Source organism: Geotrypetes seraphini, chromosome 11, assembly GCF_902459505.1.
Source record: "Geotrypetes seraphini chromosome 11, aGeoSer1.1, whole genome shotgun sequence".
In the NCBI taxonomy this organism is placed as follows: Eukaryota; Metazoa; Chordata; class Amphibia; order Gymnophiona; family Dermophiidae; genus Geotrypetes; species Geotrypetes seraphini.
In genome coordinates, this window is record NC_047094.1 from 54,324,374 (window position 1) to 54,579,984 (window position 255,611).

The 255,611-nt window shown below is 46.0% G+C and overlaps 1 protein-coding gene across 3 annotated transcripts; it reads left to right on the forward strand.

The window, feature by feature from the left end:
- The first annotated feature begins 18,393 nt into the window (after nucleotides 1-18,393).
- Nucleotides 18,394-237,097, forward strand: CCNF (cyclin F). Of its 3 annotated transcripts, XM_033914691.1 has the most exons (18): nucleotides 18,394-18,711; nucleotides 29,706-29,860; nucleotides 37,449-37,555; nucleotides 45,505-45,572; nucleotides 66,771-66,964; nucleotides 88,643-88,696; nucleotides 95,889-95,993; nucleotides 99,527-99,604; nucleotides 119,259-119,410; nucleotides 149,305-149,469; nucleotides 153,054-153,177; nucleotides 158,754-158,934; nucleotides 180,229-180,316; nucleotides 185,388-185,487; nucleotides 187,603-187,736; nucleotides 199,103-199,272; nucleotides 228,085-228,173; nucleotides 236,295-236,429. In XM_033914691.1, exons 1-17 carry the CDS (start codon nucleotides 18,699-18,701, stop codon nucleotides 228,156-228,158), a joined length of 1,962 nt encoding a protein of 653 aa, XP_033770582.1. In that variant the 5' UTR covers nucleotides 18,394-18,698; the 3' UTR covers nucleotides 228,159-228,173; nucleotides 236,295-236,429. The 3 variants fall into 3 exon arrangements, with proteins under 3 accessions (XP_033770582.1, XP_033770580.1, XP_033770583.1); XM_033914689.1 differs by lacking the exon at nucleotides 228,085-228,173 and having other exon boundaries at nucleotides 236,295-237,097; XM_033914692.1 differs by lacking the exon at nucleotides 236,295-236,429 and having other exon boundaries at nucleotides 18,395-18,711; nucleotides 228,089-228,164.
- The last annotated feature ends 18,514 nt before the right edge of the window (nucleotides 237,098-255,611 follow it).

Below are 255,611 nucleotides of genomic sequence, written 5' to 3' on the forward strand. Positions count from 1 at the left end.
TAATGGAAAAGGCAAAACATAAGAGGCTGCCTATACCGGCGGCATGCGAAAAAGGGGAAAAATGACCCATATTGTGCACTGAAACATAAAAATAATATATATAGCAGAAACTAAGGAAGAATATGGGAAAAAAAATTTAGGAAAAAAATTTTTGTTGAGAAATATATGTGTAACGAAAATTGAAAAATATATATAAACCAAAACTATATGTGTGTGTGTATGAGAATTACAGGAAGGCTCGCCATTCGATCTCACTGTTGAGACCCTGAGGGTATAAAGTGTGCAATTTAAAAATCCAACTCTGATCTTTGAGCCCACCGCATGATTGTTTTTCTACATATCACTCTTGGTCCCCTGAAGCAGGGGCGAAACGTGCATGTCGGGACCTGCAAGCTAGCAGATAAGTTTGCTGAGTCTCTTATTAAGTTATTAAGTTATTAGACGTTCACAACAAAAGATCTTTCATATGATATATGTTGTCTGCTCTTCACATGCGATGATTGGGCAGTGAGGTGGCTGGTTCTGGGGTCATCCCCGGCACCCCCCTCCATGATTCTGAGCATAATAATTTGTGTAGACTCATCTATATCACTTGCACAGCTTACCTATAAATATAACAATTGAGTGATTTTTGCATTTCAACTACGTCTCTTTATCGCTCATTCTTGTGAATTGTTGCAAGCACTACCCCTTGTTTATATGTGACTAAACTTTTAGCCAGCATCTCCCCTTTCCTTTCTCACTCCCCCAACTCAGAATAGTAGTCCAATATTTTCCTTGATTTCCACCTCCCATAGATCAACATCATCCCTTGTCTACCCCAAGGGTCCAGCATCATCTTTGTAGTCAGACCAGTGTAGAGTGCATTACAGTAATCCAATCTTGATGTTATCATGGCATGCACAACTGAGACGAGGACCATTTCTGTGCATAACCGGCGTCTGAATCCAGATTGATATGGATCTAGCCAGTTTCTCTCTTCTAGACAATCACTGAGTTGAACAGACTGTTTGTTCTATAAGTTTTCCTAGAAATAGGATGTTGGATACAGTGCCACAGCCCACATAGTAGGAATGGGCTTCAACAGGGTTGCCTCAGCACTACACCATTTACTCTGACATCTTTACCTCTAATAGCTGAATAGGGGCATGAATGTTGGTGGGCAACTAGACTGGGACTGGGGTCCAGTTATAAGGCTTGTCAAGGGAATGTGCCTATCTCCACCTCTGTCCTTCCTTTCTCTCGGGGTCAAACCAAGGTTGTTCTATGCTGTAGATGAACTTTAGTCTTCTCCCCACCCCTCACCCCCAGGCCAAGTTACTCACCTACTTACCAGTAATAGTTGTAACACAGCATATCCCTCTCCATCCCCAAGGCCCCAGGCCTCCTCCCCCCAAGTTCTCAATGTCCCAACCGACAATATGAGTACTCATTCCCTTTGCCCAATGTCTTGCCTACTTTTTCTCCTCCCCATATGAACCAGTCCTCGAGTGTTTATTCTCCCCCAGTTCCTGGGTCCCCACTTTTCCTTACCTGTACCTTCTCCTTCCATATTATCCATCAGTCCAACACAATTGGAGCCAGTTATCTGCTGCAGTTCCTCTTCTCCCCCTTCCCATAAGAAGAGGCCCTGGGGTCTGCAGCAGGAGCAGATAAGAAGCATTGTACACATTTTCCTACTGATCAAAGAAGGAGGCAGCACTTCTGTAGTTCTTTTCTTCAGCCCAGGCCTGGAGGAAGGCAGTTGATCCAATGGTTCTCATGGGGGAAGGGGAGGTTTGTAAGGGATCAATGACTTGGGTTCTTCTCTTTTTTTTGGCCCTGCAAGTACCATATCAGTTGGGAGACAACAGTGGCTGATTCTTGGCTGCAGCTGTGGGGTGGTCCAACAAAAGAAAGCAACTCATCTTTTCTTCTGCTCTTGAAAGGCCCTATCTGGAGAGAGAGAGAGAGAGAGAGGGATTGATCTGTGGCAGTGGGTTTTTTTTTAAATTATTATTTGTTACATCTCCCAGGCCTATTGGGAGAATTGTTGCAGCAGCTTGAGACAGAACTGGCCCTGTTTGTTCCGCTGCCATGTGTTTCACTGCCAGTCACTCCTCATATTTTGGAACTCAAGGCAGTTGCCTAGTTTGTATAATAGTTAAGCTGTACCTGCCATCTCTTTAGATTATATACTGTACACCTTTGAGAAAATTGCTTCATATCTAGATTATTACATCTGGAGCTCAAAGCAATTGTTTCGGTATTTGAACAGTTCACAGATCCAGCTCCTTCAGTCATTTTCACAAGAATGTTAATTTCTCAGATTCTGCTTTCACAACCTGGATTTCTTTTTTTATCAGTGTTCTCATAAGTGCATATTACCATCTAGTGGCAGTCTTATGGTACTACATAGCAAGTATCATGATAAATAGCAACAAAACCATATATTTTTAATATCCTATTTCCTGAAGGAAAAGGCAACTTATGAGATCGAGTCTGTGTCTCTATAGTAATATTTTTGTTTAGTGTCCTCTCCACACAAGAATATTTTCCCTTAGCATAAATCCAAGAAAACCCAGAAATAATCTGAACACCTATACTCTTCATCACTCTGCTTGAGGACAAATTGTAAGGGAGAACTTTCCAGCAGCCCGTCGTAAAGACCTCTGGAATTCTGCCTCAGGAGGATGGCAGAGACCTCTAGTGGTTCTACTACAGTACTATGCTGTAAAGTGTATAGTTGTATACCCCAAACTTTTCAAAAACAAGGAGAGAACTCTCCTGACCAGTGTGGTAATGATAGGAGATCCCTTTTAAAGGGAAACTGGGACTGACATAAAGCTCCCACACCATTTGGGTCCTGAATAGTGCTGCCCGATTCAGGAAAAAATATTTCGATTTGATTCAGCCTATTGAATCGATTTTTCGATTTGATTTTCCTGCACAATTGGGTGTTTTTTTCCAAACATCCTGGTGAGTTTATTTTATTTTATAGCCTCTTCACTCCCTTTGCCCTCTCGTACCCACACTGGTGCTCTGTTGTAAACAAAATAAACAAACAAAAAATACTTTTTCTCTCTGTTAAATCCTAGCTCAGCTCTGGCAGGATACAAATTTCAAATCTGACACATTATAATCACAAAACAGAAAATAATTTATTTTTTTTTCCTTTTTGTTGTCTGGTCATTTTTCAAATCATGTTGGTCACAGGCTCTGCAACAAACGTCTTCTGATAACTTGCTTGCCAGGGTCTCTTGCCCAGATCCACCATATCTCCTCTTCTCAACTACCTTGTCATCCAGCATCTCTCCCTCCTTCCCCACCAGCTCTCCCTTTCTCTTTCTAACTACCCTCCTATCCAGTACCTCTATCCCACCCATCATCCCTTGTGTCAAACTTCTCCTTTCTGTTCCTTCCCTCCCTAAATCCCATTGTCCACCATCTCTCTCCCTCTCCTGTTTTTAGATCCTTATTTCTTCTATCCTTCCCCCATCTCCCCTCTCCATGATCTCCCCCAAGTCTATCGCCCCCCTTCCACCAAGTTCATTTCTCCCATCTATATTCTCCCTATCTCTCCTCCAGTCCACCAACTCCCCCATCTCAACTATTCCATCCACCACTGCCTTCACCAGAATGTTCAGCACCTGAATATCTTTGTATTTGTCTTGTAAATCCATAAGTTGGTGATAAGCTTTAATAGCTTCTGAAAACTATCCTATATCAGTACTGGTAAGAATGTAGTTTTCCTAAATCTGCCAGTGCTCATAGTTGCATTTGATGGCTTCTTGCAAAGTTCAGAAAGCTTTAACTACCTTTATTTTGACATTACTGTACAACGTGCTGCCGGTGGCGGTAGCGATCAACTCCTGCCACCACTCCTTGCATCTTCTCTCCACTGCAGCTCCACCTCAGTGAAAACTTCCTGTTTCTGCTTGGGCGGCCAAATGGAGAGAAGACGCCAAAAGTAGGGCAAGGTAGTGAATTACATTCACTACCGCTGCTTTTGCCTGGCCAGGGAGGAGAGAAGAAATACTTGCGGCTGGGAAGGAGAGAGCCTTGCTGCCGCTGATCTGCACCAGAGATCTGTTTGTGATTTCCCTCTGCCACAGGAGTCCTTGCTTCGATGTAACTTCCAGTTTTGCAAAACCAGAAGTTACATCAGAAGCAAGGACTCTGGTGGCAGAGGAAAAGCCCGAACGGGTCTCTAGCAAGGGGGCCAATGAATCAGTAAGTCCAATTTTCTTAAAAAACAAACCGATTCGAATCGATTCACCCAAAGTGAATCGGAGAATTGATTTGAATGCAAATCGAGCAGCACTAGTCCTGAGTGGCCACAGACCATTCTGTAAGGAGTCAATGTTAGTTCAGCATTGTACGAGAAGGAGTGGGGAAGTAATGAGAGGTGACAGTGATTTCTTAGGCTTATGCACTTCTTAAAAGTGTGCTGTGCAACTACATCAGCTCGCAACTGCTGCTAAGAAGAAAGGGAGGTTAAACAGTTTTGGAGTACATGAGAGCAGCAGGGAGTCACTGATCCTGGAAAAGGAGAAGAGAGAGAACAATATCCCTTGGATCTAAGCAAGGAGGGTTAGACAGCCAGAGAGAACTGCATCTATGACCACGTCTGAGTTCAGAGAAGTATTCAAGAGAAAAGAATGAAAGTCTCTTGGGAATTTGGAGAGTGCTGAGGGAATTAAGGGCTAGATTCTCAAAACTTTGTGGTAAAAACCAATGGGCTGCTGTCGCAGCCGTTATTGTAGCAATTTCAAAAAGGCGAGTCATTCTAAAAAAAAAAAAATCACACATGTAAATGAGGTCGGTGGAGAGAGCGAAAGTTCGCTAAATTTACATGAGATCAAGTCGCTGGTGATAGTGATCGGTGCATGCGCAGAATACACCACAAAAGAGGCATAAATGTGCGCGTGTACCGATCGGTTTGCGACCCCATTTTACTCCAGCCCGATTCACTTACCTCTCTGCCGATCATCCTCCAATCCGTGCATGCAAATGAGGGGAATGACATGCAAAGTAGGCAGGGACGTTATTCACTAACCAAATCTAATCTAATCTAATTGTTGGATTATAAAAAGCTGCACATCAATTAGATATATTACTATGTGGGCTTGTGCTCCAAAACCTCTGCCTTGTAATGGCGTCTGCCTGAGAAAAACACCGTGGCAAAACTGAGCATAGGTGGCACTTCAGTTTTGCCACGGTGTTTTTTTCAGGCAGACGCCATTACAGGGCAGAAGTTATGGAGCACAAGTCCTAGTGAGGATGATTGCATAGTGACATGGGTCACATCAAGCTTTCTGCCAATTGGTCACTGGATGTTAAATGTGGTCGGAACATGTTCAGTTACAGTCATTTTTCTTGATCTCCTGATGAAGCCACGGGCGAAACGGGCCCCGTTGAGATCACGATTGTGAAGTTTCATTGCTGTTTGAAGCTAAGTTCCACACTTACAATGTTCAAAGAGTATTTATTTATTTTTTATTTTATTTATTTAAGCATTTATATACCACTTATAGTCTAAGTGGTTTACATTCAGGTACTCAAGCATTTTTCCCTATCTGTCCTGGCAGGCTCACACTCTATCTAATGTACCTGGGGCAATGGGGAATTAAATGACTTGCCCAGGGTCACAAGGAGCAGTGTGGGATTTGAACCCACAACCTGAGGGTGCTGAGGCTGTGGCTCTAACCACTGCACCACAAACTCCCCACATATTTATGATATTTATATGATATGATATGATATTTATGATATTTATTGTTTAAACACACTAAGATTTTGCATTAAGGTTGGTGAATTGTGATTGACTGGTGATTGATAAATTAATCCCCCAAATGGATCAGCTTAGGCTGCCCTATAGTGAGTTGGGGAATGAATTTCTGAGGTCTCGCCACAAATGAGTTTTATATTTTGAATGAAAGCTCAGCCTTACCATTCTTTTCAGTACTGATTAATGAATTATTTATGACCTTTGGCAATAGTTATTTCGTCCCCACATTTTTTTTGCTGTTTATAATACACATGCTCAACAAGCGTGCTTTTGTCCACCCCCATCCCCCCCAAAAAAGGACTATAATATATGTGAATCATGTAATTTTTATTTTCTTTCTTTAGCCACAGTCAAAACACACGCCAGAGAAGCACTTTTCACAGCGTTGGCACAGTACAGACCCCCCCCCAAGAGCAGTTGCTGATTTTTGCTTGCAAAAAGCTGACACTCTGCAATGCTGGAGAATTCACCGGCGTGCTCAATTAAATATTGATGAGCCCATTTGCATGGCAGTGTCGGAGACTCCTAGGAAGCTTGGAAAAGACCACAGTAAGTCGTTTTGATAATCTACTGCTAAAATACATGCACACAAACCGACCGGAACCAGTTTAGTGACCATGTTAAAGGCAACCTTATGTTTTGAGAATCTGGCCCTAAGTGACCACGTGTCTAAGTTTTGGTGTTCTCTGCCTATTATTATTGCTGAGTCTGTCCTTTTGCTTGAAGACTATATTTTCAGTAAACATTTTGGTTAAGAACACCAGGTCTGGCTTGGTCTGAGTTATGAAGTGTGAGGAATGGAAGTGTAGATTAATTTGCTAACTTCCCTCCCCCCCCCCCCCCCCACCACTGGTCCCAACCTAGATCTAAGTACTGTTAATCCTCCTTATCAGCCCTGCAAGGACAGCACCAGAAAGGCAGGGGTTATATTTATATAGATTAGGATAGAAAATGGACATTTAGGTCCATGCATTAAAAAAACAAAACCTAGTATTTTAGAAAAGGCTTAACAAACCCAGAGCTTTTTCTAAAATGCATTTACCATTATCAATATTTGGAGCCATGCAAAACTTAGAAGCCATTTTATAAAAACTCACGTTCAGAAAAAGATCAACCTCACTAGGTGCTAAATGCACATGTAAATGTTGGATTATAAAAAGCTGCACATCAACAGGAAGCTGATTAAGGAACCATATTCCAAAACTCATTTTTCTTGCAGTTAGCAGTGGGTTTGAATGTCTGAAAGATGAGCACAGGTCCCCTCTCAAGCATACCTCCAAACCACAGGTCCAAGTGAGCAATTAGCCATGAGCTACGCATGAAATTCTGCCAGGGAAATATTTGGGGATAGGTGTGTATTGCCATCCTATGCATGTACTGTATATATGTTGAAGGACCACCCAACTCTCACTTGGAACATATCTCCACATGGGGCAGTGGGGTGGGGGTAAGAGTATGGAGTGCACCTTTCTATAATTGTTGCTTATATGCATATACAATCAAGAAATAATGGTTGAGATAAATTTTTATTACACAATTTTTAAAAATATATTTATTTATAAGACTAGTAAATGGTGCCCACATTTTGGCACCTATTGCTATTCCACAAAAAGATTATGCACTTACCTTGGTAAGCTCTTTTCCAGTAGATAGGTGAGACATTCTAGACAAGTGGGTAGTGCCCTATGGCTGCGTGCCATCTGCAGAAGGAATCCAGTTCAGATTTTTCTCTATGCCTCTTCTGTACTTCACTGAGCTCCTTAGCTCCACCTACACTTTTTTCCTTCTACAGGAGTATGTTCGTTTATTATTTTATTCAGTGTTTAGTTCCTTTTGAGGGGGGGGATTCTTGTGCTCAGAACGTTTCTTCAGCTTTGCCTACATTGAGATCACACAGACTTCAGTCTGTAGCTGACAGGCCAATCTCAGTAGGTAGCCTGCTTAGTTTTCTTGGGAGCTCAGGGCCATCCCTGAAGTTGTCTCACCTACTATTAAGCAGGGGTTGAGGGCAAGCTGTTAGGCACTCTTAGGAGGCTTGGCTGTGTCTTGCAGGATGCCAGCTGCATCCTTTCACCTCTGCCTGTCCCGGAGTATGTCCATCAGTCTGCAGGGGTGGAGGCATAGGGTCTGACTGGCAGCCCAGAAGATCAGCAGAAGCATTCCTAGCTTGAGGCAGTGATTCTCTGATCCAGCTACTATAAGAAAGCTGAGGCTGGCTAGCTTTTTTTCAGGGCAGACTCCACCAGAAGTGATTGTGGTTTATCAAAGCTCTATACAAGGAGTCTATTTCTCTTGGGACAACAGGACCAGTAGTGGTGCTTCACAATTCTTAAGCATAGACTCCTTCATGAGCTTTAGACAATCTTTTGGTATTTGGTCATAGTCTAAAACATTGAAGAGCTCTTCCCTGGGTTCAGTTTCTGACTCCATTTTTATGGGAAGGGCTTGACCCATATGACCCATATAGTGAAGGGGAGGCTTTCAGGTGATAATCCCCCTCCGAGGTGATGGAGGAGATGGGTCTGAAGAGAGTCCAAACTCCATATGACTCATCAGCAGAGTTCCGGGCACTCGGATGAAGAATGATGTGATAACGTCAGAATCATACTCCTCAATGCAATGTTCTGGTGAGAGCAATAGTGAATGTTGAGATGATCAACGGGGAGAGTGTCAAAGTCTGTTGAGATGGAGAAAAGCATAGACTTTGAAACCAAGGAGAGTGGGGGGCAAGATGGTGGCGAAGGCGGTTCAGTGAGAGGACGCTCTGGCAAGCGTTGGACACCGCTGAAGAACAACATGGTGAAGAGGAAAGGGAAGCCGTGTTTGTTCCCAGTCAAACCGACTCCCTCTCCGGTGTCGATACAACAGATGTTGGAGAGCTTTCTCTTACCAGTTAAGCCTGAAAGTCCATGGGGAGAAGGCGAGCAGCAGACAGGAGATTTCACCCGCAGCATGGCAGAAACCACGCTGAGCCCTGAGGACCGCGAAACTCCACTTCAACCCAGAAGTGAAGCTGAGAAGTCGATGGGAAGCCCCGCGGATACCGGAGAGGTTGCTGATGGAAGCTTCGTTCCTGGGACATCGTTTCCTCCTCCTTCTTCCAAAGAGGTGTTACAACCAGCCGGGGAAATCTGTGAAGGAGCAGTAGGAGGATGATAGGGGAGATTGCCCCTGAGGTCTGACTACATAGCAACCAACAGTGTAGATTAAGACCTCCACTAAGTTAAAGAAAAGACTGGAGAAAATAACTTTGGAAGAGATTTGGGAGGCTGTTACAGTTATGGAGGAAAAATTGACTGAACGTTTAGATAAGATTTTCCAACTCCCAGAGGTTGTACAAACTTATACTAAACAAATTAGGGACTTTACTGTAAATGTGGACTCCCAAGTAAAGGAATTTGGTGAAACTATAGAAGGGGTTAAGAAAGTTCAAACTGCTTTGGTAAAGGATAATTTAGATATTCATCAGAGAATGGAAAGACTGGAAAACTATGAGAGACGTTTGAATTTGAGGTTTTTGAATTTTCCATCATCCTCTATTTTTCAACCAATTGAGATGTTAAAGAAATATTTCAAAGAGGTCTTGAAAATCCCTGCTGAATCTATGCCCCCAATAACAAAAGCATATTATATTTCCTTGGGTAGTCCACTGAAAAAACTACCTTCATTGCAAAACCAACAGGCCAGTTTAGATATTACTGGCTTACTGGATTAATTTCAAATACAGCAACCCTAATTGCTATGTTTGCGTTAGAATATGATAGGAATTGGATATTTCGAATGTATTTCAGATTTAAAGATGAAACATTTATGAATAATTCAATTTTTTGATATTTCCTGACCTTTGTAGGTCCACTCAAGAGGAGAAAGGCCTTCTTGGCTCTTAAACCCCTGGTATTGGATCTCAAAGGGACTTTTTTCCTGCAGTTCCCATGCAAATGCATTGTTAAAATGGAGGAGAAATTCTTTGCATTCTTTAATTCTGAACATCTGAAAAATTTCTTGGAAGCAAGGAAACCTCCAGCCCCAATAGCTATATCTACCTCTTCAAATGTGAAATAAGTTGGAATTTAAGAGGCTTAACAGTTCTACTTATTGTAATCTAGCCTTTCTTGATAGTATTTTTGAATTATTTCCTGTCTTTTCAACATCTTGCCGTAGCCCTTCTAATTCCCTATATAATGAGGTTTAATAGAGTTATCAAATGTTAATTTTGGTGGATATTGACTTATTATAATTTCTTTTAATTTGTAATTCTATTTTCGTTGTCAAGATATATGCTTGTAAAAATTGAAAATTTGATAAATAAATAAATAAAAAGAAACCAAGGAATGTCGAGATGTGCTTCGAGATGTTTGACAACATCAATTTGAAGCTAGAAGAAGTGTTTCGACATCTGGATAATGTCTCTCTCCTCAAATGACGTTGGTGGGGAGTGCAAGATCTGACTCTCAATGTCTACATTGAGTGCTGCTCAGATTGGGCTGGTATTGATTGTGTCATTACAGTTAACTGAGCTACCTGAGACTTTACCATGCTAGCCAACTTCCTTTGCACCATTTCCCTGATTTGTTCTTGAAGCAAAAGCACAGGTACCGTGGTAGTCATCAGTACAGATGGTGCAGTCAGTGATAGGTGTCTAGGCGTTGGTGATCTCGATGAAGAGGCGTGCCTACTAGGAGACACTACAAGTAAGAATAGTGACCTCAATGCTAAGCAGCAATGTTTCGAGTGTGGCAACAGTGTGGACACCTGGGATGACACCAATGTCCTCTTGGGGGGGAAGCATGTCTATGCTTCTTAGCCTTTTTACTGAAAGGCTTGATCAGAAAAATCTTTCTCATCCTCTGGAAGCTTCGGTCCATCAGAGCTTACTTTGAAGTCTCATCATTTTGAATTCTGGTACAATCCCTTATACTGAGTCAATTCGATTATTGTAACATCGCCTACTTGGCACTCCCCCAGAAGTATATGCGGTGATTGCAACTAGTTCAAAATGCAGCTGTTAGACTACTTTGTGGACTGAAGAAGTTTGATCACGTGACACCTTCCTATCGACTTTTACACTGATGGAGGCACGTGTGAAATCAAGTTTGGTTGTTTTTGCTTCAAGGTACTTTATGGCTTAGCCCCTAAATACATAACAGACCTTTTCTCTTTCACAACCAATAGACACAAGTGAAGCTCACACCCGAACTTTGTTTCTCCACCGGTTAGAGGTTGTAAATTTAAAAGTAATCACCAACATCTTTTCGCACATCAAGCAGCATTATGGGGTAAAGACCTTGAACAATTGCTCGTGCCTTCTACCTATGGGGAATTCAGGAAACGCCTAAAAACACATCTGTTCCTGAAATACTTAGGAAACCTAGACAATCTTAGTCCTCAATAAACGATCGCTAGAACTATCAATCACTAAGTCTGTACTTTGTTTATTCCATTCAATCTGTAACATTTCTAATCATTGTAAACCGCATAGGACTTCACGGTCCTGCGGTATATAAACTGTTATTATTATTATTATTATTATTATTAATAAATCACTTGATGGCTGTTTTGGTGAAGAAGCCAACTTTGATGGCAGCATTAATGTTGGGGCAGGTTTTGATGCCAAAGATGGTGCTTGCGTGCTGGATATACACTTCTTCCTCCAAATTTGCAGGCAGGAGGGAGGTAGGGGTGAGTCAGAATTGTCCCTAAAAGTTATTCACAATTTTTCCATATTCGTGGGCTGGCTCTTCCTCTAACCCCCGCGAATATGGAGGGAGAAGTGCACATTAAAATATAATTCAGCATTTATATTCCACCATTAAATCTCTCAGCTCTATGTGGATTACAAATTTAATATACTAAACAATAAACTGAATAACAAGAGACATTGTTGTGGATATCTTTTTGTTTCATGAGAAAATCAAGGAAAATTTTTGTTTACCTGCAATTACATCATTTTCTTTTCCAGAGATAAATAATAAAAAGATTTGACATTGATATTTGAACATTTCTTAAGAAAGAACTGAATATTTCATGGGGTATCCTAATTTTTTCACATGACTGTACTTACTTTCAATTTAATTCTGGCTTTTCTTGGTAGCAAGTGTAAATATCTTAATAATGGAGTAACATTCATATTTGCTAGCAGAAAAAAAAAAAGCTTTGCTGCAGTATTTTAAATAATTTGTATTTTTCTAATCAGGTCCTTATTAAAGCCAACTTGGATAAAATCAGTGCTTGTACTACCAATGTTAATTTTGCAGGTTCTATATACTTTATGTGCCTCAGTTTTCTCAATACCTATAGGTCAGTGACTGAAATGATCCTGTTGCACCATGTACACTACTTAAAGTCACTAGTTATTGTTTGTTTGAAACTGTTGATTGTATGTTATCATGATGATGATTATGTATGTATTTGCTGTGACCCACCTTTAACATGGAAGGAAAGACTGCCAATGCGATATCAAAGGACTCAATGGTTGGGGAAGGTTGAGTAATGTCACAGAAATATGGTGGCAGATAAAGGCCAAATGGCCCATCCAGTCTGCCCATCTGCAGTAACTATTATCTCTTCCTTTCTCTAAGACAGGGGTGTCAAAGTCCCTCCTCGAGGGCCGTAATCCAGTTGGGTTTTCAGGATTTCCCCAATGAATATGCATTGAAAGCAGTGCATGCACATAGATCTCATGCATATTCATTGGGGAAATCCTGAAAACCCGACTGGATTCCGGCCCTCGAGGACCGACTTTGACACCTGTGCTCTAAGAGATCCCACGTGCCTATCCCAGGATTTCTAGAATTCAGACACGGTCTCTGTCTCCACCACCTCTTCCGGAAGACTGATCCAAGCATCTACCACCCTTTCTGTAAAAATGTATTTCCTTAGATTAATTCTGAGCCTATCACCTCTTAACTTCATCCTATGCCCTCTCATTGCAGTTTCCTTTCAAATGAAAGAGACTCAACTCATGCACAATTACATTACGTAAGCATTTAAACGTCTCTTAACATATCTCCCCTCTCCCGCCTTTCCTCCAAAGTATATAGATTGAGATCTTTAAGTCTGTCCCAATACGTCTTATGACGAAGACCATGCACCATTTTAATAGCCTTCCTCTGGACCGACTCCATTCTTTTTTTATATTTTTGAAGGTGCAGCCTCCAGAATTGTACACAATATTCTAAATGAGATTTCACCAGGATTTTATACAGGGGCATCAATACCTCCTTTTTCATACTGGCCATACTTCTCCCTATGTACCCTAGCATCTTTTTAGTTTCGCCATCATCTCTTCAACCTGTTTGGCACCTTAAGATAATCACATACAATCACACCTTGCTTTTTCAGGTTTTTGCAGCCAAAATGCCTGACCTTGCATTTCTTAGCATTAAATTTTAGCTGCTAAATTTCAAACCATTTTTCAAGCTTTGCCAGGTCTTTCTTCATGTTCACACCATCCTGGGTGTGTACTCTATTGCAGATTTTGGTATCATCCGCAAAGAGGCAGATCTTACCCAACAACCCTGCAGCAATATTGTTTATAAAAATGCTAAAAAGAACAGGCCCAAGAACAGAACCTTGAGGCACACCACTGGTAACATCCCTTTCCTCAGAGCGATCTCCATTATTCACTACCCTCTGTCGTCTTCCACTCAACCAGTTCTTGATCTATCCTGTCACTTTGGGACCCATCCTGAGGGCACTCAGTTTGTTTATTAGATGTCTGTGTGGAACACTGTCAAAGGCTTTGCTAAAATCTAAATACACCACATCTAGCACACTCCTTCTATCCAATTCTCTGGTCACCCAGTCAAAGAAATTGATCAGATTTGTCTGACAAGACCTACCTCTAGTGAATCCATGTTGCCTTTGGTCCTGTAATCCACAGGATTCTAGAAACTTCACCATTCTCTGCTTTAAAAGTGTTTCCATTAATTTGTTTACCACAGAAGTCAGACTTACCAGCCTGTAATTCCCTTCTTCGTTACTTCCACTTTTGTGGAGAGGGACCATATCCGCCCTTCTCCAGTCTTCCAATACCACTCCCAACTCTAGAAACTCATTAAAAATGTCAGTCAGTGGAGCTACCAGAACTTCCCTAAGTTCCTTCAGCACCCTCGGATATACACCAACTGGCCCCATCGCTTTCACTACCTTTATTTTAGCTAGCTCCTCATGAACACAACCCTCTGAAAATTGCGCAAAAATTTTAAAACTTTTTTTCTAGGAGAAAATGAGGTTTATAGAATTTGACCTTCTGTGTGTAATAATAGCCTCAGTTTTCTCCTATCACATACAGGTTTTGAGCAAATCGCAAATATTTATCGCATGAGAAGTTACAGTGTAACGCATTGCGACAATTTTAAGAGTTCCTATAAATATTATTTTCTAGAATCATTTTGCTGTTGAAGTGTGTTTATAAACGAGATTAGGAGCATCTCTAATTAATGTCCAACAACAGTCAGCCAGCATTGAAGAATTCCATCTGCTCTGATATCATTTCTCCATTGTAGCAATATCCTGGTGAAACCTTTCCCTGTGCTCATCACTAACACTACCAAGATTTATCAGGGGAAAAAATTCAGATGCGAGTGGAGAAAATGAATTTGTAGTGACATGTTGCATTTGAAATCACAGAATGTTTTAAGTATTGTCTCCACCATTTGGACATAGTCTGATGCCTTCCTATTTCCCCAAAAATTCTCGATTACATTCTTCAATGCTATCCATGCACTTTTCTCATGTCCTTGAAAGACTTTAACGTGCCTGTCTCTCAATAATTCTCTTATTTGTTTGCCCACTGCATTTCCACTCCTTCCAAAAGTCCCCATCAAGACAACAATTCCTTGACATAACCCCCATCCGAACAAAGTTCAACCAGAAGCTATAAATAATCTTCTTAACCCTTATATTCCTTCTAGGTCCCTAAGATCAACAGCTAATAACCTTTTCTCTATACCGTCACTGAAGTTTATATATACAATGAGATCTACCATCTTCTCTGTCACTGCCCCCTCTCTTTGGAATAGTATTCCAAATTATTTATGCGAAGAATCAAATCTTAATAACTTTAAGACGAAGCTAAAGACATTTCTCTTCCTTGATGCCTTTGAGGCCTAACTGTCCTTTTAAGGGCAATTGAGTGAAAATACTATTGAATTTACAGCAGCCCTCCCTCTTGTTTTTTTCTTAATTGTTTTCTTTTACTTTGCCTAATGTAGTTCTTGCCTTTTACCTTATGTTCTTGTTTGTCTGTGTTTTTATAGTTATAGTTTGGTGACGTATCGTCACTTCAAACTTGTATTTTAGCTAAAGTTTGTCCTTTGTTTTTACAAATTTGTACACCGTCTAGAAGGCTGATTGGGTGGTATAAGAAATTTTAAATAAACTTGAAAGTTAGTTTTTTTAAAGTCTAGTCTTTGCTTTTGAATGAGCCCTCTCTATACCCATCTTAATATTAAACTGTACGATGCAGTGATCACTGGATGTTAGATGATCACCCACTGTAACATCAGAAACACTTTCCCCATTTGTAAGCACTAAGTCCAGTATAACTCCATCCTGCATGGGTTCCATTACCAACTGCTGGAACAGTTCTTGTAGAGAATCCAGAATTTTCCTACTTCTAGAAGACCCTGCTATAGGGATACCCCAATCAACATCCGGCATGTTAAAATAACCTATTAGTAAAACTTTCCCTTTTTTAGATATATTCTGAATGTCTACTATTAAATCTCTGTCCACTTCTTCTGTGAAGGAGGCCTGTATATCACACCAATGTAAATCTATATTCACCACTCCCTCTTTCCAAATTGATCCAGTGACTCTTCCTTTTGCCCTGCAGATCCTGCAATTGTGTGGCTTTAATATGATTTTTTAAATATTACGCTACTCCCCCTCCTTTTCTTCCTACCTTGTCTTTCCTGAACAGATTATATGCCAGTATAACTACATCCCAGTCATGGTTCTCTGTTAATGCCACTATATCCAACTCCTCTTCTTCCATCACAGCTTCTGGATCCAGAATCTTGTTTCCCATCCTTCGAGCATTAGTATATACTGCTTTCCAGACATTGCTCCCCTTTCCCATCTGTGTATAGGTTTCCAGTGATTTACTTACCTCAGGGCTTATACTCACCGCGGGGGCTTTGATCACCCTGCCCCATCACTTCTAGTTTAAAGCTCTCTTCAGTAGATTATCCAGCCTGCTGCCAAAGACAACTTCTTCCCTTCTTTGATAGATGCACACCATCTCTGCTCAGCAGGCCTTTGAAAATCATCCCATGGTCCATGTTACATGCTTGACACCCTCGGCGTGAGAGAAGACTCGAAATGGCCCAAAGTCCCGAAAAACGGTTCTTTGAGAAAAGAAAAAATTCTTAAAGAAAATGATATAAAAGCGTAAACTATAATGAAAAATAAACTGGGAAGGCAGAACATATGAAATTTTTGGCGCTTTGGAAAAACTCCACAAAACTCCAGCTGCTTAGCTCTGCATAAGACTAAGAACTTATGGTTCTGTGAGCCAACATCAGGCGCAAAGGCACAGTATGGGCAGTCTCAAGACTTAATGGGATGGTACACTTTAGCACTGTCTGCCTGCTTGTCCTGGGATAAAATAAGCTAGGAATTTTATATATACTAAATGGCATATATCAATGTTCTGAGAAGTAATTCTAACGAGGGAAAGTATGTGCTTTCCTTTAGAACATTTGTATAACCTACATACATGCCTATTGCACAATTCAAGAAACCTGATAGATAACACCCAAAGTGCTTGATAGTATAGGGAGTTGTATCGTATTGAGATGACAGACTTCATTTGTGGCATAGTTATTTGTGAACATAAGTATCCAAGCTCTTCGTATTTGTTTTTAAGAAAGTTTCTCTGGATGTGTTATAGAACCTGAGTTTCAGTTGCAATTTCACAGATTTCAAATTTCACTCCCATTCACAAAATAGCTTGGATGAAGTCATTCATAAGAACAGCCTTACTGGGTCAGACCAATGGTCCATCCATCAAGCCCAGTAGCCCGTTCACATGGTGACCAATTCAGGTCACTAGTACCCGGCCAAAACCCAAGGAATATCAATATTCCATGCTACTGATACAGGGCTAGCAGTGGCTTCCCCCATGTCTTTCTCAATAACAGATTATGGACTTTTCCTCCAGAAACCTGTCCAAATCTTTCTTAAAACCAGCTACGCTATCTGCTCTTAACACACCCTCTGGCAACGCGTTCCAGAGCTTAACTATTCTTAATGTGAATTTTTACTGGTTGGTTCAAATGGGCCAGTGAGTTTTTATTGCATAGAAGGATCTTGTGACTTTTTATTACACTGCCTTTCTAGCTTTGCCCCTGTTGTCATCCCAAATACTTTTTTAGTTAGAGAAACTACAGTTAATGCACATGTTAGGAAACTACAGCACATAGCCCTAACCTAGAGAATGACATGGTGAGAGAATTCATCACCGCTCCCATCATCCTCATTTTTTAAGAAGAGAGGGAAGAATCGGGCACAACCACTGACCCTGAAGCCTTGCATTAAAGAATGCTGATTTAGAAGGACTGAGGTAGAGACAGACACTAAAGAATAATATGGGATGGTTTCCTGTGGTTATCTGCGGGGACGGTGATTAATTTTCTCACCGTGTCACTCTACCCTAACCCATAGCTTATTACATCAGCCCCTGGGTGACTTTGAAAGAAAAATGTACCTTACTGGCCATTGCAATTAAACTGAACCATGTACAGTATTTGACTATTTTACAAAACATTCTTTTAATAACATTTTGTTTTTAGAGTAAAATTATCTCTGCATTTACTAAAATCAGTGAACCTGAACTAATTTATATAGCATTAAACAACTTTGAACTTCTGAATTCTTTTAACTACCCAATTCCAAAAGGGAAACCTTTCAGCAAATCCTGCTTTTAAACATTTATCCCAAAAATCGTGTGGGATTTGTAGTGCATAATCAAGAACTATGAGTTTCATAATACAACTGCATAAAGTCAGATCAAACTAATCTCACGTTTTCCTCACTCAATTGTGCATATTGGAAGCTGCTATTTTTTAAACTCTGAAACACCAGGAAGAATTACTGTGTCGTGATCAGGTACTGAACGCTCCAACAGCTGGCAGCACGCCACACTATAGCAGCTACCTAGGAAAAAGACTAGTTCTCTTTGCACATGTGGAATTTATACCCCTTTTCAACCATTTTATTGATTCTTCCTTGTAACAACATCCCATTATAACAAAACAGGCCAAATACCCAAATATTTTTAAAGAACAATTACAAAGACTATAGCGTACTGAAAAGGAGGTAGACTACCACCACCAGCCTACCTATAAAATTGAATACTACTATTACAACCATAACAGTGTAGAGTAGACGGACTCCTCTTTTGGAAAACGAGCCAATCCACAAGCACGCGTGTTTCGAATTCGCATCCAGTCACAACCAATAGCGTCATAGCGCTTACAATTCTAACGACCCTAGCCAACCTCCCTCAGTCCCTCCCCTTCACCTCAATTCTGAGCTACACTCGCAACGTCGCGCCCCTCCCGATGGTCTCCTATTTCCGTCCCGCCTCTCTGTTGTCCAGACTGGCCAATTATGATCCGTCTTAAGTTTTAAAAAATCCGCGGGGCGGGCCGTAAGTTCCCCCAGATAGGCGCGAGAGGTTGCGTTTAGGTAGCGGGGGCGTGGCGTGCTCTGGGTCATTTTATCACGGCTTAACTGGTAGCCGTTTACTTTCCCTGTGTCTTTCTCTCACTATAGTTGAATTTAAATATATTGTATATTGTTTTGCTTAATAAAAATAAGTACAATTAAGTAAACGTTTACATTCCTTTCAACTGGCTAGTTATTTGTCCTTTCTGGTAGTTAAAACGCCGACCGGGATTGTGAGGCGCTTAGGTTAAAGATGAAAGTTGGCGGTAAGTGTCTTATTTCTCGGGGCTTTTTTCCCTGGTAATAATTTTGAATAATTTTATCTGGTTTTTGTAACTAATGGGGAGGTAAATAATAGGGAAGATAAGTAATGGTCCTATTGCTTTATCAATGAGTTTGTATATATAATGCTGGGAATGAATGTGAACATGATTTCTGTGAGTTAACTTGTTATTTTCCGTGTTGAGTAGAAGGGGAAGCCACATACATATCCGGTTATCTGAGTGGGTGACTTTAAATGTAAAATTGAGCATGTTTTCTGAAATCTGTTCGGAGAGACTAGGGACATAAACATGTGCAGTATTTAATGGTGTTGGTTTTGAACGCATTGGCATTCATCAGTGGCTCTGGTAAAATATACCTTTTACATAACTAAAATATAAACATTAAAATGGCCTTATTTCTTAAGATTGTTTTGTTATTTCATAATCTAAAGTACTGCCTGTTCTAGGAAATTGTCAATACCCTACCTTATATAACAAAACAAACTAGATTTGCTGCAGAATCAAATATACAGATTATTTTCTATTTGCTGATTTATTTTTTAGTGCATCATATTGGTAGCATGTTGTTTGTGATTGTCAGTTTGTGGCTTAGGGTGAAACTAATTACTGTATATGTATGGTTCAGACGGAATTCTAAGTCTTGAAACTAAAACACTTCCCAAATTAATTTTGCTTGTACTGTACATGTCTTTAACAGCACCTAAGGACAGTTACATTGTAAAACAATCATAACAAATATAATCCACCAATCCAACCTCACTAACATCCTTTCTGTAGCAAAACCATAGGATTTATACTGTAGCTGTTACTTCCCTGTAGTGGTGAACTTTGCGGAAGAGTTATGCTCATAATTTTCAGCTCCTCCCTTGCAGTAGTGGAGAACAGCTCCCCCTTCAATTTTTCCTTATGCAAGCTAACTGAGTATAGAAACATAGAAGATGACGGCAGAAAAGGGCTACAGCGCATCAAGTCTGCTTACCCACCCCCTGTCTATGCCCTAATGACCCAATTTCCTTATCTTGACCCTCGTAGGGATCCCACATGGGTATCCCATTTATTCTTAAAGTCTGGCACGCTGTCTGCCTCGATCACCTGCACTGGAAGCTTGTTCCAATGATCAACCACTCTCTCTGTGAAGAAATACTTTCTGGTGTCGCCATGAAATTTTCCGCCCCCGAGTTTGAGCGGGTGCCCTCTTGTGGCAGAGGGTCCCTTGAGAAACAAAATATCATCTTCCACTTCGACACGTCCCATGAGGTACTTACCGTATTTTCACTCATATACCACGCACCCGTGTAAAACGCGCACATGGGTATAGCATGGGGAACAGAAGATTATCTCGGAAAGAGCGAGACCAGAAGGCTTTGAGCATGCGCAAATGCTCAAAGCCTAGTCCAGCCCGACATAGGAAGAAGGAGGATCTCTCTCGCACTGTCCAGCCCAACCCAACGAGGGAGGATCTTCGGGCACTGGCACATCCTGTGCATTGGTTCTGGTGCCCAATCGGGTAAGAGTTGTCTTTGCAGTGCTGGGGGGGATGTAGGATCGCGGGGGAGGGGGGTGACGCGAGCGGGTGGGAGGATGCCGGTTTGCAGGGGGAATGCCGGATCAGAATGAAAAAAAATTTGTACAACGCGCTCACACGTATAGTGCGCATGGTTATGCATGGTTTGTAAAATCGTGTATAACGCGTGCGTTATATGTGTGAAAATACGGTAAATGTTTCGATCATGTCTCCCCTCTCCCTACATTCCTCGAGAGTGTAGAGCTGCAGTTTGTTCAGTCTCTCTTCGTACGAGAGACCCTTGAGCCCTGAGATCATCCTGGTGGCCGTCCACTGAACTGATTCAATTCTGCGCACATCTTTACTGTAATGTGGCCTCCAGAATTGCATACAGTACTCCAGATGAGGTCTCACCATGGCCCTGTACAACGGCATTATGACTTCAGGCTTTCGGCTGACGAAACTTCTATTGATACAAGCCAATATCTGCCTTGCCTTAGATGAAGCCTTCTCCACTTGATTGGCAGTTTTCATGTCTGCACTGATGATTACTCCTAAATCTCGTTCTGCTGAAGTCCTAGTTAAAGTTTCTCCGTTCAAGAAGTACGTCCTGCATGGATTTCCGCTTCCGAGGTGCATGACCTTACATTTCTTAGCATTGAAGCCTAGCTGCCAGGTTGAGGACCAACTTTCCAAAGTAAGCAGGTCCTGCGCCACATAATTCTGTAAACTGCATTCATTTACTATATTACATAGTTTGGCGTCATCGGCGAATAGTGTTATTTTACCTTGAAGCCCTTGAGTCAGATCCCCTATGAATATGTTGAAAAGGACTGGGCCCAGGACCGAGCCCTGCGGCACTCCACTGGTCACCTCCGATGTTTTAGAGAGGGTACCATTAACCACCACCCTCTGAAGTCTGCCACTCAGCCAATCATTGACCCATGCAGTTAGTGTCTCTCCTAACTCCATCGATTCCATCTTGCTTAGCAGCCTGCGGTGTGGGACACTGTCAAAAGCTTTACTGAAGTCCAGGTACACGACGTCCAAAGACTCCCAAGTCCAACTTTCTTGTTACCCAGTCAAAGAAGCTGATGAGATGGCTTGGCAGGACCTACCCTTGGTGAATCCATGCTGACTGGGATCCCGAAGATTCCCTTCATTCAAGATCTTGTCCAATTTCCTTTTAATTAGTGTTTCCATGAGTTTGCACACTATTGATGTGAGACTCACCGGTCTATAATTCGCAGCCTCTGCCCTGCAACCCTTTTTATGCAGAGTAACGACATTAGCTAATTTCCAGTCCAGGGGAACTTTCCCCTTACTTAGGGAGAGATTGAATAGCTCAGCCAACGGTTTCGCCAGGACATTGCTCAATTCTCTGAGCATTCTTGGGTGCAAATTGTCTGGTCCCATGGCTTTGTTCACCTTGAGTCTTGATCTGATCTGCCCTGCTTTCTTTATTATTTTGGGGTATTTTTTTCATTATCCCAGGACAAGCAGGCAGCATATTCTCGACATGTGGTTGACGTCATCCACAGAGCCCCGTCGCGGACAGCTTTTCAAGCAAACTTGATTGAAGCTCTCAAGTTTGCTAGTGCTGCACCGTGCATGCGTGTGCCTTCCCGCTCAGCTAGAGGGTGCGTCTCCTCAACATGGTCCTCAGTTCTTAGTTTTCCGCGGAGCCAGAAAGCCCTGTCTCTCTTCTCTGCGATCCTGTGCCTTTCTTGCACCACGTCTTGTTTTCGAGTCGGAAGTCGCTGTGCCCTGCGCCTTTATTGTTTTCTTTAAAAAAAAAAAAAAATCAGAAAAATAATTTTTTTGTTTTTGTTTCTCCGTGTCCGGGGCGTCCCGGTCTTTTTGTGGCCGCTCGGCCTCGTCTATGCCGCTGCTCTCTCTCCTTACTTATGTCCCGGCCTCTCACCGGGATTAAAAAGTACACACAGTGCGGTCGGGTTATCTCTATCACTGACCCGCACCATTGGTGTATCCTTTGCCTCGGTTTCGATCATCCTTCGGACTCTTGTCCTCGTTGTGCTACCCTTCATTCTCGGGCTCTTCATCGGCGTCGGGCGAAGATTCTGGACCTCTTCGCCATGGAAGCTAGTGACGCCTCGACCCCGGTCTCGGCCTCGGTCCTTGACGTCGACCTCGAAGACCTCGGTCCCGAGCAAGTCTCCCTCGACCTCAAAGTCCTCAGGGGCCCCAGATCCAAAGACCTCGGCTTCGGGTAAGTCTCCTCTTCCTCCTTCAGGTTCAGCTCAGCTACCAAAGAAGCCTTCCTCGGAGTCTCTGGCCACCCAGGCAGCGAGTGTAGTCCTGCCGGCCTCAAAGAGACCTACCCCCAAGCATGCCTCCACTTTAAGGGAATACTCTACATCGAGGTCGGCCTCTGTTCGAATGCAAGGTTCGTCCGAATCCTATGGTCTCCGTGCTGATGTTCGAGTATATGCTTAAGGCTATTTTAACCTCGCAGATCTCCTTGGCTTTGGCCTAGCTTGCCCTGGCTTCAACCTCGCTCATTGCGGACCAGCCTGAGCATTGCGCCAAGGGCTCTCGAGGCAGGTTGCGTCGGTCTCGACGCTTGTCCTCGAGTGATTCCTTGCCGGTTACCTCGAGCCGGGCTTCACCCACCACCCGGCCTCGTGCGAAGCACCGGTCGAGACGTGCCTCGTCCTCGAGACGGAGAACTGCGAAGCGACCCAGGGATTCTCCCCTGAGACGGGGTAGGTCTCCGGGCCCCCGCACTACAGGGTTCATTAAGCTGTCGGACCTCGTACTGTCTGACCCCTCTTCTCCCGCCCCGGTCCGCCAGGGTCGGCGGATCGCTTCCCCCCGGGGCTCACCAGAGCGGGCTGCTCGGATCTCCATTCCTCGGACCGTGGGGTCTTCACCTTCCCGGGTCCCTCGATGCAAGCATTCATCGACTCCTCTTCGTTCCTTTAGTGTGGCCTCCTTGATGTCCATGCTTGTGGACACGGATATCCGGGCACAGTATTCGAGGGAGGCATCCCCCTCATTTTCTGCTGCCCCGAAGTCTCGCTCGGCTTCCCCCCGGGGGTGGGGGGGGTCTTATGCGAACAAGCTGTCCTCCTTCACCAGATTTGTGATGGACATGGGCAAGGCACTACAATTGGATCTCCAATCTGATTCCAGGTACACCCGGGAATATTACATAGTAACCTAGTAGATGACGGCAGATAAAGACCGAATGGTCCATCCAGTCTGCCCAACCTGATTCAATTTAAATTTTTATTTTTATTTTTTTTAAATTTTTCTTCTTAGCTATTTCTGGGCAAGAATCCAAAGCTTTACCCGGTACTGTGCTTGGGTTCCAACTGCCAAAATCTCTGTTAAGACTTACTCCAGCCCATCTACACCCTCCCAGCCATTGAAGCCCTCCCCTGCCCATCCTCCACCAAACAGCCATACACAGACACAGACCGTGCAAGTCTGCCCAGTAACTGGCCTAGTTCAATATTTAATATTATTTTCTGATTCTAAATCTTCTGTGTTCATCCCACGCTTCTTTGAACTCAGTCACAGTTTTACTCTCCACCACCTCTCTCGGGAGCGCATTCCAGGCATCTACTACCCTCTCCGTAAAGTAGAATTTCCTAACATTGCCCCTGAATCTACCACCCCTCAACCTCAAATTATGTCCTCTGGTTTTACCATTTTCCTTTCTCTGGAAAAGATTTTGTTCTACGTTAATACCCTTCAAGTATTTGAACGTCTGAATCATATCTCCCCTGTCTCTCCTTTCCTCTAGGGTATACATATTCAGGGCTTCCAGTCTCTCCTCATACGTCTTCTGGCGCAAGCCTCCTATCATTTTCGTCGCCCTCCTCTGGACCGCCTCAAGTCTTCTTACGTCTTTCGCCAGATACGGTCTCCAAAACTGAACACAATACTCCAATATTTGGAGGAGATGGAGCTTCCTTATCCTCCTAAGGAATCTCTTCGCTTCCCCTTGAATCCGGTCTTGCAGCAGACTTTCTTCCGGAATCTGGAGACTCCTTATGATATCCCGGCCATTCCGTCCAAAATGGAGTCCAGGTACCGGACAGTCCCCTGTAAGGGATTTGAGAAGGCTCAACTCTCCCACCAATCCCTAGTGATGGAGTCTTCCCTGAAGAAGTCCAATCCTTCTCGAGTCTACGAAGCTGTACCCCCGGGCCGGGAGGGCCGGACTATGGACAAGTTTGGCAGGCGCCTGTACCAAAACTCGATGATGGCCAAAAGGGTTCTGAACTACAACTTTACGTTCACTTCCTATCTCAAACTGTGCATTAAATCTATGCCCTCTTTTCTGGATGATCTGCCGATCCGTTGCCAGGTGGAATTTCGCCGGCTCCTGGATACCTTGTCGCAGATTCGACTTTATATGCTTCAGGCGTCATATGATGCCTTTGAGCTCTTCTCCAGGGTCTCCGCCTTTGCAGTAGCCATGCGCCGCCTGGCTTGGCTTCGCATCGTGGATATGGACCCGAATCTGCAGGACCGGCTGGCGCATCTCCCGTGCTTGGGCAACGAACTCTTTGATGACTCTATCGAGGCAGCCACCAAACGCCTGTCTGAGCATGAAAGTTCCTTCGCCTCATTGGTACTCCCCAAGGCGAAGCCCGCTCCTCCGAAGTCGTACAAGTTGCCTCCCCGGCGTTATCCCCAGAAATCGATGCCGGTGTTTTCCAGGCCACCTCCTCGGCGTCAGCAACAACAGAGGCCCCTTGGAAGCCTCAGGCGACGGCTAAGCCTGCGCCGTCCTTTTGACTATCTGGGTTGGGGCAGGCCGGCCCCCTCCGTCCTCGAGCCTTCTCCTCTGCCTATAGGGGGCCGCCTCAGTGCTTTTTCTCACCGTTGGGCTCTGATCACTGCAGACCATTGGGTCCTCTCCGTCATCCGCGAGCGGTATTCTCTGCATTTCCGGGCGCTGCCTCCGGACTGGCCCCCAGGAGAGTGTCCTTCGAACAGAGCGCAACTCCCCCTTCTTCTCCAGGAGGCTCATGCCCTCCTTCGCCTCCGGGCGGTGGAGGTGGTCCCTGTGTGTCAGCAGGGCTCGGGGTTCTACTCCTGGTACTTTCTGGTCCCCAAAAAGACCGGGGATCTGCGCCCTATCCTGGACCTCCAAGAGCTGAACAAGTTCCTGATCAAGGAGAAGTTCCGCATGCTCTCTCTTCCAACATTGTACCCCCTGCTGGACGAGAGGGACTGGCTCTGCTCTTTGGATCTGAAGGAGGCCTACACTCACATTCCGATCCACCTGGCCTTGCCGGTTCCTTCGATTTCAGATGGGAGATCTTCACCTGCAGTATCGGGTCCTCCCGTTCGGGCTCGCTTTGTTCCCCCGGGTCTTCACCAAATGCCTCGTGGTGGTGGCGGGGGCCCTGCGGTCGCAGGGTCTTCAGGTGTTCCAGTACCTTGACGACTGGCTTATCAAAGCCCCGTCGCGAGGGGGGGTTATTTCAGCGAGTCAAGGGACTATTATGTTCCTTCAGCATCTGGGCTTCGAGGTCAACTTTCCAAAGTCCCAGTTGGGCCCCTCTCAGTCTCTGCAGTTCATTGGGGCGGTGCTGGACACGATTTGCCTCCGCTCGTTCCTGCCTCGGTCTCGGCAAACTGCCCTTATTCACTTGTGCCAGAGGGTCGCCCTTCAGTCCACGGTCTCCGCCAAGCAGATGATGATCCTGTTGGGCCACATGGCCTCCACGGTTTATTTGACTCCGTTCGCCAGGCTTCACCTCCGAATACCGCAGTGGACCCTGGCGTCCCAGTGGAGACAGGACCGGGATCCTGCCTCTCAGCGCCTTGCGGTGACTCCCTCCTTAAGGCGTTCACTCAGCTGGTGGACGCACTCTTCCAATCTTTCGAGAGGTTTGCTCTTTCTCATGCCCCCGCCGGGGAAGGTCCTCATAACGGACTCTTCCACGTATACCTGGGGAGCTCATCTCGACGGCCTCGCACCCAGGACCTTTGGTCGAGCGTTGACCGTTGGTGCCACATCAACCTGCTGGAGCTTTGGGCCATTTTCAATGCCCTGGTCGCCTTTGGCCATCTACTTCAGGATCAGGTCGTCCTGGTGTGCACGGACAACCAGGTGGTGATGTATTATGTAAACAAGCAGGGGGGTACGGGTTCCCTGTCTCTGTGTCCTTGGCTCTGGGAGTGGGCGATCAGCCACAACATCTTCCTTCGAGTGGTCTACATCCAGGGAGAACACAACTGCCTGGTGGACAGGTTGAGTCATCTTCTCCAACCTCACGAATGGTCGCTTCATGCCTCGATTCTACGCCAGGTATTTGCTCAATGGGGGACGCCGCAAATAGATCTATTCGCCTCCCGCCTCAACCGCAAGCTGCCTCGCTTCTGTTCCAGGATTTACTCCCCGGATCGTCTCGAGGCGGATGCTTTCCTGCTGGATTGGACGGGCCAGTTCCTCTACGCGTTCCCTCCTTTTCCTTTGATATTGAGGACTCTCGTGCAGCTCAAGTCAGCTCGCGCCACCATGATCCTAATAGCTCCTCGCTGGCCCCGCAGCCGTGGTTCTCCCTTCTCCTTCAACTCAGTGTCAGGGAGCCTCTGCTGCTGCCTGTATTTCCTTCTCTGCTGTCTCAGAGTCGGGGTTCGCTGTTGCATCCCAGTCTGCAGTCTCTACACCTAACAGCTTGGTTCCTCTCCACGTGCCTCCCTCCTTTGGATTCTCTCAGTCGGTGAGGGATGTTCTCGAGGCCTCTCGGAAATCCTCCACTCGCCAATGCTATTCCCAGAAATGGACCAGATTTGCTGCGTGGTGTTCTGAGCACCGTATGGAGCCGCTATCTGCCTCAGGTGGCATGGAAGAAGTGGGCTTTTTGCCAGACGCTTCAAAGATTGCTAGATCTCAATGCAGTAGTGCCTGTGCCTCCGCAGGAGTATGGCACCGGCTGGTATTCAATTTACTTCATGGTGCCCAAGAAAGAAGGGACTTTGGCCCATCTTGGATCTGAAGGAGGTCAATAGGGCTCTGCGAGTTCCATCTTTTCCCATGGAGACCTTGAGATCTGTCATTCTTGCAGTTCAGCTGGGGGAATTTTTGACCTTTCGATCTAATGGAGGCCTACTTGCGTGTTACGATTCGCGCCTCACATCAGCAGTTCCTTCGCTTTGCTATCCTGGGATGGCACTATCAGTTTTGTGCGTTTCCTTTTGGTCTGACCACGGCTCCACAGATGTTCACCAAGATTATGGTGGTCGTTGCAGTGGCCTTGCACAAGGAGGACATTCTGGTTCACCCCTATTTGGACTGGCTGATCCGAGCAAAGGGCTAGATTTATTAACCTTGAGGTTCACAATGCGTCAGATTCACAATGCATCCTCAATAGGGCGATCAGAGTCATGCCCCCAACCAACCGCACGGATCGCTGAAGAGTGATCACGACGCATGTACAGACCATCTTCTTTGCCTGTAGATGGTCTGCGCATGCTTACAGAGCTTGAAAATTTTTTGTTTAAGCTTTTTTTACTTCGAGCCCGTGGTTTTAACCCATTTTAAACTCACCCACTTTAAACTCACAAGTTAAAACCACGGGCTTGCACTGTGGGGAAGGGCAGGAGAGTCAGGGCAGAGAGCAGAGTTGGAAAGGACATGAGCGACTGGTCCTCAGCGGTCGCTTATTTTTTGATCTGCCAGCCCATTTGGTGTTCCTGAAATTTTTTGAGTGAATCGCTGCCTTTCTACATTTGTATGTCATTTCCCCTCATTTGCATGCATGGGTCGGGGTCGCAAAGTGGTTGGGACACGATTAGTGTCCTTAGTGAATCTAGCTCAAAGTCTTTTCAGAAGAATTCCCGAGTTATGGCTCGGCTTGTAGAGTTCCTGCAGTTGCTTTTTGACACCAGCTTGGCAAAGGTCTTGCTGCCAGAGGCCAGAGTGGTCAAGTTGCAGTTGCAAATTCGCCTTCTGATGGCTTCCTGGTATCCTCGGGTGCAGGTTTTTTCCTTCAGGTCTTGGGGTTGATAGCGACTTCCCTGGATGTGGTTCAGTGGGACTGGGTTCATATGTGCCTGCTTCAGCATGTTCTTCTTTAGCAGTGGTTGTCCCAGGTGCACGATTTGGACTCCTGTTCTCTGCTGGGGTAAGTTTGCTGCAGTCTCAGTTGGTGGCTACAGTCTTCCAATCTGGCAAGGAGTGGACCAGGACAGCTGGTCTTCTGAGGAGGCATCTTGGTCAATCAATATTCTGGAGACAAGAGCCATCCGGCTGGCATTGCTAGCATTATTCCAGGACAAGCAGGCAGCCTATTCTCACTTGTGGGTGACGTCATCCATAGAGCCTGGATTCGGACAGCCTCGCAAGCAGACTTGCTTGAAGAAACTCAGAAGTTTCAAGTCTGCCACACATGCGCGTGTGCCTTTCCACCCAGCACAGGGCGTCTCTCCTCAGTTAAGATAGCTAGCAGAGAAGACTACCAGGGGAGGTGGATGGGTTGTAAGAATAGCTGCCTGCTGTCCCTGGATAACAGCTGTAACGGTAAGTAGCTTTATCCCAGGACAAGCAGGCAGCCTATTCTCACATGTGGGTGACCTCCAAGCTAACCAGAATGGGATGGAGGGAATGATGGCAACTTAGGAGAATAAATTTTGTAATACACTCTGGCCAAAATGGCCATCCTGTCTGGAGAAAACATCCAGACAATGATGAGAGGTGAAAGTATGAACCGAGGACCAGGTGGCAGCTTTGCAAATTTCCTCAATAGGAGTGGATCTGAGAAAAGCTACTGAAGCCACCATGGCTCTGATTTTGTGGGTTGTAACTTGACTCTGTAGATGCAGTCCAGCCTGAGCATAGCAGAAAGATATACAAGCAGCCATCCAGTTGGAGATGGTTTGCTTAGAAATCGGATGTCCCAGCTTGTTCGGATCGAAGGAGACAAAATATTGAGGAGCAAATCTGTGTGGTTTAGTGCGTTCTAAGTAGAAAGCCAAAGCACGCTTATAGTCCAGAGTATGAAGAGCTGTTTCTCCAGGATGAGAATGAGGCTTTGGAAAAAAACACTGGAAGTACAATGGATTGATTGAGAAGCAGGGAGAACATGAAGGCAGCGCGAGTTATCACGGAGCCCAGGATGGGCTTCACGATCGACTCGCGTTGCCTTCACGATCTACTGGTTGATTACGATCAACCTTTTGGGCACCCCTGGTCTAAGTACAGGTCTTGCATAACTCAGGTAAGACATCTTATAATGGAATTTATTATATTTTACTTGCTAATACTGGATTGTTGGTTGAACCTTGTCTTAATAATGAATGTGACTGGGTAGACTGTCATTTACTATATTATGCTTAGTCTAATGTTGTCCTTATGCTCTTTGAGAACTGAGGTTGAATTATTGATGTATTAAGTACAATATTATTTTCATTCTGCGTGACTGACTTGCAAAAGTGGAAGAAAATATTTAATTTCAATTTTTATTTACATAAATTTATTTTGCAGTCCTTCACTGTAGATGTTCCAAATGTTTTTCTCTGCCCTCAAAGCGAAGGATAAGAAAACGACCTAAGGTGATGAGTCTGCTGAGCCTACCTGAAGATGTTCTCTTGTACATATTGAAATGCCTTCCTGCTGAGGATATTCTTTCTATTCGAGCTGTAAGTTACTAAAACACATCTATTATTTTAGTATTTTGAGCAGACTATCAACAAGTAGATGACTCATTTCTGAGAGTTTTCCTTTGCAAAAGAAGCAAAAAAAAAAAAAAAAAAAAACCCCAATCAAAAAAAAACCATGCAAAATGTTTGCATTCTGTTTTGCGCTGATGCTTTCTGGGCACGGGAGCACATGTTATGATCCCAGCAAGTGATTAAAGTACCAATGTAGAAGAATGTTGATAATAGGGCATGCTTTGTCGAATCAAAATGAAAACATTGCAGTGTTTTACAAAAATAGCTGTTTAAACTTTAATTTGTGTTTTTCTGTACACAACAAGATTAACTGGACACACAAGTATGTGATGTAATGGCACAGGGATAACACTGTTCTCATAGAGCTCAGAACAAGTGTAAACTGAACATGCATGGCCTTCTTGAATGCAGCAGTTTCATTGATCTCCTTAGTTCCATTGCCCGAAAAGTTAATCCAAATGTGGGAGGGGTTGTGCCTTGATTTATCATGCTGTCTATGGAAAACAATTATAGGCAAGCAACTTTGCTTTTCCTGTTGTCAAGCAAGATGTAACCAAAGATAAGTGGGTGACTCCTGAACACATTCAGTTCTTTAGATAATTTATCCATTATCAAATGATCTACCTAACTGATATGAGAATCTTGCTCAGCTGAATTCATTGTCTGAGGATTGGTCCAAACACTAGAATGAAGTGAAGATACAAAGTGAGGACCAAATAGCTTCTTTGGAAAGGCTTTCCAGGAGAGCAGATTACAAGTTGAGCATCTAACGATTTACATGTATCTACTGTGAGTGAGTGTAACCATGTAGCGTGAGACTGAAATTGTTCTGCATATCATGAGAATTAAATTTGGGTCAGTGAGGTCAGCCCATGAATGATATGACTTTTTTTAAACCCATGTCAACTGAGGAAGCATATCGCTGAAAGGGTATATACTTAAGGGGTGAGTCTGGAACAAGGAGGCATAAGAGAAGGAAAAAGGGGATAAATTACTCCCAAGTCTAAGGCAATACTGCTTTATGGAAAGTGTAGTAGGTATGTAGAAAGGCCTTCAGTGGGGCTAGGAGGCACAACTCTGAATTTTTAAAAAAGTGATTGGATAAGTACAGAGGATCTCTAGAAAGAAGGGATAGTATGGGTGGGTAGGCTGCTTAAGCCCATATGGTCTGTCTGCTGTTTCGGTTAGTGTACCATTTGAGTTAGATAGTTTTGTTTTATGCTATTGTAGAAAGTTTTTTTCAGTCGCTGTTGGCCTCCTTTTTGAAATTTGTATGGGCATGGAGATGGGGAAGTGAGAGGAAAATCTCATTACATAGTTGGGAGTTTGAAATTGAGAGATTGGATTGACAAATGTCTCTTTATCCTATTAGACCAGCCAGATGAATGGGTTATAACCCCCAACTGTCTTCTGGGAACAGTGAATACTGACAGTCTCACTTTTGGGAGAGTAGGCACTGTAGACCAGACTATCAGTAGTTTGGCCACAGGAACCTCTTGCATAACGAGCAGTTATCCTTTTGGTCCGACAAAGGCCAGGGTGCAGGCAGGTAAGCCCAATGAGATGAGGCTGGTCTACTTGTTTCCCCTTCCGGTGGGAGGGCAGCGTCAACAGTTTGTGGAGGAGTGAACCACCATCACATCAGTCAAAGCAGGTCTTAGACATTGTTAGAGACAGCTACCAGCTTGAGTTTTCTGTACTGATCATTCCTGTCTTAGAGTCTCCGCTGTGGAGAGGTGACAAGGAGGTCACCATTCAAGAGATCACAGAATCTTTCCTAGCTCTTCAAGCTGTCAGCCCAGCTCCTCAGGAGCAACAAAGGTAGAGTATCTATTCAATTTACTTTGTGGTGCCTAAGGAGGGCACGTTTCAGATGGTTCTGGACCTCAAGGAGCTAAATTAGTGCCTACGAGTCTGTAAGTTCTGCATGGAGACCTTGAATTTTGTGATTGTCATTTCAGCCTGGAGAGTTCTTCACGGCTCTGGACCTCATGGAGGCATACTTTCATATCCCTATCTGGCCTCATTAGCAATTCCTTAGGTTTGTGGGCAGGCATTTCCAGTTCAAGGGTAGGCCCTTTGGACTGGTCACGGTGCCAAGGACATTCTCCAAGGAGATGGTAGTCGTGGCTGCCTTCTGCAGTGATGGAGGATCAGAGTACATCCTTACCTAGATGACTGGTTGATTTGAGCATCATCATGTTCAGCTGTTGGGATCCATGACAGTGGTGATGGAGATGGGCACGGGCACACATACACCTGCTTCATTGCACCTCTTCATCCATTGGTCTCCAGTGTCCCAAGACTACAATGTTTGACTTCCGTTGTCCATCGATGCTCAGAGGAGCATGAGATGATTGCTAGTGGTCCAGCACTGAAAGGTGGTGACAATGGATGCCAGCATCTTAGGCTGAAGGCTCATTATCTCATTCATCTTGCCCAAAGGATATGGTCCCTGATGGAAGAGTCTTGGCCCATCAACCTCCTGGAATTCAATGCGATCCGGTTGGCCCTGCAGGAGTTTGCTCTGTTTCTCGATTGGGCTCCCTTCACAGTATTTTCAGACAGCACCACAACAGTGGCATATGTCAACGAGCACGGCAGGACTCGTAGCTAGTTGCTGGTGGCCAAAACAGCCCTACTGATGACCTTGGTGGAGAAGCATCTCCTATGCTTGCGGCAGCTCATACTGTAGGATCCTTGAATGTGCAGATTTTCATTCACAACATGCTGGATCCTGGAGAGTGGAAGCTGTTGGATGTGTTAAGGCTGATTGTGCTTTGCTTGGGTCTTCTGGGGTACAGCCTGAAGGCCGCTGGGTGCAATGCCAAGGTTTGCACCGCCTTCAGCCACTGGAAAGAGCCGGCAGTATGAGCCTGAATTCAATTCTTCTGCCCTGGCCATTGGATTCCCTACTGTGTTTCCTCTGTGGCTGGTGGTGGGCCAGGTCATCAGGAGGATTGCATCTCATCCAGGTGTGGTCATTAGAGGCCCCGGATAGGCCTCGGAGACCATGGCATGCGGACATGACATGATTCAGCTTCTGGATGGTCAGCCATTGCCCTTTCGCCTGGGCATTGGTTGCTTCACCAAAATTGAGGTGCAAGGGCTACTTGGAAATGGTCATTGCTGCAAACCAGGAAGCGCTCCACATCAGCCTCTTAAGCAGAGGTTTGGAGGACATTTGAGACCTTATGTGTGGAGAGAGCAGTGTCTCCATTTTTTATTTTGATTGCTCAGATCTTAGCGTTCTTTCAGAGTGGTCTGAATAAGGGTTTGGTTCTAGGCTCACTGAAGGTTTAGGTGGCAGCATTGGCCTGCTTCAGGGGTCAAGTGCAACAAACCTTATTGGTGGTTTATCCAGATGTGGTCTGGTTTTTGAATGAGGTGAGCCACCTGTGGTCCCTGCTCAGGCATGTGTGTCAGGAATGGAATCTCAGCATGGTGTTTCATGCCTTACAGCACTGGTAAAGTTGCCTCACTGCTGGCACCAGCTCTGGAGGGCAGCACTGTATGGACTACACAATGAAAGAAATGGGGAGTGGTAAGGACTCAGAAGTGTAAGTCCTTATCTTTCCCTTTTTCTTCTTCATTTTACCACCGAGAATCTGCTCTAGTAAAAACGCAGAAAGAAAAATATGGAGCAGAAGCAAGAGCCCAACTCAGCGTGACTGCTTAGGTCACCATCTTGGATCTCCTCCATGCCTGAATACCTTTTTAATCTATAAGATGCTATCTATCTCTCTCTTTCTTTTTTTTTTTAAATCAGGGGTACCCTTTGTTAAAGTTAGCTAAAGGGTGAAGAGGTTAACATAGTACAGGTTTCTTTTTTTGCAATGTATTATACTAAGATTAAATGCAGTCAGACAATTTAACTGCATCAAGTATTCTAGTAAAATAATTTAATTTGTAACCGCACATTTATCTTACAACACAGATGCAAGATGACATTCCAGAAGCCTAAGATATTGAGACTTACTCCCCTTTCACCAGCAGCATCACCACTACTACACTAATCAGGAAAGAACCAAAGATGTATGGAATGTAGCCCTGCCCCAACCTATCTGAAGAAATACATCTATTGGACTAGAGCAGGGATCAGCAACCTTTTTAAAGCAAAGCCATTTTATCCTAAATATTTGACCTAAGGTTTACAAAGAGCCTCAATGGGTAGAAAAAGGGGGTTTGAGGTATGATTTTTAATGCGATATGGATATGCATTTAACAGAAAACCAAAATTTAAAGTACTTTATAGAAAATAAAAACAATTTGAGACTTGACACTGTAATTCCACACAGTTGTTTCACATTCCCTGTGGCAAAGAAACAAAGTTCCTAGAAATGATAGGGGACTGCTTCCTAGAACAAATGGTGGGAGAGCCGACGAGGGGGAATGCCACCTTGGACTTGGTCCTAAATGGCATTACTGGTCAGACTAAAGAAGTAGAAGTCATGGTCCCGCTAGGGACGAGCGATCACAACATGATCAACTTTAAACTCGACATTGGGAAGGGGAAATGTATCAAAACCTTAACCACGACCCTCAACTTTAAGAAAGGAAGATATGATAACATGAGAGCCATGCTAAAAAAAACAACTCAAGAAAAGGATGTACACAATTAAAACGATAGACCAGGCATGGTCCCTACTGAAAAATACTATCACAGAAGCACAAAATCTCTACATTCCACAGATAAACAAAGGAGAACCAGCATGGCTTACTAAAGAGGTGAAGGATGCTGTAAGAGAAAAGAAGAACTCCTTTAAAAAAATGGAAACACGAAAGAACAACCGAAGCTTGGAACAGCCACAAAGACGATCAGAAGAAATGTCACAAGGCAGTGAGGGATGCCAAAAAGGTCTATGAGGAGAAAATAGTGCAAGAGGCCAAAAACTTCAAGCCCTTTTTTTAGATACATAAAAGGGAAAAAAACCTGCAAAAGAGGCAGTGGGTCTGCTGGACGACCAGGGAAGAAAAGGGTACATCAAAGAAGATAAAACAAATTGCAGACAGACTAAACTTCTTCTTTGCGTCTGTCTTTACGAAGGAAGACATTACATCAATACCTGAAACAGTAAAAGTGTTCAAGGGAGAAATAGAGGATAGCCTCACCACAGTAGAAGTGGATTTGGACCAGATGTATTACCAGATCGACAAACTTAAAAGTGACAAATCCCCTGGACCGGATGGAATTCACCTGAGAGTATTAAAGGAACTGAAGGTAGAAATCGGAGAACTACTGCAAAACCTTGCTAACCTGTCAATTAGAACTAGACAGATACTGGACGACTGGAAGATAGTGAACGTCACCCCAATTTTCAAAAAAGGATCAAGAGGAGAACTGGGCAACTACAGACGGAGTCTTACGTCTGTCCCTGGAAAGATGGTAGAAGCACTAATTAAAGATAGCATAGACCGGCACTTGGATACATACGACCTGATGAGAGCCAGTCAACATGGTTTCAGGAAAGGAAAGTCATGCTTGACGAATTTACTACAATTCTTTGAAACGGTAAACAAACAAACTGATAAGAGGGAACCAGTGGACATAATATACTTAGACTTCCAGAAAGCGTTCGACAAAGTTCCACACGAAAGACTTCTCAGGAAATTACAAAGCCACAGAATAGAGGGAGACATACTAAGGTGGATAAGCAAATGGCTGGAAAATAGAATGTAGAGGATGGGAAGCTCTCAGACTGGGAGAAAGTGACTAGCGGTGTGCCCCAGGGCTCGGTTCTTGGACCCATCTTATTCAATATTTTCATCAACGACCTAGAGGAAGGAACGTCCAGTGAAATCATCAAGTTTGCAGATGACACGAAATTATGTCGGGCAATCAGATCACAAAAGCATGGAACTACAGAGAGATTTGAGCCAGTTAGAGAGATGGGCAGAGAAATGGAAGATGAAGTTTAATGTGGAAAAATGCAAGGTAATGCATTTGGGCAGAAAGAACAAGGAGCTCGAGTATAGCATGTCAGGCGCAACCCTGGGTAAGAGCGAACAAGAATAGGACCTGGGGGTACTGATAGATAGGACTCTGAAACCGTCAGCACAATGTGCAGCGGCGGCAAAGAAAGCAAATAGAATGTTGGGCATGATAAAGAAGGGAATCACAAGTAGATCGGAGAGGGTCATAATGCAGCTTTATAGAGCAAGTGTGGTCAGACCACACTTGGAATACTGTGTCCAACACTGGTCTCCCTACTTAAAGAAGGATATAAAACTGCTGGAGAGGATGCAGAGGCAGCAACGAAGCTAGTAAAAGGTATGGAGAACTTGAACTACAAAGAACGACTTAGAAAACTGGGACTGTTTTCCCTTGAGAAGAGGAGACTGCGAGGGGATTTGATTGAGACTTTTAAAATGATAAAACGAATCGACAAGATAGAACAGGATAAAAAGCTATTTACGATGTAAAATGTGACTAGGACAAGAGGTCATGGACTGAAGCTGAGGGGGGACAAGTCCAGGACCAATGCCAGGAAGTTCTACTTCACACAGCGAGTGGTGGACACCTGGAATGCTCTCCCGGTGGAGATTGCTGTGGAACCCACCATTCTAGGATTTAAGGGCAAGTTAGATGCACATCTCCTCGAAAGATGCATAGAAGGATACGGGTGACTAAGTTTTCGCCAGGTTACACCTTGATGGGCCTCCACGTGAGTGGGTCACCGGACTTTATGGACCTAAGGTCTGATCCGGAGATGGCAGTTATGTTCTTATTTCTCCCCCTCTTCCCATATACCATATGTCCCTTCCCTCCATCCCTATGTCCATATCTCCCTCTCCCCATGCACCATCTCTCCTTCACTGCTTTCATCCCTTCTGCAACATAGCTCCTTCCCCCCAACCCCACTTGCAAATATTATACTTTTTCTTGCTTCAATTGATCAGCAACAATTCCTACAGTTGTCTGCCACTAATCCAGAAGCCTGCCTCTGTCGCATCCCATTTGGGCAGAAACGGGAAGTTCTGACACAGGGCAAGATGTGGCAGGCAACAGTAAGAATCGCTGCCACTAACCTGTTGAAGCAAGAGAAGAGCCACAGCCTTATGGTCAGAGACTCATGTGGCTCATGAGCCACAGGTTGCTGACATCTGAACTAGAGCATGGTAGTGACTACATCAATCCCTTCCTCTACCAAACTGTAATGAAACTAGTAGTGTAATGATAAAACTTGAGGATGTTTGCTGAAGTTCTGTAGAACAGTCTTAAGTATTGTTTTTTGTGCACTGCTCAGGCTTTCCCCATGGTTTGTATCTGGCTTTAAAGCCAATCAATGTCACCATATCTCTGATAGGGCCTAGACTTACTTTCAAGTCTAGGCCCTTACTTTTGCTATGATGGTTTTCTTTTGAGATTAGCATCTGTCATTGAATGTTTCTCTTGTGTGTTTTGACATACTGTTTTATTGACATTTTAGTAAAGCATGCGAACCTTACAAATGTAGCTGTTTTAATCATTTCTAGTTCAGATTTTTGATGTGTCTTGTAGACCTGCATCCAAGTAAGCTGGTTTGTCCTAACTATTATGCTTTTTATTTTCCAGGTGCACTCTCACTTTAAATATCTTGTAGATAATCACACTAGTGTTTGGGCCTGTGCATGTTTTCAAGATGCTTGGCCTTCTCTGGACAACTTAAGTCTTTTTGAAAGGTAATGGCTATGATAGGCAGGCATTTTATTGAATATAATTTTACATCTTGTAGTAAGAAGCGTATTTTTACATCATTAATCTGTGAATGAAAAACTTTCATTTTGTATTTCTGCTTTCAAAGTCCTCACCAGAGGTATCAGCTCTTTTAGTTAAGATGTTCTTATACTCTTGCTGTTAATAACGACTGCTACCTCTGCTTATTAATCATATACTGTACTTTCATATGAGTATCATGTATATGAGGCATCAGTTGAGCAGTTTTCACTGTACAGTAAATGTTTTTGTTTGATTCTTGATATTCTGCCTTTCTTTGGTAAAACCCAGGTGGTTTGCACATAATATACAGGTACTTTTTATTTCCTTAGTGAGCTCAGAATCTGCTTTTGTAGTTGGGGCAATGGAAGGTTAGATAACTTGCATAGGGTCACAAGGAACTGCAATGGGATTCTAACCTGGATCCTCTTCAGTCCATCTCCCTAACCTTTGGGCTAGGGAAGTGTCTTGCAAATTTTGTTTTAGCCAATATTCGCTGATCTTTCAAAATCAGGTCATGGACCTGGTCAACAATTTCAGGAGTTTATGTTGTTTGAGACCTCCCAGACCTTGCTTTATCTTCGATCTCAATCGCTAACACTGAAAGTTTGCACACCATTTCACTGTGGAGTATGATGGACATTTGTCACTCAATGTTTACATCATACATTTATGGATTTCCTTTGGAGTTTTCTTCTGTAGTAATAGGAACTTCATTACAGCTTGCAATTCCACACTTGAAAATTCCACACTTTTCATTGATGGTTCAATCAATGATCTGATAGTGTCAAAACTTAGCATTATGATTCTGCAAATTGGCACTTTGCAAAATAAAATAATGCTCTTTTCAGCTACAATGTCAAAATAATGCTCAGAATTTCGGAAGTTGGTCAGACTGAGACAGTTTTCAGTACCCTGGGGTGTTTACCATCCGATTCCTTTGTGCAATAAACTTGTGTAAAGTAGATTTTAACATTTCAGAAGCACTTGAAGGCTTAGATGGCTTGTACACTACAGTATAGGCTTTTGATTAATTTGAAAAATCGGCCCATTTTTGTAACTTAAAAATACACACACTACTACCTTTTCCCTTCCTTACATCATTTTTCCATATACCAGTGGTAAGCAAACTCATTAGTCAAAAGAACCAAAATCAGCAGTACAATGATTAAGATTTTTTTGAGAGCCATACCCCGTGCCCGCTTGTGCTACAATGGCTACGTCAACCCGACTGACACCCTGCTCGCTCGCCCAGGCAGCGATTGGCTGGCCCAGAACGTCCTCTCCGACGTCAGAATTGACGTCGGGTGGCGAGAGTTGGTCGGCCCCACGGGGAAGTGAAGCAGGGAGAGCTCAGAACTTGGCGGTGGCCTATTCCCGGATGGCGGTGGCTTGGGGAGGGCAGGGAGAAGGGAAGGGAAGCAGGTTGGGCACCCCTGCTCTAGGCGAGCCACACTCAAGTAGCTAAAGAGCCGCAGTTTGCTGACCACTGCCCTATACCATTGTTATCCCAGGACAAGCAGGCATGATATTCTCACATGTGGGTGACGTCATCTACGGAGCCCCAGCGCGGACAGCTTTTCAAGCAAACTTGATTGAAGTTTCAAGTTTGCACACTTCACCACGCATGTGCTAGCCTTCCTGCCCACTAGAGGGCGCATCCCCACCTCGTGGTCCTCAGTTCAATTTCATCCGCGGAGCCAGAAGCCCTGTGGAAAATTGTGCTCTTCAATTTGCCTTCTGTCGCCGCGGCTGTGTCCTGATTTAGACGCGGTCGCTGCGTTTTGCCTTGTTTCTTTTATTTAATTGTTCAGTTGTCGTCGGAAAAAAAAAAAAAAAAGTTTTATTTTTTCCGTCGCTCTGGGGGCTCCCGGTAGCCGCGGCCGTGGGACCTCGTCTGTTCCCGGCCGCTTTTTGGGCCCATGTCCCGGCCTGTGACGGGATTTAAAAAGTGCGGTCGGTGTGACCGACTCCTATCGATTACAGATCCTCACCGGTGCTGTTTGCGGTGCTTGGGGCCCCAGCACCCGACAGACTCTTGTGCCAGGTGTGCCACCTTTCAAAAGAGGGCTCTCAAACGCCGCAGGGCCCGCATGGCGGAACTTTTCGCCGTTGAGTCCCCGACTGGGAAGGCCTCGAGTTCGGCCTCGGCTTCGGCCCCGGCCTTGACCTCGGCCTCAACCTCGGCCTCGGGCCCCTTGGCTTCGCCTCGACCCTCGGTCCCGTCGAAGCCTGTTGCCTCGTCCAAGCCGGCCTCGGGTAAGTCTCCACTTCCCTCCACAGCTCCAGGATCAACCAAGAAGCCATCCTCGGGCTCCTCGACGGCGGGAGGGTCTGCCTCCGCCCAGCCCAAGGTGTCCAAATCGATTGCCCCGAGGGAATACTCGAGACCGAGGTCGCCCTCTGAGGAGCATCGACAGGTGTTGCCGCCTGGGATGACGATCCCGGCGTTCCAGGACTTGCTCCGGGCGTTAATCGCCTCGGAGCTGTCCGGGGCCATTGAGCACCTGCAGCAGGCTTCGGCCTCGACTGCTTCGGTCTCGGCTGCCCCGCAGTTGGCGACCTCGGCCTCGGGTACGGGGGCTTCGGCTCCCGAGGTTCGTACTACCTCGACCTCGGCTTTGCCCTCGGACCCGGCATCGGTGGGACAGCCTGAGCGTAGCGTGCGGCCCCGTGACAAGATGCGCCGGGTGCGGAGGCTCTCGTCCTCGAGGTCCTCCCGAGGCTCCTCGCCTTCGGGCAGGCCTCGGGCGAGGCGCCGTCCGAGGAAGGCCAAGCGATCTCGGGCCTCGCCTCGGAGGCACGGTCGCTCGTCGCCGCCCGGGGGCGAGCCCTTACCAGTCTCGGAGCTCCGCCTGGATAACCCCAATCTTTTTCGCTCCCCTGTCGGAGAGGGTTCCCGTGCCTCCTCGCCGGGGCGGAAGGGACGGGCCTCGATACCTCGTACCCCGGGGGGTTCCCCCAAGGGTTCCTTCAGGCAGGACCGGTCCCCGACCCCCTCGGGGTCCCGGGAGCGTGCCTCGTGAGGATCGGGGTCGGGTAGAGAGCCGAGGTATTCCCCCGAGGCCTCCCCCTTCGGCTCGGCGGGGAGATCTTGGTCTCCTTCTCCGCCTGCCAGACCTTCGTCATTCTCCAGGTTTGTGCAGGATATGGCAGGGGCTTTGGGCGTGGACTTATTGGCAGGTTTCCATTATACCAAAGAGTTTTTGGAAGAGCAGGATCTTCCTGCTCCCCCTCGGGAATCCCCTCGCCTTCCACTAAATAAGGTCCTCCATCAGACCCTCCTCAGAAATTTGGAGACCCCTCTTACGGTCACGGTGGTACCGTCCAAAATGGAGTCGAAATACCGGACCCTCCCTCCTAAGGGGTTCGAGAAGGCGCAACTCTCCCACCAATCGCTCTTGGTGGAGTCGGCGCTTAAGAGGACGCAACCTTCCAGGGTGTCTGCTGCGGTCCCGCCGGGGAGGGAAGGACGGACCCTCGACAAATTTGGTCGTCGCCTCTACGCTAACTCTCTTATGGCAACGAGGGTCTTGAATTACGCATTTTCATATTCTTCCTACTTGCGTACAATGGTGAAGGACCTTCCGAGTTTTCGGGAAGTCATTCCTGATTCCCATAGGGAGCAGTTCGCCACCTTTATGTCAAATCTCTCTCAACTACGCTTGTACCTATTCCATGCTGTGTACGACGCCTTTGAACTCGCCTCGAGGGTATCAGCCTGTGCGGTGGCTATGCGCCGGCTGGCGTGGCTCCGTACCCTCGAGATGGACCCCAACCTGCAGGAGCGTTTGGTGAATTTGCCCTGCGTGGGTTCTGAGTTGTTTGACGACTCCTTGGAGGCGGCGACCAAACGTCTGTCGGAGCAGGAGCGTTCTCTGGCTTCCCTGGTCCGCCCGAAACCTAAGGCCCCGCCGCAAAAACCTTTTCGGCAGCCCCCGAGAAGATACCCGCAGAAATCTACGCCGGCTTTCTCGAGACCTCCGCCCCGACGCCCATCCCAGCAGGGTAGGGGAGGTCCATCAAAACCCCCAGCGCAGGGAGCGTCCAAGCCTGCGCCGTCCTTTTGACGGGGTCTGCGGTTGGGGGCGGGCCCCCTCCGCAGTATCGCTGGACCCCCTCCCCATCGGGGGTCAACTCAGGTCCTTTTACGGGGCATGGACCGAGATTACATCCGACGCATGGGTGCTCCGGACCGTCTCCGAGGACTATTCGCTCAACTTCTTAGCGCTGCCTCCAGACCTGCCACCCAGCGCTTGCCCGGCCAATCGGAGCCAGTTGGCCCTTCTCCTGGTCGAGGCCAGGGCCTTGTTGAGCCTACGGGCTGTCGAGCCTGTCCCTCTCGACCAGCGGGGTCGGGGGTTTTACTCCCGTTACTTTTTGGTCCCGAAAAAGACCGGGGATTTGCGCCCCATTTTGGACCTCCGGAAGCTCAACAAGTTCCTGGTCCGGGAGAAGTTCCGTATGTTATCGCTTCCGGTTTTGTACCCCCTGTTGGAGGAAGGGGATTGGATGTGCTCCCTGGACTTGAAGGAAGCATATACCCATGTTCCGGTGCATCCCGCTTTCCGCAAGTTCTTACGATTCCAAGTGGGAGATTTACACCTGCAGTATCGGGTCCTTCCCTTTGGTTTGGCGTCATCCCCTCGGGTATTCACAAAGTGTATGGTGGTGGTCGCGGCGGCCCTGCGCTCGCGCGGGCTACAGGTCTTTCCCTACCTGGACGATTGGCTTATCAAGGCCCCGACCAAGGAGGGAGTTATCTTAGCGACCCAACAGACTATCTTCTTACTTCATCGTCTAGGGTTCGAACTGAACTTTCCCAAGTCTCAGTTGTGCCCGGCTCACTCTCTCCAGTTTATAGGAGCCGTGCTGGACACGGTTCGCCTCCGCTCTTTCCTCCCCCCTCCTCGGCGGGAGGCCTTGCTTCGGTTAGGTCGCCAAGTTTTGAAGCAATCTGTGGTGTCGGCTCAGCGTATGATGATCCTTCTGGGCCACATGGCATCGACAATCCACGTCACTCCCTTCGCCCTCTTGCATCTGAGGCTTCCTCAGTGGACTCTAGCCTCTCAATGGCGGCAGGATCGCGACCCAGTCTCTTGTCCGATCACAGTGACTCCTTCTTTGAGAAGCTCGCTCCGTTGGTGGACCAACTCTTCCAGTCTTTCAGGGGGTTTGCTGTTTCTCGTTCCTCCGTTTCGCAAAGTCCTGACCACGGACTCCTCGGAGTACGCGTGGGGGGCTCATCTCGACGGTCTGCGGACTCAGGGTCTATGGTCGGCGGAGGACCGTCTTTGTCACATCAATGTGTTGGAGCTTCGTGCCATTTTTCTGGCGGCTCGAGCTTTCTGCCACCTGCTGCACGATCAAGTAGTGCTCGTACGGACGGACAACCAGGTGGCCATGTATTATGTCAACAAGCAAGGGGGGACGGGCTCTTGGCCTCTGTGCCAGGAAGCCCTGCGACTTTGTGAATGGGCAGTCTCCCAGAACATATTCCTGCGTGCGGTTTACATTCAGGGAGAGAGGAACTGTCTGGCGGACAAACTCAGTCGTCTTCTCCAGCCACACGAGTGGTCGCTGAACTCCAGGGTTCTACGCGAGGTCTTCGACCGCTGGGGGACTCCTCAGGTGGATCTGTTTGCCTCCCCGGAGACTCACAAACTACCCCTCTACTGTTCTCGGATGTACTCCCGGGACCGTCTCGAGGCCGATGCCTTTCTTCTCGACTGGGGGGGGAGGTTCCTTTATGCGTTCCCTCCTTTTCCTCTGATCTTGAGAACGCTGGTACATCTCAAATCGACCGGAGCCACTATGATTCTCATTGCGCCTCGTTGGCCCAGACAGCACTGGTTCTCCCTGCTACTTCAACTCAGTGTCAGGGAACCTCTGCTTCTGCCTGTCTTTCCCTCTCTGCTGTCTCAGAGTCGGGGTTCGCTATTACATCCAAATCTTCAGTCGTTACATCTGACCGCTTGGTTCCTTTCCCCTTGACTTCGGTTCCTGTTTCTCAGTCGGTGAGGGAGATTTTGGAGGCCTCGCGCAAGGCCTCGACTCGACTTTGTTATTCCCAGAAGTGGACCAGATTTTCATCCTGGTGTTCCTCGAACCATCTGGACCCGAGTTCAGTTCCCGTGTCTTCGGTGCTGGAATATTTGTTGCATCTGTCGAAGTCTGGACTGAAGACGACTTCCATTCGGGTGCATCTCAGTGCCATTGCGGCGTTCCATCGGCATCTTGAGGGTCGATCTCTCTCTCTTCATCCTCTGGTTACTCGTTTCATGAGGGGTCTCGTGAATGTCCATCCTCCTCTGAAACCTCCTCCTGTAGTTTGGGATCTTAATGTGGTCTTAGCTCAACTGATGAAGCCTCCTTTTGAGCCTATCGACAAATCTCATCTTAAGTTTCTCACTTGGAAAGTGGTCTTTTTGATTGCGCTCACATCCGCTCGTCGGATTAGCGAGCTGCAGGCTTTGCTTGCGGATCCTCCTTTTACTGTGTTTCATCATGACAAGGTGGTTCTTCGCACCCATCCTAAATTTTTGCCTAAAGTTGTGTCTGATTTCCACCTCAATCAGTCCATTGTTCTTCCGGTATTCTTCCCGAAGCCCCACTCTCATCCTGGTGAGGCGGCGCTTCACACGCTTGACTGTAAGAGGGAGTTGGCCTTTTATCTCCAACGTACCAAGTCTCATCGGAAGGTTCCTCAATTATTTTTGTCCTTTGATCCTAATCGGTTGGGACATCCTGTTTCCAAGCGCACCTTGTCCAACTGGTTAGCTGCTTGTATTTCTTTTTGCTATGCTCAGGCTGGTCTCCCGCTCTCGGGTCGAGTCACGGGGCATAAGGTCCGAGCGATGGCAGCTTCGGTTGCTTTCCTCCGTTCCACTCCTATGGAGGACATATGTAAAGCTGCCACTTGGTCTTCGGTTCATACGTTCACCTCCCACTACTGTCTGGACACTTTGTCCAGAAGCGACGGCTGGTTTGGCCAGTCGGTGTTACGTAACCTGTTTTCCTGAATTGCCATCCTCCCACCTGCCCTTTTTTGGTTGGCTTGGAGGTCACCCACATGTGAGAATATCATGCCTGCTTGTCCTGGGATAAAGCACAGTTATTTACCGTAACAGGTGTTATCCAGGGACAGCAGGCATATATTCTCACAACCCGCCCTCCTCCCCGGGGATGGCTTCTTTGCTGGATATGGAACTGAGGACCACGAGGTGGGGATGCGCCCTCTAGTGGGCAGGAAGGCTAGCACATGCGTGGTGCAGTGTGCAAACTTGAAACTTCAATCAAGTTTGCTTGAAAAGCTGTCTGCGCTGGGACTCCGTAGATGACGTCACCCACATGTGAGAATATATGCCTGCTGTCCCTGGATAACACCTGTTACGGTAAGTAACTGTGCTATTTGTAGCCACATGACATAGTCACAAAATGAAACAAGTTCCTTCCTTAGTACCTGCAACAGATGAATCCAGAGACTAGTGGATTATGTTCATCTACCAGCAGGTAGGGATAGAGTACCAAGATGAACTCTGTGCTATTTATTGGTTGCACTTTCTCCTGGTCAACCAGTATGCTCTGTATCTTGTAGTGTAAGCCTGGCTAATAGGTGGTGAATACTACCTTCCATGCCAGAAGCTGTATACACTGACTAGTTGCAGCATTCCAAGCTACAGTAACCTGAGGGATAGAACCTGATCTGATACTGGTACTTTGGCAATAGACAGCACTGCTGTAGGCCTCTTAAGTGTTAATCGTTGTGCTAAGTGTAACTGTAGAGAGCTTTATTCTGATAGCACTGCGAGCAAAACCTCATAAATAGCATGTATTCAGTATATCATGTATTAAGCAAAAATGTTCCCTTGTAGAAAAGGGAATATTTTAAAGATTTTTTTTGTTTTTTTTTTAGGGCTGCTGAATGTGGTAATTTTGAAGCTGCTGTGAAGCTTGGGATTGCTTACCTCTACAACGAAGGCTGTAAGTAGCAGAGTTGGGAGAGAGCATTTGCACTTAATTTCTAGTGTATATGAACCCATGAATCTGTTAGTACTGGTTACAGTAGAGCTGTAAAAGCTTCCCTTGCAATGTAACTTATTTTTGATCTAAACAGAAAAGGACTCTGGAAACTACAATGTTCTTGACTTTTCCAATTATTTCTTGCAAAAATATTCAAATGATGTTAAAAACTTGTCCACATTGATTATATTGAGATTCAACTGACACAACACGGGCCATGTTTTGGCAAACAAGTCTTCCTGTCAAGGGTCCTAAGAGGTTGATACAAGACAATATGTTGTAAAAATAAGTATATTTAATTTTGTAGATACATGAATGGAGATGTGATATTGAATGTGATAGTGAAGCAGATTATTCCATATCATATGATTGCAGATGTGAAAGATTTTTGTGAAAAAAGGGGCATGGATCTGTGTGTCACAGTATCCTTGATAAATTGAAAACATGTGTTGAGAAAAATAAAGGTGAAGCTACCCATGCAATAAAGTGTGATGTTGAGACAGATGATCATGTGAGGATTGCTCTGTTAAAAGGTGTGTACATAAGATTTGGAGTGTTGTAGTGTCCTTGTCGGTAAAGAATATGTTTTGGACAATATAAGGTGCATCTAACCATATGAGGCAAATGTGAATACAGTAAGGAAAGATAGAAAAATGTGCAGAATCAAAAAGTGTATGAGAAATCTAAAGTATGTTACATACCAAAAAGGAAGTGCTGATGAAATATGCAAATGTGGAACTAGTTATTCGAATCTTGAAGTAACTAATCGGAAAAGAGTAAAAGCAACATATGGATCAACAGATAAAATGGTATGATATCTAAATAATAGACAAACTGAACAAATTTAAAACTATGAAACGTCTATGAAACTAAAATTATAAAGTATTGTCTGCTAACTTTGTCCATAACGTAGAGAAGGTCCGCATAAAAGTTTCCATTGCTGTCAGTGAGCAGACCAGTGCTGATATCTAATACAACAGTGTGGTCTATGTGGTGGCAGGTATTGTGATATGATAGCTTAGCATAAAGCAGTTGGTGCAACTCCCTCCACAACACCTCTTTGGTGCCAGGCACCCTTTATGATCTCATTTGAGTTCTTGGACATTCTCTGCTGGTGCAGTGTCTGAGCGCTAGACTCTGGGTCTATCTTTGGATGAGGATGCTTCCTCAAGAATCTCCTTCAGTGGATGTCTTTTAAAGGGCCCAATTTTTGTTGGTATAGGTCTAGATGACCTCTACTCAGATATTGCCAAACGCTGGTTTCCTGTGAACAAGTTTCACTGGACATTGGGAGGGGGTCGTAGTTCTCTTCATTCCTCCTACAGATGTTGGGGATACACAGGGCTATGCCTGCATTACAACAGTTCAATTCCTGGCGTCCTCAGGTTACTGTGTGGTGGTTGCTCCTTAACAACAAAAAAAAGCGCCAATGATGCCAGGGGTTGAGGGTGGCTTCCTAATCTCGATGGCTGTCTTTTCAGTTTGTTAGGAGTGGACTGGACTTTCATTGGACACTTGTTAGCCCTCCTTTGCCTGCCTCCAGCTTGTTTTCTGGACACTGGCAGATTGCTACAGAGTCCAGGAACTGTGATACTCTGCAACGCCTCTTAGTCATCGGGATGCTGGAACCTGTTTCAGAACACAAATGGGGACTTAGGCGATACTCCTTATACTTCCTCGTGCCAGAAAGGCTCAACAGATTGGAGATCCTTTTGGATCTACATTTGGTCACCCACTTCTTGCAAATTCCCTTTTTTCCAAATGTATAATGGAGTACATGGTGATAGCTGCTGTTTCTCCAAAGGAGTTTCTAGTGTCCATGGATCTCACAGAAGCTTACCTCCATATTTCAATCTGCAACAGGATTTCCAGTTCGCAGCTCTGCCCTTTGGCCTCATGAGGGCTCCCATACTTTCGTCAGTGATGGTAGTTGTGGCAGCTTTCCGCCAGCAGGAGTTCCCAGTCCCCTTCATGGGACAGCTGGTGATCCAGGCTCCATCTCGGGTGTATGTAAGTGCAGTGGCAACAGTAGTATCTCTTCTGCAGGCATTGGCATGTTCAGGAAGAGACGCTTGGCATCCTCCCAGTACCTGGAGTTTTGGGGGTTTCTCTTCATCTCCAGACAGGGTCATGTATTTCTTCTCAAGGCAAGTAGATTGAGTCTTTGGCAACAAATCAGACTTCTCCTGGACCTGACCAGCTCTGTCTGGTGTTATCTGCAGATTCTGGGGTTTTGGACAGCCTTCTTGGAGGCAATCCCCTGGGCCATGGCGCCCATGCGCCCTTGACAGGAGTCCCTCCTATTTTGAATGATCTCTGCAGAGTTTTTCCACTTCAGATGCCACTCCCCTGGTCAGAACCAGCTAGCAGCAACTTGGGCTGGTGGCTTCAGAGGAGACTGGGCTGGCTTCTTCATATTTTCAGTTGGTTGACTCTTAGGATGGATGCTAGTCTGTTGGGTTGCGGGCTCACTGCGGGGTTCGATCTATTCAGGGGCAGTGGACTCCTGGTCTGCAACATTGGTTGACTGATCTGGAGCTTCAGGAAATTTGGCTGGCGCTACTCGCTCTCCAGTCCCTTCAGAAAGACCAACAGTACAAGTTTCTTTGACACCACAGTGGTGGCATATATACATCATGAAGGAGCTCTAGTGCTTTCTCTCGAGCCAGAAACATAGTCAGCATTCCACTGGGCGGAAGCACATCTTCTGTCTTTCCTAGCTGTCAGTGAGCAACTTTGGGCACATGGGGCCAAAGTTGACGATGTTCAGGCAGACTTCCTCAGCTGAAGGTTCCTGAACTCAGGGGTATGGTCCCTCTTGCAGGAGGCGTTCTATCTGATCTTGCAAGAGCTGGGGTTAGCCCCAGAGGATCTTGTTGGCTTCAACAGAGATCTCGAAGGCTGGGTGCTTTTTCGGTTGACGAACAGCAAGGAAACTAGGGCTGGAAGTCTTGGTTTGGCCCTAGCTGACTCACAAGTTCTTATAAGATGTTCTCTCTGTAGCCTCTAGTTGGTTGGGTCATCCTCTGGATAGCGACTCATCCCAGCCTGGTGTTTCTGGTGGCTCTGGATTGGCCTCACCGCCTGTGGTATGCAGATCTCGTATGTCTGCAGTGGGACAAGAAGCTCCAGCTCCCTCATCATTGATACAGCGTTTGTTTGCCTATCAGGCTGCTAGCCGAGATAGAGAGTTACATATTCTGTTTGTGCAGTCATGTTTGTATATAAATTTCAGAAAGCTATTAAAGCCAATTTTATTTGTGAGGTTTTTAGGAAATTAAACAGTATTTATGATTACTCTGTAGGTTGCTGGGGTTGCCCAGTTTCTTATTTTTGTGATCTGAGAGGATTTGCAGTCTAAAAATGTAATGCATCATCTGTCAGGGACTGTTGCACTTGGTGAACCCAGGGCGTTTTAGTCTTATGACATGACTCTTGAGCACTCAGCCCTGATGAAGCGCAGTTATTCGGAAGCATTTTTCTCGACTCTCTTGCGCTTGAAGCAACCTCATACTATGGCTTCTTATGCCAAAGCCTAGAAGGCTTCATTCAGTGGTGCACTAAGGATCAGGAAGAGCCTGGGAAGGCTCCCATTTCGGTGGTCTTGGATTTCCTTCAGGAGGGTTTAGACCAGACATGGGCAAACTACATCCGCAAGCCATATCCGGCCCATTTAGTTTTTTAAAGTGACTCGCCGACCATCCGGCCCTTCTCCACAGCTGGGCTTTCACTTAACAAACATTAAAGTGCCTTCACGCACCAAGCCTGCTCCACGCAATTTCTAGAGCCCTGTGGACCTGCCCCCCTCCCCGTCTTACCTTCAAGCAGATGGAGGAGTTCGGTGGCAATGGTAACAATGCATCCCAAAACCTGCAACCGGCCTCGCACAGGGGGGTGGGGCGACTGGGGTGTTTAAGCAGCGCAAGCGTTGCTATTGACCTCCGGGTGGCGCAGTTTGGCGGGTGGCACAGTCGTGCGTCGCAAATGGCCGAGAGGAGGCCTTGCGCCTGAGTGGACGTAGTGTTTGTGGCAGGCGCGACCTGCAGTATTTTAGCGGAGCTGTTTCCTGACTCTTCTGCACAGTGCTGCAGCGGGTGGGGGCTTCTGGAATGTGCGAAGGATGAGGAAGGGAACTGGGGAAGAGACAGGAAAGAAGACGCTGCTGAAGGGAACTAGGGCAGAGAGAGGGGGGGAAGAGGCTGCTGAAGGGAGAGGGGGGAAGAGGCTGCTGAAGGGAGAGGGGGGGAAGAGGCTGCTGAAGGGAGAGGGGGGGAAGAGGCTGCTGAAGGGAGAGGGGGGGAAGAGGCTGCTGAAGGGAGAGGGGGGGAAGAGGCTGCTGAAGGGAGAGGGGGGAAGAGGCTGCTGAAGGGAGAGGGGGGAAGAGGCTGCTGAAGGGAGAGGGGGGAAGAGGCTGCTGAAGGGAACTGGGGAAGAGAGAGAGAGGGGAGAAGACGCTGCTGAAGGGAACTGGGTGAGAGAGAGGGGAGAAGACGCTGCTGAAGGGAACTGGGGAAGAGAGAGAGGGGGGAGAAGCTGCTGGAGGGAGAAGATGCTGAAGGGAACTGAGCTCGCAGGGATGAAATGAGACCGGCCCCTCTGTCAAATTTACGAACCCATTGTGGTCCACGAGTCAAAAAGTTTGCCCACCCATGGTTTAGACAAAAGTCTGGCAGTGGCCTCTCTGAAAGTCAGGTTGTAGGCTTTTCATGTTTTTGAGCGCACAGAGGAGCTAGTTCGCTTACTGCTCATCCAGATGCGACCAGGTTTATAAAGGGGCGCTTTGTCTGCATCCTCCCTTGTCATCCTTTCACATCATGGAATCTTAACCTTGTTTTGTAGGGCCTTGGAGAGGTCCCGTTTGAACCTTTGAAGGATGATTCTCTTCAAGACAGTTTTTTCTGTTCTCCATAGTCTCAGCAGCGTGCATTTTTGAGTTTAATTCTCTTTCATTCAGGGAATCCTTTCTCCGTATTACGGATGTGGGTATTTTCCGCTGTACTGTACCTTTTTTCTTGCTGAAGGTGGTCTAGGCTTTCCATGTCAACCAGGAGGTTAGGCTGTCGGTTAGATTGCCTGCGTTTTATCCAACAGGGGAGGAATGCAAAGATCAGATCTTATGCAAATTGGATGTCCGAAGGGTCTTGTTCCATTATTTGGAAAGGACTCATAAGTTCAGGCTGTCTGATACCTTTTTTTTTTTCCTAACTGCTGCGCCTCACCGTGGTAGGCCGGCATCCAAGTCCTTGATTGCTCAAGGAATTCGAATGGCCATTTCTGCAGCTTACATTGCTTGCGGCAAACAGCAGCCGATCTCACTTAAAACACATTCGACGAGAAGTGTGGCTGTAGTCGTGGATAGAATCTCACATGATTCGTCCTGATTTAATTTGCAGGACAGCTACTTGGTCCTCTCTTCATACTTTTTCCCAGTTTTACTGAGTGGTTTTGATAGCATGCTCTGATGCTAATTTCGGGACCTTGGGTTTGAGGGCAAGCTCTTCTGTCCTTCCTTAGCTAATGTGGCTTTGGTACATCACCTAGTGTATGGAATCCAGAAGGGATGTTACAGAATGGATGATTAGGTTTATACCTTCTATAATCATCTTTCCTTAGCAACAGCAGCAGATGAATCCAGAGACCAATGGGATAGCACACATCTACCAGCAGGTGGAGATAGAGAACTGATTGACAGGTGGTCCTATTGGCTGGCACTCCTCCTGTATCGTCAGTATTCTCTATCTCCCAGCAAGTGATAGTCGCTATTCAACTAGCTCCTGGATTTTGGTTGTGACTGGAACTTTATTTTCCCCTGTTGAGGTTTCTCTTCAGTTGAACAACATTGATATTTCTCCTGTTGAGGTTTTCTCTTCAGTGAGATAGGGGTGTCTGACTGAACGGTGCCGGCTTTAGGGGTTACACCTGGGCTCCCCCAGGTCCCTGCCTCACCCTCCCTCCAGTGATAGAGGGTCTAGCTAGGTCTCTATTTTTTCTTCTTTCCCTTAAAAAAAAAAAAAAAAAAGAGACCATATTCGCTATGTATGATGGTGCCCTGTCAGTGGTGCTCAACCAGTGTCTCACGGCATCTACCAACCCTGTCAGCCTGGTTGTGAGTATGTCTTCTTTACATTACGACTGCGGGCTATATCCTTTCTTGTGGTGTTGGAGCTGTGAGTTTAGTTTTGCAGTTGTCTTTGATCTGCGGGTTTGGTTGTTAGTATTATGTTTTGAAAGTCTGTGGAACCTGCGGCGGTGCGGTCGCATGGGTCCCCAAATGGATTATTTATTTCTCTAACGCTAAACTTTGTTTTATTTTGGTATGGTGGGCTCCAGATATGTATTTGGGCACTGTGGATGGGCTGGTGCCTTCCCACGCACGAGTTTGTTTTCAGGCGTGGGCGGGAGAGTCCTCGCATTTGCGGCCTGTTTCCTGAGGCTGCCATTTCCACAGCAGGTGCCGCGGCTGTGTTGGAGTTGACGCGATGTTTGACACCGGTGCCTTTCGGCTAGCTGGAGACTCGCGCTTGTGCTCCAACACTGGCGGGGATGCCACGGCGTGCTGGGAGACTGTTTCAGCGATCTTCTCTCATAGCATACTGCGGTCTCCCTGTTTTTGGTCCGGCAGGAGGTTCAGAGCTGTCCTCCTATCTCCCGGGGCCCCTGTATGGTGAGGATTATATGCTTGTCTATTTTCCTCTTCTTTGCACCTTGGGGCCACGCTGCTGGTGTCTGGTGGCGCTATAGCAATGATTCGTGGTCCTAGATTGCTTGGTTTTCTGTTGGGCTGCACTCTTTGGGTGGAGTTGAGTGGCCTGGTGAATTTAGTGGATCAAGATAATTCCAAACCTGTATGGAGGTTTGATAATACATTGCTTGCTGATTCTAAATTCTGTACAGATTTTCAGGTCAAAATGAAGGAATATTTTACACTTAATGATTTAGAGGAAATATCAATTGAAATTTTGTGGGATGCTTTCAAAGCAACTATGAGAGGACAAATTATTTCATATTCTGCATATAATAAGAAACAGTTAAGAAAGCAGTTTGTAAGCTTGGAAAAAGAGATTAAAAATTTAGAATTACAATTGGTTAACAAGTGGGAACAGGCTGCATTTCAAATATTGTTAAAAAAAAAAATGTGAATATAATGAGGTTTCCTCTAGGTTAGTAAGGAAGGATATTTTTGCTCAGCAAGCATTGTATTATCCCAGGACAAGCAGGCAGCATATTCTCACATGTGGGTGACGTCATCCACGGAGCCCCGACGCGGACAGCTTTTCAAGCAAACTTGATTGAAGATTTCAAGTTTGCTAGTGCTGCACCACGCATGTGTGTGCCTTCCTGATCCACTAGAGGGCGCATACCCTCCTCATGGTCCTCAGTTCTTAGTTTTCCGCTGAGCCAGAAAGCCCTATCTCTCTTCTCTGCATTCTTCTAAGTGCCTTTCTGGCACCGCGGCTTCTTTATTTTGTTAGGGAGTTGCTGTGCGCTTGTTAATTGATCGTGTATTTTCTTTGTTTCAAAAAAAAAAAAAAAAGGACTTTTTATTGTGTTTCTGCTGGTTCCATCTGCAGGCCCTTCTTGGGCCTCAGCCATGCTGCTAGGCCTCATTTTGCTGCAGCTGTATTTTCTTCTTCCCTGGCCTCTCTCTGGGCTCACCTCGTGAGAGCAGAATGGCCGGGACCCTTTTTCCTTCGTTGGAATCGGACTGAGTAGCTTCGATCCCCGGTAAGTTTTTTTTTTTTTCTTTCTTTCTTTCTTCTAGGTGCGTTACCTTGGTAACGCCACCGGCTGAGTCTCAGGCATCGAGTGCAATCGTGCCCACCTCTACGAGACCTTCGATGCGTGCCTCCTTTCATGGGAATACTCATCTCGAGGTTGCCCTTTATGGAGCGTACTGCTGCACCTTTAATACCAGTTTCATTGGTACAGTGCCGACTTCTGAACCTCGACGGACTTCGGTGTGCCTCGACGTCGACTGGGGCTTCGTGCCTCGACGTCGACTGGGGCTTCGTGCCTCGACGTCGACTGGGGCTTCGTGCCTCGACGTCGACTGGGGCTTCGTGCCTCGACGTCGACTGGGGCTTCGTGCCTCGACGTCGACTGGGGCTTCGTGCCTCGACGTCGACTGGGGCTTCGTGCCTCGACGTCGACTGGGGCTTCGTGCCTCGACGTCGACTGGGGCTTCGTGCCTCGACGTCGACTGGGGCTTCGTGCCTCGACGTCGACTGGGGCTTCGTGCCTCGACGTCGACTGGGGCTTCGTGCCTCGACGTCGACTGGGGCTTCGTGCCTCGATGTAGACTGAGGCTTCGTACGTCGACTGAGGCTTCGTGCCTTGATGTCTCCTAGGGCTTCGTGCCTCGACGTCCCTGAGGTTTTGTGCCTCGGCCTCGACTGAGGCTTTGTGCCTCGGCCTCGACTGAGGCTTTGTGCCTCGGCCTCGACTGAGGCTTTGTGCCTCGGCCTCGACTGAGGCTCTGTGCTTCGACTTTCTGCCTCGACGTCGACTGGGGCTTGGTGTCTCGACATCGACGGATGTTTTGTACCTTCGACGTCGGCTGAGCCGTGTGCTCCGCGTCGCCTGATGCTTGTGCTTCGACGTCGACTGAGGCTGGGGGCCTCATCGTCGGCTGGAGCTCTGTGCCTCGTCGTCGACCGAGGCTTCGTGCCTCGCCGTTGACTGGAGCTTTATGACTTGACGTCGCTTGGGGCTTTGTGCCCTTTGGTTGACTGTGGCCTTGTGCCTCGAAGTCGACTGTGGCTTGGTGCCGCAACGTAGCTAGGGGCTTTATACCTCGGCATCGGCTGAGGCTTTGGGCCTCGGCGTCGACCGCGGGTTTGCGCCCCGGTTTCGACGGGGGCTTCGTGCCTCGACTTCGTCTGTGGCTCTGTGCCTCGGTGTCTCCGGCTCCTATTCAAGAGGGTTCCCCGTTTTCTCTTCGGTTCATTCCGGGCAGCCGTGACGGATTCTTGTAGTGCGGAGTTTGGTTTCCTGGAGGAGACTCTCTCCCTGCTCCGGCTCTATTGCTCCCGCCATGCGTCATCTCACTTGGCGCAGAGTGTGGCTGAGGATCCGAACCTCCAGGATCGTCTCGCCACTTTTACTTGCGTGAGTACTGCGTTTCTTGAGGCCTCTCTTGCGGAGGCCACTAACCGCCTCTCAGAACGCGACTGGTCCTTCGCCTGTCGGGACGCCTTCAGCTGAATCCCTTCTGCCTTGGTGGTTTGGACTCCTTCTCCGGAGGGGTCCTCCGGATACCTTTCTTGTGTTATCTCGGCCTCCTTCGCAGCAGCCGCAATAGCTGCAGCAGCGCCGGGTTATGGTACAGCCGCCTGGCCGTCTTTTTGACTATTCTCGCATAGCCTCCGGGCTGCTTTCTTTCTGGGGATTCCTCCCCTCCCTTCGGGAGGGGTGTCACCGTGTCTAAGCACTGGGAGTATAGCCTCGCCTCTGTCGGTTGGGCGTTCCCATCCTCCCATCTGCGTCTGGTCCTGGCCCTTCGTGACCTAAACTAGTTTCTAGTCTGGGAGCGGTTCAGACTCTGTCCGCCCCAGTCTCGGGAGTCCATCGGGGCGGACCTGGACCCAGTTTGTCTGCGCTCCTTCTTGTCTCGGCTTCAGGGGGAGGGCCTTGTTTGTTTATACCGGACGATGGCCCCTTTGTCCTCGGTCCGCCTCCAGTCTTTTCTGCCTCTGCCTCGGCAGGCCGCCTGTCTGCGCCTGAGTCAGCTGGTGTCTCAGCGGTCTTCGGCCTCGGCCGAGCTGATGCTGATGCTTTGGGATCATGGGTCTCCACGGTTCATGTCCCGATGTTCGCCTGGTTTCCTCTTCGTGTTCCCCGCTGGACCCGGGCATCTCAGTGATGGCAGGATCGGGATCCCGCTTCCCAGCGCTTTTGTGGTGCGCTGGTTTCGTTGGTGGGCCACCTCTTCGTATCCCCGCATCAGAAGGTTCTGCTGATGGACTCCTCGGCATCGGCTTAAGGGCGCAACACAATGGCCTTCGGACTCGGGGTCTTTGATCGGGTGCGGACCGTCGCAGCCGCATCAATCTGCTGAAGCTCCGGGCCATTTACAATGCCGTGGTGGATTTTCGTTATTGGTTGCTGGATTTCGGGGTCCTGGTGCGTCCCGACATCCCGGTGGCGATGTATTCTGTGACCAAGCCAGGGTGTACAGGTTCCCTGTTACTTTGCAGGGAAGCCCTTCGTCATTGGAGGGGGAGTTACACCATAACTTCTTTCTTTGGGCGGTGTATTTCCGGGGCGAGCAGCATTGTCTGGTGGACACGTTGAGTCGCCCTTTTCGGCCGCATGAATGGTCGCTCCATTCTCAGACTCTGCGGCATGTGGTTGTTTGGTGGGGAACCCCACAGGTAGTTCTGTTCGCTTTGCCCCTCACTCACTGGTTGCCTCGATATTGCTCGAGGATGTTCTCCCGGGTTCGCATCGAGGTGGATGCTTTCCTTCTCGATTGGATGGGCAGGTTCCTCTATGTGTTCCCTCCCTTTACTCTGATTCTCAGGTCTTTGATACACCTCCTGTCGGTCTGCGCCACCATGATCTTGATGGCTCCTCTGTGGCCCTGGCAGCTGTGGTTCTCCCTGCTCCTCCAGCATGTCAGGGAGCCTCTGTTCCTACCTATGCTCCCTTATCCCAGGATAAGCAGGCATGATATTCTCACATGTGGGTGACGTCATCTATGGAGCTCCAGCGCAGACAGCTTTTCAAGCAAACTTGATTGAAGTTTCAAGTTTGCTAAACTGCACCACACATGTGCATGCCTTCTTGCCCACTAGAGGGCGCATCCCTACCTCGTGGTCCTCAGTTCATTCTCTTCCGCGGAGCCAGAAGCCCTGTGGAAATTGTGCTCTTAGTATTTGCCTTCTGTCACCGCGGCTGTAACCTTTTTTCGACTCGGTCGCTGTGTTTTTCTTTGTTGTTCTTTTTATTTCCTTCAGTTTTCGTCAAAAAAAAACAAAAAAAAAACTTTTCCGTTCGGCTCCGGGGGCTCCCGGTAGCCGCGGCCGCGGGACCTCGCTTGTTCTCGGCCGGTTTTTGGGCCCATGTCCCGTCCTGTGACGGGCTTTAAAAAGTGCACCCGGTGCGATCGGCTCCTTTCGATCACCGATCCCCACCGTTGGTGCTTGCGTTGCCTGGGCCCTGAGCACCCCACCGACGCCTGTTCCCGGTGCTCTACTTTTCAGCAGAGAGCTCTCCGCCGCTGTCGGGCTCGTATGGCGGAGCTCTTTGCCGTTGACCCCGCGGCGGGGAAGGCCTCGACGTCGGCCTCGGCTTCGGCCCCGGCCTTGACCTCGGCCTCGACTCCTTCGTCCTCGCCCCGGGAGCCCGCGGCGTCGAAGCCGGTGTCTTCGACCCCGAAGTCGGCGAAGGGTAAGTCCTCACTTCCTTCTTCAGTTTCAGCCTCGAAGAAGCCATCCTCGAGTTCCTCGGCGGGGGCGGGTGGGTCGTCCTCGGCCCCGCGCCGAAGTCGGGTGCCCCACGGGAATACTCGGTACCGAGGTCGCCCTCGAGGGAGCACCCGACGGCCCCGGATCTGCCGACTATGATGGGGGTTCCCGTCTTCCAGGACTTGCTCCGGGCTCTCATCGCCTCGGAGCTGTCCGGGGCCCTCGCGCACCTTCAGCAGGCTTCGGCCTCGGCTGCCCCGGCGTCGGTGACCCCAGTCTCGGTGCCCTCGACTTCGGGCCCGGGGGGGGGGGTTTCGGCCTCGGTCCCGACCTTGCCCTCGACCTCGGTGGACCAGCCTGAGCGGAGTGTGCGGCTTCGGGACAAGGTGCGGCGAGTTCGGAGGATCTCTTCGTCCTCGTCGAGGTCCTCCCGGGGTTCCTCGCCCTCGGGTCGGCCTCAAGCGAAGCGTCGGTCGAGGAAGCCCAAACGCCAACGGGCCTCTCCTCGACGTCGCAGTCGCTCCTCGCCGACCGGGGCGGAGACCCTGCGGGTCTCCGAACTGCGCCTCAATAGCCCGAGGCTTTTCCGTTCTTCAGAGGTTGAGTGCTCGAGGAACTCTTCGCCAAGACGGAAGGGGCGTGCCTCGGTGCCCCATACCCCGGGGACTTCCCGAAGGGGTTCCTCGGGGCATGGGCGGTCCCCGACCCCATCCAGATCACTCGGTGCGGCTTGGGGTCTGGCACGGGGAAGGAACCTCGATACTCACGCGAGGCTTCTCCTTCCTTCTTGGCGATGCGCTCGTCTCGATCTCCCTCTCCGCCTTCGAAGCCCTCCTCTTTCTCTAGATTCGTTCTTGATATGGGCAGGGCTTTGGACCTTGAACTGGGCGCAGGATCGAAGTACACCAAGGAGTTTTTGGAGGAGCAGGATTTGCCCTCTCCCCCCAGAGAGACGCCTTGGCTCCCTCTCAATAAGGTGCTTACCCAGACCTTTTTGAGGAACCTTGACTCCCCTCTTACGGTCACAGCGGTGCCTTCTAAGATGGAGTCCAAGTATCGCACTGTCCGTGCAAGGGCATTGATAAGGCACAGCTGTCCCACCAGTCCCTACTGGTGGAGTCAGCTCTGAAGAAGTCGCAGCCTTCCAGGGTCTCTGCGGCGGTTCCCCCCGGACGGGAGGGACGGACCTTGGACAAGTTTGGTCGTCGCCTCTATTCCAACTCTTTGATGGCGACCAGGGTCCTGAATTACGCATTCACCTTCTCGTCTTATTTGAGACAGATGGTGAAGTCGTTGCCGAGGTATCATGGAGTCATGCCAGATTCCCATAAAGAGGATTTTGTGGCCTTTATGTCCAATTTGTCTCAGCTGCGTCTCTACCTCTTCCATGCTGTGTATGACGCATTTGAGCTCGCCTCTCGTGTGTCCGCCTTCACGGTGGCGATGCGCCGCCTGGCATGGCTCCGTACCCTGGATATGGACCCAAACTTGCAAGAGCGTCTGGCCAATCTTCCATGTGTTGGCTCAGAGCTGTTTGATGAATCCTTGGAGGCGGCGACCAAGCGTTTGTCGGAACACGAGCGTTCTATTGCCTCATTGGTCCGTCCTAAACCCCGGGCTCCGCCGCAGAAGCCGTTTAGACCTCCTCCGCGGCGGTACCCGCAGAAGTCGACGCCTGCCTTCTACAGGCCTCCGCCCCGGCGTCCCCAGCAGCAGGGCAGAGCGTCCCAACCAAAGCCTCTGGCGCAAGGAGCGTCTAAACCCGCTCCGTCTTTTTGACGTGATGCGCGGTTGGGGGCGGGCCCCCTCCGCACTGTCAAAGGACCCCCTTCCTATCGGGGGCAGATTGCAGGCCTTTCTTCCAGCCTGGGCCGAGATCACGTCAGACGCTTGGGTGCTCCGGATCATCTCCGAGGGCTACTCGCTGAACTTCTTAGCCACGCCACCGGAACATCCGCCGGGGGCTTCTCTTTGCTGTCGAGACCAGCTTCCTCTTCTCCTGTCGGAGGCCAGGTCTTTGTTGGGCCTTCGGGCGGTGGAGCCGGTGCCCCCGAACCAAAGGGGACGGGTGTTTTACTCCCGTTACTTTTTGGTCCCGAAGAAGACAGGGGACTTACGCCCCATTCTGGACCTCTGGAGGCTCAACAAGTTCCTTGTCCGGGAGAAGTTCCGTATGTTATCCCTTCCAGTCCTGTACCCTCTGCTGGACTCGGGGGACTGGATGTGCTCCCTGGACCTAAAGGAAGCATATACGCATGTTCCGGTGCATCCCGCCTTCCGCCAGTTCTTACGGTTCCAGGTGGGGGAGTTGCACCTCCAATATCGCGTCCTTCCCTTCGGGCTGGCCTCGTCTCCTCGGGTCTTTATGAAGTGTATGGTGGTGGTCGCGGCTGCCCTAAGATCTCAGGGGCTGCAGGTCTTCCCCTACCTGGACGATTGGCTGATCAAGGATTCATCCCGGGAGGGGGTTATCTCAGCGACCCGACAGACTATCATTTTCCTTCAACGTCTGGGGTTCGAGGTAAATTTTCCCAAATCGCAGTTGTGCCTGGCTCAATCCCTTCAGTTTATCGGGGCCGTGCTGGACACGGTTCGCCTTCGTGCGTTCCTTCCCTCGTCGAGACTGGAGGCTCTGCTTCGTCTGGCCCGTCAGATTTCGCTGCAGCGCTCCGTCTCTGCGCACAAGCTGATGATTCTACTCGGCCACATGGCTTCGACAGTTCATGTCATGCCGTTTGCCAGATTGTATCTGAGACTTCCTCAGTGGACCTTAGCCTCCCAGTGGCGTCAGGATCGAGACCCGCTCTCCCTTCCTGTAACGGTCACTCCTTCCTTGAGACGATCGCTCCGTTGGTGGACCAGCTCTTCCAATCTTTCCGGGGGTTTGCTCTTTCTCGTCCCTCCACATCGCAAGGTCCTGACCACGGACTCTTCGGAGTACGCGTGGGGGGCTCACCTCGACGGTCTGCGGACTCAAGCGCTATGGTCGGCGGAGGACCGTCTTTGTCACATCAATGTGTTGGAGCTTCGGGCCATTTTTCTGGCAGCTCGAGCGTTCGGTCATCTGCTGCGAAATCAGGTGGTCCTGGTACGGACGGACAACCAAGTGGCAATGTATTATGTAAACAAGCAAGGGGGAATGGGCTCCTGGTCCCTGTGCCGGGAAGCCTTGCGCCTTTGGGAATGGGCGACCTCCCAGAACATCTTCCTGCGGGCGGTTTACATTCAGGGAGAGAAGAATTGTCTGGCCGACAAACTCAGTCGTCTTCTCCAGCCGCACGAGTGGTTGCTAAACTCCCGAGTTCTGCGCGAGGTCTTCGACCGCTGGGGGACGCCTCAGGTGGATCTGTTTGCCTCCCCGGAGACTCACAAACTGCCCCTTTATTGTTCACGAATTTACTCCCAGGACCGTCTCGAGGCAGATGCCTTCCTTCTCGACTGGGGAGGGAGATTCCTTTATGCGTTTCCTCCTTTTCCTCTGATCTTGAGGACGTTGGTTCACCTCAAGTCATCCGGAGCCACTATGATTCTCATTGCGCCTCGTTGGCCTCGTCAGCACTGGTTCTCCCTGCTCCTTCAACTCAGTGTCAGGGAGCCTCTACTTCTGCCTGTGTTTCCCTCTCTGCTGTCTCAGAGTCGGGGTTCGCTGTTGCATCCCAATCTTCAGTCATTACATCTGACGGCTTGGTTCCTTTCCCCCTGACTTCGGCGGTCAGGGAGGTGTTGGAAGCCTCGCGCAAGGCCTCGACTCGGCTTTGTTATTCTCAGAAGTGGACCAGATTTTCATCCTGGTGTACCTCGCACCATCTGGATCCAAGTTTGGTTCCGGTGTCCTCGGTTCTGGAATATTTGTTGCATTTGTCAGAGTCTGGGCTGAAGACAACTTCCATCCGGGTACATCTTAGTGCTATTGCTGCTTTCCATTGGCATCTAGAGGGACGTTCTCTCTCTCTTCATCCTCTGGTGGTTCGTTTCATGAGGGGTTTAGTTAATATTAATCCTCCTCTGAAACCTCCTCCTGTAGTTTGGGATCTTAATGTGGTCTTGGCTCAACTGATGAAACCTCCTTTTGAGCCGATTGACAAGTCTCTTCTTAAGTTTCTCACTTGGAAGGTGGTCTTTTTACTTGCGCTCACGTCTGCTCGTCGGATTAGTGAGCTATAGGCTTTGGTTGCGGACCCGCCCTTTACTGTATTCCATCATGACAAGGTGGTTCTTCGCACCCATCCTAAATTTCTACCTAAGGTTGTGTCTGATTTCCACCTCAATCAATCTATTGTTCTTCCGGTGTTCTTTCCGAAGCCCCACTCTCATCCTGGAGAGGCGGCGCTTCACACGCTGGACTGTAAGAGGGCGTTGGCTTTTTATCTCCAACGGACCAAGTCTCATCGGAAGGTTCCTCAATTATTTTTGTTCTTTGATCCTAATCGGCTAGGACATCCTATTTCCAAGCGCACCTTGTCCAACTGGCTAGCTGCTTGTATTTCTTTTTGCTACGCTCAGGCTGGTCTCACGCTCCATGGTCGAGTCACGGGACATAAGGTCCGGGCGATGGCAGCTTCTGTTGCTTTCCTCCGGTCTACTCCTGTGGAGGACATATGTAAAGCTGCCACTTGGTCTTCGGTTCATACGTTCACCTCCCACTACTGTCTGGACACTTTGTCCAGAAGCGACGGCCGGTTTGGCCAGTCGGTGTTACGTAACCTGTTTTCCTAAATTGCCATCCTCCCACCTGCCCTTTTTTGGTTGGCTTGGAGGTCACCCAAATGTGAGAATATCATGCCTGCTTGTCCTGGGATAAAGCACAGTTACTTACTGTAACAGGTGTTATCCAGGGACAGCAGGCATATATTCTCACAACCCGCCCTCCTCCCCGGGGATGGCTTCTTTGCTGGTTATGGAACTGAGGACCACGAGGTGGGGATGCGCCCTCTAGTGGTCAAGAAGGCATGCACATGCATGGTGCAGTGTAGCAAACTTGAAACTTCAATCAAGTTTGCTTGAAAAGCTGTCCGCGCTGGGGCTCCGTAGATGACGTCACCCACATGTGAGAATATATGCCTGCTGTCCCTGGATAACACCTGTTACGGTAAGTAACTGTGCTTTCTCTGCTGTCTCAGTGTTGAGGTTTCTGTTGCATTCCAATCTGCAATCTCTACACTTATCAGCTTAGTTCCTCGCAACGTGCCTCCCTCCTTCTGTTTCTCTCAAGTCGGTGGGGGTGTTTTCGAGGCCTCTCGAAAGATCTCCACTCGGCAATGCTATTCCCAGAAATGGTCCTGATTTGCTGTGTGGTGTGCTGAGCACCGCATGGATCCGCTCTCTGCCTCCTTGCATTCAGTGCTGGTTTATCTGTTTCACTTGTCTCGGTCTGGTCTCAAATGACATCTATTCGAGCCCACCTCTGTGCTTTTGCTGCCTTTCATTGGCCGCTTGATGGGACGCTGCTCTCCGTCCATCCGACGGTTTCCCGCTTTATGAGGGATCTCTTCAATGTACATCCTCCGCTCAAAGCCCCTCCGGTGGTTTGGGATCTTTGTGTGGTCCTGACTCAATTGGTGATACCTCCATTTGATTCCATTGATAAAGCTCTTTTGAATTAATTCACCTGGCAGGTGGTATTCCTGGTTGCTCTCACGTCTGCTCGCAGAGTCAGTGAGCTGCAAGCTCTGGTTGCGGACCCGTCTTTTCCTGTATTTCTTCATGACACGGTGGTCCTGCGTACTCAACCCCAGTTCTTGCCCAAGGTGGTTTCGGACTTTCCTCTCAATCATTCCATTGTTCTTCTGGTCTCTTTTCTGAAGCCCCACTCGCCTCCTGGCGGGGTGGCGCTTTACACACTTGACTGTAAGAGGGTGTTGGCTTTTTATCTTCAACGCACTCAGTCTCCTCAGACGGTTCCTCAATTGTTTTTGTCCTTCGACTCTAATCGGTTAGGACGCCCAGTTTCCAAGCGCAACTTGTCCAACTGGTTGGCTGCTTGTATTTCCTTTTGCTACGCTCAGGCTGGTCTCGCGCTGCATGGTCGAGTCGCGGGACATAAGTCCGAGCGATGGCGGCTTCTGTAGCTTTCCTCAGGTCGACGCCTATCGAGGAGATTTGCAAGGCTGCCACTTGGTCTTCGGTTCATACTTTCACCTCCCACTACTGCCTGGATACTCTGTCCAGGAGCGACGGCCGGTTGGGCCGGTCGGTTTTGCGTAATCTGTTTTCTTGAATTGCTAACTTCCCTCCGTCCCTTTTTTGGTTAGCTTGGAGGTCACCCACATGTGAGAATATGCTGCCTGCTTGTCCTGGGATAAAGCACAGTTACTTACCGTAACAGGTGTTATCCAGGGACAGCAGGCAGATATTCTCACAACCCGCCCGCCTCCCCGAGGTTGGCTTCTTTGCTAGCTATCTGAACTGAGGACCATGAGGAGGGTATGCGCCCTCTAGTGGATCAGGAAGGCACACACATGCGTGGTGCAGCACTAGCAAACTTGAAATCTTCAATCAAGTTTGCTTGAAAAGCTGTCCGCGTCGGGGCTCCGTGGATGACGTCACCCACATGTGAGAATATCTGCCTGCTGTCCCTGGATAACACCTGTTACGGTAAGTAACTATGCTTTATGGTAGTTCAAATAAGACCTAAAGATTATTGGCAAATTATTTAAAAGTAAAGAAAAGGAAAGAGAAATTTGGCATAATTAAAGATGATTTAGGGAATTCTCATTCTCAGATTGGAAATATATTAAAACAATTTTTTAAATATTATCAGTCCCTTTATTCTTCTGAGTCTTATGCAAATAAAGAGAAAGATGGGTTGGATTTTTTGAGTTTAATTGAAGGTCCTAAGGTTCCTGATCATGTAAAAAGAAGTTTAGATGAATCTATATCGCTAAAAGAGTTACAAACAGCATTGAAATCTATTAGAGTTGAGACCGCTCCAGGTGGGGATGGATTTACGGTAGAGTTTTATAAAGAATTTCAAATTTCCCTTTTACCCTATTTGTTAAAATTATATCAGGATCAACTGAATAAAGGTTGTATATCAGGCACCATGGCAGAATCTTTAACTATTGTTTTGCCAAAGCCAAATAAAGATCCAACATTGGTTTCAAATTACAGGCCTATTTCTTTAATAAATGTAGATGGTAAATTATTAGCTAAAATTTTAGTTTTAAGATTGGCTAAAGCTCTTCCGCATATAATAGGTATGCATCAAACTGGATTTGTTGCTCAAAGACACTCTTCCAATAATACTAGATTGGCATTTCAGATGTATTATTTAACAAAACAGATTAATGATCCGGCTTTTTCAGTATCATTAGATGCTGAGAAAGCTTTTGATTGTGTAGAGTGGAAATTCATGTATCAAGCTATGGAATGGTTTGGTATTGGATCTGGATTTATACAAATGATTCAAACACTGTATAGCTCCCCAATTGCTTGTTTATATATAAATAATAATTTTTCGGATGCTTTTAAATAGCAAAGGGGAGTTGTCCATTATCTCCTTTGCTGTTTGATATAGTACTTGAACCCTTGTTATTAGCTATTCGACAGGCAAAGGACATACAAGGTATTCTATGTGCAGGAGTGGATTATAAAGTATCCGCTTATGCGGATGATGTATTGCTTCATTTGAGAAATCCGGAAACAACAATTCCATGTCTGCTTGAAGTAATTGATACATTTGGAAAATTCTCAGGATACAAAATAAATTGGACTAAATCAGAAATTTTACCTTTAAATGTATATTGTACAAAAGGTATATTTGATTCTTTCCCTTTTATTTGGAAAGAGGATGGAATAAAATACTTAGGTATTTGGTTGAAAGATACACTCGAAGAGACAATGAAAGTAAATGAAAAATTTTTATTACAAAAAGTAACAGAGTTGGTGAGCAATGGAATCCTTTGCATCTATCATGGTGGGGAAGAGTTCAAACTGTTAAAATGATGATTCTGCCTGTGGTTTGTTACCAAGTGTTTTTTCAGGGGTCTTTCTATAAAAAGTTAAATAGTATTCTGGTTAAATTTATTTGGCTGGGTAAAATTGCAAGAATTGCTCTAGTGTCTTTGCAAAGGCCAATTAGGGAGGGTGGGGTAAATTTTCCCAATTTTTATAGGTATCACCAATCCTATATCATGCGCCAAGGTATGTATTGGGTCCTCCCAGAGCTTTTGGAACAACTGCCAGACTGGTTATGGGTTGAGAGGTCGCTTATATTTCCACTTAGACTTGATCTTCTGCTCAGTATAAAGATGCCTAGAATACGTAAAGACAATAGAGTATTAATGGATACCTGGAAAACATTAAGATGTGTGGACAAATTAACTCCTGAGTCTATTGGAAAATCTACTCATCAATCTATTTGGGTAAACTCCAAGATACATATAGGCGGGTTTAAGATTGTCTGGAAAGATTGGATTAAAGCAGGTATAAGATCCTTAAATGAAGTTATTCAAAATGGTAAACTGCTTGATTTTTCACAATTGCAACATAAATATGGTCTAAATAAAAAAACAAAGTTATAAATGGTTGCAGTTGAAGCAGGCTATTCAGGTAGGGTTCCCTGAATGGAAATATTTACATGATCATTATAGCTTAGAATTCCTATGTTTTCAGGCAGATTTTCTGGGACACCAGGCCGCCAAGTGGTATAAAATTTTATCTAATTATTTGAATAAGAAACCTAAAAATGGATTAAGGGATATTTGGAGCATTGAGATTAAGCATCAGATTAATGCATCTCAATGGCCACGTATTTGGTCTTGGAGAATTAAAGGTACGATGTTGGCATCTATTAGACAAACATGGTTCTTTTTGTTGCATAGAGCATTCTGGACCCCTACTAGATTACAAAAATTATATTGCTCTAAGTCTAATAGGTGCTGGCATTGTAAAATTGAAGTTGGAACTCTGGATCATCTTTTATTTTATTGTCCATATATTCAGGCATTTTGGTTATCAATATGGGATCAAGTTAACCTCTTTATGGAAAATCATGTGGCATTGTCATATGATACAGTTTTATTTGGAATGTGTATGAGAAATAAAAGTCAAATATCTGCAGTAAATAATAAGCTTTTGATGATCCTTACAGGAGTAGGGATACAACAAATAACATTGAATTGGAAAAATTGTTCTAGACTAAATTACAGCTTCTGGTGGAACTCAGTGTGTCATCTGTACAAAATGGAACGTTTACTTGCAATACAAAATGGTCATTTTAATAGATTTAAAGATGTGTGGAGACCAATAATAAATTATAATGATTAATGTTAATTTATTATTCTTTTTCCTTATATGATAATTGAAAGAATGGGGGGGATAGGGATGGGTGGGTTATGATAATTTAATATATATGTGCATAATTTAATTGATTAATATATAAAGGAATTATATTATTCATGTATAGAGATGGGGGTGGGATATAAATCTTTTAGTTATATATTGTTATGGAATTATCAAGTGATAATGTAATATGTTGTGTTCATATTTTAATGTACACTTGATGTATATGTTAAAATGAATAAAGATTTGGAAAAAAAAAAACAACCTGGCTGAGCTGACACCCATCCCTCCCTCCTCCCTCCTAGGAAAAAGCCTCTCCTACTCTATTGCCATTGGACTCTATCCTTTATTTTCCCAGCATACTTAGTCTAGTATTGCAGTGATCATCCTGGCAAGGGACCCAGATACCAGCGTTCCTTTCAGAACCACTTGACTTAGTCTTAATGCTATTTTGTTTGCTTGGTTGTAGTGTCTGTCTCCGATGAAGGTCGTGCAGAAGTGAATGGATTAAAGGCATCCCATTTCTTCAGCTTGACAGAGCGCCTGAATGTGTGCATGATTCCATTCATCTGGTTGTTCATCCGACCCCCATGGTCTTTAAATGGAAGCTGCTGTAAAGCTGTGGTATTTGATAGTCTCAAGGAGGAGTGTAAGCTACAGAATGTACGTCACAGTCAATGTAGGGTGCTCTTTAGGTATGCTGTAGAATACAAAATCTTGACATCTGCAGAATACAAAATCTTTGCGCTATATTTACTAAAATGTGATACCATGTTAGTAGTGTGTTAAGAGACACCTGATATTTAACTTGGGTCCCATTTTATGCAGTGGAACCTGCTTTCTAATATGTGTAACCATTTGGCATATGTTAACACCTTTAATACATTAGTAAATCTAACCTATTTTAACTTCCTAGAAGGAAACTATACATGTTGAGACGAAGAATAGAATGTTTTATTATATATTCCCATACTTTGTAATAAACATTGAGGCTTGGGTGGAGATGAACTTAAATTCCAAAAGCAAGTACCATATTTCCCCATGTATAGGCCGTAGGAAATGACGATGTAGGTTTTAAAACTTTGATAAGCCGCCCCAAGTTACTAGCCACGGCTTATCTTAAGAGTTCTAAAACCTACATCGGCCTATACAATGTGGCGGCCTATACATCATCCCCACCCCCTTAAATACCTCCCTCGCTGGTAAATACCTCCTGGACAGCTGCTGGCTGCCTCCTCTAATGTCGCGGCCAGCAGTACAGGGCAGGAGTGATCTTTTCAGCATCCAGCCTGGCCCCATACTGCTTCCTCAGTGCCTGCCGTCAGTTCTCGCAGGACTCGTGAGAACTGATGGCAGACATTGAGGAAGCAGCGCAGGGAAAAAGGCCTTGTGGTAGCCTCTTTGAAAGTGCAGGTGGCTGGGCTTCCCTGTTTCCTGGTGCAGAGTTGCAAGGTTTCACGAACAGCTCATCCAGATGTGACACAATTCCTGAGAGGTGCGCTTTAGCTCAGACCCCCCGCAGGGACAACCTTTTTCTTTTATGAAATCTTAATATTGTCCTAAAAGGCCTCACTAAGGTCCCATATGAGCCATTTGGCGACTCTTCCCATTTGGATCTTAGTCAAAACTGTTTCTGGTGGCTGTTTCAGCTTGGAATATCTCAGAGCTTCAGGCTCTCTCCAGTAGAAAGCCCCTCCTTAGAATTATGGAAGCAGGTGTCACTCTACATCCTGTTCCCTCCTTTCTTCCAAAGGCTGTGTCTGATTTCCATGTCAACGAGGAGGTATGTCTGCCTGCTTTTCAATTTACAGGCTCAGACAAGCAGATAGGATTTTGAGAGAGCTTGATGTGTGAAGAGCTTTGCTCTAGTACTTGGGAAAGGATCAGTGACCTCTGCCTTTCAGGCCATCTGTTTGTGCTTACCAGTCAGTCCTGGTGTGGCAGGCTGGCATCCAAGGCCTCTATAGCTAGATGGATTTGCGTGATCATATATTCGGCATACATTGCCTGTGGTAACCAGATGCTGGTCTCTCTCAAGGCATATTCCACCAGGGGTGTTGCCTCTTCATGGATGGTGTCTCAGGCAGTTCCTCCCACAGAGATTTGTAGAACAGTTACTTGGTCTATGCTGAATACTTTTTCCAGATTTTACAGAGTGAATGAGGCGGCTTGGGAGGATGCCGCCTTTTGGGTCCTTGGACTTGTGGGCAGGCTCTTCTGTTCCTTCCTAGACATCGACCACTGCATTGGTACGTCACTATACATATGGACTTCTGAGTGGATGTAACGGAATGAAAGATTAGGTTCTTAGCTGGATAATTTTCTTTGTTAATCCTCTCAGGAGTCTGCATGGCCTGCCCTTGGTGTCTTCAGTTTCGCTTGCTTTTCTGCCTTGTATGTTTCTAGATTCCAGGCCTGGAGCTCTTCTGTCAGATAGCTGTATGTGAGAAATCTTGTTTGTGTAAATTCATTCTTCAGCCTTTGGCTCCTTTGTTAGTGTTGGTTGCACTCAGCAGGTTGGTTCTTTAAGGTTGTTTTATACAAATTTCTGTTCATTGTTCTAATTGTTTCAAAGTTACAGAGTAGAACAGAATTGTGTACTGCAGTGTTTCTCAACCTGCGGTATGTGTATCCTAGAGGGTATGTGGGCCGCCTGTTGGGGATACGCGGGCTGACCGCTGCCTGGGATCTCTCCCTGCTTGCCCTCGCTAAAGCCGCTGCAGATTCCTCCCTGCCACCCGATACGCCACATTCACACACACACACCCCTGGCCGCCACCACTGCCACACAACACGCTCCATCCAATCATCCCCCACCGCCGCCACAACTCCGGGCAAGGAAGGGTCAGGAGTGTGCAGCGATTGCAAGCCGCCAGTCCACAAGCCTTCCCCCCGACGTCATTTCTGATGTTGGAGAAAATGTTCCAGGCCAGCCAAGCATTAATTGGCTGACCCGGACCCTTCTCTCCGACGTCAGAATTGATGGGGGGAAGGCTTGTTGGGCCAATGGCGTGCAATTGCTGCATGCGTCTGGCCCTTCCTTGCCTGGAGTTGCAGCAGCAGGGGATGATTGCAAGGAGAGTGTCGGGTGCGGCGATGGACCTAGGTGTGTGTTTGGATGGAGCGTGTCGGGTAGCAGGGAGAAATCAGCGGCAGCTTCAGCAGGGGGCAGGCAGGCTTCGGGGGAGGGAGGAAGGGGGGGACAAAGGCTGGAAGGCAGTGAAGGGGAGGGAGCACGAACATGGGACACAGAAGGAAAGGAGGGGGCATGAACATGGGATACAAGGGAGGGAGAAAGGGGGCACTAACATGGGACATAGGAAGGAGGGAATAGAAAGGGACAATTGTTGGGCCTGAGTGTGTGAGTGAGAGGGAAAGAGATGGTGCACATGGGGACAGGAAGAGGAAAATTGGGTAGAGAGGAATGAGGTAGAGATGCATAGGGAATAGAAGGATGAGAGGGAGAAATGTTGGATATGGTGGTGGAGAGGGAACAGAGGGATAAATTGAAAGGATGCAAGGGGGAGGAATGTTAGGTATAGTGATGGAGGGAGAGATGTGGCATGGTGTTGGAGAGGAGTGATAGAAGGAGAAATGGGGCAGGTGGGCAGTGGTGAAAAATGCTGCACATGATCTGGGGCATGAGAGAGGAAGAAAAGTTGGACTCATTAGGGACAGAGAGATATGTTGGTTGGGGAATGGAATGAGGTATGGAAGAGAGGAAGCATGCAGGAGGCAGAAAGAAATATTAGATTCATATTCAGGAGGAAGTGCAACCAGAGACTCATGAAATCACCAGACAACAGAGTAAGGAAAAATGATTTTATTTTCAATTTAGTGATCAAAATGTGTCCGTTTTGAGAATTAATATCTGCTATCTTTATTTTGCACTATTAGTCTAATTTTCTATAGTTGTTACTGAGGTGACATTGCATTTTTTTTAAAGTCATCTGCCTTGACCTCTTTGAACCCCCCCGAATATAAATAATAATTAACTTTTTCTCTGTATATAGTATGCTTTGTTTATTTGTATTAATAAGATTATATTATGTGTATATGAAAAATGGATGAAAGAAATTGCACTGCAATTAGTATTATTATTATTATGGGGGTGGAGTTTGGGCTGGTCGGGGCGGAGTATGGGCAGGGGTACTCGATTGGTATTTGTTAGGAGGGGGTACTTGGCTTGAAAGGGTTGAGAAACACTGGTTTAGTATGCGGGGTCATTTCCCATTCCCCTTCTTTGTATTCTGTTCCAGTGGAGCTAGATTGCTTTGGGACATAACTGAAAGGGGACTTTGGCTCCACCTCCATGAGGGAGGTGCTCAAAGCTGGAAGTAGTCACACATCTGCAAGTTCAGTTTGTGGGAATGGATTGATTACCATGCCTATGGACTCCTGAGAGGACTAACAGAAAGAAAGAAGATTATCCAGGTGAAAAACACTGGATGAGAGGCTTATGGTTACTGTTAAATGTTTATGTTCCTTAGTGTCCTTCCCACTATTCCAGACCAGTGGGCTAGTTATGTCCATTGACCAGCAGGTGGAGATAGAAACAACAAAGTGCTACTTGATATAGGTCTCTTCTGACCACACAGCTCCACAGTATTTTCTGTCTCCAATCAGGTGGATAGTCATAGCTATCAGCTGTTTTCTGGATAGGCTGCCCCTGGTCTGGTTGGTGTACTGGCTCAGAGTTGAGCTTCGCGGCATTGGCTTTGAGGGTTACAAGCTTCTGATCCCTGCCCTTGGATCCCTTTTTTTTCTCCCCTTAAGGGTGAGTTCAGAACTCATCAGCCTACCCCCCCAAAAAAAATTAAAAATTAAAAAAACACCTTAAATTGGCTTCTGATTTCATAGCTTGCAGTATTAATTTCAGTCTGGCCTGCATTGTTTGACTGCTGGCCCTTTAAAAAAAAAGAAAAGACCAAAGCAATATAGCTTTCAGGCTGATGTGGGAATCGAACACTGAGCTGCTCTTTGGGCTGTACTGAGTCAGCCCAGGGAATCTCCAGGTCAGTGAGGGTTTCCCTGATCAGCTGGAAGGTGCCAGCAGCTGCCTCAATGTGGCAAGCGGTTCTTTGCAGCTCCTCCTTGTCTGCTTCGCTAGAGTCTGAAAAGGTGCTCACACTATGGTGTGTGTCGGGAGGCCTTGGAGAAGTGCCCATGTAAAGTGGGAGGGGCTGTCCTGTCACCAAGGAGGCTGGAGACGCTGTGGTTTCAGAGATTGGGCAACTGCAGCAGGATTTGCAGCTCTGGTTTGGGAGCACTGTTTTTGTATTTTTTTAAAAACATTCTTTATTCATTTTTACATTTTCAATAAGGGAAAACAGTACAGAATACATTTTATCCCAGGACAAGCAGGCATGATATTCTCACATGTGGGTGACGTCATCTACGGAGCCCCGGCGCGGACAGCTTTTCAAGCAAACTTGATTGAAGTTTCAAGTTTGCACACTGCACCACGCATGTGCATGCCTTCTCGCCCACTAGAGGGCGCATCCCACCTCGTGGTCCTCAGTTCAAATTTTTCCGCGGAGCAAGAAAGCCCTGTGGATCTGAGCTCCAGTGTTTTTGCCTTCTAGCTGCCGCGTTTAGTTTGTTTTCCCTTCGAATTAGTTCGCGGTGCTGTTTTTCTTTTCGTTCCTTTCAAAAAAAAAAAAAAAAAAAAAGTCTTTCGTTTTTCCTCGGGCTCCGGGGGCTCCCGGAATCCGTGGCCGCGGGACGTCGGTACGTTCCCGGCCTTCTTCTTTTTCTTCGTGGATGTCCCGTCCTGTTACGGGATTCAAAAAGTGCAGCCGGTGTGAGAGGTTGCTTTCCATCACTGACCCTCACCGGTGGTGCATTGTCTGTCTTGGGCCCGAACATCCGACAGACTCGTGTGATCGCTGTGCTACCTTCCAAAACAGGGCCCTCCGTCGCCGTAAGGCAAGAATGGCCGAATTGTTCGCCGTCGACGCGCCGCCTAAGGCCTCGACGTCGGCCTCGGCTTCGGCCCCGGCCTTGACCTCGGCCTCGGCGTCCTCGGGGGCCTCGGCCTCGCCTCGGCCCTCTTCCTCGAAGGCGTCGTCAGTGAAGCAAGCTTCGGGTAAGTCCTCTGTTCCATCCCCTTCAGCAAAGAAGCCATCCTCGAGTCAGGCCAAGGCGGGTGGGTCGACCCCGGCCCCGCATCGGACCTCGACTCCGCACACCCCGAGGGAATACTCGAGACCGAGGTCGCCCTCCAGGGAGTGTGCCCCGGACTCGGAACTCCCCACCTTCGTGGGGATTCCGGCCTTCCAGGATCTCCTCCGAGCTCTGATCTCATCGGAGCTGTCGGGAGCCCTGGAAGTGTTGCAGCGTGCTGCGGTTCCGGCGGCCTCGACCTCGGCCGGGGCGCCTTCGGTCTCGGAGGCCCCGGCCTCGGCTCCCTCGGGAGCCCCGGCCTCGGCGACCTCGGTCTCGGGTACTGTGGCCCCGTTCACCTCGGTCTCGGCCCCGCCCCGGACCTCGACCTCGGGGGAACCCCCTGAGCGGAGTGTAAGGCCCAAAGAAAAGTTGCGCAGAGTGCGCCGTCTTTCCTCCTCTTCCTCCGGGTCTTCCAGACACGCCTCGCCCTCGACGCGACCTCGGACGGGGCGTCGATCGAGGAAGTCTAAGCGGCCCCGAGGCTCGCCTCGGCGCGACCGTTCCTCGTCGTTCGGGGGCGAGGCGCTGCAGGTGTCGGAGTTGCGCCTCGACAACCCGAGGCTCCTCCGCTCACCTCATGGGAAGTCTTCCCGGGCCGCCTCGCCGAGGAAACGGGAGAGTGTCCCACGAACCCCTGGGTCCTCACCCAAGGGTTCTGCGAGGAGGATAACTCCCCCTTCCCCCTCAAGGGCCCTCGAGAGGGGATCCTGGGATTCGGGATCGGTTAGGGATCCTCATTATTCCCATGAGGCCTCCCCCCTCTCCTCGGTGGGGCGGTCGAGAACCCCGTCTCCCCAGGCTAGGCCGTCCTCATTTTCATCCTTCGTTCAGGACATGGCCCAAGCCCTGGGGATTGACCTGATGGTAGGCTCTCGGTATTCCAAAGAATTTTTGGAGGAACAGGACCTCCCCACTCTTCCTAGGGAGGTGCCTAGACTCCCTCTCAACAGTGTCCTTCTGCAAACCTGGCTGAAGAACTTGTCAAACCCTCTTACAGTCACGTCCGTGCCTTCAAAAATGGAATCGAAGTATAGGACGATTCCCCCTAAAGGGTTCGATAAGGCGCAGCTCTCACACCAGTCTCTTCTGGTGGAGTCTGCTCTTAAAAAATCACAGCCCTCACGGGTTTCTGCGGCGGTTCCACCAGGCAGGGAGGGGCGGACCCTGGACAAGTTTGGCCGTCGCCTCTATTCAAATTCCCTGATGGCCACCAGGGTTCTAAATTACGCCTTCACCTTTTCCTCCTATTTGCGTGGTATGGTGAAGGACCTTCCTCAATATCGAAACTCGTTACCGGACTCCCAAAGAGCAGGATTCGATAAGTTTATGTCCAACCTGTCTCAATTGCGGTTGTACCTATTCCATGCAGTGTACGACGCCTTTGAGCTGGTTTCGAGGGTGTCGGCCCTCGCGGTGGCCATGCGCCGCTTGGCCTGGCTTCGCACCCTCGACATGGACCCAAACCTGCAGGAACGCCTGGCAGACTTGCCTTGTGTGGGGTCCGAGTTATTCGACGAGTCATTGGATGCGGCGACCAAGCGCTTGTCGGAACAGGAGCGCTCTCTAGCATCCCTGGTCCGCCCCAAACCTAGGCCCCCGCCGCAGAAACCCTTTCGGCCTCCGCCGCGCCGATACCCTCAGAAGTCGACCCCGGCTTTCTCGAGACCGCCTCCGAGACGTCCGTCTCAGCGAGGCAGAGGGGGACAAACCCAAGCCCCGGCGCAGGGCCCTTCTAAGCCCGCGCCTTCCTTTTGACGGGCTGAGCGGACGGGGCGGGTTCCCCTCCGCACATTCACAGGAACCCCTTCCTATCGGGGGCCGTCTTCGGTCCTTCCGGGAGGCATGGACCGGGATTACCTCAGACGCTTGGGTGCTCCGGATCGTCTCCGAGGGCTACTCGCTCAACTTTGTGTCCTCGCCGCCGGACAGTCCCCCAAGTTTAGTCCCCTGCAACCGTTCGCAGCTACCGACCCTTATAACCGAAGCCAAAGCCCTCTTGAAGCTTCGGGCGGTCGAACCGGTCCCCAAGGACCAGTGGGGTACGGGGTTTTACTCCCGCTACTTTTTGGTCCCAAAAAAGACCGGGGACCTGCGCCCCATACTGGACCTCAGGAAGCTCAACAAATTCCTGGCCCGGGAGAAGTTTCGAATGCTATCTCTCCCGGTTTTGTATCCCCTCTTGGAGGAAGGGGACTGGATGTGCTCCCTCGACCTGAAGGAAGCATACACCCATGTTCCGGTGCACCCCGCCTGTCGAAGATTCTTACGATTCCAGGTGGGGGACCTCCACCTCCAGTACAGGGTACTGCCCTTCGGCCTGGCCGCGTCCCCACGAGTATTCACGAAGTGCATGGTGGTGGTTGCAGCAGCCCTCAGGTCACGTGGACTCCATGTGTTCCCTTACCTGGACGATTGGCTCATCAAAGCCCCGACCAGGGAGGGGGTTATCTCAGCGACCCGACAGTCTATTGCCTTCCTGCAAACTCTCGGGTTCGAGATAAACTTTCCAAAGTCTCAGTTGAGGCCGTCGCAGTCTCTTCAATTCATAGGTGCGGTGCTGGACACGGTGCGCCTACGCTCCTACCTGCCGACCCAGCGGTTGGAAGCCTTGGTACGGATGAGCCGCCAGGTCTCTCAACTATCGAGGGTGTCGGCCAAGCGCATGATGATGCTGCTGGGCCATATGGCCTCGACGGTACATGTCACGCCGTTTGCGAGGCTACATCTGAGGATCCCTCAGTGGACCCTCGCGTCCCAGTGGCGTCAGGAGTGCGACCCGGTGTCTCGCCTCATTTCGGTGACTCCGCCCTTGCGGAAATCGCTGCGTTGGTGGACAGACTCTTCAAATCTGTCCATGGGGCTATTGTTCCGCACTCCGCCTTTTCGCAAGGTCCTGACCACGGACTCCTCGGAGTACGCGTGGGGAGCCCATCTCGACGGTCTTCGCACGCAGGGCCTGTGGTCGGCAGAAGACCGTCAGTGTCATATCAACGTGCTAGAGCTGCGGGCCATCTTCCTAGCACTTCGAGCCTTCGTTCACATATTGCAGGACCAGGTGGTCCTCGTCCGCACGGACAATCAGGTGGCAATGTATTATGTGAACAAGCAGGGAGGAACGGGGTCATGGCCCCTCTGCTCTGAAGCTCTTCGCCTCTGGGAGTGGGCGGCCTCCCGGAACATCTTCCTCCGGGCGGTCTACATCCAAGGAGAACGGAATTGCCTGGCGGACAAACTCAGTCGACTTCTGCAACCGCACGAGTGGACTCTACACTCAGCAGTTCTACGCGAGGTTTTCGCTCGCTGGGGAACGCCACAGGTGGATCTGTTTGCCTCTCCGGAGACACACAAACTACCACTATATTGTTCTCGGATGTACTCGCAGGACCGTCTGGAAGCGGATGCCTTCCTACTCGACTGGGAAGGGAGGTTCCTGTATGCATTCCCTCCGTTCCCTCTGATCATGCGAACGTTGGTACACCTAAAATCGTCCACGGCCACGATGATTCTCATAGCACCTCGGTGGCCGCGTCAGCACTGGTTCTCCCTGCTGCTCCAGCTCAGTGCCAGGGAGCCTCTTCCCCTGCCTGTCTCTCCTTCTCTGCTGTCTCAGAGTCAAGGATCCATGTTACATCCCAATCTGCAGTCATTGCACCTGACAGCCTGGTTTCTTGTTCCCTGACTCCTCCGGACCTGTCTCAATCGGTGAAGGAGGTGTTGGAAGCCTCCCGCAAGATCTCGACGAGGCTTTGCTATGCGCAGAAATGGACCAGGTTTTCCACCTGGTGTTCGTCTTTTCACCTGGATCCGGTATCAGTTCCGGTATCCTCGGTTTTAGAATATTTATTTCATTTGTCGCGCTCCGGCTTGAAAACCACTTCGGTGCGGGTTCATCTCAGTGCGATTTCTGCTTTCCACCAACCTCTGGAGGGACGCCCTCTGTCACTCCATCCCTTGGTGACACGCTTCATGAAAGGGTTACTCAGGGTTTGCCCCCCTCTTAAGCCTCCGTCTGTCGTGTGGAATTTGAATGTAGTTCTGGCTCAACTGATGAAACCCCCTTTTGAGCCACTCAACAAGTCCCTCTTGAAATTTCTGACTTGGAAGGCGGTGTTTCTGATTGCCCTCACCTCCGCCAGGCGGATTGGGGAGTTGCAAGCCTTGGTTGCGGACCCTCCTTTCACTGTCTTTCATCACGACAAGGTGGTTCTCCGCACCCATCCTAAGTTTTTACCTAAAGTTGTTTCTGACTTCCACCTCAATCAGTCCATTGTCCTTCCTGTGTTCTTCCCAAAGCCCCACTCCCATCCTGGCGAGACGGCGCTTCACACGCTTGACTGTAAGAGGGCGTTGGCATATTATCTTCAACGCACCAGGTCTCATCGGAAGGTTCCTCAATTGTTTTTGTCCTTCGATCCCAATCGATTAGGGCATCCAGTTTCCAAGCGCACTCTGTCTAACTGGTTGGCCGCTTGCATTTCCTTTTGCTACGCTCAGGCTGGCCTTCCTCCCCCGGGTCGGGTCACGGGTCACAAGGTCCGAGCAATGGCAGCTTCGATAGCTTTTCTCCGATCCACTCCGATGGAGGACATATGTAAGGCTGCCACTTGGTCTTCGGTTCATACATTCACCTCTCATTACTGTCTGGACACTCTATCCAGGAGTGACGGCCGGTTTGGCCAGTCAGTATTGCAAAATCTGTTTTCCTAAATTGCCATCCTCCCACCTGCCCTGTTTTGGTTAGCTTGGAGGTCACCCACATGTGAGAATATCATGCCTGCTTGTCCTGGGATAAAGCACAGTTACTTACCGTAACAGGTGTTATCCAGGGACAGCAGGCATATATTCTCACAACCCGCCCGCCTCCCCGGGGATGGCTTCCTTGCTAGTTATGGAACTGAGGACCACGAGGTGGGATGCGCCCTCTAGTGGGCGAGAAGGCATGCACATGCGTGGTGCAGTGTGCAAACTTGAAACTTCAATCAAGTTTGCTTGAAAAGCTGTCCGCGCCGGGGCTCCGTAGATGACGTCACCCACATGTGAGAATATATGCCTGCTGTCCCTGGATAACACCTGTTACGGTAAGTAACTGTGCTTTATACGTAAAACAACACTTAATATCCTTTCATGACTTATAAAGAGTAATAACCCTTCCCCCCTACCCCACATTATCCATCAAATTATCCATTGGTTATCAGAGTTTATGATAAATGCTCTATATCAAATATATCTTATCCACATATTAAACATTTATAAACTTTAAAAAACTGTTACATAATCCTTCCCCCCTCTCAATTTCACAAGGAAGATAAGAATTCATGTAAAAACTTTATTCCCACCCTCCCCTTTCCCTGGATATGCAAATTAATACGTCAATAAAAATCAAACTATAATAATTCTACAAAAGACATCAATGGGTCCCATATTAATTTAAAATTTTTTGTGTTCCCTGACAGATCAGCATTCCTTTTCTCTAATTTATAAATTAAAATTTATCCCAGAACAAGCAGGCAGGTATTCTCACTAATGGGTGACGTGATCCAACAGAGCCCTGATGTGGATGCCTCACAAGCATTTTTGCCTGATGAAACTCGAAGTTTCGAGTCACCCACACTGCGCATGCGCGAGTGTCTTCCTGCCCAGACCAGGGCGCATCTCCTCAGTTCTTACTTTTCCGCGGAGCTGAGAAGTCCGTCTTCGACTCTCTGCGTGAAGATTTTTCACTTGTGCCTTCTAAAGTCCGCAGTTTTGGGTTATTTTTCTCTCAATCGCTGATTTTCGTCGTTCTTTCTTGTTTTTTTGTTTTTTTTTAAATTCTTCCATCCGTCCAACCGGTCTGGCCACGTGGCCGTAGCCCCGCGGCTTCGATCTTGCGGCGGAGCTTTTCTAGCCTATGTCCCGGCTTATCACCGGTTTAAAAAAGTGTGCCAAGTGCCAGCGTGCGATTTTGCTCATGGACCCTCATCGATGCTGTGTTCGGTGTCTAGGGCCTGAACACCTTCCAAAATCGTGCCGGCCTTGCTCCACACTCATCGCACGTGCTTTCAAGCGCCTTTGCGTCTTGTGGGAGTTGCTGTTCAGCATGGAGTCCTCAACGGAGCAATCATCATCGAAAGGCCCTTCACCTTCGACTTCATCTGCTGCTCCTCAGCCTTCCACCTCTGCGGCGCCGAGTCTCATCAAGCCTGCATTGTTCGTGCTGGCCCCGACTCCAGCGCCTGCTGCGATGCCTTCCTCAGTCTCTTCAGATCAGGTAGCACAGCAGCCTATTCCACCGGTAGTGCTAAAAGTGCCCAAGGCTTCTAGGCCCAAGCACTCACACACTACCCCCAAAGAACGTGAGGCCAATGCAGACGGTCCCATTTGCAGATGCGGATCTGTCCTTGCCGGCCTCGTTCCAGACCTTGTTAGAGAAGCAATTCATTGAGCTTTTCACCACCATTGGGCCTAAGCTTCTCTCTCAAATCCAGCCTGGGCATGGGGAGGCCTCCCGTGAGGTCGAGCCGCCTCCAGTGCCTCAGCGATACACACACACTCTACAGGGAGTAGAGTCTCTGCGAGTGTCTGGTCTGGCTTCGGTGCATGCATCGCAAGGAGCAGAGTCTTTATGAGTGCCTCCATTGGAACCCATCCACTCGATGCAAGGAGCAGAGTCTTTGTGAGTGCCTCCATTGGAGCCGATCCACCTGATGCAGGGGTTCGAGTCCACATGAGTACCCCGGGGTGAATCCAGCCATCCACCTGTGCTTCGATTGACTACTTCCAGCCCCATCCACTACCTGGGGGCCTCAGCGAAGATCCATTCGCCTTGTTCATCGAGGCCGATATCCAAGCATGGATCACATCGGTCGAGGCATTCATCGAGGCACTCGTCCAGGCAAGCCTCACCTCATCGGAAGCAGCCTTTCCTCGAGTATTCTCCACCAGCTACTTCACCTCCTCCGATGCTAGAGCTCGAGGACAAGATGGGGTTTTTATCACCACCACGATCCCCCTACTCATTGGATCCCGAGGCCTCGACGTCCTCGAGCCCATCTCGAGGCCCTGCTTCGGCTGACCTGCTGTCGTTCTCCTTGTTCCTTCGACAAATGGCAGACAACCTGGACATCCACCTGGACACAGGTTCCAAATTCTCCAAGGAATACCTGGAGACTATGCACCTCCCTCAACCACCTGCTGAATCCCTCAAACTGAATCCCTCAAACTTCCACTTCATAAGTTGCTGAATCAGACCTTTATGCGATGCCTTGAAACACCTTATTCCATCCCCGCTGTACCGGGCAAATTGGATACCAGGTACCGCACGGTGCACCATAAGGGTTCCCAACTCTCCCATCAATAAGATGGTTCCCAACTCTCCCATCAATCCCTCTTGGTGGAGTCCTCACTGAAGCGGTCTCACCCCTCCCGGGTCTACGCTGCTGTCCCTCCTGGTAGAGAGGGCAAGACCATGGACCGATTTGGCAGGAGGATTTATCAGAACTCCATGATGATGACATCCAGGGTTCTGAACTACAACTTCCATTTCGTCACATATTTCGAGTTCTTCCTGTCGGTACTCCAGAAGTTCTCGCCCTATGTGGACCCTAGGGCACAATCCGAGTACCAGAAGGTTCTGGCCTCGCTGTCCCAGCTCCGGTTACAGCTGATGCAGTCATCTTACGATGCCTTTGAGTTCTTGGCTCGGGCTACAGCGTGTTCAATGGCTATGCGCCGGCTGGCATGCCTCAGGACCATCGATATGGACCCTAATCTCCAGGACAGGCTTGCCAATGTTCCATGTGCTGGTACCGACCTCTTTGATGAATCCATCGAGGCGGCGACCAAGAAGCTCTCGGACCATGAGAAATCCTTCCAATCCATCCTGCGTCCGAAGCCTAAGCCTGCTCCTCCTCGTGCTGCATGCCCACCGTTAATATACCAGCGGCGTTACCCACCTAAGCAGGCTTCCCCTTTCCGACAGCCTGTGAAGCGGCAGCATTCCCAAAAACAGCAGCAGAAGCCTCAGCCATCCTCTGTCCCTAAGGCTCCTCAGCCCTTTTGATTGTCTCAGGACATAACTTCAGTCGTCCTGCCATTCTCAGCTGCTCCACCAATTGGAGGTCGTCTCCATCACTTTTACAATCGATGGACAACTATTACCACCGACCTCTGCATCCTTTCCATCATTAGAGAAGGATACTCTCTCCAGTTCGATCGAGTACCTCCGGAACATCCTCCAAGAGAGTATCCTTCCAACTCGACCCAGACCGCCCTTCTTCAGGAAGCTCAGGCTCTATTACAGCTCGGAGCCGTCAAGCCGGTTCCTGTGTCTCAACAGAACAAGGGTTTTTACTCCCGGTACTTCCTCGTTCCGAAGAAGACGGGCGATCTGCGACCTATTTTGGACCTCAGGGTGCTCAACAAGTTTCTGGTCAAAGAAGTTTCGCATGTTGACCCTGACATCCCTGTACCCCCCTCCTTGAGCAGAACGACTGGTTATGCTCTCTGGATCTCAAGGAGGCCTACACCCACATTCCCATTCATCCGGTCTCCCACCAATACCTCAGATTCAGGGTGGACATCTTCATCTCCAATACCGAGTGCTTCCCTTCGGCCTGACCTCTCTCTCATCCCCACATCCACCCATCTGCCCTTTTCTCTCCTCGCCATATCCATCCATCCAGTATGCCCCTCTTCCTCATCCTATGAATGCTTACATCCGTTCCATTACCACTGCTTCATTCCTGCCTCCTGCGGGTCCAACAGCACTTCCTCATCCCTTCCCCCCCTGGTATGCACACACGTGTGTCAGGTCGCCAACACAAGCAGCACCAAATACAGGCTGTTTCCTGGACAGCTATGCCAGGGTTTTTGTGCCACATCCCACCCATAATGAACTACCTGTGAGCTGGGCTGGCCCGGAAATGGCCTGTATTTGGTGTTGCTTATGTCGGTGACCTGCCATGCATGTTGCATACTGGCAGGAAAAGGGATGATGAAGATGTGCTGGATCTGCAGGGGAGGGAATGAAAAGGTGACAGACTGTGTTGGGGGGGGGGAATAAAAAGCTTGTAAAGAAGAGCAGCAGCAGTGAGAAAGCAGAAGAGCAGTGTCTATGGTGGTCAGGCTGCGTGGTAACCCAGAACTGCTGTGCAACTGTGCAGCTTAGAGGGAACATTGGTTCCAAGTACCGAAGGTGGATCTCTTGGTCATGGCTATTACAAAGAGGACAACCTTGTTGGTGGAAAGGGGGCATTGCTCTCAAGGACTTATAGCAGACCTTCAAGGTGGTGGCATTAGTTCTACAGGCCTCGGTATGCTCTTTCTTTGTGGCAAGAGTGTGCTTGCAGTGATTCCAGCAGGTGCTGAGTCCAGACTTGTACCTCCCTATGCAGATAGAGGTTGGTTTGGCCTATCTGGCAGATGGGATTTACTATATATTCCAGGCCTTTTCTAGGGGTCTTTTTCTTGTAGTGGTGACTTGCAGGCACTTTTGGCTGAGAAATTGGGCAGCGAATGCTGCCTCTAAGTCGTGGCTGGTATGGTCACCCTTTCGGGTTAAGTCTCTTTTTGGAGAAGACCTCACAATTCTGGTCAAGGAGTTGGGGGAGATCAATCCGCAACATTTGCCGAAAGATGGTACAAAGGGCTCAATACATTTCGGCTCTTTCTCTAGGGCACACTTCCGAGAGAGTAAGTACTATAGGCCTGGTCAGCAGCAGTCCTGTTTCTGAGCAAGCAAGGCTCCTTTCGAGCAGACCAGAAGTAAGGTGTCCAGGTGAAGTCTCTTGACCTGGGCCACAGTAGGTAATGAGATGAGGCTAGTTCACTCTTCTCCCAATGGAAGGTCGATTGCATTACTTTGTAGAAGTGGACCACAGTATGTCAGCCCAATGGGTCTTAAGAGTTTTCAGAGATGGATTCCAGCTGGAGTTCTTCCACCCAGTCACTCCTCCCTTCTTGGAGTCCCCAGCTCAGGTAGGTGTGAAGAGATGCCATTTGGGACACAGTGCAGTCCCTACTGGTTCTTCAGGCCATAGCTCTAGTTCCACCAGAGGAGCGTGGAATGGAGCAGTACCCAATTTACTTTGTGGTGCCCAAGAAGTGAGGGTACCTATCGACTGGTGTTGGACCTGAAGGGCTCAATTGCTGCCTAAAGGTGTTGTGCTTCCCATGGAGACACTGTGAACAGTCATTGCTTTGGTTGGCTGGGAGAGTTTCTCACAGCCCTGGATCTTAAAAAGGCCTACTTCCACATTCCCATTTGGCCCCCTCTTCAGCAGTTCTGAGGTTTGCAGTCTTGGGATGCCATTATCAATCCAAGGCCATGCCATTCCATCTTGCAATGGCGCCCCGGACCTTTTCCAAGGTAATAAAGCAAAAAAATATGATCACGTCACTCCGCTACTGATCAAGTCCCACTGGCTATCTATTAGCCACCGAATTACTTTCAAAATAGCATTTCTAGTATTCAAAGTACTATCTTTCAACGAACCACAGTTTATGTCTAGAATGATTACTCCATACTATTCACCCCGTTCCCTCCGATCGTCATCTCAAGATCTATTATCGGTTCCTTCTTTAAAAATAGTGGGTACAAGGAGAAACAACATGTTTTCCGTTATAGCTCCTCAAACCTGGAACGCCTTGCCACTTTTTATCAGAAAAGAAAAGGATCTCACCTCTTTTTAAAAAACTTTTTAAAACCTTCTTATTTAATGATGCTTTTACTACTTAAACGATCAAGCCAATGTAGACTTTCCCAAAAACAAAAATATATTTTTTTTTTCTCCCCCCATCCTTGTGTTTTTATCTCTTGTGTTTTTCTGATTTATAAAATTGTAACTTTTTCCCTCTTCCCTTTTAAATTATGTTTGTCACTAAGCCACATGTGCTAAGAAAATTTATAAGTATTTTGACTTTTTACTTGTGTCTTAATAACATCCTTTGTCTAAAATTGTTGTTTTAAAACTGTTCTAATATTGTCTGTTACCTCATAAGCTGTTTTTAAATTTGTTCATCACTTAGAATGTTTTATATAGGCGATTCATCAAATAATAAACTTGAACTTGAACTTAATGGTGGTAGTGGTGGTCTTTCTGCATCGCCAGGGGATCCGCGTTCATCCTTATCTGGATTAATGACTGTTTCAGGCCTCTTCCTTTCAAGAGAGTTAGACTGCAATAGTGATTTGGAAGCTCCAGTCCCTGGGCTGGGTGATCAGCTTCGAGAAGAGCAGTCTGACTTTTTTGCAGAGGTTAAAATATTTGGGATCATGTTCGACATGAGCCAGGATCAGAGCTTTCTCTCAGAGCACAGGAGAGGGAAGTTGCTACAGCAGATCAGTTCACTGCTTTGACTTCAGCATTCCAGGACTTGGGACCAGCTGTTGGGGTCCATGATGGCAGCAATGGATTCAGTGCAGTGGGAGCAGACTCGCATATGTCCCCTGCAGTAGTTACTTCTTAGTCAGTGGTCTCTAGTGTCCCAGAATTACGAAGTATACATTCCATATTTGGTGCGGGCCAAAATGAGTATGCAATGGTGGCTTTCTGAAGCCAACCTGTTGAAAGGGGTTCCTCTTTTGATTCAGAAGTGGGAAGGTAGTGATGACGGATGCTAATCTCTCCAGTTAGGGAGCTCACTTCTCTCATCTTGCATAGGGGGTGTGGTCTCCTGTGGAGGCATCTTGGCCTATTCTCTTAGAGCTGTGGGTGATTCGCTTGGCTCTGTTGGAGTTTGTTGAGTTTTTGGGGCGGGCTCCAGTTCAAGTGTTAGAGTGATGGCAGATGCTTACATGATCAGGCAGATAGGAACCTACAGCAGGCAGTTGGCAGACAAGACAGCTCTACTCAAGGAGTGAGAAGAATCATTATCTTTGTCAGCAGTTCACATTGCAGGGCCCCTAAACGTTCAGATGGACTTTCTCAGTCACAATGCTCTGGATCTAGGGGAGTGGGAGCTGTTGGATGAGGCCTTCCAGCTCATAGTTCAGCGCTGGAGCTGTCTGTGTCTAGACCTGATGGCTACCAGGCTCAGTGCCAAGATAGACTTTCTTCAGTCGATGGAGCGAACCAAGCAGTCAGGGGTTGGATGCACTTCTGTTGTTCTGGCTGAGCAATTCTGTACTATGTGTTTCCACTGTGGCCCACAATGGTCTGCATACTCAGAAGGGTGGCTTGCCATCAGGGACTAGTCAGGGACTCCAGATTTGACTTAGAGACCATAGACCTGATCTGCCTCCTGGATGGGCAGCCTCTATACCTTCTGCAATCATGGGGCCTATTCTGTCAAGGATCAGTGCTGATAGATGATCCATCCCCCTTTGGTCTTAACGGCAAGGCCCTTCAGAGGTCTAGATTGAGATGTATGGGGTACTGTGATTTTGATGTTGTAGGCCCGGAAGCATTCTACGTCTGCCACATATGCTAGGGTGTGGAAAACCTTTGAGGCATGGTATACAGAGGGTTCTTTGTCTCCATTTTCTGCCTCATAGAAACATGACGGCAGCTAAAGGCCAAATGGCCCATCTAGTCTGCCCATCCACAGTAACCATTATCTCTTTCTCTCTCCAAGAAATCCCACATGTCTATCCCAGGCCCTCTTGAATTCAGACACAGTCTCTTGAATTTATTAAGTGATTTTTCTTCTTTAATATAGGCTGGTAATGTGTTCCATATTTTAAGAGCTGTGACTGAAAAGATAGTTTCTTGTCTTGTATTTATAATTCTTAGCAACGGGACCACAAGCAGATTTTTATCCTCTGATCTTAAGCTTCTAGCAGGGATGTATAGGATAAGTTACCTTTCCAAGAATGTTAGGGCTTTGACTGTTAATATTTTGAATGTTGTTAAAGCTATTTTATGGGAAATTCTAACTTTTTTTTTTTAATTAATTTGTAATGGTTTTAAATTTTAATGGTGTTTTAGGTAGTTATCAATTTTTTTAAGATCTCAGAACAATTTTTAGCTATTTCATTTTGAAAATTTAGCTATTTCATTTTGAAAATTTATACAGACTTTAGGAGTGTGGTTTTCAGCACGAGTGGCCTACTGGTAGAGCTACCTCTGTCTCTGAGATCCTGACTTTTCTTCAGAGAGGTCTGTATGAGGGGTTGGTGCTCAGTTCTCTCATGGTTCAGGTAGTGGCTTTGGCTTGGTTTCACAGGCACATGCAAAACTCTTCCTTGGCGGCTTACCTGGATGTGGTATGTTTTCCCGAAAGGGGTAGGTCAGCTTCAGCCGCCTCTTAGGCATGCGTGTCTGGAGTGAAACCTAAACTTGGTACTTAGAGCCATGCATAATGCCCCTTTTGAGCTGTTGCATGCAACATCGGTCAAAGACATGACAATAAAATCAGTGGCTATAGCCTCAGCAATGAGGATTTAAGAACTTCAAGCCTTTCCTGCAGTTTATGGAGGTGGGGGTACCTTAGTGGCCAGTCCCGTCTTTTTACCTAAGGTGATTTTGATGTTTTACCTTAATCAGTCGGTGGATCCACCTTCTTTTCGGAGGGAGGATTTAGGTGCTCAGTTTGAGAGCCTCAGGTTGTTGAGTATCTGCTGGGTTTTCTGGCAGTACCTCAGTGGCCAATGCATTCCATAGGTCTGATCAGTTATTTGTGGTGTTTGCTGGTCAGCAGAGAGAATTGACAGCATCTAAGGCCACTGTTACATGATGGATAAAGGAGGTCATAGCATCGGCATATCTGCTATCGGGGGTCTCAGCCTCCAAGATAGTTTAACGGCTCATTCCATGAGACACCTGTTCTGATATTTTTCAGGAAAAGTTCAATTTTCTCTATAATTGGGGGGGGGGGGGGTTGGAAGTTGTCTAAGCCCTATGTAGTCATAGCAAATGATATTCAGCCTGTTAATTTGAATAAAATATGCTTGAAAGTATGCTATTTTAGAAATGTATAGGCACTTTGTATAACACATTACTCACATTTGTTGCACATACCCCCTCTTCTACAAAGCCACACGGTAACGGCCCCGAAGCCATAGAGATTTAAAGGGCTTCGGGGCTGTTGCTATGCGGCAACTGCTAGCGTAGCTTTGTAGAAGAGGGGGATAGTGTTTTGGGTTAAAAGAATTGATGCTTATAAAGTTGGAACCGGAAAAACAAGGTGCAGATCAGCCTTCTGTACACAGTTGCATGAACAATGATGGGGAGTTAACTTATATTCCTGAAATGCAACTAGCTCTTATTAAGGCTTTTTAACTTTTAGGCATCACATTCTTACTACAGTGGGATTTCTATTAGTGCTGCCCGACTCAAATTGATTCATTGATTCAATTCGTTAAAAGAAAAAAAATTGGGCTCGCCAATTCAGTGACCAACCCTCCTTCCCATACCTTCTGGTCTCCTAAAGCAGGAGCAGCAGCGCTGCCTTTGCTGGCTGTTCACTGCTGCTCCTGCTTGAGGGGGGAGGGTCTGTTAGGAAGTGCTGCATAGCCTCTCTTTCTAGCGTCCTCCAGCTTCCCCCTGGCCTCCCTGTTTCACCTTTAGCTAATTACGGCAGCCTGCAGAGGATCGCTGGTGCTGTAGCAATTCTAGTAGGCTGCCATCCTCCACAGCATGTTCCCTCTGCCGTAATCCCGCCCCTGACATTAGAGGAGGGGCGGAACTGTGGCAGAGGAACGTGCTGCGGAGGCTGATGGCAGCCTGGTTGGATTGCTACAGCACTGGCGATCCTCTGCCGTAATTAGCTGAAGGTAAAACCGGAAGGCCTGGGGGAAGCCGGAGAATGCTGGATAGAAGGGGGACATATGCAGGCCTTCAGGAGGGGGAGGGGTAGAAGTATATGGAGGGAGGGAAGGGGGGTCCAAACAGATGTGCATATGCCGGACTGGGGGGGGGGTAAGACATAATGGGTCTAAAAGCAGAGGAGAGGAAGAGAGGTGGACAATTGGATTTAGGGAAGGAAGGAACAGAAATGGAGAGAAGTTGGACACAAGGGATGGTGTAGAGGGTTGCGGGGACAGAGATACTGGATAGGAGGGTAGTTGGGAAAAGAAAGGGAGAGATGGTGGATCCTGGGATGGTGGGGAAGGAGGGAGAGATGCTGGATGAAAGGGTAGTTGTAAAAAGGAGAGATGGTAGATTTGGGGATGGTGGGGTCCATCGCTGCAGGGATGAAGATGAAAAAAAGGAAAGATGCCAGACCTCTGGGGGAGAGAAGGGAAACGGAAGGGGAGGACAGAGATGGATGGTTAGCACAGAGAAGAAAACAACAAATGGGTAGGAGATCCTGGCAAGCGAGTTAACAGAAGATGTTTGTCCCAGAGCCTGGGACCAACATGATTTGAATAATTACCAGACATCAAAAAGTAGAAAAATAATTTTATTTTCTGTTTTGTGATTATTGATTATGACAGAACAACATATCACCAGTAATTGGAAAAATTACAATAGACTTAACTATACCTTCTGGTGGAATTCATTGTACCACATTTACAAAATGGAAAGAACAATTGCCATACAAAAAGGGAATTATAATAATTTTAAAAAAATTTTGGGGCCAAAATATTGCAATGACACCATTTTCCACTGAAAGTACATTTATACATAGGGGGAGGGGGATTGGTATTAAGTTTTATTAAAGGTTTAATCAATAGATAAGAATATAATTATACGATATTTTTGACTAAAATATGTGTGGGAAGGGTGGGTGGGGAGGGTATAATTTTATGTATTTAAGATGATATTAGAAAGAAATTCAAGTGATGTATACAAGTTTTAACTGATGTAATATTGTATACTTGATGTACGATGAAAAAATGAATAAAGAATTTGAAAAAAAAAGAAATGTGTATCCTGCCCGAGCTGGTGTTAGACCATGAACATGAACTAGGATTTAACAGAGAGGAAAAGTCTTTTTTGTTTGTTTTGTTTACACCACTGCGCCAGTGTGGGTGGGATGGGTGAAGAGGCTATAAAATTAACCAACCAGGATGTTTGAAAAAAAACACCCATTTGGGCAGGAAAATCGAATTGAAAAATTGATTCAATAGGATGAATCAGATCACATTTTTTTTCCTGAATCAGACAGCACTAATTTGCATACATACTTTACCAGTTCTAAAACCAAAATGTGGACTACATGAAGTCAAAAACCTGTCTTCAGCCTTAATTTTTGTATAGTAAATCTTAGTTTGTTTTTCTAATATCTTTTCCAATTTTATTTTCTAAGGCTCCAAGAGGATCTATTCTTTATTGCCTAGGTAAAGTTCTAAATCTGTTTGAGGTAAGCAAACCATCTCAAAAGACATATTTTGAAACATTCTTGTTATATAGTAATGTTTAGGGCTCTTAGATATAATGTAAAAATTTAATTGTCATATTTTGCTTGCTTAGTTTTTAAAAAATATATGTTCTTGTATTTGAAACAAATAGTTTCATTTTAACAACTCAACACAAAACCTCTCAATGTGAAGATAGCTTCAAGCAAACAAAATCATTTGAAAAGGAAATACAGTACTAGAGTTTTCAACTTGAGATTAAATCTGTAATTATAAACGGCTATGGAATACAAATTGGTAAAAATGGACTCTAGTTTCAAAAAAAGTATTGTACAGTTATTTTATATCTAGGTTTAAATAATTTTTATTGATGCAAACAGTGTTGGACAGGTAATATATCACAAAATAATATCTTATGGTTTATTATAATTTAATATACCGTCTTTCCTGAACAATAGACAATAAATCTAAATCTGAGAGAAGTGTGGCAATTTCAAAGGAAAGAAATTTGAAGGAAAGTTATAGTGCCAGTATTACTGACAAAATATCACTGGTAATATATTAGTTTTTTTAAGTAATGAGTAACCAGTGTTGGGTGAGTTACTTTCCAAAAGTAATGTAAAAATCACTAGTTTCATTAGGTAACAGGTATACATTAGTTACTAGTCTAGATAGGTTACTATGAAAAATGTATAACTTGTAAAAGTAATATATTACACCCAACTCTGCTTACGTACATATCTTTGTCCTGGATCTAAAGCTATATTTACCAGTACTTTATATGCAGAATAAAAAAAATTAAAGCCTAATATCAGTTGGAGTTGGACAGTAGAAAAATAGGAGATAGTTGACAGTTTAGTGTACTGACTGTACAGCCCTAATAAAACCCATTATATCATGGTACCAAGTCTTGTAGCAAAAAGTATAAATTTTAGAACAAAAAGTGATATCATGAGTGATATCTGAAATGTTAGTGGCCAGGAACCAGAGTTGATCTATACAGGATTCAGGTCACTAACCTTCTAATTGTTATCCATGCAAGATAAATGGGCTGTGTCCCCCTGCCAGCAGATGGAACTTGGGAGGCAAAGCTCAGGGCTGACTGCACTCTACTTATAGGGGGCTGATGCTACTTCAGCTCCTCTGTATTTCTCTTCCTGCAGATGGTGCTGAAATGGCTTCACAATTCATTTAATGGTTATTTTTTACATGTTTGTAGGTGCCCAGTTCCTTTTGAATTTTAGAAAGGTTTTTGATCTGTTGTGTCCTAATAAGGCACAGTGGTCTTTAAAGCATTAATTTCAGGAGGAGTGAGGAAGATGACTTAGACTACATCTGCCAGAGTTGTAGCCTGGAACAAGCCAGTATTCTCTACTTCCAAACAGATGTTGCAGATTGTCCTGCTATAGCTGTTTTTGTTTTGTAGGCCTGACTCAACCCAAGTCAATATCAGGGCCTTGCTTGTCAATTGTTTGGTCAGGTAGTCTCCCTGAGGTTGGTCTATGTGTCAGTCCTACTAAGGAACAGAGCTGGGTACCTGGACAGATATAGCAGAGCTCAGCTCAGTGTTTTCTATCTCCACCTGCTGGTTGTTGGACACAACTATCCCACAAGTTATGTAATAGTGTGAAGCACTAATGGAAAGAAAATTATCAGGCAAGAACTAATTTTTCCACATAGTTCAGCCAGCCTTTAAAATATTGTGGACTAAGCTGAAATTACTCCTCTCTTTGTATCTACTTTAAAGATACTTCCTGTGCAAACAGCATATGATTCCTTATGGATGGGTAAAGCACCTCAATTTGCAAGTTGCTTGCAGAAGACATAATCATTTTCTTCATTCTGCACTCTTGTCCCTCTGAGCAGTGCCCCATGTCCTCAGTTTTAACATTTGTAAACAAGTTGAGAAGATGTCTTCATTTGTGCTGCACTAGATTTTATGTTCTGGGTTTAATCTGATATTTCTTTGAAGCTTCCCTGTGCTGAGAGTTTCCCAGTAGTCCTGGAATATCTCTGCCTGGGAGAAGGGTCAGATGTTGAAGTCTGAATCCAGGAGAAGCCACACTTTTTTAAAAAAAGACCACCTGCTTGGCTGGCCTACTCTGTTTATTACTTAGATCTCAGGAATAGGTTCCTTGGGAGCATTGCTTACCCCTGTGGAGTCAGACATTGAGCGCAGGCTGATTAGATCCTACGACTGGGCAGGAAACTTGGCAGAGGTCGACTGCATGCCCCTCTCCACCCCCACTGAAGAATTGTGTGGGTTTGTGAGGGGTCGAGAGTTTCAGGTTTTGGAACCTGAAAAAAAGGCAGCCCAAAAAGAGATGCTGGTGGAGCTACCCTTGCTTATCTGAGGCAGAAATCCCTTATCCATTTCCAGCTGCAGTGAGGAACCATACTCACAGATCTGCCATATGTTGTACCTGTATCAGCTTATTCCTGTCTATGGGAAAATCGAGGTGGGTCTGAATTCAGCAAAACTAAGGATTTCTGAGGGTGTCCAAAGGGTCCCCCAACCTCTAAAACCATAATTTCAGTCATTTTGAACTTCAGGTTTTTCTCCCATGGGCTGTTTTTTTGTGTTTTTTTTAAAATTATTTATTCATTTTACATCTTACAAGTGTATCATAAAATATCATTTAAATTTATACAATATGGGCTGTTTTTTTGATGCTAAAATGCCATCTTGGATTTTCCAGTTTTATTTCAAAAGCCTCTTTCTAAGTGCCTCGATTTTGGTAAAAATCGATTATAGATGGTCAAATGAGGAACATCCTTGTGCTACAAGAAGCACAAGCGGGAGGGAGGGGGGGAGAAGAGCCATAGACTTAGCTCCCTTTAGTCACTTCTCGGGTCACTAGGTGCAGAAAGCTCAAGATCTGGGCCTAAAGCCTTGTTAGAGCCTCTTATGTGTTCCTGAAGTATTTAGGTAATTGACCTAGACAGTCTTACTCCATAATAACTGATCTCTTGAGCTGTTAATCACTAGCTTTTAACTTTGTTAATTCTCAATTTGTAGCATATTTTAATCTTTGTAAACCGCCTAGAACTTAACGGTCCTGTGGTATATAAACTGTTATTATTATTATTAAATGCGACTCAACATTGCCAGCAAAGCATTTTTGCACAGATGTCCCTAACCATGAGAGGAGACTTGGTAGACTGTAGAGGTCTATGGTGGTCCCAAGTCAGGTCTTTGACCCTGATTTTGTGACTTTGATGTATACAGCTTACCAGAAGCATAAAGGACTGGACAACTTGACCAATGTGATGGAGCATTGTTTTAAGTCCTTGCTGAATAGTAAGCCATGAGGTACCAGGAGTTCCAGTTGCGAGTCCTTTCCTTGCTTCAAAAAAACACGTTATGGGTCTCTGGGTTCCTCGTCCCAAAGGTCCTTCTTCCAAGATTCTAGACAGAGATTTGGGGACTCTAGAAGAGCCCCCACATCCAGGTCGAACTCCAAGATCCCCCACATAGGAGAGAGACTCTCTGAGTTCTGGGAGACTTGAGAGCGCAGATTTCATCAGACCTTTGGGTACTGGATCTCATTCAAGAGGGTTGAAAACTCGAATTCTGTCATCCCCTCCAGAACATTTTTTTCTGGACTTGCCAGCAGGAAGACCAGAGAAAGCAGCCAAGGGCAGAATGACTGTACAAAGGCTGTTAAAAATTGGAGTCATAGAGCCAGTGCCAGACACAGACTCTGGCTCAGGCAGATACTTTATTGTGCTCAAGAGAGACTCAGAAGATGGAGACCAATCCTGGTCAGTCAATGCAGCATTAAAAGTTCCCAGGTTCTGGAATGGAACAGATTAGTAATCACCTTGGTAGTTCTGGGCAAATTTTTGGCCTCGTTGGATTTGACAGAGGCTTACCTGCATATACACACTTTCCCAGATCACAGGAGGTTTCTCAGTTACCACGTGCTAGAGAGCCATTTGCAGTTCTTGGCACTGCCCTTCAGCTTGGCAACGGTGCCTCGCATCTTTACCAAAGTAATGGTAGTGGCAGCAGTACATCTGTGCAAATCAGGCATCCAAGTTCATCCATTCTTGGACGATTGGCTGATCATAGCACCGTCTGAGATGAAATGTCACTGGGCAGTTCAGCTCCTGCAGGATCTGGGATGTTTTATAAATTTCAGAAAGAGACTTCTGGAACCCCGCTCAGTGTCTGGAAAATTTGTGGGTTCTGTTCAGCATGGAAGAGAGCTAAGTTTTTCTTCCAGAACCACGCAAATTGAAGCTCGGATGCCAGATTCTGGAAATTTTGGAGCCACCGATGTCTACAACTTGACATTACCTACAGGTGCTAAGCTGCATGGTAGCAACCATATAGGTAAATCCGGGGGCAAGAGCCCATCTGCGTCCCCTACAGCTGCTAGCATATTGGTCACTCGCTAGTCACTGGTAGGCTGAACAGTGAGCGCACACCAGTCTTCGGTGGTGGCTCTGGCTGGAGTAGTTATCCAGAGGCCTCCCTCTTCGCATTGAGTCTTGGGTGATCCTGACAACAGTGCCAGTCTAGGGGGGTGGGGATTCAGGATCATTGCAAGGGTCATCCAGTACAAGGGAAGTTGTTTGCCCTCACCAGAGGGCATAGTCTATCAACAGATTAGAGTTGAGAGCCATTTTGGATCTACAGTTTTTCCAGGCATGGCTGCAAGTCAAAGTAGTCTGAGTCTTCTCCAATGATGTCACAGTTGTGGCGTACATCAGCAGATAAGGAGGAACCAAGATTGCCCAGCTGCTGTTTCACTAGGTGGAGGCCATCACACTGGGTGCAGGCCATCACAGCAGCTGAAGTAAAAGGAGTGGACACTGTCCAGGCAGATTATCTCAGCTATCCGGGAGAATTGTCCTTGTCCCAGAGGGCATTCAACTGCATTGTGACATGCTGGGGGCGGCCAACATTCATTCTCTTAGCTTAAGCAGACAAGAAAGCTCCTTATTTCTTCCATTGAAGATCGGAGCTGGGTAGCTCTAGTACATCCTTTACTAGTAAAAGGGCTCCTGTATGTGTCCCGTCCCCCCATGGCGGCTGATAGGCCGGGTCCTTCTTAGGATAGCGATGTATCATGGATTGGTAAACTTGGTGGCCTCGGATTGGCCACATCATCTTTGATACACTGATCTAGAACAGTTGCAGCGGGACAACTGTCTCAGATTACTGCTGCAACATGGTCTTCTTCCCAGAGATCCATATCCCTAGAGAATCTGAAACACTTTGGGCTTACAGCATAGCTGTTAAGCACATAGCCTTAGCACGAATAGAATTTTTGGATATGGTTATCACAATGCTTCTACAGTCGAAGAAGCCAGCAGCTGTAGTGGTCTATGAGAAGGTATAGAAACTTTTTTTTTTAAAGCTCTAAGGAGAAGAAGTTAGACCCCCCTTATGGGACTCATTTCTGAAGTTCTGTCCTTTCTATGGGAAGGTCTAGAGAAGACCCTGGCAGTAAGATCTCTCAAAGTTTGAATAGCCAGTATTTCATGTTACAGAGCTTGAGTGGACAAAAGGTTTTTGGCCTTTCATCCAGACGTGTCCAGTGCAGCAGGTAGTCCCTAGGGGAATCTTAACATTGTTAAGGGCCCTTGCTAATGTTCTTTATGAGCCTCTGTCAAAGGAGTCTATCATGGATCTTAGTTGCAATCACTTCAACGAGGAGGGTGTCAGAACTGCAAGCGTTATCTTCCAGAGAGCCTTTCCTCAGATTCAAAGCAGCAGGGATGTCATTAGGCATTGTGCCTTCCTTTCTACTGAAGGTAGTTTCAGAATTTCATGTCAACCAGGAAGTATGGCTTCCCACTTTCAGTCCACGGGTGAGAAGAAACAGAACAAAGTATAGAAGCTGCTGGAAGTCGGGAGCGTTATTCGTTATTTTGAAGTGAATGAGGTTTTTGCCTGTCAGATCATCTATATTTGTCTTTACCAGTGCTACCTGTTGGTGCAGACCAGCCTCTAAAGCTTCTGTTTCCCGATGGATCCACATGGCTAGTTCCTCGGCGTACATTGGCAGTAGAAAACAACTGCCATTTGCCAAGAAAGCTCACTGTTACCAGAAGTGTGGCATCTTCATGGGCATAGTACAGGGCAGTGCCGCCCAGTGAAATTTGTAGGACAGCTATATGGTCTACCCTCCATACCTCTACAAAATCTTATAGACTGGACATGGAGGCACAAACAGATGGGACCTTCAGGTCCTATGTGCTTGTTGCAGGCTCATCTGTCCCGCCCTATACTCAAGGGACTGCTCTGGTACATTCATCCGTAAGGAATCATATTCTGTTTGCATTGGAAGGAAAGATTAGGTTCTTACCTTGTTAATCTTCTTTCCTGTAGAACAGCATAAGATCCCTTATGTCCTTCCCTGTCAGATGTCTTTTACTTGCAGAGGCTTGTAGTCTTGGAAGGGTATCCAGCGGCTTGGCTTGTGGCATCCAGTAGCCCACGCACAGATTGGCATTCGTCATCACATAGGCTATAGCATGTTTGCGGTTTCATTTGATCCCTTTCTCAACCTGGGACCCCTGATAAAGGCGTGTTTACCGAAACATGGACTGTGTTGGGTCCCCTGGTTTGTTTTGTTTTTAAGGTGATGTTTTTAACCGCATTAAAATTATTGATATAATAAACTCTGCTTGCATCATTGTACCGTGTGTCTGCAGTTTTCCTTGTTTTGTTTTAGGCAAGGAAGAGAAGCACAACCTCTGAAGAGACAATATATTAATATTAAAATCGATATCAGCACATTTTGCCTTGCTAAGAGCTATACAAATGTTAGTGTTGGTTGCACACAGGTGGATTTTTTGGTTTCGCTACCATTCTTTGTTTCCCTGTTGGATGGTTGGTTGTTAACTCTTACAGTATTTGCCATTGCAGAGCATTGCACTTATCTAATTCGGGATGTTAGAGTCCACCCCCCCCCTTGTTTTCATTTCCTCTCCTAGAGGCATGAACTGAGGAGAGGGGACGCTGGCCAGAGAGCCAAAAAGGATGAAGAGAAGAAAATGATCATCTTCTACAAAGAACTCACAAGTTGAGGTGCTTTATCCATCCTTAAGGAATCATATTCTGTTCTACAAATGAGAGGATTATTGAAGTAAGAACCTAATCCCTCCTAATTTTAATGTCAAAGGACTGTATACCAGTAAATTACACAATTTGTCCAAAATAACATTTTGAACTTTTTCCAGGAAGAAGAGAAAAAAATGGAATCCCTTCAATTGTTTGAAGAATCATCAAGACAGGGTTGTTTAACCAGCTCCTACCTTCTCTGGGAAAGGAACCAAAAAGCAGCTGTGCGTAAATATATTTTACTGAACTGCTTTAGCTGGTGAGAGGATCTGAACATGTGCTCCAAAAATATATGCTATTGGCGTTGTGTAAAGCTAACTAGGATTACTAGGGAGGGCAGCAATTTGGTGCAAATAAATGTGAATTAATGGGGGGGGGGGAAATGCACATACAGGTCTGGATAACTTATTCAAGCACAAGTAGATAACACAGCCCTGATGCACATAGATAATGAGATCCAACAGAGCCTTGGATGAAAATACTTGAGATAACCAGCCCTCAGAGCTTATTACTTTTATCAATATAACCTTTTTAACTTTTTTGATTTTTTAATTTAAGTATGTACTTATCTTTTTAAATAGTACAGCGGTAGGACCCTGTACTATTTAAAAAGATAAGTACATACTTAAGTTAAAAAATCAAAAAAGTTAAAAAGGTTATATTGATAAAAGTAATAAGGACCAGTGAGGAGAAATACACCTGTGAAGCTCCCCGTTTCAAAAAAAATGTATAAGCAACGGTTGGAGGAGGGTGTTTCTGAGGTCCGTGAAAAATCAGTATGAATATATGAATGTCTGAAGTGAAATAGGAGTAATTGAGAAAACAGAGAGAGTTATATTCTTGGAAATGGTATAGAAGACATGTGATAAACTTGCAAGCACTAGCTCCACTGTATGCAAATCTGCCAGTGTTTTTTTCCTAAGCCTCGTTCTCATGCGGGAGAAACCACTGTACATACTTTGGACTGTACACTGGCTTTGGCCTACTGCATTGACTGGACAAAGCCACATCGAACATCTCCCCAACTGTTCATTTCTTTTGATCCAAACCAAATTGAGGCATCCTGTTTCCAAGAGAACGATTTCAAACTGGCTGGCTGCCTGCATTTCATTCTGTTATGTTCAGACTGGACTGGCACTGGAGAGTCATGTCATAGCCTACAAAATTCAAGCTATGGCAGCTTCTGTAGCTTTCCTCGGATTATTCCCATTGAGAAAATCTGTAAAGCTGCCACCTGGTCCTCAGTTCATAGTTCATACCTTCACTTCTCACTACTGTCTGGAGTCATTCTCCAGGTTGGATGGGCACTTCGGCCAATCTGAATTTTGAAAAAATTATTTTCCTAAAGGCCAACACTCCCACCATTCCATTTCTGTTAGCTTGGAGGTCACTCATACATGAGAATATGCTGCCTGCTTGTCCTGGGATAAAGAACAGTTACTTACCTTAACAGGTGTTATCCAGGGACAGAAGGCAAATATTCTCACAGCTCATCCACCTCCCCGAGTTGGCTTCTTAGCAGGCTTATCTTAACTAAGGGGCGCGTGCCCTACATCGAGCAGGAAGGCACTTGCGCATGCGCAGTTCGGGCTATCGCGAACTTTCTAAAGTCTTAGTGGCGATGCATTTTTAAAGTTGTCCATACCGGGGCTCCGTTGGTACTGTTACCTATCAGTGAGACTATCTGCCTGCTGTCCCTGAATAACACCTGTTATGGTAAGTAACTGTGCTTTCCAGAACATTGTTGGTGTACAATTTTATTCTTCAAATCTCAGTCTTGTGCAATGGCTTGACACGCATGTGTTTTGGCCTCTACAGCCTGCCTCAGGATCCTATAATATACATGAACGTACAAAATAAAACATAGATTTTATCAGTAAATATGTTGCCATGTTTTTATATGTACTTTTTTTTATATGTGCGTTTATATATTTATATACCGTATTTTTCACTCCATAACATGAAGCAAAGATCCAAATTTTGTTACACCCGCTGCTACATATTTTAACCCCCACCACCACTGCCGCATATTTTTTAACCACCACCAACGCATCTTTTAAACCTGCCCACCCGCAGCTGACATACCTGGTGTTTCAGCATATTTCCTGGCTAGCGGCGCACAGGCCAGAAGCACAGAGATCAGGAGTAAGCTCTCTGCGCTCCCGCCTGTGCCCGCACCGATCTCCAAATGGCTGCAGTCAGCTCTCGCGGGACTCGCGAGGTACAAGGGGTATGGGGCCTGTCTGCCTGCCTGTCACTAGGCCTGCCCACCATGTGCCCTGTCCCAGCCTACCACTAGACTACCAGAGGGGGGACGGTACAGAGCCTGGCATGGAGGGGGGATGGTACAGAGCCTAGGAGGGAGACTTTGGTTCAGAATGTGTTTTTTCTTGTGTTCCTCCTCTAAATCTAGGGTGCATCTTTTGGTCAAGTGCATTTTATGGAGCAAAAAATACAGTATTTTTAAATTTTGTATGTTCATTTATATTATAGGCTCCTGGGGCAGGCCGTAGAAGCTGAAACACGTGCGTGTTGAGCCATCGCATAAGACTTTGAGATTTGAGGAATAAAATTTCACACCAACAATTTTCTGGACCTCCTCTGTTTGTTGGTTCTTGATTTGTTTGTGGAGGTTTCTCTCCTGGTTTTTCTCTGTTTTATTAAAAATATAATGTGATTTGCCACACTTTTAATAGGATCAGAAATTTGTTACTAGAAATAGAACCTGATAGGTAATTGTGAGTCTATAAAAACAGTAATAGGTCAGTCACCTTTACGGAGCTGAAAAATCTCATTTTACCAAATGTTTTCTGTGGAAGGGCCAGTTAAAAAAGCTTCATATAGCAGTTAAACATTTGTGGTGATTACATAACATAGATGTTTGTTTAATGATGAACTGACCAACTTATGTTCTCATTTTGACTATTACCATATACTGTATACTCGAATATAAGATGATCCAAATATAAGTCGAGGTACCCTTCCCCCCCCCCCAAAAAGGAAGAAAAAAGGTTGACTTGAATATAAGCTGGGGAAGAGATTAATAATCACCTGTCAAGATCTGCATCCAGCCCTCCTCACTCCCTGCCAAGCTCTGCACCCAACCCCCTCAATCCCTGCCCTGCCAGGCTCTCCACCCTGTCCCACCCCCCGTCTTGTATCCTGTTCCCCCCTTTCTCCCGATGTCCTGCAGGCCTTCATCGAGCCTGCTGTATTACCTGGTGGTCCAGTGGTAGGAAGGGACAGGAGGGATGTCTCTTGTCCCTGCCGACTCTGACAATTTTTTAAAATCTCCCTCCCGCCCCCCTGTACATTTCTGAATCCCTTGTGGTCCAGCGATGTACTGGGCAGGAGTGAGCCAGGAATTCAAAATGGTATGCGGGAGAGAGGTAAAAAAAATTGTCAGTCGGCCGGGATATGAGACGGGAGAGATCCCTCCTGTCTTGGCCCACCAGGTCATACGGCAGGCTGGCGGAGGCCTGCAAAAGGACTGGGAGGGGGGAGAGTGGGTGTTGACCTGAATATAAGACAAAATTCCCCCCCCCCCCCCCAAGTTTTATTAAAATTTTCTATCTCGCACCCAGGGTCATAGCCTTCTGGGCAGCTTAGTCTAAAAATCAAATGAGTAATTTATGTAGTCAAAAAAAAAAAATCTCGCCTTATATTTTAGTATATACGGTATACTTTGTTTCTATCCAAATGTGCTTTAATTCCTTGCATAGCTTTCTGATCTCTGCTCTTTGTTTCTTACTTACAGATGACTGATCCTGGCAGATATCTTCAGAGCCTCAGGGAACTTCGTGATTATGCAGCAAAAGGCTGCTGGGAAGCACAGGTCAGACATTTAATACCTGTGTTCTTAGGGCTGGCTCAAGGAACTGTGGCACCCTGAGCTTGTATTTGTATCTCCACCCTCACAATTGGTCTCTCTACTACCCCCCTTCCACCTCAAGTTTCACACTCCTGCTGTAGTAGGTGAGACAGTGACTCAGGGAACTGATAAAGGGTGCCAAAATCCCAGTCCGGCATCTTACCCTCTAGAAGTTTGAAGGTAACATAGACTGGGATTGTGGCACCCTTAATTATCCCAGGACAAGCAGGCAGCATATTCTCACATGTGGGTGACGTCATCTACGGAGCCCTCGCGCGGACAGCTTTTCAAGCAAACTTGATTGAAGTTTCAAGTTTGCTACACTGCACCACGCATGTGCATGCCTTCTCGCCCACTAGAGGGCGCATCCCACCTCGTGGTCCTCAGTTCAGTTTTTTCCGCGGAGCCAGAAGCCCTGTGGAAATTGAGCTCTGTGAATTTTGCCTTCTGTCGCCGCGTCCGGTTGTTTTTTCGTCGGTCGCTGTGATTTATTTTGTCTTTTCTTTCTTTCTTGATTGTTTTTCAAAAAAAAAAATAAATAAAATCTAACGAAACCCGAGTTTTTTCCTTCAGTCGGCTCCGGGGGCTCCCGTGAGCCGCGGCCGCGGCAGGCCTTGCTTCCGGCCGGTTCGGGTTTCATGTCCCGTCCTGTGATGGGTTTCAAAAAGTGCACCCGGTGTGAGCGGTTACTTTCTATTACAGACCCACACCGGTGGTGCTTGCTCTGCTTGGGGCCCGAGCATCCGACTGATTCTTGTGATCGGTGCTCCACCTTTCAGGCCAGAGCGCTCCGCCGACGCCGTGCCAGGATGGCGGATCTTTTCTCGGTCGACTCCGCGCTGGGGAAGGCCTCGACGTCGGCCTCGGCCCCGGCCTCGACATCGGCCTCGGTTCCCTCGGCCTCGCCTCGACCTTCGCCTTCTTCGAAGCCTACACCCTCGCTTAAGCCTGCCTCGGGTAAGTCCTCTCTTCCTTCCTCGACTCCAGGGTTGACTAAGAAGCCATCCTCGGGCTCCTCGACAGCGGGTGGGTCGTCCTCGGCCCCGCCAAAGACTACGGCCACTAATGCCCTGAGGGAATACTCGAGACCGAGGTCGCCCTCCAGGGAGCATCCCCCGGCCTCGGACCTACCGACCATGGTAGGGATCCCGGCGTTCCAGGATCTGTTACGAGCCCTGATTGCCTCGGAGCTCTCCGGGACCCTCGAGCAATTGCAGCAAGCCGCGACCTCGGCTGCTCCGACCTCGATGGCTCCGCCCTCGGCGGCCTCGGCCTCGACTCCCTCGGGCACTGGGGCGGCACCGGCCTCGACCCCGACCTTGCCCTCGACTTCGACCTCGGGGGCCCCGCCTGAGCGAAGCGTACGGCCCCGTGACAAGGTGTGCAGGGTGCGTCGGATTTCCTCCTCCTCTTCCTCGAGGTCCTCCCGGGGCTCTTCACCCTCGGGCAGGCCTCGGGCGAGGCGCCGTCCGAGGAAGCCCAAGCGGTCGCGAGGTTCTCCTCGGCGCCGTACTCGCTCTTCGCCTCTCGGGGGTGAGGCCTTAAGGGTCTCGGAGCTTCGTCTCGACAACCCGGAGTTGCTTCGTTCTCCCGTCCGAGGGGGTTCTCGTGACTCCTCGCCGAGGAGGAGGGGGTGTGCCTCGGTCCCTCGGACTCCTGGGACTTCTCCCAGAGGGTCTTCGAGATGCGGACGGTCCCTGACCCCCTCGAGGCCGTTGGATAGGGCCTCTTGGGGCTCGGGGTCCGGTAGGGAGCCGCACTACTCCCATGAGGCTTCCCCCTTCTGTTCGGCGGAGAGGTTGAGAACCCCCTCGCCACCCGCCAGACCGTCCTCCTTCACCAGTTTTGTTCAGGACATGGCACGTGCTTTGGGTCTGGACCTCATGGCGGGATCCCAATACACTAAGGAGTTCCTCGAGGAGCAGGACCTCCCCGCTCCCCCGAGGGAAACACCGAGGCTTCCTTTGAATAGGGTCCTTCTTCAGACCTTCCTTAAAAATCTGACTTCACCTCTTACAGTCACAGCAGTGCCGTCCAAGATGGAGAACAAGTATAGAACAATCCCACCTAAGGGGTTCGATAAGGCCCAACTATCTCACCAATCCTTGCTGGTCGAGTCGGCCCTGAAGAAAACACAACCCTCCAGGGTTTCTGCGGCGGTTCCGCCCGGTAGGGAGGGTCGGACCCTCGACAAATTTGGTCGTCGCCTCTATGCGAATTCCCTCATGGCAACCAGGGTTCTTAACTATGCCTTTACGTTCTCATCATATTTAAGGGGCATGGTGAAGGACCTCCCTCAGTACAGGGAGGACCTGCTGGTCTCCCGTAGGGATGGGTTTGACAAGTTCATGTCCAACCTTTCTCAATTGCGCCTGTACCTTTTCCATGCGGTGTACGACGCATTTGAACTTGTCTCGAGGGTGTCGGCCTTTGCGGTAGCGATGCGCCGGCTGGCGTGGCTGCGCACCCTCGACATGGACCCTAACCTGCAGGAGCGTCTGGCGGATCTCCCTTGCGTGGGGTCCGAACTTTTCGATGAATCCCTAGAGGCGGCGACCAAGCGGTTGTCTGAGCAGGAACGCTCTTTGGCCTCCTTGGTCCGACCGAAACCTCGGGCCACGCCGCAAAAACCTTTCCGGCCACCCCCGAGGCGTTACCCTCAAAAGACGCCGCCTGCCTTTTCTAGGCCTCCACCTCGTCAGGGGAGGGGCGGACAATCTAAGCCTCAGGCGCAGAGTGCGTCCAAGCCTGTGCCGTCCTTTTGACAGTCTGTGCGGATGGGGCGGGTTCCCCTCTGCGTTCATGCCGGAACACCTACCCATAGGGGGTCGACTCCGGGCCTTTTATGTGGCTTGGACCGAGATAACATCCGACGCCTGGGTGCTCCGGACCGTCTCCGAGGGCTACTCTCTCAACTTCTGCGCTATGCCACCGGAACAGCCACCCGGGGCTCGCCCATACGATCGGGCCCAGCTCCCCGTCCTCCTGGAGGAGGCCAGGGCCTTGTTGAGGCTTTGGGCGGTGGAACCTGTACCCCTCGACCAGCAGGGGCGGGGGTTTTACTCCCGTTACTTTTTGGTCCCAAAAAAGACCGGGGACTTGCGCCCCATTCTAGACCTCAGGAAGCTCAACAAGTTCCTGGTCCGGGAGAAGTTCCGGATGTTGTCCCTTCCGGTTTTGTATCCTCTCTTGGAGGAAGGGGACTGGATGTGCTCCCTGGACCTGAAGGAAGAGTATACCCATGTTCTTTAGCACTCTCCAGACCAGTAGAGGTTAATCTTTACGAATGGGTATATATCCAATCATGACCAGCAGGTGGAGACTGAAAACAAAACTTTGGGACAGTATATACTATCCTCCCTTCTCTATTTCCCTCAGTCTTCTTTCAGTCTCCAGCAGGGAAGGGGATCGGGCTACGTTAGCTTCGCCAGTCGTTGATGCGGTGGTCTCGGCAATTTCCAAGCGGCATACCGTGCCTGTTGAGGGCGGTTCTGCCTTGCGGGACTCCGAGGAGCGCAAGTTGGAGAACATCCTTAAGCAAAATTTTCAGGTCTCTGCCTTTGGGGTCCAGGCGGCTATTTGTGGGGGACTGGTCGCTCGCGCCGTGTTTCGGTGGGCGGAGCGTGTCTTGGATCGGGAGTCTGATGACTGGTCTCTGGTGGATCAGGAGGTAGCGAAGATTGAGATGGCTGCCTCATTCCTCTCTGATGCTCTATATGACTTGGTGCGGATCTCGGCTAAGTCTATGGCTTCTGGCGTGGCCGCAAGGCGTGTTTTGTGGCTGCGCGCTTGGGCGACGGATGCTGCGTCCAAAGCTAAGCTTACTAAATTTCCCTTTCGGGGGTCGTTTTTATTTGGGGAGGAATTGGATAAGTTGATTCAGACTGTCGGACTCGAAAGTGCCCCGTCTGCCGGAGGACTGTGCCCGCCCTGCATCTAGGGGTGGTGCGGGCCGGGGGCGTTTGCGGGAATTTCACAAGTATCGCCCTGGGCGTGGGGCTGCTTCTTTCCAGTCTCCGGGGTTTTCCCGGGGTCGGTTCTTCCAGCGCATGCAGCCCTTTCGGGGGGCCCGTTGGGGGGCAGGGAATCCCTCCGCCGGTTCCCCCGCTTCCCGTCCTGCACAATGACGCCTTGCCGGCGCCCCCTTTGGTTCCGGTGGGGGCCCGGCTGCGCGATTTTTCCCCCAAATGGGCCGAGATCACGTCCGATCAGTGGGTCCTGGAGGTGGTGCGGGACGGTTATGCCCTGGAGTTCGCCCGCTCTCTGCCGGACTTTTTCCTCGCTTCTCCATGTCAGACTCCTGGGAAGATGCAGGCTTTTCGCCAGACCCTTCAGCGCTTGCTAGATCTCAGGGCAGTTGTTCCAGTGCCCCCTCCGGAGTGGGGCACGGACAGATACTCCATTTACTTTGTGGTGCCCTAGAAGGAGGGGACCTTTCGGCCCATCCTCGATTTGAAAGGGGTCAACAGGGCTCTCAAGATTCCCTCTTTCCGTATGGAAACTCTGCGGTCGGTCATTCTGGCGGTTCAGCCGGGGGAGTTTCTCACTTCTCTCGATCTGACGGAGGCCTACTTGCATGTTCCCATTCGGGCCTCTCATCAGCGTTTCCTGCGCTTTGCGATCTTGGGTCGGCACTATCAGTTCTGTGCGCTTCCCTTTGGGCTGGCCACGGCTCCCCGGACGTTCACCAAGGTGATGGTGGTCGTCGCGGCAGCCTTGCGGTCGGAGGGCATCCTGGTACACCCCTACCTGGACGACTGGTTAATTCGGGCAAAGTCGTTGCAGGAAAGCTCCCGGGTTACGGCTCGGGTGGTGGAGTTTCTCCGGTCGCTGGGCTGGGTGGTCAACCTTTCCAAGAGCCGGTTGGTGCCGGCTCAGCGTCTGGAGTACCTTGGGGTTCTGTTCGACACCTCCTTGGGGAAGGTCTTCCTCCCAGAGGCCCGGGTGAGCAAATTGCAATCTCAGATTCACCTACTTTTGGCATCCTGGTGTCCTCGGGCGCGAGATTTCCTCCAGGTCTTGGGGTCGATGGCGGCGTCCCTGGACGTGGTGAGGTGGGCGCGGGCCCACATGCGTCCTCTCCAGTGTGCTCTGCTCTGGAGGTGGTCTCCCCAGAGGCACGGGATGGATGTTCCGGTTCCCCTGCGAGGTTTGGCGCGCTGCAGTCTGCATTGGTGGCTCCAGACCCCTCACCTTGTTCAGGGGGTGGGTCTGGATCTTCCGCAGTGGACGGTGCTCCTTACTGATGCCAGTCTCCTGGGTTGGGGGGCTCAGTGTTTGGGTCACTCAGCTCAGGGTACCTGGTCCGCGGAGGAGGCCTCCTGGTCGATCAACGTGTTGGAGACCAGAGCGGTCCGGCTGGCGCTGTTGGCTTTCCACTCCCTTTTGTTGGGCAAGTCGATCAGAGTCCTGTCGGACAATGCCACGGCGGTGGCTTATGTCAATCGTCAGGGGGGCACCAAGAGCACTCAGGTGGCGCAGGAGGCGGCTCGGCTCATGGTTTGGGCAGAGTCACATCTTCTGGACCTCTCGGCCTCTCACATTGCCGGGGTAGAAAATATTCAGGCGGACTTCCTCAGTCGTCACTTCTTGGATCCAGGAGAGTGGTGTCTCGGCGCCGTGGCGTTTCAGTTGATAGTGCAGGCTTGGGGGCAGCCCCTGATGGATCTGATGGCCACAAGTGGCAACGCCAAAGTGCCCCGCTTCTTCAGTCGTCGCAGGGACGGTCTGGCCGAGGGTCTGGATGCTCTGATCCAACCGTGGCCAACGGAGGGGCTGTTGTATGTGTTCCCTCCTTGGCCATTAGTGGGCAGAGTACTGCTTCGCATTGTTCGCCATCCGGGGCTGGTGGTTTTGGTGGCTCCGGATTGGCCTCGTCGTCCGTGGTATGCGGATCTGGTGAGGCATCTGGTGGCGGATCCTCTTCCTCTGCCTCTCGTGGGCGATCTTCTGACGCAGGGTCCCATTCCCATGTTCGACCCGTCTCCCTTTTGTCTTACGGCTTGGCTCTTGAAAGGGGCCGCCTGAGTAAGAAGGGATATTCAGATAAGGTGATCTTTACACTTTTGGGGTCCCGGAGGCTTTCTACCTCTCGGGCTTATGTGCGGGTTTGGCGTCTTTTTGAGGAATGGTGCCGGGCACGGGGAGTGGTCTCTTTTCGCGCTTCCCTGCCTAACATTCTAGAGTTCTTGCAGGCTGGCCTGGATAGAGGCCTGGCTTGGTCTTCTCTCCGGGTTCAACTGACGGCCCTGTCGGCTTTTCGGGGGCTGGTGACAGGTCACCGTTTGTCGGCCATTCCTGATGTGATTCGCTTTCTTCGGGCGGCCAAGTTGCTCAGGCCTCCCATACGGCCCTCGATTCCCTCTTGGGATCTCAATCTGGTTCTCTCGGTTTTGGTGCGCCCGCCTTTCGAGCCGTTGGATGGCTGTTCTTTGAAGGACCTTACGCTGAAGTCGGTCTTTTTGGTGGCCATTACTTCCGCTAGGCGGGTTTCTGAGCTACAGGCTTTCTCTTGTAGGGCTCCCTTCTTGGAATTTTCGAGCGAGCGGGTTGTTTTGCGGCCTGTTCCTTCTTTTCTGCCGAAAGTAGTTTCTCCTTTTCATGTCAATCAATCGGTGGTCCTCCCGGTCTTGGGTAGTCGGGAGGGCTCTTCTGAGCAACGGCAGCTGCGCAAGTTGGATGTCGGTCGGGTCCTTCACGCTTATGTGCAGCGGACCCGGGACTTTCGGAGCTCCGATCATCTCTTTGTCCTTCTGGCGGGTCCTCGTCGGGGGGCTGGCGCTTCTAAGGCTACTATTGCGCGCTGGATCAAGGAGACGATTGCTTCCGCTTATCTTCTGAGTCAGAAGCCGGTTCCGGAGTTTCTCAAGGCTCATTCCACTCGGGGTCAGGCGGCTTCTTGGGCTGAGTCGTCACTCGTGCCTCCGGTGGATATTTGTAAGGCTGCGGTTTGGTCCTCCTTGCATTCATTTGTTAGACATTATCGGATAGATGTTCAGGTGCGTCGGGACGCGGTGTTCGGTGAGCGTATTCTGGTATCGGCCCTTCGGGGGTCCCGCCCGTGAGAGGGACTGCTTTGGTACGTCCCATTCGTAAAGATTAACCTCTACTGGTCTGGAGAGTGCTAAAGAAGGAGAAATTAGGTTCTTACCTGCTAATTTACTTTCTTTTAGCTTCTCCAGACCAGTAGAGGTACCCACCCTGTCTGTTGTTGTTGTTGTTGGGGCTGTTTCGCGAGCAGTTTTTTGTTTTTTGCTGCGGGTTCTAGTATTTTTCTAGGGCCGGGGAGAATTAAAGAACAGCAGCTGTGGCTCGGCTGGTTTAGCTGGCGAGCTGTGGGGACATTTTCCTTCGGGTATTTCTCCTCTGCATTTTCCAACAGCATTTGTGTATGTTATTTGTTACTCCTGTTCGGAGTATTGTTTTCTTTCTGTTTTCCAGTTCTTGGTTCTGCTTGGCTATTCGGCAGACTGAGGGAAATAGAGAAGGGAGGATAGTATATACTGTCCCAAAGTTTTGTTTTCAGTCTCCACCTGCTGGTCATGATTGGATATATACCCATTCGTAAAGATTAACCTCTACTGGTCTGGAGAAGCTAAAAGAAAGTAAATTAGCAGGTAAGAACCTAATTTCTCCTTCCGGTGCATCCCTCCTTCCGCAAATTCTTACGGTTCCAGGTGAGCGAGCTACACCTACAGTACCGGGTCCTCCCCTTCGGCCTGGCTTCGTCCCCTCGAGTCTTCACGAAGTGTATGGTGGTGGTCGCTGCAGCCCTGAGGTCTCGGGGGCTTCAGGTCTTCCCATACCTGGACGATTGGCTGATCAAAGCCCCAACCAGGGAGGGGGTTATCTCAGCGACCCGACAGTCTATCATCTTCCTTCAGCGACTGGGGTTCGAAGTAAATTTTCCCAAGTTACAGTTGTGCCCGGCCCAGTCACTTCAGTTCATAGGCGCAGTGCTGGACACTGTTCGCCTCCATTCATTCCTCCCTCCTCCTCGTTTGGAGGCTTTGGTACGGTTGGCCCGTCTGATCCTTCCTTTACCTGTGGTGTCGGCTCAGCGCATGATGATGCTTCTGGGCCACATGGCGTCTACAGTCCACGTCACTCCATTCGCCAGACTGCACCTGAGAATTCCTCAGTGGACTCTGGCCTCTCAGTGGCGCCAGGAGTGCGATCCTGTCTCTCGTCGCATAACAGTGACTCCTTCTTTGAGACGTTCGCTCCGTTGGTGGACCGACTCTTCGAATCTTTCCGGAGGTTTTCTCTTTCTCGTCCCTCCTCATCGCAAAGTTCTGACCACGGACTCCTCCGAGTACGCGTGGGGGGCCCACCTGGACGGTCTGCGGACCCAGGGACTGTGGTCGGCGGAGGATCGCCGCTGTCACATCAATGTGTTGGAGCTTCGTGCCATTTTTCTGGCAGCTCGAGCGTTCTGCCACCTACTCCGAGATCAGGTAGTCCTGGTGCGAACGGACAACCAGGTGGCCATGTATTATGTGAACAAGCAAGGTGGGACGGGCTCTTGGTCCCTCTGCCAGGAAGCTCTGCGACTTTGGGAATGGGCGATCTCCCAGAACATCTTCCTGCAGGCTGTCTATATCCAGGGAGAACAAAACTGCTTGGCAGACAAACTCAGTCGACTTCTCCAGCCGCACGAGTGGTCTCTCAACTCCAGAGTCCTGCGCGAGGTCTTCCATCGCTGGGGGACTCCACAGGTGGATCTGTTTGCCTCTCCGGACACTCGCAAACTACCCCTTTATTGTTCTCGGATGTATTCCCCGGACCGTCTAGAAGCGGACACCTTTCTTCTCGACTGGGGAGGGAGGTTCCTTTATGCGTTTCCTCCGTTTCCCCTGATCTTGAGAACGTTGGTTCGCCTCAAATCATCCAGAGCCACTATGATTCTCATTGCGCCTCGGTGGCCTCGTCAACACTGGTTCTCCCTGCTTCTTCAACTCAGTGTCAGGGAGCCTCTGCTTCTGCCTGTGTTTCCCTCTCTGCTATCTCAGAGTCGAGGTTCGCTGTTGCATCCCAATCTTCAGTCATTACACCTGACCGCTTGGTTCCTTGCCCCTTGACTTCGGTCCCGGTTTCTCAATCGGTGAGGGAAGTTTTGGAAGCCTCGCGCAAGGTCTCGACCAGGCTTTGTTATTCCCAGAAATGGACCAGATTTTCCTCCTGGTGTTCCTCGCGTCATCTGGATCCGGATTCGGTCCCGGTGTCTTCGGTGCTGGACTATTTGTTACATCTGTCTAATTCCGGCCTGAAGATGACATCTGTTCGAGTACATCTCAGTGCCATTTCTGCCTTTCATCGGCATTTGGACGGACGTTCTCTTTCGCTTCATCCTCTGGTGACGCGTTTCATGAAGGGTCTACTCAATGTTTGCCCCCCTCTGAAGCCTCCTCCCGTCGTTTGGGATTTGAATGTTGTCTTAGCTCAACTGATGAAACCTCCCTTTGAGCCTATCGACCAGTCTCTTCTCAAATTTCTTACTTGGAAGGTGGTTTTTCTGATTGCCCTCACATCTGCTCGACGGATTAGTGAGTTGCAGGCTTTGGTTGCGGACCCGCCTTTTACTGTGTTTCATCATGACAAGGTGGTTCTCCGCACCCATCCTAAATTTTTCCCTAAAGTTGTGTCTGATTTCCACCTCAATCAGTCCATTGTCCTTCCTGTGTTCTTTCCTAAGCCCCACTCCCATCCTGGCGAGACGGCGCTTCACACGCTTGACTGTAAGAGGGCGTTGGCATTTTATCTCCAACGTACCAGGTCTCATCGGAAGGTTCCTCAATTGTTTTTGTCCTTTGATCCTAATCGTTTAGGACATCCTGTTTCCAAGCGCACCTTGTCCAACTGGTTGGCTGCTTGTATTTCTTTTTGCTACGCTCAGGCTGGTCTTACGCCCCCGGGTCGAGTCACGGGGCATAAGGTCCGGGCGATGGCAGCTTCTGTTGCTTTCCTCCGGTCTACTCCTGTGGAGGACATATGTAAAGCTGCCACTTGGTCTTCGGTTCATACTTTCACCTCCCACTACTGTCTGGATGCTTTGTCCAGAAGCGACGGCCGGTTTGGCCAGTCGGTGTTACGTAACCTGTTTTCCTAAATTGCCATCCTCCCACCTGCCCTTTTTTGGTTGGCTTGGAGGTCACCCACATGTGAGAATATGCTGCCTGCTTGTCCTGGGATAAAGCACAGTTACTTACCGTAACAGGTGTTATCCAGGGACAGCAGGCAGATATTCTCACAACCTGCCCGCCTCCCCGGGGATGGCTTCTTTGCTAGTTATGGAACTGAGGACCACGAGGTGGGATGCGCCCTCTAGTGGGCGAGAAGGCATGCACATGCGTGGTGCAGTGTAGCAAACTTGAAACTTCAATCAAGTTTGCTTGAAAAGCTGTCCCCGCGAGGGCTCCGTAGATGACGTCACCCACATGTGAGAATATCTGCCTGCTGTCCCTGGATAACACCTGTTACGGTAAGTAACTGTGCTTTATTAGCGCCCTGGGCCAGGGACATACTTGGACCATAGATTGACCCACCCTGTTTGTACTCATTCTTTTCTCCTTCTATGTTTTTTTGTCTCCTTCTGATCTGTCCATTTTCTTTTCCAGTGTAATAGGTGAAACATTTTAGACAATAGGGTTATTTCCCCATACTTGCGTACTCTGCAGAAGGAAGAGGAGTGTGTGGCGCAGTGGTTGGATCTACAGCCTCAGCACCCTGGGGTTATGAGTTCAAACCCCGCGCTACTCCTTGTGACCCTGGGCAAGTCACTCAGTCCTCCATAGCCCCAGGTACATTAGCTAGATTGTGAGCCCACCGGGACAGAGAGGGAAAATGCTTGAGTACCTGATTGTAAAACCGCTTAGATAACCTTGATAGGCGGTATATAAAATCCTAATAAACTTGAAACTTGATCCACTCTGGATTTTTCACTCTGCCTCTGTAGTACTTCACTGATCGGTTTAGCGCCCTCTACAGTCTTTCCTTCTGCAAGCATGTCTGCAGCTGTGTGTTTTGTTTTTTCATTTTTTTGTTTTATAATTCTTTATTCATTTTCATATGTTACAACAAGTGTATCAAATAAACTCATATAAAACTTAAAGATACACACTTGATTAACTCACATCTTAGCATTAAATTTAACATTTCATTAAAAAATTAGTATTCTATAATGTTAAAATATTATGTAAGAAATCTAAATTTATATCATTCTTATTGAATATAATAATCCCCATCCCTCCCTCCCTCCCAATTCAATAATACATCATCTTTATTGTGAATTCATTCAAATATTGATATACTATGTAATAATCAGAAATAAAATCCCACCCCTTTCCCCTTTGTTTTTTCAGTTCAATAATTTTTTATTGAAAATTTTAGTAAAAACAATACAACACAATAACAGAACAGAGAATATGCAAAAACACAATCCTGCAGGAACTGATGGAATATTTGAGTATGACATGCTACATGAGAATTTGGTCATGTATGATATGCTACCAGATAGAAATAATAGGGAATATAATATTCAAATATGAATATTCGATGCAATGTCATCCCCTTTTTGGGTAATTTCACATTTGGAGCAATTTTGGAGCTCTGCTTGAGAATTCACAGACTTCGGTCTTTAGCTGACAGGCCGATCCCTTTTTGGTTACCTGTTAGCCAGTCTGCATAGTTTTCCTTGGAGCTCAAGACCATCTCTGAAGTAGTCTCACCTTCTGTTAAGCAGGGGTCGTGCGCAGACTGTTTGGCATGCTTAGGGGGCTCAGAGGTGTTCCATAGTGTGCCAGCTGCATTTTTGCGCCTCCGCCTGTCCTAATGCACATCTGGTAGTCCGCTGGGATGGAGGCACAGTCAGACAGTAGGGTCTGACCGTCAGCCCAAAGATCAACTGTGTGAGAGCATTCCCAGCATTGTAGCAGTGAATTCTTCTACAGCTACTGAGAGTGAGCTGTGAGTAGGTGGAGTCCAGTGTATCAGGTCACAGTATAATGAGCTGACAGCTTGTGAGAGATGTCGGGGAAAGTTTAAAAAGTGGGATTTTCTGAATTTCTGCATGTTCCCCTTTGTCCCCCCCCCCCCTTCTGAAAAAACTTAAAATCGCCATTTTTGGACTTTGAAAAGTGTGAAAAATATTTTGTTTGCACAAATTTGGTGCTGGCGGCCATCTTGGATTTTTAGCGATCTTTTTTCTTCTCCCTGCTTCTTCAAAACTGCTTTTTGCCTGGAAAATGGCTGAGATGGAGTCTTTGGGATCTCCTTTTGTGAATTCATGCCAGTATTACGCAAATTTAGCGTTTTTAGAGCATCCTTGTGCCATGTGCTGCGTGGCACAGCTGGGGGGGCTTGTGTGCTGTATCTGCGGATCCTTTGTGGGATCCAGATCCTGGTGGTGATCCTACTGTCCTGCACATAATTAAATTTGCAGCTCTTGTCTTATCTCCCTACTGAATCTTTGCAGGAATTGAACCTAGTGACTCGGCCAGATCCGTCCACATCTTCTCCCTGGCTTTGTAGTGGGCTCTCGCATTCTGCGACCTTTCCCTAACATCTGGATACGAGTTTTATGGTCTCTGTGCAGTTTGACTCTCCGGAAGGTACTTTGAAGAGTGCTAGAGCTAAATCCCGCTTGTATTCATTGACGCAGGAGTGTCAGCAGCTTTTGGGACAGCCCAAAGTGGATTCCTTGGTAGCACAGACTAAGGGGCACCTCTTTTCCCAGTGACGGGAGAGCTGTGTTGAAAGATATGCAGGACCGCCATATGGATGTGGTCCTCAGGAAACTTTTTGAAACAGCTAATTTGGACATCAAAGCTGCTGTGGCGATGTCTTTCGTCACACGCGCTTGTCTTTGCTGAGCATGCAAGAGACTGAAGTGATGGAGCCACCTCCTCAACTTCTGATGGCTGGAACAGATTATATAGTAAACACCTTTTATGGTCTTTTGAAAGTGCTGGCAAAAGTGTCTGTGTACTCCATTTTAGCCCACCGAGTGGGCTGGTGATTCCACTTCCAAGACGAATTTAGCGAGGCTGTCTTTTAAGGAGCAGTTATTATTTGGCAAAGGCCTGGATGTCCTCATGGGTTTGGTATTGGACCCCCACATATCTTGAAATTGATTAAAATTTCCTTTCTGAATTGATATTCTTTCCATCTTATAAATATGATATTCCTTGTCATCAACAGCAGATGAATCCAGAGACTAGTGGGATTACGTCCATCAACCAGCAGGTGGAGATAGAGAGATCTGAGTTGTCCTCAGCCTTCTTGGAGGCACAGCTTCCTGGCCAACCAGTATTCTCTATCTCCAGTAGGCTGATAGATGTGTTTCTCTCAGCTCCTGGCTTCTGCTTGTGGATTTTGGTCCAGACCTGGATATTTCAAGATGAGGTGTGTCTGGCTGAGCAGTGCCAGCTTTAGGGGTTTCACCTGGGCCCCCCCCAGGTCCCTGCCTCACCCTCTTCTGGGATACATCTGTTCACCGCAGGTTCCTTTCCCTATTTGCCGTTGTGACTTAGTTACTTCTTTGCCACGTAAAAAAACCCAAAAAACCACAAAGTCGCTTGTAAGGAGTACCGGCTTTCCACAGCGGTTTTCATCCTCAAGAGCTTGAGCTCCCTTGCTTCTGCCAGCATGTGTTACTGCTCCTTCGGTTGCCCTTCGTTGTTGATGTCGGGTGAGTGTTTCTTTCCTTTTGCGGAGTCCGGTTTTCAATGTGGTAGCGTTTTGGGCTCCTGCAGGTGCTGGCAAGGGGCTTGGTTGAGCGGTCTGGCCCATCTCCGCCATAATTCGGGTGCTAAGATTGGCTGTCTTCGCTCCTCTATAGATAGATCCGGCGGGAGAGGTATGTGGACTTTTCCCACCAGGTGAGCTGCGGCCGCTTTTTCCCTCAAGCGTTGGCAGCCATTTTGGTTTCCTTGCAACAACCACATGGAGCACGTTTGGTCTGCTGTTCACTGAGGTGTTAAGGCTGCTTTCCGGTACAGTGTTCCTGCAGGGTTGCTGTGGCAGTTCGCCTTTCTCGGCATACTCGATGTGCAGTAGTCGGGATGCAGGATGGGTGCTCTAGGGAGTAGACTGTATTCAAGTCTTCTCTGCCGGTAGTTAGTCTTCGGTGTGCTGCAGCGGCGGTTGTGTCTATGTGCCCTGAACATGCCGCATAGTTTTTCCTGTCATATAGCTGTTTTTCTTCCTCGGTGGGGAGTTGCTTCCGCTGTTTATACCCTCCCTGTATTTTATACCGGGATGTAAGTTTGATTTTGACTTTTATTATTCTTCACTGTTTTGAAAGCGAGGGTGATATATTTCCTTTCTTCTGTGGAGGTCAGGTGCCGTTTCCAAGTCTCTGTGTGTGGGTTCACCGGTGACTAGGGTTATTTCTTTGTGGGCATGGCCTCCTGCATGTTCTGCCCTTTTGCTGCTCCGCTCCCCTCCTTTTTGGTGGTGGGCTGTGTGAGCCTGTGGCTGATTTTTTATGGTAATGTGGGTATCATAGTATTGGCAGGGACCTGCTATAATGCCGGTCTAATGGGAAGACTTTTGCCTGATCTGGCCTTGGTTGCCCCGCTTTCTTTTGGTTTTGGCGGTTGAAGTTGGGACTGATGGCAGTCAGTTGACGAGTTGTCCTGGCGTGGGGTGCATTAGTAAGGGCGCCATTTGGTGTAGGTTGCGGGACCGGTGCTGTGTCTTTCCGCTAAATGCGTTGCGGTGCTCGGTTTGCCTTTTTCTATTAACATGGTCAATGGGCCGGTTTCCACCGGTGGTTGCTATATTTCAGGGCTTTCTCCCTAGCGCATCTCTGGCTGCTTCTGGGGGACATGACTATTTTACTGTCCTTGCTGTTGTTGGCAGGGCTGCCTTGTTCAGGTCCGGGGTCTGTAGCTTCCACTTACTGGTACAATACTTGTCGCTTGACGCGGGCGAGGCTGTTTGTGCCTATATGGGTTGGGCCTTCTCTTTGGTATTTGTTGCTTGTGGCACTGTTAGGAGGGTCCTATGTTTTTCCTCTTTTCTTTCAGTCGCGTAGTCCTTGGGGACTTTGGTGGAAGCCTTTGTCCACATTTCTTAGGGGCACGCTGAGGTCCTGTTTCTGCAGTTGCACCCGCTTAGATTCTGTTTTACGTTGTGTGAGCTCTCTGCCGTATACTCTCCCCTTTAGTCGTCTTCACATGATTCACGGTGTGTCTCATTTGCCTATGGGCTTCTTCTTTATGTTTCCAGGCTATTTTCCTTTGGGTCTTGGGGTGGTGCACGAGATGTCCTTGTGTGCTGGTTTCATGTTCTCTATTTTCAGCTTTTCACCCTTTCTCTGGAGACTCCTATATGGACTTTTGGGTTCTCGAGACTTTTCAGGCTAGCCTATCAGCTTAGCACAGCTATATCACGGCCTCAGCTGTAGACATGCCAGTATACCGAAGTTGCCTAACTGAATGGGCGGTTAATCTGGCTGCCTGGCACAGGCGGGGTGCCTCCGTGACGAGCCCAGAATCTGTCTCCATGGGAGAAGGGGACATTGAAGGTACCTGTTTCTGTGTACCCACGTACGACTCTATGCCTCGATTGCATGTTGCCCCAACATTTTCAACTTCCTTTGCCGGGCGCCACTAGGCTTTGGGGTGTTCTGTCTCCCTCCTCTTCCTTGCATTAAAAATAAAAAATTTCCCTCCTGTCCTTTGGCAGTTTTCTAGAGATCATGGTTCCCCTATAGAGGACGCTGAGATTGTTTCTCTTCTCTCACATGTCACAGGCCTCTGTCTTTCTTTGATTCTGGCTAGTGGCATGTGTCCTTCATTTTTTTCACCTCTTGGGGTTTGGTTTAGGTTTTGTTATTATCTCGGTATCTCCTTTCTCTTCTTCCCTTGGGGTATGGTGCTTTGGTTTTGCCTAGCCTTCCCTTTTTCCTGCGTTTGCAGTTGTTTCTTTCTGGCTGACTTATTTCTCTGTTTGTGTGCCTGGGGCTCAAACGGCTGCAGTTTATGGCTGATTTGTCTCCTAGCCAGTTCTTCAGCAACCATTTGTGTTCATCTACCCTGGTACACATGTGGTGCAATGGGGACTTAGTGGTGAGCAGTGCACTTTTTGGCCCGCTGTCTGGAAACCACTTTTTCGTTCCTCCTTTTCTTATGGGTAGAGTCTCCTGTGCCACACTAGATATGGTGCCTCCTTTCTCCCTATTCTTATGTGCAGGAGTTTCTCTTGCGGATGAGTCTCCTGTGCCACTCTTTTGGGGTAAGGAGGGATTCTCTTTTTGTCTCCTGTATTCCGTTTTAAGGATTCCTGCTGTGCCGGTTGGCACTGGGATACCTGTTATGAGGGGGGCATGTAAGATCTGGTTTGTCCTGTCATGTGGCTGGCTTGCACGCCCTATACACGGTTGGTCGGGTAGGCGGTCGCTCTGGATGTGGCTCCATTCAGTGGCTGTGGCTATTTGTTTCGATCTATCTTGGGGATCTTCTTACTGTCGTACCTTACTGGTCTGGTTTGCCATTATACTCTGTTTTTCAACTTTATTCCTCACATTAAATATGGGTTCATGCGTTTTGCTCGCATTTTCTTCATTATTGATTGAGGCATGACCTTGGTGACCTGCCCTGAGGTGGACATCATACTCCTCTGAGTTTTGTTTGGCTCTTTGGTGTGGGCACTCTCAGGTGGTCTGGTGTATTGCTTGGGTCCATCTACTGTCTCTGTCTCTGTCAAAGGGCAGTCGTCACCATCACTGTTGCTTTGGGCTGATCTGTGGGGCTGATGCAATCAACATGGGCATGGCCTACTTGGGTGCTGTCGGCCACTGCAGGAGACAAGGTTGCTCTTGTTCATACTGCGGTTGGCCTCCATTTATTCTTTCCACGCCTTCCTGGTGGACTCGTCTTTCTTTCTTCATTTTATGGATTTCTGGTCCATGAGGCTAGCTGGGTCTAGCTAAATCTCCATTTTCTCTGGGGTTTGTCGGTTGCCCTTGGTATCTGTTTGCCTGTTTCTATTACCTTGTTTTCTGTAGCCCATTCTGTGGGGAGGGCGGTTCTTCAGGACTTTCTCTTTGCCTCTAGTCTGTCTCACTTGTTGGCTGCCTCTGAGTGCAGTTTCTCTGTCTGCATGTGGTCCCTTCCTTGCTGGGCTGGTTTTTTTTTTTTTTTTTTAGCATAGCCCAGGTAGGTGGACTTTTTTCTATCCTCTCATGCCACGTATGATCTAGTTAGTCTGTATGACTCTCCTTGGAACTGTTTGTTTCTCTCCAGTGGTTTCGCCTATTCACGTTTCCGTTGATGTGGTTCCCCCTCTGGCTTTCTTTGTGATTTCTAGAGTCTGACTTGGCGCCTTTCGGTGGGCCTCAGCTGCTAGAGGAGGGAGCCTGGCTTCATCCATGCCTCTTCTGTAGCTTTCTATGTGTGGGTGTGTGAGTCCTTTCCTCTTTTTGGTGAGGACTTCTTCTGTCATGGTTCCGCAGTTTGACTCTTTTTGGAGGGCTCTTGGTTTGATACCTTGCGATGGCTCTGCTTTGGGTTGTGATCCTTCTCTCTTTGTGTTTCCAAACTCCATGCCCTACACCCTTGCAAGGGGACGGGGGTCTGTTATAGTGTGCTTTTTCATGAATGTCATGGCTTTCTGGTGGGCTCGGGGCCTTGCGGGCATAGCGGATTTATTCATCCGTAGTTGTTTGGGAGTCCTTAAGTGTCACCTCAGTTTGGTACTCTAAACTCCTTCTGTTCATCGTGGGTCTCTGCAGTTGTGGTTTCCTCAGCATTGTGCTATTAGCTCCTGTTTGCGCCTGCTCACATGTTTTCTGAGCTTAACCCTTGACTGCTTGTGGGGTTTCTTCACTCTTTCTTTTCCTTGACCTTCTGCTTCAGATTAGGCATTGGAGGGGCGATTTTCTCCATTTCTTGGTGTGCTGTGTATATACCCAGTGGTGGTCTGGGTGTGGTGCTTCTTTTGCCATAACTGTCGGTATGTTGGCAGTGTTGCGGTGATGTTTGTTTCCCTCCCTACATTAGGACTGCTTTGCTACATCCCACTAGTCTCTGGATTCATCTGCTGTTGATGACAAGGAAGGAAAAATTATGTTCTTACCTGTTAAATTTTTTTTCCTTTAGTCACAGCAGATGAATCCAGAGCCCTGCCCTGTTTCGGTATTCGTGGCTCTGCATGTGGTTTGGCCATGTTTTTTGTGCTGGAGTTGCCTTTTTGGTTCTTTGAGTATTGTTTTTTTGTGTTTCATATGTATGGGAAAGGAGTTTCTTCTGTATGAGTTCCGTTTTTGGATGCTCTGAGATGACCTATACTGGTTGGCCAGGAGGCTCTGCATCCAAGAAGGCTGAGGACAACTCATTTCTCTCTATCTCCACCTGCTGGTTGATGGACGTAATCCCACTAGTCTCTGGATTCATCTGCTGTGACTAAAGGAAAGAAAATTAACAGGTAAGAACATAATTTTTCCTTTGTAAGGGGGAGAGGGTGGGGGAATTCTGATTTTTAGTAATGGTTAGATTAATAGAGAAGAGTATTTTATATGATATATTGTGATTGGATAGGATATGGTAGGCGTGGGAGGGAGGGGGTTAAATTTGATTACTTTATTTGCATTTTGATAGAAAATCAAGTGATGTTTTCAAGTTCAAATGTTACTTTGTGCTACACTTGTTGTAAGTTGAAAAATGAATAAAAATAGATACACACTTAACCATGGCTGACCACACAAACTTACTGGTGAAGAAATGCTTTTACACGCTGTGTAAACTAAGAACTATTAAAAAATACTTTGACACAACATCCTTTAGATTACTGCTGCAGTCGCTGATCCTGTCTATCCTGGACTACTGCAACATCGTTCACCTGGGTATCCCAAAATAAAAAAAAACAGTACAAAAATTAAGAATAGTGCAAAACACTGCAGTTCGCTTGATTTTCAGACTGAGAAAAAAAGACCATATTAGCCCCTTCTACAAAAAATTGCACTGGTTGCTAATGGAGGCACGAATACTGTTCAAGTTTGCATGTATCTGTTTCAAACAGGTCTGGGGACTAGCACCTTCCTACCTGCTACCACACTTCACGCTGTACAACCACACATGAACAACCAGAAACCGAAACATCTTTACATACCCAAAGATCTCAGGCGCAAATACAAATCCTTTCTGGACAGAACCTTCATGTTCCAAGCAAGCAGACAGCAATCCTGGCTGGGGAAACTACATAAATAGAGTCAGGCAGTCCTATGGCTCATTTCGAAAATCAATTAAAACCGTTCTATTTGACAAATTCATCACCTAAACAGATGTCCTTCATTCACTTTGATATTTCCCTTTGCAAACCTGATGTAATTTCTCATGTATCTCCTATTTCTTATGTAACATTTCTCTTCTTGCATTCTGTAATTCGCTGATTGTCCAGCCTTCTTTCAATGTGAACCGCCTAGAAGTCATTTGACTATGGCGGTATAGAAAAATAAAGTTATTATTATTATAATGAATACACAGCACACAAAATTGCCTCATTTCACTAAGTAATTGTACATTCTCCATTTAAATGTTTGAGATTGTAAATGCTGTGAAAAGCAATGTGGCAGCACAGAACCCCCTTTCTAACTCCTTTCTCTACCCTTCCTTAGATATCTCTGGCAAAAGCTTGTGGAAATGGGAAACAGCTTGGACTGGATCCCAAAGCTTCCAGTGAGCTGACATGTCAGGTTTTTCAGTCCTCTTATCCAGTCAACAAGCAAAGCATCTTCACTGTACAAAGGGGAATGAACGATACAACAAGGTAAAGTTGAATCAAGGGTTAAAGGAGGGTTTTTCTTATTGATGTATAAAGCTAAATCTTTTTATGATAAATCACATAATATAGGCTTTCCAGTGAAATAGGTGAAACATTCTAGACCGGAGTGGGCAACGAGGGCCACAATCCAATTTGATTTTCAGGATTTCCCCAATGAAAATGCATGAGAGATCTATTTGCATGCACTGCCTTCCATTGTATGCAAATGGATCTCATGCATATTCATTGGGGAAATCCTGAAAATCCGCCTGGATTGTGGTCCTCATTGCCCACCCCTTTTCTAGACAGATGGGTAATATCCCCATAGCCGCGTGCATCTGCAGAAGGAATCTACTCTCTCTTTTTCCTTTTCCCTCTGCTGTACTTCACTGGGATCATTAGCTCCACCTGAAGTTCTTTCCTTCTGCACACACGTCTGCAAGAATGTTGGTTCTGTTCTTCCCATTTTATTTGGTGTATTTTTCATCCCTTTTTCGGGGATTCTGATGCTTAGAGCGTTTCTTCAGTTCTGCCTGTTTTGAGAACACACAGACTTCGGTCTGTAGCTGACAGGCCGATCCCAGTGGGTACCTGTTAGCCAGCCTGCATAGCTTTCTTTAGAGCTCATGGCTGTCCCTGAAGTGGTCTCACCTACCGTTCAGCAGGGGTCAAGCGCAGGCTGTTGGACGCCCTTAGAAGACTAGGCAGTGTCTTGCAGGGTGCCAACTGCATCTTCTCGCCTCTGCCCATCTCGGTGCGCTTCTGTTGCTCCATAGGAGTGGAGATGCAGTCAGATTTTCCAGAGGCATTCCCAGCATGAGACAGTGATTCTCTCATCTGGCTGCTGTTAGAGGGCTGAGGCAGGCTGTAGCACAGATCTTCAGACAGGTCACAGTGAGTACAGGCTGTTAACAACCTGTGAGGTGAATCAAGGGAGGTTGGAAAAGTGGGGTTTTCAGTGTATCTGCGTGTTCCCTCACCTGAAAAATCCTAAAATTGCCATTTGTTGTGTTTGGGCAGTGTAAAAAAATAACACAATTTTGCTGTGAATTTTTTGATGGTGGCCATCTTGGATTTTTAGTGATCTTTTATTCTTTTTTTTTTTTTTTTATAATTTTTTATTCATTTTCATATTTTACATGAAGTGTACAAAATATTGAGTTACAACTAATGAATACACAATATCACTTTTATATCTATTACATAATATTCTGAACAAATTTTTTTATCCCCTCTCCCACCCCCCACCCTTCAAGTACTTTCCAATCACCTTATACATATTGTATACCATATTATAACATGTTATGTAAAATTATTTTCACTACCCCCCCTCCATGTGTGCCATAAAGAAGACAAGAAAAAGAAGAAAAGAAGAAGATAAATCCTACTATTCATTCAGTACAATACTTTGTCAATGGCCCCCATATTTTTATAAATTTAGGATATGTCCCTCTTTGTATTGCTATTACTCTTTCCATTTTGAATATATGACAAATTGTATTCCACAAAAATGTATAATTAAGGTTACTATGATTCTTCCAGTTATTGGTTATATGCTGAATGGCAACCCCTGTCATGACTAGTAAAAGCTTGTTATTTTCTGGTGAAATTTGACTTTTTTTTCTCATCATCATTCCAAATAACACTGTATCATATGATATTGCTACATGATTTTCCATCAATTTATTAATTTGTGGCCAAATTGCATTCCAAAAACTTTTAATGTAGGGACAATGATACAGTAAATGATCCAACGTCCCAGGTTCCAGATTACAGTGCCAGCATTTATTGGACTTAGAACTATCTAATTTTTGCAAACGTGTAGGGGTCCAAAAAGCTCTATGTAATAAAAAGAACCAAGTTTGTCTCATAGATGCTGACACTGTACATCTCATTCTCCAAGACCAATTTAGTGGCCATTGAGATGCAGTAATTTGATGCTTAATCTCAATGCTCCAAATGTCTCTTAGACCATTTTTTGGTTTTTTATTCAAATATCCAGATATTAATTTATACCACAATGCGGCTTGATGCCCTAGGAAGTCTGCTTGGAAACATAAGAACTCTAAACTATATTGATTATTCAATGTTTTCCATTCAGGGAACCCAACCTGAATGGCCTGCTTCAATTGCAACCATTTAAAACTTTGTTTTTTACTAAGACCAAATCTATGTTGCAATTGTGAAAATTCCAGCTGTTTACCTTCCGAAATAACATCATTCAGAGATCTAATGCCTGCAATAATCCAGTCCTTCCAAAGGATTTGAGCTCCGCCAATTTTAATCTTGGAGTTTATCCATAAAGACTGATTAGTTGACTTGTTTATTGGGACAGGTGTTAATTTACTAATAAACCTCAACGTTTTCCAAATATCCATTAATATCTTATTTTCTCTGTATCTTCTAGGCATGTTGATACTTGGAAGATGAACTAAATTTAGGGGAAACATAAGGCGCCATTCCAAATATAACCAATCCGGTGCATTATCTATCAGTTCTGGGAGGATCCAATACATACCCTGACATAAAATATAGGCGTGATGGTACCTATAAAAATTTGGAAAATTTACCCCTCCCTCCTTAATTGATTTTTGCAAAGATACCAAAGCTATTCTATGCGTTTTACCAAGCCAAAGAAATTTCGTTAAAATGCTATTAAGCTTTTTATAAAAGGAACCCTGAAAATAAATAGGTATCATACTCATTTGGTAGCAAACTACAGGCAAGATCATCATTTTAATAGTTTGAACTCTCCCCCACCAAGAAAGATGTAACGGATTCCATTGCTCACATAACTCTGTAACTCTTTTCAATACAAATTTTTCATTTTCTTTTACTGTATCTTCAATTGTATTTTTAACTTGAATGCCAAGATATTTAAATCCTTCTTCTTTCCATATGAACGGAAAAGCGTCAAATAATCCTTTTACACAATGAACATTTAAAGGTATAAGTTCAGACTTACTCCAATTAATTTTATAACCTGAAAATTTGCCAAACATATCAATTAATTCCAATAGACAAGATAAGGTAAACTCTGGATTCCTCAAATAAAGTAAAATATCATCTGCATAAGCCAAAATTTTATATTCCATATCAGAATATGGAATACCCTGTATCCCCCTTGCTTGCTGTATTGCTAACAGCTAACAAGGGTTCTAATACAACATCAAATAACAAAGGAGATAAAGGACAACCTTGTCTAACTCCCCTCTGCAATTGAAAACCATCAGATAGCATATTATTAATATTTAATCTTGCGATCGGGAAGCTATACAATGTTTTTACCATTTGTATAAATCCAGAACCTATACCAAACCATTCTAAAGCCTGATACATAAAATTCCATTCTACCCTATCAAACGCTTTTTCTGCATCCAAGGAAACTGTAAAAGCCGGTTCATCCATTTTTTTTGATAAATTTAACATATGAAACAATAATCTAGAGTTATTAGAGGAATGTCTTTTAGCAACGAAACCCGTCTGATGCGTGTCTATAATATGTGGGAGAGCTTTGGCTAATCTCAAAGCCAAAATTTTCGCCAAAAGTTTATTATCCACATTTATTAAAGATATAGGCCTGTAGTTTGAAACCAAAGTAGGATCTTTATTTGGCTTAGGCAAAACAATTACTATTGATTCAGCCATAGTACCTTTAATATCACCTTTTATAAGTTGTGTCTGATATAAATTTAGTAAATATGGGGAAAGGACATTTTGAAATGTTTTATAAAATTCTACTGTATAACCATCACCACCTGGAGCGGATCCAACTCTAAGAGATCTCAACGCTGTTTCTAATTCTTTTAATGATATAGGTTCATCTAAACTCCGTTTTATATGATCAGGAACCTTAGGTCCAATAATTAAATCTAAAAAATTTTTACCATCTTTTTGCCTCTCCAAATAAGGCTCGGAAGAATACAGGTCCTTATAAAATTTTAGAAATTGCTTTAAAATTATATCCGTTTGATTGGTTATTATACCATTATCATCTTTTATCCCATTAATGTTAGTTCTTCTTTTTTTTTGCTTTAAGATAATTTGCCAATAATCTTCCCGCCTTATTAGAATTTCCATAATACATTGTCTGTTTGGAAAACAAGTCTCTTCTTATCATTTTTGAAGCTAATTTGTTATATTTTTAAAGTACCTTCTTACTTCTCATTTATAATCTTAATGTATATTTTCTTCAAACCGCTTAGAACCTAACGGATGTAGCGGTATATAAGAAATAAATTACATTACATTACATGACATATTTACCTTTTGCTTTCAAAAGAGCTTGTAATACATCATGTTCCCATTTGCTTACCAATTTAGTTTCTAGTATTTTAATTTCTTTTTCTAACTCTATATACTGTTTTTTAATCTGTTTCCTAACAAAAGCCGAATATGATATAATATGACCTCTCATAGTTGCTTTAAAAGCGTCCCATACATTTTCAATAGATGTATCTTCCACTAAATTAATTTGAAAGAAATCACTAATTTGTGTTTTAAAATTTTCCAAAAATTTTTCATCCACAAGCAATGCATTATCAAATCTCCAAAGAGGTCTTGTATTTTCTAATTGATCTAATTGTAAATCTATCCATACTCCCGCATGATCCGAAATGATAATGGGATCAATGGAAGCCTTAATCACTTGCTGCACCTTATGTGATGAAATAAAAATATAATCTATTCTTGAAAATGATTTATGAACCTGTGAACAAAATGAAAATTCCTGATCATTAAAATGAAGAATACGCCATATATCCTTCAAATCACATGATTGAACCAAATTATCTAAACCTAAAGATTTTATACTTTTACCTGGTTTTTTATCCATTAATGGATCCATTACAGCATTAAAATCTCCAGCCACCACTAAATTAGAAGCAGCCAGTGGTAACAACATACTCTGCAATTTTTTAAAGAATTCTGATTGATTCGAATTAGGGGCATATATATTGAACAACGTCAGGGCATTATTTCCCATACTTATATCAACATGTAGCCATCTTCCATGTGGGTCCGAATTTACTATCTTAAAATTGGCCATACATTTTTTATTTATAAGAACTGCTACTCCTGCTTTTTTACCCTCTGCTGGAGCAAATAAACATTCTTTCACCCACCCACCCGTTAGTTTCTGTGATTCCTTTATATTAAGATGGGTCTCCTGCAGACAATAAACATCCGCATTTTGCTTCTTTAAAAATGATAATACCTTTTTCCTTTTGATTACATGATTCAGGTCATTGACATTAATAGAAAATATCTTAAAAGACATAATATATTTTATACTCCTTTTTTTTTTTTTTCTGTTTTATAAATCTTTATTCATTTTCTTATGTTACAACAAGTGTTCCAAATAAACTCATTAGAAACTTGAATATACACACTTGATTTACTCATATATTAACATCAAATTTAACATTTATTTAGAAAATTAATATTATATAAAGTTATAATATTATGCAAGAAATCTAAATTTATATAATTCTTATTGAATATAATAATCCCTCACCCCTCCCTCCCTCCCAATCAATAATACATAAAATCAACTTTATTGTAAATTCATTCAAATATTGATATAGTATGTAATAATCAGAAATAAAATCCCACCCCATTCCCCTCTATTCAATTATCTTATCATGGGAAAAGTTAATCATTCATTATAGAAATCTGTTAACGGTCCCCAGACTTTTTGAAATTTATTCACATAGCCTTTTTGTGTTGCAATGGTGAGTTCCATTTTGTATATATGGCATACAGAATTCCACCAGAAATTGTAGTTTAACATGTCATGTTTTTTCCAATTATATGTTATTTGCTGTATTGCTATTCCAGTTAAAATAAACAGTAATTTGTTGTTGCTTGCCGAAATTTGACTTCTTGCTCTCATAGTTGTGCCAAATAAAATAGTATCATATGTCAAGGCTACCGGATTTTCTAGCATCCTATTGATTTGAGGCCAAATTGACTTCCAGAATGTTAAGATGATTGGACAATAAAATAAAAGGTGGTCTAATGTTCCGACTTCAACGTAACAGTGCCAGCATCTATTAGACCTAGAACTATCTATCTTTTGTAAACGAACAGGGGTCCAAAAAGCTCTATGCAATAGAAAAAACCAAGTTTGTCTCATGGATGCTGACACCGTACATTTTAACCTCCAAGACCAAAGTCGTGGCCATTGAGATGCAGTAATTTGGTGCTTTATCTCAATGCTCCAAATGTCTCTAAGACCATTTTTTGGTTTTTTATTTACAAATCCAGATATTAATTTATACCATTGTGCGGCTTTATGATCTGTTGAATCCATCTGGAAACATAAGAATTCCAAACTATGATAATTAATAAGATTTTTCCATTCAGGGAACCCTGCCTGAATGGATTGCTTCAATTGCAACCATCTAAAATATTGTGACTTATTAAGATCAAATTTATGTTGCAATTGTGAAAACTCCAGCAACTTACCATTTTGTATTACATCATCCAAAATACGAATACCTGCTATCATCCAATGTTTCCAGATGATTTTAAAACCGCCAACCTTGATCTTGGGGTTTAACCAAATCGTTTGTGTTGTTGATTTACTTATTGGAATAGGAGTTAGATTACTTATATATCTTAGAGTTTTCCAAGTATCCATAAATATTTTATGCTCTTTATATAACCTTGCAATGAAAATCTCAGCACTTGATTAACTTAAATGGAGACTATTGCATAATTCAGTCCGTTAAATGCAAGAAATTATCTTACAAATGTGCCTCACTCCATTTTAAACTCCTTTATTCACAAATTTTTGTATTTCATGGATCCTCAGAGGGCCACCACGCACTCAAATGTATTTCATAGTGCGGGCTTTATGCACCCTTTCGTCACTGGACCTGATTTTTTAGTTAAGTGTAACATTTTAGTGTTATGACTAAAGTATAGGTATTCTAGAAATGACGCAGTGGTTGGTGAAAGTTGTTACTGAACGGGAGAGGGAGCCTTGATAAAGCCCTGTGAGATAGACGGGCGAAACATGTTGGACATTTATGTTTCTACCCTCCCGACTAGCGTCAACTAAAAGCTAAGTATTTCTAGAATACCTATACTTTAGTCATAACACTAAAATGTTACACTTAACTAAAAAATCAGGTCCAGTGACGAAAGGGTGCATAAAGCCCGCACTATGAAATACATTTGAGTGTGTGGTGGCCCTCTGAGGATCCATGAAATACAAAAATTTGTGAATAAAGGAGTTTAAAATGGAGTGAGGCACATTTGTAAGATAATTTCTTGCATTTAACGGACTGCTTTATATAACCTTGGCATTCTGATACTAACTACATGACTAAGACGCAAGGGAAACATAAGTCTCCATTCTAACCAGAACCAGTCTGGAATATTATCAGTGGGCTCTGGGAGGATCCAATACATACCTTGACGTAAAATATAGGCTTGATGGTACCTATAAAAATTGGGAAAATTTACCCCGCCCTCCACAATTGGCCTTTGCAACGACACTAAATCAATTCTGGGGTTTTTTCCAAGCCAAATAAATTTTGTCAAAATCCTATTTAATTTTTTATAAAAAGATTCATGAAAGAAAACTGGTATCATCCCCATTTGGTAACAAACTACAGGCAAAATCATCATTTTAACAGTTTGTACTCTTCCCCACCAAGATAAATGCAAAGGATTCCATTGCTCACACATTTCTGTCACCTTTTGTAATATGCTTTTTTCATTACTTTTCATTGTTTCATCCACTGTTTTTGTAATCCAAATTCCCAGATATTTAATAGCCTCCTCCTTCCAAACAAAAGAGAATGCATCAAATAATCCTTTTGTACAGTGTACATTTAATGGAAGAACTTCTGATTTATTCCAATTTATCTTATATCCTGAGAACTTTCCAAATTTCTCAATCAACTCAAGTAAATGTGGAATGGTAGATTCTGGATTCCTCAAATAGAATAGTAAATCATTTGCATATGCAGATATTTTATATTCTCTATCTGAATGTGGTATACCTTGTATTTCCTTTACTTGTTGGATAGCTAATATTAAGGGTTCTAAAACAATATCAAACAGTAAAGGAGACAAGGGACAACCTTGTCTAACTCCCCTCTGTAAATTAAATTTTTCTGAAAAAGTATTATTAATATATAATCTAGCAGAAGGGGAGCTATACAATGTTTGTATTATTTGTATGAATCCAGGTCCTATACCAAACCATTCCAATGCCTGATACATAAAGGTCCATTCTACTCTATCAAAAGCCTTTTCTGCATCTAAAGAAACAGCAAAAGTAGGCTCATTCATTTTCTTTGTTAAGTATAACATATGGAATGCCAATCTGGTATTATGAGATGAATGTCTTTGAGCAACGAATCCTGTTTGATGCATACCTATAATATGAGGGAGAGCTTTAGCCAATCTTAAGGCTAATATTTTTGCTAGTAATTTACCATCTACATTTATTAAAGATATTGGCCTATAGTTTGAAACCAAAGTGGGATCTTTATTTGGCTTTGGCAAAACAATAGTTAAAGATTCTGCTATAGTGCCATTAATAGAACCTTTATTAAGTTGGTATTGATAAAGATTTAATAAATAGGGCAATAGAAAATTTTGAAATGTTTTATAGAATTCTACCTTATATCCATCACCACCTGGAGCGGATCCAACTCTAAGGGACTTCAAATCTGTTCCTAATTCTTTTAATGATATTGGTTCTTCCAAACTTCGTTTTACATGTTCAGGAATTTTTGGACCCTCTAACATTTTCAAAAATTCTAAACCATCTTTTTCTTTATTTAAATAAGTCTTGGAAGAATAAAGAGATTTATAAAACTTTAGGAACTGTTTTAAAATAGGCTCAATTTGTGTAAATATTTCACCATTTTCATCTTTAATGGCAATTAATTTTGATTTCCTTTTTTTCGCTTTAAGATAATTTGCCAATATTCTTCCCGCCTTATTTGAGTTACCATAATACAAAGCTTGTTGAGAAAATATATCTTTCCTGATCAATTTAGATGAAATCTCATTATATTTCCCTTTAAGTTTTAACAATTCTTGTTGAATAGAATATTCCCATTTTTCTATAAGTTTTAATTCTAAAATTTTAATCTTTTTCTAAATTTAAAAATTGTTTTTAATCTGTTTTTTAAGATAAGCCGAATAAGAAATTATTTGTCCTCATTGATGCCTTAAAAGCATCCCATAATATTTCCATAGAGATCTCGTCTTTATCATTCAATTGAAAATAATCCTTCATTTTTGTTTGAAGATTCTCACAAAATATTGGATCAGCAAGCAATGTATTATCAAACTTCCAAATTGGTCTATTAGTATTTTGATCTGCAATCTTAATTTCAATCCAGACCCCACCATGATCAGATAAAATGATTGGATCAATGGCAGCTTGTGACACCTGATGTGCCAAATTATTTGAAATAAAAATATAATCTATTCTTGAAAAAGAATTATGAACATGAGAACAGAAAGAAAATTCCCGTCCATCAAAATGAAGAATTCGCCAAATATCTGTCAAATCGCAAGATTGTACCAAATTATCTAATCCCATAGATTTCATAAATCTACTTGGGTTTTTATCCAATAGAGGATCCATAACAGCATTAAAATCCCCTGCTACTATTAGATTTGAAGTAGCCAGTGGCAAAATCAATTGTTGAAGAGTCTTAAAAAATTCATTTTGGTTTGAATTAGGGGCGTATATATTAAACAACATCATGGTAGTATTTCCCACGCTCATTTCCACATTTACCCATCTTCCATGAATATCTGATGCTTTTAATTTGAATGAAGCAGAGCATTTTTTATTTACTAGAATAGCAACACCCGCTTTTTTCCCTGTAGCTGGTGAAAAAAAACAATGCTTGACCCAACCTCCTATCAGCTTATTGGATTCAATATTTGAAAGGTTGGTCTCTTGTATGAAGCATATATCCGCATTTTGCCTCTTTAAAAATAATAATGCTTTTTTCCTTTTTATCATGTGATTCAGACCATTAACATTTAAAGATAATATTTTAAGATCCATTTATATTTTTATAATACAATTTTCCAAATACAAAAAAAATAATGATTTTTACTAATAAATTTTCCCAGTACTCAAAATAATGAATTATTTAAAGCGTTAGACATACGTTCGGAAGAAAACATACTTAAAACGCAAATTCAAAACGGAAGTAATGTAATGTAATGTAATTTATTTCTTATATACCGCTACATCCGTTAGGTTCTAAGCGGTTTACAGAAAATATACATTAAGATTAGAAATAAGAAAGGTACTTGAAAAATTCCCTTACTGTCCCGAAGGCTCACAATCTAACTAAAGTACCTGGAGGGTAATAGAGAAGTGAAAAGTAGAGTTAGAGGAAAAATAAAAATAAAATAAACATTTTAACAAGACAGCATTGATCTAAATACTTTGGAAGGTAGAAGAGAGGAGAGAAAGGAATAGCAGCAGAAGGGGGAGCCGTTGAACAGTAGAATTCTGGAGAAATTTAAATGATAGAAATAGAACAAAACAAAGACAAAAGGCAAAACAATAGATAAGATTAAAGATAAATCATAAGCTGGAAAGAAAAATAAAATAAAACTTTGTCTTCAATCCACGGTTTCAGCGTCAGTGATGAAGTGGAGCAAGTAAGTTTAGGAGGAGCGATTGACGTTTCCAGAAAGGGCTTCTTCAGGGAAGAGACTTGGCAGACAGTCCCAGGATGCCTATGTCTCCTCCCCTGCGATGTTCTCCCATCCATGCATTCCCTCCCAGACACACTGCCCGTGCCCCAGCTGCTCCAAGGAGGCTGCCCCAGATGAGGCCCACGGTGAATGCAGGATTCTCTCCTCTGCGGGAAAGCCGCCCGGAGCCGACAGTCGATCTTCTTAGCGGATTGCATGGGGGGAAGAGTTCACACTCTTGGTAGGATCGGGTCTGTGTGCTCTCGGTGCTATAACAGGAAATACTTCATTTCAACCAATCCTATACTGTCTTTTTACTTCGCTATATATTTGGTAATATTATTGAAGACTTCCTTTTCCTCCCTTTTAAGTAACGCCTCCTGTCTATATATAGCCAATCAATGCCACTCCCACATAAGGTTAACAAATTCATATCCTGTGTTAACATCCTTTTCGAATCTCCATTATTACCACGATCTTACATGCAAGTATATTTTCATTTACTAGTATTGTAAAACTTTTCATTTAAGAAAAACAAGGTCATGTAATTTTATTTTATGTTTTTTCCTTGTCTGCTAAGATCGTTGTTTGTCTTATAGTTCCATGCTTGTGCACACGCACGTGCGATTCCATTCCGTTGGAATTTGAAACCAATTCATAAAAATTCTAAGATTTAACCAAAGATCTTGTTTGTATTTCTGTTAATATGATCAATATATATAAATTAAAGTTTAATAATGTATAAATAAATAAATAAATATTCAGTATTGACCAGGAAATTTCCCATTAAAATGACTTTTATGATGTCATTGGTTGTTCATGTTGGTCTAGAAATTCTTGTAGCTTTTTAGGGTCTGAAAAATTTTGAGTTTTATTTGCAATTGTGATTTTCATTATTGCTGGATAAAGGAGCCCGTATCTAGCCCCTAGCGATTTCAATTGGGGCCTCATATCCAGAATTTTTTTTCTTTTTGATGCAGTTTCCCTCGCAAAATCAGGGACATCCTGACATCTGAGATTTTTGTTCTCTTTGGCTAATTGACAAATTTCCATCGCTTGTTGATGTCTCAGAAGTTTAAAAATTAAAGTTCATGGACCCGTTTGTGAAGTTTTCTTCTGTGCTGGTATCCGATGTGCCCTTTCGATTTCCAACGCCGTTTTGAATTTTAATGGTAGAACTTTAGGTAGAAATTGTTCCAGGAAAGTTATAGGATTGTTTTTTTCTACTCCTTCCGGCATTCCTATGATTCTTAAATGATTTCTTCTTTCGCGGTTCCGGCTGTCTTCAAGGTCCCTTTTAATTTCTTCGACCTCTTTCCATATTATTTTGCTTTGTCTCATGTCCAGATTCAGTTGTTCAGAGTTGTCTTCCAAAATATTTATTCTGTTTTCCGTCGCATCCACTCTTTTAGTAAGCACTGCTGCATCGTCGATAGCTTTTTGTAATTTTTTGTTGCTATCTAATACAATTTCTTTAATTTGCCGCAATTCTTCCATAACATCGGTGCTTTCATCTGATGGCAACGGGACTTTTGAAGGAGGAGTGCCCGGCTCCGGTTTTGATCTCTTATTACTTCCTGTACCGGATCCTCCAGCCCCCGAATCACCTTTGTTCTGTTTGCTAGACGCCATAATCTGTTAATTTCCAGGTTTTTTTCTTTTTAAATTTTAATTTTTTTGTAGTATTTTCTATAAATAGAGCTTGTCTGCACGGAGCTACTCTCTTACCCAACCATCAGAATTCGTGTCCAAGCCACGCCCCAATATATTTTATACTCCTTATCATAATCTTCCTCTTCCCTTCTTCCATAACTAAGATCTAAAAAACTTCTCCCCATGGCACACATTCTTACCTCCAAATTACCCAATCCCTTATTAATCTTTTCCTTAATCATCCTAGTAATATCTTTAATACCCACCTTCTTCCCACCCCTCCCCCCCAATATAATGACTGCTTAAGGACACACATTGGACAGTAATCCCAACTTCCCCCCTCCCTCCCAGGCAACCAATATTTATTAATAACCCCTTTATCCTTTATTGAGACAAACTCACTACCTCTCCACAATATATCTAATTATATCTCTCTTCTAATCATAAAACCTTTTTTTTTTCCCATTTTAAAGTAATTAATTTCTCTATCTATTATTTAACCTTTAGTCACATAACCATATTTATTTCCTAACATTCCATTAATGCATTTTTATCATTTCACCAATCTCTAATTCATTCCCCCAACATTTTATTTCATTCAAGAAAATTCTATCATAGTCATATATTTAATAAAAAGTATCATTTTCCTATATCTTATATTATCTAATCCATCTTCTCCTATCCTCCTTTAAATATCCATCAGCAAATATCCATCTCTTCATATATTTCTGTTAAAAAAAATTTCAATTTTATAAGTTTTTATCCCTTATTTGTATTTAAACATTTGTATTTCATTTTCAAAATAATTTTTTTTTCCCCTTTTTATATTTCCTCTTCTCCAAATTAAATCCAATCTTTTTAAAACTATATTATCACAACATCAATGTTTACATTCCTTCAGCTACCAATAAATTCTTATGTATCTTTCTTTTATATTATTCATTTTCCTTTCCTTTACTTGCATTTAAATATCATATAACTTGTCCTTTCTATCATTAGTCCATTCTGCAATCTTTTCCTTATTGTCCTTTCATTCTTTACTTTCTCCTTTTCTGACTTATTAAATAAACTGAACTTTCATATTTATTTCTTATCTCCATCCATCCACTCTTAAAGACTTTTGACTGCCAATTGTCATTCATTTTTTTTTTTTATAATATCCTTTTAGTCTGAGAGGGGACATGATAGAAACCTATAAAATCATGAAAGGCATAGAGAAGGTGGAGAGGGACAGATTTTTTAGACTAGCAGGGACAACTAAAACAAGAGGTCATTCAGAAAAACTGAGAGGAGACAGATTCATAACAAATGCAAGGAGGTTCTTCTTCACTCAGAGGGTGGTGGACACCTGGAACGCGCTTCCCGGAGAGGTGATAGGACAGAGTACAATTCTGGGGTTCAAAAAGGGACTGGATGACTTCCTGGAAGCGAAAGGGATAACAGGGTACAGATAGAGATTTACCTTACAGGACATTGAGTGAACAGGGTATGGGTATTTTAAGTTAGGTAGGGAACACTTTCAGGTCATGGACCTGGGGGGCCGCCGCGGGAGCGGACTGCCGGGCACGATGGACCCCTGGTCTGACCCGGCAGAGGCAAAGCTTATGTTCTTATGTTCTTATCAGTCCTGCTTTCTTCTTCTTCACATCTATTTATTTTCCTATTCAGTCTTCACTTTTCCTTTTGTGTTAATTTGTCCAGTCCTTTAATCCTTCTTGTTCATTCTTTACTCCAACCATCCATCTTTCAGTCTCCTAAAAGTTCAGTCTAATAACTTCACTTTAATGTCTTTCCAGTCTATCCTTCTTTCTACTTTCTTCTTTACATTCTTTTATTTTCTTTTTCACTTGTCCATTTTTATTTCCTGTTCTTTGTTGCATATTCTTCTTTTTCCAACAAACAAAAGTCCCATAGTTCTTTATATTTAATTTTTTGTTCAGTATCCACCAATCCAGTCTTAGTATTTATCCCTTCATTTCAACACCCATTGTGCTAAAATGACATAGGTTCTGATTTTGAAAGAAAGGTCTTTAGTTTTTCCGGGTCAACAAAATACAAAGATTTATCCCCACAAGATACCCTCATTTTTGCTGGGTAATATAACCCATACTTATATCCTTTTTCCTTTAATTGAGATCTCAGATCAAAGAATTTCTTCCTAATATTTGCTGTATTTTTAGCAAAGTCTGGTAAAAACCATATTTTGGATCCTTTATAGTTTAAGTTTTTATCTTTTTTGGCAGCATTTAAAATTTCTATTGTTTGCTGGTATCTTAACATCTTGAATATTAATGGTCTTGGTCTCCCTTGATTTTCCAGACTCTTTATTGGAATCCTGTGTGCCCGTTCTATTTCCAAAGGCTGTTTGAAATCCAACTGCAATAATCTAGGAATTAAATTTTCTAAAAACTGTATTGCATTTTTCCCTTCCAAATTTTCCTGTATTCCAAAAAGTTTTATATTCTTTCTTCTTCCACGGTTTTCGTAATCTTCCAGCTGACTTTTCAATTGAATTATTTCCAAACTGTCATTTTTGCATCTTTTTCCTTCACATTCTAAGCTCTCCATTTTAACTTCTAACTCTGTTGTTCTTTTATTAGCTACTTCCATTTGTCTGTGTATATTCAGGATTTCTTCCTTCAGTTCTGCCATATTACTCACAGTCTCTGTCAGCATTTGTTTGATTTGCCTCAGTTCCCCCATAACTTCAGCTTTGCTTAACTCCTCTGATACATCAGCAGGAAGCGGAACCTTACTCGGGGTAATTTGATCCTGCTTCTGCCTTTTCACAGCCCCTCCGGTTTCACTTTTACTCTGTCGGGTGCTCGCCATGCTCCCGCTGTCCTCTCCGATGTTTTCAGCCGAAAACAGTTTAAAAGGAAATCTTTATTTATTCAACGGTTGCCCAGGTAAGAGGAGCGCTGCGATCACACGACCATTTTGTGTGCGCGCTAAGCCACGCCCCTCCGATCTTTTATTCTAAAGCTTCCTACTTCTCCAAAACTTGCAAATTTTGTCTAGAAACTTGTTGGGTGGCGTTCTTGTGCTCTCCTCATGTGAATTCTTGCCAGGATTGCGCAAATATAGTTCTTTTAGAGCATCCTTGTGCCACGTGCTGCGTGGCACAGCGGAGTAAGGTGGCAGCATGAAGCTTAGTCTCTCCCCTGCTGAAGCAGGCGACTAAATGCTTAGCTTGCCCAGTGCAAGGGAGCAGCCTTCTTTAATTTTGGGGCTCAGCACGGCTGTTCCCTACGCTTGGCTGTGGACCCTTTGTAGCCTAAGAAATGTAAAGTTAAGTCATTTAAGGGTGGCTTTACGCCCCAGGTGCCGGACTCTTTTTCAGACACTATGAAATATTTTTGGGACGAGTTTTGGAAAAGGCGTTCTACCAATCGGCGTTTGTGGCATTGCTCCTTTGGACACGTCCTTGACTCAGTCTGCCTGATCCTGCTAGATATTCAGGCCATAGAGCCTGAGCAGGCTGAAGACTCACTCGGGCAGATACACCATACTTCGTGACAAAGAAAGGCTCTGATGATTGGAGATCCATTTTAGATTTTATGCAAGTGAAAGCAGCACTCGGAGTCCTGTGTTTTTGCATGGAGATGGTTTGATTTGTCATAGCAGCGGTGGCTCCAGGAGAGTTCTTAGCCTCTCTGGATCTGGCAGAAACCTACTTGCATATTCTCATTTTTCCAGACCACAAAGTTCCTCAGATTTCATGTCCCGGAACAACTTTTTCAGTTTACAGGCCTTCCCTGTATTTGGAGAAATTTTCGTTACTTCAGCCATTTCAACATGGATTTTGCTTAATTTTATTACTGAAACCTTATTGATTTCTCTTCTTTCAAAAATTCAACTAATTTGTCTTCAAAATAAATGTTCTATTCTACTCCAGTTCGATTTATCTGCAGTGTTTGATGTAGTACATCATGATATTTTACTTCATCTACTTTCAGATATAGATCTCCATTAGGTTGTTTTGGATTGGGTTTCTAAATTTCTTCTGTACTGTTCCTATTCAGTAAATATTGAAGGCGATATCTCCAACTCCTGGCAGCCTCCCTGTGGGGTTCCTCAAGGCTCCCCACTCTCTCCAGTTTTATTCAATCTCTATATGACTACACTGAACAGCTTTAAGCTGTCGGCTAGGGAAACATTATTCACTTATGCGGATGATATCTTTATATTGATTGAGATTGATCCGGATATTACCAATCTAGTTTCCAAAGTAAATCTTTGCATTTCCAAACTTAAAGCCTGGGTTTTATCTGTCAGAATGAAGCGTAATACAACTAAAACTAAGCTTTTGTGGTTAGGTCCAAGATTGGACTGTCTTCCTCCTACTGTAGTTATGATATCTGGGTCCTCCTTACCAATTGAGTTCTCTGCTAAGATATTGGGAGTCCTTTTTGATTCCCCTCTTTCCTTTTAAGGACCAAATAAATTCCTTGGTCATGAAAAGCTTCTTTAGTTTGCGAATGCAGAGGAAGTTTAGACATCTTTTTCATCACCGTCATTTTTCTATCTTAGTTCAATCAATTATTATCTCGTCTTGATTACTTTAACGCTGTCTAACTCGGCATTACAAAAATTTGTCTTCATAAATTACAATTAATTCAAAATACTGCTGCGAAGCTGATCTTTAGAAAACGTAAATTTGACCATGTGACCCCTTTGCTTCAGAGTCTTCATTGGCTCCCGGTTTATTTTAGAATTCAATTTAAATGTGCTTGTATTTCTTTTAAAATTCTACATGGTATCTTATCTTCTATTTATCATTTGTAAATTATTCCCTGTTTATTTAATTGCTGTAAACCGAGTCGAGCCTTCTCAGAATGATGACTCGGTATACAAGTTAAGCTTTAGTTTAGTTTAGTTCCCTTTGGATTGGCAACAGCTCCCCACACATTCACCAAAGTGGTGGTGGCAGCTTATCCTTGAAAGATGGGGCTGCAGGTTCATCCCTACCTGGACAACTGGGTCGGAGAACGGTAGAACAAGTAATCCAAGTCCTAAAGGATCTGGGTTGGATTGTGAATTACTGAAAGAGCCATTTGTCTCAGACGCAAGCTCTGGAGTATCTGGGGGGGTCTTGTTTGACACAGCTGTGGGCTGTGTCTGTCTTCCAGAGGCACACAGACTGAAGTTTTGTTCTCAGATATGGTGCCTCTTATCCAAGCCAGCTCCGTTGGCATGGGACTGTCTTCAATACTGGGTTCTATGGCAGTCACAGTAGATGTGGTTCCTTGGGTGAGAGCCCACATGTGTCCTCTCTAATGTACGTTACTCACACACTGGTCTCCACAGACAGAAACATTACAAAAGTCTTTACCTTGGATGCTGGAGGTCCGTGCCAGCATGGATTGGTAGCTCCTCCCTCAGTCCCTTTCTAAGATCATGCCTCTTCACATTGTGTCCTAGGTGATGGTGATGACAGGCACCAGTCTCCTCGGCTGGGGAGCTTATTGCAATCATCGACCAATTCAAGGGCGTTGGTCACCTTCCCAGAGGAAGTGGTCGATAAACCGGTTGGAACTCTGAACCATTCAGTTGGCTCTGGTGAGATTGCAAAAGACTCTGGAAGGCCAGGTGGCATATGTCAATCATCAGACCGGCACCAAGCGTGTGCCCAGCTATCTCTGGAAGCCTGCCTGCTCTTTACCTGGATGAAACGTCATCTGTAGGTGCTCACGGCAGCGCATGTAGCAGGAGTGGACAGTGTACAAACAGACTTCCTCAGCAGAGAGACCTTGGATCCAGGTGAGTGGACGCTGTTAGCATCAGCATTTCAAACCATTGTTCACTGCTGGGGTCAGCCACAGTTCGACCTTATGGTGATGGCAAAGAACAAAAAGACGGACAGGTTCTTCAGTCGACGATCTGAGCTCAGAAGCGCAGGTCTAGACACTCTAGTCCAACCATGACCAAAGAAATATTTTTATACATCTTTCCTTCATGACCCATGATAGGCCAAATCCTGGTACATCTTAGGATGGGTCATGATCTCAGGCTACAAGTGCATCTGGGTCTTCTTTCCCAGGGTCCAGTCTTCATTGAAGATCCGGATCGCTTTACTCTTACCACATGTCTCTTGAATGCGAAGTGTTAGAATGCAAAGAATACTCGGTGGTGGTCATTCCACTCCTCTCAAGTCTAAGAAGCCCTCTACAGACTTGGCATATGCTGAAGTATGGGAGACTTTCCAGCACTGGTATGTCTAGGAACATGTGGAGCCTCTTTCAGCTCCAGTTTCTGTGGTGGTGGCTTTTCTCCAAGCCGGCCTGGACAAGGGACTCACTGTGACTTATCTTAGAGTCCAAGTTGCAGGGCTCTTGTTTCAGGGCTCAGGACCACAAATCTGCTTTGGCATCTCATCTGGGCATAGCCAGATTCTTGAAGCATGCACTGCACATTAGACCTCCAGTCAAAGCCCTATTCCCTTCATGGGATTTCAACATAGTTCTGAGGGGTCTTGGCCAAGCCTGTTCGAACCGCTGAAGGAGGCGTCACTGAGGCATTTGACGCTCAAGACAGTTTTTCTGGAAGCAGTGACCTCAGCGAGACGGGTTTCAGAACTCCAGGCTTTCTTGTAGGAAGCCTTTCCTTAGAATCTTGTGCACCATTCCTTTGTGCCAAAGGTTGTTTCAGCGTTTCATGTCAGTCAGGAAGTTCGCTTACCAGCATTTCAGTCTAAGGTTCCAAGAAATGGGTCCAGATTCTAAAGAAGTTGCATGTGAGATGAGCACTTCTTCGATATCTAAAGGTCACCAACAAGTTTAGGCACTCTGACCATCTTTTTGTGCCAACTAATCCTACTAAGCCCGTGGCAGCAGCTTCCAAGGCCACGATTTCCATTTGGATCCAAAGGGCCATTTCGTCAGCATATATTGTTTGTGGGAAACAGTCTCCCGTTTCTGTGCTTGCACATTCGACCAGAAGTGTAGCTTTGTTGTGGGCAGAAGATTTGTAATGCGGCAACTTGGTCCACCCTGCATACATTCACTAGGTTTTACAGAGTGGATGTGGCAGTAAGGGAGGACTCTGCTTTCAGGTCCTCAGTGCTTCGTGCCAGTGCAGTCATCTTGCCCTAGATTTCTGGGATTGCTTTTATACATCTTACTTGTCCAGAATGACACATTTATTCCACTGGAAAAAGAGATTAGGTTCTTACCTTGCTAATATCTTTTCCAGTAGATAGGTATGTCATTCTGGACCCCGCCCTGCCATTCCCAGTGCCTGCTTACTGTCTCATTCAGTTTTTTCTCCAAGTCTGTAGCTTAGATGGCAGTCAGTCCTTTGGACATAAGAACATAAGAATAGCCTTACTGGGTCAGACAGATGGTCCATCAAGCCCAGTAGCCTGTTCTCATAGTGGCCAATCCAGGTAACTAGTACATGGCCAAAACCCAAGGAGTAGCAATATTCCATGCTATCGATCCAGGGCAAGCAGTGGCTTCCTCCATGTCTTTCTCAATAACAGACTATAGACTTTTCCTCCAGGAACTTGTCCAAACCTTCCTTAAAACCAGCTACGCTATCCGCTCTTACCACATCCTCTGGCAATGTGTTCCAGAGTTTAATTATTTTCCGAGTGAAAAAAATTTTTCTCCTATTGGTTTTAAAAGCATTTCCCTGTAGATTCTAGTGTCCCCTAGTCTTTGTAATTTGACAGAGTGAAAAATCGATCCACTTGTACCTGTTTTATTCCACTCAGGATTTTGTAGACTTTAATCATATCTCCCCTCAGCCATCTCTTTTCCAAGCTGAAGAGCCCTAACCATTTGTTTTTCCTCATAACGAGAGGAGTTCCATCCCCTTTACCATATTGGTCGCTCTTCTTTGAACCTTTTCTAGCACCACTATATCTTTCTTGAGATAAGGAGACCAGAATTGAACGCAATACTTCAGATGAGGTTGCACCATGGAGCGATACAGGGGCATTATAACATTCTTAGTCTTGTTAACCATCCCTTTTTTAATAATTTCTAGCATCCTGTTTGCTTTTTTGGCCGCCACCAGACATTGGGCGGAAGGTTTCATTGTATTGTCTACGATGATACCCAGATTCTTTTCTTGGGCGCTAACCCCCAAGGTGGACCCTAGCATCCAGTAACTGTGATTTGGGTTATTCTTCCCAATGGGCATCAATTTGCATTTGTCCACATTAAATTTCATCTGCCATTTGAATGCCCAGTCTTCCAATTTCCTAAGGCCCACCTGCAATTTTTCACAATCCGCATACGTTTTAACAACTTTGAACAGTTTAGTGTCATCTGCAAATTTAATCACCTCACTCATTCCAATTTCCAGATCATTTATAAATAAGTTAAATAGCAACGGTCCCAGTACAGACCCCTGTGGCACTCCACTGTTTACTCTCCTCCATTGAGAAAAATGACCATTTACCCTATCCTCTGTTTTCTGTCCGATAACCAATTCCTAATCCACAATTGAACTTTGCCACCTATCCCATGACACTTTAATTTTCTCAGGAGCCTTCTGAAAATCTAGATAGACTATATCAACCGGCTCACCTTTATCCACATGTTTATTCACACCTTCAAAGAAGTCAAGCAAGTTGGTGAGGCAAGATCTCCCTCGGCTGAACCCATGCTGATTCCGTCTCATTAAATCATGTTTGTCTACGTGTTCCACAATTTTATTTTTTATATTTGTTTCTACCATTTTACCCGGCACTGAAGTGAGAGGCTTACCAGTCTGTAATTTCCCGGATCTTCCCTGGAGCCCTTTTTAAAAATCAGTGTAACATTGGCCACCCTCCAATCTTCAGGTACTACAGACGATTTTAGCGACAGGTTACAGATCACTAACAGCAGATCATTAATTTCATGTTTGAGTTCTTTTAGTACCCTGGGATGTATACCATCCGGTCCAGGCAATTTACCATCCGGTCCAAGCACTTTTTAACTTGTCAATTTGGCTTAGTACATCTTCCAGTTTAACCGATATTTCTTTCAGTTCATTTGCATCACCCCCCTTGAAAACCATTTCCGGTTCAGGTAGATCTCTTACATCTTCTTCCGTAAAGACCAAAGCAAATAATTCATTCAGTCTTTCAGCTATGGCCTTATCCTCTTTTGCTCCTTTATCATCCAACGGTCTCACAGATGTATTTCTAGCATTGGTAGAGGTACTACCTAAGCTCCGCTAATGCTTTTTGGCATATTTTGTTTGATTATTCTCAGTTCATATCTTAATTGTTGGAGCAGAACACATCTGAGATGGTTCCCCTTTTTCCCTATTTCACCTAATTATTTGAATAGCTCTTGCTTGTTGGGGACTAGCTGTAGATGGCAGTAAAGCTCTCTGTGAAGTAGAAGGGTTAGAGAAAAAATCCGGAATGGATTCTTTCTGTAGAGGCTCGTGGCCTGGGTGAGAACTCGCTTGTCCAGAATGACACACCTATGGACTAGAAAAGATATTAGCAAGGTAAGAATCTAATTTCTTTCTGGCACAGAAGCTCTTCTCCCAGTGTTCAGAAAGATTCTCGGGGGCTGTTACTGATCCTCGTAGTAGCCACTGAGAATCCTATGCAAATACATTACGAGGAGTTCATCAGTATTTTAATGAGCTCTTGTTATACACGAAAGGGAACACTCCCCTCCTTTATAAGGAAAATTTTCCGGTAGCTCTTGTGTGTATGTGTGTGTGCGGTGTGCATACACATGCACAACAGCTATGCCCTCTGGAAAAAAAAAGCCTGCAGCTGCCATTCTCACCCTCTACCCAGCTGGTAGCAGTTCTGGAGCAGCAATAAGATGAGTGGTAGCTGCTAGCTCAGCTGAATTTCGGCTTCTCCTGCCAGCTCTGGAGCCACCATCAACTGGGCAGAGAGGAAGAACAGCAACTGCAGGCAGGAGGAGGAGTTATGCCTTGCAATTTACTCTTCTGAGCAGATGCCAGGCACAGTTCCTCTCCTCTTTTTTCCGGGCTATTTTGCACAAATAGCATGCATATGATTTGCATGCTATTTGTGTGAGCATAGCAAATTGCTTCCAACCCAGTATTTTTTTATCGAGATGACAGAGCTTTGTGCATCTGGGCCTGAGTGACATTGTCAGTATCTGTTTAGCCCTCTGTACAATTAGTTTTTATCCTTTTTTGATTTGCTTTTGAATTTATATGTATGTACACCGCCTAGAATGCTAGATAGGTGGTATATCAAAATAAACTTGAAACTAGATTAGATAAGATGTTGAAGACACAACTGTTTGTGGAGGCATTTTAAAAAAATTACCTGGTAGATTTATTTTAAGAATTCTTTTTTTTTATCCCAGGACAAGCAGGCAGGTATTCTCACTAGTGGGTGATGTCATCCGACAGAGCCCCGATACGGACATCTTGCAAGCATGTCTTGCTTGAAGAAACTCAGAAGTTTCGAGATGCCCGCACCGCGCATGCGCCAGTGCCTTCCCGCCCGATGCGCCGGGCGTGTCTCCTCAGTTCTTTTTCTTCCGCGGAGCTGAGAAGTCTATCTTCAATTTGCGCCCATTGAATCTTTTTTTTTTTGCCTTCTATTTTGCCGCGGGTTGAGTTCTTTTTGCTCTCCTGTGCATTTATTTCTTTCTTTGATTTCTTTTTTGAACGATGCCGGTTTCAGGAGGCCCGAAGCAGCCGGGGAGGCAGAGGGCTTCGCGGAAGGAGTCGAAGCACCCGTCGATGTCGAAGCTGCAGGATCCGATCAAGCTTCCATCTTGAACATGGACTCCCACAGCAGACAGCGGCGCTTAAACGCTCTCGCCGTCAAAGTGGAGCAAGGCCGGCACGATTTCGGGAAGTGATCCGGTCCCAGACACTGTAAGCAGCGTCGATGAGGGTCCGTGAGCGAAATCGCGCGCTGGCACTTGCTACACTTTTTAAAACCGGTAATCGGCTGGGACATAGGCTGGAAAAGCTCCGCCGCAAGGTCGGAGGCGCGGGGCCCCAGCCACGCGGCCGACCCGGTATCGGAAGGAAAAATTTTTTTTTTTTTTTCAGGAGGCCCGAAGCAGCCGGGGAGGCAGAGGGCTTCGCGGAAGGAGTCGAAGCACCCGTCGATGTCGAAGCTGCAGGATCCGATGAAGCTTCCATCTTGAACATGGACTCCCACAGCAGACAGCGGCGCTTAAACGCTCTCGCCGTCAAAGTGGAGCAAGGCCGGCACGATTTCGGGAAGTGATCCGGTCCCAGACACTGTAAGCAGCGTCGTTGAGGGTCCGTGAGCGAAATCGCGTGCTGGCACTTGCTACACTTTTTAAAACCGGTAATTGGCCGGGACATAGGCCGGAAAAGCTCCGCCGCAAGGTCGAAGGCGCGGGGCCCCAGCCACGAGGCCGACCCGGTATCGGAAGGAAAAATTTTTTTTTTTTTTTTTTTGAAAAAAGAAATCAAAGAAAGAAATAAATGCACAGGAGAGCAAAAAGAACTCAACCCGCGGCAAAATAGAAGGCAAAAAAAAAAGATTCAATGGGCGCAAATTGAAGATTTGGCGCTTTGGCGCCGGTGCCTTCCTCCGTCTCCTCGGAGCAGGTATCGACCCCTACAGTTCCACCGGTGGTGCTCAAGGTGCCGAAGATTGGCAAGCAGAAGCACGCAGCACCGAAGGAGCGCGGAGACCGTGCGGAAGGGCCCCCTTTTGGTGCGGATCCCTCCATATCGGCTTCGTTGCGGTCCCTTCTGGAGGCTCAGTTCGTGGAGCTCATGCAGACCATGGGGCCTCGGCTGATTGCCACCATCCAGGGTGACCTTCCAGCTTCGGCTTCGAGGGGCGGACCGCCTCCTCCTCCTCCTCCTTGCCGCACGACCTCGTTGCTCGGCGAGGAGGAGCGGCGAGCGGTGTCCGGGTCCTCGAGGAGGTCCTCCGTTAGCGCTGTACCTCCTTTGGAACCGATTCCCTCGAGGAGGGCCTCCCTTAGTGATATGCCTCCCTTGGAGCCCATCCCCTCGAGGAAAGCCTCGTTTAGTGACCTGCCTCCCTTGGAACCGCTTACTCCGCCCCATGACTCAGTGTGGCGTCCACCTTCGGGGCCACCCAGTCCTGGGCATAGCAGGAAGCAGGAAGAGTTCTTCCGAACCCCCTATCAAACCTGGGCGTCGTCGGGGGAGGCGCCAACTCTTCCGCCTCTGCGATCGACGGCATCGAGTCCAATCTGCTCCTTGGAGGCGTCTGAACCAGTTTCTCACAGACGGGCTCGATCCCCTTCCAGGCATCGGGAGGGGCATCGATCCAGACATTCTTTGAAGCATTCCTCTCGGCACTCGACCGTCTCGCCTCAGAAGAAATTGCCTCGGTTGGGGTATGCGGCTTCGACTGGGTCTCCTCCTCCGGGCCCGGAGTTCGAGGACCTTGAGGTTTTTTACTCGTCCTGTTGCTCGCAGGCCTCTCTGGAGCCTGAAGCCTCTTCTTCTTCTAGTCCATCTCGCAGACCTGCGACGGCGGACCAACTGTCCTTTTCATCGTTCCTCAGGCAGATGGCAGATGACATGGACATTACTCTCGATGCTGGGTCTCGATATTCCAAGGAATACCTCGATACCATGCACTTGCCTCGTCCTCCGGCGGAGTCCTTGCGGCTTCCCCTGCACAAGCTCCTCGACCAGACCTTCATGCGATGCTTCGAGTCTCCTTACTCTATCCCTGCGGTCCCTGGCAAATTGGATGCGCGGTACCGCACGGTGCATCATAAGGGCTTCGAGGGTCCTCAGCTTTCTCACCAGTCCCTCCTGGTCGAATCCTCGCTCAAGCGGTCTCATCCTGGCCAGGTCTATGCTTCAGTGCCTCCGGGCCACGAGGGCAGAACCATGGATAAGTTTGGTCGACGCATCTATCAGAATTCGATGATGGCGTCTCGAGTCCTGAATTACAATTTCCACTTTGCAGCCTACTTGGAATTTTTTCTACCTGTGCTTCGGAAGTTCACACCGTACATCGAGTCCCAGGCTAGGTTTGAGTTTGAGGAAGTGGTTGCTTTGCTGTCCCAACTTCGGCTTCAGTTAATGCAATCTGCCTATGATGCATTCGAGATCTCAGCCCGAGCGGCGGCCTGCTCGGTGGCGATGCGCCGGTTGGCCTGGTTGCGGACCATTGATATGGACCCGAATCTTCAGGACCGCCTGGCAAACGTCCCGTGTGCTGGGGCGGATCTTTTTGATGAATCCATCGAGACTGTTACGAAGAAGTTGTCTGACCACGAAAAGTCCTTCCAATCTATCCTTAGGCCGAAGCCTAAGCCTCAGCAGTCTCGACCTTCTCGTCCGCCGTTGATTTATCAGCGGCGTTATCAGCCGAGGCAAACTCCACCTGCGAGGCAACCGGTGAAGCGCCAGCCTCCCCAGAAGGGTCAGCCTAAGTCTCAGTCGCCTGCTGTCCCTAAGACCACTCAGCCTTTTTGACTGTCTCGTCGAGGGCATAACCAACCTCGTTCTGCCTCCCACTGTTTTTCCCATCGGAGGGCGCCTCCATCAATTTTATCATCGCTGGGAGGCCATAACAACCGACCTCTGGGTCCTTACTATCATCAAGGAAGGATACTCTCTTCATTTCCATCGGGTCCCTCCGGACCACCCTCCAAGAGAGTATCCTTCCAACTTGACTCAGACCGCCCTTCTTCAGGAAGCTCAGGCTTTGCTCCGGCTTCGTGCCGTGGAGCCTGTCCCGACGGATCAACTGGACCAGGGGTTTTACTCTCGGTACTTCCTTGTTCCAAAGAAGACGGATGACCTGCGACTCATTTTGGACCTCAGGGCCCTCAACAAATTCTTAGTCAAGGAGAGGTTTCGCATGCTGACTCTTGCTTCTCTCTACCCTCTCCTCGAGCAGAACGACTGGTTATGCTCTCTGGATCTCAAGGAGGCCTACACTCACATTCCCATTCATCCGGCCTCCCGCAAGTTCCTCAGATTTCGGGTGGGACATCTACATCTGCAGTATCGAGTGCTTCCATTCGGCCTGTCCTCGTCTCCCAGAGTCTTCACGAAGTGTCTGGTGGTGGTGGCCGCTGCACTCCGGAACAGGGGTCTTCAGGTATTTCCATACCTCGACGACTGGCTCATCAAGGCCCCGTCAGCTCCGAAGGTCATTTCGGCGACCTTGACCACGATCTGCTTCCTGCAGAGCCTAGGCTTCGAGATCAATTTTCCCAAATCTCATCTGCAGCCTACCCAGTCCCTTCCCTTCATCGGGGCGGTACTGGACACCATTCAGCTTCGAGCATTCCTTCCTCCTCAGCGCATGGATGCTCTTCTTCGTCTTTGCCAGTCTGTGTCTTCTCGCCAGTCCATCTCAGCGAGACACATGATGGTCCTCCTGGGCCACATGGCCTCTACAGTTCATGTGACACCCTTTGCCAGGCTCCATCTCAGAATTCCTCAGTGGACCCTAGCTTTTCAATGGACTCAAGTGTCAGACCCGTTGACTCGACACATCATAGTCACTCCTGCTCTTCGGCAGTCTCTACTTTGGTGGATGACCTCTTCGAATCTATCCAGAGGTTTGCTGTTTCACACTCCCCCTCATCAGAAGGTTCTCACAACCGATTCCTCGACCTATGCCTGGGGGGCTCATCTGGATGGGCTTCGCACTAAGGGATTCTGGAGCTCAGAGCCATCTTCTATGCTCTTCAGGCTTTTCAACATCTGCTTCACGACATGGTGGTCCTCATCCGTACAGACAACCAGGTCGCCATGTATTATGTGAACAAGCAGGGGGGCACGGGATCGGCCTCCCTCTGCCAGGAAGCTCTCAGAGTCTGGGATTGGGCAGTTCGCCACAATGCCTTCCTCAAAGCTGTCTACATTCAGGGGAAGGACAATGTCTTGGCAGACAACTTGAGTCGTCTCCTCCAGCCTCACGAATGGACTCTCCATTCCAACCCCCTTCATCAGGTCTTTGCACAATGGGGGGACGCCTCAAATAGACCTCTTTGCGGCTCCCCACAACTTCAAGCTGCCTCAGTTTTGCTCCAGGATCTACACTCCTCATTGCCTCGAGGCAGATGCCTTTCTGCTGGATTGGGGGAATCGATTTCTGTATGCGTTTCCTCCATTTCCTCTCATTCAGAAGACTCTGGTCAAGTTGAAATCAGACCAGGCCACCATGATTCTGATAGCTCCTCGGTGGCCCAGGCAACCTTGGTTCTCCCTTCTACTTCAACTCAGCAGCAGGGACCCAGTCCATCTCCCAGTGTTTCCTTCTCTGCTTACTCAACATCAAGGATCACTGCTTCATCCCAACCTACAGTCTCTCCACCTGACAGCTTGGTTCCTCTCAACGTAACCCCTCACCAGTTTTCTCAAGCGGTGAGGGATGTCTTAGAGGCTTCCTGGAAGCCTGCTACTCAACAATGCTACTCCCAAAAGTGGACTAGATTCTCTTCCTGGTGTATTTCCAATTCCAAAGATCCTCAGCGTGCTTCCCTATCTTCTGTGTTGGACTATCTTCTACACCTGTCTCAGTCTGGTCTAAAGTCGACATCTATACGAGTCCACCTGAGTGCTATTGCGGCTTTCCATCAGCCTCTACAAGGGAAACCTCTCTCTTCTCATCCTGTGGTTTCCAGATTTATGAAAGGACTTTTTCATGTCAATCCTCCTCTCAAACCGCCTCCAGTGGTTTGGGATCTAAATGTTGTCCTTTCTCAGCTTATGAAACCCCCTTTTGAGCCTCTGAGCAAGGCTCCACTAAAGTTTCTCACTTGGAAAGTGGTTTTTCTGGTGGCCCTCACATCTGCTCGCAGGGTCAGTGAGCTTCAGGCCTTGGTGGCGGACCCACCTTTCACAGTATTTCATCATGACAAGGTGGTCCTCCGCAATCACCCGAAATTCCTGCCTAAAGTGGTCTCTGAATTTCACCTCAACCAATCCATTGTGCTTCCAGTGTTCTTTCCAAAGCCTCATTCTCATCCTGGAGAATCGGCTCTTCACACTCTGGACTGTAAACGTGCTTTGGCTTTCTACTTGGATTGCACCAAACCACACAGAACTGCTCCTCAACTTTTCGTCTCCTTTGATCCAAACAAGTTGGGACGACCTGTATCGAAGCGCACCATCTCCAACTGGATGGCGACTTGTATCTCTTTCTGCTATGCCCAGGCTGGATTACCCCTTCCCTGTAAGGTCACAGCCCATAAGGACAGAGCAATGGCAGCCTCTGTAGCCTTCCTCAGATCGACACCGATTGAGGAGATTTGTAAGGCTGCCACTTGGTCCTCGGTTCATACATTCACCTCTCATTATTGTCTGGATACTTTCTCCAGAAGGGATGGACAGTTTGGCCAAACAGTGTTACAAAATTTATTCTCCTAAGTTGCCAACTCTCCCACCATCCCATTGAGGTTAGCTTGGAGGTCACCCACTAGTGAGAATACCTGCCTGCTTGTCCTGGGATAAAGCAATGTTACTTACCGTAACAGTTGTTATCCAGGGACAGCAGGCAGCTATTCTCACGTCCCACCCACCTCCCCTGGGTTGGCTTCTCTGCTAGCTACCTGAACTGAGGAGACACGCCCGGAGCATCGGGCGGGAAGGCACTGGCGCATGCGCGGTGCGGGCATCTCGAAACTTCTGAGTTTCTTCAAGGAAGACATGCTTGCAAGATGTCCGTATCGGGGCTCTGTCGGATGACATCACCCACTAGTGAGAATACCTGCCTGCTGTCCCTGGATAACAACTGTTACGGTAAGTAACATTGCTTTTTTTTTTTTGAAGGAGGGGAGGGATTAAATTTTATATATTAACATTATAAATGATAGTATTTCAAGTGATGCTTTCAATATCAATTGTTTAATAATTTTACACTTGTTGAAAGATGAAAAATTGAATAAAGATTTTATTTTAAGAATTCTAAGCTGTGGTTATTGCACTTTATTTAATGTGATGGCTAATGTAAATTCTTTGAGCTCTCGAAATTATTTTACGGGGATGAGATTGCTATGTTATTGCAATGTAATTTGAATGCATTTTGTAAATGTATTGTGTATGAATTATTGTAAATGTTTTTCAATTGTTAACCACTTAGTTTTGGCGGTCTAGAAATATTCGAAATAAATAAACAGATCACAAATTGGTGTTCTCTATCTTTGTCTGCTGATGAATAAACTTAACCCATTCATCTGGACTTTGCTGCTGATAGGGAATGGCAAAATGCCAGCAAAAGCTTTCTGAAACAGAAGTCTTTAGTTCATGACCGTTGGTCTGACTAGGGGAAAAAACTGCTAAAGGTGATCAGTTCTGAGGGTACTGAATAATCTTCTGAAGATATTTGCTTAATGACAATATTAATTGCCTTGTGCTAAATGTCAGCTGTTTCAAGCTGTGTATTAATACTTGACTTAGATGTGGCTTTATTTTTAGTTGGTGTCCATCTCCTGGAACATAGTCCTTGTCTTGAGATAATCTGCACTCTGGAGATAGGGTCAGTGTATAGAAACTTGTATAGAAGGAAATAATGAGGAACAGAGATATTAGAAAAAGTAATTGCAAACCAAATTTGTACTTCATTGCGGATGCTGGGACTTTATTTTAGCATGAGTTCACTTAGTTTTTCATTTTAGGTACATTCTGATAGACTGGCTAGTGGAAGTTGCTACCATGAAGGATTTCTCCAGCTTGTGCCTTCATATGACAGTGGGCTGTGTAGATCGGTACTTGAAGCTGAGGTCTGTGTCTCGGACTAGGCTACAGCTGGTAGGAATCACCTGTATGGTCATCTGCACACGGTGAGCACTTATTCTAAAGTATTTCAAAGAACCAGTAGAGCTGTGGTCTCAAACTCGTGGCCCGCCAGGTACTAATCACAAAAGTAAAATAAAACAATTTCTTGATCATATATCTCTTTAGCTATAAATTACAATATTATTATTAAGACAGCCAAAAGGAAAAATTTATAAACTATAAAGAGTTTTACCTCATGCAAAATTGTCATTTCTTTTTTTTTAAATTTCTTTATTCAGTTTTGCATATTACAACAAGTGTATCAGAAAAATTCTTATAATCTAATAAATATACACTTGATTTTCTTCATGAACACTTTAAGTACAATATATCATACTTATATTCATATTTTATAATGATTTAAATATTATATAATACATTTAATAAATATGACAAATGTAAATAAAACAGAAAACCCCCCAAACCCTCCCTACCTATTTCAGAAAATCTAACCTAATACATCAAAATGTATTAATTAATTCATACATATTATGAGATAAATAAAATAATACCCACCCCCATCCCCACTTAACAAATATCTTATTGTGGGAAAATGTTATTAATCATTACAAAAATCTACTATTAACTATTTTTTTCTGGGGCCCTCCAAGTACCTACAAATCCAAAATGTGGCCCTTCAAAGGGTTTGAGTTTGAGACCACTGCAGTAGAAGGTTACGAACTGGTCATGTTTTCATGGGCATCTAGATCATTTGATGTGTGTTCCAATACCTACATCACCCTTATTTAAAACATTGTCAGACCTTTCAAAATGCATTTATAGCAGGCACAGATCAAACATTGGTGTATAATTTGTGATGGTTTATTTTATCATGATATTTTTGCCATCCCTAAACCATGATTCTTTCAGTTCTTTGCCAGAGATAGGGACATTGGATGTAATTTTGAGTGAAGTATTGTAAATTTCATCGTTAAGTATGACACAAGACTGCTCCTTCCACTAACTATAACGCACTAGTATTAATTTTTTTAAGTAAATAACTTAGTTGACTGATTAAGACCAGAAACACACATCCCTACTATCTGTAATTTAAAGATCTAAAATTTTGAAGAAAAAGAAATGTGCTCCATATGTTTGAACTTTTGTGTAATTTGTAAATGCAAAGGTTATGGGGAATATCTATAGAAGACAGAACACATCTATTTTGTTGAGGGAATTTCACTGTACTTGAATTTATGGCTTATTTCTATCTTTTGATATACTGTTCTAGATAAATCCAAATCAGTAATTTACAAAGTTGGTTTAGCAAAAGACATAAATTAACAAACCAATGTTATAAAATACATGCACAAACAATGTTATAAAATACATGCGGTATAGGTAGGGCCATCTTATGTCCTTGGTCGTCAATGGAGTTTTTGGGGACAGGAGTGAAGGCCACTCCTGCAGTGTGCAGCCAAACAAAATGGTTGCCACAACTTCTCACAGCAGTCTCATAGTTACCACCATTTTCTTTTAGTAGCCTTCGCTCCTACCCACAGCCACCTCATGGATCACCAGGGACATAAGATATACCCAGAGAGGTCTATCTATATATAGCACAGGGGGTGGGACCTCCCAGTTATTTTTTGGGGGAAAGAGGGATATTTAACCTTTTTTTAATTGAAGTTGGTGCTGGCCAGTATTCAGTGCTGGCACCTGCCTAGCTAAGCTATTTTAAATTAAACCACTTAACTTTGAGGGTGCCAGCACCCTTTGTCTGACTTTGTACTGGCAATGTATAAGGCCTATTGTATGCATTCTGCTGGGACCCCCCCTCCCCTTGGACTTGAGTAGTGTAGGTACCTCTGGCCCTTCAGCCGTCTGTGCTTAACCCCGATAAGAAAGTTCTTTGTTGTGTCGCCACATAAGATTATTCACGAGCCATCGATTAGTATAAATTCTACCTTATATATAATTCAACCAACAATTAAAATACTGGGAGTTATTTTGGATCAGCATTTGATCATGAAAAAACAAATAGATGCTGTGGTACTGTAAGGGTTATTACACACTATGGAAACTACGTACTATTAACCTCCCCCCCCCCCATTTCTTTTCTTTTTTTAAATATCTTTATTCATTTTCAATCTAAAATAGTGCATACAAGAAGTCATACAAGTTATTTGAATAAACAGCATTTGCATCCAATAATGAAATACACAAGAAAAATTTTCACCCCTCCTCCCCCAAGTCCAATGAATTCAAGATAACCATACAGTAGTATTAACAAATCAGTAATAAACCAAACCCTACGCACTATCCTTCTCCCTCACCCCTTCCCTGGAAAAACCATTCAATTAAAATCAATAAATTTGGTCAATGGACCCCACATCAGATTGAACCATTTGGCCACGAATGAAGATGGCAGTGTGATTTCACTGCTCTCCCCTGCATCGCATATTTTGAATACTCTGGAGAGTTCAATACCTCTTTTTTTTCTCTTGATTTTTGAAGTGCTGCCATACTAAAGCTTAGATATGGCTTCAGGAAAGCAAACTAAGGTGGATATTGCTTTTTATTCTGGGGGAAATGCCAAGAGATTGAAAGCTGATCCCCCTACTCCATCAAAGATTCCTTTGCCTAAGGCAGGTGTAGGCAATTCTGGTCCTTGAGAGCTGGAGCGAGTGCCCCTCTCACCCGACTCAGAGCATGTGTCTCCTCAGTATGGCCTCAGTTCACTTCAGATAGCTAGTAAAGAAGCCAACCCGGGGAGGTGGGTGGGTTGCGAGAATATCTGGAATTCCTAAAATATGGACATTTTCCCTCCTGCTTCTGTTCTCCATCTCCTCCAATTCAGCAGAAATCCGGGCTGTAATTTTGTGATTTATGCGGCTCTGACAAGCAGCCTCCTCTATTGCTATCACCCACTGCTCTAGTTGTTCAATATGAGCATTGCTCACTGCCATATGTACAGTTTCCCTTTATTGTATTTACAGTTTCTCTTATTGTAAACCGCCTAGAAGTCGCAAGATTGCTGGCGGTATATAAGAATAAAGTTATTATTATTATTATTATTTGATGAGACAGGTTAGAAACCTCACTCTGAAGCCCATTTAATTTTGATGTAGTCTCCTTAAACAATTCTTTAATTATATGGAGATCTTATATGACTTGTTCCAGGAGTTCATTGGATTCCTTAGGCCAGGGGCAGATAATTCCGGTCCTCGAGAGCCGGAGCCAGGTCAGGTTTTCAGGATCTCCACCATGAATATGTATGAGATGGATTTGCATGCACTGCTTCCTTGAGATACAAATCTATCTCATGCATATTTATTGTGGATATCCTGAAAACCTGACCTGCCTGCGTCTCTCGAGGACCGGAATTGCCTACCCTTGCTCTAGAACTGATCCATCCCTGATTTTTTTTTCCCCCCATATCATATATGAAAATGTAGCTTGACTTTCTTCTGAGAATAAAACCAGATTTGTATGTCTACTTTGGAGTAAAGGGGATCTAGATCATCTTGTCTGGGAAAGATAATGAAAATGCTGGCAGCCCTAGATATAGTGAATGGACTAAGCGTTTTCCTTTAGAAATTCTATAACTTTCATGATTTTTTTTTTTTTTTTTTTTTTTTTTTTACAGCTTTATCAGTAAAGAGATTTTAACAATACGAGAAGCTGTGTGGCTAACGGATAACACCTATAAATATGAAGACCTAGTAAGGATGATGGGGGAGATTATCTCAGCCCTGGAAGGGAAGATAAGGGTGAGTGTGTGAGAGTTGGTGCTATTTTTATAGACACTGACATACCTCTATTGGTGTTCTTACTCATGTGTCCTCAATCACTGTATGATTGCAGCTCACTTCCGCAGGACAATCATACAGGTCCGACTGTACCTGGACAATTGGCTCATCAGATCCCTGTCCAAATCCGAGGGCAGACTAGTGGTTCACAGAGTGATCCATTTGCTGCAGAAGCCAGCCTTGGGTGATATGCAGAAGAGCCACCTTCTGTATCACCAGTATACCCACTTCCAGAAGAGCCACCTAGAACAGACGCAGAGCCTGGAATATATGGGTGTCCGGTTCAAGACAGGGAAAAGCAAAGTATTCTTCTGGAAGCCCACAGGCTAATACTTCTGCATCAGATATGGGAGTTTCAGAGCAAGCCAATTCCAACAGCCTGACAATATTTACAGGTTCTAGGGTTGATGGCTGACCATAGATGTGATCCTTTGGGCAATGGCACACTTATGTCTGCTCCAAGAGGCGCTCCTTTCTCGAAGGTGCCCACAGAGGGATCCATTGTATGAGCAGCTTCTTTGGACAGCAGAAGCCTGTCATAGTCAAGTGGTTGAATCCTCTCTGTCTCTCACCAGAGGGGCTCCCCTTTGCATCTCTTCATGGCTAAGAAACACATTGCAAGGATCATCCAGTTCAGGCACACTGGTCACCTTTCCAGAGGAAGTGGTTGATATCCAAGTGAAACTTTGGGCCATCTGCTTGGCACTAGAGAATGACATGGTGGCTGTTACCTGCGGGTAACCCTCAGAAATGGTGGGGGGTGGGAGAAGTGCTCACTGCGGGTACAGGGACAAGGCCATCCACCGCCCCGTGGAGCGGTGAATAGTCTTGTCTCCACAGTTAAGGGAGGGAAAGCGCGTGGTCCCCGATCACACATGGTCCCCTCCCTCCTTCCTACCTACCCAAATCTGTCTATCTCCCTCCCTCCTCCTTACCTTTGCAGCACGGTTTTGTGTTTTTTTTTAAATTCTTTATTCATTTTTAAACTTTCATCAAGTGTACAGAAATCATAATAAACACTATTAATTAGATCACTTGAATGGCGTGTTTTAAGATTGAGTAACTTGTTCTCAAAGCTGTCAGAGCCTGCGTTCAGTCTCATGCACCTGTGGGCAGAAGCTTGTCCTCTGACGCAACTTCCAGGATCATCTTTTAGTTGCCTGCAGCTGAAGCTAATAGAGATATAAGATCCCATCCGTTCAGCTTCCAGAGAAGGTATATAAGAAGGAAAATCAGCAGAGGTAAGAAACCTAATCTTTCAATGTGGAAGACAGTGAGGAGAAGATGCTGAAGGGAAATGGGGAACAGAGAGTGGGGAGAAGATGCTGGAAGGGAAGAAGACAGAGATGCCAAACTATGGGGGGAGCGGAGGGAAGAAGATGCGTGCCAGACCAATTTGGGGGGGTAAAGGGAGAGGCACAGTAACAGAGCAAATGGAAGATGCAAAGAGAAGACAGACAGCGGATGAAAGGAATTGAATGAGATGAGGAAAGCAGAAACCAGACAACAAAGATTAAAAAAAAAATTATATTTATTTTCTTTTTTTTCTTTTTTTTTTGCTTTAGCATATTAATTGTGTTTATAAAAATTTCACCAGTAATTGGAAAAATTACAATAATCTTAGCTATACATTCTGGTGGAATTTGTTGTGCCACATTTACAAAATGGAAAGAATAATTGCTTTGCAAAAAGGGAATTATAATAATTTTAAAAAGATCTGGGGGCCATTGGCAAATTTTTGTAATGATTAGACATCATTTTCCACTGATATATTTATACATATAAAGTTCTATTTAAAGGTTAATCAATAGATAAGAATACAATATTTATATGATATTTTTGATTGAAATATTTGAGGGAAGGGTGGGTGGGGAGAGAATAAAGTTAGAAACATAGAACATAGAAACATAGAACATGACGGCAGAAAAGGGCAACGGCCCATCTAGCCTGCCCACACTAATGGCCCACCCCTTAACTACCTCCATGAAGAGATCCCACATGCCAATTCCATCTTTTGTATTTGTAGTTATGTATTTACGATGACAATAGAAAGAAATTCAAGTGATGTGTAAAAGTTTTAAATGATGTAATATTGTGTACTTGTTGTAAGATGAAAAAATGAAGAAATAGAAGGAAAAAAAATTATAAACAAAGCCCTGCCAGCTGAACATCTCTTCTCTAGTTCAGAAGCCAGAACTTTGATTTATAAGGAAAGGAATAAGCTAAATATTGCAGTACTGAGGCTTGTATGGATGCTGCGAGGACGGGGCGGGGACAGTGGTTTCAGGGACGGGATGGTGATGGGGACAAATTTTTCCCCCCCGTGTCATTCTCTACTTGGCACTACTGGAGTTCTTGAGTGCTTTACAGAACAAAGCAGTTCATACTTTCTTGGACAATGCAATGGCGATGGCCTATGTCAATTGCCAAGGGGGCGCAAAGAGTGCCCTCCTACACTTGGAAGCCCAAATGCTGTTTTGATGGATGGAGGCCCATCTTCTAACACTCTCATTGCATGTCACAGAACTGGACAATGTACAAGCAGATTTCCTTAGCCAGAAGTCCCTGGATTCTGGGGAATGGTCATTGGCCCAGGAGGCCTTCACCTGCATAGTAGATCAGTGAGGGTGTCTGCAATTTGGCCTGATGGCATCAGCCACCAATAAGAAGGTGGATCATTTCTTCAGTCAAAGATGCGAGCCAGGAAGTGAAGGTCTGAATGCCCTGATTCCACCCTGGCCAAAGGCAGGTTGTCTTTATGCCTTCCCTCCATGGCATCATGATAGGCTGACTTCTGACCTGGATCATGGCGCACCAAGGATTGGTCATTCTAGTGGCCTCAGACTGACTGAAAGGTCCATGGTATGCAGACCCGGTATATCTGCAGCAGTATCAATGGCTTCTCATGCATGTCTTAATTGTCTTTCAAGATCCAGAATGCTATGGTCTTACAGCATGGCTTTTCAGCACGCAAAGGCTACTCGGATGGAGTGATCTCCACCATTCTGAGGTGTAGGAAAACGCCAACTGTAGCAGTGTACGCAAAGGCTTGGAAGTGATTCCATACTTGGTGCACACAGAGGAGTGAAGACCTGGGCTTGGCTTCGATCTTGGTGATACTCCCCTTTCTCCAGGAAGGTCTAGATAAAGGCCTAGTGGTTAGCTCCCTGAGAGTTTAAGATAGCCAGGCTCTCCTGTTTTGGACCCAGGATCAATAGGAGCATCTTTGCTGCTCATCCTGATGTAGCCAGATTTTTATAGGGAGAGTTAATGTCTCCACCCTCCAGTGTGAAGGCCTTTTCTGATGTGGAATCTTAATCTGATTCTCTGGGCACTAGTGAGTCTGCTGTATGAGCCTCTGGACCAAGTTTCCTTTGATGGACCTTAAGACTGTGTTTTTTGTGGAAATTTATCTCTGCCCGCAGTGTGTCAGAATTTCAGGCGTGACCGCACAGTCCTGTCTTTCTTGCCAAAAGTGATTTCCAGCTTTCATATCAACCAGGAAGTACGTTTGGTTGCCTACACACTTTTGGGTTCAAGAAAACAGGATGGTGTCAGGTCAAAAGCGCGCCGGGACAAAGGCGCGCCCAGACAATTGAGCGCAGCGCGGAGGCGCGCGCCGCTCAAAATTACAGTTTTTAGGGTTCCGATGGGGGGGAACCCCCCCCCCCACTTTACTTAATAGACATCACGTCGCGTTGTGGGGGGTTGTAACCCCCCACATTTTAATGAAAACTTCACTTTTTCCCTGTTTTTAGGGAAAAAGTTAAGTTTACAGTAAAATGTGGAGGGTTATAACCCCCCATAACGCCGGCGCAATGTCTATTAAGTAAAGTGGGGGGGTTCCCCAACAAAACCCCCCGTTGGAGCCCCTAAAAACTGTAATTTTCTTCGGCGCGCGCCTCCATCTTGCGCTCAGTTGTCGGCGCGCGCCTTTGTCTTTCGTGCCGTTGTCTATGAACCAAACAGGATAGGGTGTTAAAATCTTTGGATGTATCAGACTCTTGCTATGGTACCTAGAAGTTAGGAACAAATTTCTATTGTCAGATCTGTATGTTTTGGCTGGAGCAGCCCATAAAGATCGGCCAGCATCAAAAGCAACAATTTCCAGGTAGATCAGTAGGGCCATTTTTTCCGCCTGTATCGGAAGTGTAAAGCATCCACCCATATCTGTGAGGCTTTACTACCTCTTGGCAGAATCCTCTATGGCTTCCCCAGAAGAGACATGTAGAGCTGCAACTTGATCTTCTCTGTATGTATTTTACAGAGTGAACGTGGCGACCAAACAGAACACCGCATTTGGATCTTTGATTCTTGCTGCAGGCTCATCTTTTCTACACTCTGTTCTGTTAATGTCCCACAGGTTCAGGAGCAGAGTGTCTATACTAGAAAGAAAGATTCGGTTCTTTCCTTGATGATCTTCTTTCTAGTAGACATATGCTTTATTCCTGAAGCCCACCCTCTCAGCTGTGAATTTGCCTGTTTTCTACCTCAATACTGACAATTTGGACCTCTTGGGTTTTTTTCGGTCCAGCCTTGACAAGATTAGAGGCTGTAACTACTGTGTTATATTATCCAAGGAGTATCTATACCTGTCTCCCACAATCTTTAGTGAAGGTTGCGCTCAAGTTGATGACCTGTTTGTTTTTCACCCTGATATGTATTGCAAATGTTTTGAATTTGAATATCTGTTATATGTTTGCTGATATGTTTCATGATATGAGCAGAACAGACATGTTTCTCGGGAAGAGTTCCTATACCCTTCCCTCTTCTGTTTCCTTTCTAGGGCTGCCTGTGCTTTGTTATGAGTTGGACATCCTTGAGGAAAGGGAGAAGGAGCAAAAAAGTATGCAAATGAAGCTCCTTACAAGAGTTCTCACGAGAATAGTTTGACTACCCACAGGTTCAGCAATAGAGCATATGTCTACTAGAAAGAAGATTATTGAGGTATGAATCAGTGGCATAGTAAAGGGGGGGGCAGACCACCTAAGGCCCCATCCTGGTGGGGGCACCAGCTCCTCTCCACCCCCTCAATGCCACACTCATGCCCTCCATTCCCTCCCACAAGTTACTTCTCTGGCCTATTGCTCGCACCAGCCTGGCTTCCTTCTGAAATCACTTCCTGTTCGTGGGGCCAGGAAGTGATGTTGGAGAAAAAGCCAATGCTGGTGCGAGCAGCAAGTTGGAGAAGCTGTTCACCCTGGCAAAGATTTAAAGAGGTACAAGGAGGAAGGGGGTGTGGAGAGGAGGGGGGGGTTTCCACCGTTCTGGGCACCTCCTACTCTTGCTACACGACTGGTAAGAACCTAATCTTTCCTTTTTAAGTTATCTATGGTACTTACTAATATAAAATTGATGTGAAAGTATTAGGGTAAAGTAAAGAATTTAGGAAGCTGTTTAAAATTGTTAGACTTGTTTTCAGTAATAAAATTCAGAGAAAGTAATCTACCATATTTCTGAAGTGTCCAATAAAGTTTGGTGAAATGAGCATGGCAGATTCTTCTGAAAGTAACATTACGAGCAATTCTGGTTTTCAGATTCCTACACTGGTAGATTACAAAGATGTGCTTTTGAATCTGATGCCATTGGAGAGAAGAACTGTGCAACTGAACAGCTATATCTGTGAGCTCTCTCTACTCTATACAGATTTCTCAGTATACTCACCTGCCCAACTAGCCACTGCAGCACTGCTACTTGCAAAAATGCTACACAAACAAGGTAAGGTTAGGTAATTCCTGTAGCCTAAATATTTTGGGATATGAAGAAGATAGGTGGGTGGCAGAAACAGCAATGTTATAATTGTGTATAAGGCAGAGCAGAGTGACTATTTCAACTGGGTAGTCTTCAGTCATTCTAAAAAGTAGCACAGTAGTATAGAAGTTTGAGGTAATCCTAGTGGTGCCCCGCTGGCTATGGCAACTCTGGTTTTCTCCTACTTTTCCTGGCAGTGAATTGAATAATTCTACTGAGGTCCTGCTTCCTCCTGATTTAGCTAAAGCCATTTTAGTAGCAAAGACATAAAATTCTGTACTATAGCTGCTGCTTCCCATTAGTTGCAATCTGCAGAAGGGTGTCACTCAGACTGTGAACTCCTCCCCTTCTGCAGTGGTGAACAGCTCCCTCTTCAGTTTCCTCTTCAGTTTTTTCTTATGCAAAGTGAACTCAGAATGTTCTGATCTGCTCTGCTTTCTTTTATTTTGGGGTATTTTTGCCATTTGTTTTAAATTTCGCTGCTTGGAGGTCCTCCCTTCTTGGGTTTACTGTGCCGGGGAAAGGACGCAGTCCCGCATGAGCTTCCAGGCTAATCCCTTTGAGTACCTGTGGAGACAGCCTGCTTGATGTCTCTTCAGGAGCTCAGGGTCTGTTCCCATGGGGTTGGCTTGCCTGCTGATTTGTCAGTGGCTTGAGTGCTGTCTGTCGATCCTTGGTTGGACAGTCAACTTCTAAAAAATCACCTTCAGCTGACAGTGCTTGGAATATCTGGAAGTCTGCTTTGACACAGTACAGTGCCATGTTTCTCTTCCTGAGCCATGCAAACAGAAGCTCAGGATCCTGGCTGTTCTGAGCCTCATGGCCTGGCATTACCTTCAGATACTGAGCTCGATGGTGGTCTCCCTGGCAGTTATCCCCTGGATGAGAGCACAAATGTGATCGCTCCAGAATTTTCTACTTTCCAGGTGGTCACTGCAGTACCACTCCCTGTAGATGCAGCTCCCCTGTACTTTGGGAGCAAACACACAGCTTCAAGTTCAAGTTTAATAAGGTTTTTGATTGATCGTTTAATCATATTTCTAAGCGATGAACATAATAAAATTACAATATTTGGGGAACAATACAATACTTAACAATAATTAAGTTCGACAGGACTATTAACAAACTTAACAAACCCATAAACACAAGGAAGGATAGGAAAGTGAACTACAAAATATTTAAAAGAAAGCAGAACAATCAAGGAAAATACATAAGAACATAAGAAGTTGCCTCCACTGGGTCAGACCAGAGGTCCATCTCGCCCAGCGGTCCGCTCCCGCGGCGGCCCATCAGGTCTGTGACCTGTGAAGTGTTTCCTAACCACTTCTATAACCTACCTCAAGTTCTATCTATACCCCTCTATCCCCTTATCCTCCAGGAACCTATCCAAACCTACCTTGAACCCCTGTACAGAGTTCTGGTTTGTCACCTCCTCCGGAAGCTTGTTCCATGTGTCCACCACCCTCTGTGTAAAAAAGAACTTCCTAGCGTTTGTTCTAAACCTGTCCCCTTTCAACTTCTCCGAATGACCCCTAGTGCTTGTGGCTCCCCACAGTTTGAAGAATCTGTCCTTGTTCACTTTCTCTATGCCCTTTAGGATTTTGAAGGTTTCTATCATGTCCCCTCTAAGTCTCCTCTTCTCTAGGGAGAACAGCCCCAGCATTTTTAACCTGTCAGCGTATGAAAAATTTTCCATACCTTTTATCAGTTTAGTCGCCCTCCTTTGCACTCCCTCGAGTACCGCCATGTCCTTCTTGAGGTACGGCGACCAGTATTGAACACAGTACTCCAGGTGCGGGCGCACCATTGCACGATACAGCGGCATGATGACTTCCTTCGTCCTGGTTGTGATACCCTTTTTGATGATGCCCAGCATTCTGTTTGCTTTCTTTGAGGCTGTTGCACACTGTACCGATGGTTTCAGTGATGTGTCGACCATCACCCCCAGGTCCCTTTCAAGGTTACTCACCCCTAGCAGTGTTCCCCCCATTTTGTAGCTGAACATCGGGTTCTTTTTCCCTACATGCATGACTTTGCATTTCTCTACATTAAAACTCATTTGCCACTTTTTTGCCCATTCTTCCAGTCTCGTTAGGTCCCTTTGCAGGACTTCACAGTCTTCCGTGTTTCTAACCCTGCTGCAGAGTTTGGTGTCATCAGCAAATTTGATAACCTCACATTTTGACCCCGTCTCCAGATCGTTAATAAATATGTTGAACAATAGAGGTCCCAGCACCGACCCCTGTGGAACTCCGCTCGTGACCCATTGCCAGTCTGAGTATTTGCCCTTTACTCCAACCCTCTGTTTTCTGCCTGCCAACCAGTGTTTGATCCATCGGTGGATATCCCCTTGTACCCCGTGGTTCCACAGCTTTTTAAGGCAGGGGAAACAGAAAATTTCCATAATATTATACAGCAGAAATAAAATTAGCCAGAAAAATGGTTAATTAATTATCAAAGGCATCTTTAAAAAGAAAAGTTTTTAAATTACTCTTAAATTTCTCCAGATTGCACTCTTCCCTTAAATAAATAGGAAGAGAATTCCAAATTTGAGGAGCTGTAACAGAAAAAATAAATTGCCGTCTCGTATTAATAACCTTAAGAGAAGGAATCGTCAATAAATGCTGTTCATTAGATCTCAATGTTCTATTGGAAGTATAAGGGATTAATAATTTATAAATAAATGCTGGGGTTTTATAAAGTAGGGATTTGAAAGTAAGTAGGCATAATTTATATGTTATCCGGTGAGATACAGGAAGCCAATGCGCCTTCCTAAAAAGGGGAGTTACATGATCAAATTTCCTAGTTTTTGATATGAGTTTAATGGAAGCAATTTGGATAATTTGTAGACGTTTTATTTCACTCTGAGCAATTCCCTTAAAAAGGGCGTTGCAATAATCAATTTTGGAAATCACCAAGGAGTGAATGAGAATGTTAAGAGATTTTGAGCAAAGAAATTGTGAAAGTGAACGGATTTGACGAAGCCTGTAAAAGGCCTGTAAAATTAATAATACTACTAATTGGGGGGTGGGGGGTGGTATATTTTCCATTGAGAGTTTGTTTTTATTTCTTTAGGTAGGGCGGGAGGGAGGGGATTAATATTTTTATTTTAGATGATTTGGAAAGATGTTCAAGTCTTGTATTGAAATTATAATGATTATATTTCTGTATACTTATTGTATGTTTGAAAATGATTCATGAATTTTAATTTCAGTAGGGTGGGGGGTGGGGATATATACTTTTGTTCTTGATGATATGATTTAAGATTTTCAAGTTACATTGAAATTTAATGGATATATTATTGTACACTTGTTTATGATTTAAAATGAATAAAGAATTAAAAAAAAAAAAATTAATACTACTAATGTGATCATGGAAAGTTAGTTTATAAACGAAAATCACCCCTAAGATTTTTATGTTGTTAACTGATTGTAGGGGGACATTTTTTATGGAAATAGGAGAAATGAGTTTAGAACTATCTTTCCATGGAAAAAGCATCACATTTGTTTTATTAATGTTAAGCGCCAATCTATTGCGTTGGTGGCTCCAGGGAGATGCCTTATTGAGGAGCATGCCTCTTGGAATCAACTCATGCGTGACCCTCATGATCAAAGCCAACCTGAGTCACTGGGGGGCCCTTTGCTGTGGTTGCCCGTTCCATGGAAGGTGGATCTTATCGGAAAGCAAGTGGTCCTTATGTTTGGAACTGAGAGCCATTCATTTGGCGCTAAAGGTATTGCAATCTTTCCTGACAGGGAAGGCAGTCTGAGTGTTTGCATACAATGCCACAGTGGTAACTTGTGTAAACAGATAAGGGGGCATGAGAAGCAGTTTCCTATACATGGAGGTGTTGTTCCAGTGGGCAGAAGCTCACTTCCAGATGTTGTTCTAGTGGGCAGAAGCTCACTTACAAGCCCTCTCAGCTGTCCACATGTCATGAGTAGTGTATGTCAGACCGATTTTCTCTGCAGGCAGACTCTGGATCTGGAGGAGTGGTCTCTGTCCTAGAGGATGTTCGCTCTCATTATGTAGCACTGGAGAAGACTAGACATGAATCTCATGGCCACAGCCAAGGATGCGAAGATGGCCCACGTCTACAGTCAAAGCTCTGAACTGGATCCCCTCATTAGCCCTGGCCCACTGAACTTATGTTTCCACCATAGGCTATGGTGGATCGATTCACCCGTAGAATAATGAACCATCAGGCTGGTGATTCTGGTAGCTCCAGACAGGTCTTGGTATGCAGATCTGGTGCGACTGCAAAGAGGCAGGTGTCTCGAACTGCCGGTTCATCCGGGGCTCCTCAGTCAAGGCCCAGTTCCCAGAGCGCTTTGGTCTTACAGCATGACTCTTGAGCACACGGTCGTAACTTATAAAGGTTACTCAGAGGTTGTTGTTAACGACTCTTCTACGAACAAAGAAACCTACGACATTTGCGGTTTATGCAAAGATCTGGAAGGCTTTCCAGTCATGGTGTGCCAATGAGCAGGTGGAGCTTGAGAGAGCTGCCATCCTGGCGATTCTAGCAATTCCTGCAAGGCCTAGTGGCTTCATCTCTCACGGCTTAGGTAGTCAGCCTCTCGTGCTTTAGGGCTTGGAGAGGCATGCAGTCAATGGCATCTCAACCAGATGTCACTTGGTTTTTGAGGGAGGTCCTCAGATTGCATCTACTACTGCATAGGCTGTTCCATCTTAGGACCTTAATGTTCTGAAGGGCCTGTCTTGGGCTCCATAGGAGCACCTGCTAGACACGTCCCTCCTGGGTCTTACAGTTAAGACTGTGTTTTTAGTTTCCATAGTCTCGTTGAGGTAGATCTGAGCTAAAGGCCCTCTCCTGTAGAGAACTCTTCCTCAGGTTTACAAAGTCTAGACGGTACCTTCTTTTCTGCCAAAGGTAGTTTTTGCCTTCATATCAATCAGGAGATTTGTTTATCTGCCTTTCACCCTTTGAGTTCGGCAAAACAGGACAGGAATTTAAAGGTTGTATATATGCAGAGTCCTACTCCACTACCTGGTGAGGGCTAATAATTCTCACCTCTCCGACTGCCTTTCTGTGCTGACCAGTCAGTTGAGGTGGGGCAAACCAGCCTCCTAGGCTTCACTTTCTAGATGGATTTATATGGCAATTTCTCCTTCCTACATTGCCTGTGGAAAACAGCCTCCTATCTCCATTACAGCTCATTTGACTAGAGGCATGGCTGCTTCCTGGGCAGAGTCCCGAGCTGTTTCTCCTGATGAAATCTGTAGATCAGCTACTTAGTCTACTCTCCACACCTTTATGAAGTTCTACAGAATGGATGTGGCAATTTGAAAGGATGCCATTTTTGGGTTCTTGGTTCTGCAAACAGGCTCATCTTTCCTCCATAGACATCTGGCACTGCTTTGGTAAGCCAGCTATGGTACAGAATCCTATGTCTTCGCTACTGAATGAAAGATTAGGTTCTTACCTTGCTAATTCTTTTTTTCAGATTGACATAGGATTCTGTACGCCCTTCTCTATCTACACTTTTTGCCTGATTCCTATCTCAGATATTGCCAGTGGCTGTCTTAGGACATCTTCTCCTGTATCTAAGATTTAGCAGAGACAAAACTACTAGAACATGAGGGCTTCTATTCCCTTTAGCATTTGGAGGGTTTTTATGGCTCCTACTAGTTCCACTTAGCAGGTTAGTTCCTAGATGCTTCTGTGAATAATTTGTTGTTCAATGTTAGATTAATTGTTATTAAGCATTCTTTTTTCATAAGTTTCAGAAACAAAATGTGTTGGGTTGTTTGTTTTTTTGCCAGAGAAGTTCTGGTACCAACTGAAGAGGGAGCTGTTCTCCATTGCAGAAGGTGGATTTCAGAGTTTTTTCAGTGACACCCTTCTGCAGATTCACGACTAATGGGATGCAACAGCTATGGTACTGAATCTTATGTTTCTATCTGAAAGAAATTTAACAAGGTAGGAACCTATGCTTTCATTAATTGTATCCCATTCCCAAAAGTTTATTACTGATGTGGATATCGAAAGCCATATCACCTACATCTCAGTCTTGCTGGATGCACACATAATCCTAGCCTCTAGAAAAGACTCACCCATTTTACATGCTGGAGTATAGAAAACCTTTTGGACCCCATCAGTTGCCCTATTATGCCTAGGTCACTTTTCCAGGATGGATTTCAAAACCACCTTAGTAAGATACTACCTTTTGGATGTCAAATTTACAGTGACGTGGTCAGTGTCAAACCAGTTTTCATGCCCAATTTAGTATCTATCTTCAAGCCTTACTTTTGAGAGCGAACCCTATCAAGACCTAGAAATTACCTCTGAGCCCTTGGGGAATGCACTGCTCAAGTGTCTCGTATGGAAAACTTTATTCCTGGTTGTCGTAACCTGCAGCCTTGATGCACTATTCCCTTATTACACAGATTGGTAGTTCTCACCCATCACAAGTGCTTTACCCAGAATACCCGGTTTCATATCAACCAATTGAGTGTCATTCTGGTTTTCTTCTTTAATTATGTAAAATAAGTTTTACATACCTTAGACTTTAGACCTTCCCTTCTTTTTTTTTTTTTCCAATAAGTGCACAAAATAATATATTTCAACAAGTTATTACACAATAGCACTTTGATATCTACAACATAAAAATCTAGTGATACATTTACCCCCCCCCCTAACTCCCAGCCTTCATCATATTTTCAATCAGAATATACACATATTATAGAATATATTATAACATATTATGTAAAATTGTACCCAACACCCTCCCCCCTTTGGTGTGCCAAAAGAAGAAGAGAAGTGATGACTATTCACTACAATATTTTGTCAATGGCCCCCATATTTTTATAAATTTAGTATATGTCCCTCTTTGTATTGCTATTGCTCGTTCCATTTTAAATATATGACATAATGTATTCCACCAAAATGTATAACTAAGGTTACTGTGATTCTTCCAATTATTGGTTATGTGTTGGATGGCAACCCCTGTCATAACTAATAAAAAGCTTGTTGTTTTCTGATGATATTTGACTTTTTTTCTCATCATTATGCCAAATAACACTGTATCGTAAGAGAGTGCCATGTGATTTTCCATTAATGCATTTACTTGAGACCAAATTGAATTCCAAAATTTCTTAATAAAGGGACAATAATAAAGTAGATGATCAAGTGTTCCAGATTACAGTGCCAGCATCTATTGGACTTAGAACTGTTTAATTTTTGTAAACGAACAGGGGTCCAAAACACTCTATGTAATAAAAATAACCAAGTTTGTCTCATAGATGCTGACACTGTACATCTCATTCTCCAAGACCAAATTTGTGGCCATTGAGATGCAGAAATTTGGTGCTTGATCTCAATGCTCCAAATGTTTCTCAGACCATTCTTTGGTTTTTTATTCAAGTATACAGATATTAATTTATACCACAGTGCGGCTTGATGTCCTAGGAAGTCTGCTTGAAAGCATAAGAACTCCATACTATACTGACTATTCAAAGTCTTCCATTCAGGGAACCCTACCTGAATGGCCTGCTTCAATTGCAACCATTTAAAACTTTGTGTTTTACTAAGACCAAATCTATGTTTGAGTTGTGAAAATTCAAGCAGTTTACCATCTGAAATAACATCATTTAGAGTTCTAATACCTGCAGTAATCCAGTTCTTCCAAAGGACTTGGGCTCCGCCTATTTTAATCTTGGAGTTTATCCATAAAGATTGATTAGTTGATTTATTAATTGGGATAGGTGTTAATTTGCTGATATATCTCAAGGTTTTCCAAGTATCCATTAACATTTTATTTTCTCTATATCTCCTAGGCATGTTAATGCTTGGAACATGAACTAAATTCAAGGGAAACAAAAGGCGCCATTCCAAATATAACCAATCTGGTGCATTATCTATGAGTTCTGGGAGGATCCAAATACATAAAACAGTACAAAATCCTCACTCAGCAGGATAAACCATTCAAAAATGAAGAACAAACCAACTTGTATCATTCTTCATCTTTCTTTATTCAAAAATTCTTGCTCAAATGCCCGACGGGACCCGTTTCGCCAAACTGGCTTTTTCAAGGGTTCCAGCAAGGAGAACTATACAATATAAATTAAAGAATTAATAAACATATCATGAATTAATATTTAACATCCTGAAGAAACTGCATTTTAACTCATAAAACTTAATTAATGATCAAAAATACTAATGATAATCTATATTGAATGTGCAAAAATGCAAATCCTATATAAATATTTGTTTGAATTAATTTATCACTTATAATTATCATTCAAGTTCATTTATCCCTAATAAATCAAATACATTCAAGCTCAAGCAGCAGATTTTGGACCTGTTAAGAGTCCAACTCCTATGGTGTGGCATTATCTGCAGGTCCTGGGGTCGATGGTGGCATCCATGAAGGTGGTCCCTCTCCAAGACTCTTTTCTCTCTCAATGGTCTTCCCTGGGTACTGGAAGTGAAGGGCAGCCTGATGGTGGTGACTGCAGACAGTTTCCCTCAAGGGGCATGCCTCTCTAAATCCACTCCTGAGAGATTCTAATGAATGATACCAGCCTTTACAGTTGAGGGAGTCATTGCAACAGACACCCAGTTCAATATTGGACACTGGCTCAAGAAAAGTGGTCCAGAAAACCTTTCATACACTGAGAGATTGGAGAAACTGGGTCTATTTTCCCTGGAGAAGAGGAGACTTAGAGGGAATATGATAGAGACTTACAGGATCATGAAGGGCATAGAGAGAGTAGAGAAGGATAGATTCTTCAAACTTTCAGAAAATAAAAAAACAAGAGGGCATTCGGAAAAGTTGAAAGGGGACAGATTCAAAACGAATGCTCGGAAGTTCTTCTTTACCCAACGTGTGGTGGACCTCTGGAATGCACTTCCAGTGGATGTTATAGGGCAGAGTACGGTACTGGGGGTTTAAGAAAGGATTGGATAATTTCCTGCTGGAAAAGGGGATAGAGGGGTATAGATAGAGGATTACTGCACAGGTCCTGGACCTGTTGGGCCGCCACGTGAGCGGACTGCTGGGCGCGATGGACCTCAGGTCTGACCCAGCGGAGGCATTGCTTATGTTCTTATTAAATAGATTAGAATTCAGAGCCATTCAACTAACACTTCAGGCACTGCAGAAGGCTCTGGAAGGCAAGGCAGTCAGTATTTTCTCAGACACTGTGACAGTGGTGGCCTATGTCAACAGGCAAGGAGGCATCAGAAGCACCTCATTAATGCCTAGCTCAACTCCTTTTTTTGGTGTGCAGAAGTCCATCTGCAAGCCCTCTCGGCTGTAAACGTAACTGGAGTGGAAAATATGCATGCTGACTGTCAGCAGTCTTTTGACCTGGGGGGAATGGCCACTGCCCCTCTAGGCTTTGAACTCCATAGTTCGGCAATGGGAGTGTATACAGATGGATCTGATATCCTTGGCTGTAAACACACAGGCAGATCACTTTTACAGCTGAAGATACAAGCCTGGAAGCATGAGGTTCGGCATGTTAGTCCAACTGTGACCCCAAAAAGGGCTTTTGTATGCATTTCCCATGTGGCCCATGCTAGGGTGAGGCATCCGCAGGGTTGGTAGTCCTAGTGATGCTCAATTGGCCCTGCTGACCATGGTATTCAGATCTAGTTCACCTCCAGAAGGATGAAGGCTACAGACTGCTAGTTCTAGTGGATCTTCTCACTCAGGGACTGGTCCTTATCGAGAATCCGGAACACACTGGACTTATGGCATGACTCTTGAGCAGGCGGCCCTGACAAGCAAGGGTTACTCAGATGTGGTTGTTTCAACCCTGCATAGAACTAAGAAGCCCTCGACGATAGCATCCTATGCCAAGGTCTGGAAGTCCTTTTCGCACTGGTGTGCTGTGAATGATGTAGAGACCTTACAAGCTCCAATTTTGGTAGTCCTGGACTTTTTGCAAGAGGGCCTTAGTGTCTGTCAGTTGGATCGCTGAAGGTGCAGGTAGCAGGTCTTTCCTGTCTCCAAGCTTGGTTGGGAGGGGGGAGAAAGAGGCTCTCTGGCCTCTCACCCAGTTATCGCCCAATTCATTAGAGGGGCTTTTTGGTTGAGCCATCCAATGTGCTTTCCTTTTTCCTTCCTGGGATCTTAACACCATATTACAAGGTCTCGGTAGACTTCCGTATAAGCCCTTTGAAGAGGCTTCATTTCTGGATCTTAGTCAAGATGGTGTTTCTGATGGCGATTACATCAACAAGATGAGTTTCCAAGTTATAAGCTCTGTCCTGCAGGGAGTTCCTTAAGTTTACAAAAGCAGGGCCCTCCTTGCGCACGATTTCATTCTTGTTACCAAAAGTCTTGGCCTTCCACGTCAATCAGGAAGTCAGTTTGCCCGCTTTTCACTCTATAGGGCTAAGAAAAAGGATAAAGCGTTGCATTTGCTGGATGTCAATCAAGTGCTTCTCTTGTACCTCGGTTGAGTTTTGTCTATTGGGTCATCTTTTTGTTCTGACCAGTCATGCCAAGAAAGGGAGGCCAGTATCTAAAGCCTCAATTTCCAGATGATTAAAGTGGGCTGCGGTAAGCAGCCGCCAATCGCATTGAAAGTGCACTCCACTGGAGGAGTTGCTACCTCATGGGTGGAGACTTGAGTGATTTTGCCCAAGGAAATCTGTAGAGCCACTACTTGGTCTACCCTTCATACTTTACCAGGTTCTAAAAGATGGATGTAGCAGCCAGGAAAGACGTTGCTTTCGATTCTCCGTTTTGAGGTCAGGCTTAGTGCACCCGCCCTAGACTCCGGGGACTGCTTTGTTATGTCTCTAGCGTTCAGGACCATAAGACACATTGCACTAGAAAGAAAGATTAGGTTCTTACCTTGGTAATCTTCTTTCTTATAAATATATCTATTGGTCCTGAAGCCCCACTCTGTTAGTGGGCTTTGTCTGCCTTAAGATAGTTCGAATTTAGAGAAGTCCTCTGTCTCAGATGAACTGAGAGGATATTTAAAAAAAGAAAACACTCAAGAATGTAAAGACTATCTTGTCTCCGGTGAATAGCAGTATATGCGAGTAGCTACTAGCTTTATATAAGATTAGTGCTGGTTGCACATATTTTTTGTACCTGTTTTGATTAGTTACTTGAATGTTATAATGTTAATGGATATGTTTCAGAGCATAACTGAATAGTAGTGGACAAATGCAAAGTGATGCACGTTGGGAAGAATAATCCATATCATAGTTTATCCCAGGACAAGCAGGCAGCATATTCTTAACTGATGGATGATGGCACCGACGGAGCCCCGGTACGGACAATTTTAGAGTGATTGCACTCTAAGAGCATAGAAAGTTCTAGCTAGGCCTCACCACTCAAGCGCGAGTGCCTTCCCACCCGACGGAGGTGCGTGGTCCCCAGTTTCTTAGTTTCCGCGGAGCTAAGAAGACGCCATCTTTTTCAACGGCTGTTGAAAATTTTTTCTCGCCTTCCCGCTCGCGTATTTTTGCATGAAATCCTTCACGTTTTTTTCTCCCGTTCTTGTTTTTTCCTTATACTAAAAAAATATATATATCTTTTTTTTTCTCTTACTTTTCGGTCGGTCCCGGCAGGGCCTGTTGGCAACATCAAAGCCGCGACCTTCGATTTTGCTTCTGCCGTTTTTCCCTTCATGCCCCCTTCACCGGGCTTTAAGAAGTGTCAGCGGTGTGCACGCCCTATATCTTTATCCGACCCACACAATTGGTGTCTTCAGTGCTTGGGTCCGGATCATAGGGCTTCGACGTGCACCTGTTGCGCTTCTCTTCAAAAGCGAACTTTGAAAAATCGCCAAATTCAACAACAGCTTCTTTTCAGTACCGCCATGGAGGTTCCACCGGCATCGACCCCGGCATCGGCAACGTCCTCCAAATCGTTGCCGGCCCTTTCGACACCGCAAAATGTATCTTCGGTGTCGCACCCCACAGGTAAGCCGGCTAAGAAGCCATCCCCTATAGTCCTGGGCCCGTCGGTCGACCAAGCAGTGAGCCAAGTCCTGCAGACCGTGCGCCAGCCCCATAAACGCTCCGCTCCAATCGAAGTCACTGCCTCGTCATCGGCATCTACTTCTCCTGAGCGTAGAGCTGCACCACAGGTACCGAAAAAGAGAAAAGTAGTACCGGTGCCATCGGGACCATTACTGGATGATCGCATAGCCTCCATCCTCCAGGTCCAGCTTAATGAGCAGTTGCAACAACTCCTCCCGGCTCTTTTGACACCGAACCTTCCAGTGTCGGTACCTTCTGAGCCTCCGGTGCCAGTTGTCCATCAGCCCATTTTATCGGCATCGCTGCATTCTGCTTCTTCGGTATCCATGCCTATTTTATTGGCGGAACTGAAATCACTACATCGAGCAGTTCACTCGGCCTCTGAGCCGGTACCACTCTCTGACCAACATCTCCGTACCGCCTTCCATACTTCCCCCGGTAAGGTATTGATGCAATCTGGCAAATCGGTACGCAAGACACGACATCTGGATGTCTCTACTCCTCTCTCACAGGGCCGACTTCCTTCAGTGCATGACCCTGATTTATGGGATGATTCCGATGATCCTCTCGGTACCGATGATGACCTTTCATCTGATGAGGCTGATCCTTCTGTTCAGGAGCCTGTTAGTAAGCCAGAGCACACTTCCTTTACTAAATTTCTTAAGGAGATGTCAGACTCCCTTTCTATTCCATTGGAGTCTGATTCCAAAAAGTCCAAGGCATTTCTTGATGCTTTGGACTTTGATCAACCTCCGAAGGAATTCTTAAAATTACCCTTACATGACATCTTGAGGGAGACCTTTTATAAGAACCTTGAGACTCCTTTAAACATTCCAGGAGCTCCTAGAAAACTTGAGTCTCTTTATAAAGTTATTCCCATTCCAGGGTTTGACAAGCCTCAACTCCCCCATGAGTCTTTGCTTGTGGAGTCGACCCTGAAGAAGACTTCTGGCTCGAGTGTCTATGCCTTCTGTCCCTTCTGGCAGAGAAGGTAAGGCCATGGATAAATTTGGAAATCGCTTATATCAGAACACTATGTTGGCCAATCGTTCAGGTAACTATGCATTCCATTTTTCTTTCTACCTGAAACATCTCATTCAACAGCTCTTAACTTTCCAGAAGTACCTCCCGGAATGCAAACTTCCTGCTTTTCAGCAGTGTACTTCCAGCCTATTCCAGCTCCGGAAGTTTATGGTTCGCTCCTTCTACGACACATTTGAGCTCACGTCTCGAGCTACAGCAGTGTCTAGCTATGAGACGTTTGGCCTGGCTCCGCGTTTCAGAACTTAACGTTAATCACCAGGATCGCCTGGCCAACGCTCCCTGCTTAGGTGATGAGCTCTTTGGCGAATCTCTGGATATCACCACCCAGAAACTTTAGGCTCACGAGACTAGATGGGATACCTTGTTGAAAAATAAAAAGAAACTCCCACCTGCTCGTCCTTTTAGACAACAATCATCCTATCAGCGTCGTTTCTCAGCTCGACCTCTTCAGCCTCATCCTCCTCAGCCTCGGAGACAACGCCAACAACAGCACCAACAGGCACGCCAACAACAGCAGCAACCAGGACATAGCCAGTCTCCCCTCTTCTTCTCCTCTACTACAACCCATCGGAGGACGTCTCCAATTTTTTCTGAGCCGTTGGGAGGTAATCACAACAGATCAATGGGTTCTATCCATTATCACTCACGGCTACTCCCTAAACTTTCAGGCTCTTCCGCCACCAAGTCCTCCAAAAGAGTCTGCTTCCAACAGGTCTCAGTCCCTCCTTCTCGGTCAAGAAGTTCAGTCCCTCCTTCTATTCAACGCCATCGAAGAAGTTCCTCCAGATGAACGAGGACAGGGATTTTACTCCCGGTACTTTCTAGTCCCCCAAAAGACCGGAGACCTCAGACCCATATTAGATCTCGGGGATCTCAACAAATGTCTGGTCAAAGAGAAGTTCAAAATGCTCTCTCTTGCCACACTCTACCCTCTTCTCAATCAGGGCGACTGGCTATGTTCCCTGGATCTCAAAGAAGCCTACACATATATCCCTGTCCATCTGATGTCCAGACAATATCTGCGCTTTCTCATCAATCATACTCATTACCAGTACAAGGTGTTACCCTTCGGTCTGGCCTCCTCTCCCAGGGTATTCACCAAGTGTCTTATTGTGGTAACCGCCTTTCTCCGCTCTCACAATTTTCAAGTCTTCCCCTACCTGGATGACTGGCTGATCAAGGCTCCTTCTCCTCAGGCAGTCCTTCTTGCCACCAACCAGACAATCAGATTTCTTCAACTTCTGGGCTTCAAGATCAACCTTCCCAAGTCGCACCTCATTCCAACCCAGTGACTTCAATTCATTGGCGCAATACTGGACACTGTTCTCATGAGGGCGTTTCTTCCATCCAACTGCCTTCAGACCATCCTCCATCTTTGTCAGCAGGTGCTTCCACAGCTTTCCATCTCGGCCAAGCAAATGATGGTACTCTTGGGGCACATGGTATCGACAGTGCATGTCACTCCCTTCGTACGTCTTCACCTACGCACTCCTCAATGGACCCTAGCTACCCAGTGGTCCCAGGCGACAGATCCTTGCTCTCAACACATATCTGTGACGTCATCTCTTCGTCAATCTCTACAATGGTGGTTGAAATCTTACAATCTCTCCAGAGGCCTCCTGTTCCATCTGCCTCCTCATCATTGGTCATCACCACAGACGCCTCCCCCTATGCCTGGGGAGCTCAGTTGAACGAGTTCCAAACTCTCAGGGTCTTTGGGCCGCCAGGAAAAGAGACATCACATCAATTTCCTGGAACTCCGAGCGATGTTTTATGCCCTCAAGGCTTTCCAGCATCTCTTCTTTCCTCAAGTACTTCTACTTTGCACAGACAATCAAGTTGCAATGTACTACATCAACAAACAGGGTGGGACGGGATCTCGTCTGTTGTGCCAGGAGGCTTAACAGATTTGGTCTTGGGTGATAGCTCGCCACTTATTCCTGAAAGCTGTCTACATTCAGGGAGAACAGAATTCCTTAGCAGACAACCTCAGCAGAATTCTCCAACCTCACGAATGGACTCTCGATCCCATGACCCTCCAGTCTGTTTTCGCTCAATGGGGCACTCCTCAGGTGGACCTTTTCGCAGCTCCTCACAATCACCAACTGCCCCAATTTTGCTCCAGACTCTACTTCCCTCACCTTATGGCAGCAGATGCGTTTCTCCTGGATTGGACCAATCTTTTCCTTTATGCATTTCCTCCTCTACCTCTCATGTTGCGGACCCTGTTCAAGCTACGGACAGAACATGCCACCATGATTCTCATCGCTCCGCGGTGGCCCAGGCAGCATTGGTTCTCCCTTCTACTTCAACTCAGTTCCAGGGAGCCCATACTTCTTCCTCTATTTCCTTCTCTGCTTACTCAGCATCAGCAGTCTCTCCTGCATCTCAACCTCCAGTCTCTGCACCTGACAGCTTGGTATCTCTTGGGCTGACCTCGACTCATTCCCTCCTTTCTCAGCCCGTCCGTTCAATCCTTGATGCTTCCAGGAAGCCGGCCACTCTTCAATGCTATCAACAGAAGTGGACCCGGTTTTCTTCCTGGTGCCTTCTACGTCATCATGATCCAACTTCACTAGTGGTAGAACTAGTGTTGGATTATCTCCTTTCTTTGTCTAACTCTGGACTCAAGTCTACTTCTATCAGAGTCCACCTCAGTGCCATTACTGCTTTTCAACGTGAAACCACCTCTCAAGCCCCCTCCTGTGGTATGGGATCTGAATGTAGTTCTTTCCGCCTTAATGAAGCCTCCTTTTGAACCTTTGGCCACAGCCCATTTCAAATTTCTCACTTGGAAAGTGGTCTTCCTTATTGCTCTCACCTCTGCCAGGAGGGTCAGTGAATTGCATGCACTAGTTGCAGATCCACCTTTCACAGTCTTTCACTATGACAAGGTGGTTCTGCATACACATCCAAAGTTTCTCCCTAAGGTTGTCTCTGACTTTCATCTTAACCAGTCCATTGTCTTACCTGTTTTCTTCCCGAAACCTCATTCTCTTCCAGGGGAACAGGCTTTACATACTTTGGACTGTAAGCGTGCTTTGGCGTACTATTTAGAGCGAACTAAGCCTCACAGATCATCTCCTCAGCTGTTTCTGTCTTTTGACCCTAACAAGCTGGGACATCCTGTTTCTAAACGTACGATATCCAATTGGCTTGCTGCTTGCATTTCATTCTGTTATGCTCAGTCCGGACTGACACTGGAAGGTTTTGTCACGGCCCATAAGGTTAGAGCTATGGCAGCATCTGTAGCTTTCCTCCGATCCACTCCTATTGAGGAAATCTGCAAAGCTGCTACTTGGTCCTCAGTTCATACTTTCTCATTATTGTCTGGATGCATTCTCCAGACGGGATGGACACTTCGGCCAATCTGTTTTACAAAATTTATTTTCTTAATGGCCAACCTTCCCTCCATCCCTCTTTTTGTTAGCTTGGAGGTCACCCATCAGTTAAGAATATGCTGCCTGCTTGAACTGGGATAAAGCACAGTTACTTACCGTAACAGGTGTTATCCTGGGACAGCAGGCAGATATTCTTACGTCCCACCCTCCTCCCCGGGTTGGCTTCTTAGCTGGCTTATCTTAACTGGGGACTGCGCGCCTCCGTCGGGCGGGAAGGCGCTTGCGCTTGCGCGGTGCAGCCTAGCTAGAACTTTCTAACCTCTTAGAGTGCAATCACTCTAAAATTGTCCGTACCGGGGCTCCGTCGGTGCTGTCACCCATCAGTTAAGATTGTCTGCCTGCTGTCCCTGGATAACACCTGTTACGGTAAGTAATTGTGCTTATCGGGTGCTAGAGTCCACCTTGGGGGTCAGTGCTCAAGAAAAAGATTTGGGTATCATGGACAATATGCTGAAACTTTTTGCCCAGTGTGAGGTGGTGGCCAAGAAAGCAAACAAGATGCTAGGAATTATTAGTAAAGGGATAATAAGTCTACAAAATCCTGAATGGTGTAGAATAGGTACAAGTGGATCAATTTTTACTGCATTTACAAAGACTAGGGGACACGTGATGAAGTTAGAGTAATACTTTTAAAACCAATAGGAAGAAATATTTTTTTCACTCAGAATAGTTAAGCTTTGTAATTCATTGCCAGAGGATGCAGTAAGAGCAGTTAATGTAGCTGGTTAAAAAAAAAGCTTGGACAAGTTCCTGGAGGAAAAGTCCATAGTCTGCTGTTGAGACAGACATGGGAGAAGCCACTGCTTGTCCTGGATCAGTGGCATGGAATGCTGCTACTATTTGGGGTTTTACCAGGTACTTGTGACTTGGATTGGCCTCCATGAATACGAGATACTAAGTTAGATGGACCATAAGTCTGACCCAGTAAGGCTATTCTTATGTTCTTACTTTTCCCCATTTCCCTCTTTCCAGTTGTCTGTCATTACAGTGCTCCTTGATTTTGTACAAACTGAGGGAGTAGGAGCAGCTCTCTGAGAAGGAGGCGGAGTTCAAAAGATGATTGACGGCATTCTGCAAAGAACTTGCAGGTTTAGATGCAAAGCCCTAGCATTCAGGACCACTAGACACATTTACAAGAAAGATAAGAGGTAAGAACATAATCTTTCTTTCCTTCAAAGTGCATACAAAAGCTGGCCTGAGAAGGTGAGGAGGGAACAATCTCCAGCATGAGAATGCCCACACATTCTCAGGGAATATCCAAAGGCTTCTCTAACTAGAGAAGAATGTCTGTATATCTGATCTATCCAGAAGATATCATCCATGATGCATGGCTCCATTCTCCTGTTTTTGGAGAACATCTATATTAGCCTCTCTCAATCTTGGAGAGTTACAAGCAGATGAGGTTTTCAGGATATCCCTACTGAATATGCATGAGAAGTTTTACATACATCTAATCCCATTGGTTGAAAATCTCTCTTGCATATACAGTAGATATCCTGAAAATCTGATTTGTTGGTGGCCCTCAGACTGCAAGTAAAGAACAAGGCATTAAAGGTAAGCAACCTTACCATTTGGATGCAGATCCCTTTCCATATTTGATTTTAGAGCTTAAGGATACCACATCCAGCATTTCATCTATATTGGCCAAAAATTGATGTTCTGGCAACTTATACTTGTGCATTAGTTCACTGAATGACAACCAAAGGTTGCTATGTATCAGTTGATCTCTACCAAATTCCACAGTTTTGCCATATAGGCCAGTTTAAAGTCTTATTTTGAATTTTAATGTCTTCATTGTTCCATATGGATGACAATGTTGTATTTTTCCATTTTATTTGCATTAATCCATCCACAGCCAAAATAGCATCTTTCGTTAATGTATTAATTGGATTTGAATTATGATATTTGGACCTAGTCGATAATGCGATATATTTTAACTCATTAGAATCATATAGTTGTTGTTCCAAACAGAGCCAGATAGGTTCTCCTTAATAGTAGGCGGGTTAATCCATTGACTGGCCTGCCTAAACATTAAAAAAAAGACAAGGTAATAATCCCTGAAACTTGGAAAGTTGACTCCCCCATTATCTTTAGATGCTTTGAGTTTCTTGAGAGCAATGCAGGGTTGTTTTTTTATTCCAAAGGAATTGAACTAATATTTTGCCAATTTGCGAGTATAAGTCATGTTTAAACAATATCGTTAACATATTCAATATATAGTTGACCTTGGGAGCGACCATCTTAATTGTTTCCAATCTGCCCCACCATGAGATATTTAACGGTGACCATTTAACTGTTAATTCCTTAACAGTTGATATTATACATTCAGTATTGTAAGCTACAGTCTTCTAAAGTTGGTCCGAAAAGTATCCCTAAATATTTTTCTATTATCCAACCATGTAAACCCTAGTTTTTGTATGTCCATCTTCTATTCAACACAGTTGATAGGCATTATTTCAGTTTTGTTTTGATTGTATCCTGACGCTCTAGAACAGTGATTCCCAACCCTGTCCTGGAGGAACACCAGGCCAATCGGGTTTTCAGGCTAGCCCTAATGAATATGCATGAGAGAGATTTGCATATGATGGAAGTGATAGGCATGCAAATTTGCTTCATGCATATTCATTAGGGCTAGCCTGAAAACCCAATTGGCCTGGTGTTCCTCCAGGACAGGGTTGGGAACCACTGCTCTAGAATATTGTGCTTAGCAGATGTGGTATGGACTCTGGCGTAGTGTATATTAGGACGTCATCAGCATACGCTGATAACTTAATTGTTTGTGTCTTACTCTCAAAACCCTTAATTAATGGGTTGTTCCTAACGGCCAACAACAGGGGTTCCAATGCGATGTAGAACAGCAGGGGAGAGAGTGAGCACCCTTGTCTAACACCTCTAGTAGGGAGAGCGGGGTAAATTTTCCAAATTTTTATAGGTACCATCAAGCCTATATTTTGCGACAAGGTATGTATTGGATCCTCCCAGAGCCCATTGACAATATTCCAGATTGGTTCTGGTTAGAGTGGAGACTTATGTTTCCATTGCGTCTTGATCATGTAGTTAGTATCAAAATGCCAAGGTTATATAAGGATCATAAAATATTTGTTGATACCTGGAAAACTACAAGGTATATAAGTAGTCTGACTCCTATTCCAATAAATAAATCAACAACTCAAACAATTTGATTAAACCCCAAGATCAAAATAGGCGGTTTTAAAATCATTTGGAAGCATTGGATATTGGCAGGGATACTTACTTTAGAAGATATAATAATTAATGGTAAACTGCTTGAGTTTTCACAATTGCAACATAAATTTGGTTTAAATAAATCACAATATTTTAGATGGTTGCAATTGAAGCAGGCCATTCAGGCGGGGTTCCCTGAATGGAAAAATCTTAATAATTATCATAGTCTAGAATTCTTATGCTTTTAAGTGGCTTCTACTGATCACCAGGCCGCAATGTGGTATAAATTGATATCTGGATTTGTAAATAAAAAACCAAAACATGGTCTTAGAGACATTTGGAGCATTGAGATTAAGCATCAAATTCATGCATCTCAAAGGCCACGACTTTGGTCTTGGAGGATGAGATGTACAGTATCAGCATCTATGAGACAAACATGTTTTTTTCTTTTGCATAGAGCTTTTTGGACCCCTGTTCGTTTACAAAAATTAGATAGCTCTAAGTCTAATAGATGTTGGCACTGTCATCTTGAGGCTGGGACATTAGACCATCTTTTATTCTATTGTCAATATATATTATTATTTTGGAAATCAATTTGGCCTCAAATCAATAGGATGATGGATAATCCAGTAGCCTTGACTTATGATACTATTTTATTTGGTACAACAATGAGAGCAAAAAGTCAAATTTCGTCACATAATAATAAACTTTTATTCATATTAACTGGAGTAGCAATTCAACAAATAACATGTAACTGAAAAAATTATGACAGATGACTTTTGGTGGAATTCGGTATGCCATATATATAAAATGGAGCGTACAATAGCAACACAAAAAGGTTACTTTGGTAAATTTCTGAAGATTTGGAGACCATTAGCAGATTTTTGTAATGATTAATAACATTTTCCCATAATAAGAGATTTGTTAAGTGGGGATCTGGGTGGGTATTATTGTATTTACCTCATAATATGTATGAATTAATGCATTTTGAAGTTTTAGGTTAGATTTTCTGAAATAGGAAGGGAGGGCTTGGGGTTTTTTATTTTATTTTATTTATATTTGTCATACATATTAAATGATTTACAAATTATCTAAAACATTATAAAAATATGAATATAAATATGATATATTGTACTTAAAGTATTCATGAAGGAAAATCAAATGTGTTTATAAGATTATATGTATTTTTCTGATACACTTGTAATATGAAAAAATGAATAAAGAAATTAAAAAAAAAAAAGTTTAATATCATTCAATACATTCTGGTCACCTGATTTTGTTATCCATCTTGAAATAGATGTATAATTGACAATTTGATAGTTGATCCCTTGTCATTAATATCAGTGGAATATTCTGTGATGAATTTGTCAATGTTCTCTTCACTTTTCTAATATTATTACCCTGAGATAATCTTCACACTATATATTGATTTGATACCTGCCTGATGATTATCCCTTTTGTTACTATCATAGAGACCGCTAAGAGCATAAAAACTGTATGTTATACTTTGATATGTGATATAGAACTATGTTGCTTGTTTTTTACCTTTTCTTACCTGTACTTATGTTTTTGGTGTATATTGAACAAAAAAAAAGGTAAGCAACCTTGCTTTTTGGAAAGCTCGTTTTGCAGTTGAACTTTATTTTCCTGTGTTTGCAGTCCATTCTTGGTCCATTCAGCTGGCAGAATGTACTGGATTTTCCCTGGAAGACCTGATTCCTTGCATGCTGAGCCTTCATAAAAAATGGTAAGCATGATTATGAAAGGAAGACAAAAGGTCTTGTACTTCTACACTAACAAAATTCAGTAGCATTGTGCTGCTTTTAATATTGTATCTCAGTTCAAGTTAAAACTCGTTCACAGTTTGTTTAAGGTAGTTTAATAGTTTGCCATAGTGATATTTGAATAGGCTTAGTCCTTGGAAGTGGTAGGGAATCCCAGAATCCTTTGGACAACAGAATTTTGAATTGTGCTTTTCAGGGCAGATGGGTTAGAAGAAGCAAAAAATTTGTGTATACCCTCCCCTACCCTATCCAAGGATACATTCAATTTTTCTTTTTTTTTTAAAGAAAACAGGTGTCATTCCTAATTTTTAGATGCTAGTTTTTAGCATCTTCTAAACCTTTTTAAATTTTTTGCTCTTTTCCCTCCCTTGCTTTATTCAAGCAGTCAAGAGTCCAATTAGTTTATCAAGCTCTTTATTATGAAGTTTAACAAACAGGACTAGGTTCACAAGTAGGATGCGATACAAATTGAAAGCCTTCAACAGGAGTCCATCAAATATCTACCAAAGCAATATGACAGACAAGATAAAAATAAATATAACTTAAAACCTTGAATATTAAAAATATAAAAAAGGCCAATGAGTTTCTTACCAAAAAATATCCATAAAAGCTGTAAGTCTAGTTCCAAAAAATATCCCAAAAAAAACAGAATGTGTATATGGCTGTAATTTTATAAACGGTTATAAACTTCACACATGAGAGAAATGTTCTTTCTAGTGCAGTAGGTGAGATATTCTAATCTAGACCATAGGTTTATTTCCCCTTACTCACATGAGCTGCAGAAGAAATCCATTCCGGGTTTTTCACTCTACCTCCAGAGTACATCACAGGCTAGTTTAGCGCCCTCTAGCAGTCAGTACCCAAGCATAGGGAGACACACCCATCTGTGAAGTAGAGGCACATGTAACGACAGGCTAAACTATTCTTCTGCTCAAGCAATGAAACAGTACTGTTAACCGCCAACAGAGGCGTCAAAGGAGTTCAGAACTACTCCCACAACAGGTTATACATATTAAATGGCTCTACAGATCCACCTGGAGATCATAGCCTTAGAAGCGAGAGAACCCCGCATAATAAAATGAGTCACCACAAACAGGTGGTCAGAAAATGAAACTCGTTAGGAGCACCCTACACACATCCAAGTTCTTTAGCAGATGATCCTGATGATTGGAACCCTTCAGCTGAACAACCAGCAAACCCTTCCAGATGGACATAAAGGAAGGAACTGTCCTTCGGGGGTCTTTCTTGTTTGGTGAGAATTTGGACAAGTTGGTTCAGACCTTAATGGACTCTAAGGTGTCCCGTCTTCCTGAAGATCATGCCCACTCACTTGCACAAGGTGGCATTGCTTAAGGGTGTTTGCGTGATTTCCGCAGATATCGCCTTGGTCGCAGTTTCTTTTCCGGCCATCAGGTCTTCCCAGGGCCATTTGTTTCAGTGCATGCAGTCCTTTGGGGGGGGCCGTGTTATCCCTCTGCCATTTTGCCCACCCCACCCAATGACTCCTTGCCGGTGCCTCCCTTGGTGCTGGTGGATGCTCAGTTATGGGATTTTTACCAGGGGTGGGCTGAGATCATAACGGATCAGTGAGTCCTGGAAGTGATTCGGGACAGTTATGCTCTAGAGTTTTTCCATGTTTTGCCAGATCACTTTCTCACTTCTACTTGCCAGGCGACATGGAAGAAGTGGGCCTTTCGCCAGATGCTTCAAAGACTGCTTGATCTCAAAGCTGTAGTTTAGTGCTTCCTCAGGATTATTGCACCGGCCAGTATTCTATTTACTTCATGGTGCCCAAGAAGGTGGTGACTTTTCAGTCCATCTTGGATTTGATGGTGGTCAACACGGCTCTCCGAGTTCATCTTTTTGCATGGAGACCCTGAGATCTGTCATTCTGGCAGTCAAGCCTGGAGAGTTCTGACTTCACTCGATCTGACAGAGGCCTACCTGTATTCGGTCCTCCTATCGGTGTTTCCTTCACTTTATTTGATTTCTGATGGCTTGACAGTGTCATCAGGTGCAGGATTTTCTTCAGGTCTTGTGATCGTTGGTGGTCTCCCTGGACTTAGTCAGATAGGCTCAGGCTCACATGTACCCGCTTCAGTATGTTGTTTTTCGGCGATGGTCGCCTCAAATGCACGATCTGGACTTTCCCGTTCCTTTTCGGGGGTTAGTTCGCCGCAGCCTCCGTTGGTGGCTTCAGACTTCCAATCTGGTGCAGGGAGTGAGTCTATATCAACCTCAGTGGACTGTGCTTCTCACGGACACCAGTCTCCATGGTTGGGGAGCTCAGTGTCTTGGTTGCTCAGCTCAGGACAGCTGGTCTCCGGAGGAGGTGTCCTGATCGGTCAATGTTACTGGAGACCAAAGCCATCCGATTGGCATGTCTAGCATTCCAGACATTGCTGACGATAAGTCAGTTCGGGTTCTCTCAGACAATGCCATGGCAGTGGCTTACATCAATCCTCAGGGGGGAACCAAGAGTCGCCTGGTGGCTTAAGAGGCTTCTCTGCTCATGGCTTGAGCAAAGACTCATGTTCTGTACCTCTTGGCTTTCCACATTGCGGGAGTGGAGAATGTCCAGGCGGTCTTCCTCAGTTGTCATATGCTGGATCCTGGCAATTGGTGTCTCGGTCCCACAGCCTAAGAGTTGATTGTGCAGGCTTGGGGCCAGCCAGTCATGGACCTTATGGCCACAAGTGTGAATGCCAAAGCGCCAGTCGGCGCAGGGATTTTCAGGCCAAGGATCAATTATAGGATTTCAAGTGTATTTAAATGCTTAATTGATAAATGTCAATATTGTACTTGATTTAAGATTTGAAATGAATAAAGATTTTAAAAAAAACATATGAACATACATAATATTTTATTTTATTTCAAACATATATCTAAAATATGAATCACAAAAGGACCATAACATTAATAAAACACAGATTATGTAAATTAATAAAAAATGATATTAAGGATGGCCTCCTGTACTTTTTTCTCAATGGCTGATGGTGGGCAGAGTCCTTCTTCGCATTGCTCGTCACCATAGCCACTTGATCCTGGTGGCTCCGGACTGGCCCAGGTGCCCGTTGTTACACAGATCTGGTTTGTCTTCTTGTTACAGATACTCTTCCGCTGCCCCTCTCGCCTGACCTTCTGATATGGGTCCCATTCCAATGTTTGAGCCAGGTCCCTTTTGTCTTATGGCTTGGCTTTTGACCCTAAGTAAAAAAGGTTATTCAGATAAGGTGATCTCCACCTTCTTGGGTTCCTGGAGACTTTCCACTTCTCGGGCTTATTTGTGAGTTTGGTGTCTCTTTGAGGAGTGGAGTTCCACGCGTAGTGTGGTTCCTCTTTGCACTTCTTTGCCTCACATCTTGGAGTTTGTGCAAGATGGCCTAGACATGGGCCTTGCTTGGTCCTCCCTCCGGGTTCAGCTTGCGGCTTTGTCTGCGTTTTGCAGTTTGTTGCATGGTCAGCGTTAGGCCTCTTCTCTGGATGTGGTTCGTTTTTTGAGGGCGGCTAAATTGCTTCATCCTCTAGTGTGGCCTTCTGTTCCAGCCTGTGATCTCGATCTGGTAATTTCTGTGCTAGTGCATCCTCCTTTTGAGCCTCTGAGCTCCTGCACGTTGAAGGACCTTGCTCTTAAGGTGGTCTTCCTGGTGGCCATTATTTCTGCATGACGTGTTTCCAAGCGGCAGGCTTTTTCTTGTAGGCCTCCCTTCCTGAAGTTCTCTAGGGAGTGTGTCGTGCTTCGGCTGGTTCCTTCTTTTCTGCTGAAGGTGGTCTCGCCTTTCCATGTCAACCAGTCTGTGGTCCTCCCAGTCTTGGGTAGTCAGGAGGGCTCTTAGGAGAAGAGGCAGTTGCGCAAGTTGGATTTCTGTCGGGTCCTTCGTTCTTATGTTCAGCAGACCCAGGAGTTCCGGAAAGCAAATCATCTTTTTGACCTCTGGCAGGTCCTCGTAAGTGGGACGGTGCTTCTAAGGCAGACACCGCCCTTTCGGTTTATTTATTCGGAATTTTACAGAGTACACGTGTGTTTTTTCTGCAATGTCTTTGTTTTAGTGTGTTTGGGGAGATTAAAAGAACATAGCTGGCAAACTGTGGGGACATTTTTGAAGGTTCTTATTCTATTCAGTATCCAACAGTATTTCTCTGTTAGTTACTATTTTCCTTCTGGGAGTATTGTTGCTGTTGTAGTTCACAGATCTTAATTTTAGTTCTGCTTGACTATTTATCAGATTGATTATACTTGGGACTGCACTACCCACTTATACTACAAACTTAGAACTAAAAAGAAAAACAGAATAGCCATATCATTTTTACCGATTTTGATATAACATAGAACTAGTTCATGCCCTCTTATTGCATAAAAGCTTGAACAAACAAAAAAGGTTTTTCAACATTTTCTTAAATTCAGCTACAGATGTTAACCTACAAATACTTCCAGGGAGTTTGCTCCATAAGCTGTACCAGTGGGGGGAGAAAAAAACACCAGAAGTGTCAACATATTGAATCTTTATTAAAGGTTGCACCAACAGCTGAGTTCCTGTTGACTTCAGGGAACGAGCTGGTTCATAGAGTTTCAGAGTATTCTTCAAATATTCAGGAGCAACACAAGTTTAAAAAATAATCATCAGTACTTTAAATACTATCCTAAAGTGTACAGGTAGCCAATGTAAATACTCGTATTTCAAAAAAGATGTTACGTCATTATGTTGTAATCACACAGCAGCTTGCCATACAGTCTATACTGCTTTACAACAAGATTGAGATAACCCTATAAAGGCTATTACAATAAATGAATCTAGAAAAAAGTAAAATCTGAATCACTATTCTGAAATTGGATCAAGGGATCATAGGTTTAATTTTGATTTGCAAGTTTAAACTTTTTATATATTTAATGGTGTAAATTTGTCACAAACTCAAAAGCTGACTTGGAATTTTGTAACATTTGCTATAGAATGTGCTACTTAGCCACAGCAGAAAATCAGAGAATTCACTTGTTTTCTGCCTTTTATCTTCACTTTGCTTTATCCTTTTTTCTAGTTTCCATGATGATGCTCCAAAAGATTACCGTCAAGTTTACCTTACTGCTGTGAAGCAGCGATTTGAAGATGATTGTTATGATGGAATCAGTAAAGAAAAGGTAATTGTCTAAATTCTTTTCCATGCCTCATAGCTATGATAGGATTAGATCACATGTGTTTCATGACTATGGTATGAATTAGTAGCCTCTTTTGTAATTTTAGGAGGCTTTACATTATTACTGTTTTGTTTTTTTTTCATGTTCGATTTGTTGTACTGTATGTGATTGTTTGTGTGTACTCTATTATGACCCGTCTTGGGAAAGGTGGGGTATAAATAAATAAATAAATTCAAATAACAGTTCTCAGCAAAGACACATCTTTAGGCAAGGATTAATGGTTAGGATATCCAAAATAAATACACAGGAGATGGATTTGCATACCTTGAGGTAATGCATGCAAATTTCTCATGAATAATTGTAGTAGAAATCCTAAAACCTGACTGGTAAAAAGAGTAGTCAAGAATGACTTGAAAAATGCTAGTGTATTGTGGGTTGTATCCGTTTAGGGATACAAGTCGGGCTAGGGTGAGAATTAATAGAGCAGATCTGGTGCAACAAAACATTTATTCCAGGGACACTACAGGCCGCTGAGCCTCACTTCAGTTGTTGGAAAAATAATGGAAGTGTTGCTGAAAGAAAAGATAGTGTACTTCCTTGAATCTAATGGGTTATAGGATCCAAGGCAACATGGCTTTACAAAAGGTAAATCGTGCCAAACGAACCTGATTGAATTTTTTGATTGGATGACCAGAGAGCTGGATCGAGGACATATGCTAGATGTAATTTACTTGGATTTCAGCAAAGCCTTTGATACAGTTCCTCATAGGAGGCTGTTGATCAAACTTGAAGGGCTGAAGTTAGGACCCAAAGTGGTGAACTGGGTCAGAAACTGGCTGTCGGACAGACGCCAGAGGGTGGTGGTTAATGGAAGTCACTCGAAGGAAGGAAAGGTGAATAGTGGAGTCCCTCAGGGTTCGGTGCTGGGGCCAATCCTGTTCAATATGTTTGTGAGTGACATTGCTGAAGGGTTAGAAGGAAAAGTGTGCCTTTTTGCAGATGATACCAAGATTTGTAACAGAGTAGACACCGAAGAGGGAGTGGAAAATATGAAAAAGGATCTGCAAAAGTTAGAGGAATGGTCTAATTCCTGGCAACTAAAATTCAATAAAAAGAAATGCAGAGTAATGCATTTGGGGAGTAATAATTGGAAGGAACCGAATATGCTAGGAGGAGAGAAGCTGATATGCACGGACAGGGAGAGGGACCTTGGGGTGATATTGTCCGAAGATCTAAAGGCGAAAAAACAGTGTGACAAGGCACTGGCTGCTGCCAGAAGGATGCTGGGCTGTATAAAGAGAGGCGTAGTCAGTAGAAGGAAGAAGGTGTTGATTCCTCTGTACAGGTCATTGGTAAGGCCCCACTTGGAGTATTGTGTTCAGTTTTGGAGACCGTATCTGGCAAAGGACGTAAGAAGACTTGAGGCGGTCCAGAGGAGGGCGACGAAAATGATAGGAGGCTTGCGCCAGAAGACTTATGAGGAGAGACTGGAAGCCCTGAATATGTATACCCTAGAGGAAAGGAGAGACAGAGGAGATATGATTCAGACATTCAAATACTTGAAGGGTATTAATGTAGAACAAAATCTTTTCCAGAGAAAAGAAAATTGTAAAACCAGAGGACATAATTTGAGGTTGAGGGGTGGTAGATTCAAGGGCAATGTTAGGAAATTCTACTTTACGGAGAGGGTAGTGGATGCCTGGAATGCACTCCCGAGAGAGATGGCGGAGAGTAAAACAGTGACTGAGTTCAAAGAAACGTGGGATGAACACAGAGGATTTAGAATCAGAAAATAATATTAAATATTGAACTAAGGGCAGTACTGGGCAGACTTGCACGGTCTGTGTCTGTATATGGCAGTTTGGTGGAGGATGGGCTGGGGAGGGCTTCAATGGCTGGCAAGGTGTAGATGGGCTGGAGTAAGTCTTAACAGAGATTTCGGCAGTTGGAACTCGAATACAGTACCGGGTAAAGCTTTGGATTCTTGCCCAGAAATAGCTAAGAAGAAAAAATTTAAAGTGAATCAGGTTGGGCAGACTGGATGGACAATTTGGGTCTTTATCTGCCGTCATTTACTATGTTACATGTCCTGTTACTTTTTGTGTGTTTTTCTCCCAGGTGATGGATTATAGCCAACTTTGTATGCTCTTAGGAGTGAAACAAGAGGATGACCCTAAGCCCAGCAGCCTACTTGACAGTGCTGTCGAAGTACAAACCTTCCTTTGTTCTCCATCTGGGAATAAAACTAAAAGGCAAGTTAATCTATTTTGGTTCTAGATTTTAAAACATTTAAAGCTTCAGATTCGCATTTGGGCATATACAGGGTATATATTTCATTGCCTTTTTCACTATTCAATGACTTCTATACTAGAGAAAAAATCTAAATGAGGTGTTATCCATTCCTGCCAGCAGGAGGAGGTACAGAAAACTGAATTCTACCAGTAATATCACCAGTAAAAGCTGTAGTGCTCCCTGGAATAATCCATTATTTTTCTATACCTATATATTGTGGTGTTAGATGCTCCTATCTGGCCTAGATCCCCGCTCTCCTGGCCATGGCAACATAGCGAAGTCAACCCTAATGGTTCTCCTAGATCAGTCTTTGGCATTGTATCTGGTTGAGCACTGAAGTTGGTTCTTTTGATCTGGCCAGGACTAGACTGCAAAAGGAGGTAGTCCTAGTCATAGTGCCATGTTCCAGTGCAATAGGAATGGTATGCTGAACGGTAGGGTTATCCATGCATGCTCACAAACATACTGGAAAAGGTGTCAATCACAACTTTTCAGCTTTTTTGTCCCTCCAGACCGGCACAGACAGATAGGTTTACGCTCATCTGCCAACAGGTGGAGACTGAGAACACACTGAATTCTTACAATACAAGTGGGCTGTGCAGTCCTTCATAGAATCAGTCTGTTCTCGGTCTCCAGTAGGTGGAGGTGGTAAGCCTGTGCAGTCTTTTTAGGCCTTGGCAGGGTCTGTTGGAAAGGTTAGATGGTGACCTTTTTTATCTGCCCCTATTTTTCTTGTTGGACTGAGCTGGGGTCCCGCGGAGGCCAATTCCACCTTTGCGGTGTCATTTGGGCAGCCAAGTCCCTCCCCCCATTTCCACCACCACCTCACTTTTTTCTCTAGAGGAGCCTCAACTGTATACCTTGCCAAGGGGCAAAGACTATAGTTTTGAGTGCCTGTGGGGTCTGCTCCTGAGGCAGTGCATTTTCTTCTGTGCTGTTTTGCAGGAACTGGCATATTCCGTATGCTAGGTGTTCAATCCCAACTTGCAATCCAGGAGTTGCAGAAATTCACAAACTTTTCTGAGCATATGCCTGAGAGCTAGTAAACATATCCAGTTACAATTTCTGCAAGCAATCCTTGCCGAAGTCTCTGGCAGTTGCTCTGCTTCTTTTTCTTATTTTTTTGCTTAAAGTTAATTTCTCAGTTGCTTCAGTGCCTTGAGACCCCTTCTCGGTGGTCTTCTGTCGAAGAAAAGGATACAGTTCTAAGGTGCCGGACTGCAGCTTCACAGAGAAGCTTTGGTGGACCTGTGGAGCCAGTCTGTTCTGTGCCACCCTTCTTAAAATGCTCGGGGTCCCTTCCCTTGGGAATCTGCTTGCCAGTGACCTTGTCACAGGCTTTTTTTTAAATATATCTTTATTCATTTTAAATTTTACATCAAGTGCATAGAAAAATCAACAATCAATATACAACATCACTTGAAACTCTACAAATTCTCAAAAAGAAGATTTAACCCCAACCCACCCTCCAAAATTGTATTCAAGCAAATACATCCTACGTAATATAATAACATATACCATTTGTTCTATAATTTGTTATTAGACTTCAAAGCCCAACCCCCCACCCTCCAACAATATATATAGTAAGTAGGGAAAAATGCAAATTATTCATTATAATAACTTATTAATGGCCCCCACACATCCTTAAATTTATTAAAATATCCTTTATGAACTGCTAATGTTCGTTCCATTTTATACAAGTGACACACCGAGTTCCACCAAAAAGTTTAATCTTTTACAATCTTTCCAGTTATACGTTATTTGTTGAATGGCAATACCTGTTAAAATCATTAAAAGTTTATTATTAGAGGATAATTGACTTTTAGCTTTCATAGCCATACCAAATAAAATTGTGTCATATGACAATGCTACATGAGTTTCTAGCATACAATTTATTTGATCCCAAATTGACTGCCAAAAGGCTTTAATAAATGGACAATGAAACAATAAATGATCTAAAGTTCCAGCCTCGAGATGACAATGCCAACATCTATTAGACTTAGAGCAATCCAATTTTTGTAAACGAACAGGGGTCCAGAGTGCTCTATGCAACAGGAAAAACCACGTTTGCCTCATAGATGCAGACATTGTACATTTCATCCTCCAGGACCAAATACGTGGCCATTAAGATGCGTTAATTTGATGCTTAATCTCAATACTCCAAATATCTCTAAGTCCAGTTTTTGGTTTCTTATTCAAATAGCCAGATAATAATTTATGCCACTGCGCAGCCTGGTGACCCAGGAAATCTGCCTGAAAGCATAAGAAATCTAAACTAAATTGATTATTAAGAGATTTCCATTCAGGAAACCCTGCCTGAATAGCCTGCTTCAGTTGCAACCATTTATAACTTTGCTTTTTATCAAGGCCAAATTTATGTTGCAACTGTGAAAAATCAAGCAGTTTACCATTAGATATAACATCATTTAATGTTCGTATACCTGCTTTAATCCAATCCTTCCAGACAACCTTATATGGCTTATAAACCTGGAGTTTAGCCATATATTTTGATATATAGATTTTTGAATTGGAAGTGGTATTAAATTATTAATATATCTCAAAGTCTTCCATGTGTCCATTAATATTCTTTTTTTTTAATTCTTTATTCATTTTTCATCTTACAACAAGTGCACAATACTACATCATATTAACTATTACATGTCACAAAGTTACACTTTTCCCAATCTTAATACACATGTGGATTTGAGGGGGGGATTTCTTGTTTTTCCATTAAGAATATATAGATGATTGTCGTAAGATATTATTTTCATGTGGTATATATTAGTTGTATATGAATTTGGGAAGGGGGTGGGGGTTAAATCTTCTTGGTGTATGATATTGGAAATTTTTCAAGTGATGTATTATATTTGGTTGATATTTACTGTACACTTGATGTAAGTTTAAAAATGAATAAAGAAATTATTTAAAAAAAAAAAACTATTACATGTCACATATATAGAATGGAAAGATCATTAGCGGTACAGAATGGAAATTATAACAATTTTATTAAAATATGGGAGCCATTAACATCTTTTTGTCATGATTTATAGCCATTTTTCTATTAATTATACACCATTTAGTATTGGGTGAGGGGAGGGTTTCAAGTATATGATCTTATAATGAATAATGGGCTATGAGGGAGGTGGGGGGAGGGTTACATTTGTATTTATAGGTTATAATGATAAGATGTTCAAGTGCTCAGATTAATTGTTTATTATGAATTTTTGTACACTTGATGAAAGTTTAAAAATGAATAAAGAATTTTAAATAAAAAAAAACTATTACACATTACTTGATATTCATACAATTCTAATTTTACATACATTAATTTAATCCCCTCCCCCAACCACCCTTCCCACAAGTATTTGAATTCAAAATATCATTTATATATTATGTTTCAATCTATTAATCGAACCTTAAAAACAAAAACTATTTACCCTCCCCCTACATATAAATGTACTTACATTAGAAAAATGTTGTCTATTCATTGCAAAAATTTGCTAATGGCCCCCATATTTTATTAAAATTATTATAATTCCCTGTTTGTATGGCAATTGATCTTTCCATTTTATAATATGACACAATGAATTCCACCAAAATGTATAACTAAGTCTATTGTAATCTTTCCAATTATAGATTAGACTGTCCATTAATATTCTATTGTTTTTACGTATCCTAGGCATTTTAATACTAAGAAGATGACGAAGCCTAATGGGAAACATGAGCTGCCATTCCATTTCCAACCATAACCAATCTGGTAGCTTTTCCATGAGTTCTGGGAGGACCCAATAATAATAATAATTTTATTCTTATATACTGCCATACCCAACGAGTTCTAGGCGGTTCACATCAATTAGATTAGGATCCGCATTGACATGCAGATTTACAACAATTTATTAGATACCCTGGCGCATAATATAGGTTTAATGGTACCTATAGAAATTTGGAAAATTTACCCCCCCCTCCACAATTGTTTTTTGTAAAGTCACTAAGGCAATTCTTGCATTTTTACCTAGCCAAATAAATTTCATAAGAATACTATTTAATTTTTTATAAAAAGACCCCTGAAAAAAACTGGTGTCATACACATTTGGTAACAAACCATAGGCAGTATCATCATTTTAATCGTTTGGCCTCTCCCCCACCAAGACAAATATAAAGGATTCCATTGCTCACACAATTGTCACAGGTTTCAAGTGCAGGCTGTATGCGTTTGGCGTGAAACCCACCTAGGTTTCAACCGCGTTGTGAGGATCTATGGGGGGTGTGGAGGTCATAGTCAGTGTCTGGACGGCTGGCAATCTGAACATCTTCAACTCTGAGCATTTGGTACTGTTTCAAAGTCCTTTCTCTACTCGGCTGCAGAATTATGGCGTACATCTCCATTATTTCCTATGGTAACTTCAGGGATGGCTTGTGAAGAGTTTTAAATCACATTTTTCACAGTTTCTGAGGGTAGGGTTCAGTTATCCAGGGACAGCAGGCATATATTCTCACATGTGGGTGACGTCATCTACGGAGCCCCAGCGCGGACAGCTTTTCAAGCAAACTTGCTAGAAGTTTCAAGTTTGCACACTGCACCACGCATGTGCATGCCTTCTCGCCCACTAGAGGGCGCATCCCACCTCGTGGTCCTCAGTTCAATTTTTTCCGTGGAGCCAGAAAGCCCTGTGGATTTGAGCTCCAGTTTTGTATTGCCTTTCTGCTGCCGCGTTTCGTTGTTTTTCGATCGATTCGCGGTGCTCCTTTCTTTTTTGTGTTTTTCCTTCGTTTATTAAAAAAAAAAAAAAAAAATATTTTTCTTTTCGTTGGGCTCCCGGCAGCCGTGGCCGCGGGACGTCGGTCGTTCCCGGCCTCCTTTTCCGTTGATGTCCCGTCCTGTTACGGGATTTAAGAAGTGCAGCCGGTGTGAGAGGTTACTTTCCATCACTGACCCTCACCGGTGGTGCATTGTTTGTCTCGGGCCGGATCATCCGACAGCTTCGTGTGATCGCTGTGCTACTTTTCAGGCCAGAGCCCTCCGCCGCCGTAAGGCCAGAATGGCGGAATTGTTCTCCGTAGACGCGCCGGCTAAGGCCTCGACGTCGGCCCCGGCCTTGACCTCGGCCTCGGCGTCCTCGGGGGCCTCGGCTTCGCCTCGGCCCTCGACTTCGAAGGCGTCCTCGGGAAAACCGGCTTCGGGTAAGTCCTCTGTTCCATCCCCGTCAGCGAAGAAGCCATCCTCTGCTCCGGCTAAGGCGAGTGGGTCGACCCCGGCCCCGCCTCGGACCCCGGCTTCGCACACCCCGAGGGAATACTCGAGACCGAGGTCGCCCTCCAGGGAGTGTGCTCCGGACCCGGAACTCCCGACCTTCGTCGGGATTCCGGCCTTTCAGGACCTCCTCCGAGCTCTTATTTCATCGGAGCTGTCGGGGGCCCTGGAAGTGTTGCAGCGAGCTGCGGTTCCGGCGGCCTCGACCTCGCAGGCCTCGGCCGGGGCGCCCTCAACCTCGGAGGCCCCGGCCTCGGTGGCCTCGGTCTCGGGTACTGTGGCCCCTTTAACCTCGGCCCCGACTCTGCCCTCGACCTCGGGGGGGCCGCCTGAGCGGAGTGTGCGGCCCAAGGAAAAGTTGCGCAGAGTGCGCCGTATCTCCTCCTCTTCCTCCTCGAGGTCTTCCCGGGACGCCTCGACCTCGGACGGGGCGCCGATCGAGGAAACCGAAGCGCCCACAGGGCTCGCCTCGGAGGCACGATCGTTCCTCGCCGCTCGGGGGCGAGGCGCTGCAGGTATCGGAGTTGCGCCTCGACAACCCGAGGCTCCTCCGATCACCTCATGGGAAGTCTTCACGTGCCGCCTCGCCGAGGAAGTGGGAGAGTGCCCCCCGGACCCCGGGGTCCTCACCCAAGGGTTCTTCGAGGCGGAGAAATTCTCCTTCCCCCTCGAGGGCCTTGGAAAGAGAATCCTGGGGCTCGGGGTCGGTCAGGGATCCTCATTATTCCCATGAGGCCTCTCCCCTCTCCTCGGTGGGGAGGTCGAGAACCCCGTCTCCTCCGGCCAGGCCGTCCTCATTTTCCACGTTTGTTCAGGACATGGCCCGAGCCCTGGGGTTGGACCTTATGGTCGGTTCCCAATATTCGAAAGAATTTTTGGAGGAGCAGGACCTTCCCACTCCTCCTAGGGAGGTGCCTAGGCTCCCCCTCAACAGAGTCCTCCTGTAGACCTGGTTGAAGAATTTGTCGAACCCTCTTACAGTCACGTCTGTGCCTTCTAAAATGGAAGCGAAGTATAGGACGGTGCCCCCTAAAGGGTTTGAAAAGGCGCAGCTCTCCCACCAGTCTCTTCTGGTGGAGTCTGCCCTTAAGAAGTCACAGCCCTCACGGGTTTCTGCGGCGGTTCCACCCGGCAGGGAGGGGCGGACCCTGGACAAGTTTGGCCGTCGCCTCTATTCAAATTCCCTGATGGCCACCAGGGTTCTAAATTATGCCTTCACCTTTTCCTCCTATTTGCGTGGCATGGTGAAGGACCTTCCTCAATATCGAGACTCCTTACCGGACTCCCAAAGAGCAGGATTTGATAAGTTTATGTCCAACCTGTCTCAATTGCGGCTGTACCTCTTTCATGCGGTGTACGATGCATTTGAGCTGGTTTCGAGGGTGTCGGCCTTCGCAGTGGCCATGCGCCGTCTGGCCTGGCTTCGCACCCTCGATATGGACCCAAACCTGCAGGAACGTCTTGCAGACTTGCCTTGTGTGGGGTCCGAGTTATTTGACGAGTCCTTAGATGCGGCGACCAAGCGGTTGTCGGAGCAGGAGCGCTCGTTAGCATCCCTGGTCCGCCCCAAACCTAGGCCCCCGCAGCAGAAACCTTTCCGTCCTCCGCCGCGCCGATACCCTCAGAAGTCGACTCCGGCTTTTTCAAGGCCGCCTCCGAGACGTCCGTCTCAGCGAGGCAGAGGGGGACAAACCCAAGCCCCGGCGCAGGGTCCTTCTAAACCCGCGCCTTCCTTTTGACGGGCTGAGCGGACGGGGCGGGTTCCCCTCCGCGAAATCACAGGAACCCCTTCCCATCGGGGGGCGTCTTCGGTTCTTCCGAATGGCATGGACCGAGATAACATCAGACGCTTGGGTGCTCCGGACCGTCTCCGAGGGCTACTCGCTCAACTTTGTGTCCTCGCCACCGGATCATCCTCCAAGGGTGGCCTCTTGCAACCGAGCGCAACTGCCGATCCTTCTGGCCGAGGCCAGGGCTCTGTTGGTGCTTCGGGCGGTCGAACCGGTCCCCAAGGACCAGCGGGGTATGGGGTTTTACTCCCGTTACTTTTTGGTCCCAAAAAAGACCGGGGACCTGCGCCCCATACTGGACCTCAGGAAGCTCAACAAATTCCTGGTCCGGGAGAAGTTTCGAATGCTGTCTCTCCCGGTTTTATATCCTCTCTTGGAGGGAGGGGACTGGATGTGCTCCCTCGATTTGAAGGAAGCATACACCCATGTTCCGGTGCATCCCGTTACGGTAAGTAACTGTGCTGTCTCACACCTCCCCAGACCCCAAATTGCTATTTTTTATTTGGGAGTTTTTGTTATTTTTGGTGCAAATTTATTGGTGGTGGCCATCTTGGATTTTTATCTATCTTTTTTCAGGTTTTTTTTCTGCCTCAAAACCCCCTTGATTTACCTAAAAATCATTTGGGATGGATTCCCCAGCCCCTAACCTGCTGGATATGTGCTGTGATTGCGCTGAATTAGCGCCAGATCAGCGACCATGTACCACATGCTGTAGCACGCATGGGGAGGGGGTGAGAACTTCGATTTGGCCTCCTCTGTGTACTCTAGGATTGGGGAGCAGATGCAGTCTTTTCGGGGTGCAGGCTGGGACCCCTCCTCCACTTGACCTACCGAGTGATTTATTTATTCAATTTTCTATACCGTTCTCCCAAGGGATCTCAGAACGGTTTACATTAATTTATTCAGGTACTCAAGCATTTTTTCCCTGATGATGCCTGGGTCCTTTCCCTGGTTCAGGTGGGCACCTGTTTACAGGAGTTTTATTGGGGGTGAACCAAGATCACGATGGATCAGTGGGTCCTGGAGGTCATTTGAGAAGGGTATGCTCTCGAGTTCTACCAGCCCTTACCAGATCTTTTTCTCTTCCCCTTATCAGGCCCCTTGGAAGAAGAGGGCGTATCATCAGACTCTTCAGCAGTTGGTAGAGCTCAAGACATTGGTTCCTATGCCTCCTTCAGAAATTTGCACCAGGCGGGATTCTATTTACTTTCTGGTGCCCAAGAAAGAGGGGTCTTTTTATCCTATTCTGGATCTGAAAGGTGTGAACAAGGCGCTCCAGGTCCCTTCTTTTTGCATGGATCTCTCCCTACCGGTCCCGCCAATTCTTTCCTGTGGGCTGACCACCACCCAGGATCTCTCCCTGCCTGCCCCGCCGATTCCTCCCTGCCACCCCCCGTCACCACCCGCCACTCCATTCAATTATTCCCTGCCACCTCCGTAACTCCGGGTAAAGAAGGGCTAGGCGCGTGCAGCTGCTTGGCTGGCCTGGACCTTCTCCCCGACATCAGAATTGACGTCGGGGGGGGGACGCTTGTGGGCCGGTGGCATGCAATTGCTTCACACGCCTGGCCCTTCCTTGCCCGGAGTTGTGGCGGGAAGAATTGGAGGCAGGTCGGCTTTGAGGGAGGAAGGAAGGGGGTGGGACAAAGCCTGGAAAGCAGTGAAAGGGAGGGGGTAGGAATTCGGGACACAGAAGGAAGGGAAGGGCATTAATAGGACAGAAGGAAGGGAGGGAGCATTAATAGGAGCACAAACTTAGGACACAGAAGGAAGGGAGGAGGCAATAGGAAAAACAGTAAATGTCATTTTACACAAGGAAGGGAGGAAGAGGGCACTGACATGGGAAGGAAGGAGGGAGGGAGGGAATAGAAAGGGACAATTGGGCCTGAGTGTGTGTGAGAGAGGGAAAGAGATGGTGCACATGGGGGAAAGGAAGAGGAAAATTGGGCATAGAGAGGAGGGAGGTAGAATAGAAGGATATGAGGGAGAAATGTTGGATATGGTGGTGGAGAGGGAACAGAGTGATAAATTGAAGGATATGCAAGGGAGAGGAATGTTGGGCATAGTAATGGAGGGAGAGATGTGACATGGTGTTGGAGAGGGGTGATAGAAGGAGAAATGGGTATGAGGCTAGTGGGCAATGGTGAAAAATGCTGCACTTGATTTGGGGCATGAGAGAGGAAGAAAAGTTGGACTCCTGGAGGGACACAGAGAGATGTTGGTTGCGGAATGGAATGAGGTCTGGAGGAGAGGAAGCATGCAGGAGGCAGAAAGAAAGAAATATTGGATGCACAGTCAGAAGGAAGTGCAACTCATGAAATCACCAGACAATAAAGGTAGGAAAAATTTTATTTTCAATTTAATGATCAAAATGTCAGTTTTGAGAATTTATATCTGCTGTCTATATTTTGCACTGTATTTGTCTATTTTTCTATCGTTTTACTGAGGTGACATTGCATATTTTAAAGTAATCTGCAATTACCTCTTTGGAAAAAAATCTTGAATATAAATAACATTTTCTCTGCGTACAGTGTGCTTTCTGTTTTTTTAATTTTGTGGTTACCATTTTGTATTAAGATTATATTGTGTGTATATGAAAAATGGATGGAAGAAATTGCATAACAATAGTATTATGGGGGTGGAGTCAGGGGCAGAGCTTGGGCAGGTTTGGGGTAGAGCTTGGGCGGAGGAACTTGGTTGGTATTTGTTAGGCTTAGGGGGTACTTGGCTTGAGAGTTTGGGGACTGCAATTATCTGATGCGCCTGCTTTCTGACTTAAGGTTCATCGTCACAGTTAAGATTTTCCTGTCAAGGGCAGCATCTATGAGACAGACTTGGTTTTTGTTTTTTTTTTGTTGCATAGAGCTTTTTGGACCCCAGTTCATTTACATAAGTTGGATAGCTCTAGGTCCAATAGATGTTGGCATTGTGGTTTAGAAGCTGGGACATTGGACCTTTTAATATTTTCTGTCCCTAAATGCCTTTTGGAAGTTAATTTGGTCCCAAATTAATTCATTGTTGGAAAATCATGTTGCCCTTTCATATGACACTATATTATTTGGTCAATCACAATCACAATTTTTTGTGATTTATTTTGGGCATCCTTTTCTTGATTTTTTGGATATTTTTACTATATTATTTGGTACATCAATGAGATTTAAAAGCCCAATTTCTGCAAATAATAATAAACTTCTATTGATATTGACAGGGGTTGCCATTCAGCAGATTACTTGAAATTGGAAAGATTACACTAAACTTAATTATACTTTTTGGTGTAATTCATTATGCCATATATATAAAATGGAAAGGGTGCTTGCCTTGCAACAAGGAAATTATAATAAGTTTAGAAAGATTTGGGGACCATTGATTATTTATTCTAATGATCAGACATCTTAAACACCTTAGTATTAGATAAGATATAGGGGGGTGGGATTGTGAAAGGTAATAATTGATAACTGTTTGTTATTAATGTGTGGGTGGGATAGGACTCTTTTATATCTATATATTTGGGGGAATATAAGTAAGATTGTCAAATGATTAGTTAAAATTTTTCTGATTGTTTATTATACACTTGTTGTAATATTTGAAAATGAATAAAGATTTTTTTTTTTTTTAATTTTCCTATCAGTCAGACTTAGATTATGAAGATTCTCTTTATATATGTAAAAGGGAGGCATTTTTGAGCTGTTGTGCTCTTGTTTAACTTGTATTTTTCTCACATTCATTGTTTCTCTCAGGCTTGTTAATGTTTTACTTGCACTACTGTTCATTCAATGATTAGTTTACATTTATTTGAGCAGATCAGACAATTGGTATTGGGGAATTCCCCATACCCCTTCTTCTCCTGTCTCCTGTAGGGCTGTCATGGCTTTGGTATGAACTGAAGGGGGCAGCAGAGACCAGGGAGAAAGGAAGAGTTAAAAAGCTATGATTAACATCTTCTGCAGTATACTCATGAGCATGCATGGATAACCCTATGGTTCAGCATACTATTCCTATCTACTGGAAAAGATGATATCAAGGTAAGAACCTAATCTCTTTGTAATACCTAATGACTGCATTAAAGATCCCTAGTGATGAGGCTTCAACAGCTCTATGGTGTAACCCCAGGTGAGAAATATTGCAGCTAATTGGGAAGTAAATATAAAATAAAAAAATCCAACAGCTGTGAATGACGGTTCTTGGTGCTTTGGTCCAACAAACTGATTCCCTTTGAATTGATGGCAAAAGGAGTTGGAGGAAACTGCCAACTAGTATTAATACATGTATTATGTGTTTTCAACAGGCGAAGGGAAGACAGCATTCATGAAGACAGGGGCAGTTTTGTTACCACACCTACTGCTGAGCTATCCAGCCAGGAGGAAACTCTCCTTGACAATTTCATGGACTGGAGCTTGGCGTCCTGTTCGGGCTATGATGGGGATCAAGAAAGTGAAGGGGAGAAAGAGGGTGATGGTAAGCTTGTTAAAAAAAATCTTTTCACTTTACTTAATACTAAGAAGTATAATAGAAACATTTCATTTGTTGATGCTGTTTTTATTGTACTCCATGCTGTATTGTCTTGTGACCAGGAGACATTAAATTCATATGTATGATTTCTAGTACAACACACTATTCCTAAATCTGTGGGTAGTCAACTTCTTCTCATGAGAGCTCTTGTAGGGAGCTTCATTTGCATTCTTTTTGCCTCTGGGCTGTCCCTCAACTCCTCAGATGTCTTCCTACAAATGAGACATTAGGAGCTTGTCTTTTCTGCTTGGGCTTCTTTTCATTTTAAACTCAGCTCTTTTCGCTGTTTGTGAGGCTCTTCGATGCTGTAGAGGATCCCCTTTGCGGGAGAATGCAAACTCTTGAGGTCGAGTGTCTGCTTTCAGGGAGAAGACTGCTTGGCAGTGCACCCACTTGGACAGCTTGTACGGGCAGCTCCAGGGCTCAGGGTCTATTCCCTTGGGATCACAGCTTGACCCAGTTTTGTCCGCAGTGTGCTTGACTGTATATTCTAACTCTCCCATCTTGTTTCTTAGGCTTATGGCATTTGCATACAGACCTTTCAAATGAAATATAGAAACATAGAACTAGACCTCCAAGCCAGTTCCCAACCCATTTCGTCAATGTGTCGCCCAATCCTATAGAACTCATCTTGCTCAGCAACCTGCGGTGTGGTAAGCTATCGAATGCTTTACTGAAGTCCAGGTATATGATGTCCAGGGACTCCCCAACATCCAGCTTCCTCGTCACCCAGTCAAAGAAGCTGATCAGGTTCGATTGGCAGGATCTCCCCTTAGTAAATCCATGTTGACGGGGATCCCGTAGATTCTCCTCGTTATCCCAGGACAAACAGGCAGGTATTCTCACTAGTGGGTGATGTCATCCAACAGAGCCCCGATACGGACATCTTGCAAGCATGTCTTGCTTGAAGAAACTCAGAAGTTTCGAGATGCCCACACCGCGCATGCGCCAGTGCCTTCCCGCCCGATGCACCGGGCGTGTCTCCTCAGTTCTTTTTCTTCTGCGAAGCTGAGAAGTTTATCTTCAATTTGCGCCCATTGTATCTCTTTTTTGCCGCGGGTTGAGTTCTTTTGGCTCTCCTGTGCATTTATTTATTTCTTTGATTTCTTTTTTCAAAAAAAAAATTTTTTCCTTCCGATACCGGGTCGACCGCGTGGCTGGGGCCCCGTGCCTTCGACCTTGCGGCGGAGCTTTTCCGGCCTATGTCCCGGCCGATTACCGGTTTTAAAAAGTGTAGCAAGTGCCAGCGCGCGATTTCGCTCACGGACCCTCATCGACGCTGCTTACAGTGTCTGGGACCGGATCACTTCCCGAAATCGTGCCGGCCTTGCTCCACTCTGACGGCGAGAGCGTTTAAGCGTCGCTGTCTGCTGTGGGAGTCCATGTTTAAGATGGAAGCTTCATCGGATCCTGCAGCTTCGACATCGACATCGACGGGTGCTTCGACTCCTTTGGCGAAGCCCTCTGCCTCCCCGGCTGCTTCGGGCCTCCTGAAACCGGCATCGTTCACACCGGTTTCGGCCCCGACTTCAGCGCCGGTGCCTTCATCCGTCTCCTCGGAGCAGGTATCGACCCCGACAGTTCCACCAGTGGTGCTCAAGGTGCCAAAGACTGGCAAGCAGAAGCACGCAGCACCCAAGGAGCGCGGAGACCGTGCGGAAGGGCCCCCTTTTGGTGCGGATCCCTCCATATCGGCTTCATTGCGGTCCATCCTGGAGGCTCAGTTCGTGGAGCTCATGCAGACCATGGGGCCTCGGCTGATTGCCACCATCCAGGGTGACCTACCAACTTCGGCTTCGAGGGGCGGACCGCCCCCTCCTCCTCACCGCACGACCTCGTTGCTCGGCGAGGAGGAGCGGCGAGCGGTGTCTGGGTCCTCGAGGAGGTCCTCCGTTAGCGCTGTACCTCCTTTGGAACCGATTCCCTCGAGGAGGGCCTCCCTTAGTGATATGCCTCCTTTGGAGCCCATCCCCTCGAGGAAAGCCTCGTTTAGTAACCTGCCTCCCTTGGAACCGATTACTCCGCCCCATGACTCAGTATGGCGTCCATCTTCGGGGCCACCCAGTCCTGGGCATAGCAGGAAGCAGGACGAGTTCTTCCGAAATCCCTATCAAACCTGGGCGTCGTCGGGGGAGGCGCCGACTCTGCCGCCTCTGCGATCGACGGCATCGAGTCCAATCTGCTCTTTGGAGGTGTCTGACCCAGTTTCTCACAGACGGGCTCGATCCTAGAGAATGACACGGGGAAAAAATCTGTCCCCGTCACCGGCCCACCATCCTCTGCACCGCCCCGTCACCGCCGTTCCCTTCACCGCCCTGTCACCGCCATCCCTTTCACCGCCCCGTCACCGCCACTGCCATCCCATTTACCGCCCCGTCACCGTCCCCGCTGCATCCATATAAGCCTTAGTACTGTAATATTTAGCTTATTCCTTTCTTATAAATCAAAGTTCCTGCTGCTGAACTAGAGAAAGAGATGTTCAGCTGGCAGGGCTTTGTTTATAAATTTTTATCAACACAACTAATATACTATTTTATCCTAAAGCAAAAAATAAATAAATAAATATAATTTTTTTTTTCTACCTTTGTTGTCTGGTTTCTGCTTTCCACATCTTCTCATTGAATTCCTTCCATCCACTGTGTCTTCTCTCTGCGTCTTCCATTTGCTGTTACTGTGCCTCTCCCTTAACCCCCCCCCCAATTGGTCTAGCACCCATCTTCTTCCCTCCGCTCCCGCATAGTCTGGCATCTGTCTTCTTCCCACTCTGTCTTCCACATTTCCCTTGGGGGTCTGTTCCTCTCCACCCTCCTTCAATGTCTGTTCTATTCCTTTCCACCACCACCCTTCCCTCCCTCCTTTACCATCTGTTCCTTTCTACTACCCTTCAGCTCCTCTCGCGTGGCCTATCTACCTTCCTTCCTCTTATTTTCATGGCACGTTACAATGTAATTTGTGCAAGCCACTGGAGCCTGCAAGCTCGGTCCCTGTCCCATCCCCACAAACCATCTCGCTTCTGTGCTCCTATTTTCTCCATTTCTAATATCTCCCCTATGTATCTGTCATTGCCCCCCCCCGTGTCCATATACCATCCCCATGGCATGTCCCCTTTATGTCTCTGTCCCTATGCCCCATGCACATAATTTCCCCTCTTTCTGTTACCTTCCTGTGTCCAGATTTCCCCTATCTTCCTCTTCCATACCAGTGTGTCTCTTCTTTTCAACCCCATCTAGCTTTTTTCCCTCTTTCTTCCCCCCCCCCCCCCCCCCCCTGCTTCTAGCATCTGGCTCACCTGCCAGTCCTTCCCTTTCTTTCCTGCTGTGGGTTTTTCTTTCCGACTTCATCCCCTTGGCCCAGAATCATTTTCCCTTTCACTCCCTCCTTACAATTTGAGCCCGGAACACTAGCGATCGCACGGTCCCCGCAGCCACTACCTGCCTGCCCAATCGATCCTAGTGTTTAGCCAGCTCTCTCCCTTCTCCTCACCTTAGTTTATAGGTTTTATTTTTCGGCGACCTGCACGCTTTCCCAAAGAGCCGCGCAAGCGGGGCTGCTCAGTGTTTAATCTTCTGCTCTGCTGCAACTTCCTGTTTCCGGTTGCGTCAGAGCAGAAGATCGAAACTGAGCAGCATCGAGTGCGCGGCTCTCTGATAGCGTGCGGGTCGCCGAAAAAGAAAATCTACAAACTAAGGTGAGGAGAAGGGAGAGAGCTGGCTAAACACTAGAATCGATAGGGCAGGCGGGTGTGAGCTGCGGGGACCGCGCGATCCTTCATGCCTTACTGCGGGGACAAGACCCATTCACCGCCCCGCGGGCGGTGAATGGCCTTGTCCCCGTCGCCACAGCGACTGCTAGTTTTCTTCCCCGTTTTCGGCGGGTGACCCGCGGCTAAAATGCGGTGGCCGCGGGTAAACCGCCACCGTGTCATTCTCTACTCGATCCCCTTCCAGGCATCGGGAGGGGCATCGCTCCAGACATTCTTCGAAGCATTCCTCTCGACACTCGACCGTCTCGGCTCAGAAGAAATTGCCTCGGTTGGGGTATGCTGCTTCGACTGGGTCTCCTCCTCTGGGCCCGGAGTTCGAGGACACCGAGGTTTTCTACTCGTCCTGTTGCTCGCAGGCCTCTCTGGAGCCTGAAGCCTCTTCTTCTTCTAGTCCATCTCGCAGACCGGCGACGGCGGACCCACTGTCCTTTTCATCGTTCCTCAGGCAGATGGTGGATGACATGGACATTACTCTCGATGCTGGGTCTCGATATTCCAAGGAGTACCTCGATACCATGCACTTGCCTCGTCCTCCAGCAGAGTCTTTGCGGCTTCCCCTGCACAAGCTCCTCGACCAGACCTTCATGCGATGCTTCGAGTCTCCTTACTCTATCCCTGCGGTCCCTGGCAAATTGGATGCGCGGTACCGCACGGTGCATCATAAGGGCTTCGAGGGTCCTCAGCTTTCTCACCAGTCCCTCCTGGTCGAATCCTCGCTCAAGCAGTCTCATCCTGGCCAGGTCTATGCTTCAGTGCCTCCGGGCCGCGAGGGCAGAACCATGGATAAGTTTGGTCGACGCATCTATCAGAATTCGATGATGGCGTCTCGAGTCCTGAATTACAATTTCCACTTTGCAGCCTACTTGGAATTTTTTCTACCTGTGCTTCGGAAGTTCACACCATACATCGAATCCCAGGCTAGGTTTGAGTTTGAAGAAGTGGTTGCTTCGCTGTCCCAACTTCGGCTTCAGTTAATGCAATCTGCCTATGATGCGTTCTAGCTCTCCGCCCGAGCGGCGGCCTGCTCGGTGGCGATGCGCCGGTTGGCCTGGTTGCGGACCATTGATATGGACCCGAATCTTCAGGACCACCTGGCGAACGTCCCGTGTGCTGGGGCGGATCTTTTTGACGAGACTGTCACGAAGAAGTTGTCTGACCACGAAAAGTCCTTCCAAGCTATCCTTCGGCCGAAACCTAAGCCTCAGCAGTCTCGACCTTCTCGTCTGCTGTTGATTTATCAGAGGCGTTATCAGCCGAGGCAAACTCCACCTGCGAGGCAACCGGCGAAGCGTCAGCCTCCCCAGAAGGGTCAGCCTAAGTCTCAGTCACCTGCTGTCCCTAAGACCACTCAGCCTTTTTGACTGTCTCGTCGAGGGCATAACCAACCTCGTTCTGCCTCCCCCTGTTTTTCCCATCGGAAGGCGCCTCCATCATTTTTATCATCGCTGGGAGGCCATAACAACCGACCTCTGGGTCCTTACTATCATCAAGGAAGGATACTCTCTTCATTTCCATCGGGTCCCTCCGGACCACCCTCCAAGAGAGTATCCTTCCAACTTGACTCAGACCGCCCTTCTTCTTCAGGGAGCTCAGACCTTGCTCCGGCTTTGTGCCACGGAGCCGGTCCCGACGGACCAACTGAACCAGGGGTTTTACTCCCGATACTTCCTTGTTCCGAAGAAGACGGGCGACCTGCGACCCATTTTGGACCTCAGGGTCCTCAACAAATTCCTAGTCAAAGAGAGGTTTCGCATGCTGACTCTTGCTTCTCTCTACCCCCTCCTCAAGCAGAACGACTGGTTATGCTCTCTGGATCTCAAGGAGGCCTACACTCATATTCCCATTCATCCGGCCTCTCGCAAGTTCCTCAGATTTCGGGTGGGACATCTCCATCTGCAGTATCGAGTGCTTCCATACGGCCTGTCTTCGTCCCCCAGAGTCTTCACTAAATGTCTGGTGGTAGTGGCCACGGCCCTCCGGAACCAAGGTCTTCAGTTATTCCCCTACCTCGATGACTGGCTGATCAAGGCTCCCTCGGCCTCAGGGGTCACCTCAGCAACCCTGTCAACGATTCTGTTCCTGCAGAGTTTGGGATTCGAGATCAACTTTCCCAAGTCTCATCTACAGCCGACCCAGTCTCTTCCCTTCATCGGGGCTGTCCTGGATACCGTACGTCTCAGAGCATTCCTTCCTCCTCAGCGCATGGATGCTCTCCTTCATCTCTGCCAGTCTGTGTCTTCTCGCCAGACCATCTCAGCGAGACACATGATGGTCCTCCTGGGCCACATGGCCTCTACAGTTCATGTGACGCCGTTTGCCAGACTCCACCTCAGAATTCCTCAGTGGACCCTGGCATCTCAGTGGACTCAGGTGTCGGATCCGTTGACTCGACACATCACAGTCACTCCTGCTCTTCGGCAGTCTCTACTCTGGTGGATGACCTCTTCGAATCTATCCAGAGGTTTGCTGTTTCATTCTCCTCCCCACCAGAAGGTTCTCACAACTGATTCCTCGACCTATGCCTGGGGAGCACATCTGGATGGGCTTCGCACTCAGGGATTCTGGACCTGTGCGGACCGACTCCATCAAATCAATCTTCTGGAGCTCAGAGCCATCTTCAATGCTCTTCAAGCTTTTCAACATCTGCTTCACGACATGGTGGTCCTCATTCGCACCGACAATCAGGTCACCATGTATTATGTCAACAAGCAGGGGGGCACGGGCTCGGCCTCCCTCTGCCAGGAAGCTCTCAGAGTCTGGGATTGGGCGGTTCGCCACAACACCTTCCTCAAAGCTGTCTACATTCAGAGGAGGGACAATGTCTTGGCGGACAAACTGAGTCGTCTTCTCCAGCCTCACGAATGGACACTCCACTCCAAGCCCCTTCATCAGATCTTTGCTCAGTGGGGAACGCCTCAGATAGACCTCTTTGCGGCTCCCCACAATTTCAAGCTGCCTCAGTTTTGCTCCGGGATCTACGCTCCTCATCGCCTCGAGGCAGATGCTTTTCTGCTGGATTGGGGGAATCGCTTTCTGTATGCGTTTCCGCCGTTCCCTCTCATTCAAAAGACTCTGGTCAAGCTGAAGTCCGACCATGCCACCATGATTCTGATAGCTCCTCGGTGGCCCAGGCAACCTTGGTTCTCCCTTCTACTTCAACTCAGCAGCAGGGAACCGTACCTACTTCCAGTGTTTCCTTCACTGCTTACTCAGCATCAGGGGTCTCTGCTTCATCCCAACCTGCAGTCTCTCCACCTGACAGCTTGGTTCCTCTCAACGTAACTCCGCACCAGTTTTCCCAGGCGGTGAGGGATGTCTTGGAGGCTTTTAGGAAGCCTGCTACTCGTCAATGCTACTCCCAAAAATGGACTAGATTTTCTTCATGGTGTATTTCCAATTCTAAGGAGCCTCAGCGAGCCTCCCTATCCTCTGTTTTGGACTATCTTTTACATCTGTCTCAGTCTGGTCTCAAGTCGACATCTATACGAGTCCACCTGAGTGCTATTGCGGCTTTCCATCAGCCTCTACAAGGGAAACCTCTCTCTTCTCATCCTGTGGTTTCCAGATTTATGAAAGGACTTTTTCATGTCAATCCTCCTCTCAAACCGCCTCCAGTGGTTTGGGATCTAAATGTTGTCCTTTCTCAGCTTATGAAACCTCCTTTTGAGCCTCTGAGCAAGGCTCCACTAAAGTTTCTCACTTGGAAAGTGGTTTTTCTGGTGGCCCTCACATCTGCTCGCAGGGTCAGTGAGCTTCAGGCCTTGGTGGCGGACCCACCTTTCACAGTATTCCATCATGCCAAGGTGGTCCTCCGCACTCACCCGAAATTCCTGCCTAAAGTGGTCTCTGAATTTCACCTCAACCAATCCATTGTGCTTCCAGTGTTCTTTCCAAAGCCTCATTCTCATCCTGGAGAATCAGCTCTTCACACTCTGGACTGTAAACGTGCTTTGGCTTTCTACTTGGATCGCACCAAACCACACAGAACTGCTCCTCAACTTTTCGTCTCCTTTGATCCAAACAAGTTGGGACGACCTGTATCGAAGTACACCATCTCCAACTGGATGGCAGCTTGTATCTCTTTCTGCTATGCCCAGGCTGGATTACCCCTTCCCTGTAAGGTCACAGCACATAGGGTCAGAGCAATGGCAGCCTCTGTAGCCTTCCTCAGATCGACACCGATTGAGGAGATTTGTAGGGCTGCCACTTGGTCCTCGGTTCATACGTTCACCTCTCATTATTGTCTGGATACTTTCTCCAGACGGGATGGGCAGTTTGGCCAAACTGTGTTACAAAATTTGTTCTCCTAAGTTGCCAACTCTCCCTCCATCCCATTGAGGTTAGCTTGGAGGTCACCCACTAGTGAGAATACCTGCCTGCTTGTCCTGGGATAAAGCAATGTTACTTACCGTAACAGTTGTTATCCAGGGACAGCAGGCAGCTATTCTCATGTCCCACCCACCTCCCCTGGGTTGGCTTCTCTGCTAGCTACCTGAACTGAGGAGACACGCCCAGTGCATCAGGCGGGAAGGCACTGGCGCATGCGCGGTGCGGGCATCTCAAAACTTCTGAGTTTCTTCAAGCAAGACATGCTTGCAAGATGTCCGTATCGGGGCTCTGTCGGATGACATCACCCACTAGTGAGAATAGCTGCCTGCTGTCCCTGGATAACAACTGTTACGGTAAGTAACATTGCTTTCAGGATCGTATCCAATTGGCGTTTGATTAGTTTCCATTAGTTTGTACACTATTGATGTGAGACTCACCGGTCTGTAGTTTTCTGTCTCCATCTTGGAGCCTTTCTTGTGGAATGGAATGACGTTAGCTATCTTCCAGTCCAACGGTTCATTACCCGTACTAAGGGAGAGATTGAAGATCACGGATAGCAGTTCCGCCAAGACATCACACAACTCCCTGAGCACCCTGGGGTGTAGGTTGTCAGGCCCCATTGCCTTGTTAACATTAAGCTTTGACAGCTCGCAGTAGACACCGCTGGGTGTAAACTCAAAATTACTAAAAGGGTCATCTGCGTCAACCCTTGTCTGTAGCTGAGGGCCGAGTCCTGGCGCCTCACGGGTGAAGACTGAGTAGAAGTATTCATTTAACAGTTGGGCTTTTTCCGAGTCCGCTTCTACATAGTCTCCGTCTGGTTTCCTAAGACGTACTATCCCGCTTGAATTCTTATTTCTGTCACTGATATACCTGAAGAAGGATTTATCTCCTTTCTGGATGTTCTTCGCAAGAGACTCCTCCATGTGGAATTTGGCCTCCCTAGCTGCTGTTTCGACGGCTTTTGACTTGGCCAGATAGACTTCCCTAGAGTCCTGTTCGCTGATTGTTTGTAAGAGATAAATGTTTTTTTCTTCTCCTTGATGAGGTTCAAAATCTCCGCAGAGAACCACTGTGGCTTATTGTTCCTTCGCCGTTTACTTACTGATTTAACATAGCGGTTTGTTGTTTCTTGTATGGTGGCTTTCAAAGTCGACCACATTTCTTCCATGTTATCGGTTTCTGCTTGGCTTTGTAGCACCTGGTGAACGAAGTCTCCCATTTCTTTGAAGTTTGTGTCCTTGAATTTGAGGACCTTGGTCATTGTGATAGATTTAGTGAAACCTTTCCTGAGATTGAACCATACCATGTTGTGGTCACTGGAGGCCAATGTGTCGCCCACCGAGATCTCTGTGACACTTTCTCCATTGGTAAGTATCAGGTCCAGTATTGCCTGATCCCTTGTTGGTTCCAACACCAGTTGCCTGAGTCTTGCTCCCTTCATAGAGTTTAATAGCCTCCTGCTGCTGCCGGAAACAGAGGAAAGCGTGTCCCAATCCACATCAGGCATGTTGAAGTCACGTAACAATACTGTGTCCCCATGCAAGGTGATATTCTCTATATCTCCGATTAATTCCATATCTAGGTCATCCTGTTGTCTTGGGGGTCTGTATATTACGCCAAGATACAGGCATTTGTCCTTCCCTCTGGCCAAATTTACCCAAAGGGATTTCCCAGTGTAGTGGACATCTGTGATTCTGGTGACCTTAATGTCATCTTTAGTATATATTGCTACACCTCCTCCCATTTTGCCCTCTCTGTCCCAGCGAAGCAAGTTGTAACACGGTATGACCATGTCCCACCTGTGGGAATCCGTGAGCCAGGTCTCAGATTTTGCCACCACATCCAGGTCGACATTCCTCATTTCTGTTTCTAATTCCAGGATCTTGTTTCCCAGACTGTGGGCGTTTACGTACATAGCCCTCCATGTTGTATGTTTGTTACGTCTCAGTGGGGATGTTCCCGCTTGAGCTACTTGGACACCTTTAGCATTATTCACATGTTTTGTACTTTCAGACCCAGAGTTACCACATGCACCTATCCCGGACTCCCCAGACCCAGAACTACACTGTGTTCCTATCCCAGACTCGGAAATGTGTGTACCCTGTGGGGGTATTCCCGCTTGGGCTACTTGAACTCCTTTAGTACAATTTGCAATGTGTGTTCTCTCGCTGGACCCAGAATTACAATGTGTACTCCCCTTAGACCCAGAATTACAATGTGACCCAGAAATTACAATGTGACACAGAAATGGTGCGTATAATATTGATTTAGAATTTGTTCAGCAGTTGGCATAGATAATTTACAATCTATAAAATCAGCTTGCTCTGTATTTATGGAAACCTTGTCTACTATGGCCTGTATTACAATCTCACTATCAAGATGCTCTGTCTTCCCCTTTATGATAATATCTTTTAAAGATATCTTGCCCCAAACCATGCTCTTATGAGTAACTATCAGCCTTTCCCCAGTTTCTAGTTAAAAGCTGCTCTATCTTCTTTTCAAATGTTGATGCCAGCAGCCTGGTTCCACCCTTTGCGGAATAGGCTCCCCCTTCCCCAGTATGTCGCCCAGTTCCTAACAAATCTAAAACCCTCCTCCTTGCACCATCGCCTCATGCACACCTTGAGACTATGAAACTCTGCCTGTCTTTTGGGACCTGCACATGGAACAAGGAGCACTTCTGAAAATGCTACCCAGGAGGTTCTGGATTTAAACTTCCTACCTAAGATCCTAAATTTGAACCTCCCTACTGCATTTCCCTATGTCATTGGTACCCGCATGTACCAAGACAGCAGGTTGCCCCCCAGCACTGTCTAAAATCTTATCTAGGTGATGCATGAGGTCTGCCACCTTCACACCAGGCAGGCAAGCGATCAAGCAATCCTCATGTCCACCAGCCACCCAGCTATCTACATGCCTAATGATTGAATCTCCCACTATCATGGCTATCCTAACCCTTCCTTTTTGGGCAGAAGCCCCTGGAGACACATCCTTGGTGCAAGATGACATCGCATCACTTTTGAACAGGTACTGGCTACAGGATTGCCTTCTACTTCATCGGAGTGATGCTTTCCTTTAAGAAGACCTCCCAGACTGGAGGTGGGACATTCCTACAACATCCCTGTAGGTCTCTTCTATGTACCTCTCTTTCTCCCTTAGCTTCTCCAAGTATTCTACTCTAGCTTCAAGAGATCAAACCCGTTCCCTGAATGCTAGAAGCTCTTTGCCCTGAGCATACACATAAGACCTCTCACTAACTGGGAGATAATCAAACTTGTGGCACTCAGTGCAAAAGACTGGATAGCCCCATCTTGCTGTTGGACTGCTGCCTGCATCTTAATAATGGTGATTTCTTAAGTTGTTACAGGAATTGGAATATGTACTAAAGTTCTGCTAAGATTGTTAGTTATGTTAGGTTATGGTATTATTTAATTTTCATTATTATTTTGAAATGTTGTAATTAGTAGGTTACCCTCCAAGGATTTCTCAGACTATTTCTTAAGAGCTAATTATGATAAGTGGTTGCCTTTTAATTGGTTCAAGGGAACTATAAATCAGAGAGCAGGCCAGGGGTGGGTGGGAGTTAAACACTAAAGACTTTCCTCAATTGCTGCCTATGCCCTAATCTGATCTTATGCTCTGAAATGCATCCTAAAATACTAATCTAGACTAAAACACTTTTTCTTTATTGTCCCTCCAGACTGGCACAGAACGGATGGGTTTACGTTTCTTTGCCAGCAGAGACTGAGACACATTGACTTTTGACAGTACTTCTCCCTCGGTATTTGTGGGGGTTAGATGCAAAGCCGGACCGTGAAGTATGAAAAATCGCGAATAACTTCTCGGCCGGCTCTGACCCACCCCCGCCTCCCTCCTGTGTCCCTGGAACCTTACCTGGTGTTCTAGCAGTGTAGTCTTGACTACAACGGGAACTCATGGCAGCAATTCTGATGACAGCTTTGCGTGGGGCAGGAGCATAGAAAGATCGCTCCTGCCCCGCTTCATCGCTAGACCACCAGGTAAGGTTCCGGGGAGGCTTGGATGGCTTAAAAATAGCCAAAAAATGAAAATAGTTTAAAAAATAAAAATCGCGAATAACCAAATCTGCGGATACTGAAACCGTGGATTCGGAGGGAGAAGTGTAGTGCTAAGTGGACTGTGTAGTCCCATCTACAATCAATCTGTTCTCAGTCTCCAGCAGGTAAAAGTGGTGAGTCTGTGCAGTCTTTCCTTTTAGGGCTTGTTGGATCTGGTTAGTGACCTTTCTCTTTGTCTTATTTTGCTGTCCAAACAGAGCTTGGGAGACCCTCTCGGAGATCCTACTGGCCTCGGGAGTGGCACACTCAAAAGGGTTGAGTCCCTTCCCCCATCTTCCCAAATTTTTGTTTCTTTAGAGGAGCCTCAACTGTATGCTTGGCCACGTTTCAGGCACAGACTACAGTTTAGAGAGCCAGTAGGGTCTGCTGTCTTGATCTTTACAGCTGTGGGGCCACGTTTCACGCACAGACTACAGTTTAGAGAGCCAGTAGGGTCTGCTGTCTTGATCTTTACAGCTATGGGCTGTGAGATTTATTATTTTTTTAACATAAAACGGCCTGAGGTGGCCATGTTTATCCAGCACTTTTGTTATGAGCACTTTTAAAAAGCAGAAAAAGTGTGTTTTATGTGCATGCCGAGCGGTGGATGTGGCTGCTGTGTGCGCAAAGTGTTTGGCCGCTTCGAGGGGGAACTGGCGTTGACTTTGGGTGCCGGCATGTAGGGTTCTCATTTGTGCGTGCACTGCTCATTGATGGGAAGTGGTAGAGAAGCCCAGGCTTCCCCTGCTGCCCCCCACCGGCAGTCCAGGAGATAAGACTGTTTTGACCGTTGATAGTGCTGGGGATTTCCTTTCCGCTACAACAGCTGCTGCATGCAGTTCTGATTTAGCGGTGAGGTCAAGTCAGGCCTCATTGCTGCATCTTATTTTGGGAGACAGTTTTTTGGCAGGCCTTCCTTCGGGTTTGGCAGGAAGCTCTGCCATTTTGCACATTTCCTCAGGCGACCTTCCTTTTGTTTTAGAAAGACAGGAACAGGTCCTAGCTATGTCTTATCCCAGGACAAGCAGGCAGCATATTCTCACATGTGGGTGACGTCATCTACGGAGCCCCAGCGCGGACAGCTTTTCAAGCAAACTTGATTGAAGTTTCAAGTTTGCTACACTGCACCACGCATGTGCATGCCTTCTCGCCCACTAGAGGGCGCATCCCACCTCGTGGTCCTCAGTTCAGTTTTTTCCGCGGAGCCAGAAGCCCTGTGGAAATTGTGCTCTGTTTTTTCAGCCTTCTGACACACGTCTGGGTTGTTTAGCTCGGTCGCTGTGCTTTCTTTATTGTTTTTTTCGATTTAGTTCGTCGTTTTCGTCAAAAAAAAAAAAAAAATCCTCCGTTCGGCTCCGGGGGCTCCCGCGGCCGCGGGACTTCGTTCATTCCCGGCCACTTTCTTTTCATGTCCCGTCCCTCGACGGGCTTTAAAAAATGCACCCGGTGTGAGCGGTTACTATCCATCACAGACCCCCACCGGTGGTGCTTGCTCTGCCTTGGACCCGAGCACCCGACTAGTTCCTGCGATCGGTGTGCCACTCTTCAGGCTAGAGCGCTTCGTCGACGCCGCGCCAGAATGGCGGAGCTTTTTCAAGTTGACTCCGTGCCCGGAAAGGCCTCGACATCGGCCTCGGCTTTGGCCCCGGCCTTGACCTCGGCGCCTTCGGCGTCGCCGCGTGCCTCGACCTCGACTTCGAAGCTGACGGCCCCAACCAAACCTGCCTCGGGTAAGTCCTCTTTTCCATCCCCAACTCCAGGGTCGTCGAAGAAGCCATCCTCGAGTTCCTCTGCGGCGGGTGGGTCGTCCTCGGCCCCGCCCAGGACTCCGGCCACTAATGCCCCGAGGGAATACTCGAGACCGAGGTCGCCCTCCAGGGAGCATCCCCCGGCCTCGGACCTGCCTACCATGGTTGGGATCCCGGCGTTTCAGGACCTGCTCCGAGCATTGATTTCCTCGGAGCTGTCTGGCGCCCTCGAACAACTGCAGCGGGCTGCGACCTCGACTGCTTTGGCCTCGGGGGCTCCGACCTCGGCGACCTCGGTCTCGACTCCCTCGGTCTCGGCGGCCGGCGCACCACCGACCTCGACCTCGGGGGCCCCGCCTGAGAGCAGCGTTCGGCCCTGGGACAAGGTGCGCCGAGTGAGACGGATTTCCTCCTCCTCCTCCTCGAGGTCCTCCCGGGGTTCCTCGCCCTTGGGCCGGCCTCGGGCGAGGCGTCGCCCGAGGAAGCCGAAGCGTTCGCGAGGCTCTCCTCGGCGACGTGGTCGCTCCTAGCCGCTCGGGGGCGAGGCCTTGCGGGTTTCGGAGCGTTGTCTCGATAACCCGAGGCTTCTCCGTTCCCCTGCGAGAGGGGGTTCTCGCGACTCCTCGCCGAGGAAAAGGGGGCGTACCTCGGTCCCTCGGACGCCTGGGACGTCTCCCAGGGGTTCTTCGAGGCGACGACGTTCCCTGACCCCCTCGAGACCATTAGATCTGGCCTCATGGGGCTCGGGGTCCGGTAGGGAGCCCCGTTATTCTCACGAGCCCTCCCCCTTTTGTTCGGCGGAGAGGTCGAGAACTCCCTCCCCTCCGGCCAGGCAGTCCTCCTTCTCTGGCTTTGTGCAGGACATGGCGCGTGCCTTGGACCTGGACCTCATGACTGGGTCCCAATATACTAAGGAGTTCCTCGAGGAGCAGGACCTTCCTGTTCCACCTAGGGAATCCCCTCGGCTACCCCTGAACAAGGTCCTTCATCAGACCTTGCTTAGAAACCTGACTTCACCTCTTACAGTCGCAGCGGTGCCGTCTAAGATGGAGTCCAAGTACAGGATGATACCACCTAAAGGGTTTGAAAAGGCTCAACTCTCCCACCAGTCTCTACTGGTTGAATCTGCGCTCAAAAAGACACAACCCTCCCGGGTTTCTGCGGCGGTTCCGCCCGGCAGGGAGGGTCGGACCCTTGACAAGTTTGGTTGTCGCCTCTATGCCAACTCCTTCATGGCAACCAGGGCGTTAAATTATGCCTTTACCTTTTCCTCCTATCTACGGGGTATGGTAAAGGATCTGCCCCAATATCGTGAGGCCTTGCCGGACTCCCGCAAGGAAGGGTTCGACAGGTTTGTGTCCAACCTGTCTCAATTGCGGTTGTACCTTTTCCATGCGGTGTACGATACGTTTGAGCTGGTATCGAGGGTGTCGGCCTTTGCGGTAGCCATGCGCCGGTTGGCGTGGCTATGCACCCTAGATATGGACCCAAACCTGCAGGAACGCCTTGCGGACTTGCCTTGCGTGGGGTCCGAATTATTCGATGAATCCCTGGAGGCGGCAACCAAACGGCTCTCGGAACAGGAGCGCTCGTTAGCCTCCTTGGTCCGTCCGAAACCTCGAGTCACGCCGCAGAAACCTTTCCGGCCTCCCCCGAGGAGGTACCCTCAAAAGTCGACCCCGGCTTTTTCAAGGCCACCGCCTCGGCGTCCCCCTAGACAGGGCAGAGGGGGACAAACCAAGACTCCGCCGCAGGGTCCTGCCAAGCCTGCGCCGTCCTTTTGACGGGATAGGCGGATGGGGCTGGTCCCCCTCCGCCATCGCACCGGACCCCCTTCCCATAGGGGGTCGACTCCGGTCCTTTTACGCGGCCTGGACCGAGATAACATCCGACGCTTGGGTGCTCCGGACCGTCTCCGAGGGCTACTCTCTCAACTTTTGCTCTGCGCCGCCGGAACATTCACCGGGGGCTTGCCCATACAACCGGACCCAGCTCTCCGTCCTCATGGCCAAGGCCAGGGCCTTGTTGAGGCTTCGGGCGGTGGAACCTGTACCCTCCGACCAGCGGGGGCGGGGGTTTTACTCCCGTTACTTTTTGGTCCCAAAGAAGACTGGGGACTTACGCCCCATTCTAGACCTCGGGAAGCTCAACAAGTTCCTGGTCCGAGAGAAGTTCCGGATGTTGTCACTTCCGGTTTTATATCCTCTTTTGGAGGAAGGGGACTGGATGTGCTCCCTGGACCTGAAGGAAGCGTGCACCCATGTTCCGGTGCATCCCGCTTTCCGCAAATTCTTACGGTTCCAGGTGGGCGAGCTGCACCTGCAGTACAGAGTCCTCCCCTTCAGCTTGGCCTCATCCCCTCGAGTCTTCACGAAGTGTATGGTGGTAGTTGCTGCAGCACTAAGGTCTCGGGGGTTTCAGGTCTTCCCTTACCTGGACGATTGGCTGATCAAGGCCCCGACCAGAGAAGGGGTTATCTCAGCGACCCTACAGTCTATCGCCTTCCTGCAACGACTGGGGTTCGAAGTGAACTTTCCCAAGTCCCAATTATGCCCGACCCAGTCACTTCAGTTTATAGGCGCAGTGCTGGACACTGTTCACCTCCGTTCATTCCTTCCTCCTCCGCGGTTGGAGGCTTTGGTTCGGTTGGGTCGGCTGATCCTCCAGCAGCCGATGGTGTCGGCCCAGCGCATGATGATGCTTCTGGGCCACATGGCTTCGACGGTCCACGTCACGCCGTTCGCCAGGCTGCAAATGAGAATTCCTCAGTGGACTCTGGCCTCTCAGTGGCGCCAGGAGTGCGATCCGGTTTCTTCTCGCATAACGGTGACTCCTTCTTTGAGACGCTCGCTCCGTTGGTGGACCGACTCTTCGAATCTTTCCGGGGGTTTGCTCTTTCTCGTCCCTCCGCTTCGCAAAGTTCTGACCACGGACTCCTCGGAGTACGCGTGGGGGGCCCATCTCGATGGTCTGCGGACCCAAGGCCTGTGGTCGGTGGAGGACCGACGCTGTCACATCAATGTGTTGGAGCTTCGCGCCATCTTTCTGGCGGCTCGTGCTTTCTGCCACCTGCTCCACGACCAGGTAGTCCTCGTGCGAACGGACAACCAGGTGGCCATGTATTATGTGAACAAGCAGGGTGGGACAGGCTCTTGGCCCCTTTGCCGGGAAGCTCTGCGCCTTTGGGAATGGGCAATCTCCCGGAACATCTTCCTACAGGCAGTCTATATTCAGGGAGAACAGAACTGCTTGGCAGACAAACTCAGTCGGCTTCTTCAGCCGCACGAGTGGTCACTCAACTCCAGAGTCCTACGCGAGGTCTTCGACCGCTGGGGGACTCCGCAGGTGGATCTGTTTGCCTCCCCGGAGACTCGCAATCTACCCCTGTATTGTTCTCGGATGTACTCCCTGGACCGTCTGGAAGCGGATACCTTTCTTCTTGACTGGGGAGGGAGGTTCCTTTACGCGTTTCCTCCTTTCCCCCTGATCTTGAGAGGACGTTGGTCCGTCTCAAATCATCCAGAGCCATTATGATTCTCATTGCGCCTCGGTGGCCTCGTCAATACTGGTTCTCCCTGCTTCTTCAACTCAGTGTCAGGGAGCCTCTGCTTCTACCTGTGTTTCCCTCTCTGCTATCTCAGAGTCGGGGTTCGCTGTTGCATCCCAATCTTCAGTCCTTACACCTGACCGCTTGGTTCCTTTCCCCTTGACTTCGGTCCAGGTTTCTCAGTCGGTGAGGGAAGTTTTGGAAGCTTCGCGCAAGGTCTCGACCAGGCTTTGTTATTCCCAAAAGTGGACCAGATTTTCCTCCTGGTGTTCCTCGCGTCATCTGGATCCGGATTCAGTCCCGGTGTCTTCGGTACTGGACTATTTGTTACATTTGTCTAATTCCGGCCTGAAGACGACATCTGTCCGGGTGCATCTCAGTGCCATTTCAGCTTTCCATCGGCACTTGGATGGACGTTCTCTTTCGCTTCATCCTCTGGTGACGCGTTTCATGAAGGGTCTAATCAATGTTTGTCCCCCTCTGAAGCCTCCTCCTGTCGTTTGGGATTTGAATGTTGTCTTAGCTCAACTGATGAAACCTCCCTTTGAGCCTATCGACAAGTCCTGAAATTCCTTACTTGGAAGGTGGTATTTCTGATTGCTCTCACATTTGCTCGGAGGATTAGTGAGTTGCAAGCTTTTGTTGCGGATCCGCCTTTCACTGTGTTCCATCATGACAAGGTGGTTCTCCGCACCCATCCTAAATTTTTCCCTAAAGTTGTGTCTGATTTCCACCTCAATCAGTCCATTGTCCTTCCTGTGTTCTTTCCTAAGCCCCACTCCCATCCTGGCGAGACGGCGCTTCACACGCTTGACTATAAGAGGGCGTTGGCATTTTATCTCCAACGTACCAGGTCTCATCGGAAGGTTCCTCAATTGTTTTTGTCCTTTGATCCTAATCGTTTAGGACACCCTGTTTCCAAGCGCACCTTGTCCAACTGGTTGGCTGCTTGTATTTCTTTTTGCTACGCTCAGGCTGGTCTCCCGCTCCCGGGTCGAGTCACGGGGCATAAGGTCCGGGCAATGGCAGCTTCGGTTGCTTTCCTCCGATCCACTCCTATGGAGGACATATGTAAAGCTGCCACTTGGTCTTCGGTTCATACGTTCACCTCCCACTACTGTCTGGACACTTTGTCCAGAAGCGACGGCCGGTTTGGCCAGTCGGTGTTACGTAATCTGTTTTCCTGAATTGCCATCCTCCCACCTGCCCTTTTTTGGTTGGCTTGGAGGTCACCCACATGTGAGAATATGCTGCCTGCTTGTCCTGGGATAAAGCACAGTTACTTACCGTAACAGGTGTTATCCAGGGACAGCAGGCAGATATTCTCACAACCCGCCCGCCTCCCCGAGGATGGCTTCTTTGCTAGTTATGGAACTGAGGACCACTAGGTGGGATGCGCCCTCTAGTGGGCGAGAAGGCATGCACATGCGTGGTGCAGTGTAGCAAACTTGAAACTTCAATCAAGTTTGCTTGAAAAGCTGTCCGCGCTGGGGCTCCGTAGATGACGTCACCCACATGTGAGAATATCTGCCTGCTGTCCCGTCCCTGGATAACACCTGTTACGGTAAGTAACTGTGCTTTCTGCACCTGCAGTGTGTTCTGTGGTGCCACTGGGAGTTTTTTGCCCTGATTTTGTTGTAGCCATATACAAGTCTTATTACAGGTGGCTGGGGGTCCTGCTTCTGTCTCGGGGGTCTTTGCCATCCATGGCCGTCACAGTTCAGTCTCCTGCGATGGCTGCCTCCGTCCGGCCTCCTCAGCCATTGTCCAAGCGGCTGCGGGTGTCTTTGGATGAGGACCTTTTTATGGCTGATCCGATTTTGCCAGATGAGGACTTGGCTCTTGGGATAGATCTCCAAGATCCTCTAGGGGAGGACAGATGATTTGGATAGAGGATTTTTGGAGACACTGGTTGGTGAGGATGCATCGGTTTTGCCATTTTTCACTGGGAAGAGCTGCAGGAGCTTATTCTCCAGGTGTCTTCGGTTTGTGTTTTGAGGAGGAAACCAAGGACCCCCCCTCGAGTGGTGGACCCTTTGCTTCAGGGGATCCAGTCAGCATCCTGCTCTTTCCCTTTGCATCAGGATATTCGGGATGTGGTGCATGCACAGTGGAAGACACCGGAAGCACCTTTTCGCTTGGTGCGATCCATGGCCAGACTTTATCCCATTCATGATGGGGATCGGGGATGCCTTTAAGTCTCGTACATACAGTACAAGTTGAGGGCAATTTGGCCCTGAGAGACCCTGAAGACTGTAAGATGGAGGCTCTCCTTAAACAGAGTTTTTTGATGTGGCTGCCTTGGCTATGCAGGTGGTGGTCTAGTGGCCTAAGCTTGTTTCCGGTGGTCTGAACAGATCCTTGATTGGAAGTCAGCTGACTGATCCTTAGTGGATCAGGAGATGGCTAAGATTAAACTAAAATACTAAAACTTAATTTTATAGACTGTGTCATCAACCAAGAGGAGTTCGACTCAGTTTGCAATAATGTAAAACATAATACATAAATTTGACAAGAAAAAGTAGACTGAAAATAGTTAATTTCCAAAATGTTTAGCAAACAAAAAAGTTTTCAGAACTTTCTGGAATAAAGCAAAATAACCTTCTTAATATAAGCAGTAAAGCATTCTAGAATTTGGTTAATTTAAAAGCAAAAGAATAACTAAATCTCTTAAAGGTTCTGTTTTTACCACTGAGAGAGGGAAATGCAAGTTTTAATTTTTGAGAACTTCAGGCAAGATGAGATCTATGAACATTCCAGTGTAAAGGAATCAAAGTGGCAAAAATGCCAAATAGGATCTTAAATGCAATACAAATGCACTTAAATTGAATTCTGAGATACACTGGAAGCCAATGTAATTCTTTGAGCAGAGAGGTTACGTGATCAAATTTACTCTTACCGAAGATAAGTTTAGCTGCAGTGTTCTGTATTAATTGAAGTCTCTGCAGACTGACCTTTGAAAGACCCAAATACACTGAATTGTAGTAATCCAGCCTTGACAAAATGATTGATTGAACCAATACAAAGAAGTGTTGTTGGTTAAAAAGTGCTCTCACTCTTCTCAGAGCATGGAGATTGAAAAAACACTTTTTAATAAGAAAGTTTAGTTGGTCCTTAAATGTAAGTGAAGAATCGATAACAATACCTAGAATTAACGAAGAAAACTCAATTTTCAAAGATTCTCCTGAGATCACAGCAGAAGGAAGAGAATCTAACTTTGGGCCAAGCCATAAAAGCTTAGTCTTTGCAGCATTTAATTTCATCTGGACAATTGTCGCCCAGGACTGAAGTTTGGTAATACAATAGTTAATAATGAGAATCAAATTATCGAGATGTGGATCAACCTCAAGTAATATGAAGATATCATCAGCGTATGAAGATATCATCAGTAAAGTTTCTCGGGTATTCAAATTGTCATGTTTCAATGAACTCATGTAGATGTTAAATAAGATTGGAGACAATAGAGAGCCCTGGGGGATGCCAAAGAGGGCTCTCCACGATTTTGAATTGGAGCCTTTCATATTGACTGAATAAGAGCGAGAAGACGAAATTTGTCAAACCAGTCTAGAACAATTTGATCAAGGCCGATTTCTGAAAGCAGGTAATGCAGAATATTGTGATTAACTACATCAAAAGCTGCAGAGAGATCGGAATGAAGTAAGATAGCAGGCTTCCTATTAGACTGTAGCTGTTGAATCTTAGAAATAAGTGAAACCAGAAGAGTTTCTGTACTGAAATTCAGGCGGAACCCATACTGAAAAGGCAAAAGAATAGAAAATTTCTCCAGATAACTTTAGAGTTGGGTGGCAATAATTGATTCCATAAGTTTAGTTGAGAGGTATATTAGCAATCGGTCTATAGTAGGAGGTAATAGTTGGATCGAGGTCTGATTTTTTTCAGAAGGGGAGTAAGACTTATTATCCCAGGACAAGCAGGCAGCATATTCTCTACATGTGGGTGACGTCATCCACGGAGCCCTGACGCGACAGCTTTTCAAGCAAACTTCATTGAAGATTTCAAGTTTGCTGGTGCTGCATCACGCATGTGTGTGCCTTCCTGCTCCACTAGAGGGCGCATCCCCTCCTCGTGGTCTTCAGTTCTTAGTGTTCCGCGGAGCCAGAAAACCCTGTCATTTTTCTCTCCATGTATTCTGTGCCTTTCTAGCACCGCGGCTTCTTTGTTTTGTGCCAGGAGTCGCTGTGCGCCTTTTTGCCTATCGTTCGTTCGACAATCCAAAAAAAAAAAACCAAACAACAACGTTGGACTCGGCATCCAGGGGCTCCTGGGTTGCTGTGGCCGCTAGGCCTCGATCGGCTGCGGCTGTTTTTCCTATGTCCCGGACCCTTACCGGGTTTAAAAGGTGCACCCAGTGCGGTCAGCTGCTGTCCATCACCGACCCGCATTGGTGGTGTATCTTGTGCCTGGGGGCTGACCATCCGACCGACACTTGTCCCAGGTGTGCGACTTTTCAGAACTGTGCCCTGCGATGTCGTCGGGCCCGCATGGTGGAACTTTTTGCTGTGGAACCGGCCCTGGCTTTGGCTACGACCTCGCCTCGAAGGGATCGACCCTGGCCTCGAAGACCTCGGCTCCAGGTAAGTCCCTTCTTTCTTCCTCTTCAGGGTCAGCGCTGGCGAAGAAGCCCACCTCAGAGTCTCCGGCCATTCATGGTGGGAGCGCTCTTCCACCAGCCCCGTCGAGACTGGTCAAACCCTCAAAGCGTGCTTCCACCTACAGGGAATACTCTTCATCGAGGTCGCCCTCGGTGGAATGCACCACTGCACCTGATATGCTTTCGGTGCCCGTGTTTCAGGAGATGTTAAGTACTATGATATCCTCGGAGCTCTCCTCGGCTTTGGCCCATTTGACCCCTGCCTCGACCTCACGTGCACCAGACCAGCCTGAGCGATGTGTCGAGGCCCCTCAGGGCAAGGTGCATCAGTCTCGGCGCCTCTCCTCGACTCTCGGGGCGTGCGGGGTCGAAACGCCGGTTGAGGCGTGCCTCGACCCCATCTCTTCATTTGGCGAAACGGTCCCGGGACTCCCCCCCCCCCCCCCCCCGAGGCGGGGTAGGTCCCCGGGTGGTCGCTCTGCCGGTGCTCTCCGGGTTTCTGAGTTGTCTTTGACTAATCCCCGGTTGTTTAAGTTGCCCTCCCGGTCTGGGGCTTCGCTCCGGGAGGCCGCGGCTTTGAAGGAGTCTCCTCTGTTTTCTGCGGAGTGTCGCCTTGGGGTCAGAGGACCTCGGTGCCTCGGACTCCGGGGTCCTCGCCTCGGCCGCCCTCGAGGCGTTGGCTGTCCTCGACCCCGCCCCGTTCCCTCAGTGGGGCATCTTGGGGCTCGGGACAGGGCACTGATAGGCCGCCGCGTTACTCTTGGGAGGCTTCTCCCTCTTTTTCGGCGGCGCCTCGGTCTCGTTCGACCACCCTCCTCGAGGGCAGGTCAGACAGTCGATCGTCGTCCTTCACCCGGTTTGTTCAGGACATGGGGAAGGCGCTCCATCTTGAACTCCAGTCCGACTCAAAATACACCAAGGAGATTTTGGAGGAGATGGACCTCCCTTGCCTTCCTCGGGAGTCTTTGCGACTCCCTTTGAATCCGGTGTTGCGCCAGGCTTTCTTCCGGAATTTGGAGACCCCCTATGCGGTCCCGGCCATTCTGTCCCAAATGGAGTCTCGATACTGGACCGGACCTTGTTTGGGGTTTGAAAAGGCGCAACTTTCCCACCAGTCCCTGCTGGTGGAATCTTCTCTGAAAAAGAGCCATCCCTCCAGGGTCTCCGCAGCGGTCCCACCGGGAGGGAGGACGATGGATAAGTTTGTCTGACGCCTCTACCAAAACTCCATGATGGCCAACGGGGTCCTGAACTATAATTTTACCTTCACCTCGTACCTTAAGGTCCTGGTCAAGTCTTTGCCCGCCTTTCAGGGTGATTTGCCCGTCTCCCGCCGTGCGGAGTTTGGGCAGCTGGTGGACTCTCTTTTGCAGCTGCGTCTGCACATGTTCCATACGGCTTACAATGCGTTTGAGCTCTCCTCTTGGGTCTCCGCCTTTGCGGTGGCCATGCGTCGCTTGGCGTGGCTCCGCATCGTCGATATGGACCCCAATCTGCAGGATTGCTTTGCCAAACTTCCCTATTTGGGGAATGAACTCTTTGACGACTCGATCGAGGCGGCCACTAAGCGCCTCTCGGAGCACGAGCGTTCCTTTGCCTCTTTGGTGCGGCCTAAGCCAAAGCCCACTCCTCCTAAGGCTTATCGGCTGCCGCCCCGGCGGTACCCGCAGAAGTCTACTCCTGCCTTCTCTCGCCCGCCTTCTCGGCACCAGCAGCAGCAGCGGGCTCCTCCGAAACCTCAGACCCAGGCTGTGTCTAAGCCTGCGCCATCTTTTTGACTGGCTGGACGGCAGGGGGCTGGCCCCCGCCGCCTTGACGTTGGCTCCTCTTCCTATTGGGGACCGTCTCCGGGCTTTCTACCCCAATTTGGCAAGTATTACCTCGGACGCTTGGGTCCTCAACGTTATCAGAGAGGGGTTCTCACTGAACTTTCGATAGTTGCCTCCAGACAGTCCTCCCGTCGCGTGTCTTTCAAATTGGGCCGCAGCTTCCCTTGCTCCTTCTGGAGGCTCGGGCCCTTCTTCGCCTTCGGGCGGTGGAGGAGGTTCCCCCCTGTCAGCGGGGACGGGGGTTTTACTCCAGGTACTTCCTGGTCCCCAAAAAGTCCGGGGACCTCCGGAAGCTGAACAAGTTCCTGGTTCGGGAAAAGTTCAGGATGCTTTCACTCCCTGTTTTGTACCCGTTAATGACCGAGGGGGACTGGTTATGTTCCCTCGATCTGAAGGAGGCCTATACTCACGTGCCGATTCATCCAGCTTGTCACCGTTTCCTTCGTTTCCAGGTCGGGGACCTGTATCTGCAGTATAGGGTCCTCCCGTTTGGGCTGGCTTCCTCCCCGCGAGTCTTCACGAAGTGCCTCATGGTGGTGGTGGTGGCTCTGCGGTCGAGGGGCCTTCAGGTCTTTCCGTACCTCGACGATTGGTTGATCAAGGCCTCGACGAAGGAGGGGGTTATCTCAGCGACCCATCAGACTATTGCCTTCCTTCAGAGTCTGGGGTTTGAGGTAAATTTCCCAAAGTCTCAGTTATGCCCCTCTCAATCTCTCCAGTTTATTGGGGCCGTGCTGGACACGGTTCGCCTCCGGTCATTCCTGCCTCCCCCTCGGCAGGCCATGCAGGTTTCCCTGCAGACTTCAGTCTCGGCCAAACAGATGATGGTCCTCTTGGGACACATGGCCTCTACCGTGCATGTCGCACCGTTTGCACGACTACATCTACGGGTCCCTCAGTGGACTCTGGCCTCCCAATGGCGACAGGATCGGGATCCCGCTTCTCATCATATTGCGGTGACCCCCTCCATCAAGTGCTCGCTCCGTTAGTGGACCAGCTCTTCCAATCTTTCCAGAGGGTTGCTCTTTCTCACTCCTCCGCATCACGAGGTCCTGACCACGGACTCCTCGGCGTATGCTTGGGGGGGCGCATCTCGAGGGTCTTCATACGCAAGGCCTTTAGTCGAGTGCGGACCGTCGTTGCCACATCAACGTGTTGGAGCTTCGAGCCATTTACAATGCGGTGGTGGCCTTCTGCCATTTGCTGCAGGATCGGGTGGTCCTAGTACGCACGAACAACCAGGTGGCGATGTATTACGTCGTCAAGCAGGGGGATACGGGTTCCCTGCCTCTCTGCAAGGAGGCTTTACGCCTTTGGAATTGGGCGTTCCGCCATAACATCTTTCTTCATGCGGTTTACATCCAGGGCGAGCACAACTGCCTAGCAGACAAGTTAAGCTGTCTCCTGCAGCCGCACGAATGGTCTCTCCATTCCCAGACTCTGTGTCAGGTGTTTCTTCGGTGGGAGACTCCGCAGATAGATCTCTTCACCTCGCCCCTCAATCACAAGTTGCCTCTTTTCTGCTCCAGGGTGTTCTCCCCGGATCGTCTCAAGGCCGATGCGTTCCTTCTGGATTGGACGGGGACGTTCCTGTATGCGTTTCCTCCCTTCCCGCTAATTCTGAGGACGCTTGTCCATCTCTGGTTTGCCCACGCCACCATGATCTTGTTCGCCCCTCGGTGGCCTCGGCAGCCGTGGTTTTCCCTGCTTCTTCAACTTAGTGTCGGGGATCCTCTACTTCTGCCTGTGTTTCCTTCTCTGCTGTCTCAGAGTCAGGGTTCGCTGTTGCATCCCAATCTGTAGTCTCTACATCTGAAGGCTTGGTTCCTTTCCGCCTGACTTCCTCCATTGAGTTGTCCCAGTCGGTGCTGGATGTTCTGGAAGCTTCTCGGAAAGCTTCTACTAGGCAGTGTTATGCCCAGAAGTGGACTAGATTCGCCACGTGGTGTGCTTCGAATCGGGTGGAACCCTTGTCGGCTTCTTTGTCTTCGGTCTTGGACTACTTGCTGCATTTGTCTCGGTCTGGCCTCAAGACCAATTCTGTTCGTGTCCATCTTAGTGTGAATGCCGCCTTCCATCAGCAGCTGGATGGGAAGTCGTTTTCTGTCCATCCCTTGGTGTCTCGGTTTATGAGGGGTCTCTTGAATGTCCATCCTCCTCTCAAGCCTCCCCCTGTAGTTTGGGATCTCAATGTGGTTCTCGCTCAATTGATGAAACCTCCTTTTGAGCCCATGGACAAAGCTCATTTGAAGTTTTTTACTTGGAAGGTGATCTTCCTGCTTGCCCTCACCTCTGCTCGCAGGGTTAGTGAGCTGCAGGCTTTGGTTGCGGACCCTCCTTTTACTGTTTTTCATCATGTCAAGGTGGTCCTCCGCACTCTGATTTTTTCAAAAGGGGAGTAAGACTTATTATACTCATATGTGAAAAAAAAATCCTGTTTCCAAAGCGTAATTTTATAATATAGTCAGCCAATTGATCGCCTGAGGAGGAATATTGGCAAAAAGATAAGAGGGAAAAGGATCAAGAATACATTTCTCATCAATTCTGCACAAAGTTTTGAAGCTTGAGACTCGGATACTGAGTCAAATGAATACCAGAAACGATCAGCTGGCGTCACTATAGAATTATCCTTAGAATCCCTTAAAAAGAGGCCAAGGTTCACTGCAGAAAAAGAATTCCTGATAGTAACCATTTTATCTTCAAAAAAAGAAGCAAGAGCTGTGGGTTGTAAAGTCTGAGAAGATGTATGATCATAATTGGTCAGTTTGCGCCAGAGTCTAAATAAGGTACTACTTTGATGATTAGAATTAGCAATTTTACCTCCATAGTAGTTTTTTCTTGCTTTCCTCAGCTCAGTTATATTTTCTTACAGTAAGTCTCCAATTAAGTTTATCTAAATCTGAAGTAGATTTCTTCCATTTTCGTTCAAGTTTCCTACATGTTTGCTTAAGTTCTCGAATTCCTGGAATGAGAGATGGATTTGGTAACAAGTGGAGCAAGAGTTAAATATGTACTCTTGGAAACTGTACTCCAGTTAGCTCAACTGCCATCTACAGAGCTTGGCACTTCTTACTTCTTCTGGTATGATTTGTTGAGGGCATTGGCCAAATCCGTGGCCCTCGGAGTAGCATCTCCGCCATACCCTGTGGCCTTGTGGTTGGTCGCCGGATCCAGCCTCTAAGTCTAAGCTCACACTTTTGAGGCTCCTTCCTCTTTGGGGAGGAGTTGGGTAAGCCGGTTCAAGCCTGAGTGACTAGAAGGTGTCTCGGCTTCTAGAGGACCTTCCTCGTAAATTGCCAAGGGGTGGCTCTGCCCTTGGGCGTTTGTATGAGTTTCTTAGGTACTGTCCTGGCCAGGGTTCAGCTCCTTTGTCTTCCAGAGGTCACTTCTTTTAGCGCATGCAGGCCTTTCAGGGAGCCCACCAGTGGTGTCAGGACTTCGCCAGTGGCTCCTCCTCTGCCCTTCCGGCCCATTGTCTCGTGGCAGGTCCTTTCGCCCTGTTCCGTTGGGAGCCAGGTTGCAAGAGATTTATCGGGGTGGGCCAATATCACAATGGATCAGTGAGTCCTAGAAGTGATTCAGGACAGCTATGCTCTCAAGTTTTCCCGGTCTTTACCAGATCATTTCCTTTCTTCTCCTTGTCAGGCAACTTGGAAGAAGGCATTTTGTCAGACGCTGTTTAGGTTGCTAGATCTCAAAGCGATGATCCCAGTGCCTTCTCAGGAGATTTGAACCGGCAGGTACTCTATTTACTTCTGGGTGCCCAGGAAAGAGGGGTCTTTCGGCCTATTTTGGATCTAAAAGGTGTCAACAGAGCTCTCTGGATTCCATCTTTTTGTATGGAAACCCTGAAATCCATAATCCTTGCAGTCCAGCCTGGGGAATTTTTTATTTCTCTCGATCTGATGGGCCTCCCATCAGCAATTCCTTTGCTTTGCAATTTTTGGGAAAGCATTATTAATTTTGTGCACTTCCATTTGGTTTGGCCACGGCTCCACAGACCTTCACCAAGATTATGGTGGTTGTGGCGGCAGCCTTGTGCAAGGACGGCATTCTGGTTCATCCCTATCTAAACGATTGGTTGATTTAAGCGAAGTCTTTTCAGGAGAGTTCCCGGGTCACGACTCGAGTAGTGGAGTTTCTGCAGTTGCTGGGTTGGGTGGTCAACCTGTCCAAAAGCCGTTTGACTCCATCTCAGCGCTTGGAGTTCTCTTCGACACCAGTCTGGAGGGAGAGTCTTCCTTCCCGAGATCCGTGTGTTAAAATTGCAATCGCAGATTCGCTCCCTCTTGGATTATCGCTGCCCTCGGGTGCAGGATTTTCTTAGGTCTGGGGTTGATGGTGACCTCCCTGGAAATAATCTTGTGGGCTCGAGCTCACATGCGCCCTCTTCAGTATGTGCTTCTTCAGCAGTGGTTGCCGCAGGTTCATGATCTGTACTCTCCCGTTCCACTTCCCATTGCAAAGAATACAGTTTTCTTCTGCGGTTTCGGTCTGTTTGTTTTGAGTTTTGGGGAGCATGTTTTAGCTGGCGAGCTGTGGGGGACATTGAAGGCTGTTTTACTGATCATTATCCAACAGAGTGGTTGTGTCCCGTAGGGGCAGATATTTATTCTCTGCCCTTTGAGGCGTGGGGGTTGGTCTGATTCTTGTGCTTAGTTATTTCCTTCTTGGCTATTCGTTAGACTGATTGTAGATGGGACTGCACAACCTACTTAGACAATGACTTTTGGCTGTAGTACATCTCTACCTGGTGGCAGAGGAACGTAAACCCATCTATTCTATGCCGGTCTGGAGGGACTAAAAGAAAGAAAATTAGCAGGTAAGAACCTAATTTCTCCTTTCCTTCAGTTAGATTGCTCAGTGGTGTGCCACCTGTTATACTAATACAGAATGCATTAGGAAAAAGTGATTTGCAGGATTGAAGGAAAGAAAATTAGGTATGTGAAAATTTTACTTTCTGGACCTATTACAGACCACTTTGCTGAATTTGCTTGGCAACTGGCTATTAATGCAGATTTACTGAAATGACAACACCCCCCACATCCTCCCTCCCCTTTACTAAGCTGTGGTAGAGGTACAATGAGTGTCAGAGCAGCATCAAAGAATTTAGTGCTCTGGGCCACGGTAGAAACCTCTACCGTGACTTAGTAAAAGAGGGTCCTATATTAGTTACTATAGTAAGGTAATGATATGAACTGTTCTATAAAGTAGTGATAATGCCTGTGCGCAGGGTAAGTTGTAGAAAACAGAAGTAGAAATCCAAGCAAAAACAAAGTGTAGAGTCTGATATTACTGATGACAGTTTTATTGATGTAAAAAGTTATTCACAATCTAAAGCAATGAGGTATATACACATGTTTTTTGGCACGAGTGGCACCAAGGGTGGCAGGTAGGAAAGGTGCAATGATGTTTCTAGCTTATGCTATTGGAGGTCATTGCTCATAAATAACAGTACAGTGCTCCCCCGTGAATTTGCGGTCCCGGTCATTCGTGGTATTTTCCGACTGGGAAGCAGGAGAGGGCAGCCAGAGCACCAGTGAGTGAAGGAAGTCACTTGCTGTATGCTCCTACCGCCTCTTCCGGTACTAAAGTCGGGCCTCACCAATCAGGAGCTGCTTTGACATGCAGCTCCTGATTGGTGAGGCCCAACTGTAGTACAGGAAAAGGTGGTCGGAGCATACAGCGAGTGATTTCCTTCACTCGCCGGTGCTCCGGCTGTCCTCTCCTGCCTAAAAACCGTATTCATGGTTTTTCGACATTTGTGGGGGTTCCTGGAACAGAACTCCCGTAAATATCGGGGGAGTACTGTATTGGGTTTTTACTGAGCACCGCACTTAAAATTAATAAGATTTTATTCAGTAAATGATAGCTTGAGATGTTTTGACTAATCCTCTGAGGTGAAGAACAAAGTGTTGAGGATTATATTTCAAAAAAATTTTCACCCACCTAATTGAGTCTTGCACATTGAGCCTGAAGCAAATTATGAAACTGAGTAAAGTGTGAATTTTTTTTAAGGGCTAATGAATTGTTTCAGAAATTATATTTCTATAGCGAAGATAGGATTCTGTACTTTAGCTGTTGCTTCCCATTAATTGCGAATCTGCAGAAGGGTGTCACTCAAACTCTGAACTCCAGCTCCCTCTTCAGTTTTTCCTTCTGAAGCAAACTCAGAAGATGTGTTCTGCTCTTTTTTATTTTCATTATTTTTATCTGTCCTCAATTGTCATTGATTTTCCTGCATGGCTTTGGTGCTCTGAGGGTTCCTTTGTGGGATTACTCTGCTGGGGAAAGGGGACAGTCCCATGTGGGTGAACTGCTGCTCCCAGGCAAATCTCTTTGAGTACCTCTGGAGCCAGCCTACTTTGTGTCCCTTCAGGAGATTGGAGTCCTTTCCCCTGGGAGCTGGCTCGCCTGCTTTTTTATCAGGCTTGAACACAGGCTATGGGGCTCCTGTGTAACAAACTTCTGGGAATCAGGGAACCAACTTCGAAGTTTCTTCCCTGACACATCACGTAAATTTTCAGGGATGAGAGTCTGTGGTCGGGGTCCACCTGACTGGCAGCCAGAAGATCTCTAATGGTGGTCTTGTTCATTGGCATTTTCTGAGGCAAAAATCCTTTTCCTGCAGGCAGACGGCTGCAAGTTAACAGGCACCAGAAGTCAAAGTGAATGTTCCCATCAGTGGCGTACCTAGCATATGTGACACCCGGGGCCCATCATTGTTTTACACCCCCCCTCCCCCCATCCGTAAGAAAAACATGATTTTTAGTAACAAGCCACACATCGCACATGAGTACCTAGGAAAAGGCAGCATCTTATATACTGCAGTGAGCAGTACAACATTAATGCACCCATTGTAAAACTAAACAAGCCAGACTAGTACAGATCAATCCTACACCGTCAATCCTAACAGAAAACCATGTCTTTTAAACACACAAAACAGAGAAAACACCTTTGCCTAGTATGGAATATGTCATCACAAACTAACCCCTCCCCCTTTTACAAAACTGTAGTGTGGATTTTAGCCAAGGTGGTAACAGCTCTGACGCTCATGGAATTCTGAGCATCAGAGCTGCTACCACCACGGCTGGTGCTAAAAACGCTCCACAGTTTTGTAAAAGGGGGGATAAGATAGAAATACATAGACAAAGGTTAAATTGAACCAGCAAGAAGCTGGACTCTACATACAATGCAACACCACAGAAATGGTGACACATGTCCCTAAAGCAATAAATAAATAGAAAATTTTTGTTCTACCTTTATCTTCTCTGGTTTCTGCTCTCCTCATCATCTTGTTACTCTCTTCCTTCCATCCACTGTCTGCTGTCTCTCTGCCCCTATATGGCATCTTCTCCTTCTATGCCCCTTCCAGAAACTGTATGCCTCCCCCTTCCATCTCTCCTTTCACCCCCATTGGTCTGGCATCTCTCTCCTCTCTTTCCCTCTCCCACACCTCTCTTCTGCAATCCCTTTCTTCCCTCATTTTCCTTTTCAATTTATTTTCTGCATACATCTAGATTACATTCTTACCCTCTCCATCAATTTCCTTTTTTATCCCAGGACAAGCAGGCAGCATATTCTCACATGTGGGTGACGTCATCTACGGAGCCCCGACACGGACAGCTTTTCAAGCAAACTTGATTGAAGATTCAAGTTTGCTGTGCTGCACCACACATGTGTGCCTTCCTGCTCCACTAGAGGGCGCATCCCTCTTCGTGGTCTCCAGTTCTTTTGTTTCCGCAGAGTCAGAAAGTCCTGTTTTTGGTCTCTCCGCCCGAAAGTGCCTTCTAGCACCGCGGCTTTCTTGTTTTTGATAGTGAGTCGCTGTGCGCGTTCTTTCTTTTCTTGTTCCTTTGCGAAGTTCGCATATTTTTTGACGCCCGGGGGCTCCCGGGTTGTCGTGGCCTCGTTGGCCGCGGCCTCTTTTTCTCTTATGTCCCGGCCCTTGTCCGATTTTAAAATGTGTACCCGTTGTGATCGGCTGCTGTCGATCACCGATCCCCATCAGTGGTGCATTTTGTGCCTGGGGGCTGATCCTTCCCATCGGGGGCCGTCTCGGAGCATTCTATCCTCGTTGGACGACTATCACGTCAGATGCGTGGGTCTTGGGCGTGATTGCCTCCGGATACTCCCTGAATTTCCGGGAGGTCCCTCCCGACAGTCCGCCAAGCGCGTGTCCTTCCAATCGGGCGCAGTTGCCTCTACTTCTTTCGGAGGCTCGGGCTCTTCTTCACCTGCGGGAGGTGGAAGTAGTCCCACCTTGCCAACAGGGGCGGGGGTTTTACTCCCGCTACTTCTTAGGTCCGAAAAAGACGGGGGACCTGCGTCCGATCTTGGACTTGCGGCGCCTCAACAAATTCCTTGTTCGGGAGAAGTTTCGGATGCTCTCCCTTCCAGGTCTTTATCCCTTGATGGACGAGGGGGACTGGCTCTGCTCCCTCGATCTGAAGGAGGCCTACACACATGTTCCGGTGCATCCTGCTTGTCGACGGTTCCTTTGGTTTCAAGTGGGGGACTTGCATTTGCAGTACAGGGTTCTTCCCTTTAGACTGGCTTCGTCCCCGGTGGTGTTCACGAAGTGTCTTGTGGTGGTGGCGGCGGCCCTGCGGTCGTGGGGCCTCCAGGTATTCCCTTACCTGGACGACTGGTTGATCAAAGCACTGTCGAGGGAGGGGGTTATCTCAGCAACCTGACAGACTATTACATTTCTTCAGAGTCTGGGGTTCGAGGTAAACTTCCCCAAGTCCCAGTTGTGTCCCTCACAATCCCTACAATTCATCGGGGCCATGCTGGACACGGTTCGTCTGCGTTCGTTCCTCCCTCCTCGGCTGGCGGCGTTCGTCCATTTGAGCAGGCAAGTTTCTCTGCTGCCCTCGGTCTCGGCGAAGCGCATGATGATTCTCTTGGGCCACATGACCTTCACCGTTCATGTCACCCCGTTTGCCCCGTTTGCCCGGTTGCACCTGCGGATTCCTCAGTGGACGTAGGCCTCTCAGTGGCGTCAGGACCCGGGACCCGGTCTCCAGTCCCGTTGTGGTGACTCCCTCTTTGAGACGCTCGCTCCGTTGGTGGGCCAACTCTTCCAATCTTTCCAGGGGTTTGCTCTTTCTCGCCCCTTCACACCACAAGGTCCTCACCACGGACTCTTCCGAGTGTGCTTGGGGGGGCTCATCTGCACGGTCTCCGAACTCAGGGTCTGTGGTCGTTGTCACATCAACCTGTTGGAGCTTCGAGCCATTTATTTGGCCGCTGTGGCTTTCCGCCATCTGCTTCAGGATCGCGTGGTCCTGGTCCGCACGGACAATCAGGTGGCGATGTATTATGTCCCTGTGTCGGGAGGCTCTTCGTCTTTGGGAGTGGGCGATTCGCCACAACGTTTTTTTTCGTGCGGTTTACATTCAGGGGGAGTGGAACTGTCTGGCGGACAGGTTGAGCTGCCTCTTGCAGCCGCACGAGTGGTCTCTTCATTCCCGGGTCTTACGCCAGGTGTTCGAGCGGTGGGGGACCCCACAGTTAGACCTATTCGCCTCTCCCCTCAATCACAAACTGCCTCTCTTCTGTTCCAGGATGTACTCCCCGGATTGCCTCGAGGCCAATGCCTTCCTCCTTGATTGGAAGGGGAAGTTCCTTTACACGTTTCCGCCTTTTCCTCTGATCTTGCGGACATTGGTGCATCTCAAGTCTACGCATGCCACTCTGATCCTAGTTGCTCCTCGGTGGCCTCGGCAGCCGTGGTTCTCCCTGCTTCTTCAACTCAGTGTCAGGGAGCCTTTGTTTCTGCCTGTTTTTCCCTCTCTGCTGTCTCAGAGTCGGGGTTCACTGTTACATCCCAATCTGCAGTCTCTACATCTGACGGCTTGGTACCTTTCCACCTGACTTCTCTTCAGTTATCTCAATCGGTCAGGAAGGTTTTGGAAGCTTCTCGTAAGGTTTCGACTAGACTCTGCTATTCTCAGAAGTGGATTAGATTTTCTTCCTGGTGTTCTTCACATCATTTGGAACCTTTGTCGGCCCCAGTATCCTCGGTTCTGGAATATTTGCTTCATTTGTCTCGCTCTGGTCTTAAGACAACTTCTATTTGAGTGCATCTTAGCGCGATTGCTGCCTTTCACCAGCAGCTTGATGGGAAATCCCTTTCTATCCATCCTTTGGTTTCTCGTTTTATGAGGGGTCTCTTGAATGTCCGTCCTCCTCTCAAGCCTCCCCCGGTAGTTTGGGATCTCAATGTGGTTTTGGCTCAACTTATGAAACCTCCGTTTGAGCCTATGGATAAATCTCATCTCAAGTTCCTCACTTGGAAGGTGATTTTCCTTCTTGCGCTCACTTCTGCTCGAAGGATTAGTGAGCTCCAGGCTCTGGTGGCGGATCCGCCTTTTACTGTATTCCATCATGACAAGGTGGTTCTCCGCACTCACCCCAAGTTTTTGCCTAAGGTGGTGTCAGATTTCCATCTTAATCAGTCCATTGTCCTTCCGGTGTTTTTTCCTAAGCCCCATTCTCATCCTGGGGAAGTGGTGCTCCACACGCTTGACTGTAAGAGGGCGTTGTTTTTTTACCTTCAACGCACTCAGTCTCATCAGAAGGTTCCTCAATTGTTTTTGTCCTTTGATCCTAATCGGTTGGGACGTCCTGTTTCCAAGCGCACCTTGTCCAACTGGTTGGCAGCTTGTATTTCCTTTTGCTACGCTCAGGCTGGTCTCGCGCTGCATGGTCGGGTTACGGGGCATAAGGTCCGAGCGATGGCGGCTTCTGTCGCTTTCCTCAGGTCGATGCCTATTGAGGAGATTTGCAAAGCTGCCACTTGGTCTTCGGTTCAAACTTTCACCTCACACTACTGTCTGGATACTCTGTCCAGGAGTGACGGCCGGTTTGGCCAGTCAGTTTTACGTAATCTGTTTTCTTGAATTGCCAACTTCCCTCCATCCCTTTTTTAGTTTGCTTGGAGGTCACCCACATGTGAGAATATGCTACCTGCTTGTCCTGGGATAAAGCACAGTTACTTACCGTAACAGGTGTTATCCAGGGACAGCAGGCAGATAGTCTCGCAACCCTCCCGCCTCCCCGAGGGTTGGCTTCTCGGCTGGTTATCTGAACTGGAGACCACGAGGAGGGGATGCACCCTCTAGTGGAGCAGGAAGGCACATATGCGTTGTGCAGCCCAGCAAACTTGAATCTTCAATCAAGTTTGCTTGAAAAGCTGTCCGCGTCGGGGCTCCGTAGATGACGTCACCCACATGTGAGAATATGTGAGAATAAGGGGCCCCTTATTCGGCTCCTGTATCGCAGGTCCTTGCCTTTCTTCAAGCTGGTTTAGATAAAGGCCTCTCAGTAGCATCTCTGTGAGGCCAAGTGGCTGGTCTGTCCAGTTTTCAACCTTGGAACAGTCGGTTCTCATTAGCTTCGCATCCAGATGTTGCTAGTTTCTTCAAAGGGGCTCTTTGGGTCTGGCCGCCACTTAAGAATCCATTCCCGACCTGGGACCTTAGTGTGGTGCTGTTGGGCCTTGCCGGAGCTCCTTTTGAGCCTCTTCGGGATGCTTCTCTCCTGGATTTAACACTCAAGACTGTTTTTCTGGTCGTCATCACTTCAGCCCATAGGGTTTCCGAACTGCAGGCGTTATCTTGTCGAGACCCTTTTCTCCAAATTTCGGAGACACGAGTTTCGAAACAGACAGTTCTTCCTTTTTGCCGAAAGTGGTTTTGGCTCTCCATGTCAATCAGGAAGTGTGCTTGCCTATTTTTCAGCTGACAGGTTCCAAATATCAGGATCAGCTCCTAAAGAAGTTGGATGTACGCAGGGTGCTTCTGCATTATCTGGGGGTCACTAACGAGTTTCACCTTTCTGATCATTTGTTTGAGGTGCTCCTGCTTCCAAGGCCACGATCTCCAGATGGATCAGTGCAGCTATTTCATCCACATACATTTTTGCAGGGAAACAGTCCCCGTGGCTGTTAAGGTGCATTCCATCCAGAGTTTGGCTTCTTCATGAGCCGAAGCTAAATCTATTTCTCCGGGGGAGACTTGTAGAGTGGCAACGTGGTTGTCTCTTCACACGTTTGCCAAGTTCTATAGAATGGATGTTGCAGCTAGACAGGACTCAGCTTTTGGGTCTTCGGTCTTGCAGGCTGGTGCAGCAAGCCCACCCTGACTATTTGGGGGACTGCTTTGGTACGTCCCTATGGTCTAGAATGTCTCACCTATTGCACTGGAAAAGGAGATTATGTACTTACCCTGGTAAGCTCTTTTCCAGTAGATAGATGAGACATTCTAGGCCCCCTGCCCTGTCCTTGCTGTGCCTGATTTCAGGGTTCGGTGCCACATTTGAGTCTCCTTATGCTTCTCCATTCTGTTTCGGGGAGACCGGTCAGCCCTTTGGGGCTAGGAAGCGTTATATGTTAGGGGAGTAGTTCCTGAACTTCTTTGAAGCCTATGTTGGGGGTTAATAGTACTGTTTAGTTGTTTTTGAGCAACAGTAGTTTAGCGTGTTGTTACAGGTGCCTCTACTTCACAGATGGTAGTGCCTTTATATATGCTTGGGTACTGACTGATAGGAGGGCTGAGCAAGCCAGTGAAGTGCACTTCAGGTGGAGTGTAAAGCCTGGAGTGGATCTCTGCTGCAGCTCATGCGGATGGAGGGAAATAACCCTATGGTCTAGAATGTCTCACCTATGTACTAGAAAAGAGCTTACCAGGGTAAGTACATAATTTCCTTTTAATCATTGTTCTTTTATCATAAGTTACAGAGCAGAACAGAATATTGTTTGTTGCCAAGGAAATTCCCCTTGCCCCGCTTCCTCTCTCCTGTTTCAGTGGAGTTCAATTGCTTTGGTACTAACTGAAGAGGGAACTGTTTCTCTACTACAAAAGGGGAGGAGTTCAGAGTTTGACACCCTTCTGCAGATTTGCAACTGATGAGAACAGCTGTGGTACAGAATCCTATGTCTTCTATCATAAAGATGATTAGCAAGGTAAGAATCTAGTCTTTCATTAGTAGATAACAGTTTTGGTTGCTGTTGTATGTAAGAAAATGATACTATTCTGATCTTCATGGTCTCTTAGTTACAGTACCCAGCGGAATTGTAGATATGACTGCTCTACATGTGGATTGTGAGCACCACTGCTGTCAGGACTCCAGTGATGAAGAAATCTTCCCTAAGGACCACTATTTGCAGGAGACATCTGACTGCAGACATCCAATCAAGCTGGGTATTTCACAGAAACACTGGTTTATGTTTAAGAAACCAAGGGAACCCTTAGCTGAACCTAGCTCTGGTTACTCTTCTGTCAGCAGTGGAAGCCCCAGCTCCTTCACAGAGAACTTTGGAAGACATCTTACTACCTCAGGACTGTCACAAGTGGGCAGTGATGGCTATGACTCACCCTTTCTCACCCATTACTTGAAATCATGTTTACAGCCTGTCCGTCCAACTGAGGGAAAAAGCCATAGGAGACAAGTGAAACGGAAAAACCTAGCTGAACACAGCAAAGCAGAAGAAATAAATTTAGGATTTCTGAGTCTTTAGCTCAGTATATTTTCTCATTTAAAAAGTTTACACAAAAACTGTTTTAAATGTAATCTCATTGGGGGAGAAGTGAATTTAGAATTCCTCCTCAAGTCATGTTTACATATGTGGAGCAGAGCTGTTTAATTGTAATGTTGGCAGTACTTTGCTGCTTAGACTTGATTTTGTGTAGACTGGTTCTATGTGCCAAGTGGATGTTTATCAGCTTAAGGGTATTTTTTTAACCCTCCTTTTAAAGAACTTAACCAGTTTGAGTATGAAACACTGTGCATGGATTCAAATTCTATAGCACATTTTTGTACAAACTAGAAATGAATTTCTGAATTTTTTTTTCCTGTAGTTCTGCGATACTGACCGTTTTTGGTATTGAGGAAGAGAGGAGATAGAGCATACGTTCATGTTCTAAAGACCTAATTTGAAGCATGAAATTATTAAGGTTGATAGTGCTTAATAAATCATATGGAAATAGGTTGGATATGAGTAAGAACTTAAAAATCTCAGTACTAGTTCAATAAAGAAACCACCACAAAAATACTCAGATATCTAGGAAGCAAAACCAAGCACATAGTGATAATTAAACCATTTAATCTAAATTCTTTCAGCATAAACTGTGGATCAAACCCATAATCATATGGGAATTCTGGATATGACTTTAAGGACCAAATATGGTGTTGCTGCATTTCACTTTGCTAAAGTATCTTTAACCTATCTTTAGCAGAATCCCTGCTATCTTCCCAGTTCCTGGATGATGGTTTCAAGATGATTTGCCTGTTAAGGCTGCAGGTGGCACCTATCCTCACCACCTACCCTCCTGCAAAAATAATGTTCAAGCTGTAATAACTGATTAAAATAGGAGGAGAAAGTAACATAATAAATAAGTAGATAAAGACCCACATGTTCCATCCATCAAGTTGGCCAGAGCTGCATCAGCCACTTTGTGCAGGCCACAGCCACCCAAGCTTAAACATTGGTTGACAAATCTCTACCATGCCAACCACATATGGGCAGCCAAACTTTGAATTATAACCATATATCATCCCAAATATTGCTGACAGTATTCAAGATGTTTTCTCCCCTGAGCTGTACAGCACCCTCTCTTGCAGCACATCACAAAGTGATATTCAACTCTGAAGTTGTTGGTTTCACCTGTCGTTTGCCATTCTTTTGCCATCTGTGGGACAAACCATAGAAGTCTGTCCAGCTTTGGACTTAGTTCTCATTAATCTTGCCTAATATAAACAACTCAACAACCATGTTGCGTTTCCATCCTCTCTTTAGGCATCCTATGCATTTTTTTAATTCACTCACCATTTTTGACTCTTAACACTTCCCCTGAAAGGGCATTCCAGGTGTCCACTACCCTCTTTCTGAAAGGGAGCAAAAGTAGAAATAAGCATAGAATCTTACAAATGTGCTAGTCCTGGTCTAACTCCCATTTGTCTCACTTATAGTAAATGGCAGTGAAATATGCTTTATGTAGGAAATGTTTGCTTTAAATAGCAGTATTCAGCTCCACAGTTAAATTCAAGGACTGAAAAGTGACATGTGTTTACATAGACTCAGCTAAGTGAAACTGTAATGTTATAATCCCTGCTGGGTGTTACAAACCTCATCAGTGTCTAAATATACATTTTTAGTTAGTTAGTTTTTAGAGCAAAAGCTGGTTGTGGTTGCAAATACCAGTGATGCAGACCTTGTGACCAATAGCACTGTTTGAATTATGAGCCATTTTATAACGCTACCTTCTATTATAGAATACTTGATGCAGTTTGGTTAAGAGATTTCAGATGCAAGTGCAGCTCTCTTGACTGGCAGCACTAATATTTGAAATCATAAGATGTTAATGTCAGGACATGTTCATGTGTGTGTTAGATAAGAAGAATTTAAGAAAATATTTTCATTCTTTTCCTGTTTGAGAATAGAATACTAAAAAAAAAGTGAATTTTTTTAGAATATAGAGGGATCACTTGTTACATTTGTAGAACAAATTTTGAAGTCTTCAGGCAAAATCTATTAGATTTGAGATACAATATGACAAATTGTTCCTAAGCATGGATCAGGGCCCCAAATTAGGTCATACTTAATAGATAAGGTCACAGAAAAAGGCCTGCCTTGGACTCTATGGGAACTTAAGCCCAGTATGAGACTTGAGTTGAATGTTCACAGGTTATCCCAGGACAAGCAGGCAGCATATTCTCCACATGTGGGTGATGTCATCCACGGAGCCCCGTCGCGGACAGCTTTTCAGCAAATTTGATTGAAGATGTTAAAGTTTGCTATTGCTGCACAACGCATGCGTGTACCTTCCCGCTCAGCTAGGGGGCGCATCTCCTCAACATGGTCCTCAGTTCTTAGTTTTTCGCGGAGCCAGAAAGCCCTGTCTCTCTTCATTGCATCAAATTTAAATGCCTTTCTTGCACCGCGGCTTCTTTTATTGTTTTATTTACGATCGGAAGTCGCTGTGCCCCGCGTCTTATTGTTTTTGTTTAAAAAAAAAAAAATTCCTCAATCGTGACTGAGGGACCCTGGTTTTTTCCTGCCTTATGTCCCGGCCTGTTACTGGGTTCAAAAAGTGCACTCAGTGTAGTCGGGTGATTTCAATTACTGACCCGCACCGTTGGTGTATACTTTGTCTCAGTGTTGATCACCCTACAGCTTCTTGCCTGCGGTGTGCCACTCTTCAACCTTGGGCTCTTTGTCGACGGCGGGCCAAGATTGCTGAGCTGTTTGCCATGGACAAGCCGGAGGATAGGACCTCGGCCCCAGTCTCGACCTCGGTCTCAAAGACCTCGGCCCCGAGTAAGTCTTCTTAAACTTCGAAGGCCTCGGCAGCTCCGGAAAAGTCCTCGACCTCGGGTAAGTCTCCTCTTCCTCAAGTTCAGCTCAGTTACCGAAGAAGCTGTCCTCGGAGTCTCTGGCCACCCAGGCGGTGAGTGTAGTCCTGCTGGCCTCTACAAGACCTCCTCCAAAGCGTGCCTCCACTTTAAGGGAATGCTCTACATCAAGGTCGCCCTCAGAGCGCATTGCTGCACCAGTCTGTCCAAACCCAAACCCTTTGGTCTCGGTGCCCATGTTTGAGGATATGCTTAAGGCTATCTTAACCTCACAGATATCCTCTGCTTTGGTTCAGCTTGCCCCGGCCTCGACCTCGCTCGTTGTTAACCAGCCTGAGCATCGCGCCGAGGGCTCTCGAAGTAAGGTGCGTCGGTCCTGCCGCTTATCCTCGAGTGACTCCTCACCTACTACCTCGAGGCGTATTTCTCCCGCCGCCCGACCTCGCTCGAAGCACCGGCCTAAGCGTACCTCTTCTTCGAAGCAGCAGTCCGCGAAAAGGTACAGGAACTCTCCCCCGAGGCGGGGTAGGTTGCCGGGTCCTCGCACTACGGGGTCCATCCAGCCATCGGACCTTGTGCTATCTGACCCTCGTCCTCGACGACCTCCCATGCCGCATCGGAAAGTCTCTTCTCTGGGCTCGCCAGGGTGGGCTCCCCGGGTCTCTGTCCCTCGGACCCCCGGTTCCTCGCCTGCCAGGCTTTCTATTCGCAAGCAGTCGTCGACTCCCCCTTGTTCTCTCAGCGGGGCTTCCTCGACGTCCATGCTTGTGGACACTGACATACCAACGCAGTATTCGAGGGAAGCTTCCCCCTTGTTCTCTGCTGCCCCGAAGTCCCACTCGAGGGGCATTCGGCGGGCAAGGCTTCCTCCTTCATGAGGTTCGTAGTGGATATGGGCAAGACCCTGTAACTGGACCTCCAATCCGATTCCAGGTATACCCGGGAATATTTGGAGCTTCCTCGCCCACCGAAGGAATCCCTTCGCCTCCCCTTGAATCTGGTTTTGCAGCAGACTTTCTTCTGGAATTTAGAGACGCCGTACACAATCCCTGCCATTCCGTCTAAGATGGAATCCTGATACAGGACGGTCCCGTGTAAGGAATTTGAGAAGGCTCAGCTCTCCGACCAATCCTTGGTTGTGGAGTCTTCCTTGAAGAAGTCTAATCCTTCCAGGGTCTATGCGCCTGTCCCGCCGGGCCGGGAAGACCGGACTATGGACAAGTTTGGCAGGCACCTATACCAAAATTTGATGATGGCAAACAGGGTTCTGAATTACAATTTCAATTTTACATCCTATCTCAAACATTGCATCAAATCCCTGCCATCTTTTCAGGATGATTTGGCTGTCCATCGCCGGGCTGAATTTCGCCAGCTTCTGGATACGCTGTCGCAGATTCGCCTTTATATGTTTCAGGCGACCTATGATGCCTTTGAACTTTCCTCCAGGGTCTCCGCTTTTGTGATGGCCATGTGCCGCCTAGCTTGGCTCCGCATCATTGACATGGACCCTAATCTGCAGGACCGTCTGGCAAATCTCCCATGTTTGGGCAATGAGCTCTTTGACGACTCCATCGAGACAGCCACCAAACGCCTCTCTGAACATGAACGCTCCTTCACCTGCTTGGTCAGACCCAAGGCGAAGCCCACTCCTCCTAAATCGTACAAGTTGCCCCCCCCCCCCCCGCCGGCGCTATCCCCAGAAGTCCATGCCGGCTTTTTTATGGCCGCCACCCAGGCGTCAGCAGCAGCAGAGGGCCCCTCAAAAGCCTCAGACCTCTGCGGCAGCTAAGCCAGTGCCGTCTTTTTGACTATCCCAGTTTGAGCAGGCCGTTCCCCTTCGTCCTCGAGCCTTCTCCTATCCCTATCGGGGGCCATCTCAGTTCCTTTTGTCACCACTGGGAAGTGATTATTTCGGACAACTGGGTCCTCTCCATCATCAGGGAGGGGTATTCCCTTCATTTCCGGACAGCACCTCTGGACCTGCCCTCAAGAGAGTGTCTTTCTAAAAGGTCTCATCTCTCCCTTCTTCTCCAGGAGGCTCATGACCTCCTTCGCCTCTGGGCGGTAGAGGAGGTCCCTTTGTGTCAGCGGGGTACTGGAGTTTACTCCCGGTACTTTCTAGTCCCCAAAAAGACCGGGGACCTGCGCCCTATCCTGCACCTCATGGTGTTAAACAAGTTCCTAGTCAGTGAGAAGTTCCGCATGCTCTCTCTTCCCACGTTGTATCCCCTGATGGACGAGGGGGACTGGTTGTGCTTGCTGGATCTGAAAGAGGCCTACACTCACATCCCGATTCATCTGGCCTCCTGCAGGTTTCTTCGTTTTCAGGTGGGAGATCTTCACCTGCAGTATCGAGTCCTCCCGTTCGGGCTCGCATCCTCCTGCGAGGGTCTTCACGAAGTGCCTCGTGGTGGTGGCGGCGGCCCTGCAGTCGCAGGGCCTGCAAGTGTTCCGTACCTCGATGACTGGCTCATCAAAGCACCGTCACGGCAGGAGGTTATTTCAGCGACCCAATAGACTATTACGTTCCTTCAACGTCTGGGCTTTGAGGTCAACTTCCCCAAGTCCCAGTTGTGTCCCTCTCAATCTCTGCAGTTCATAGGAGCGGTGCTGGACACGGTTCGCCTCCGCTCGTTCACCTGTGCCAGCGGGTCTCCCTTCAGTCCACGGTTTCGGCCAAGCAGATGATGATTCTGTTGGGACACATGTCCTCCACCGTTCATGTGACTCCTTTTGCCAGACTTCACCTTCGAGTGCCTCAGTGGACCCTGGCATACCAGTGGAGACAGGACTGGAATCCTACTTCTCAACACATCGCGGTGACTCCCTCTTTGAAGCAATCGCTCCGCTGGTGGATGTTCTCTTCCAATCTTTCCAGAGGTTTTCTCTTTCGCATGCCCCCGCCGCAGAAGGTCCTCACGACGGACTCCTCCACGTATGCCTGGGGGCTCACCTCAACGGCCTCCGGACTCAGGGTCTTTGCTCGAGCGCCGACCATCGCTGACACATCAACCTGCTGGAGCTTCGGGCCATTTGCAATGCTTTGGTAGCCTTTTGGCATTTGCTTCGGGATCGTGTGGTTCTGGTACGGACGGACAACCAGGTGGCGATGTATTATGTGAACAAGCAGGGGGGTAAGGGTTCCCTGTCTCTTTGTCGGGAAGCTCTTTGGCTCTGGGAGTGGGCGATACGCCACAACATCTTCCTTCGAGCGGTCTACATCCAGGGCGAGCAAAACTGCCTGGCGAACAGGTTAAGCCGCCTTCTCCAGCCACATGAATGGTCACTCCATGCCTCCACTCTGCGTCAGGTGTTTGCTCGATGGGGGACGCCGCAGATAGATCTGTTCGCCTCGCCAATCAACCACAAATTGCCTCGCTTCTGCTCCAGGATTTACTCCCCAGATCGTCTCGAGGTGGATGCTTTCCTTCTGGATTGGACGGGCCAGTTCCTCTACGCATTCCCTCCATTTCCTCTGATTCTGAAGACTCTTGTACAGCTCAAATCGGCCCATGCCACCATGATCTTGATAGCCCTCGGTGGCCTAGGCAGCCGTGGTTCTCACTTCTCCTCCAACTCAGTGTCAGGGATCCTCTGCTTCTGCCTGTATTTCCTTCTCTGCTGTCTCAGAGTCAGGGTTCGCTGCTGCATCCCAATCTGCAGTCTCTACACCTAACAGCTTGGCTCCTTTCCATCTGACTCCCTCCTTCGGTTTTTCTCAGTCGGTGAAGGATGTTCTCGAGGCCTCTCAGAAGAGTTCCACTAGACTAGGTTTGCGGCGTGGTGTGCTACGCATCGCATGGAGCCACTGTTTGCCTCCTTGTCCTCCGTGCTGGATTATCTTCTCCACTTGTCTCAGTCTGGTCTCAAATCAACATCTATTCGAGTCCACCTCAGTGCGATTGCTGCCTTTAATCAGCCGATTGATGGGAAATCACTCTCAGTCCATCCGGTGGTTTCCCGTTTTATGAAGGGCCTCTTCAATGTCCATCCTCCACTCAAGCCTCCCCCGGTAGTTTGGGATCTTAATGTGGTTCTGGCTCAATTGATGAAACCTCCATTTGAACCCATTGATACGGCTCATCTGAAGTACCTCACTTGGAAGGTGGTGTTCCTGATTGCCCTCATGTCTGCTCACAGAGTCAGTGAACTGCAAGCTCTGGTTGCGGACTCGCCTTTTACTGTTTTCCATCATGACAAGGTGGTTCTTCGTACTCATCCTAAGTTTTTGCCTAAGGTGGTTTTGGATTTCCTCCTCAACCAGTCCATTGTTCTTCTGGTGTTTTTTCCTAAGCCCCATTCTTATCCTGGTGAGGTGGCGCTTCACTCTCTTGACTGTAAGAGGGCGTTGGCTTTTTACCTAAAATGCACCCGGTCTCATCATGAAGACGGCTCCTCAACTCTTCATATCTTTTGATCCTAATCGGTTGGGGCGTCCTGTTTCCAAGTGCACCTTGTCCAACTGGGTAGCTGCTTGTATTTCCTTCTACTATGCTCAGGCTGGTCTCCCGCTGCAGGGTCGGGTCACAGGGCATAAAGTCCGAGTGATGGCGGCATCTGTCGCTTTCCTCAGGTCCACACCTATAGAGGAGATCTGCAAGACCGCCACTTGGTCATCGGTTCATAAATTCACCTCTCACTACTGTCTGGATACTTTTTCCAGTCGTGATGACCAGTTCGGCCAGTCGGTTTTACGTAATCTCCTAAATTGCCAACTATCCCTCCATCCCATCCTGGTTAGCTTGGAGGTCACCCATATGTGGAGAATATGCTGCCTGCTTGTCCTGGGATAAAGCACATTTACTTACCGTAACAGGTGTTATCCAGGGACAGCAGGCAGATATTCTCACAACCCTCCCACCTCCCCGGGTTGGCTTCTTTGCTAGCTATCTGAACTGAGGACCACGTTGAGGAGACGCACCCCCTAGCTGAGCGGGAAGGCACACGCATGCGCGGTGCAGCAATAGCAAACTTTAAGATCTTCAATCAAGTTTGCTTGAAAAGCTGTCCATGACGGGGCTCCGTGTATGACGTCACCCCATGTAGAGAATATCTGCCTGCAGTCCCTGGATAACACCTGTTACGGTAAGTAACTGTGCTTTTCTCCCTCTCCTGTGTGGGCTTCCTGTTAAGACTGGAAATCCAGGCAGAGCACTGGGTCTGAGAGCACAAACACAGAGGACCTTGTACTGACAGTCACCACTACTATTTCTGCCTTTGTGCTTTGGGCGAGTAGGGGTAGGGAGAAAAATTCTCTCCATCATTTGAGATCATGTGAGCTTTAAGTGTCAAGGTGTCCTACTGGAAACGTTTGTGAAGTCATCAGGGGACACCTTGCCATTCAGGTTTCCAGGATAGCTACAGTGAATATGCACGAGATAAAGATGCATTTATGCAGACCTATCTAATGCCATATCCATTATGGGTATCCTGAAAACCTAATTAATAAAAATATATTAAAAAAAAAAAAAAAATTGTGTCCAAAGGATTGGGTTGAGATCCCCTGCTTTAGATAGATTACTTTTAAGACTGTATACAGTATAAACTACCCATTTTCCACAAATTGGTTCTGCAAGCCCTTTTTTTGTTTCAGGCCTGGGTGCTACTATGACCTCTAATTTCTTCCCTCTCTGAGACATTTGTTCCTACTTAACCTTTTCTAGTTCTTATCCTCCCCTCCATTATACAGCCAATGTTGCCTCAGCCCTATCACTTAAGATTTTGTGTTAGTCACTCCCTTTGATTCTGGTGAAAGGGAGAAAGTAGACAAGCAAGTTGCTGTTTGGCAGTATGGAAGGGAGTAGGTCTTCAGCCTTGTAGTTCACCAAGAGCAACAGAAGCTAGCATGCTTTTGGTTCTTTGAGGGTCTCAGATGAACAAAGAACTTGGTATTTCTTTGGGTATATATGCTGCTTTCAGAAATTTGGTGCCTTTAAACATAGACTTGCATATGTGACACAAGCTGAAGTCTGAAACTTATTAAAGTGCCTTATTTTATATCAGTAGCTAAAGCTGCTGTGAGATTTTGTGAAGTGCATTTTATACATTTTATATATTATAAGTGTCTGGTCGAAATGTTCAATAGTTTTGAGTGCCTTGAAGGTGTATGACATTTGTCAATATAGCAACAGCATGAACTCACACAGGTTACCCTTTTCCCCTCCTTACTCATTTCCTAATAACAAGCATTTGAGTTTTTTAATCCAATGTACTTGACTCTTGCCAACTTCACTTATTCTTCCTGATTCTTTTCTTGGGTGTGTTAAAAGCTACATGTATTCAGGGTTGAGGTCTGGGTCTAGAGCATGGATAGATTAATCCTCTTTATAATCTGCCTCATCTTATTTAAATTTGCCAAATTTAATTTTTTAGCCCCTTTTAAATTCATCCAGGGTCCTATTAATTTCCCTTATATATTTACCATTATTTTTAAATTCAGTTGGTAGAGCCTTCTTTTGCTCTATCTCATTTTATTTTCACTTTTTTTAGTGTCTTAGTAAAATCATTTGATCCAGAGAGCATTTATTTAAACTTGCATTCTGTATAGAAAATAAGTTATCCATAGATTTTTTTAAAATATGGAAAAATTTATAAAGCAGCAAGAAATCGAAAGGCTCAAAGTTGGTCTTTATTAAAATCCAAACAAGAGTGGTCCCTGGTATTTATATATCCAGAATTCAAAATCAGTTATCACACAGAGCTCAGCATGCTTCAGCGACACAGTGCCTGCATCAAGGCAGCAATAAACAATTGAATGAGTCTGATATTTATATATCCATTAAGTCTGCACAAATATTCAGATTCAATTGTGCCGCAAATTGACCAAATAGTGATTTAAATTTTAATATAAATAATCTGGGGTTCTGTGCTAAATCCTACTGAAATACACTTGATTTCTGATGTACTTCATCACTGCCCATTTATTTAGTATACACTTGATCTCTGCCTATTATTTAGTATTCGGCAAAATAATTATTTGAGGAAATAGAGAAAGCTAGTCATTTAAAATGTTATCATGGCTTGATTTATTCACATCCAAATAAAGGTAAACCACACTTCCAATGTTTTGGACACTGGGACACATAGCATATATTTATTGAACAGAGAAGTTCCTAAGGACAAGTATTTCAGTTTTTTGCTCTACATTGCTTGGATTAAGCCAAGGGTAGGGAACTCCGGTCCTCGAGAGCCGTATTCCAGTTGGGTTTTCAGGATTTCCCCAATGAATATGCAGGAGTTCTGCTTTCAATGCATATTCATTGGGGAAATCCTGAAAACCCGACTGGAATACAGATCTCGAGGACCGGAGTTCCCTACCTCTGGATTAAGCAATGAACTTTTAAGGAGGGGGGGCTGGATACCATTATTAGTGTACTTGATCATGCATGCATGTGAGATATATATGGAGTGTATAACAAACATGGAACAATGAATATGCTATGATGGTTCCAACAGTTTGTCACAGTAATTACTGGTGGTCCTTTGACAATCTAAGCACATCTGACACATCAGTTTTCTTATTTTTATAGTTTATATTTGTATTTATTCATTGCTTTTATTTCTGTGTACATAGTGTAAGATTTATTGCATTTCTTAAACGACCATTACAACCCACCATCTAGCTGTTTATGAAGATTTGTATTCAGCTAAATAGTAAAATATGCTATTTAGTACAGCTCTATTTATCCATCTTTTAAACTGTACCATTTCACATAGAATACAAAGAGCCTTTTACAGCACTGTAAATTGGCTTTTCCAGCTTTTAAAAAGTGGATATATAAATATCACTCAGTCAATTGTTTGCCCCTGACACAAGCGATGTGTTGCCAAAACATGATGTGTTCTGTGTGGTGATTGATTTTGAAGCCTGGGTATACCTGGTACCACTTTTATTTGGATTTTAATAAAGATCAATTTTGTGCCTCTAGGTTCCTTGCTGCTTTTTTTATTTTTTTGCATTAGATTTGCAGTTGGTGTGTTGCCTCTCTTCTCCATCTGTTCTTTTAAAATATGTAAACTTCTTGGTAGTCATTGTACATGACACACAATTTCAGCAGCTCTGCAAAGACTGAAACCTAGTGATTGTGCAAAAGTTAATAGTTGGGCTAGAAACAGATTAAGTAAGATCAGTGACAGTATTGATCCCTATTGGTGTATGGTTTTGATGCAGAGTTGTTGAGAATTACCTGATAGGAATGTTCTGAAAAGTATGAACTAAACCATTTTAGGGCTGTTCCTGAAATCCTTGTTTGAAGTCTTTCAATAGTAAAGAATGGTCAATAGTATCAAATGCTGCTACTGTTAAATCTAAGGAGATTAGAAGAACGGATTTTCTATGATCTAGGAAGTATCTGATCGAAGTAGTGAGACAATAATGAGAGTTCAGTGGAATGATGTCTTGACACCTGTTTTGCAGTCTTCTGAGGAGAGAGAGTTAATTGGACACAACATACGATTATAATGGAGGTGATAGGTGAATTCTGAGTCACACATATGTATGGGCCCAGCATCCATGACAACCGGTCCTGACAAACCCTCCTTTACCCGAAACAGCAGAACCAGTCTTGACAACCCCCTCCCTTAACCTGAAACAGCAGAGCTGGTCCTGACCTCCCCCCCCTCATCTACCCAAAGCAGCAGTCAGCAGAGGAAGCTCGACTTCAAGGGACGATGGGACAGACAGGTGGGGGTCACTCCAGAGGAATGCTTAAAAGATGGATTCTCGAAGGAGGGAGGGTTCTTGAGTGGGCAGAATTGTTGGGCCGTCTGCTCTTTTCTACCATCATACTCTGTTTCTATGTAAGCACCGTAAACAGGCTGCTTCTGGCAGGGCCTTTCCTCTGCCACATCAGAAGTGATGCAGCAGAGGAAAGGCCCTGCTGGGGCTGGCCATTTCTGCTCTCGGGCTGCTACTACTGCTTCAAGGAGGGGAGAGGTTCTCAGGCCCTCAGCTCTGTTGCTTCAGGTAAGGGGAAGGGGTTGTCAGGATTGGTTGCCTGGTAAGGAGGAAGATTTGTGGCTGCCACTGATGCTTTGGGGGCTGAAGGGAGAGAAGGGTTTGTTGGGTCAGGAGCATGACTTTAGATGTTTGAGGAACCTGGGAGACCTTTTTTTTCCCCAGCAATTTTTTTTTTTTTTTTTGCTGGTTGGTTGAAGGTACTAGTTAGTTGAATACTGGTTAACTGGGAGTCTACTGTATTTGGAGTCATAACCTAGCTGTAATTATGGGATCATAGAAAAACAAAAGAGACCTATGGTACTCAAGACCAGACACATATGTGTTTTGGCCATAAGGCCTGCCTCAGTGGTCTTATCCACAGCACTAGTTCAAATTACTCTTATAGTGAAACAATCAAAATCTCTTAATCAGCTGTGTGCGAGAACAATGCCATGTCTCCACTGAAATGAAAGTGGAGACATGGCATTGTTCTCACACACAGCTATTTAAATTACAGCATAAACGGATGGTGATTAAGAGAAAAGGGTGAACAGAATGCTAGGAATGATAAAGAAGGAGATCACAAACAGATCAGAGAAGGTTATCATGCCGTTGTACCGGGCCATGGTGCACCCCCACCTGGAGTATTGCGTCCAGCAATGGTCGCCGTACATGAAGAAACTACTCGAAAGGGTCCAGAGAAGAGCGACTAAGATAGTTAAGGGGCTGGAGGAGGAGTTGTACAACAAAAGATTAGAAAAACTGGGCCTCTTCTCCCTCGAACAGAGGAGATTGAGAGGGGACATGATCGAAACATTCAAGGTACTGAAGGGAATAGACTTAGTAGATAAGATATGGAGAACGAGAGGGCACTCTCTAAAATTGAAAGGGGATAGATTCTGTACAAACAGTAGAAAGTTCTTCACCCAGAGAGTGATAGAGAACTAGATTGCTCTTCTGGAGTTTGTCATAGGGGAAAACACTCTCCAGAGATTCAAGACAAAGTTAGACAAGTTCCTCCAGAACCTACGCAGGTAGGGCTAGTCTCAGGGCGCTGGTCTTTGACCTAAGAGCCACTGCGTGAGTGGACTGCTGGGCACGATGGACCACTGGTCTGACCCAGCAGCAGCAATTCTTATGTTCATTATAAGAGTAATTGAAAACAGTGCTCTGTATTGAGGATAAGACGCTTGAGGCAGGCCTAACAGCCGAAACACATACATGTTGGGTCCTGAGTGAATTCATTGCTCACTTCTTGTTTTTCTTTGTTCAACCTTGAGGAGGTAGAATCTCCTGTTCGGGTGAATCATGGGATCATAGCCATAAAAAGATAGGGGAGCACAGTCATACAGGTATATAATCAGCATCTGCCAACAGGATACAATGAGGGAGGGACCAAAATATGACTGAAAATTAAAGCAAGAAAGAGGGACGGTACCTCCTTAAACAATATAAAAGACAAGTGGCATTAATAATAAAAAACAATTGAAAACATTTTACAAGTGAAACAAAACGTCTTCCACTTGTGATTTAAAAATAAAAGTAAAACCACCAATATTTAGATAACATTGATAAAAGTGCTGAAAATTGAGTCTTTTTAAAAATGTGGATTTTTAAATGTATCTCTTTTACTAATCACCTTTCTTTACTTCAAGCACTAATTTCAACACAAGGCTGATGTGGTTAAGTGAACAGTCAGACCCGCAGCTGAGGTCCGGTGATTTTTAAATGTATCCATCAATTTGTAAACCACTCTGCTGCTAGAAGGGCAGTATTTCAAAGGACCAAGTCAAGACTAAAGAAAAAAAACTCTAAAAAACTGTTTTAAAAGTGAAGCCAAAAGTGCCATTGATCAAAATACAAGCTGAGAAAGCTTTAAAAAGCTTGATTCTAACTTTTTAAAAATGCTGCTAAAAGGCTCCAATCAATAAATTACTTATTAATGTGTCATCTTATAAAACACCAAATTCATGCTAAAATGTCAGTATAAATCCCCACATGGTCAAAATTCTAAAACAGGTCCAAAATACTTGGCACTTTAACAATGGGTGTTTTGGTTTTAAGAAGAGGGTTTAAGCCAGGGATCTCAAAGTCCCTCCTTGAGGGCCGCAATCCAGTTGGGTTTTCAGGATTTCCCCAATGAATAGGCATTGAAAGCAGTGCATGCACATAGATCTTATGCATATTCATTGGGGAAATCCTGAAAACCCGACTGGATTGCGGCCCTCAAGGAGGGACTTTGAGACCCCTGGTTTAAGTAAGCATTTATGGCTTGTTTAGAGTTTTGATCCCCACATGGGGTCATAATGTTTTTGCACAAATTTGAGCCATCTTCCATTAATTCATTCTTCTTTTCAGAATAAGTTCTCAATACTAATAAGCTAACAGTAGTGTTGGATTCACTAGTAATTCATTTTTTTCTCTTATATATAACATATAATGCTATTACTATAAGGGAGTTCAAAGCTCCTGGTGGTGTTCTTCATTATTCCCATTATAGCATTATTAATCTACACTTATTACTTTTGTTGTCAATTAATTCTTCTGTTTTTTTTAAATTTTATAATCAATAAGTTAGTAAATTAGCTTTTTAGCAGATTATTCCATATTAAAAAAGATAGTCAATGGCATGGTTGGTTGTTGTAAATACTGTGTATTCCCATATGGAGGACCTAGGCTTGTTTCCTGGATCAGGACTCTATTCCCTGGGCCAGTTGAAACAGGGGAGTTCAATCATGCAACACCAACATCTAGGCCCCGATTCTGTAAATTGCACCTAACTTTAGGTGTGTTTTAGGCGTCCTTGTGGCGCAAGTGCCAATCAGCATTACTTAGGCACTACATAGGCATCGTATAGATGTCTCTAATACACTAAGCTTATCTTAGGCATGTATTAGGCATGCGTTCCCAAAAACCCCAGATAGATGTCCCTATGATGTTATATATAAAAAGGTGTTTTTTACTGATTTGTTATCATTTCAGGACTGTAAGCTTTAACATAATTAACCCAAAGTATACCATCATTAAAAGGATAATAAAAACACAGTATACCAAGTTTAAAAGGATATTTACAATATATTAGTTTCAGTGGGAGTTGATCTGGGAACATCAACATGGAAAGGGGGAAGCTTCACTCCTGTGGTACACAGAAACTTGTATAGCAATGGTATCATTAGCTCCTATAAGAAGTGTAAAGCATAGGACTTTGAGCTCCTTATAGGCTTCAGATAGATGTGGTTTAAGCTCCAGAAAGGCTTTATCAGGATACATGCTATTTAGGTCATCCAATCAGCTTTCTCTGGGCATCCCACAGACGTTATTTGAGAGAAGTTTTTAGAAGCGATTCCTTGCTCTAAATAACACTCTCTGTCATGAAACATTGCTACAATCAGCTCATTCTTCAAAGCATACAGAAAGCCCATAACTTCAATTGGCCAAGCTTAAAAACAAAACAGAACAGACCTGAAAGTGGCTTCTAGTTCATTGCAAATGAAGGTATGCAGCTACACAATGATGACCTCATTGTGACATCATCAAAGTGCACCTGCAAAGTAGAATGCCACAAGTAAAAGATGGGCCAGGAGTTGAACTCACAACTTCTGGAAGATCAGTACAGTGCTTTTACTCATTGAGCTACAGCACCTTTCACTCCAGTTTGTCAGACTCCCCTGTCATATAACTTAGTGAGCTGCTAAGGTAAAATCTGCTTAGCTATCATCTCACAGTTAGCTGAGACAAGACTGGTAGCTCAATGGATTAAAGCACTGCTTTCATTGTCCCAAAAGCCAGAATCTCAAGTCGGGTTCAATAACTGTGACATGGATTAAAATACTGCTGTTTTTATCAAATGCAAACTCAACTTTTGGAATAGATTGTTTCTAGTATTGCTAATGTGCTGTTTGAGATGAAAATTAGATGTGATTGGACTGTAGCTTGTCACTTTTATTAAAATGAGTATTTTGTCAGCTGAAAGACATGAGGGAGTCAAGACTCACACTCCAACCTTCATTCTAACCACTGTGCTACAGAATCAGCCATAAAATCATAGCAATTCTAATTGGATTATACTGTGCTGTTTAGGCGTCCTTTGGGCAGTAGTATTGGCATGCTTGCGGTTCGAACAGAGCACCCGAAGCATGCCAAATGGGCTGTAATTCAGCATATCTCAAGCTGTCAGGGTATGAAACTGACTGAAAGAAGCCACCAAGTTAAGGCACCTGGTTCATCCTCTCCACTTCTCATCTAATCTTATGTTCTCAAATATGCTGGTTGCAGGCTGTGTGGCAGGAGTCATGTCAGCTACCCTAAATGCATCGCAGCCCATCAGTTCCTATGGGCAGCATCACTATCTTGGCTTTGTAAAAGGGGCTCAAAATAACTATTGCCAAGGGGCTATGACTTGGGACTAATTTAGTTTGGTAAAAAAATTTAATTCTAGTTCTGTCAACACTTAATTTTAGTTTTTATTCAATTCTTTCCCCAAAAATTAGTTCTTATTTAGTTGATAAACTCATGACTAATTTGTTCTTGCCTTTTTTTTTTATTGTGAGCAAAACATACACAATTACAAGCATATCAAGAACAGTCTTCAGAATATCACATGTACATAAAACTTTCCCCCTTTTAAGAAGCTGTTCTGGGGTTGGTTTGTTTTTTTGTTGGCCACAGCAGTAAAAGCTCAACTGCTCATAGGAATTCTATGAGCATCGGAGCTTTTACTACCATGGCCGGCAATAAAAAAAACAAACCCTAACGCAGCTTCATAAAAGGGGTGGAGGGTGTTAGTGCTTTTCTCAGTGTGAAGCAAACCAATAGTATAGACCTACAATGTTCATTATAACTGAGTTTAGCATTTAGGGTGCCTTTTACAGTAAATGTGATGCAGACCATTCAACTCCTTTGGGTTATAATCACATTTGCTGTGCTACTATGCTTTGTAAAAGGGGCCCTTAGTTTCCAAAGTACTCTTTCCCGGAAACCTTAAAACCTATACATCCAATCTTTAATACACTATTAACAAATAGCACATGGTATAATGCTTTTTAGTAAGAAACCAAACAGCATAAATAAGCAAGAGAATATCAATGTCCACTATAACTTTGAATTTAGCTTTAGAAATACTCTCATTTGTAAGCTACTTGCAAGTCTTTGTTCAGCAGTCTTTTTTTTTTATATATAATTATAATTTTCAAATGACAAATACTATATTTTTGTATCAAGAAACCAATCCAGTCCACATTTTTGGGAGAAATTAGGCTACAAACTAAAGGAAAGAATTGCAATCAAAGATCAACATAGAATTGTCGAATACCCTTACCCTGGCACCAGTCGTCATTCCACACAAAGAAAAAAATCCTTTCTACATAGTCTTGTGATACTGGTGCTGACTGATGATCAGGAGCCACAGGAAGTAATGTCATAGACTGTACTTGTACCAAAGTTGAAAAGCATTCTGCAGTATTTTACTCCTGGTGCAATTCTACACAACTTTGCAGTACAGAATTTGCACAGAATCCTGTGCAAACCTTCCGTTCTGCCCATCCCTTCCTTTTCTCCCTCAGATCAGACATACCTGCAGGCCTCCTAAGGAAGCAGCAGTGGTAGCAGAGGCAGCACTGTAAACCTGCTATTTGCGGCTGGCCCTGTCAGGGCCTTCTTCTGCATCACTTCCTGTAGATAGATAATGTGGCAAATGGAAGGCCCCAGCAGGATCAGCTACAAGCAGCCTGTTCTAGATGCCTGCTGCTCTAGGAGGCCTGCAGGTATGTTTGATCTCATGGGAAGGGTCGTTCAGAGGGAGAGAGGTCAGACCCGGGGAGGGAACATGGATGCTAGACCACAATTTGAGGTAGAGGGAGGGAGAAAGGAATACGGATGCTAGGTCTGTTGGGGGGGGGAGAAGGAGGGGACATGTATCCTGGACTGCAAGTAGGGGGGAGGACATGAATAATAGACCTGCAGCAGGAAAGGGAAGGAGACATAGATGTTGCACTGCAAGTGGGGAGAGGAGGGGATATGGATGCTAAGCCTGGGGGGGAAGAGGTCAGGGGACATGGATGCTGGACCCATAAGTAGAGGGGGAATCTAATCTATTTGTGCATTGCTCATACCTATACAGGCTCAAGGTGACTAAAGAGGTGAGACAAAGAGGAAGTGGATAGGTAAGAAGGAGAGGAAGGGAAAGGGAGAGAAGAGAGGGTAAAGGAGATTAAGTATCAAACAGATGGGTTTTTAGTTTTCTTCGGAAGATGATGTGGCAAGGTTCAGTTCTGGTCTTTTCTGTAAAGCCATTCGAAGTTTTGACTCCTAAGAAGGGGTGAAAAGGAAACCCATGCCAGAAAGGAGGTTGAGAATGAAGAGATACTTGAACATAGAGAGGGGGAGAGAGATGCCAGACCATGGGGAGTAGGGAAGGGATTCAGGGTGAAAGTGAGAGAGGTGAGGGGGCATGGATTCTGGACCCACAAGTGGAGGTAGGGGGATGGTAGAGAGAGTGACCAAGATCCAAAAGGAAATGGGAAGAGCGGAAGAGATTCTTAGCCAGTGGAGAGATGCCAGACCATGGGAGGCCAAGAAGGGGATTTGGTGTGCAAGTAAAAGAAGGGTGGGATTTAGAGGGAGTCAGAACTGCAGTTGGAGTGAGAGGAAACTGAGGAGGTTGGAACTTGAGAAAGGAATTTCAGGCCTCGGGATAGGAAAATTCTATAAAAAATATTACAAATAAACTTTGCAGAATTTAAAAAAAATTTGTGCAGAATTCCACCAGAAGTAATTATTTGTAGAAGTCTAACTTGCATAGTGTACTTGTTTGCAATTCAATGGTTTCTTAAATTAGAGCAGGACTTCATATTTCTGTCACGTTCAGCTTCTCAGCAATATAAGTACAGTTTTCCAGGCATATCAGGGTGCTGCTGGGGTGTTGACATTTGAATTCTGTCTTGTATCAGGTGGTTCACTTTCTGTGAAGACTTTATTGCAGATTTTTCATGTGCTGTCTAATCATGAATTGTTTGGCAGCTGCAAGTAGAAAAGTCATTTTTGGAAGTAGCAGAACAGTCACCACTAAAGGATCGAGGGGGCA

Excerpts from the sequence above, each read along its gene's own strand:
- CCNF (XM_033914689.1), top strand. Across the intron at positions 95,994-99,526 it reads AAAGGAACCAAAAAGCAGCT|ATGACTGATCCTGGCAGATA; the intron begins GTGCGTAAATAT and ends TCTTACTTACAG. Across the intron at positions 199,273-236,294 it reads AGGGGAGAAAGAGGGTGATG|TTACAGTACCCAGCGGAATT; the intron begins GTAAGCTTGTTA and ends ATGGTCTCTTAG.